This window comes from Oncorhynchus clarkii, chromosome 6 (assembly GCF_045791955.1).
Source record: "Oncorhynchus clarkii lewisi isolate Uvic-CL-2024 chromosome 6, UVic_Ocla_1.0, whole genome shotgun sequence".
NCBI lineage: Eukaryota > Metazoa > Chordata > Actinopteri > Salmoniformes > Salmonidae > Oncorhynchus > Oncorhynchus clarkii.
In genome coordinates, this window is record NC_092152.1 from 48,869,474 (window position 1) to 49,157,831 (window position 288,358).

Consider the following 288,358-nt stretch of genomic DNA (forward strand, 5'->3'; position numbering starts at 1 on the left):
ATATAGCCCTTGGTTCACTCCAGACTTGACTGCCCTTGACCAGCACAAAAACATCCTGTGGCGTACTACATTAGCGTCGATTAGCCCCCGCGATATGCAACTTTTCAGGGAAGTCAGGAACCAATATACACAGTCAGTTAGGAAAGCCAAGGCTAGCTTTTTCAAACAGAAATTTGCATCCTGTAGCTCCAAAATGTTCTGGGACACTGTAAAGTCCATGGAGAAAAAGAGCACCTCCTCCCTAGGAAATACTGTCACCACCGATAAATCTACGATAATCGAGAATTTCAAGAAGCATTTTTTCCAAGACTGGCCATGCTTTACACCTGGCTACCCCTACCCCGGCCGACAGCTCTGCAAACCTCGAAGCAACTTGCCCAAGGCCCCCCCCCTTCTCCTTCACCCAAATACAGACAGCAGATGTTCTGAAAGAGCTGCAAAATCTGGATCCCTACAAATCAGCTGGGCTAGACAATCTGGACCCTCTCTTTCTAAAATGATCTGCCAAAATTGTTGCAACACCTTTTACTAGCCTGTTCAACCTCTCTTTCGTATCGTCGGATCCCTAAAGATTTGAAAACTGCCGAGGTCATCCCCCTCTTCAACGGGGGTGACACTCTAGACCCAAACTGTTACAAACCTATATCCATCCTGTCGTGGAAATTTCCTCTATTTACCAAATCATGAGAGCAAACCACACACAAGTCAGAGTTAGTTATCACAAAGTCCATCTTTAATTATATGAGCTCTATCACAACCCTGTGACTCTCAGATCAATTCAGTGTCTATCAATGAATTCTCTGAGAGTCCCTTACACATTGCAACTGAGATCCTTTAATAGCAAAAGACACACATAGCCAGACAGCATAGGCATAATTTATTGTTCAGCTTTGTCTCCTAAACTATGCTCTCTTCTCAAACTCAGAACCATAAACAAATCCTCCATATCAACAGCCATATATCAAATCCATCCTATCTTGACAAGATCACAGAGACACACTGACTGGCACACAGACATTGTGGAGCCAAGAGATACACGCTTGACCTCTCCCCTCTCTCCGGCCCAAGCAACTTAGTCTTGACATAGAACAGATACTGCAACCCCGCCACAGTATTATACAAAAATAACATTCTGATGAGAAGTAACTTACAAACATATGATGAATATAAAACATCTTACCTATGTTACCAACTAATTCTGATTATTCCCCAACAATCCTGCCTTGCCTTTCTGAAGTCTTCAAAAACCAAGTTAACAAACAGATCACCGACCATTTTCGAATCCCACCGTACCTTCTCCACTATGCAATCTGGTTTCCGAACTGGTCATGGGTGCACCTCAGCCACACTCAAGTTCCTAAACGATATAGTACTGTGAAAATACAGTACTGTGCAGCCGTCTTCATTGACCTGGCCATGACTGCCTCGCCGGGTTCACCAACTAATTCTCAGACAGAGTTCAGTGTGTTTCAATCGGAGGACCTGTTGTTTGGACCTCTGGCAGTCTCTATAGGGGTGCTAAAGGGTTTAATTCTCAGGCCGAATCTTTTCTCTGTATATATCAATGATATCGATCTTGCTGCTGTAATTCTCTGATCCACCACTACGCAGACGACACCATTCTGTTTACTTCTGGCCCTTCTTTGGACACTGTGTTAACAAACCTCCAAACGAGCTTCAATGCCATATAACATATAACTAAATGCATGCTCTTCAACCGATTGCTGCCCGCACCCGCCCGCCCGACTAGCATCACTACTCTGGACGGTTCTGACTTAGAATATGTGGATAACTACAAATACCTAGGATTCTGGTTAGACTGTAAACTCTCCTTGCAGACTTACATTAAGCATCTCCAATCCAAAATTAAATCTAGAATCGGCTTCCTATTTCGCAACAAAGCCTCCTTTACTCATGCTGCCAAACATACCCTAGTAAACTGACTATCCTACCGATCCTTTACTTCAGCAATATCATTTACAAAATCGCCTCCAATACTCTACTCAGCAAATTAGATGTAGTCTATCACAGTGCCATCCCTTTTGTCACCAACCACTGCGACTTGTGTGCTCTCGTTGGCTGGTCCTCGCTACATATTGGTCGCCAAACCCACTTGCTCCAGGTCATCTATAGGTCTTTGCTAGGTAAAGCCCCACCTTATCTCAGCTCACTGGTCACCATAGCAACACCCACCCGTAGCACGTGCTCCAGCAAGTGTATTTCACTGGTCATCCCCAAAGCCAACTCCTCATTTGGCCGCCTTTCCTTCCAGTTCTCTGCTGCAAATGACTGGAACGAATTGCAAAAATCACTGACGCTGGAGACTTATATCTCCCTCACTAACTTTAAGCATCAGCTGTCAGAGCAGCTTACCGATCACTGCAGCTGTACACAGCCCATCTGTAAATGCCCACCCAACTACCTCATCCCATATTGTTTTTTTTTTTTTCTCTTTTGTACCCCAGTATTCTCTACTTGCACATCATCATCTGCACATCTATCACTCCAGTGTTTATGCTAAATTGTAATTATTTTGCCACTATGGCCCATTTATTGCCTTAACTCCTTACTTGATTTGCTCACACTGTATACAGATTTTTCTATTGTGTTATTGACTGTACGTTTATCCCATGTGTAACTCTGCTGTTTTTGTTGCTCTGCTTTGCTTTATCTTGGCCAGGTCGCAGTTGTAAATGAGAACTTGTTCTCAACTGGCCTACCTGGTTAAATATAGGTGAAATAAAATAAAAAATAAAACTGAATTGATCCATCTCTGGAGGGACCTGAAAAGAGCTGTGCAGTGACGCTCCCGATTCAACCTGACAGAGCTTGAAACGATCTGCAGAGAACAATGGGAGAAAGTCGACAAATACAGATGTGCCAACCTTGTAGCGTCATACCCAAGAAGACTCGAGGCTGTAATCACTCTCAAAGGTATTTTTAAAAAAGTACTCAGGAAAGGGTCTGAATACTTATGTAAATATCATTTCAGTTTTTTATATTTTTTTAATTTGCAAGAAATTTGAATAACCTGTTTTAGCTTAGTCAAATTGGGTTATTGTATGTAAATTCATGAGGGAATAAAAAACATTTGAATCAGTTTTAGGATAAAGTTTTAGGATAAAGCTGTAACTTGTAAAAAGTCAAGAGGTCTGAATACTTTTCGAATGCACTGTAAGTGAATTTGTCCCAATACTTTTGGTCCCCTAAAATAGGTGGACTATGAACAACAAGGAGGTTCTAAACGGTTCACCCGAAATAGATGAAAATACCCTCAAATTAAAGCCGACAGTCTGCACTTTAACCTCCTAGTGTATCATTTCAAATACAAAGTGCTGGCATACAGAGTCCTAATAATTTTGGAGCTCACTGTATGTTGATGTTGCTGGAGATGCTGAATATTAAGTAGAACAATTTTTTAATTTCCTTTTAAGTTTGACTGCATCATGAACTTTACCCAGTTCCAGCCCAGCTAATAATTATAGGGAGAGAGAACTTGTATTGTTACCTGCTTGTATTGTTACCCGTAATGTTGAGTGTCCAGTTTTCTGTTTTTGCTAACATTTTACCCATGTTAGCAAAAACCTTCTGAGAACCATTTTAGCATGTCTTTGCATTAGAGTTAGGAGAACATTCTCTTAATATCAAACAGCACATACCCAGAACATGGTCACCATGTTCTCAGAATATACAATATTAATGTTCTAGACATGTTTCATGGGACGTTGCAAGAACATCTTATGTGTCCAGTTTGAGGGTTAGGAGAATATTCCATTAACGTCCCACCAAACATACACAGAACATGGTTGACATGTTCTCAGAACATAAGATATTAATGTTCAAGGCACGTTTCATGAGAACGTTACAAAAACATTCACTGGGCCCTAACTATACTGGCCCAATAAGCACATAGCCTAGAGATAACCCTTATTGGGACAGTGGTTAGAGTGGTCATCATTCGTGCTCATCATCATTGGGTTTGAAGCCCACTAGGTCTTCCATTGCTCTCACATTCTTAGCAATATATGTTAAAGTCAGTATTTAGCAAAAGTTACAACATACCTATCTGATCTAATTTAAGCGGAACTTCACCCTCTGATTTGGACTCGTTTTTTGGCTTGTTCCTAAAGAAATGCTGGTGGCTATGACAGAAGCCACACATGAGTAGTAGTAGTAGTAGTAGTAGTAGTAGTAGTAGTAGTAGTAGTAGTAGTAGTTCTTATTCTCTGATATCATGGCAGTCCGCAAACAAACGTTAAAGGTGCATGCCGCCATCTACTGTGCTGGAGTGTGGTCAATCGCGGTTTACAACGTTAGTTCCACATTTCTAAATCCTACCTAACTCAGTACTTGTGAAAAAATAAAAAAAGGGCCCTACTAATTTCTAATAGACCCTCCCCCATCGCAAAAATCCTTTCCAAACCCCTCCAACCCTGTCTAACCTCAATGATCCCTCACTTCAAGCCTTTTCTCTCGTCAACATAGTTACAGCAATATATGCATTGGAAAAGTATTCAGACACCTTGACTTTTTCCACATTGTTACGTTACAGCCTTATTCTAAAATTGATAAAATTGTTTTCCCCACCTCAATCTACATACTATACCCCATAAGGACAAAGAAAATACATTGTTGCTAATTTATTCAATTAAAAAAACTGATATCACATTTACATAAGTGTTCAGATCCTTTACTCAGTACTTTGTTTGCACCTTTGGCAGCGATTACAGCATTGAGTATGAAACTACAAGCTTGGCACACCTGTATTTGGGAAGGTTCTCCCATTCTTCTCTGTAGATCCTCTCAAGCTCAGGTTGGATGGGGAGCGTTGCTGCACGTGCATTTTCAGGTCTCTCCATAGGTTTTCGATCAGGTTCAAGAATGGGCTCTGGCTGGGCCACTCAAGGACCTTCAGAGTCTTGTCCCGAAGCCAGTCCTGCGTTGTCTTGGCTGTGTGCTTAGGGTCGTTGTCCTGTTGGAAGGTCAACCTTTGCCCCCAGTGTGAGGTCCTGAGCGCTCTGGAACAGGTTTTCATCAAGGATCTCTGTAATTTGCTCTATTCATCTTTCCCCCGATCCTGACTAGTCTCCCAGTCCCTGCCTCTAAAAAAGATGCCGACAGCATGATGCTGCCACCACCGTGCTTCCCCGTAGGGATGGTTCCAGGTATCCTCCAGACGTGACGCTTTGCATTCAGGCCAAGAGTACAATAATGGTTTCATCAGACCTGAGAATCTTGTTTCTCATTGTCTGAGAGTCTTTAGGTGCCTTTTTGGCAAACTCCAAGTGGCCTGACATGTACCTTTTACTGAGGAGTGGCTTCCATCTGGCCAATCTACCATAAAGGCCTGATTGGTAGAGTGCTGCAGAGATGGTTGTCCTTCTGGAATGTTCTCCCATCTCCACAGAGGATCTTTAGAGCTTTGTCAGAGTGACCATTGAGTTCTTAGTCACCTCCCTGACCAAGGCCCTTCTCCCCCGATTGCTCAGTTTGGCCGGGCAGCCAGCTCTAGGAAGAGTCTTGGCGGGTCCAAACTTCCTCCATTTAAGAATGATGTAGGCCATTGTGTTCTTGGGGACCTTCAATTCTGCAGAAATGTTTTGGTACTCTTCCCCAGATCTGTGCCTTGACACAATCCTGTCTTGGAGCTCTACGGACAATTCCTTCGACCTCATGGCTTGGTTTTTGCTCTGACATGCACTGTCAACTGTGGGACCTTATACAGACAGGTGTGTGCCTTTCCAAATCATGTCCAGTCAGTTGAATTTACCACAGGTGGACTCAAACAAGTTGTTTAAACATCTCAAGCATGATCAATGGAAACAGGATGCACTTGAGCTCAATTTCGAGTCTCATAGCAAAGGGTCTGAATGCTTATGTAAATAAGGTATTTCTGATTTTATTTTAATACATTTGCAAAAATATCTAAACCTGTTTTCACTTTGTCATTATGGGGTATTGTGTATAGATTGCTGAGAAAAAATTATATTTAATCCATTTTAGAATAAGGCTCTAACATGAAAAGATGGAGCATGTGCTGTTACAGTGCCTTCAGAAAGTATTCAGACCCATTGACTTTGCAAACAGACGAAGATCGTCAAAGGTAAACTATTTATTTTAATGCAGTTTGTGATTATGTTACCCCTGTGCTGGTTATTTTTTTTAAACATTTTTATGGGCTCTATGCTCAGATAATTGCATAGTATTCTTTCGCAGTAAATCCTTTTTTAAATCTGACAACGCAGTTGGATCAGCAAGATTCTAGGCTTTCGATACATGTGAGACACTTGTATTTTCATGAATGTTTAATATGACTATTTATGTAGCGATCACCATATGTTGTGGAATTTCAGCCCGCTAGCGGGTTCCGTGCGCAGGGGTTAAAGTCCCAAGGTACTAGAAGCGTCGCCTCTGGGTGAGCATTTTCTTGTTTGCTTATGACAGAATGCAGCTCATTCAATGCGGTCTTAGTGCCAGCCTCAGTCTGTGGTGGTATGTAAACAGCTTAAACAAATACAGATGAAAACTCTGGGTAGATAGTGTGGTGTACAGCTTATCATGAGATACTCTACCTCAGACAAGCAATAGCTCAAGACTTCCTTAGATATCGTGCACCAGCTGTTATTTACAAATATTCATAGTCCGTTGTCCCTTGTCTTACCAGACGCTGCTGTTCTATCCTGCCAGTACAGCGTATAACCAGCCAGCTGTATGTTGATAGTGTCATCGTTCATCCCAGACTCCGTGAAGCATAAAATATTACAGGTTTGAATGTCCAGTTGGTAGTTTAATCTTCTGCATAGGTCATCTATTCTATTTTCCAAAGAGTGCACGTTTGCTAGCAGAATGAAAGGAAGTGGGGGTTTATTCGATCGCCTATGAATTCTCAGAAGGCAGTCTAAACTTTTCTCCGCCTTCTCTTCATGCAAATCACGGGGATCTGGGCCTGTTCCCGGGAGAGTAGTATATCATTCACGTCGGGCTCATCAGACTCGCTAAAGGATAATGTTACGGTTACGGACCAAAATGCAGCGTGGTTATTTGTATACATCTTTAATAAAGATGGAAACACGAACAAATAGAAAACAAGAAACCTAACGTGAAAAACTAAACAGCCGTATTTCTTTTTAAAAAAAATTTGGGGAAAAAATAATTTATTACATTCAATACCATTCATTCTTTACAACTCATAATTTTCATTCATACTTCAATAATGGTATTTTAATTTAACTAAACAAAAACCCCAAACAAAACCTCAGGGGAGCATCTTCCCTCCCCGTCATCCTACAAACTACCTTTCCCTATCTCCCCGTCCCTAATCTATCCCCTTACAAATCTAAATGACACCCAGCCCTGAACCCCCCTTCCATCTCTCCCGGGCAGCATGCTGCCCCCACTTCCTCTCCTCCCTCTTCATCCTCCCCCTCAAATCTCCTTCCACCCTCCTCACTATCCCTTCCACCCCCCAATCTCTCCCTGTCTTCACCATGTTCTGCCTGGCTTCCCACAGCCCCCGTTTAAAGAGACTCATGAGAAGCCAGAGCAGAAACCTGTCCCTATCCGTCCCTCTCGCTCTCCCTACACCTCTCTCTAACCTGGCCCACGTCAATACAAAATCCCCCCTTACCAAACCTAACAACACCCGTGCCCTAGCCCATACTACTCCGGCAAAGGCACAGTCCCAAAAGACATGGCGCACAGTCTCCTCCCTGCCACAAGAGGATCTTGGACAGGTGGGGGATTGCACCAAACTATACCGGTACATGATGGAACGTACCGGCAAGCACTTATGGAGGCTCAACCAATTCAGGTCCTTGAGCCTGTTGTCCAGACCCCGCGCCTGCACTCCCTCCCAGACCACTTCCGAGATGCCCACTACAGGCGCCGGACTCCCTGCCTTTCTGACCTCCTCGTACAGGTGCCTGTGATCTAAACCTACTCGGGCAACTTCAACCTCAGGGTGCGCACGCAGCCACTTGGCCGCATGACCAAAGTGCCACGGCAGCTGTTCCGCCCGAGGATCCGTGTTAGACCACACCATTACGCTTCTCGCCTGATACGAGAAGAACACCTGCAGGAGGTAACCGGACGGGTGTATCACTGGATGAGCAAGCTCCGTTAACAAGAAAGAAAAAAAATTTGCGTCCAGCTTGAGGGGGAAATGTGGTACCCCTCTACCTCCCTCCCCGATGGGACAGAGCATGCGTGCCCTGGCGACCCACTCGCACCTGCCACTCCACATGAACTGAAACACAAGCCTCACTAGAGGCCTCCTCAGACAAGCCGGCAATGGGTAGATGTACGCCAAATACAAAAGAGACGGCAACACATCCACCTTTAGGACCAGGACTTTGCCCATAAAAGACAAATACCTAGCCTTCCACATTGCTAGCTTCCTCTGTACCACTGCGATACGCATGTTCCAGTTTAGCGTCGCTGAGCCGGAGGTCTCAAAATGGACCCCGAGAATCCTCAGGGCCCCCTCACAGAGAGATAACCCCCCGGGCACATCCGTTCTACCATGCCATCTTCCGAAAAACTTGACGGAAGACTTTGCATGGTTCAGAACTGCTCCCGACGCTCGGGTGAAATCCCCAAAGATGGCAAGGGACCTTGTCAGGCACGAGTCCTTGCACAGCAGCAAGGAAGTGTCGTCGGCGTACTGCGTCATCTTAACACGCAGCCCACCACTTCCAGGGATCAACAAGCCTTCCACCCCTGTGTCTGCCCTAATGGCAGCCCCCAGAGGCTCCATGTACAGAACGAAGAGGAGAGCCGAGAGTGGGCACCCCTGCCTGACCCCAGACGAGAGGTCAAAAACATCACCCAAGTGACTATTTACACTAACTCGGCACACCGCTCCGACATATAATGTACGAATCCATCCTATGAACTTCTCCCCAAATCCTAATCGACCTAACACTCTGAATAAAAAGGATCTATTCACGCGATCAAAGGCCTGATCTAGCGCTGCTACCATTAAAGGCAGTCCTCTATCTTCAACCCAAGCGATGGAGTCCCTGATTAACTGTAGGTTCCATCTAATAGAGCGGCCCTCTACCCCGCACGTCTGATCCTCATGGACGACGTAGGGAAGGGCTGTGCGCAACCGGTCTGCTAAAACCTTTGCAAGTAGCTTGTAATCTACACACAGCATGGTCAATGGCCGCCAGTTGCCAAGGTCTGTTACTTCCCCCTTCTTATATAAAAGTGACAGCACACCAACAGCCATTGATCCCCCCGGGACCCCCGTCTCAAGGATGGCCTTCAAGACTTCGAGGACCACTGGTCCAAGTATACCCCAAAACTTGAGATAAAACTCAGCCGGCAGCCCATCCATCCCAGGCACCTTCCCTTTTCCCATCCTCCTAAGAGCGCTCTCAACCTCTTCTAGTGAAATCTGGGCCTCCATCACTTCTCTAATGTCCTCCGGCAACCGCCTGGACAAGTGTTCTAAAAACACATTTCCCTGCTCTACATCCTTTTTCCCTTTCCTTAAATAAACCTTGGAAATTATCAGTTGTCACCCTGACCATATCCTCTGGTTCTCTAACTATACTACCATTTTCTTCCCTAACGCCATGCATTACCTTCCTACTCTGTCTGGCCCTAACCGACTTAAAGAACATAGCAGAACAAGTCTCATTGTGTTCTAGAAAGCCACTATGCGCACGCTCCAGGAAAGCTTGAGCCTTCCGCTCCTGCAACTCCCTGAGCTGCGCCTTTAGGGTTGCGGATCTCTCCCAGTCAAACGACCCGCCGAGGTTGCCTGCCTCGTACTCGAGTTCAATTAACCTTTGGATACGATCCACCTCCCTCCTCTCCTCCCTTTTTTTCCTCTTGCAATACCCTATTATAAAAGCCCTAATCCTCACCTTAACTAATTCCCACCACTCTAACACCCCCTCGCACATGGACCGGAGGCCTTCAAGCCTCCAAAATAAACCAAAAAACCTGTCAACAAAAGCCTGCTCCTCCAGCACATCCCGATCTAACTTCCAGTACCCCCTACCAAAGAGGCAGACTGACGACCCCACCTGCAGGAGCACCCCGTCGTGATCCGAAAAGAAAACAGGCAACAGCCGCCCAGACAACTTACCCAAAGACCTGGGTACAAAAATATAGTCGACCCCCCTGGAGTTGCGCCATGTAGGACCGGCCATTTTCGGAGTAGTGTGCAGGCCACCATAACCAGACCATGGCAAGCCATTAGCCCGGTGATGGCGCCTGCACTGCTATCCCCCACTATTCCTAAATCTGTATTAAAATCCCCCCCTATCACTAATTTCCTATTTGTGACACACAGGGGCGCCAGACAGTCCACCATCTCCCTCCTGTCTGCCACCACCTGTGGCCCATACACCACCACTAATCTAAATTTACAATCCCTTATCGTGACATCCACCCCTATAACCCTCCCCTGCATCACCACAAAAGAACCCTCCACTTTTACCTCCCTGTGCCCACACAAAATCCCTACCCCCGATGAGTGCACCCCCCCAATACCCCAAACCGACTCCCCTTTGTCCCACTCCTTCTTAAACCTACTAACATCCCCTCCATCCCTCAGGTGAACCTCCTGTAAAAAACAAAAATCAAACCCCACACCCTCCAAATAACTAAAAACCGCCCTCCTCTTAACATAATCCCTTAAACCCCTTAAATTTAAACTAACAAAAGTAAAATTAGACCCCACCGTCTGGTGGGGTGACGCGGACTCCACTTCATCATTGTCTTAGTCCGCCTTATTGTCCGCCTCCGTGGATTCTCACCATGGCCACCCTACTCAATGACCCCACTGGACAGAGGGGCTGTTTGGGACAGAGGGGCAGCTCGGGACAGAGGTGGGGCAGCTGCTCGGGACAGAGGGACAGCTGCTCGGGACAGAGGTGGGGCAGCTGCTCGGGACAGAGGGACAGCTGCTCGGGACAGAGGGGCAGCTGCTCTGGACAGAGGGGCAGCTGCTCGGGACAGAGGGGCTCCGGCAGCGGCGCCGGACAGGCGGGAGGCTCCGGCAGCGGCGCCGGACAGGCGGGAGGCTCCGGCAGCGGCGCCGGACAGGCGGGAGACTCCGGCAGCAGCGCCGGACAGACAGGCACACCTGCAGGGAGGAGACAGAGAGACAGCCTGGTGCGTGGGGCTGCCACAGGAACCACCAGGCTGGGGAGACCTTCAGGAGGCTTGGGGTTAGGAGGAGGCACCTGAAGGACCGGGCTGTGGGGGAGCACTGGAGCTCTGGTGCGCAACCTTGGCACCACTTCCCCAGGCTGGATAACCACTCTAGCCCGGACCCTCCAGAGTGCAGGCACAGGTTGAACCGGGCTGTGGGTAAGCACGGGAGATCTAGTGCTTACTACACGCACCTCTCCCTTCGGCTCCATTCCCACATTCGCCAGGCACGAGCGGAGCGCAGGCAGAGGACGCACTGCACCCTCCCAGCGCCCCGGAGACACAGCACGCAGAGCCGGCGCAGGATACCCTGGACCAAAACTGCGTACCGGCGACCAGACCCGCTGAGCAGGCACCATACGCCCTGGCTCGATGCCCGCACTCACATGACACTCTCGGGGGGCTGTCCTATAGCGCACCGGGCTATGGACACGTACTGGCGACACCGTGCGCTTAACCGCATAACACGGTGCCTGCCCAGTATCGCGCTGCTTATAATAAGCACGAGGAGTGAGCGCAGGTCTGCTACCTGGCTTAGCTCCACCCCTCGTGTGCCCCCCCCAAAAATTTTGGGGGGGGCTGTCTCTCGTAACTGTCGCACTGCCGTGCTGCCTCCTCATATCGCCGCCGCTAAGCTTTCGCTGCCTCCAGCTCTGCTTTGGGGCGGCGATATTCCCCAGCCTGTGCCCAGGGTCCCTCTCCGTTCAGTATCTCCTCCCATGTCCAGGAGTCCTGTGATACCGGCCGCTGTTGTTGCTGCTGCTGCTGCTGCTGCTGTCGTCGCTGTTTTCTACCACGCCGCTTGGTCCTTGGTTGGTGGGTGATTCTGTCCGCGGTGTCCTCCTCTTCCTCTGAAGAGGAGAGGCGAAAAGGATCAGAGGACCAATATGCGGCGTGGTAAGTGTCCATGGCAAATCTTTAATCAAGAAAGACTGAACACTATACAAACGAGTAACAAAAACAATAAACCAAATTCGACCGTGAAGCTACAAAATGAGACCTGTGCTAAAACAAGCCATCAACATAGACAATCACCCACAAACAAACAGTGCAACCCAGGCTACCTAAGTATGATTCTCAATCAGAGACAACTAATGACACCTGCCTCTGATTGAGAACCATACTAGGCCGAAAACATAGAAATGCCCCAAAACATAGAAAAACAAACATAGACTGCCCACCCAACTCACGCCCTGACTATACTAAATAAATACAAAACAACGGAAATAAAGGTCAGAACGTGACAGTCTGTGCCAACGCCAGCTATTTGACACACCCCTGACCTATGGCACTACCACCAACACTTAAATTTACCATTGCGTTAGGTTTGTTAAAATAGAACCTTGGATGTTTTTGTTTTACTGTTGCTAATACTCGTTACTAAAGCCTATACTATTTAATAAACTGTAGTACCAATCCACAATGGAAGAGGATGAGAATATTCATGACCCCAGCCGAATTAGAGTTGATGACAATGCAAAGACTGTCAATAACATACGTAATTTGAAAGAAACACATGCAGTATTAAGCCATGGAATGCATTGATTGGCCAGTGAGGGGCCAAGCCCTCCTCACACCTACAACTTGTTTATTCATCAAAACCCAGCTCATTTTTCACCACTGCCAGGTATTGCACTCCTAATTCCGTTGGTGCATATACAAAAAATATTTCTGATACACCTCCAGACCTATTGCTTTACCATTGCGTTAGGTTTGTTAAAAATTGAGCCCCTAATGTCTTTCAAAATTATATTCAAAAAAGCGTGTAAATGAAATAGTAGCCTACAGCTACATTTCTACAGTTTAAAAGGAAACACATAGAAACAGGTGTTTCCACACACATCTGACTTAATTTAATAAAATATAGCCTACCCTTTGATTTGAAAGAAAATGACCTTAAATAACGTAATGATGTGTGCGTAACTGGTGGCAGGGAAGTCAGACGCAGGAGAGCAGAACTAGGTAGTAGCCGGAGAAGTTTAATAATAAAACCAACAGCCTCAGAATACAAACTAAATGGGTACAAAACCAGTCACGCACCAGTCAAACATGTGCACAAGCACTTACAACAAACAATACCGCACAAAGACATGGGAGGAACAGAGGGTTAAATACACAACAGGTAATGAGGGAATGAAAACCAGGTGTGTGAGAAAAGACAAAACAAATGGATCGGTGATGGCTAGAAGATCGGCGACGTTGGCCGCTGAACACCGCCCGAACAAGGAGAGGAACCGAAGTCGGGTCAAATGATGACAAAAGTGCATAGATCTTATTATTATTTTTTTTATCTATAAGGACCTTTTGCCAAAGCAATTGTTGTGAACTAACAAAGTAATGTTGACCTCATGGACATATAGCTGAGCATTACATAAATCTAATTGGGTGGCAGGTAGCTTAGTGGTTAAAGCTTTGGGCCAGTAACTGAAAGGTTGCTAGTTTGAATCCCTGAGCTGACAAGGTGAAAAATGTGTCGATCTGCCCTTGACCAAAGCACTTAACTCTAATTATTCCAGGATTGTTGTCAGTAATGGCTAATACCTAGCCTTGACCCCAGTCTCTCCGGGGTTGTCGTGACATGAACAATTACATTTCTATCTCACATTTGTCCATTCAGTGAAACAGGACAAATATAAGAACCTCCTACTTGATAGAAATCAAGTGTTAATATCATGAGATTATTTTGCTTCGGTGTTTACCTTTTTGTAATGTGGCAAGGTGCAGTGTTGAGGATAATCTGTTACAATTATTTTGCAAATGACAGAATGTATGAACGGATACATTGCGCAACAGTTGCCATTTCGACATTTGTGACGATCGGTATACATGTATTTGTGACGATATTTCAAGCACGCGCCATATGCCAATATTAGAGTGCGATGTCATGTTCAGACTACAGCTACAGCAAATCCCCCCGGTTACTGAAAGTGGATTGGACCAGCGGCGCGAGGGGGGGCGCGAGGGGGGAGCAACGAAAAACTAGCTTGCTATCAGTCACAGCAGCCTCAGCTTGTCCCCGTTGCCAGGCATAGCTGCTGGACACAAATATTGTTAGGTGAAACTACTGCTTCGAGAACTTTCGATTTTTTTTGTAGCTTTTTGGTAATACAATTTAATGAAAAGGGAATACATTTGTCTGCTTTAATAAACTGTGGAAGGAAACTGATCATCTGGAAGAGGACAATTTTCAGGTGCGAGAGCGCTTTTTATGTTTTGTGTCCATATCAAATGTGTCTATCATGTATAGCCAGTATAGTCTGTCATATTATTTTGCAGGAGACTGACATTACATTTAGCTCAGAATTCTCATTCTGACATTGGGTGCGGATTGTGGTACCCAGTTTCGGATTAATGGGATACTGCTGCTTGTCATACAGGTCGCCGAGGCGCACATCATGCAGACATGTTACAAGAGCCTACTGTAGGAGATGCAACAATTTATAGGTATAATTCACAAATTTTACATCACTCGTGTTACTATTTTTGACCTAATAAATAGACAATGGTAAATCGATGTAAAGTCGTGAATCGTCGATGTACTGTTGTGCATGGGGGTGGATGGATTATGCGAGACATTTTCTTTGCTTTTACATAACAACATAAGCGATGGAGAGATCGGTACAGGTCCCATTCAAAGGTTAGCCAGGCTCTTGAAATAATGTTATGAAGCAGCTAGAAAGCTTCTGCTTTTACCCGAGCTTGTATCCCGGGCCATGCCTCCTTGCTCTAAATCATTCAATTGCCTTTTTATAAAAGCATATAGCTGATTTGATATGTATGCATTATCTTATACACTACATGACCAAAAGTATGTTGACACCTGCCCATCGAACATCTCAGTCCAAAATCATGGGCTTATGGAGTTGGTCCCCCCTTTGCTGCTGTAAAAGCCCTCTACTGGGAAGGCTTTCCACTAGATGTTGTAACATTGCTTCAGGGACTTGCTTCCATTCAGCCACAAGAGAATTAGTGAGGTCAGGCACTGATGTTGGGCCATTTGGCCTGGCTCGCATTCAGCATTACAAATCATCCCAAAGGTGCTCGATGGGATCACGGCTCTGTGCAGGTTAGTCAAGTTTTTTAAACCATTATTTAACTAGGCAAGTCAGTTAAGAACAAATTCTTATTTACAATGACAGCCTACTCCTAACCCAGACGACACTAACCCAGACGACCAATTGTGCACCGCTCTATGGGACTCCCAATCACGGCAAGTTGTGATCCAGCCTGGAATTGAACCAGGGTCTGTAGTGACAACTCTAGCACTGAGATGCAGTATCTTAGCCCATTGTGCCACTCGGGAGCCCAAGTTCTTCCACACCGGTCTCGACAAACCATTGCTGTATGAACCTCACTTTGTGCACAGAGGCATGTCATATTGAAACAGGAAAGGGCATTTCCCAAACTGTTGGAAGCACAGAATCGTCTAGAAAGTTAATGTATGCTGTAGCGTTAAGATACAGTTGGCAATATGCATTCGGGCAGGTACTGTAGCATTCTTCTTGCATCCACCAAACCCAGATTATTCCATCTTCATCAGTCCATAGAATGCATTTCCATTGCTCCAGAGTCCAATGGCGGTGAGCTTCACACCACTCCAGCCGGCACTTAGCATTGTACATGGTGATCTTATGCTTATGTGCGGCTGCTCGGCCATGGAAACTAGTTTCATGAAGCTCCCGAAGAACAGGTATTGTGCTGACATTGCTTCCAGAGGCAGTTTGGAACTAGTGTTGCAGCTGAGGACAGGCGATTTGTATGCGCTTCAGCACTCTGCGGTCCCATTCTGTGAGCTTGTGTGGCCTACCATTTCACAGCTGAGCCGTTGTTGCTCCTAGACGTTTACACTTCACAATAACAGAACTTACAGTTGACCGGCGCAGCTCTAGCAGGGGAGAAATTTGATGAACTGTTGGAAAGGTGGCAACTTATGACGGTGCCATGTTGAAAGTCACTGAGCTCTTCAGTAAGGCCATTCTACTGCCAATGTCTGTCTATGGAGATTGCATGGCTGTGTCCTCGATTGTATACACTTGTCAGCAACTGGTGTGGCTGAAATAGCCGAATCCAATACATACTATACTATATATACAAAAGTATGTGGACACCCCTTCAAATGAGTGGATTCGGCTATTTCAGCCACACCCGTTGCATTGCACTTATTTCAGAGCAGTTTCAGTTCCATAACATGTTAGATGTGTTTTATTTCATGGCTCTGCTCCAAAATCGTCTCTCCATAGAGGCCTAGAGGTAGTTCTGAGTGATAAACCAACATTTAGTTTTTGCGTTATTAAACAACTAATTGACCGACATTGGTTCATTTTTCATTTGTGAGCCCAACGCGCCTTTTCTCTCGAGAGAAATCAAATAATTCACAAGAGCAATCAACTCAAGAACTATGTGGGATGCTGGGCTGAAGGGAGTTGTAGTTTTCATTAAGCAAATATTCAACCTTGCGCTTGTTTTTTCCGGCTCAGGCAGAGATGAATACACTTTTACGCCTGCGATGTTAGATACACATAAACCGTATGAGAGAGGAATGTGCACAACATAACGACTAGAGAGCGGGATAGAGACAGTTCATGAAAGTATGCCTCATCATCTTTGAAGAACTAGAATAAAGATTTCTCCAGACAGCTCTGCAGCTAGCCTAGCTAAATAGGATGACAGAACAGTATGGAGACTAATCTTTGCAGAGATGAGATGATGACTATAAAAACTGAGTACGCTGAACAAAAATATAAACCAGGGCAAGGTGACCGGAAACATGACCGAATACAAACAGTGTAGCTATTCCCTCCGCAAGGCAATCAAACAAGCTAAGCGCCAGTATAAAGACAAAGTAGTCGCAATTCAACGGCTCAGACACAAGAGGTATGTGGCAGGGTCTACAGTCAATGATGGATTAAAAAAGAAAACCAGCCCTGTCGCGGACCAGGCAGGATGTCTTGCTCCCAGATAGACTAATTAACGTTTTTGCTCGCTTTGAGGACAATACAGTGCCACTAACACGGCCCGCTACCAAAACCTGCGGGCTCTCATTCACTGCAGCCGACGTGAGTAAAACATTTAAATGTGTTAACCCTCGCAAGGCTGCAGGCCCAGACGGCATCCCCAGCCGCGTGCTCAGTGCGTGCGCAGACCAGCTGGCCGGTGTGTTTACGGACATATTCAATCAATCCTTATCCCAGTCTGCTGTTCCCACATGCTTCAAGAGGGCCACCATTGTTCCTGTTCCCAAGAAAGCTAAGGTAACTGAGCTAAACGAAGCACTCACTTCAGTCATCATGAAGTGCTTTGAGAGACTAGTCAAGGACCATATCACCTCCACCCTACCTGACACCCTAGACCCACTTCAATTTGCTTACCGCCCAAATAGGTCCACAGACGATGCAATCTCAACCACACTGCACACTGCCCTAACCCATCTGGACAAGAGGAATACCTATGTGAGAATGCTGTTCATCGACTACAGCTCGGCATTTAACACCATAGTGCCCTCCAAGCTCGTCATCAAGCTCGAGACCCTGGGTCTCGACCCCACCCTGTGCAACTGGGTACTGGACTTCCTGACGGACCGCCCCCAGGTGGTGAGGGTAGGTAACAAATCTCCACCCTTCTGATCCTCAACACTGGGGCCCCACAAGGGTGCGTTCTGAGCCCTTTCCTGTACTCCCTGTTCACCCACGACTGCGTGGCCATGCACGCCTCCAACTCAATCATCAAGTTTGCGGACGACACTACAGTGTTAGGCTTGATTACCAACAATGACGAGACGGCCTACAGGGAGGAGGTGAGGGCCCTCGGAGTGTGGTGTCAGGAAAATAACCTCACACTCAATGTCAACAAAACAAAGGAGAGGATTCTGGACTTCAGGAAACAGCAGAGGGAGCACACCCCTATCCACATTGACGGGACAGTAGTGGAGAGGGTAGTAAGTTTTAAGTTCCTCGGCATACACATCACAGACAAACTGAATTGGTCCACCCACACAGACAGTGTTGTAAAGAAGGCGCAGCAGAGCCTCTTCAACCTCAGGAGGCTGAAGAAATTCGGCTTGTCACCAAAAGCACTCAAACTTCTACAGATGCACAATCGAGAGCATCCTGTTGGGCTGTATCACCGCCTGGTACGGCAACTGCTCCGCCCACAACCGCAAGGCTCTCCCGAGGGTAGTGAGTTCTGCACATCGCATCACCGGGGGCAAACTACCTGCCCTCCAGGACACCTACACCACCCGATGTCACAGGAAGGCCATAAAGATCATCAAGGACAACAACCACCCGAGCCACTGCATGTTCACCCCGCTATCATCCAGAAGGCGAGGTCAGTACAGGTGCATCAAAGCATGGACCGAGAGACTGAAAAGCAGCTTTTATCTCAAGGCCATCAGACTGTTAAACAGCCACCACTAACATTGAGTGGCTGCTGCCAACACACTGACTGAACTCCAGCCACTTTAATAATGGAAATGTATGTAAAAATGTATCACTAGCCACTTTAAACAATGCCACTTAATATAATGTTTACATACCCTACATTACTCATCTCATATGTATATGTACAGTGGGGCAAAAAAGTATTTAGTCAGCCACCAATTGTGCAAGTTCTCCCACTTAAAAATATGAGAGAGGCCTGTAATTTTCATCATAGGTACACTTCAACTATGACAGACAAAATGAAGAAGAAAATCACATTGTAGGATTTTTTATGAATTTATTTGCAAATTATGGTGGAAAATAAGTAATTTGGTCACCTACAAACAAGCAAGATTTCTGGCTCTCACAGACCTGTAACTTCTTCTTTGAGGCTCCTCTGTCCTCGCACTCGTTATCTGTATTAATGACACCTGTTAGAACTTGTTATCAGTATAAAAGACGCCTCTTTATGGATTTTTTCTTCTCATTTTGTCTGTCATAGTTGAAGTGTACCTATGATGAAAATTACAGGCCTCTCTCATATTTAAGTGGGAGAACTTGCACAATTGGTGGCTGACTAAATACTTTTTTGCTCCACTGTATATCCTGTACTCATTTAAACTGCTGCATCAACTGCATCTTGCCATTATGTAATACATGTATCACTAGCCACTTTAAACAATGCCACTATGTTTATATACCCTACATCACTCATCTAATATGTATATACTGTACTCTACACCATCTACTGCATCTTGCCTATGCCGTTCTGTACCATCACTCATTCATATATCTTTATGTACATATTCTTTATCCCTTTACGCTTGTATGTATAAGGTAGTAGTTGTGGAATTGTTAGGTTAGATTACTCGTTGGTTATTACTGCATTGTCAGAACTAGAAGCACAAGCATTTCGTACACTCGCATTAACATCTGCTAACCATGTGTATGTGACAAATACAATTTGATTTAAACGCCATGCAATAAAATGCAAATGAATTACTTAAAAATCATACAATGTGATTTTCTACATTTTTGTTTTAGATTCCGTCTCTCACAGTTGAAGTGTACCTATGATAAAAAGTACAGACCTCTACATGCTTTGTAAGTAGGAAAACCTGCAAAATCGGCAGTGTATCAAATACTTGTTCTCCCCACTGTATCTGTAGCTAACTATTTCAGAACAGACACCTAGCTAGTTGGCTAGCTAACTTGCATTGACTGAATACTCAATTTCTAGACAGCTTTTTCTAGCCCAGCTAGCTAGCTATCCTCTCCCAGGTTTGGCACATCTTAAGTCCCTCACTGCAAACGATATTGAATACTGTTTTATGCATAGTTTCCACAATCTTTCTGTAAGTGACGTTATTATTGTTGGTATTACCATGCAGTTAGCTTAAGAACCTTGTTTGCTGTTAGTCAAAGTTATCCAAAGAGCTAGCTAACACAGTACGATCCGATGCCCATGTCAAAACTACTGTAATGTTTAACACAGCTCGAACTTGCTCACTGAATGAACACGAAAACATGTGCAAGTGGGTTTTTGACTGAACTATACAGATTTATTTTAGTCTAGCTAACTGCTTTGTTATTGTGGATATAATGCATTTAACAGTAGATCCGATGCCCATGTGAAAATCACTAATGTAGCATACAGCTGAATGAGCTCAAAAAAGTGTATTTTTGACCGGACTATATAGGCTTGTTAACATGATTGTGAGTATTTTATTATTGTTCCCTCTCAAATTTGTAGTATTAGCTTATAGTTTGTTCACTTCTTGATTAGTCTTTATCAAAAAAACATGAACAGTAGGCGCGCGGACGCATTCCCATGACGTTGTTTCAATATGGTTGCGGCCATATCTATCTAAGCTGGTACTAGGCACTCAACGTCTAATATTATGTTCTAAAAGTATTTCATAATGTCACATTCAACAAGGTTACCTAGCATCGACATGTAAAACAATGTTATAGGTTGATTTGAGTGTTTCAGTTCACGTTATGTGTATGATCTTATTCTTAGTATCTCAGACACATTTGCTTGACTAGTTATAGCCATAGAACCTGGTTGGTTAGCTACCTGCATTCATTCAGGGTAGTAACGTCATGAGTTGTGGTTATTGTCCATTGTTTAGCTAGCTAGCTACATATCTTAACAAAAGACTGCACTCTAATTTTGACAAAGTATTTTCATTTCAAGTTCTTTGGGGTCGGGGGCAGTATTTTCACATCCAGATGAAAAGAGTAAACTGCTTGCTACTCAGGCCCAAATGTTAGGATATGCATATTATTAGTAGATGTGTATAGAAAACACGGTTTCTAAAACTGTTTGAATGATGCCTGTGAGTATAACAGAACTCATATGGCAGGCAAACACCTGATCCAACCAGGAAGTGGGAAATCTGAGGTTTGTAGGTTTAAGTCTTAGCCTATCCAATATACAGTGTCTGTGGGGTCATTGCACTTCCTAAGGCTTCCACTAGATGTCAACAGTCTTTAGAATGTTGTTTCAGGCTTCTACTGTGACATGGGAGAGAATGAGAGCTGATTGAGTCATAGGTCTGCCAGAAGGCCATGTGCTCAGCCAGGTACACACCCGTGAGAGTTGGCTCCGTTCCCTTTAATTTCTAAAGACAAAGGAATTCTCTGGTTGAAACATTATTGAAGATTTATGATGAAAACATCCTAAAGATTGATTAAATACATCGTTTGGCATGTTTCTACGAACTGTAATATAACTTTTTTGACTTTGTCTGGACCTAGTGCCTGCGCATTTGGATTACTGTACTAAATGCGAACAAAAAGGAGGTATTTTGACATAAATGACAAACATTTATTGTGGAACTGGGATTCCTGGGAGTGCATTCTGATGAAGATCATCAAAGGTAAGTGAATATTTACAATGCTATTTCTGACTTTTGTTTACTCCATAACATGGCGGGTGTCTGTATTGCTTGTTTTGGTCTGAGCGCTGTACTCAGATTATTCCATGGTATGCTTTTGTCGTAAAGCTTTTTTGATATCTGACACAGCAGTTGCATTAAGAAGTATATCTTTAATTCCATGCATAAGTTGTATTTTCATCAACATTTATGAGTATTTCTGTAAATTGACATAGCTCTCTGCACTTTCACTGGATGTTTTGGAGGCAAAACAACTCGCCAATGTAAACTGAGATTTTTGGATATAAATATGAACTTTATCGAACAAAACATACATGTATTGTGTAACATGAAGTCCTTTGAGATCTGATGAAGATCAAAGGTTAGTGATTAATTCTCTCTTTCTGCTTTTTGTGATTCCTCTCTTTGGCTGGAAAAAGGACTGTTTTGTTGTGACTAGGTACTGACCTAACAATCGCATGGTATGCTTTTGTCGCAAAGCCTTTTTGAAATCGGACACCGTGGTGGGATTAACAACAAGTGTATCTTTAAAATGTTGTATAATACATGTATGGTTGAGGAATTGTAATTATGAGATTTCTGTAGTTTGAATTTGGCGCCCTGCACTGGATGAGAGGTTAAAGTTTACGTTAGCTTGCTGGCTTCCTAACGTTACGTCATGCGTTGGGATTCATTGTTTACCTAGCCATCTAGCTAAATTTCTTAAAGACTCTCGTCTTAGTGTGCCAGAGCGCAGAATAACTGATGCCTTTTTGAAAGCTCAACACCCGTTGAATATGTTCGGTGTCAGTAAACGTCAGCAATAAAGCGTAATTAAATTGTTGCCAGCAGCACAGTTAGTCACCAACGCTCTGGATAACATGAAAAAAGCCTAACCAGCTCTGCAAGGGTGAGTAAAATGGTCAGAGTGGGGTGTTCTCTCATTAAGCTTAGGTGCTTGACTGTAGTTGTGACTTCAGAGCTTTCGGAACAACCCTACTTATTTGCCCAGAGCGTTCACTGTGTGCTCTGAACGCGAAACCACAGAGAACAGCTCACTGAACATTACTCGCCCTCTCTCTGATGTCTAGAAGTAGCTGGCAAGATAGTACAGAACGGTTGGATCAACCCAAAAAGAGATGGGTGGGGTTAAGGCTTAAGATGATGTGAACAATGCTGAATGGGTGTAGACAAAGGGCTCTTCAATAGTAGTACCAAAACATTGAATGACGGTTTTCTCAAAAGTGAGTTTAATGTTGATCAACTATCAAAGCAGAATTGGCGCCGGAGAAGAAGGCAGACGTTTTACGTGTCTCCAACCAATTGTTTTTTGTTTGTTTATTTGCGTTGTTAGTAACATTTAAAAAAAACGTATTTTGTACATAATGTTGCCGCTACTGTCTCTTATGACCAAAAATAACTTCTGGACATCAGGACTGCAATAACTCACCACTGTCACGTTCACGGTCTTCAAACTCCCTGTCATAAATGAGCCAAGGTGCAGCGTGCATGTAATTCCACATCCTTAATTGAAGTGAAACCTTCACAAAAAACAGGTAAACAGAAACCAAAAGTGACGCAACCGTGGCGCACACAAACACTCACAGAAAATAAATAATTACCCACAAACACAGTTGGGAAAAAGGCTACCTAAGTATAATTCCCAATCAGAGACAACTATAGACAGCTGCCTCTGTTTGGGAACCAATCCCCCCAAAAACAAAGAAATAGAAAACAGAATGCCCACCCAAATCACACCGTGACAACCATTGACTGTCAGAATCCTTTTTTTCCTTTAATAAGTCTGACGAGCCCAACGCAAACTTTAAACTGCTTTCTCGGGAACATGTCCAGATCCCCAAGATTTGCGTGAAGAGGACACAGAGAAAAAGAGGCCAGAGGGTGGGCTGCCTTCTGAGAATTCGTAGGAGATCGAATAAACCCCCACTTCCTTCTATTCTGCTAACAAACGTGCAATCTTTGGAGAATAAAATCAATGACCTACGCGCAAGATTAAACTGGACATTCAAAACGGTAATATCTTATGGTTCACGGAGTCGTGGCTGAACGACGACACTGGTTATACTCAGTACCGGCAGGATAGAACAGGGGCATCTGGTAAGACAAGGGGCGGTGGACTATGTATTTTTGTAAATGACAGCTGGTGAACAATATCTAAGGAAGTCTCGAGCTATTGCTCGTCTGAGGTAGAGCATCTCATGATATCTACCTAGAGAGTTTTCATCTGTATTTTTCATAGCTGTTTACATACCACCACAGACTGAGGCTGGCACTAAGACCGCATTGAATGAGCTGTATTCCGCCATAAGCAAACAAGAATGTTCATCCAGAGGTGGCGCTCCTAGTAGCCGGGGACTTTAATGCAGGGAAACTTAAATCCGTTTTACCACAGACTGGAATATGTTCCGTGATTCCTCCGATGGCATTGAAGAGTACACCACATCAGTCATTGTCTTCATCAATAAGTGCATCGATGATGTCGCCCCCACAGTGACACTACGTGCATACCCCAACCAGAAGCCATGGATTACAGGCGACATCCCCACTGAGCTAAAGGCTAGAGCTGCCGCTTTCATGTAGTGGGACTCTAACCCGGAAGCTAATAAGAAATCCCGCTATGCCCTCGATGAACCATCACACAGGCAGAGCATCAATACAGGACTAAGATCGAGTCGTACTACACCGGCTCTGACACTCGTCGGATGTGGCAGGGCTTGCAAACCATTATAGACTACAAATGGAAGCACATCCAAGAGCTGCCTAGTGACACGAGCCTACCAGACGAGCTAAACTACTTCTATGCCCGCTTCGAGGCAAATAACACTGAAACATACATGAGAGCACCAGCTGTTCTGAAAGACTGTGATTACGCTCTCCGCAGCCGATGTGAGTAAAAGCTTAATACAGATCAACATTCACAGACAGATTACCAGGACGTGTACTGCGAGCATGCGCTGACCAACTGGCAAGTGTCTTCACTGACATTTTCAACCTCTCCCTGTCTGAGTCTGTAATACCAATCTGTTTTAAGCAGACCACCATAGTCCCTCTGCCCAAGAACACTAAGGTAACCTGCCTAAATGACTACCGACCCGATGCACTCACATCTGTAGCCATGAAGTGCTTTGAAAGGCTGGTCATGGCTCACATCAACACCATTATCCCAGAAACCCTAGACCAACTTCAATTTGCATACCACCCCAACAGATCCACAGATGATGCAATCTCTATTGCACTCCACACTGCCCTTTCCCACCTGGACAAAATGAACACCTATGTGAGAATGCTATTCATTGACTATAGCTCAGCGTTCAACACCATAGTGCCCTCAAAGCACATTACTAAGCTAAGGACCCTGTGACTAAACACCTCCCTCTGCAACTGGATCCTGGACTTCCTGACGGGCCACCCCCAAGTGGTAAGGGTAGGTAACAACACATCCGCCACACTGATCCTCAACACTGGGGCCCCACAAGGGTGCATGCTCAGCCCTCTCCTGTACTCCCTGTTCACCCATGACTGCGTGGTCATGCACGCCTCCAACTCAATCATCAAGTTTGCAGACAACACAACAGTAGTAGGCTTGATTACCAACAATTAGAGGTGGTAATCTCTGAGTGTGGTGCCAGGAAAATAACCTCTCACTCAACGTCAACAAAACAAAGGAGATGATCGTGGACTTCAGGGAACAGCAAAGGGATCACCCCCAGATGCACAATTGAGAGCATAATGTCGGGCTGTATCACTGCCTGGTATGGCAACTGCACCACCCATAACAGCACGGCTCTCCAGAGGGTTGTGCGGTCTGCACAACACATCACTGGGGGAAAACTACCTGCCCTCCAAGACACCTACAGCACCCGATGTCACAGGAAGGCCAAAAAGATCATCAAGGACAACTGTGTTTTAGTCTATGCTGCTCTGACATTGGTCATGCATATATTTTGTAAATTGAAAAATTGTGGCTAAACCATAGACATAAAAACAAGTAGATAGTGATAGCGCTGACGTCATCTGTGTATTCCTATAGAAAACTCGCAATTTGAAGTGTGCCATATTGCTGAATAGGGCTGAATGTTCCCAAAAACATCATTAAGGATCATGGTAAAATTTTTCAGTTTTTGATTTGTTAAAAAAGTTTGAAATATCCAATAAATGTCGTTCCACTTCATGATTGTGTCCCACTTGTTGTTGATTCTTCACAAAAAAATACAGTTTTATATCTTTATGTTTGAAGCCTGAAATGTGGCAAAAGGTCGCAAAGTTCAAGGGGGCCGAATACTTTCGCAAGGCACTGTATATCTATTATATATACACGTCACATGCGGCCCGTGATAAGACTATGAACAAAGTCTATTAAAACTGAATAGCTGACTCCATAAAGATGATTTAGCAATATGCATGCAGGACCAGGGGTTGGGACCAAAATCCTTTTCCAGTAGTTTAGTTCTCAACAGAACCATTTGTTTTGTTCTCTACCACTTTTCCGAACAACAAAATAAAGTTCTGAATCGGTTCAAATCCCCAAAAAATAACGTTTTATATCGTTCCTTTTTAAAGCTCTGAAATATACTTTTTTTTAAATTTAGCTCGACATTAAATTACTTCACCAATCAGTGCCAGTCACAGTGTAGGCCGCGAGATGCAACTGAAATTTTGAGGGTGAGGAGAGAGCAAGACAGGATGGATGAAGGATTTCATGAAGCGCTGGGCATCTTGTTATGACATGCGTTATCGCAATTAAGCCCACATAATTATACCTGCAGAGGAGCGGCTTCTATGGAGGATCTTTGAATGTCCTTGATCTTCTGAGTTGGTTTAACATTGTACCAGAGCAAATGTTAGCTAGCTAGCTAACAAGCTTGTGTGTGCAAAGCAGCACTAGAATGAAAAACACTTCTTACCTTTTTGTAGTTAATAAATTACTTCCGGCGCCGACAGAGATGGCCGCCTCGCTTCGCGTTCCTAGGAAACTATGCAGTTTTTTGTTTTTTTACGTGTTATTTCTTACATTAGTACCCCAGGTCATCTTAGGTTTCATCACATACAGTCGAGAAGAACTACTGAATATAAGATCAGCGTCAACTCACCATCAGTACGACCAAGAATACGCTTTTCGCGACGCGGATCCTGTGCTCTGCCTTACAAACAGGACAACGGAGTGGATCCCATGCAGCGACCCAAAAAAACGACTCCGAAAAAGAGGGAAACGAGGCGGTCTTCTGGTCAGACTCCGGAGACGGGCACATCGTGCACCATTCCCTAGCATTCTTCTTGCCAATGTCCAGTCTCTTGACAAAAAGGTTGATGAAATCCGAGCAAGGGTAGCATTCCAGAGGGACATCAGAGACTGTAACGTTCTTTGCTTCACGGAAACGTGGCTTACTGGAGAGACGCTATCCGAAGCGGTGCAGCCAACAGGTTTCTCCACGCATCGCGCAGACAGGAAAAAACATCTTTCTGGTAAAAAGAGGGGCGGGGGCGTATGCCTTATGACTAACGTGACATGGTGTGATGAAAGAAACATACAGGAACTCAAATCCTTCTGTTCACCTGATTTAGAATTCCTCACAATCAAATGTAGACCGCATTATCTACCAAGAGAATTCTCTTCGATTATAATCACAGCCGTATATATCCCCCCCCAAGCAGACACATCGTTGGCTCTGAATGAACTTTATTTGACTCTTTGCAAACTGGAAACCATTTATCCGGAGGCTGCATTCATTGTAGCTGGGGATTTTAACAAGGCTAATCTGAAAACAAGACTCCCCAAATTTTATCAGCATATCGATTGCGCAACCAGGGGTGGAAAGACCTTGGATCATTGTTACTCTAACTTCTGCGACGCATATAAGGCCCTGCCCCGCCCCCCTTTCGGAAAAGCTGACCACGACTCCATTTTGTTGATCCCTGCCTACAGACAGAAACTAAAACAAGAGGCTCCCACGCTGAGGTCTGTCCAACGCTGGTCCGACCAAGCTGACTCCACACTCCAAGACTGCTTCCATCACGTGGACTGGGACATGTTTCGTATTGCGTCAGACAACAACATTGACGAATACGCTGATTCGGTGTGCGAGTTCATTAGAACGTGCGTTGAAGATGTCGTTCCCATAGCAACGATTAAAACATTCCCTAACCAGAAACCGTGGATTGATGGCAGCATTCGTGTGAAACTGAAAGCGCGAACCACTGCTTTTAATCAGGGCAAGGTGTCTGGTAACATGACCGAATACAAACAGTGCAGCTATTCCCTCCGCAAGGCTATCAAACAAGCTAAGCGTCAGTACAGAGACAAAGTAGAATCTCAATTCAACGGCTCAGACACAAGAGGCATGTGGCAGGGTCTACAGTCAATCACGGACTACAGGAAGAAATCCAGCCCAGTCACGGACCAGGATGTCCTGCTCCCAGGCAGACTAAATAACTTTTTTGCCCGCTTTGAGGACAATACAGTGCCACTGACACGGCCTGCAACGAAAACTTGCGGTCTCTCCTTCACTGCAGCCGAGGTGAGTAAGACATTTAAACGTGTTAACCCTCGCAAGGCTGCAGGCCCAGACGGCATCCCCAGCCGCGCCCTCAGAGCATGCGCAGACCAGCTGGCCGGTGTGTTTACGGACATATTCAATCAATCCCTATACCAGTCTGCTGTTCCCACATGCTTCAAGAGGGCCACCATTGTTCCTGTTCCCAAGAAAGCTAAGGTAACTGAGCTAAACGACTACCGCCCCGTAGCACTCACTTCCGTCATCATGAAGTGCTTTGAGAGACTAGTCAAGGACCATATCACCTCCACCCTACCTGACACCCTAGACCCACTCCAATTTGCTTACCGCCCAAATAGGTCCACAGACGATGCAATCTCAACCACACTGCACACTGCCCTAACCCATCTGGACAAGAGGAATACCTATGTGAGAATGCTGTTCATTGACTACAGCTCGGCATTCAACACCATAGTACCCTCCAAGCTCGTCATCAAGCTCGAGACCCTGGGTCTCGACCCCGCCCTGTGCAACTGGGTACTGGACTTCCTGACGGGCCGCCCCCAGGTGGTGAGGGTAGGCAACAACATCTCCTCCCCGCTGATCCTCAACACTGGGGCCCCACAAGGGTGCGTTCTGAGCCCTCCTGAGCACTCCCTGTTCACCCACGACTGCGTGGCCACGCACGCCTCCAACTCAATCATCAAGTTTGCGGACGACACAACAGTGGTAGGCTTGATTACCAACAACGACGAGACGGCCTACAGGGAGGAGGTGAGGGCCCTCGGAGTGTGGTGTCAGGAAAATAACCTCACACTCAACGTCAACAAAACTAAGGAGATGATTGTGGACTTCAGGAAACAGCAGAGGGAACACCCCCCTATCCACATCGATGGAACAGTAGTGGAGAGGGTAGCAAGTTTTAAGTTCCTCGGCATACACATCACAGACAAACTGAATTGGTCCACTCACACAGACAGCATTGTGAAGAAGGCGCAGCAGCGCCTCTTCAACCTCAGGAGGCTGAAGAAATTCGGCTTGTCACCAAAAGCACTCACAAACTTCTACAGATGCACAATCGAGAGCATCCTGGCGGGCTGTATCACCGCCTGGTACGGCAACTGCTCCGCCCTCAACCGTAAGGCTCTCCAGAGGGTAGTGAGGTCTGCACAACGCATCACCGGGGGCAAACTACCTGCCCTCCAGGACACCTACACCACCCGATGTCACAGGAAGGCCATAAAGATCATCAAGGACATCAACCACCCGAGCCACTGCCTGTTCACCCCGCTATCATCCAGAAGGCGAGGTCAGTACAGGTGCATCAAAGCTGGGACCGAGAGACTGAAAAACAGCTTCTATCTCAAGGCTATCAGACTGTTAAACAGCCACCACTAACATTGAGTGGCTGCTGCCAACACACTGACACTGACTCAACTCCAGCCACTTTAATAATGGGAATTGATGGGAAATGATGTAAATATATCACTAGCCACTTTAAACAATGCTACCTTATATAATGTTACTTACCCTACATTATTCATCTCATAGGCATACGTATATACTGTACTCTATATCATCGACTGTATCCTTATGTAATACATGTATCACTAGCCACTTTAACTATGCCACTTTGTTTACATACTCATCTCATATGTATATACTGTACTCGATACAATCTACTGTATCTGCCTATGCTGCTCTGTACCATCACTCATTCATATATCCTTATGTACATATTCTTTATCCCCTCACACTGTGTACAAGACAGTAGTTTTGGAATTGTTAGTTAGATTACTTGTTGGTTATTACTGCATTGTCGGAACTAGAAGCACAAGCATTTCGCTACACTCGCATTAACATCTGCTAACCATGTGTATGTGACAAATAAAATTTGATTTGATTTGATTTGAAATCCAATGTGAAACGTGATAACTATAGTATCCTTAACCTAGCATTGAAAAAGTCAATCCATTCTTCTCTAATTAAACATCTCTCCCTAATTTCTGAATTACTCTTGTAACGTCGTCAGTAGACTACAGTTGCCTATGCTTCAGAGGGGAGGGGAAGGTAGCCTACACGCACACCCTCTGGCAAAGACTTCCAGTTGACAGGCAGACGCTGGAATACATATCTGAGTGACAGAGTGAGGGCTTTGCATAGGCGCTTTGTTGCGATTTTTGTGGGACTGGAAAAAATGCCTGGAACATAAAATAACATTATTAACCAGTTCCCATGCTTTTAAAATAAAGTTTATGTTCTGGAACAGTATAGATCATATTTGTTTTTGGTTCAGGTTTTGTTCCTCAAATAATTTTTTGATTTTCCAGTTCTGTGTCCTGAACTGGTTTTAACCCTTGAGCTGGACCATTGGTGAGTTACAGGAATAAACTACAGTATCAAGAAAGGTCTCAGTTGAATATACTGTATCAAAGGCAGATATTTAATATAATTGTAAAATAAATTATTACCTTATACAAGGCATGAATGAAGCTTAAGTTAGAAGGCAATATCAGCATTACAAGGCATTATTAATCTAGCCATGATCAGAGAGGGAGAGAAAGAGAGAAGTCATAGCCTAGCTATCGTGTATCTCACCAGAGCAGGTGATACGCTTTTATAACATCTGAGTTGTTTGGATTGAATATCTGAGTGGTTGACCAATAGGATACTGTAAAGTTAACCTCCAATCAGAACACCATCAGACCTACAGGATATCACCACAACAGCACCCAATGCTTCACAGAGGTGTGACAGAAGGGGGATGTGGATACCCTTACAAACAAAAGCAACATTTGCAGTTTCACATGTGAAAATAGCTGTTTTCACATGTTGAGATGCAATTTCACACGTGAAAACATATATATATATATATTTTTAGAGTTCACATGTTAACCCCACATTTTCACAACTGTTGAGAATAACATGTTTTCGACTCAAATTGCAGTTTCACGTGAAATTTTCTGTTTCACATGTTAACTTTCACGTGAGAATCAGATATGCATTTTAACATGTGAAAAACAATCACAAAGGGCCTAAGGCACTGCTTTGCAGTGCTAGCTGTGCCACCAGAGATTCTGGGGTGGCGCACAATTGGCCCAGCGTCATCCGGGTTAGGGAGGGTTTGGCTGGCCGGGATGTCCTTGTCCCATCGTGCTCTAGTGACTCCTGTGGCGGGCCGGGCGCAGTGCACGCTGACCAGGTCGCCAGGTGTACGGTGTTTCCTCAGACACATTGGTGCGGCTGGCTTCCGGGTTGGATGTGCATTGTGTCAAGAAGCAGTGTGGCTTGGTTGGGTTGTGTTTCAGAGGATGCATGGCTCTTGATCTAAGCCTCTCTTGAGTCTGTACGGAAGTTGCAGCGATGAGACAAGACTGTATCTACTACAAATTGGATACCATGAAATTGGGGTGTAAAAAAAGTTTCATATGTTGAAAAACTTACACATGATTGTTGTTTTTACACGTGAACTTGCAAGATTTTAAGATTTTCACGAGATTTTCACATATGAAACGGCAAATTTGATTTTTAGCTGTGTATCTAATTTGCAGTTTCACATGTAAACAAAGTAAATGTAAAAAAACACGGTATAGCCTAAAAACATGGTTAAAACTATAATTTTTTGTTATCAGTAATTGCATCTATAGTGTAGTCTATGGATTTGAGTGATTGCATTTGTCCACCCCATCCCTCAACTTTTTACAGAAGCTGTGGCAGGGAGAACACTGTTAATGTTTCAATTAACGATTGACGCTTTAAACACCTTTTAATAGAATAAAAGCGTCTGCTAAATAATTAAAAATGTAAATATGGTGTAATCTTCTAGTGAGTGAGTTACTTTTGTGCCATTAATATCAAGCAAAACTTCCGAAGTCAAGAATAAAATTGCAAACAAAATAATATTAAAAGCGAAACAAACCCCAAAGTATTGACAGCAAAACAAAATATTGTAAGGCAATAGTTTTTAAATGCGAAAAAAAAAATATGATAATGCAATTAAATAAAAATGCTACCCAGGCCTTTTCCCAGCAACATAGCACCCTGCATCCCACTGCTGGTTTGCCTCTGAAGCTAAGCAGGGTTGGTCCTGGTCTGTCCCTAGATGAGAGACCAGATGTAGTTGGAAGAGGTGAAGTAATAGTGTGAAAATGTCACATGGGAAATTTGTGAAAAATTAACATTTGAAACTTAACACGTCTGTGAACCACATCTGTAATTTAACATTATTTTTACAGTTGAAGTCGGAAGTTTACATACACCGTAGCCAAATATTTTTAAACTCAGTTTTAAACAAATTCCTGACATTTATCCTAGTAAAAATCCCATGTCTTAGATCAGTTAGGATCACCACTTTATTTTAAGAATGTGAAATGTCAGAATAATAGAAGAGTGATTTATTTCAGCTTTTATTTATTTCATCACTTTCCCAGTGGGTCAGAAGTTTACATACACTCAGTTAGTATTTAGTAGTATTTCCTTTAAATTGTTTAACTTGGGTCAAACGTTTCGGGTAGCCTTCCACACGCTTCCCATAATAAGTTGGGTGAATTTTGTTCCATTCCTCCTGACAGAGCTCGTGTAACTGAGTCAGGTTTGTAGGCCTCCTTGCTCGCACACGCTTTTTCAGTTCTGCCCACAAATGTGGATTGAGGTCAGGACTTTGGGATGTCCACTCTAATAACTTGCCTTTGTTATCCTTAAGCCATTTTGCCACAACTTTGGAAGTATGCTTGGGGTCATTGTCCATTTGGAAGACCCATTTGCGACCAAGCTTTAACTTTCTGACTGATGTCTTGAGATGTTGCTTCAATATATCCACAATTTTCCTCCCTCATGTAGCCATCTATTTTGTGAAGTGCACCAGTCCCTCCTGCAGCAAAGCATACCCACAACATGATGCTGCCACCCCCCTGCTTCACAGTTGGGATGGTATTCTTCAGCTTGCAAGCCTCCCCCTTTTTCCTCCAAACATAACGATGGTCATTATGGCCAAACAATTCTATTTTTGTTTCATCAGGCCAGAGGACATTTCTCCAAAAAGTATGATCTTTGTCCCCAAGTGCAGTTGAAAACCGTAGTCTGGCTTTTTTTTTATACGGTTTTGGAGCAGTGGCTTCTTCCTTGCTGAGCGGCCTTTCAGGTTATGTCGATATAGGACTCTTTTTACTGTGGATATAGATACTTTTGTTCCTGTTTCCTCCGGCATCTTCACAAGGTCCTTTGCTGTTGTTCTGGGATTGATTTGCAGTTTTCGCAGCAAAGTACATTCATCTCTAGGAGACAGAACACGTCTCCTTCCTGAGCGGTATGACTGCTGCGTGGTCCCATGGTGTTTATACTTGCGTACTATTGTTTGTACAGATGAACATGGTACCTTCAGTCGTTTGGAAATTGCTCCCAAGGATGATCCAGACTTGTGGAGGTAAAAAAAAAAAATTCTGAGGTCTTGGCTGATTTCTTTAGATTTTCCCATGATGTCAAGCAAAGAGGCACTGAGTTTGAAGATAGGCCTTGAAATACAGCCAGAGGTACACCTTCAGTTGACTCAAATTACGTCAATTAGCCTATCAGAAGCTTCTAAAGCCATTACATAATTTTCTGGCCTTTTCCAAGCTGTTTAAAGGCACAGTGAACTTAGTGTATGTAAATGTCTGATCCACTGGAATGGTGGACTCGCAAATATTGACTCTTTGCATCAACTTCATGTAATTGTCAATAAAAGCCTTTGACACTTATGAAATGCTTGTAATTATACTTCAGTATTCTATAGTAACATCTGACAAAAATATCTAAAGAAACTGAAGCTGCAAACTTTGTGAAAATTAATATTTGTGTCATTCTCAAAACTTTTGGCCAAGACTGTACTGTACTATACTATATCAATGCAATATATCATGGAGGACTACACTATTAATGGAGTGTATGGGTTGATTTATTGCACTCAGGTAGGCTAAGTTCATTTTTCACATAATTGCATTACATAATTTGAAATTCCACATGTGGAAACTTTGCTACTGCAACATGTCAACACCACCTTTTACATGTGAGTAGAATAACACTATTTAACCCCTATATATGAATTTGCATTTAATTCAACATGTGAAAGTTAGATTTCCACATGTGAAACTGTTAATTTGATTTTCAAATGTGAATGTTTTTCACATGAAAATTTTATCCCAAATGTGAAGGTGAGATTTTAAAATGTGGAGTTTTCTTATATTTAAAACTGCAAAGGGGATTTTCATATGTGAAGTGAACTTGCATGTGAAAGTGTACATTTTACAAGTGGCGTTTTCTAACATGGTAAACCGCAAATGTGACTTTTACGTGAAAAACAAATCACATGTGAGGTGAAAACATGTTATTCTCCTCACGTGAAAATATGGTTTCACATGTGAAGTTTAAGCTCAACATGTGAAAATAGCCATTTAAATGCAATTTTCACATGTGAATCAGCAAATGTCACGTGTTTTTTTCATTAGGGTGTCTGTGCATGTGTACTCTACATACAGTGCTTTCAGAAAGTATTCACACCCCTTGACTTTATCCGCATTTTATTGAGTTACAGCCTGAATTTAAACCTAAAGCACAACGCAAAATATACAAAATTATTTCCTCCATTTTGAATTCAGACTGTAACACAATAAAATGCGGAATAAGTCAAGTGGGTATGAATTCTTTCTGAAGTCTGTAGGTGTGTGTACATGCGTGCGATTGTCACATTTAAGTATGTTGTCTGTTCTCTGTTCTTATTGAGTTTGTCTATCGTTCTGCTGTTACTCAAGAGCTCTACGTCGTTGTGGTTTCATGGAAGCCAGACTAATGCCTTATCTATGAGTGCAGCTGGTTTGCATATGGAGCACATGTGTGCCATCAGAATGAAAGGAGGCCAGGCCAAGGTGATGTGAACACTTTTGCTGGCTGACGGAGCCAATCCGGAGAGCGTTGCCACGGCGACGAGAACATGCCAACTGGGTGTAGGCTGATCTTGCTTTGCTGAGATAAGTGTGTTTCTCTCAAGGAAGACTCTGAGGTTGTTCACAACGACACCAATAAACACAGATACAGAGCACTCTGTACCTTGTCAATACCAGTGGGTGTCACAACTCAGGATTTCCTTGGTACAGATACTTTCCGAGACAAGCCAGAATCATGGATACCAATTCTCTCATTTGTACCCCTGACTGGATAGAGCATAAAATGTGTTGCATCTACCAGTTCAATCATGGTTTGTCTGAATGATAATATTACCTCAAATATGCTTGCAACAGAAAGGTCTGGATACTGTATCTTGTTGGGTTGTTTATGACATGATTTTGATAACCCCGTTACCCTTGCAGTAATGCGTCAGACCAGATCAGTTGCCAGTGTAAGTGTAGATGGGCTGTGGGAGCTCTGTTTTTCCACTGTCAGACTTTGCACCCGTGTGTGTCATCAGTAGTTTATGTTTCCATCTCCGAGGCCCCAAAAAAGCCCAAAAGTCTAGGGCCGTGGACATACCCTGACATGGGGCCAGACTGAGGGGAGTGGGACTTTTCAGCCCATACAACTGATTCACTTGCCTTTTGCAAATTTCAATTATAACACAATTATAACAATCGAGTGGGACATAAATGTAGGTAATTCACTTGGATTATAAATGCTGACGCATTGTATGAGATTAAGTAAAAAAACACTAGAAAATATCTTACTGATGCAATTGACCTAGATATGAAAGAATACAGAACAAGCCTACACCACAAACAGAGACTTGCCTCTGATGTGTTGTGAGTGATGAGACTTTTCTCATAGTCAGAGACTATTAGCCCCTACAACAGCATGCAATTTTTTTCTTAGCAAGCTTTAGGCCTATATCAACTCGGTGGATTACACTGGCGAGGTCATAATCTTTCCTTTTCCGTTTTTGATTAGATTTCCCTCTTCCAGTGCAGATATTGCAGCAGTGTTCTTTTCTCTGCTGCTGCTGCTGCTACTCAGTCAAGTGCACCAAGCTTTTATGACTAGACTGGAGAAAGCCACCATTATTGTCCTTACGACCCAAATTAACTGCCTCACATCTAGTCAACATCAAACATGCTTCATGTGACAAAGAAACGAGGCCGGTTATTCTACTGGCAGGCATGCTCGTCATTCAGCCTCAAGTTGGAGATGTATCTGAAATCAGGACTTAGAAAACCATGTCAGGTTTGGATGATGATGTGTGATTTGTTGGTTTCCCATTCCCTCTTTATTGTTTATATGTAATGGAATCTCTCATTCTTTATTGGGCAAACATTCCTGTGGTCTTCACTTGAAGTATCCCCCCACTTTTCTCAGTTCTCACCCCTTTGTCGGATAGTTGCGTGCATTGAGTGATAGTAATTACCCTAACTGACAGGCACCACCCCCTAAAACAATCACAGAAAAGAGATGCCCCCATAAAAGTCAACCCATTGGCCCTTTGCACTTGAAACTGGCCCTGTTTAGTGTTTGTGCTGAATAGAGCAGTCAGCAGAAAAAAACTGAACACAAGCTATTGACAATTGACTTGGAGGGAAAACACCAGGCTCATACCCCCCACCTGGCTGTCAATAAATCTATGTAATGTGCAGCTCTGGAGAAAACACAATGGGCAGCTCAGTGCAGGCCCGATTTAATCCCTGAGCACTGTGTTTGGAGGCTTGTGTTGAAAAGAGAGACCTGGGTTGGAGGGCGTCACAAACTACCAGGCCCTTGCCAGGCCTTGTCAGGCCCTGACATTTGCCTCAAAAAGGGGGAAAGACATACGACTCAAGTGGGCCAGCTCCGCTGTATTCATCCATCCTGAGTCCCACAGAGAGAGGTGGTCCTTTCTCCCGCCCGGTCTTGCCTGTCCCTTTCTCACAGCTCTCTGCCATCACCATGTTGCCAACATCAAAGAGCTTTAGCAGAGAGGATGTGAAATGAATCAAATGCTGCTTTGAGGAAGTAGTTTATACCTCTTGGATTAGCTTTTGTTAGTTGAAGGGAATTGAATAGGGGTGAAACGGTTCACAAAACTGTTTGCTACGATACGGTACAGTGTTGTCACGGTTCGGTACGGTTTCGATACATCGACAAAATAAATGCCTGAGAAATATGTAATTTGCATTTAGATTTTCCATTTATTATAATAGTCAATATGGGTATCTTGAATTCCCAGGAGGATATGGAAACAAAGGGACAACAAAAAACAGCAGTGCCTGCCTTATAACATGAAATAAAATAGTCATTTAAAACAGAACTTCAACAAGAGTGCATAGTCCAGCAGCATATATCAAAATTAAGTCACATAGCAGTGTCTTAAACAAAATAGGACCAATTGAGACTGGTTACTTGAAAAAAAATATATATATCAGATTTTCAAGTTTTTCTTTAGATCATACTTATTTTCCACTATAATTTGCAAATAAATTCATAAAAAATCCTACCATGTGATTTTCTGGATTTTTTTTTCTCATTTTGCCTGTCATAGTTGAAGTGTACCTATGATGAAAATTACAGGCCTCTCATCTTTTTAAGTGGGAGAACTTGCACAATTGGTGGCTGACTAAATACTTTTTTGCCCCACTATATATCGGACACTATTTTGACAATTAGAATTATTACTTTATAAGGAATTGTTATCACTTATTAATAAAATAATAAATGTCACATTAACAAAGTAAATTCATTACTGTACCTGTTGTATATTTGTCACAATCTCTGCTGTGAGTTCATTGTAGACTCTCAGACGAGCAGCAGCATCCAGGTGCAGAAGGGTCTTGAACCGGGGGTCCAAAGCAGTGCTCTTGTGTAAGAAGTCTTAGACACCAGGGTCAGCATATCTAGGCTCCAGGTTAACTCTGATAGCAGTCTTGACATTCCTTACTGTGGGTTCATCTTCATCAGATGCCACCATTGATTTCAGGATCATTGTTTTCATAGGCAGGACCATGGATGCTGATGGAATAATCTGTGCATATCAGTGTTGTGACTGTTTTGAGAGGTTTGCACACTTTGATAACTTCCTCTGCTAGTCTTATGTCATTTTCAGACAAAGTCACAATATCTTTGACATTCTTCCTCACAGCTTGATCCGTCAGTGTAGAATACACCACAACTTTCTGCTCAAGGTATCTCTCGACCATGTCATTTCTTGAATTCCATGCCATGGCTTGAATTTGAATCTAGTAGGGACATCTTGGATTAGTTTGTGGTTTGGCAGCTCCAGCATCTGCTGTTTTGTCTTGTAAACATGTGCAGCAGTTGTTCTTTTATGAAAGAAGTATACCACCTTCCTGATCTTTGCTAGGAGGTGAGAGATTGGATTCACTGACATTGCATTTTTGAGATGCTAGATTAATAACGTGAGCAAAGCATCCTATATGTTGCCCCAATCCAGCTAATGCAACTGTATTTACAATAAGCTAACGTTCTATAGCTCTAGATGTCCAACTGTTGTTAGAGCAACAGACCGCGTTTCTGACAACTCGCTCTCAAGTTGTTCTTTTTTTTTTTTTTTTGTATGTCTGGGCAAAATGTTTACGGGAAGGAATAGTGAAGCGTGGCACGACCACTTTTTAAACATGTTTCTGAAACCCGCATTCTCTACCACAGAGAAGGGTCTTATATCTGTCGCTATGAATTTAGCTATCGCTGTGTTGATTTCTTTAGCCCTACCGGAGTCGGCTTCATATTGTTGCCTGAAGGCTGTGTGTGGGGAGAAGTGGTTGCCGTAATTGTTTTTCGCCTAGTCCCACCGATTGGCACTTTGGGGTGATGTTGGCGCAAATAAGTAGTCATGTTGCTCACATTGCCACTCGAATAGGCTATCGGCAATGAACAGAGCCTACATGTTGTAGAAGTTTTATCCACCACTCGTTGGCAATGCCTGTTATAGTTTACAGGGAAACCGAAATGTTCCCAGACGGCAGACCTGAATGGTACCTGAATGGTCTTCTAGTTCTGGCTCGCCAATGCTTGCCATATTGCTCCTTTGCATTTAGCTAACTGCTAATTCCTTCATAAGCTAATTGCTGCTACGAAGGTCTCAGCTCTGTTCTCGCTGGAGGGTTATAACTAATGAGCGGAGCTGCATACGAGACGAAACAATTTTTTTTTTCAAATACAACTTTATTACATGTGGATATTTTTCCCACGTTCATTTATACACATTTTTTTAAACTATATATATATATTGGTTAAGTAGATGCACTATTTTGCATAGCTGCTTTCTCATGCCCCCTTATGAAACGTAGGATCTTAATTTGATCACTCTTTTGTTGCTGAGAATTTTCCTGCACAGCAAGAAATGCAAACTTGTAGTGAATTCAAGGTTTTTAAAAGGCTGACTCACCCTCTCTGTGAGCTGGGTACTGTAGGTGTTTGCTGTGTAAAGGCCTCCCCAATTTGAGCAGGTAAAGCCTCTGCAGAACACATTGCGATCCAAATCAATGCCAAAACAATGCAAGCATGGCACGTGTCTCTAACTGTGTCCCAAATGGCACCCTAGTCCCTATATAGTGCACTTCTTTTGACCAGGTTCCTTAGGGCTCAGGTCAAACGTAGTGCACTATGTAGGAAGTAGGGTGCCATTTATCGCCATTTGGGATGAACATCAGTCACCTACACATGCATTGAGCAGCACACATGGGGAAACGTAACCTCGTACAAGCCTGCCTGTGCCCACACACTTCAGAGCCCATTCCTCCACACTCCCTCTCCTATTGATACAGTAACTATGCCCCAGGCAACAGAGTCTCCATTGCAAGCTGTTTGGCAACAGTATTGCCTTTTTCTCTTATCACGTTTGGTTAAAGGATGCATTATATCTTGGTCTGCCATCATGAGACATCATATGTGAGAATTGTCCACAGGAGCTATTCAGAAGTGATTGCTAGTATTTGTCAACAATATATCTCTTTTCAGGATTTGGTTTTCAACATAGCTCAAGATTGTCGCATTTTCATCGGTTTGAGATTGCTGTGAATAATGCACTGGTTTATAAGGAATAATATTATATTTGATGATCACTCCACTATTTAAATCCATTTTACCTCATTTATACCAGCATATCACATGTGCAACCAGAGGGTGAAAAAAACTAGACCAGCTTTACTCCACACAAAGAGACGCATACAAAGCTCTCCCTCACCCTCCATTTGTCAAATCTGACCATAATTCTATCCTCCTGATTCCTGCTTGCAAGCAAAAACTAAAGCACGAAGTAACAGTGTCTCGCTCAATATGGAAGTGGTCAGATGACGCAGATGCTATGCTACAGGACTGTTTTGCTAGCACAGACTGGAATATGTTCCAGGATTCATTGAAGAGTATACCACATCAGTCACTGGCTTCATCAGAAGTCATGGATTTCAGACAACATCCGCACTGAGCTAAAGGCTAGAGCTGCCGCTTTCAAGGAGCGGGACACTAATCCGGACACTTATAAGAAATCCCGCTATGCCCTCAGATGAACCATCTGGGCTTGCAAACTATTATGGACTACAAAGGGAAACCCAGTCATGAGCTGCCCAGTGACACGAGCCTACCAGACGAGCTAAATGCCTTTCATGCTCGCTTCGAGGCATGCAACACTGAAGCATGCATGTGAGCACTAGCTGTTCCGGACGACTGTGTGATCACTCTCTGTAGCCGATGTGAGCAAGACCTTTAAACAGGTCAACATTCAGAAGGCTGCGGGGCCAGACAGATTACCAGGAGGTGTACTCAGAGCATGCGCTTGCGCAGTGACTCCACTGACATTTTCAAACTCTCCCTGACCGAGTCTGTAATACCTTCATGTTTCAAGCAGACCACCTAGTCTCTGTGCCCAAGAGAGCAAAGGTAACCTGCCTAAATGACTCCCACCCCTTAGCACTAACACAAGTAACCATGAAGTGCTTTGAAAGGCTGGTCATGGCTCACATCAACATCATCAGCCCGGAAACCCTAGACGCACTCCAATTCGTTTACTGCCCCAACAGATGACGCAATCTCAATCACAACACTGCCCTTTCCCACCTGGACAAAAGGAACACCTATGTGAGAATGCTATTCATTGACTATACAGCTCAGTGTTCAACACCATAGTTCCCACAAAGCTCATCACTCAGTTATGGACTATGGGACTAAACACCTCCCTCTGCAACTGGAACCTGGACTTCCTGATGGGCCACCCCCAGGTGGTAAGGGTAGGCAACAACACATCTGCCATACTGATCCTCAACATGGGGCCCCTCAGGGGTGCATGCTTAGTCCCCTCCTGTACTCCCTGTTTACCGACGACTGTGTGGCCAAGCACAACTCCAACACCATCATTACGTTTGCTGAAGACAACAGTGGTAGACCTGATCACTGACAACGATGAGACAGCCTATAAGGAGGTCAGAGACCTGCCTGTGTGGTGCCAGGAAAACAACCTCTCCCTCAATGTAAGCAAGACAAAGGAGCTGCTCGTAGACTTCAGGAAAAGGATTGCTGATCAAGTAGTAGAGCGGGTCGAGAGTTTCAAGTTCCTTGGTGTCCACATCACCAACAAATGATCATGGTCCAAACACAACAAGGCAGTTGTGAAGAGGGCATGACAACACCTTTACCCCCTCAGGAGATTGTAGCATTTTTTTGATGATCTAGAGACCAATGCCAAATATTTACAGCTATATCATCAAGAGCATCCTGACCGGTTGCATCACCGCCTGGTATGGCATCTGCTCAGCATCTAACCTGTAATGCACAACAGAGGGTAGTACGTGCGCCCAGTACATCACTGGGGCCAAGCTTCCTGCCATCCAGGACCTATATACTAGATGGTGTCAGTGGAAGGCCCAAAACATTGTCAAAGACTCCAGTTACTCAAGTCAAAGACTCGAATCTCTGCAACCGCACAGGAAGTGGTACCGGAGAGCCATGTCTAGGTCCAAAAGGCTCCTTAACTGCTTCTACTCCCAAAGCCATAAGACTGCTTAAACCTCTTAGGGATCCCTTAAGCTCGAATCCCGTTGACAACATCCAGTGAAATTGCAGAGTGCCAAATTCAAACTACAATATTATAAATATTTAACTTTCATAAAATCACAAGTGTAATACATCAAAATAAAGCTTAACTTCTTGTTAATCCAGCCGCTGTGTCAGATTTCAAAAAGGCTTTAGGGCGAAAGCACATGGCGAAAGATTATCTGAGGACAGCGCCCCGCATATACAAACACATGAAAAACATATTTCAACCAGGCAGGTGCGACACGAAAGTCAGAAATAGCGATATAATAAATGCTTTACCTTTTGATCTTCTTCTATTGGCACTCCAAAAGGTCCCAGTCACATCACAAATGGTCCTTTTGTTCGATAATGTCCTTCTTTATATTCATAAAACTCAGTTTAGCTAGCGCGCTCCAGTCAATAATCCACCCAGTTTCCCTCCATCAAAATGCATACAAAATGAATCCCAAACATTACTAATAAACTTTTCCAAACAAGTCAAACAACTTTTATAATCAAACCTTAGGTACCCTAATACGTAAATAAATGATCAAATTTAAGACAGAGAATCGTTATTGTCTTTACCGGAGAAAAATACCAAAGAACGCGCTCTCATTTATGCGCTTGGAAGCACTACAGCCAAAATAGGAGCCACCTAGAAAAACTTCAATTTCTGGCTCATTTTTCCAAAAACCTGCCTGAAACTCTTTCTAAAGACTGTTGACATCTAGTGGAAGCCATAGGAACTGAAATCTGGGAGGACTTTGCCTTATAATAAAAGTGATAGGCTGATTTTTTTGGGGGGTGGGGGATGGTTTGTCCTCGGGTTTTTGCCTGCCATATCAGTTCTGTTATACTCACAGACATCTTTTTTTTTTTTTGCTTTCGGGCCTGAGTAACAGGCAGTTTACTTTGGGCACGCTTTTCATCCGGACGTCAAAATACTACCCCCTATGCCAAACAAGTTAACAATTAATCAAATGGCCACCCAGACATTGACACCCCCCATTTTGTTTTTACACTGCTGCTACTCACCGTTTATTATCTTTAGTCACTTTACCCCTACCTACAGGTAAAAATTACCTTGACTAACCTGTACCCCCGCACATTGACTCGGTACCAGTACCCCCTCTATATAGCCTCGTTATTGTTATAGACATTTTTATAAAGCCCTTAATCAGCTGATGTCACAAAGTGCTGCACAGAAACCCAGCCTAAAACCCCAAACAGCAAGCAATGTAGGTTTAGAAGCACGTGGCTAGTTAAAACTCCCTAGAAAGGCCGGAACCTAGGAAGAAACCTAGAGCGGAACCAGGATATGAGGTGTGGCCAGTCCTCTTCTGGCTGTGCCGGGTGGAGATTATAACAGAACATGGCCAAGATGTTGAAATGTTCATAGATGACCAGCAGGGCCAGATAATAATAATCACAGTGGTTGTAGAGGGTGCAACAGGTCAGCGCCTCCGAAGTAAATGTCAGTTGGCTTTTCATAGCCGATCATTCAGAGTATCTCTAACACTCCTGCTGTCTCTAGAGAGTTGAAAACAGCAGGTCTGGGACAAGGTAGCAGGTCCGGTGATCAGGTCAGGGTTCCATAGCCGCAGGCAGAACTGTGGGGCAGCCGCATGACCAGGTGGACTGGGGACAGCAAGGAGTCATCAGGCCAGAGAGAGAGTCATCAGGCCAGAGCGAGAGAGAGAGAGAGAGAGAGAGAGAGAGAGAGAGACTTAAATTCACACAGGACACTGGATATGACAGGAGAAATACTCCAGCCATAACAGACTAAACCTAGCCCCCCGACACAAACTATTGCAGCATAAATACTGGAGGCTGAGATGGGAGGGGTTCGGGAGACACTGTGGCCCCATCCGACGATTCCCCCGGACAGGGTCAAACAGGCAGGATATAAACCCACCCACTTTGCCAAAGCACAGCCCCCACACCACTAGAGGGATTTCTTCAACCACCAACTTAATATCCTGAGACAAGGCCGAGTATAGCCCACAAAGAATTCCCCCACGGCACAAACCCAAAGGGCAGGCGCCAACCTGGACAGGAAGATCACGTTAGTGAGTCAACCCACTCAAGTGGCGCACCCCTCCTAGGGATGGCATGGAAGAGCACCAGTAAGTAAGCCAGTGACTCAGCCCCTGTAATAGGGTTTGAAGCAGAGAATCCCAGTGGAGAGAGGGGAACTGGCCAGGCAGAGACAGCAAGGGCGGTCCGTTGCTCCAGGGCCTTTCCGTTCACCTTCACACTCCTGGGCCAGACTACACTCAATCATAGGATCTACTGAAGGGATGAGTCTTTAGTAAAGACTTAAAGGTTGAGACCGAGTCTGCGTCTCTCACATGGATAGGCAGAACATTCCATAAAAATTGAGCTCTATAGGAGAAAGCCCTGCCTCCGGCTGTTTGCTTAGAAATTCTAGGCACAATTAGGTGGCCTGTGTCTTGTGACTGTACCGTATGTGTAGGTATGTACGGCAGAGATCAAATCGGAAAGATAGGTAGGAGCAAGCCTATGTAGGTTAGCAGTTTGTAGGTTAGCAGTAAAACCTTGACATCACCCCTGGCCTTAACAGGAAGCCAGTGTAGAGAGGCTAGCATTGGAGTAATATGATCAAATTTTTGGGATTCTAGCAGCCGTGTTTAGCAGCCGTGTTTAGCACTAACTGAAGTTTATTTAGTGCTTTATCCGGGTAGCCGGAAAGTAGAGTATTGCAGTAGTATAACCTAAAAGTGACAAAACCATGAGTAAATTTTTCTGCATAATTTTTTAACAGAAAGTTTCTGATTTTTGCAATGTTACTTAGATGGAGAAAAGCTGTCCTTGAAAGAGTCTTGATATGTTCGTCAAAAGAGAGCTCAGGGTCCAGAGTTTTAAAAAAATTACATTTTTATTTAACCTTTATTTAAATAGGCAAGTCAGTTAAGAACAAATTCTTATTTTCAATGATGGCCTAGGAACAGTGGGTTAACTGCCTTCAGGGGCAGAATGACAGATTTTTACCTTGTCAGCTCCGGGATTCGATCTTGCAACCTTTCAGGTACTAGTCCAAAGCTCTAACCACTAGGCTACCTGCCGAGTAACGCCGAGGTCCTTCACAGTTTTATTTGAGACGACTGTACAACCATTAAAATTTATTGTCAGATTCAACAGAAGATATTTTTGTTTCTTGGGACCTAGAACTAGCATCTCTGTTTTGTCCGAGTTTAAAAGTAGAACATTTGCCACCATCCTCTTCTTTATGTCTGAAACACAGGCTTCCAGGGAGGGCAATTTTGGGGCTTCACCATGTTTAATCGAACAGTACAGCTGTGTGTCGTCCGCATAGCAGTGAAAGTTAACATTGTGTTTCCGAATGCCATCTCCAAGAGGTAAAAATATATAGTGAAAACAATAGTGGTCCTACAACAGAGCCTTGAGGAACTTAACAGTTGATTTGTGAGAGGACAAACCATCTTCAGAGACAAACTGATATCTGATATCTTTCCGACAGATAAGATCTAAACCAGGCCAGAACTTGTCCTTGTAGACCAAATTGGGTTTCCAATCTCTCCAAAAGAATGTGGTGATCGATGGTATCAAAAGCAGCACTAAGGTCTAGGAGCACGAAGACCGATGCAGAGCCTCAGTTTGACCACCATTTAAAGGTAATTTACCACCTTCACAAGTGCAGTCTCAGTGCAATGATGGGGTCTAAAACCAGACTGAAGCGTTTCGTATACAGTTTCGTATACATTGTTTGTCTTCAGAAAGGCAGTTATTGTGTTTTTATATATTTTTTTACTTTAGTTTATTGAGTAAATACTTTCTTTACTCTATTTCTTGAACTGCATTGTTGGTTAAGGGCTCGTAAGTAAGCATTTCACGGTAAGGTCTGCACCTGTTGTATTTGGCATATGTAACAAATACGTTTTTATGTTATTATAGTTTTTGTGGATTATGGCCATAATTCCTCCTGTCTCTCTGGAATGTTCTAATATTTTAAAACCAACAATGTAATTTAGCAGATGCGATGGCTGTCCTCTATTTGGGGAGGGTGGATGGCCACAAAGGAAAATTGGAGCACCAGACATTTGATCCCCATATTGATTGATCCTAAGCATTAGTTTGAAAGAGAATCCCAAAGACAAATGTTACAGAACACCACCTCCATGTCTCCTGTGAAATCCCATTGGTTATCTGGAACCAGCATCTCTACTGCATGCTCTTCAGTTGCTACTAGACACAGATGGTGGGTCCATTTTGTATTTTCCCCACTAATGGTTAAGGTTAGGATTGGTTTCCATTGTACCAATTGATATTCTCACCATGGCATGTGAAATGACTTGAAAGGATTTGTAATTTGCAATCATAACTGTGCATAATGTATGCTATATGTAGTGATTAGTACAGGTTTCTACAGTACTGTATATCAAAATAATAGCATATTTTGCTCAGTGCATATATACGACCTGATGTCTTTTGCTTGTCTCTTATCTCTAACTCTGAGTTATTTCAATGGGATCAGTATTTGATCAGATGATCAATGGTGAATTCCCATTGAGAGAACAGGCTATGTTGTGTATTTAGGGTCTTCTGGTGTTATTGAACCATCATGGACCAATGGGGAAAGACTCCACTGTCAGAACTAGTCGAGTAGGGTGAAGTTCCCCATAGATGCTGATATTGGGTCACTTTTGCATTTTCACCACTCATGTTTAAAGTTAGAATTGAGGGAGTGGACTCTGATCCTAGATGTGTACCTAGTTCCATCATATCTATGACGAGGGTGTATGTCTTTCTAAATTGCTTTTCTAAACCATACTACAAAATTGGACTATAAAAGGCTGTATATATTTAAATCGCTTAATATACTTTGCTGGTTTACTCTCAAAAGCTATAAATATCACAAAATAATAGGAATTGCCCAAATCTGAAAATATTTAGCAATTTGGTATATAATCACATTTCTATTTTGTCTTCTAGGTCAGAGCTTGGGATGAATAACCCCAAAGTGACAGAAATGATTCCTTTTCTTGTCTGAGGTAAGACGTCTGTTATTTAGAAAAGTGTATGCCATTTATAGATATGGTCCTACGAAACATAACTTTTAAGTTATTAACTCAGACTGGAAGTCTATGCTATGGGTATCTACTAGCATGCTAGCAGATACGCATAGATTTGTAGCCATTACGCTAACGCTAGTTAGCATTGGCTCGCAAAACTACCTCTAACTTCCTTGATACTGGACACAGAGACATACAAATTGTATCCACAAGTTCATCTGATAGATAAAGGGCCTCCTTGCCAAAATTCAGAAGTATCCATTTAAAGGGGAAATCTGCAGTTGTTACATTTTTACACTCCCCAGCAAGAAAACCCAAAAATGTTGCTCTAACAGAAGCGGGAACTAACAGTCACTGACCACAACCAAAACGAAACAGGTGGGGTGTTAGGATGGGTTCTGAAAGACACTCATGAGGGTGTCCACTGAAAGTTGACTAGCAACAACAACTAGAACCCACCATGAGAGCCCACTAAATTTTCCCAAGAAGAGGCAAACAAAATGAAACCCCACACCAAACTTAAAAACAGGACTCAAACCAAAATGATCGAGGAAAGCGATTTGTTTTTCTGGAAATCAAATAGTGAGAGCCAACTAAAGGTGTTAATCCTGGTTCTTCCTGTGAAGTTAAATCACACTGCAGCAGAATTCTATGGCAGGTTATTTAAGTGTCAGCCATTGTTGCCATTAATGCTAGTTAGTGCTAGTTTGACCACCAGTGGGCATCTTTGAGAAGCATTTGACAATCTTTAATATTGGCTGTACTAGAGAATTTAAAACCTTTTTTGTAAGAACGTAGTATATGGGATTGATTTGAAGAAATGTTGCTTAATTAATTTGATTATTATTATTATGGTGTTTCTATTCCAAGAAAAACGAAACCCTCATGGTTTCCATTAGGAAAATATGGCGCTGTACAACGTGACCGGTCGGGATTAGGCTACAGTACTAAGAGCAAAATAATCCTAACATTTCCACACCCTAATTGTAGTCTAACCAATATCCAAACGGAGATTAAGTGAAAATAAAAATGTCATTGATTTATCAAGACCAGTCCCCATGCTTGTCTCAGAGCAGCGTGAAACGGTGCTGAAATAGTTGACCACACGCAGGTAGGGTATTGTTTGTTGGGGGGAATTTTCACACCTACAATAGCCTGGCTGTTAAACTAGTCGTTGGATAATAGATTGGCTATCGGAACTCATTAACACATTACTTTGTGTGTTTCGATATTTTCTCTCACACACTTGTTGTCTTGACCTCTGAATGCTCAGCAATGAAAAGCCAACTGACATTTTCTCCTAAGGTGCTGACCTGTTGCACCTTCTATAACCACTGTTTATATTATTTGACCCTGCTGGTCATCACTTTTACATTGTATTCAATTTCCAGCGAGACTATTCAAGCCATCGTCTTGGTTGAAGATGATGGGCGAAGGGCAAATGCAGTCTGGAATCTGCTGGCATCACAGCACAACATCGACATCGCTCTAATCACAGTCAGAAGACAGTTGAAGAAACTTGAGTGGACTTATGGAAAGGCTCTGTAAGACATATAACATATATACAGTTGAAGTCGGAAGTTTACATACACTTCGGTTGGAGTCATTAACTCGTTTTTCAACCACTCCACAAATTTCTTGCTTGCTTCTCCTGTTCGATGGTTTCTTTGGTGGGCAAGGGATTTTTCTCTTGTGTCTCGGTCTTCTTCAATTTGGTCTTGTCGAAGTTTGCGACTTCAGCGAGATCTGGCTTGTCAGACATGTTTGCAGAGGATCTGAGTTGTACTGGCTACTGATGCGTCTCAATCCTGATTGCGCAGAGAACGAGTGAAAGATGTTCATATGTCTTGTTGACGCCAAGATGGCCTGCTATGCTACCATCGTGAGCCAACTCAGTATCTCTTGTCGAACCGTAACTGGAACAACAATTTGAGATACACTGGGCCACTCTTCTTGCTGAGATGTGGTGCAGGAATGCCATTTCCTCATTAGAACACCATCTCTGTCAAAGTAACCCACACTCTCTCTTCATCAAACTTTTCCTCTGGAAGTATGTCTGTCTAGCAATCAGCTGCTTCCTTGACATTGAAGTGTGAACTGTAGGAACCCTCTCTTCCTTCAGCGGTCCTACAAAGTCATTCACTTTTGGGGGTTTTTCAAAGGAGAAGTCAACTAAGGAGGTTTACCGAAATCAGAATCACCCATAAATGTCTCAGACAAATCAACCATGGTGTGATCGCTGACATCCTCCTCAACTATAGACTTGCTCCTGGTGCCTTTCTTAGACATAGGACGTGTAACGCCACATGCTGGGAACACTCTAGGGTACTTCTCTGATAACCCATCAGGTTGCTCTACTCTGGGTTCCTTACTAACGACAGGATTTGGCAAGACCTTCCCCCCAGTCAAATAGTTTTCTAAAATGAATGAGACCCCCTTCACCAGTAGGCTAGGCCTCACTCCAATGACAACGGATCCAGAAATAAGATCAGACTCGAGTTCCACATTATACAAAGGAACTTCCATGCAACCCATCTCCACGCCTTGTACTCGTCAGACAAAAGCAAAACACCCACCAAAATGAAGACCTGGTCTGCCCCAGTGTCTTGCAGTATCTTCACCGGCTGCTTAACATCATCGCCACTCTGCAGAGACACGAACCTATCTGAAACAAAGGATTCATACACATCTGATCCAAAATCTTGTTTAGGAGATACACCAGTCCCAACCATAGACTTAATGGACTAGAGTGCTCCCAGAAGAATACATTACTTTTTCGCTCTCTCATTTTATATGTTTCAACTTAGGACACAAAGAGACCATGTGTATTTTCTCACAGCAGTAATGACAAACAGACGGATATGAAAAAACAGCTTGTAAGCCTGAAGGATAGCAGCTTTATCAGTGTCATAATCTGAACTCTTATCAAGAGAGAGAGGGTTTGGATGGGGTAAGACAATTGAACTAAGATCATGAGGTATAAGTTACTCTTAAAGAACCAATGGGTATATACAGTGGGGCAAAAAAGTATTTAGTCAGCCACCAATTGTGCAAGTTCTCCCACTTAAAAAGATGAGAGAGGCCTGTAATTTTCATCATAGGTACACTTCAACTATGACAGAAAAAATGAGGGGAAAAAATCCAGAAAATCACATTGTAGGATTTTTAATGAATTTATTTGCAAATTATGGTGGAAAATAAGTATTTGGTCAATAACAAAAGTTTATCTCAATACTTTGTTATATACCCTTTGTTGGCAATGACAGAGGTCAAATGTTTTCTGTAAGTCTTCACAAGGTTTTCACACACTGTTGCTGGTATTTTGGCCCATTCCTCCATGCAGATCTCCTCTAGAGCAGTGATGTTTTGGGGCTGTTGCTGGGCAACACGGACTTTCAACTCCCTCCAAAGATTTATATGGGGTTGAGATCTGGAGACTGGCTAGGCCACTCCAGGACCTTGAAATGCTTCTTACGAAGCCACTCCTTCGTTGCCCGGGCGGTGTGTTTGGGATCATTGTCATGCTGAAAGACCCAGCCACGTTTCATCTTCAATGTCCTTGCTGATGGAAGGAGGTTTTCACTCAAAATCTCACGATACATGGCCCCATTCACTCTTTCCTTTACACGGATCAGTCGTCCTGGTCCCTTTGCAGAAAAACAGCCCCAAAGCATGATGTTTCCACCCCCATGCTTCACAGTAGGTATGGTGTTCTTTGGATGCAACTCAGCATTCCTTGTCCTCCAAACACGACGAGTTGAGTTTTAACCAAAAAGTTATATTTTTGGTTTCATCTGACCATATGACATTCTCCCAATCTTCTTCTGGATCATCCAAATGCTCTCTAGCAAACTTCAGACGGGCCTGGACATGTACTGGCTTAAGCAGGGGGACACGTCTGGCACTGCAGGATTTGAGTGTGAGTGTGGATTTGAGTGTGTTACTGATGGTAGGCTTTGTTACTTTGGTCCCAGCTCTCTGCAGGTCATTCACTAGGTCCCCCCGTGTGGTTCAGGGATTTTTGCTCACCGTTCTTGTGATCATTTTGAACCCACGGGATGAGATCTTGTGTGGAGCCCCAGATCGAGGGAGATAATCAGTGGTCTTGTGTGTCTTCCATTTCCTAATAATTGCTCCCACAGTTGATTTCTTCAAACCAAGCTGCTTACCTATTGCAGATTCAGTCTTTCCAGCCTGGTGCAGGTCTACAATTTTGTTTCTGGTGTCCTTTGACAGCTCTTTGGTCTTGGCCATAGTGGAGTTTGGAGTGTGACTGTTTGCGGTTGTGGAAAGGTGTCTTTTATACTGATAACAAGTTCAAACGGGTGCCATTAAAACAAGTAACGAGTGGAGGACAGAGGAGCCTCTTAAAGAAGAAGTTACAGGTCTGTGAGAGCCAGAAATCTTGCTTGTTTGTAGGTGACCAAATACTTATTTTCCACCATAATTTGCAAATAAATTAATTGAAAATCCTACAATGTGATTTTCTGGAGAAAAAAAAAATCACATTTTGTCTGTCATAGTTGAAGTGTACCTATGATGAAAATTACAGGCCTCTCTCATCTTTTTAAGTGGGAGAACTTGCACAATTGGTGGCTGACTAAATACTTTTTTGCCCCACTGTGTGTGTGTGTGTGTGTGTGTGTGTGTGTGTGTGTGTGTGTGTGTGTGTGTGTGTGTGTGTGTGTGTGCGCGCGCGCACACACACACACACACACACACACACACACACACACACACACACACACACACACACACACAAGGACAGCTGAAGTCGGAAGTTTACATACACCTTAGCCAAATATATTTAAACTCAGTTGTTCACAATTCCTGACAATTAATCAGAGTAAAAATAAGAGTAAAAATTCCCTGTCTTAGGTCAGTTAGGATCACCACTTTATTTTAAGAATGTGAAATGTCAGAATAATAGTAGAGTGATTTATTTAAGCTTTCATTTGTTTCATCATATTCCCAGTGGGTCAGATGTTTACATACACTCAATTAGTATTTGGTAGCATTACCTTTAAAATGTTTAACTTGGGTCAAACATTTCGGGTAGCCTTCCACAAGCTTTCCACAATAAGTTGGGTGAATTTTGGCCCATTCCTCCTGACAGAACTGGTGTAACTGAGTCAGGTTTGTAGGCCTCCTTGTCGCACACGGTTTTTCAGTTCTGCCCACAAATTTTCTATAGGATTGAGGTCAGGGCTTTGTGATGGCCACTCCAATACCTTGACTTTGTTGTCCTTAAGTTATTTTGACACAACTTTGGAAGTATGCTTGGGGTCATTGTCTATTTGGAAGACCCATTTGTGACCAAACTTTAACATCCTGACTGATGTCTTGAGATGTTGCTTCAATATATCCACATACTTTTCCTACCTCATGAAGCCATCTATTTTGTGAAGTGCACCAGTCCCTCCTGCAGCAAGCACACCCATAACATGATGCTGCCACCCCCGTGCTTCATGGTTGGGATGGTGTTCTTCGGCTTGCAAGCCACCCCCTTTTTACTCCAAACATAACGATGGTCATTATGGCCAATAAGTTATATTTTTGTTTCATCAGACCAGAGGATATTTCTCCAAAAAGTACGATCTTTGTCCCCATGTGCAGTGGGGAAGGTGTTCCTAAATTTCTGTGCACTCAGAGTATATATATATATATATATATATATATATATACGGTACCATTCAAAAGTTTGGCCACACCTACTAATTCTTCTTTATTTTATTTTTTTAAATTTTCTTTATTTTTCTTTATTTTCTACGTTGTAGAATAATAGTGACATCAAGACTATTAAATAACACATATGGAATCATGTAGTATCCCAAAAAGGCCAGCATCCCAGAGTCGCCTCTTCACTGTTGACGTTGAGACTGGTGTTTTGCAGGTTCTATTTAATGAAGCTGCCAGAGGACTTGTCTGTTTCTCAAACTAGACACTCTAATGTACTTGTCCTCTTGCTCAGTTGTGCACTGGGGCCTCCCACTCCTTTTTTTATTCTGGTTAGGGCCAGTTTGTGCTGTTCTGTGAAGGAGTAGTACACAGCATTGTACGAGAACTTCAGTTTCTTGGTAATTTCTGTTTATGCTCCAGATTCTCAACTAGTCTAAAGAAGGCCAATTGTATTGCTTCTTTAATCAGCACAACAGTGTTCAGCTGTGCTAAGATAATTGCAAAAGGGTTTTCTAATGATCAATTAACCTTTTTAAAATGATAAACTTGGATTAGCTAACACAACGTGCCACTGGAACACAGAAGTGATGGTAGCTGATAATGGGCCTCTGTACACCTATGTAGATATTCCATAAAAATGTGCAGTTTCCAGCTACAATAATCATTTGCAACGTTAACAATGTCTAAACTGTATTTCTGATTAATTTGATGTTATTTTATTGGACAAAAATGTGCTTTTCTTTCAAAAACAAGAACATTTCTAAGTGACTTTTGAATGGTAGTATATATAGACACATTATACAGCAATGTGATGGGCACTGCATTGTGCAATTTGGGACTAATAAAGAACTACTACTGGTACTATGAGCAACCAATGATCTCTCTGAATGCCTTGTTCAATGTCCAATGGCACTTCACTCTTAACACATTTCAAGGATGATTTGCTCGGTACTCGTTTGAGTGACACTTTTGTGAATTGATGTTTCAATTGTCCTTGCCACCTGAGTGGGCATTATTCAATTGCAACTTTTATGTGCCTCTATTTTATGATCATCTCTCTCATTGTTTAACACTGACTCTCTTTCTTTCAGTGAAACCTCATCAAGAGAACATTTTTTTGTCATCCTATAAAATGATGCCTAAGGTATGGTTTTTATTGATCGTGGTTGGTATTAGAGCGTTGCCTGACGAATCATACAGAATTGAATTATGCTTTTCTATATGTCTCTGAATACATTTATCGAGGAGAAGAAATGTTAGTGGATGTGGCATTTTTCCCTAGTAATATAGATGGGAAGCAAGGCAAATTAGAGTGCACATACATGTTTTAGAGGTAGTTCAATTTCCCAACTAGTAAAGTTTTCACAGACTATTTATCTGGAAACAGTATAAGTTAAGTGTGTCGATCTATGTTACACAGAATCCTACAGATGAAAAAAAAAATATATATATATATATAAAAATGGATAAACGTGACATGTCATATATTTTTTCATATCAAGTAATACAGTATGGTGCAATACCAGTCAAAAATTTGAACACACCTACTCATTCAAGGGTTTTTCTTTATTTTTTACTATTTTCTGCATTGTAGAATAATAGTGAAGACATCAAAACTATGAAATAAACAAATCAAAATACATGTTATATTTGAGATTCTTCCAATAGCCACCCTTTGCTTTGATGACAGCTTTGCACACGCTTGGCATTCTCTCAACTAGTTTCACTTGGAATGCTTTTCCAACAGTCTTGAAGGAGTTCCCACATATGCTGAGCACTTGTTGGCTGCTTTTCCTTCACTCTGCGGTCCAACTCATCCCAAGCCATCTCAATTGGGTTGAGGTTGGGTGATTGTGCAGGCCAGGTCATCTGATGCAGCACTCCATCACTCTCCTTGGTCAAATAGCCCTTACACAGCCAGGAGGTGTGTTCGATCATTATCCAGTTGAAAAACAAATTATAGTCCCACTAAGCGCAAACCAGATGGGATGGCATATCACTGCAGAATGCTGTGGTAGCCGTGTTGGTTAAGTGTGCCTTGAATTCTAAATAAATCAATGACAGTATCCCCAGCAAAGCACCCCCACATCAGCACCTCTTCCTATGTGCTTCATGGTGGGAACCACACTCAGAGATCATCTGTTCACCTGCTCTGCGTCTCACAAAGACACTGCGGTTGGACCCAAGAATCTAAAATTGGGACTAATCAGACCAAAGGACAGATTTCCACTGGTCTAATGTCCATTGCTTGTGTTTCTTGGCCCAAGCAAGTGTCTTCTTATTATTGGTGTCCTTTTGTAGTGTTTATTTTTTTCCAGCAGCAATTTGACCATGAAGGCCTGATTCACACAGTCTCCTTTGAACAGTTGATGTTGAGATGTGTCTGTTACTTGAACTCTGAAGCGTTTATTTGGGCTGCAATTTCTGAGGCTGGTAACTCTAATGAACTTATCCTCTGCAGCAGAGGTATTTATGGGTCTTCCTTTACTGTGGCGGTCTTCATGAGAGCCAGTTTCATCAAAGCGCTTGATGGTTTTTGCGACTGCACTTGAAGAAACTGTCAAAGTTCTTGAAATTTTCCGGATTGACTGACATTCATGTTTTAAAGTAATGATGGACTGTCATGTCTTTGCTTATTTGAGTTGTTCTTGCCATAATATGGACTTGGTCTTTTACCAAATAGCACTATCTTATGTATACCACCCCTATCTTGTCACAACACAACGGATTGGCTCAAATGCATTAAGGAAAGACATTCCACAAATTAACCTTTAACAAGGCACACATGTTAATTGGAATGCATTCCAGTTGACTACCTCATGAAGCTGGTTGAGAGAATGCCAAGAGCGTGCAAAGCTGTCATCAAGGCAAAGGGTTGTTACTGTGAAGCATCTCAAATCTAAAATCTATTTTGATTTGTTGTAAAAAAATGTTGGTTACTACATATGTGTTATTTCATAGTTTTGATGTCTTCACTATTTTTCGACAATGTAGAAAATAGTAAAAATTTGTTGTTGTTGCTGTGTGTCAAACCCTGTGACCTTTGACAATTTGTGTGTTTGGAAGCAGCAGCTGGCCCGCACCTCACCTGGGAGTGTGTGTTCCCTCCGTGGTATCAGCATCCCAGGATCCCTAGCCGTGGCCATCACAGTGAGTCTGCACCATAAGGCAGCCACTCCTCCACACACACACACACACACACACACGCGCACACACACACCCTTGTGGGTACGTAAAAAGTATTTCCATTCAAAATCCTATTTTCCTTAACCCCTAACCATAAACCTAACCCTTACCCTAACCCTAATTCTAACAATAATTTGAACCCTTAACCTAACCCTTAAGCTGAAAATAGCCTTTATCCTCGCGTGGAGAATTATTTTGTTTTACTATCCTGGTGGGGACTTTTGGGGATTTCAGGTCCCCACAAGGATAGAAGAACAAGACCACACACACACACCTCACATGACAATGCAATCCCATGTCATGTTCTCCCTCTTCTTATATTCCTCTTTCCAGGCCAAAATGGACAATCAGGTCATTGGCTATAAGGACTTGGCAGCCATCCCCAAAGACAAGGCGATACTGGACATCGAGAGGCCGGACTTAATGATCTACGAACCCCATTTCAATTACACGCCTCTAGAGCTATCGGAGGTGCCCCGAAGCAGAGAGGTCATAGGGCACAGCACACCACCCTCCATCATATTACAGCGCTAAGGGTTTCCTCTCTATCCTAATGGTTTACCATTTAAGGTTTAAGGCGCGGATATCCTTCTCTTGTTTGGAATGGCCCTATTGTATTCAGGATGTATTTATATGATTAACAGTTAAAGATCATATGAGTTTTTGTCTGTCCTACTACGACACAAGTGGTGTTCTATCAAGACAAACATAATATAATTGTCATTGATTACACTTTTTTAGCTAACCTGTTTGACTAGTTAAGTGATTCTAATATTTGTCCTATTAACTCTGTTTGTGATAGGATACAACTCCACTATATATAGACTATATACAATGTATGCATTAATATATACTTGCGTATGCATACCCGTCAAACAATATATATATATATATATATATATATATATATATATATATATATATATATATATATATATATATATATTCAAACACTTAGCTGCACCATTGAAATGCAGGGCAGGTACATTTAGCCTGTTTGACCTGCGTGTAGTGTTCTCCCCCATGCAAACACTTAGCTGAGCCTCAATTAGCACCTTATTATATAGTGCACTACTTTTGACCAGAGCCCAATACTATTTAGGGAAAAGGGTGCTATGTGGGACACAGACTTGTTACAGAGATCAATGGAACTCAGTAAGGGCTTTCTAGAAATTGTGATGTGATAAGATTTTGTTATTTCCCTTTGTCTGGCAAAACTGACTCTACCCGATTAGGCTTGTAACACTGTCTGTCAAACAATGTCTATGTCTCACTAAGCCCACAAAGAAGAATGCAGCCTAGGGAGAAAATTCAACTGATCAAACCGCCCTCTGTTTCTTTTCTCTCCTTCAGAGGTCCATGTCTCCGTGTTCATTCTCCCACCCGGCTTCTCCTGAGGTAAGATGGATGGATGGGGTCTGTGCTCTCGGATGAAGAATCATTTGAGCTGTTAATTGTCAGTCCACTGCCCAGTACCCCATAAAGAGCTCTATCTCCTCTCCTATCTCCTTCTCATACGGTCACACACACCTACTGTTTGTAATTATGGAATCGTTATTGAAAGGTTTTGTGCTCCACTGGTATGGTTAAAAACACACTCACACACATTTAAGTGATAATGCCCCCAGAGAAGGTATATGGAGGATATATTCGCACCGTGCCAATTTATCCTCTAAACACCGGCTTCGAGAACATTCTTGCTTTTATACAACGTGTTACCAACATATTCCAATAATGATTGACATATTTTCATTAAATACGTTATTTTAATTAATTTATTCATACTAATTCATTCTTCCACAAAATATAGTCCCAACACACATCTAAGGTTGCTACCCAAGCTGGCTGGTCGTTCTATCAGTTCGGTCGCCAGAGACGCGACCCAGTCATTAAGACTTTTTGTTCTATGTAGTTCATTCTAAATGTTCCTTTGCCATGATGGCTAGCAAAGTAATTACCCCTTGCTTGCTAGCTAGCCAACTGTGGCTAACAGTCACGTCAAACAGTGTAGCCAGAATAACAGCAAGGTAGCTGCGTTTGCGTTTGTTTAAGCTGTTTTCAAATTATTATCCATAACAATGAGCTAATGATGTGCGATTTTGCCAGGCCACTGCTCAGAAGAGAGAGCCAACTACACAGCAAACACAATTATTTCAAACTGAAGCTGGAATGACAGCAAATCAGCTGCATTTTGTGTTTTTCTATTGAATTTTTTTTATACTGTATATCCATAAAAATTATGCCGATTCATGTTTTCGACATGTTTTCGTGTGTGCAAATGTAGAAGAGTAGGGAGGGAGGTAGGCAATAAATAGGCCGTAGAGGCGTACATAATTACAATTTAGCATTAATACTGGAGTGATATTTGTACAGATGATGTGCAAGTAGAGATACTGGGGTGTAAAAGAGCAAGAGGGTAAGTAATAATATGGGGATGAGGTAGTCGGGTGTGCTATTTACAGATTGGCTGTGTACAGGTACAGTGATGGTTAAGCAGCTCTGACAGCTTATGCTTAGTTAGAGAGGGAGATAAAAGACTCCAGCTACAGAAATGTTTGCAATTCGGTCCAGTCATTGGCAGCAGAGAATTGGAAGGAAAAGCGGCCAAAGTAAGTGTTGACTTTGGGGATGACCAGTGCAATATACCTGCTGGAGCGCGTGCTACAGGTGGGTGTTGCTATGGTGACCAGTGAGCTGAGATAAGGCGGGGCTTTACCTAGCAAAACCTATAGATGACCTAGAGCCAGTGGGTTTGGCGACGGATATGTAGTGAGGGCCAGCCAACGAGAGTGTATAGGTCGCAGTGGTGGGTTGTAAATTTGACTTTGGTGATCAAACGGATGGCACTGTAATAGACTACATCTAGTTTGCTGAGTAGAGTGTTGGGGGCTATTTTGTAAATTACATCACTGAAGTCAAGGATCGGTAGGATAGTCAGTTTTACGAGGGTATGTTTGGCGGCATGAGTGAAGGAGGCTTTGTTGCGAAATAGCCGATTCTAGAATTCATTTTGGATTGGAGATGCTTAATGTGAGTCTGGAAGGAAAGTTTACAGTCTTAACCAGACACCTTGGTATTTGTAGTTGTCCACATATTCTAGGTCAGAACCATCCATAGTAGTGAGGCTAGTTGGGCAGGAGGGTGCAGGCAGCAATCGGTTGAAGAGCATGCACTTAGTTTTACTAGCATTTTCTAGCTGTTGAATCTGCCTATAAGAATGTGGTGATTGACAAAGTTGAAAGCCTTGGCCAAGTCGATGAAGACGGCTACACAGTACGGTCTTTTATCGATGGCGGTTATGATATCGTTTAGGACCTTGAGCGTGGCTGAGGTGCACCCAAGACCAGCTCGGAAACCAGATTGCATAGTGGAGAAGGTACGGTGGGATTCGAAATGGTCGGTGATCTGTTTATTAACTTGGCTTTCGGAGATTTTAGAAAGGCAGGGCAGGATGGATATAGGTCTGTAACAGTTTGGGTCTAAGGTGTCTCCCCCTTTTGAAGAGGGGGATGACCGCGGCAGCTTTCCAATCTTTGGGGATCTCAGACGATACGGAAGAGAGGTTGAATAGGCTAGTTATAGGGGTTGTAATTTTAGAAAGAGAGGGTCCAGATTGTCTAGCCCAGCTGATTAGTAGGGTTCCAGATTTTACAGCTCTTTCAGAACATCAGCTGTTTGGATTTGGGTGAAGGAGAAGCCGGGGGGGGGGGGTTGGCAAGTTGCTGCAGGGGGTGCTGAGGTGTTGGCCGGGGTAGGGGTAGCAAGGTGGAAAGCCATGGCCAGCTGGGGAAAAATACTTATTGAAATTCTCGATCATCATAGATTTATCGGTGGTGTCGTGTCTTTGGCATCATTAAACTGTAGACTTATTTTTATCAAATAAATTCTCTAATTATTATTACGTGATTGAACTAACTTAATCGTGTGACTGTAATTATCTAGGAAGTCACGGCACCAAGGAAAATGTTCAGATTACAAAGGTATAATTTTTAATGTCTGATCAACTAGTCTTCTAATTCATTAATTATTCTTTACCTCACGTCAGTCTCATTCTAAACGTTGTAAATTGTTGGTTATCTTCACGAACCCAGTCTTCACTATGAATCATCCATACACCAATTGTCTTAAATCATTGATTTACTAACTAAATAATCACAGAAATGCGTAAACAAACAAACAATAGATATAGTTACAAGGAAATGATAGCTAAACCGGCATGGCGGCTTGTTAGACAAAGGGACCTAGGATGTCTTGGGAAAGGTAAGACACTACAAGGTTGATAATTATAACAATTGAACTGCTAATCCTTTGCACATAAATGCTCACTCATTCGGGAATAATTGCAATCAATGTGTATATTTACGCTCAGTGTGTTGTCGTGATCTCGGTTTGTCCGCCTTCTCTCTCTGCCGTGGTTAGAATGGATAGTTCAGAGTAACATTCAGCAATAGTTGTTATAGATAGGTGTTTCGGCGGTTGTCGGCCTTCGTGTTCAACAGGTACATAATTCCTAGCTGTAGACTAGTAATTAGTATCAAAGATTTGTTCTTATTCTGTCGGTATCGATAGTCTCAGAGTTTAACCACGTGGTATGGTTAAGATTTCAGCAATCCACTCAAACCTTAGCCCTCTCGGTTATCGAGGTAAGATGGTTTGAAACCTTAGCCCTCTCGTGGTTATCAAGGTAAGCTGGTCTCTACTCAAACCCTAGCCCTTTCGTAATTGAGAGAAGCATGGTCTGAAGATGAATTCCAAAGGTGGGGGTTATATTCGGAAGAGCAGAAAAGGGGCTGTCCCATGACGCCAGATCAATATCTATGCTCATGGGGCGGACCAATGATTTAGTTAAACTCCAAAGGGAATTGGAGTTTCCTTCATTAAACAGTTTAAAATCACATTACATAATTTCACAAATAGTTTCATCTTTACTCATTAATTTTATACAACAATTAGATGCAAACCTCATAACTGAGACACTTGTATAAACAGGGTTATGGTAATGTCTCATGAGTTTCATGAAATTGTACAAAATTGACCATTTTGTAGCTGGCTACTTCACCGACCGTTTATACATTCTCCAGAACATGAATATTGTTCAGTTCTCAAGTTCTGTGATGTGGAAGAAATTCCTTTGTTCTCCTGTGAAACCTTTTCTCTCTCTCTATACTGTCTGGCCATGAGGAAGAGAGTCTCCTACAGGAATTTACAACCTGAGATAACAGCAGCCTGGGTGTAGGCGAGAGAGAGAGAGGGGGAAGGCACGCTATACCCAAAGAGGGCCACGTCATGACATTGGTGACAGTGTTTCCGCTCCTCAGTGCAGTGGGCAGCTGGAAGGAGGTGCTCTTATTCTCCATGTACTTTAGTGTCCCAAAACGTTTTGGAATTAATGCTACAGGAAGCAAATTTCTGTTTGAAAAAGCTAGCCTTAGCTTTCCTAACTGACTGTGTATATTGGTTCCTGACCTCCCTGAAGAGTTGCATATCGCGGGGGCTATTCAATGCTAATGCAGAACACCACAGGATGTTTTTGTGCTGGTCAATGGCAGTCAAGTCTGGGGTGAACCAAGGGCAAAATCTGTTCTTAGTTCTACATTTTTTGACCGGGGCATGCTTATTTAAGATGGAGAGGAAAGCACTTTTGAAGAGCAACCAGGCATCCTCTACTAACGGAATGAGGTCAATATCCTTCCAGGACACCCGGGCCAGGTCGGTTAGAAAGGCCTGCTTGCTGAAGTGTTTTAGGGAGCGTTTGACAGTGATGAGGGGGGGTCGTTTGACTGCAGACCCATTACGCATGCAGGCAATGACGCGGTGATCGCTGAGATCCTGGTTGAAGACAGCAGATGTGTATTTAGAGGGCAAGTTAGTAAGGATAATATCTAAGAGGTTGACCATGGTTATGGATTTTGGGTTGTACCTGGTAGGTTCCTTGATAATTTATGTGAGATTGAGGGCATCTAGTTTAGATTGTAGGACGGACGGGGTGTTAAGCATGTCCCAGTTTAAGTCACTTAATAGTACAAACTCTGAAGATAGATGGGGAGCAATCAATTCACTTATGGTGTCCAGGGCACAGCTGGGGGCTGAAGGGGTCTATAACAAGCAGCAACGGTGATAGACTTGTTTCTGGAAAGGTTATTTTAAAAGAAGCTCGAATTGTTTTGGCACAGACCTGGATAGTATGACAGAACTCTGCAGGCTATCTCTGCAGTAGATTTCAACTGCACCCCCTTTGACAGTTCTATCTTGTTGGAAAATGTTATAGTTAGGGATGGACATTTCAGGATTTTTGGTGGCCTTCCTGAGCCAGGATTCAGACATGGCTAGGACATCCGGGTTGGCAGAGTGTGCTAAAGCAGTGAATAAAACAAACTTCAGGGGGAGGCTTCTAATGTTAACGTGCATGAACCCAAGGCTTTTACGGTTACAGAAGTCAACAAATGAGAGCGCCTGGGGAATGGAAGTTATGCTGGGGGCTGCTGGGCCTGGGTTAACCTCTACATCACCAGAGGAACAGAGGAGGAGTAGGATAAGAGAATGGCTACAGGCTAAAAGAACTGGTTGTCTAGTGTGTTCGGAAAAGAGAGTGAAGGGGTCAGGTTTCTGGGCACGGAAGGATAGATTCAAGGCATAGTGTACAGGCAAGGGTATGGTAGGATGTGAGTACAGTGGAGGTAAGCCTAGGCATTGAGTGACGATGAGAGAGGTTTTGTCTCTTGAAGCACCATTTAAGCCAGGTGCGGTCACCACATGTGTGGGGGGTGGAACAACAGCTAAGGCGTATTGAGCAGGGCTGGAGGCTCTACAGTGAAATAAGACAAAAATGACTAACCAGAACAGCAATAGACAAGGAATATTGACTTTAGGGAGAAGCGTGTGTAGCTGAGTAATCACAGGTTCCAGTGTGTAGCTAGGCGAGCTGGAGGCACGGAGATTCAGACAGATTCAGACAGCTAGCAGCAGGCTAGCAGATGGTCCTCAGGGGGACGTCGTAATGGGGGAACCTGTTGAAACCCCCTCGGACTGTTACGTCGGCAGACCAGTCGTGATGGATTGGTGGGGCTCCGTGTCGGCAGCAAAGGGTCCAGGCCAATTGGCAAAAGAGGTAATTGAAGCCCAGGAATTCTTGATAGATCTATTTGGCTAGCCGGGAGATGGGCCTAGATTCGAGGCTAGCTCCAGGCTAACTGGTGCTTTCTTCGGGCCAGAGATGTTAGCCAAGAGTAGACACTTGGATAGCAGCTAGCTAACTGCGATGATCCAGAGTAAAGGTTCAGAGCTTGAGTTTGGAATCCGGAGATATGGTGGAGAAAAACAGTCCGAAATGCTCTGGGTTGATATCGTGCTGTGCTGGCTGGCAGAAGTTGACCGGGCTGAAGCTGGCAGATGTCCCAGTTAACGGTGATGGCTAACTAGCAGTGGTTAACTGACTACTAGCTAGTAGCTGGCTAGCTTGAAGGGGGTTACGGTTGGCTGTATAAAAAATAGCAGATCCGTACTGCATTGTGTGAGGCGGGTTGCAGGAGAGTATGTTCAGTCCGTAGATGGAAAAATTAGATAAAAAATATATACTAAATATATACGAAGAAGGAAACAATATATACAAGGGATGGGACAAGACAAACAAAACATCCCACTGCTACGCCATCTTGGATTCAAATAGGTATTTCAACAGGTTTTTTATTTGTGGAAAAGACACCGGCAGGAATGCAGTTTTAACCAATCAGCATCCAGGATTAGACCCATCCATTGTCTAAAAGCCCACGACTCCACACAAGCACGTTTGCAAAAAGCAGTTACAATGGGAACAATGAGCATCTGTTACACTCTTATTGTTTGCTGTGACCTCACTGGCTTCTTCACTCAGGGACAAAATCTAATGTACACAGAACCCTCCTTTTAATGCACCTTCCCAATATGTGTTTGGGTTACGGTTTGAATATCAATTAGGATCCGGACAGTAATGTTAATCTCGTGTCCCTAGACCATTCTATTCAAGGACCCCAAGGAGTGGCTGGAGAGCAGGGAGTCACCTGGAGGGTCATCAGCAGGTTCAAACCTCCAGCTCAAAACCAGCTCTGCATTAGACACCGCCACCAAGCTCCCCACACAGCACTTTCACAGGCCAGGTATTGTAATCCATCAGCACACTTATCCCCTTCTCTTCTCTCCTATCTTCTCTGCACCCTTCTCCTCTCAGGGTGCTTTGCTTCTCATCTGGGACTTAATTTTATCTTTTCATTGCAGATAATGGAATGAATATATACAAGAAGCCACCAATTTACAAACAAGGTATTTCATGCAACTTAATTGATGTCTGTGTGTTGACAGTTTAGTAATTTACTGTATACTGGCATAATACTTGACATTAAAAGGTAACTTTGGATGTTTTTCTGTGCACATTTACTGTATATCTCCTTGTGTTTGTGTGTGTGTGTCTCTAGATGTATTAGCATCCATCCCCCAGGGGAAACACATAGAGGATCTCATCATTGAATCATCTAAATTCCCTGCCGCCCAGCCACCTGATCCCAACAAACCCTCCAAGATTGAGACAGATTACTGGCCCTGCCCCCCCTCCCTGGCTGCAGTTGGTATGTCTCACACTATTAATCACAACTGTGAATAGTAATGAATAGGGTTGCAAAGCCACCGGTATTTAACAAAGTAACTGTAATCTTCTGTAATTTTGCTAATTGACAGGTAATCTATGGTAATTTAGGTAATTTATACTTGAATAACTTTTAAAAAATGTATTCATATATAGTATAATGTTTTTGAATATCTGTGTCCATATGGTCCATGAGTTTCTGGTGGATAGACCATTTGGTTCAAGAGAAAATAGCCTAATTTAATGAAAAAAGCATCTAATCAATAATGGGATGATTTTTTATTAACTCTGCAACTCTTTCATGCATTTACTTCTTATTTTAATTTTATTTTTTTTACAAATGCCACCAGTTTCGTGCCAAAACATTTACAACAAAACACATTGACGTAGTAAAATAAAAGTGTAAAAAAATGTATAAAAGACACTTCATGTTGAAACCTTCATATTAAACACCAATCGTATTCAATAAGTTGATGGTTTATATTTAGAATAATGTTTTACAGCTTTGTAATTCAGTTTTATATTTTTAAATAATTGTATTTTAAAATCTTATATAATTTACATGTGATAAGGCCAAAGATAATTACAGATGCCTGTGATAATCTCAAGTATCCAAAAAGGTTTTATAAGATATGCCATCTTATAAAATTCCCCCAAATCTAGAAAATTACCAACATTTTGTTAGTTTACTGGCAAATTTTGAAAGTTTCCAGTAATATACCCTCCTTTCGCAACCCTAATAGTGAACGATTCCAGCCAGCAAGCACTTATAAAACATTGGTGGCTATGAGGCAGCACACCGTTGAAGGTACAGTAAACTGATATCGGACCAGTGTCGCTAGCCGTCATGGTGGCATGCCTCTAGCAACACAACAGCACACCGACCATCTTTAACAGTTCCGACAGTTAATGCTGCTCTTAGCCTGAAGTGTCGGCTACCGCTGTAAAGCTGATGGCTAAAATTGGCAGTGGGCTGCTAACATTGCCGACGCCGGGCCGCTGATGAGCTACTAAGCTTCAATGATGAGGTATAGTTAGGGTTGGTAGTGGAGAGTAATAGAGCTTAGTAGTACCAGGTTTCCTCTAACACTTGCCTCCCCTCAACCACAGAGACAGAGTGGAGGAAGAAGGCTGAGTCCCGGAGGAGGGAGGAGGGAGAGAGGGATGAGGAGGACGATGAATATGACAATGGAGACCTGTCCGATGATATGTGGGGACTACGGCAACTGCAGAAGCAGGAGCTCAACAAAGTACGGAACAGGGTTTTTTTTTGTAACAAATTCTCCCAAATTTGGCTACTGAACAGACCTAAGTGTTTTCTTAAGTGTAACTCAATGATAATGGTTGCTTTGAAAACCTTTTGACATTCTATATGTCTACCCTGCAGATTCAGTCGAACTTGGGAAAGATAATCTTGAAAGAGGAGCTGGATAAAGCTGTGCCCATCCGCAGGAAAACTCGCTCACTGCCTGACCGGACAGCAATGCACATGGGTAAGAGAGGCAGATTCACTATGTATCCGTGAAAGTATGTTTATCAACCTTTTATGTTCAAGAGACCAGGAAACTAAGGTCCTTCTTCCTTGAAGGACTATTTATATTATCAACATCCCAGGTAACCGGTGCTAATCCCCAGTGCAGGGGTTGACTAACACTGTGTTAGATTGTGACCTTGTGAGTGTGGTGGAAACGAGAAAGAAACACAAAATCACATATATGCTCCATTTAAAATTCTTTGTAGAAATGGTAAAGATTCCACACTTCCTCCACCTACAACATCGCTTGTGTCCCCCATATGGCACCCTATTCCCTACACTGTGTACTGCATTTGACCATGGGCCCTGGTCAAAAGTAGTGCACTATATGGGGAATAGTGTGGCATTAGGGACGAAAATCATCCACCCCCGACTTTGTCCTGCATCTTCTCTTCTCCGTGACAGCCTTTTATATTCTGTAAGAAAACATTGACATGCCAGACAGACTAGCCTGTAAAAGCATATCGCTCTTCCGCCTCCACAGCTAGTTTCTGACAATGTTCTAGGCACGTTAAATGAGAACATTGCAAGAACAATCATGTGTCCAGTTTTCTGTGGATCCGGAGAGTATTCCATCAAAGGACAGCCAAACATACACATGTAGACATGTTCTCAGAACATAAGATATTCATGTTCTAGACACGTTTCATGGAATGTTGGCAAAAACATTTGTGTCCAGTTTTTTGTGGGTTGGGAGAATATTCCATCAACATCCCACCTAACACACAGAACATGGTTTCCATGTTCTCAGAGTATACAGTGCCTACAGAAAGTATTCACACCCCTTGACTTTTTCCACATTTTGTTGTGTTACAGCCTGAATTTAAAATGTATTTGTGTCACTGGCCAACACACACAATATCAAATCCCATAATGTCAGTGTTTGTAGACATTTTTACAAATTAATTAAAACAAATTATTATTATTTTTAATTTTATTTCATCTTTATTTAACCAGGTAGGCAAGTTGAGAACAAGTTCTCATTTACAATTGCGACCTGGCCAAGATAAAGCAAAGCAGTTCGACACATACAACAACACAGAGTTACACATGGAGTAAAACAAACATACAGTCAATAATACAGTATAAACAAGTCTATATACGATGTGAGCAAATGAGGTGAGATAAGGGAGGTGAAGGCAAAAAAAAGTCCATGGTGGCAAAGTAAATACAATATAGCAAGTCAAACACTGGAATGGTAGATTTGCAGTGGAAGAATGTGCAAAGTAGAAATACAAATAATGGGGTGCAAAGGAGCAAAATAAATAAATAAATACAGTAGGGAAAGAGGTAGTTGTTTGGGCTAAATTATAGATGGGCTATGTACAGGTGCAGTAATCTGTGAGCTGCTCTGACAGTTGGTGCTTAAAGCTAGTGAGGGTGATAAGTGTTTCCAGTTTCAGAGATTTTTGTAGTTCGTTCCAGTCATTGGCAGCAGAGAACTGGAAGGAGAGGCGGCCAAAGAAATAATTGGTTTTGGGGGTGACCAGAGAGATATACCTGCTGGAGCGCGTGCTACAGGTGGGTGATGCTATGGTGACCAGCGAGCTGAGACAAGGGGGGACTTTACCTAGCAGGGTCTTGTAGATGACATGGAGCCAGTGGGTTTGGCGACGAGTATGAAGCGAGTGCCAGTATATGGGGCTTTGGGTAGTATATGGGGCTTTGGTGACAAAACGGATTGCACTGTGATAGACTGCATCCAATTTGTTGAGTAGGGTATTGGAGGCTATTTTGTAAATGACATCGCCGAAGTCGAGGATTGGTAGGATGGTCAGTTTTACAAGGGTATGTTTGGCAGCATGAGTGAAGGATGCTTTGTTGCGAAATAGGAAGCCAATTCTAGATTTAACTTTGGATTGGAGATGTTTGATGTGAGTCTGTAAGGAGAGTTTACAGTCTAACCAGTATTTGTAGTTGTCCACATATTCTAAGTCAGAGCCGTCCAGAGTAGTGATGTTGGACAGGCGGGCAGGTGCAGGCAGCGATCGGTTGAAGAGCATGCATTTAGTTTTACTTGTATTTAAGAGCAATTGGAGGCCACGGAAGGAGAGTTGTATGGCATTGAAGCTTGCCTGGAGAGTTGTTAACACAGTGTCCAAAGAATGGCCAGAAGTATACAGAATGGTGTCGTCTGCGTAGAGGTGTATCAGAGACTCACCAGCAGCAAGAGCGACATCATTAATGTATACAGAGAAGAGAGTCGGTCCAAGAATTGAACCCTGTGGCACCCCCATAGAGACTGCCAGAGGTCCGGACAGCAGACCCTCCGATTTGACACACTGAACTCTATCAGAGAAGTAGTTGGTGAACCAGGCGAGGCAATCATTTGAGAAACCAAGGCTGTCGAGTCTGCCGATGAGGATGTGGTGATTGACAGAGTCGAAAGCCGTGGCCAGATCAATGAATACGGCTGCACAGTAATGTTTCTTATCGATGGCGGTTAAGATATCGTTTAGGACCTTGAGCGTGGCTGAGGTGCACCCATGACCAGCTCTGAAACCAGATTGCATAGCAGAGAAGGTATGGTGAGATTCGAAATGGTCGGTAATCTGTTTGTTGACTTGGCTTTCGAAGACCTTAGAAAGGCAAAGTAGGATAGATAGGTCTGTAGCAGTTTGGGTCAAGAGTGTCCCCCCCTTTGAAATGGGGGATGACCGCAGCTGCTTTCCAATCTTTGGGAATCTCAGACGACACATGTCAAATGAAAAGTTGACATGTCTCGAGTCAATATGTCTTCAACCCCTTTGTTATGGAAAGCCTAAATAAGTTCAGGAGTAAAAAACAAGTCACATAACACGTTGCATAGATTCACTGTGTACCATAATAGTGTTTACATGATTTTTGAATGACTACCTCATCTCTACCCCACACATACGATTGATTACCTGTATGGTCCCTCAGTCGAGCAGTGAATTTCAAACACAGATTTAACCACAAAGACCAGGGAGGTTTACCAATGCCTTGAAAAGAAGGGCGCCTATTGGTAGATGGGTAATTTAAAAAGCAGAAATATGAGCATGGTGAACTTATTATTACACTTTGGATGGTGTATCAATACACCCAGTCATTACATAGATGCAGGTGTCCTTCCTAACTCAGTTACCGGAGAGGAAGTAAACTGCTCAGGGATTTCACCATGAGTCCAATGGTGACTTTGAAACAGTTCGAGTTTAATGGCTGTGATAGGAGGAAACTGAGGATGGCTCACAAACATTGTAGTTACTCCACAATAATAACCTAAATGACAGAGAAAAGAAGGAAATCTGTAGTTTTTTTACCCCAAAAACATCCTGTTTGCAATAAAGCACTAAAGTAAAACTGCAAAAGAATGTTCCAAAGAAATGTAGTTTCTGTCCTGAATACAAAGCATTATGTTTGGGTCAAACACAACACATCACTGAGTACCACTCTTCATATTTTCAAGCATGGTGGTGGCTACTTCATGTTATGGGTATGCTTGTCATCGGCAAGGACTAAGGATATTCTTTTTTTTGGGGGGGGGGGTCAAAGGAATTAGAATAGAGCTAACCACAGACAAAATCCTAGAGGGAAAAACCTGGTTCAGTCTGTTTTCTAACAGACACTGGGAGACAATTTCCCCTTTCAGCAGGACAGTAACCTAAAACACAAGGCCAAATATACACTTGAGTTGCTTACCAAGACGACATATAATGTTCCTGAGTGGCCTAGTTACAGTTATGACTTAAATCGTCTTGAAAATCTATGGCAAGACTTGAAAATTATCAACAAGGAACTGTACATAGCTAGAAGAATTTAAAAAATAGTAATGTGCAAATATTGTAAGATCCAGACTTACCCCAAAAGACTAATCGCTGCCAACAGTGATTCTAATATGTATTGACTCAGGGGTGTGAACACTTGTAAAGCAGATATCTAATTTACACATTTTCAATACATTTGCAAAAACGTCTAAAAAACTACACAACATACACTTAGTATTACTTTCTTAGCTACAGTATACATATCTCCCTGGCATATTACATAATTTATGCAGCAGCATACAATACATTTTTGGACTCACCTTGTTGTGCTGTGCTCACTTGAACAGGAAGGTGGCACGGCGGTCCTTTGTGAGCAAATTTTGTCGTCAAAGTCTGGTATTCTCTGCATTTACGGTGCTTTCAAATCAACTGGGAACTTGGGGGGAAAAAACAAGGTTGAATCATGATGATGTCATTGATCCTCAGGTCGTAGCACTACAAAGAGGCCGGATTTACAATTCCGAGTTGGATGACCGTTCAAAACGTATTTTCCCAGTCGGAGCTCGTTTATTCCAAACTTCCCAGTCATCTTCAACTCACTGAAGTCAAGTTTTCCCAGTTCCGAGTTAACAGTTGTTTTGAGCGCGGCACAAATCATGCTTCATTGACAGCATGGCCAATATTTATAATTTTAAACTTGGAAAAGAGACCCTTAATCCCAGATTTGGGACCACACAGCCACTCCACTGAATAGCAGGCAAGTGATTGCTTTGTAATCCTAGCAGTTAGCCAATGTCACTGATTCCTTCCAAACCACTCATTGTTGAATTTGCGATTTCCAACTTCTTGTGTAATGTTTATGTCCAATGGCCGATGAGCACCGATACGTTTTATCTATAATTTCTATTCATTATTTCTCGCCATATGACAAGGATTAAAAAGCATTTGCCAGTAGATTGTCTACTTGATTCATGATGATGACTGCTAGCTAAGATTTTGAAAGTATGATGTTGACATGATCAGTCCAATCAAAGCTACTGTACATATAACGTGATTTGACATCATTTCATCTGTGGCTAATGACCTTGAGCTTTGGATGAGCACTTCTAATGTAACTCTATGGTAGCACCCAAGGGGCTAGAATTTTGTACCTCTACCCATAGACTTGGCGGTGACATAGTCTCGCAATGAGTGACAGAACACTGAACCAATCACGGCGTGACACTCTGTATTTTCTGCTGGCTTGCCCCACCACCACAGAAAGCACTGAGCTAGGCTACATTTTGGAGCTGCCTTAATCAAGAAATCAAAAAAAGAGACCATGTTTGTATGCAGCTTTATTAACTCAATGATACATTGTTTGCAAACTGATATGTGACACTTATTAATGTTAAAATAACATGCAAAACAGGCAAGCCCCGTCTTGTTTTGAAAACAAGAAGTCACCACTGTTCAGGTGTATCATTAAAACAGGTTAATTTGCCCCACCAACCTTAGACAACGATACAGAAAGTCCTTAAATTGTGGAAACAAGTCAATCAAATCAATAATTGACAGAGACATGGTGGTGTAGGAGGAAAATGCTGTAAACCAACAGGTTGAGTTCAAATCCCAGGTGAGAAAATGTTGAATAATAATTACTATATTAATGAACATGCACAATGTTGTCGAAGTGTGTCAAATATGTACATTTAAAACACTGTGTATGAGTATCCCTGAACTTGCCAACAGACAAAAACAGCTGTGATTGGATCAGTGGTTCACCAATTAGGGGCTTGGCAACAGTAACATGGGGGGTGCTTCTTTGGGACCTTCAAGCTGCGTCCTGACAACTGATACACAGAAATGTTCTTGCAACGTTCCCATGAAATGTGTCTCGAACATTAATATCTTATCAACCATATTCTGTGTATGTTTGGTGGGATGTTGATGGAATATTCTCCTAACCCTTAGAAAACTGGACACAGGAATGTTCTTGCAACGTTCTCATGGAACATGTCTAGAAAATGTATATCTAATATTGTGAGAACATGGCAACCAATGTCCTGTGCATGTTTGGTTGGACGTTTGGTGGGACACGTGAATGTTCTTGCCACGTCCCATAAAACACATCTAGAACATTAATGTTGTACAGTATATTCTGTGAACATTGTAAAAATGTTATAGATAAGTTCTGCTTGACATTAAGGGAATGTTCTCCTAACTTTAACATCAAAACATGCTAAAAAGGTTCTCAGAAGGTTTTTGCTAATATAGATACAATGTTCCCCTAACTAATGGAAAACTGGAGACTTAAACATTAGAGGGAACATTAAGTTGTTAGCTGGGTATATTTTGGCCGAAGCTTTTGATACAGTAGATCATTCCATCCTTTGGGCCGGCTAAGGAATATTGGTGTCTCTGAGGGGTCTTCGAGCCTGGTTTGCTAACTACCTCTCTCAAAGAGTATAAAGTATAAAGTCAGAAAATCTGCTGTCTCAGCCACTGCCTGTCACCAAGGGAGTACCCCAAGGCTCAATCCTAGGCCCCACGCTCTTTTCAATTTACATCAACAACATAGCTCAGCCAGTAGGAAGCTCTCTCATCCATTTATATGCAGATGATACAGTCTTATACTCAGCTGGCCCCTCCCCGGATTTTGTGTTAAATGCTCTACAACAAAGCTTTCTTAGTGTCCAACAAGCTTTCTCTAACCTTAACTTTGTTCTGAACACCTCCAAAACAAAGGTAATGTGGTTTGGTAAGAAGAATGCCCCTCTCCCCACAGGTGTGATTACTACCTCTGAGGGTTTAGAGCTTGAGGTCACCTCGTACAAGTACTTGGGAGTATGGCTAGACGGTACAGTCCTTCTCTCAGCACATATCAAAGCAGCAGGCTAAAGTTAAATCTAGACTTGGTTTCCTCTATCGTAATTGCTCCTCTTTCACCCCAGCTGCCAAACTAACCCTGACCATCCTACTCATGCTAGATTACGTAGACATAATTTATAGATCAGCAGGTAAGGGTGCTCTCGAGAGGCCAGATGTTCTTTACCATTCGGCCATCAGATTTGCCACCAATGCTCCTTATAGGACACATCACTGCACTCTATACTCTGTAAAACTGGTCATCTCTGTTTACCCGTCGCAAGACCCACTGGTTGATGCTTATTTATAAAACCCTTTTAGGCCTCATTCCCCCCTATCTGAGATATCTACTGCAGCCCTCATCCTTCTGCCAGTCACATTCTGTTAAAGGTCCCCAAATCACACACATCACTGGGTCGCTCGTCTTTTCAGTTGGCTGCAGGTAGCGACTGGAACGAGCTGCAACAAACACTCAAACTGGACAGTTTTATCACAATCTCTTCATTCAAAACTCAATCATGGACACGCTTACTGACAATTGTGACTGTTTTGCGTGATGTATTGTTGTCTCTACCTTCTTGCCCTTTGTGCAGTTGTCTGTACCCATTCATGTTTGTAACATGTTTTGTGCTGCTACCATGTTGTGTTGCTACTAAGTTGTGTTGCTACCATGCTGTGCTGTCATGTATTGCTGCCTTGCTATGTTGTTGTCTTATAGGTCTCTCGCTATGTAGTGTTCTCTCTCTTGTCGTGATGTGTGTTTTGTCCTATATTTATAATGTTCTTTTTGAAATGTTTTATTTATTTTTTAATCCCAGCCCCCGTCCCTGCAGGACGTCTTTTGCCTTTTGGTAGACCGTCATTGTAAATAAGAATTTGTTCTTAAATGACTTGCCTAGTTAAATAAAGGTTAAATAAAAAAATAGAAATATATTCCTCAGTGCTTGGAGTAAGGTGAAGTTGCCCCTAGATGCTGATCTTGGATCAGTTTTGCATTTATCCCTCAAGGTTAAGGTTAGGATGGTGGAGGGAAGCTGATTCTAGATCTGTACAAGTGGCCTCTCAAGTGGCCAAGTGAAGATATGGGTTGTATAAAATACAGTATTCAATATCATCGCTTCTTGATTATACAATGCAGTGCCTATGATATTGATAGACATACATGTGATCTACATTCCTAGGGTCATCCTCCAATGCCTCCAAAAACATACATTTCCAAGCAACCAGTAGGAGTGGTCAGACCAGGGTGAGTAAGAGGGTGCAAAGCATCTGGGCCAGTTTTCACAAAGCGTCTCAGAGTAGGAATAACTGATCTAGGGTCAGGTCCCCACTCTCCATACATTTTTTCATTATGATTTTAAATACAAAACTGATCCTAAATCAGCACTATTGTGAGACACTTTGTGAACACCTGCCAGGGCCCGGTTTCACAAAAGCATGTTAAGGCTATGTTCATCGTTTGAACCTCCGTAGGAGCATTGTCAGATCTCCAAGCTGTTTCTCAAAACCATCATTACTGAAGTTGTTTTTGAAAACACTTGTTATTTAATGGCTGCCTCAGACCACTTTTGGAACAGCTTAGTATGTCGTTAGATGCTTTTTTGCCCTCACTTTATACACAGAAGATCTCCGCTAAACACAATCTTTGTCTTTCTGTGACCTCCAATAACTTGAAAACCGTGAGAACGGTTATTGGATGGTGAAAACCGAGATGATGATGAAAAACGAGATGACTGTATTAAAAGATACATCCAATAGACCTATATTTTCAAATGATATTGAAATCAATTTCATGTTAATTCAATGTAGTTTTATTTTGCTAATTGTATGCTACTGTCTGTAATTTTTGCCTCAATATATTTCATGATGAAATTATGCCAAATCTTGATTTAGTGCATTATTATAGGGTAATCATTAGAATAAGCCACCTCAATGTCCGTAGCCATAGGAGATAATATCTCTCTAGGAGCTGATCCGTTGGCAGTGTTGTGGAATACTTCTAATGTTAAGGTAAGATTGGAAAGGGAGAACGCTGATCCAAGAGCACTGCTTCCTTTCTTTTGATCCTATCGGTATCGACACAGGCCTCAACGATGCACAAATATTCTCTCTGCGTGGTCTTATGGGAAACGCATGCTACATCTTTGGCCATTGTAGGAAAAATGCATTGTTAAAACACTCGTAAACCTATGTTCCATCGCTGTCGGGAAACCGGGCCCTGGACATTATATCGCTGCTGACTGAAGTTCATAGCGTTATTCTAAATTGACTAACACCAAAACCAGTGTTTCTCACAGCACTTCTAATGGTTTGTTCCATTCTGCGTGTAGCTCCAGTCTGCCGAGTTCACCCAATCTGACAGTGACAAAGGAGGACCAGGTAAGGCCTGGTGGTTCAATATGATTGGTTGACTTCCTATACTGTTAAAATATCAGAACCCAACCAGTCATACAGATGTCGGATCTTAGTATGACCCACCTAGTCACAGGAGGAAAATAATCCTGCAGAAGGAGAATTTGAATGAATATTTAGAGTTGCCGCCAGGGAGCAGCTGGAAGCGGTGTTTGTAGGCTAAACAATAACTTAGACTACAAGTCCACTGGGAGTCCGTTCAAGTAGTGTGGTGGAATTATTGTAATCAAAAGGAGACTTTTAGATTTCTTCAAAACAATCCAACTTTATTATTTAATTACTGCAGTAATGGAGCTGGTCGGTAATCACCCCTGGAGGTGATTACTGAGAACTCAACGAGCTGGTTTGAGCCACAGCATCCTCCTTCAGTCTACATGACACACAACAGATGTATGGAATGGGTCACAAGGTTAAGATTTGTATGAAAGATACTTATAATTCACAGCAGACAGTATATCCTGTAAAAACAGTTCTCATTGTGTAGAGACCTGTGTCTGGCCCCCAAACTCCATACTGGAGCCATCTCTCCCTGGTACCCTATAGAACAGAAACATTAACTCATGCTCTGGAATGCGGTATCCCCAAAGACATCTTAAATCTCCTGTCAGTGTTATCTCCCAGAGGCCCACTTTCAGTTCACACAGACACAATATAGTTATAAGAACCCTCTATTATGTTGCATAAAACAACCATTTGATGCAATAAAAGTATTGTATAATAATCTTGTAATTTCCACCATATTAGCCAATGTAGGCTAGGTGCAGGCAACAGTGCGTCTCGTGAATTCTTATGTGGATTATAATCAATTGATATATTTGTAGGGGTAGATGTATTTTTAGTAAAGGGAAATAGGCAGAATAGGCAGAATAAATTGTTGGTTGCCTCAGTGCCTGTGTGCAGTTGCAGCCGCTGACCCTGGCACACATATGCCAGAGTCAGCATGGGTTTGAATCTGGCCCACTGCCCTTTACATTTCTGAGGAACTAGTACTTTTCTAGTTACTCACTGCAGGCTTTACTTGTACTCAAGTAATTTAGGAAGGAAGTTACTTACTTTTTAACTCAATTACATTTTACCAAATCACTTCAGGTACATAGATTTATATTATTATATTGTCGCTGTCAGATGAAAACCTTGTAACTCCAAATTTGGTGATTTTCATATTTTTACATTAATTTGTGTGATTGGTTCCCCTTTACGTCTCTGTATGAACAATTCACGCCCCTTGACAAATGAAATGTATGTACTATAGCTTTTCATCAAAATTCTTAAGTTCATTGGCTCTCAAAGTTGTCCGTCAAATCCCGTATCTCCACCACAGCTCTTGAAGTGAAGCGCAGGTCTTCACTCTTAAAACCTCTTAGAACCACCCATCCCGGATCCGGGAGAATTGTCATCAACAACGCTGAATAGCATAGCGCCACAGTCAAATAATATTACTAGGAAATATTCATATTCATGAAATCACAAGTGCAATATAGGAAAACACAGCTTAGCCTTTTGTTAATCCACCTGTCGTCTCAGATTTTGAAATTATGCTTTACAGCGAAAGCAATACAAGCGTTTGTGTAAGTTTATCGATTGCTTGACAAAACAATAAGTACTCCCAGTTAGACAACAAATGTTCCTTTTGTTCCATAAAGAGATTTTTTTATATCCAAATACCTCCGTTAGTTTGGTGCGTTATGCCCAGGAATCCCCCGGAAAGAGCAGTCATGACAACGCAGACAAAAATTCCAAATTATATCCATAATGTCAACAGAAACATGTCAAAAGTTTTTTATAATCAATCCTCAGGGTGTTTTTCATATCAACTTGGACAGTTGGCTTTTCACTGGGACCGGTAGTAACAATGGCCGCCTCTCTCTTTTGCGCACAAATCACTCTGAGAGCCCCCACCTATCCACTAACGCAATGTGGTCGTTCACGCTCATTCTTTAAAATAAAAGCCTGAAACTATGTCTAAAGGCTGTTGACACCTCAGGGAAGCCATAGAAAAAGGATTCTGGTTGATATCCCTTTCAATGGGCAATAGGGATGCATAGGAACACAGGGGTTTCAAAATAAGAGTCACTTCCTGATTGTATTTTTCTCAGGCTTTCGCCTGCAATATCAGTTGTTATACTCACAGACAATGTTTTGACAGTTTTGGAAACTTTTGTGTTTTCTATCCTAAGCTGTCAATTATATGCATATTCTAGAATCTGGTCCTGAGAAATAGGCCGTTTACTTTGGGAACGTTATTTTTCCAAACATAAAAATAGTGCCCCCCTTTTTGATACTCCTGAGGATATTTTTGATCGTAGGTTCAGAGGTAAGTTGCACTTTAATTACCTTCTGCCTTTGTAATATTATATGTTTCTCAGATATAATTCTGCTGTTGAAATTGTGTTTTGAGGGCGAGTGCAAATCAAATGGCTAGGTACTGTAACTAACCAGCTAGCTAGTTCACTTTGGGTAACCCAGAATCTGACTAAGTTGAATCTCCTGTTTTTAGCTCCCCATATGATCTCTGCTTGTTGGCTCACTAGCCACCTTGTCATTGGCATAAAGAGTGAACATCTTAATCAGATGTGTGTGGCAATAGCTAACTAGCTATCACATTAGGTTGCCACTAGATAATCTGTCTAAGCTAGCTGCAGTGTCAACCATGCAGCTAGCTAACGTTAGCTAGATCATCCGGTCAGTCCAGCACAGCATCCTCCCACTACTTTGCTCTCTCTCTCTCTCTCTCTCTCGTGCGTGTCTAAATGTAATTCCGTTTTTGTGACAGGGTCTATAAGCACATCTGTCAGTGTATCATCTCAGTAAGCTTTTTGTGCCATATACTAGAAATACATGTGTTTTTTTTTATATACAGTTTGTAGTGGCACAACCGAGGGGGAAGGTATAAATGGGCCTGCCAATAAAAGAAAAGACCCTTCAAAGTGGAAAGGAGAGGTTGAGATGAGAAGGAGGATGGAAGGTAAATCCTACCTTGGCAGGAAAAAGATGATTGAGTTGACTATGGCAATTGATTATTTACAGTATTACTTACATGATTCTTACCTGAATACCTACTTTGATGTTTAATTCCATGCTAAAATGTGTCTGATTTGCGTACTAGTAACATGATTGATAGTGACATTGACAGTGTTGTAAAGTATTTAAGTAAAAATACTTTAAAGTACTACTTAAGCAGTTTTTTTGGGGTATCTGTACTTTACTATTTATATTTTTGATTACTTTTACTTTTACTCCACTACATTCCTAAAGAAAATAATTAACTTTTTACTCCATACATTTGCCCTGAGGCCCAAAAGTATTTGTTACATTTTGAATGCTTAGCAAGAGAGAAACATTTTCCAATTCACGCACTTATCAAGAGAACATCCCTGGTCAACCCTACTTCCTCTGATCTGGCAGACTCACTAAATACTAATGCTTTGTTTGTAAATGATGTGTGTGTTGGAGTGTGCCCCTGGCTACTCGTAAATTTTAAACAAGAAAACCGTGCTGTCTGGTTTTCTTAATATAAGGATTGTGAAATGATTTATACTTTTGATACTTAAGTGTATTTTAAACCAAACACTTTTAGACTTTTACTCAAGTTGTATTTTACTGGTGACTTTCACTTTTACTTGAGTCATTTTCTATCAGGGTATCTTTACCCTAGTATTTCGATATTGATTCTTGTTTGACTGTTGCAACACATACCTGATCCTCCTTTATTTCCTTCTGAGTGAAAAATGAAACCTCACACTGGGTCTAAATCTTTTTAGTTGTCAAACACCATCACATGTATTTGAAATTATATTGGGAAATACATTTTCAGTAATGCTATTGAAATTATAAAATGATGTCTCGTACCATTGACCTTTTTTATGAAATTGATCACATTGATAGATTTTAAGTCAACTTTAAATAAGACTGTAATTGAAACTGTACAGTCTACAGACTTTGACAGTCTTATTTGGAGACTACCTGTGCTGGAGGACGTTTGCAAGATGGTGCTGGCAGGATTAAATAATAAATGAATGTCAAATCAATTGCACAAAGTTGTTGTCCTTTTTGTTTGCTGTCACCGTTTACCTTAAGGTGTAAAAAATGCAAACTAAATTTGTAACTAGTACTTAAGTCGTTTTCTGACCGGATACTTTTTTTTATACTTAAGAGTAGTTTCTTTTACTTGAATAAATTACAATCTAAGTAGCACTACTTTTCCTTAAGTACAGAATTTCAGTACTCTACCCACCTCTGCAAATTATACATAGCCTAACTATAAAATGTTGGCAAGCATCCACACCAGAGGAAAGTTTATCGTTCTACAGTAGGCGTACATCTGTCAAACAACTGATTACCCAAATCAGCTCATCAACTCAGCCAGGGAAACAAACAGTAGCCTATTGTTTTTTTTACACATTTTATTATGTGACAATGAATAGACTAAAGGGTAACATAAAAAATGTACCCTATTGAAATATAATTAAATAACAAGGGCCTATTGCAACCATCGATGGAACTAGATTATCACCAGTTGATGTCCCGTTAAACCATCAATATGTGCTAAATTCACCCACATAGCTGATCTCAATTGCAACCATTATTGGTCACCTCATTACCTCTCCCTAAAAGATGTCAGTGTTTGTTTACCTTAGTCAGAGATCTGTAAAATTACGAGATGCTCATGTCTCCGCACTAACAATGGGAGTTGTTGTCCAAAAGGCAGGAAAGGAAGGCAGGCAATAAGTCTCTAGGTCTGCATGTTAAGCCCATATAAACACATTGGGCTTATTCAGGACAGATTGTGTGTGAGAGTGAGCACTCTCACTCCGCCTCTTCCTCTCTGCCTTAGTCCTGCTTGCAACCAGTCTTTCAAGATATGTTCACCCTCTGATTGGTATTGTCATCAGAACAACAGTCTGTTCAAAAAAGGACGAAGGGTGATTAATCTATTTGACAAGTATTTGACAAAGGACTTCCTCTACTGTGGCTATTTACCCAACACTTTCTATGAATGGAAATATTGGTGTAACCTAGTAAGCCTACTGTGATTATTTTATTTGTTTCCTATTTATGTTATCCAAAAGTGTCTGGTGTGTGTTTGGTCATTTCTTACCAAGATCAGGGGTAAAATATCCCTGACTGTCCATATTTGAAATGTGCAACTAAAAGGTGTATCAGGGGGTTTGAGTTATTTGTGCCAGAAGGACATGGGCCAGAATCAAACCCATGCTGACACGGTAGACCTATGTGCGCACTGAAGGCATCGCCACTAACCACTAGACCACCACAGGCCATGGTTGAACAAACCTTTGACAGCTCATTTGTAACCTTAGGATACAATTCACACTTGTATGTCATAGCCTACTTGAGACCACTATATTTAGTGTTATTAAGCTATATAATGTGTATGGCTGCATTTCAAATACATTTTTGTACGGTGCATTCAAACGTATTCAGACCCCTTCCCCTTTTCCAAATTTTGTTACGTTACTGCCTTATTCTAAAATGTATTAAATGTTTGTTTTTCCTCATCAATATACACACAATACCCCATAATGACAAAGCAAAAACAGGTTTTTATACATTTTTTGCAAATGTATCAAAAAATAAACTGATACCTTATTTACATACGTTTTCAGACCTTTTGCTATGAGACTCGAAAATGAGATCAGGTGCATCCTGATCATCCTTGAGATGTTTCTACAACTTGATTGGAGTCCACCTGTGGTAAAATCATTTGATTGGACATGATTTGCAAAAGCACACAGCTGTCTACATAAGGTCCCACAGTTGACAGTGCGTGTCAAAGCAAAAAAACAAGCTATTAGGTTGAAGGAATTGTCTGTAGAGCTCCAAGACAGGATTGTGTCAAAGCAAAGATCTGTGGCACTGAAGGTCCCCATAAACACAGTGGCCTCCATTTTTAAATGGAAGAAGTTTGGAACCACTAAGACTCTTCCTAGAGCTGGCCTCCCCACCAAACTGAGCAATTGGGAGAGAAGGGCCTTGGTCAGGGAGGTGACCAAGAACCAGATGTTCACTCTGACAGAGTTCCACAGTTCCTCTGGAGATGGGAGAACCAATTAGGCCTTTATGGTAGAGTGGCCAGACGGAAGCCACTCCTCAGTAAAAGGCATATGACAGGCACCTAAAGACTTTCAGACCATGAGAAACAAGATTCTCTGGTCTGATGAAACCAAGATTGAACTCTTTGGCCTGAATGCCAAGTGTCACGTCTGGAGGGAACCTGGTACCATCCCTACTGTGAAGCATGGTGGTGGCAGCATCATGCTGTGGGGATGTTATTCAGCGGCAGGGACTGGGAGACTAGTCAGGATCGAGGGAAAGATGAATGGGGCAAAGTACAGAATGATCCTTGATGCAGAGTGCTCAGGACCTCAGACAGGGGGCGAAGGTCGACCTTCCAACAGAACAATGACCCTAAGCACACAGCCAAGACAATGCAAGAGTGCTTTGGGACAAGTCTCTAAATGTCCTCGAGTGGCCCAGCCAGAGCCCAGACTTGAACCCGATCGGACATCTCTGGAGAGACCTGTGTGCAGCGACGCTCCCCATCCAACCTGACAGAGCTTGAGAGGATAGGCAGAGAAGAATGGGAGATGCTCCCCAAATATAGGTGTGCCAAGCTTGTAGTGTCATACCCAAGAAGACTCGAGGCTGTAATCGGTGCCACAGGTGCTTCACAAGCATTTCGCTACACTCGCAATAACATCTGCTAACCATGTGTATGTAACCACATTTTTTTTATTTGAGTAAAGGGTCTGAATACTTTTGTAATATTTCTGGGTTTTATTTGTAATAAATTTACTAACATTTCTAAAAATCTTTTGTGTGTAGTTTGATGAGGAAAAAACAATTTGATCAATTTTAGAATAAGGCTTTAACGTAACAAAATGTGGAAGAAGTGAAGGGGGTCTGAATACTTTCAGAATGCACTGTACATTTGAATGTTGCAGTAATAGGACCTAGGCCTAGCGTTTGAGCGAGTGAGAGAGAATATTATTTGATAGCAGGCCTGATCCCAATGACTCGACTACCCCCGCATGGAGATAAAGAGAACTGATCATTTGTATGCAATCATGAGGCTCATTAGAATGTCCTGATGCAGCAGGACAATTCTCCACAAGAAAGAGTGATCATCTTATTATCCGACATCTGTATGTAAGCATTTAAAGCATGAAACCGTGGACTGTATGTCAAGCACATTCTAACGCAGCATTTCTCTTTCTCCACAGGCCTCCAGGTAAGAATGTTTGTACCAATGTCATCTGAAAACATGATATTAATCTTGTGTCGAGAGCCATTTGTCTACATTTGGATCAAAACATTTTGCCATCTTGATTTACACTGATGTGAATACTGTGTATGGTTAGTTCATTGTGTGTAACATGTTAACAGTTGTGCTGTTTTGGCTGTTGTAATTTAGAATGGAGATTCTCAGAGAGGAAGAATGGACAGGGGAAACTCACTGCCAAGTGTGCTGGCTGAGAAGGTCAGGACGTCTGCTGTTTAACATCCATTTCTGATCAGACTTGAAATGCTAGAAATGTGTTTTCCCTAATGTTGATCTGTTTTTCCACTATTCTTATAATTGCATAAGTACAATAAGCAGTCTTTAATGTCGCTACAAACCTATCCATATCTTTACAATTCAGAAGGACATCTGTAGATACAGTGCCTTGCGAAAGTATTCGGCCCCCTTGAACTTTGCGACCTTTTGCCACATTTCAGGCTTCAAACATAAAGATATAAAACTGTATTTTTTTGTGAAGAATCAACAACAAGTGGGACACAATCATGAAGTGGAACAACATTTATTGGATATTTCAAACTTTTTTAACAAATCAAAAACTGAAAAATTGGGCGTGCAAAATTATTCAGCCCCTTTACTTTCAGTGCAGCAAACTCTCTCCAGAAGTTCAGTGAGGATCTCTGAATGATCCAATGTTGACCTAAATGACTAATGATGATAAATACAATCCACCTGTGTGTAATCAAGTCTCCGTATAAATGCACCTGCACTGTGATAGTCTCAGAGGTCCGTTAAAAGCGCAGAGAGCATCATGAAGAACAAGGAACACACCAGGCAGGTCCGAGATACTGTTGTGAAGAAGTTTAAAGCCGGATTTGGATACAAAAAGATTTCCCAAGCTTTAAACATCCCAAGGAGCACTGTGCAAGCGATAATATTGAAATGGAAGGAGTATCAGACCACTGCAAATCTACCAAGACCTGGCCGTCCCTCTAAACTTTCAGCTCATACAAGGAGAAGACTGATCAGAGATGCAGCCAAGAGGCCCATGATCACTCTGGATGAACTGCAGAGATCTACAGCTGAGGTGGGAGACTCTGTCCATAGGACAACAATCAGTCATATATTGCACAAATCTGGCCTTTATGGAAGAGTGGCAAGAAGAAAGCCATTTCTTAAAGATATCCATAAAAAGTGTCGTTTAAAGTTTGCCACAAGCCACCTGGGAGACACACCAAACATGTGGAAGAAGGTGCTCTGGTCAGATGAAACCAAAATTGAACTTTTTGGCAACAATGCAAAACGTTATGTTTGGTGTAAAAGCAACACAGCTGAACACACCATCCCCACTGTCAAACATGGTGGTGGCAGCATCATGGTTTGGGCCAGCTTTTCTTCAGCAGGGACAGGGAAGATGGTTAAAATTGATGGGAAGATGGATGGAGCCAAATACAGGACCATTCTGGAAGAAAACCTGATGGAGTCTGCAAAAGACCTGAGACTGGGACGGAGATTTGTCTTCCAACAAGACAATGATCCAAAACATAAAGCAAAATCTACAATGGAATGGTTCAAAAATAAACATATCCAGGTGTTAGAATGGCCAAGTCAAAGTCCAGACCTGAATCCAATCGAGAATCTGTGGAAAGAACTGAAAACTGCTGTTCACAAATGCTCTCCATCCAACCTCACTGAGCTCGAGCTGTTTTGCAAGGAGGAATGGGAAAAAATGTCCGTCTCTCGATGTGCAAAACTGATAGAGACATACCCCAAGCGACTTACAGCTGTAATCGCAGCAAAAGGTGGCGCTACAAAGTATTAACTTAAGGGGGCTGAATAATTTTTGCACGCCCAATTTTTCAGTTTTTGATTTGTTAAAAAAGTTTGAAATATCCAATAAATGTTGTTCCACTTCATGATTGTGTCCCACTTGTTGTTGATTCTTCACAAAAAAATAGTTTTATATCTTTATGTTTGAAGCCTGAAATGTGGCAAAAGGTCGCAAAGTTCAAGGGGGCCGAATACTTTCGCAAGGCACTGTACTGTACATTAATGTTTACATCCCAAATGGCACTCTATTCCCTATATAGTGCACTAGTGGACTATGTAGGGGAAAGGGTGCCATTTGGGACACATCCAATGGCAAGCTTTGTGCTGACAGTATAAGCCTCTATAGATGCAGAGTTATGGCTTTGACCTTCCTTCTGAGATGGCTGACCAATTTTTCCATAGATATATCCATATGAAATGCTCCTAGTGACCCACAGGAGAAGGAATAAACTCCCACCAGGAGTAGACAGGATGAGACTGGAGGTAGGATCAGTACTCCCTTGCTTTACATCTCTAGAATAACTTAATTGTGCAAACCGCTGGCCATGTCGTTTAACACATTAGTTACAGTTAGGGTATTGGGTGTAGGGTTGCCTCTAGTTGCTAATCTTGGGTCAGTTTTGCCTTTTCTTCACTAATGGTTAAGGTTTGGATTGGGGGAGGGGAAGATGATGCTAGATCTGTACCATGGTAAACTTAACCCCGGAGCCGGTTTTGTGATGTGGAGCATGTACAGGTAACTGCCAAAATAAAGAGAACACCAACATAGTGTCTTAATAAGTGGGCCACTACGAGCCAGAACAGCTTCGATGTATCTTGGCATAGATTCTACAAGTGATTGGAACGCTATTGGAGGGATGCAACACCTTTCTTCCAGGACAAATGCCATAATTTGGTGTTTTGTTGATGGTGGTGGAAAATACTGTCTCAAGGGCCACTCCAGAATCTTCCATAAGTGTTAAATTGGGTTGAGATCTGGTGACTGAGAAGGCCATGGCATATGGTTTACATTATTTTCATGCTCATCAAACCATTCAGTGCCCTGTGGATGGAGCCATTGTCACCCATAGCCATGGTAGACAAAATAATGTCCTGGCCAGCATTTTTTATACATGACCCTAAGTATGATGTGATGTTAATTGCTTAATTACCTCAGGAACCACACCTGTGTGGAAGCACCTGCTTTCAAAATACTTTATCATCATTTACTTGCATTTTCATTATTTTGGCAGTTACCTGTAGATTGTGAAGTCTGTCTGATATATGATCTGGCCATCTCCTTTGTAGAGGCATCTGTCCATGGAGGAATTCCAGAATCTATTTGGGATGCCCATTGAGGAATTTGATCGCCTCTCCCTCTGGAAGCGGAATGACTTGAAGAAGAGGGTTTCCCTTTTTTAGTGAGGAGATCTACCTACACATCAAAAGCCACCACACTTCCTTGGGAAATTAGATAAACATAAACTGTCCAATGCAACAACCCAGGAAGGGAGATTCAATTAATGTCTGTCATATCTTTGCCAAATTGGATGCTTTGAATCCCCATTCCTTATATCAACTCTATAACAACTCTATAAAGGGTCAGAGCCTTCATATACACTTGAATTGTAGTTGCAGCAGCAGAGAAGAAACCTAATAAGAGGACAGAGGCTTGGGCCAAGTAGAGATTTCATGAAGTCTTTGTATTTGGTCCGTACTGACAGGCCCACCAAAAGAGTTAGATTGGACTGCCCACATATATACCTACAGTAAGCTGTTTTACTGCTAATCAAAGTTATGGATGGCTAATTCTCAGTTACTAGAGCACTGCCACATGTGAAGCCATATCAATTTATTAATTAAACCACAAATACCAATAACATGTTTTCATTTATAGAATTGGAGCACTAGATGGATGCCTCAATTTCAATGCACCTTGAAAAATTCCCTATTTCAAAATACAAACATTGCACTAAGCTGAATAGTCCACTTATTTTTTTAAATAAATAACAATTTGAAGTGTAAATTAATCATTTGTAAATCAATAGTTAAAGTTTTTTAAGGTGTGCTGGTTTAGAGACTATTGTGTCCCAAATGGTACTTTGTTCTCATGTAGTACAAACTTTTTGACCAGGGCCCACAGGGCTCCCATAAGGCTCTGGTCAAAAGTAGTGGACTACATAGTGAATAGGGTGCCATTTGTGATGCACAATACAATCTGTCAGACTCAGTCACTCTACACATCAGGTGTAGATTTATAGAACATAAAACCTTATCTCCAAGATGTCTGCATCTTAACCCTATCCAGACATGCAAACATACAAATGATCAAAATCATCCACGACATATAGCCAATATAGGTTTCTTACTGAATGATTGTCTAAACAGTACATATTGCCCACTTGAAAAAAAGTGTGCTCTTATTATTTTACTACTGGTATGTTGGATGAAGTGCAGTTTTCCTGTTTTAAAAGGTGAGAACATTAAGGAGTATTCATAGGCTAAATTAGCTTCAAAATCTTGTTGGACGCTTACCTTTACAACACTGGCCACTGCCCTGTTTATATATATCAAGTTTGTACACCACTCCAGAAGGGTTTTAGACATGTTGCTTTTGTGACCAAATAATGTACAGCTATTTTTTATTAGAAAAAAAATCCTTTCATGTATCAATACAAGAATGTAGGGTAAATAAACACATTCATCATTAAAAAGAAGGAAGATAACCACCTCCCTTACAAATGCACTACATTGGAATGAGGACAGGAGGACAATGGACTAGGAGGGTCACCACTGGGGGGAGTTGAGAGCAAGAGACACAAAGGGCTGCTTCCTGTGTTCCGCTATGACCACATCAACCTCCATATTGGACTGAAGCAGTGGCCGGGTGGAGGTGTGGCCTCTTATACCCCCTAACTGACAATGTCATGGCACAAAAAAACAAAAACAAATCTTGGATGGATGTAGGCTAAAGGACTCAGAGGCCAGCCTTTTTGTCCACTTTCCCTGTGCCTTGAATGCTACAGTCGAGTTCTTCCCAAATGGCACCCTATTTGGTATATAGTGCACTACTTTTGACCAGGGCCAATAGGACTCTGGTCAAAAGTAGTGCACTATTTAGGTGTACTATAAGTAGTGCACTATATATTGTGCCATTTGGGACATAGTTACAGTGTGGAGCCTGTTAAGGTCCTGGTCAGGTCTCACTCCAGTCATTTTTCTTATCATCAGGTGAGGTGGTAGCAAAGACACTGTCACAAAATGTTTTGAGTTGGCACACATCTGATGTGCCTCTAGAGCCCCAACTAGGGATGTATGAAAGTCAACCATGGAGCATCAGTGTATTCTATCTAAGAACATTTTTGAGTGGTCATTGCACATATCCACTTTGTGACTGCTTTGCTTTTGGTTTTAGTTCTGCCTGTGTTTTTTGAAAGACAAGGGGCCCGGAAGGATTGCATTATGAACAAGCCCTTGAGCTGGAAACTGTTCACTCGATGGTGAGGGTAATAGACAATCTTCTAGATTCCATGCTCCAGTATATAATATTGATGACATTATCTTTACCAATGGGATACCTGACTGAGGATACACCCTATTCATAATGCTTTCAAATGCTCTCACTGTATCAAGCACTCTCATGGTAGTTAAGACATTGTCACAGCATCATCTAAGCTTATCTTCATGCTTTGTATGTGAAAGTGGGCTGGGGAAAACATTTAAGGAAATATTGAGTTAGAGTGATTGGTTTGTACCTCACTTCCTAGGTTTTTTGAATCTGTAAGTCATTAAAATACTGAGTTTTTTTTATGTAGTTTTAGATTAACCTGATTTGATATAATATAATGACGAAAGTGTATATGATTGATTAGTACCATTGCAAGATTGAGCTCAGATATTGTACATTATTTTGTGTATTCTGATGCAACTAGGGTGCAAAACATACACAGCAATGAATGCACACAAGCATATTTTCTCATTTAAACTAAGGTGAAAGAGGACTGAAATGATCAATGGTGAGTGGAAATAAAATGCATTTTTTGGTTTGAGGAAAATGTCTTTTCCATCTTTGTGTAGGCTATATATTGTTGGTCGTTGGCATCTCCAGTATGGGTAATTTGAAACATTTTTGCTATGTCTGGCCTTAACTTAAAAGGAGAGTTTACCCAAATTACAAAATTACATTAATTTCCTTACCCTGTAAGCAGTCTATGGACAATGTATGACAGCAATCCATGCTTTGGTTTTGTTTACCTGGCCACTGTTTCAAATACTAACTTTGTAGCATTCGTGGCACATATCCAATGGAAGTCAATGGGAAAAATATTCACGTATTCACACTTCATGTGCAAATCATCCTAAAGTATTAAATAAAATGATTTTTGTACCTCAATTAAGTTACTTAGCAATGATTTGGACATGAAGTGTGAAAATGCTTATGTTGTCCCCATTGACTTTTATTGGATTTGTGCCACAAATGCACAAAAGAAAACAGGTAAACAAAACCAAACCAAAGCAAGGATTGCTGTCATACCTTGTCCATAGAATGCTTACAGGACAAGGAAACCAATATGTAATTTTGTCATTTGGGTGAACTATCCATTTATCTTTACTTAACACACACATGCACACGCACACACGCGTCATGCCCATAGGGGGCACCTGCCCCCTCAGATTTGTAATTAGCCACTAGCCACCTATATATTTTATGAAGTCGGCTTTAGCTAGCCCAGATAGGTTCCCAATCTTCCAACCTCATAACTAGATACCAATAAGCCATTTCAGGCTATCAATAAAGTTAGAGTAGATTGCTTGTCTAACTTTTTGCTGGCAAACCTGCTGGCAAAAGTGGTAGACTTTAGAAAAGCAATCAATTACTAAATGTACTGAATAAGCATAACCTTCCTTTCAATCTTTTACCCAGATTTTAGCAGAGCTGTAGAGAAGCATATCTTGCCCCCCCCCCCCCCCCTGCCCCCCAGGAGGATACAGTCAGGAGGATACAGACAGCTCAAGAGGAATGCTTAGAAATGTAGAACAATACACATATAGGATACAGTCAGGAGGATACAGACAGCTCAAGAGGAATGCTTAGAAATGTAGAACAATACATATATTTTTGACATAGAATTAAGCATAATGATTATCGCTCTAGATTGCAGGGAAAGCTATTTCAGGTGTTTGAAAAATGCTAAATTCTCCAACTTCAGGATATCATCCCCTAGCCATCCTCACATACTTTATGCTCCCTCAGATTTTGGGGGTGTATGACCCACCCATCACACACACACACATACACACACGCCACCTCCACAGTGGTCCTCCGCCCCTAGTGGTCGCTTTATGTAGATTTTTTGCAAAAGTGAGAAGGGGAGTGACTTTTCTTATGGTTTTTGCTGGTCGACGAGTTGAGCTGGAGTTTCACTGTTGACTAGCCTAGTCTCATCACCTCAACCTATAGAACCTCAAGCTAAGACATTGTCGTCGGAGAGAACAGTGGCTCATATTGGACACAGCTATGATATCGGGGGGGAAAATAAACTTCCCAGGGACGCTTTGAGCATTTCCAGGGATGGACAAACAAAAAGGTAGGCTGAACATCAGTGGGATGCAAGGGGACTATCCATTTATCCAATAAATACAGACAGCAATACCTAACCATGGGCATTCATTGCACCGATTTGTTTTTGTTAAGTAGGCTACCAGGATACGAGGTTTAAACGTGCTAGTAAATTCTCTTCCAAGCTGTATTCATTTTGATCAACATCTAGCCTACCTGACATGACTTAGGGGCTATCACTTTGTTATTATATGCATAACCTTTAGGTCTTCAAGTAGGTTAACTGATTGGGATATAACGCAGGCTACTAGCCTATATATTACTATGATATTACATAAATGCATATACATTTTTTCCACGTTGTGGCATTTTCTTTGCGCGCAACAGTGCAGCCGCAATGCTACAAAATGTAGCGAAGAGAAATGTGATACTAGAGCCCTGCTCTTCCTGTTTAACATCAGTGCGCACCACCTGCATAATTAGGCCAACAGTTAATAATCAGTCCATGAATTTAGCTATTTGGAATTTAGTGACACTAGACTCATTGGCTAATGCAGGAAGTTTTATTGACGCCATGGAAGTCCAAAAAAAGAGCTAATGTGAGTGACCCTGAGTCCATCGTGTTTTTCAGTGAGATAATGTGACTCAGTGGTTTCTATCATGGAATAGCAGGAAGAAAAGCAATCGGAAATACCCTACTCTGTTTTCCCAACAACTACGAAATCTCCAGAGAGAAAAACCAGTAGGATTGTTTATTTTAAGGGTAAAGTCTGGCCCATTTAAATTCTCAAGGAGTTAAAGGAGTTCTCAGAAGCACTGAAGCAACTTGTTTTACCTTGAATTAACAGGCTTTTTATTTAGCTTTCAGTGCTCCAAAACTCACCCTGTTTGGAAACAAAATTACATCATGGATAATATTACATCCTGACCAGACACATGGCCTGCATCTCTTTCACTGCTCCACAAATGCTAATCAGAGCAGCTTTTTCTCTTCACCGCTTTCCTTCTACCCAATTGCTGTCATTATCTGGTCACCACTGGATGAAAAGGAAAACAAGCGCAGGCTCTCCACCCAAAACAGACAAGCTGCAAGACACACTCACCCACTCACATTCTGTCTTCTCTCTGTCCCTCTCTCTCTCGCACACACAAATTGCATTTGGGTGGCATTAAACACTTCAGCCTTTCTTCAGTCTTGACCAGAAATAGACTTTACCCATGAAATTCAACATTCACACAGCTTGAGTGAATTGTTCTTAAGGTAGGTGATTGTGTACAGCTTAAAGCCATCATGCCAAAGCTGACAGTCTGTCAGCCATTGCCCCATAGCCACAGATTGTATATATTGCTGATCTCAGTTTTGATCATGTGTACATATGTGTGGCAAACACACAGCAACTTCAAAGGCTGCAGTGCCAAGCCCATAGCAGCCCAGGAACAGGATGTTGTGTTGATGGTAGGATAGAGACCTCTTTAATTTAGGAGATCAACATTCCTCATTAAGACACATCTACTTTTCACCATCTTGCCGCTTCTAAAGAGCACGCATACACACACACACACCTCAACCCACTCCACCGACCCCAATACAGAGTCCCTCATTTAGAGACTAGGCACAACAGAGCAGGAACTCTTCTGTCACCATTGAATACTTTTCATAGCTTTACATCAACAACACATGAATGTCCTACCATAGCTTTAGCCCAGGCATAGTCATTGCGTGTAATCAAAAATAATGTGTTGTGTTTTCCTCAGTCAGCTGAATGTGCCGCTTAGTTCATAGAACCTTGGTTATGTGAGTAACCCCAGAGTAGCCTTATTAGTGGCTGGGACAAACAAAGCGGGAAAAGTGGATTATAGCGCTTCTGGCGCATCTCAAAATCGTTTCCTTCCTATGAATTTGGCTCTGGAATTTAAGGAGCTATTAGCAACTATAACCACATCCCTGAAAGCCAGGACTCTCAGGAACACGTACATGTCTTCTGTTTCCACCTACGACACAAGCTGTGCAGAATAACTGAGGGAAATTAACTGATCATAAATAAGATTGTTTGATGATCATCCCTGATGTTTTTCTGAACTTTCCAATAGCTTTCTAATGTATTTCAATCACTCCAAATCAAACTTCCTTCAGACAGAAATTTGCCATTACCTGATTTGACACACACAACTGTTTAAAAGTTTTAGAACACCTACTAATTAAAGTTTTTTTTGTTTTGTTAAATTTGCACTATTTTCTACATTGTAGAACAATGGTGAAGACGTCAAAACGATGAAATAACATATGGAATCATGTAGTAACCACAAAAGTGTTAAACAAATCAAAATCTATTTTATATTTGTGACGCCCTGACCTTGGAGATCCCTGTTTATTCTCTATATTTTGGTTAGGTCAGGGTGTGACTAGGGTGGGTACTCTAGTTTTTGTATATCTATGTTTTCTTTTTCATTGTTGGCCTAGTATGGTTCCCAATCAGAGGCAGCTGTCTATCGTTGTCTCTGATTGGGGATCATACTTAGGCAGCCCTTTTTCCCACCTTCAGTTGTGGGATCTAGTCTTTGTTTGGTTGCATGTATTTTTTCACGAAGAAGCTTTTCTTTCGTTGTATTGTTCATTGTTTTTTTGCTGGTTCACATTTTAATAAAATATGATGAACTCAAATCACGCTGCGCCTTGGTCTACCCTTAACGACGAACGTTACAATATTTGAGATTATTCAAATAGCCACCCTTTGCCTTGATGTCAGCTTTGTACACTCTTGGCATTCTCTCAAACAGCTTCACCTAGGTGTTCTAAAACTTTTGACCGGTAGTGTATCTTGTGCTATAACTTTCATTGAAATAATGTCAATAAGGTCAAATTCTAAAGATTCATCAAATGATATTGCACATTTGTTTTTGATACCCAATTGTCCTAAAATAGAGAATTGGATAATGAAATAGCTTGATGGTTCATGTTAATAGACTCTTAAATATCATGTATAAACCCATTTAATATAACGTCTGAGTCAATTTGACTTTGTGACCCCCCCCCAGACCCCGTTCTTTGAATGGTATGGCAGGTCGCCCAGTGATTTTGCTTTACAAAAGTGATTCCCTCAGAAATGTTTGTGACTACCACTGCTTTAGTCCCTTATTTTACATTGTGGAGTGGAGGTCTCAAGCATTTTTAAATGTGGAAAATGCTACCAGTTTAAAGCAGCATTAGTTTTGTAAATATATAGTTGAAAAGCTCCCACTTGAAAACATGACTTATGTATAATGAACTTCAAAGTCCACGGATTTAGCATATTCTGTCAATAGTCTCTCTGTGTGGTTTGAAATGAATGGTCACCTACTTTGAAGACCAGAAACAACAGGGCCAGTGATCTCAATGCAAATTAAAAAAGTTTTCCTCAAGCCTTGTACACCTCTGGGATGGTTTCAGTGAACAATCCTTCAGGGCCTGTATTTATAGTGGGAGTACTGATCTAGGAACAGTTTAGCCTTTTAGATCATAATATATACGATTACATGGGGGAACTGATCCTAGATCAGCACTCCTACTCAGATACTTTATGAATACTGGCCAATGTTTCCCCTTCCAAAAAACACCACATTTGAAAATAACGTGGTTTTCAGAAACGTGTGTAGTTTCATGTGTGTTTTTCCCTCTTCTGAAGATGTGTGATGTGTATGACGACATAGTGCACAGAAAAAAACCTTTTGCGGTTAAATTCCCATGTAGTGAATAAAACATACAAGTTAAATGGGTTTCCATTACCTTTTCAACTATACTGATGGTTTTCTCACAAAAATACATGTTCTGTTTCCATCAGGCCTGATATGAAATGTTTTATCCAAAGTATCTTACTTACATAAAAAGGTTGGAAACGTGGTTACTACAAAAAAAATTGCATCACTATTATTCTACAATGTAGAAAATAGTCAAAATAAAGAAAAACCCTTGAATGAGTAGGTGTTCTAAAATCTTTGACCGGTAGTGTATACAGAACAGAATGAGGTATAAACAAACAATATTTATTGAATATAATATTTTCTATAGAATCTTAAGATAAGTGAATATTAACATTAACATAAATAAGAAATTGTGTTAAATATAAATGTAGAAAATAATAAAATAAGACTGAGCTTTGGCTCGGCTGCCTTGTAATGATGCACCGATATGACATTTTTGGCCGATACCGATATCCAATATTTTCCTTGCAAAAGAAACCCGATACCGATAACCGATATTAAACAGTTTTGCAGCCTTTTAAAGCATTCTATTACAGTTAAATAGTTAACACACACATGGACTCAACAGTCTAAGGCACTGCATCTCAGTGCAAGAGGTGTCACTACAGTCCCTGGTTCGAATCCAGGCTGTATCACATCCGGCCGTGATTGGGAGTGCCATAGGGTGGCGCACAATTGGCCCAGCCTCGTCCTGTTTTGGCCGGGGTAGGCCGTCATTGTAAATAAGAATTTGTTCTTAGCTGACTTTCCAAGTTAAATAAAGGTTACACACACACCACACTGACCAAAAAGTTATTTTGTTGGCATTTACATATGTCCCCATTACCAGTCTAACATAATCAAAACCTATTTCTTTCACTTACTTACTGTGCTGTTTCGTTGTTCATTTGTTCAGTCGTTTCATTCTCAACCAGGATTTCTATAGAACGGCGTTTGGGTCTTTGTATGTCAAAAAAGGTACATGTGAAATAAAACTATTTGATGTGTCAAATAAGCTTGTTGACCAATCAGGACCTGAATATGACTGCACGTCACATAATAATTTAACCCGCTCATAATCTTTTTACAGATTGACGACACTATCACTCGTATTTCATATGTCACAGCGATTGATACTGGTAAAGTTGTCTTGCGCACCTACAGTGCTGGTCATAAAAAAAAGCTAGCTAGTTCATGGATGCAAACAATGCTCTTCCCTAAAAGCATAACAACTATATAGCTAGGTGTCATCATCTAAAATAACCTTAATTTATAAGACAGTTCTTATTTGATTGATGGTGGTTGGACCCATCTATGTGAAGCTAGCAACAATAAGGATTAGCCACAATAGTGGACTTTGCGGTTAGCCTTCAAAATAAAAGTATGTCATTGACACTGATGCAAATTAATACAAATATTAGATTTATGCCATAATTGAATAGATTATGCAAAACGAGGTTGGAATGTTGTTATATAAAATCAACAAAAGACAACAATTAGTTCATTTGACAAAAATCTGTTGAAATCAAATTGGATGTTTTGTACTTTAGAATTGCATTGGGGGCATACTTATTTCACTGTACAACCTTACCTTTGGATTGTGAATCAATGACATGGGGTATCAGTCTACTCAGTGACACCCAGAGAACATTAGCATTGTAGCTCTTATTGCGGGACTGTGTATTGAGCCATATTTATTGCCAACCTATGTGTATTGAACACTATTCATGAGGAAATACAATACTGCGTGGATGTTTTGGAGTCTGATACCTCTGAGGAGGATGTTAGTAAAAAATATATTGGGTATTGAGTTGACTGTTACCCCATTTCATTGATCCCAAATCCTTAGGTAAAGCTGTACAGTGCAATGTGAATGTCAATGTGATTTCACACAGTCACAGTCCTGCGGTAAGAGCTACAACGCTAATATTTGGGTAAACTCTTCACAGTTGTGTTCTGTGGGTGTCACCGAGTAGACTGATACCCCATTTGCTTCACGTTCCAACCTTATTTAACATGATCTAGTCTAAATATGGCATAATTCCACCATTTGTAACCTTCATCACTTTCAAATAGGTACTTTTATTTTGAAGGCAAACTGCAAATTCCACTATTGTGCATAATCCTTATTGTGGCTAGCTTCACAACACATAACCCGGTCAGGTCAAGCCTCACTCACCAGATGAAGCTAGCTGGCTGCTTATAACGTTAGCTTTGGGTTAGGGTTAAGTAGCTGGCTAGCTATTTATTTTCATGAACTGAAGTTCAATTTCAATAGGCGAATAACAAGTGGCTACCTAGCTAATACTTACTCTCAAGGATTCCTAAATCATTGCTAAGAATAGTGAAAATGACTGCAGTTTCTACTGGTAATTGTTTTAAGGCTGGTTGTATTGGTGCTAGCTAGGTACCAAGCTAAAGCTAGCTAGCTACCCCAGAAGTTGCGGTCGAACAAATGATGCTTTATTACCAACGCGGTATTGTAAACACATTGTTCGTGGCCGGTGTTTGCTTGTTTGCAGACTTTTTTGTACAGCTTTGACAGTGCCATTATAGTAGTGGTGGCGCTTGGAACACACAACATTCTATAATAGAACGGTGTGTCAAATAATATTAATATTTGATGTGTCAAATTAAAAGCTTATTTAACGCGTCAAATAGTGTTACTGTCAAATAGTGCTATTTGACGTGTATCTTTTTTGACACTCAAAGACCCAAACGGCGTTCCATAGTATGTCGTGAAGCTAATAGCAGTGACACTATCACAGTGTAACTCCGGTAGGGCACCATCTGAACAACAGCGCACTTGGTAACGTTAGTGTGTTCCGCCGGTGCTTGACCAGTCGTGAAAGCCAACATCACCCACGACAGAGAACGGTTGATTGTCAAGGGCAATGAATTCCATTATCTTGGCATTAATAGATTTCGCCTTTGAGTTGTCTCGCTGAAATGATTGATCGACTTGTTGACTGCTCGATCCACACAGCAGACTTTGTGGGCTTGGTTAGGAATGCTGTATTGCACATGTAGCGCAACATTTTACGTGGCATCATTATGTCATGTGCCTACGTTATATAGGTATGCGCGTCAGCTTTGACATCGGTTTTTCACATCGATGTAAAACTAGACATCGGGCCGATACCAATGTTGCCATTTTTATCTAATATCGTCCGATTCCGATTTGTTCACTGATATATTGTGCATCCCTAGTCCAGTCCTCACAATATTATATAATTAGCTTTGTCTATACAATACAAACATAAGCCTATAGGAAATGGCTGCAGATATATGTCTTAAAATAGTAAAATAAAACCTATACAGCTATGTGATTAGCTTTGGCTATATAATGTAAACATAAGCCTTTAGGCTATGTCTGCAGCTGTATGTCTCAATATGGTAAAATAAAACCTATACAGCTGTGTGATTAACTTTGGTTCCCTCTACAGCCTGGGCATTTTCAGCATCAGCATGGGTACCAGTCTATCTGGACTGTCTGGAAGAAATTGAGAAAGTATGTCACATTGTTAAGCAGTCATTTACACAAATGCACTTCTGCCATACAATCTTAAATGTTATTGCGTATAAACATTTTAAATGATTGAATTAAAATCATACCATCAAAATATTTATCTTCTCCACTTTCTTGAGGCAAAATCATCAATGTCGTCATCATAGGACATGCGTTTCCCCACGTCATGATTTATGCTCATGGTGGCCAGACCGCTCAAATGTTCCTGTGACATGAAAGACCACAGGTAGCTTTTGATGAGTTTTAATTTTGAAAAGCTCCTCTCTGCCGATGCTACTGTTACTGGTAGGGTGACTGCAATTCTTAGGGCTATCCAAAGGTTAGGATAGAGTTCCTCTAGGTTTTTCTCACAGAGAAAGGAAAGCAGCTCATTGGCAGTCATCTAATCTGATGGCAGATCAGGTAAATTCTGAATCTCGTGTGCCAGATCCATTCCACTGATGTCACAGTCATCTCTGAAGGTTAGTGTTTTCAACTTCCATGCAGTGCGCCTTTAAAGATTCACTGGACATATGAGAGGCAGTGCTGAAGTTCAACAGCACTCCATATTTGGTTTTCACCTGGTTGAGTGTTTCAAATCTCTCATCCATGGATGTCACAGCAGAGTCGACTACAATGTCGAAGTAGTTGACTTCAAGGTTTTTCAGTGCATCAGTCACTGGTTCATCAGGAGCCTCGTAGCTGAAATGCTTCTTGCTGTTTCCCAGTCTCTTCTCTTTCAGAACAGCCTCCACATTCATTTCTTCACAAATGCTTTTGGCTGTTGTCTGGGCCTCAGAGAATCCAGTTTCCCAGTATGTTGTGAGGGAGGCCTTTGCATTTGAGATCAAATTCACTGCGATATCCAACTGCATTGAGGTGGATTGGAGGTGCTTGTTTACCTTGTTTGTCATTGTCAGTAACTCACACCATATGACACAGCAAATCAAGAAGCGGTAGGACCCAAGTGCTTGTGCCTCCACTTTGGTCACAGGATCGTTGACCATCTGTCTGGCTTCCAGTAAAGCCTCCCAAACCTCAGAAGCCTGATACCTGATTGCATGAACACTTTGGAGCCTACTCTCCCATCTTGTGTCACTCCATGACTTCACATTTATGTTCCCGTGTTTTTCAAAACACTCCATCTTTGTATGCCAGCTGAAAAGAAGGTGAGGAGCTTTTGCACATGCCCAAAAAACCCAACTGCATCTTTTGAAGATTTGGCAGCATCTGTAATGACAAGGTTTAGAGTAGGTGCTCCACATGGGACGAACATAGCTCTGGGATTTTTTTTTTTTAGCAGTCTGGCTTGTATTCCTTGGTGCTTGCCCTTCGTGTTGGCCCCGTTATCATAAGCTTGCCCTCTGCAATCTTCATATGGAATCTTCAGCTCGTTCAGCTTATCTAAGATGACAGTGGACAGATTCAAGCCTGTTGTAACCTCAACATTCACAAAGCAGAGGAAGTCACGCTTCTCAGAATAAATGGACATTCGCTCCTGGCTAATGTCAGGTGTACAGTCCAAGATACTTGAGTCACTATTGCTTCCAGAATCTTGTCTATCACAATCTGTATCAGTGCATTCTATTTGCACTTCCCAAGGTAATGAGCATGTGTCTCTCCATCTTCAATTTTGCTGAGATGATTTTCCATAACGGGGTCAAATTTAGCCAGTAATTCAACCTCCTTTAGGAAGGTGCCATTATCTGGTTGGAAGAGTTTGTCTGATGAACCCATGAATGCTAGGTTTCTTTCAGCCAGAGACTGGGTGATACTTATTAAACGTGTAAGGACTAGAGATTGACCGATTAATCGGAATGGCCGATTAATTAGGGCCGATTTCAAGTTTTCATAACAATCGGAAATCTGTATTTTTGGACACTGATTTGGCCTATTATTATTAAAAAAAAATACACCTTTATTTAACTAGGCAAGTCGTTTAAGAACACGTTCTTATTTACAATGACGGCCTAGGAATGGTGGGTTAACTGCCTTGTTCAGGGGCAGAACGACAGATTTTTACCTTGTCAGCTCGGGGATTCAATCTTGCAACCTTACAGTTAACTAGTCCAATGCTCTAACCACCTGCCTATCATTGCACTCCACGAGGAGCCTGCCTGTTACGCGAATGCAGTAAGAAGCCAAGGTAAGTTGCTAGCTAGCATTAAACTTATCTTATAAAAATCAATCATAATCACTAGTTAACTACACGTTTGATGATATTACTAGTTTATCTAGCGTGTCCTGCGTTGGAAATAATCGATGCGGTGCGCATTTGCGGAAAAAGGACTGTCCAACGTGTACCTAACCATAAACATCAACGCCTTCCTTAAAATCAATACACAGAAGTATATATTTTTAAACCTGCATATTTAGCTAAAAGAAATCCAGGTTAGCAGGCAATATTAACCAGGTGAAATTGCACACAGAGTTGGGGTATATGCGATAATAATAAACGTTTTGTTTTCGAAATGATAGTTTCCGGATTCGACCATATTAATGACCAAAGGCTCGTATTTCTGTGTGTTATTATGTTATAATTAAGTCTATGATTTGATATTTGATAGAGCAGCCTGACTGTGCAGTGGTATGCAGCAGCAGGCTCATAAGCATTCATTCAAACAGCACTTTCGTGTGTTTTGCCAGCAGCTCTTTGCTGTGCTTCAAGCATTGAGCTGTTTATGACTTCAAGCCTATCAACTCCCGAGATTAGGCTGGTGTAACTGATATGAAATGGTTAGATAGTTAGCGGGGTGCGCGCTAATAGCGTTTCAAATGTCACTCACTCTGAGACTTGGAGTAGTTGTTCCCCTTTCTCTGCATGGGTAACGCTGCTTCGGGGGTGGCTGTTGTCGATGTGTTCCTCGTTCGAGCCCAGATAGGAGCGAGGAAAGGACGGAAGCTATACTGTTACACTGGCAATACTAAAGTGCATATAAGAACATCTAATAGTCAAAGGTATATGGAATACAAATGGTATAGAGAGAAATACTCCTATAAATACTATATTAACTACAACCTAAAACCTCTTACCTTGGAATATTGAAGTCTCATGTTAAAAGGAACCACCAGCTTTCATATGTTCTCATGTTCTGAGCAAGGAACCTAAACGTTAGCTTTTTTGCATGGCACATATTGCACTTTTATTTTCTTCTCCAACACTTTGTTTTTTGGTCCTCCTATAATCGGTATCGGTATCGGCGTTGAAAAATCATAATCGGTCGACCTCTAGTAAGGACATCTCTTTCTTTCAGCCTCCAAAATTGTCATTTGATTCTGGTAAAGAGTCTGTCTCCGACTTAGGTGCAGATCAAGTTTTCTCCACTTAATCATATTGTTGGTGTGTTCAGGACTACCCTCATGGTGTTTCAGAATGGCATTGATATTTGACCAGTCATTCACACATTCCTTTATGATTGTGCAGTCTTTTGTAGAAAATAACTTTCAACAAAAACAATACACAGTGTTGTTTTTGATTGAGTATGAAAGCCAGCTCCTGGTAATCTTTTCCCCATTTGACAGCTGTCTCTGTAATTAGGCCTGAATGGAAACCTCTTCTAGACTTGCCTTTAGGGTAAAACAAATCCAGTCCTGGTTTGAGTGGACCTCTACACACTAACTCAGTCCTCATAAAGTATTTTAAGACTGGGGGCCAATCTTCTGGGTAATTTGGTGGAGCAGCAGCTGTTCTATTAGGGTCTGACTTGCTTGTATCTAATGCTGGCTGTACACCTCTGGTTGTTTTAGTACTGGCTGAGGCTGCCTGTACTTCACCTGGGTCTGTGTTAGTACTTGCTGAAGTTGCCAGTGTTGGGTCTGTGTTAGTATTTGCTGAAGCCGGTTGTACTGGGTCTGTGTTCGTACTGGCTGAGGCTGGATGTGGATGTACTGAGTTTCTTCTTGTACTGGCTGATGATCCAGCATCTCGTCTACTGACAAATTTAAGAATAGCACCTGTAAATTATAGATAACAATACTATTATTAATTTTATCAGCTGCATTAGGCCCATTCAAACTGGCTCCCCCAGATTTCCTTTCAATACATTTTCAAATATAAAATACTATTTATGCTATGGCTTGGCTGAATACTTGATGGTTATTATTTACTGAGGGATGTGCATCCATATTGCCCAGTAAATCAATATATAAATCAGTAGTCAATGTCAATCCATTGCTTTCCATCTTGCATTAGTCCAGAGTTGTCCGGAGTAAAACTTGACTGAGAGATGAAACACAGCAAAAAAAAGAAACGTCCCTTTTTCAGGACCCTGTCTTTCAAAGATAATTGGTAAAAATCCAAATAACTTAACATATCGTCATTGTAAAGGGTTTAACCTCTCTTGGGTAGGGGGCAGTATTTTCACATCCGGATGAAAAGCATACCCAAAATAAACTGCCTGTTACTCAGGCCCAGAAGCTATGATATGCATATAATTGGTAGATTTGGATAGGAAACACTCTAGAGTTTCTAAAACTGTTACAACAATGTCTGTGAGTATAACAGAACTTATATGGCAGGCAAAACCCAGAGGACAAACCATAAAATACAAAATTCAGCCTACCACTGTTTCCAATGGGTTTCATGTTTATTATGAGGCGAAGTCCTCCCAGATTGCAGTTCCTAAAGCTTCCACTAGAGATCAACAGTCTTTAGAAAGAGTTTCAGGCTGGTTTTTGGGAAAATGAGCTAGAAGTTGTAGTTTTGTGGCTCCCAAGTGGCTCCCATTTTGGCTGTAGTGTTTCTATGCACGTGGATGAAAGCGCGTTCTTTGTTATTTATCTCCGTTAATGAACATACTATTCTCCGCCTTAAATTTGGTTTATTTACGTATTAGGGTACCTGAGGTTTGATTATCAACATTGTTTGACTTGTTTGGATAAGTTTACTGGTAACGTTTGGGATTCATTTTGTATGCATTTTGAAGGAGGGAATCTGGCGCTTCCAGCTAAACTGAGATTTTATGGATATAAAGAAGGACATTATCGAACAAAAGGACCATTCGTGATGTAACTGGGACCTTTTGGAGTGCCAACAGAAGAAGATCTTCAAAGGTAAGGCATTTATTATATAGCTATTTCTGACTTTCGTGTCGCACCTGCCTGGTTGAAATTCTTTTTTCATGCTTTTGTATGCGGGGCGCTGTCCTCAGATAATCGCATGGTGTGCTTTCGTCGTAAAGCCTTTTTGAAATCTGACACAGCGGCTGGATTAACAAGAAGTTAAGCTTTAGTTTGATGTATAATACTTGTATTTCCATGATAGTTAAATATTTATATTTCTGTCATTTGAATTTTGCGCTCTGCAATTTCACCGGATGTTGGCCAGGTGCTACCATCCCACCTGCCTATAAGAAGTTAAACACTGTTTCCCATGCTTGATCAATGAACCATAAACAATTAATGATCATGCACCTGTGGAACAGTTGTTAAGACACTAACAGCTTACAGACGGTAGGCAATTAAGGTCACAGTTATGAAAACTTAGGACACTAAAGAGGCCTTTCTACTGACTCTGAAAAACACCAAAAGAAAGATGCCCAGGGTCCCTGCTCATCTGTGTGAACGTGCCTTAGCCATGCTGCAAGGACGCATGATGACTGCAGATGTGGCCAGGGCAATAAATTGCAATGTCTGTATTGTGAGACTCCTAAAGCAGCGCTACAAGGAGACAAGACGGACAGCTGATCGTCCTCACAGTGGCAGACCACGTGTAACAACACCTGCACAGGATTGGTACATCCGAACATCACACCTGCGGGACAGGTACAGGATGACATCAACAACTGCTCGAGTTACACCAGGAATGCATAATCCCTCCATCAGTGCTCAGACTGTCCACAATAGGCTGAGAGAGGCTGGACTGAGGGCTTGTAGGCCTGTTGTAAGGCAGGTCCTCGCCAGACATCACCGGCAACAACGTCCCCTGTGGGCACAAACCCACCGTCACTGGACCAGATCGGACTGGCAAAAAGTGCTCTTCACTGACGAGTCGCGGTTTTGTCTCATCAAGGGTGATGGTCAGAGTTTTGTTTATCATCGAAGGAATAAGCTTTACACTGAGGCCTGTACTCTGGAGCGAGATCAATTTAGAGGTGGAGGGTCCGTCATGGTCTGGGACGGTGTGTCACAGCAGTCCATGAGGAGGAGATGCACTGCAGTACTTAATGCAGCTGGTGGCCACACCAGATACTTAATGTTATTTTTGATTTTGACCCCCCTTTGTTCAGGGACACATTATTAAATTTATGTTAGTCACATGTCTGTGGAACTTGTTCAGTTTATGTCTCAGTTGTTGACTCTTGTTATGTTCACACATGTTAAATTTGCTGAAATTAAACACAGTTGACAGTGAGAGGACGTTTATTTTTTTTGCTGAGTTTAGATAATCGTTGTCTTGTTTGAAAATGATGTGCGCCTATGAGGAGTGCCATCACGCCCATATATTGTCTGGACTGGTGTCACGTTCGTCGTATTAAGGAGACCAAAGCGCAGCGTGATTAGAATACATTCTTCTTTTAATGAACAAAGAACACTTAACAAACTATACAAAACAAACGTGACGCTGTAAACATCGAGTGCTGACACAGGCAACTATACATAGACAATAACCCACAAACTATCCAAGGCATGGAGCTACCTAAATATGGTCCCCAATCAGAGACGATGATAAACAGCTGCCTCTGAGAACCAATCTCTGCAACCATAGACATAAAAACACCTAGATTGGATAAACCCATAAACATACAAAAACCCTAGACAGGACAAAAACACATATATCACCCTTGTCACACCCTGACCTAACCAAAAATAATAAAGAAAACAAAGATAACTAAGGTCAGGGCGTGACAACTGGTCCCCACAGAGATTGCTGCTGAAGAGAGAGTTTCATTACGTGCACGCGCATATGAACGCATGTTTACACGCGTCGCAGTTATCTTTTCCGAGCTGCAGTTTTTAAACACCGTTGCCCATTGGCGTTTATCAAACATAATAAATAGTTGTATTTCACTCTCACTTTTGTCAGACACAAAGTCACAGAACACAGCCCTGGAAGTGGCTGGCAAGCAAGCAAGACACAGACAGACCAAGAGATGCACTGCCCAGCTGGGTTAGCAAGACAGACAGACTAGAGAGAGATGCACTGCAAGCTAGCAAATCAACTTAATGTTACTGTTATTTGCTGACATCAAACATGGAGAGGAGAGAACACAAGTTTACCTGATTGCTGTTCCTACAATTTACTCTAGTTTTTTTAATCTTTTCGTGACCAGAAGGATAGTTCCGTTTCATGCTCTCATCTAAGTTATGAACATTGACACTTGATTTGACACGAGGGGGATGCAGTGCCCTTGCATAATTTTCGGGGCCCTACGCAGCTTTGCGTAGTGATTGTATAGGGCCGCTCGGCTCTGCATATTGGATGGAAATCTAACTACATTTACAAAATGTTTTTGCTATCAAAACATTGGGGTTTCTGTTTTTTAGCTTTCAATATCATTATTTTTGTTTGCAATACCAAGAATTTTGTTCTCGACTTCAGAAGTTTTTCTTGATATTAATGGAACAAAAGTAACTCACTCCCAAGAGAATTGCACCATATTGTCACAGCTTCTGTTTTATTTGATTGTTGTTTCCATAGGTTACCTTTGGAGGGCACTCTTACCTTGTTTTCTAGTTTCCAGGTTACCCTGAGTATTACTTATTAGATTCACCTGTGTTTAATTAACTTCTCTGTTCACCTGGTTGCCATGTTATTTTGGTTCCTCAGTTGGCCTGTATCTGTGCTTAGGTCTCATGTTTTATTAGTGTGCTCTTGTGCGGTTGCCTTGTTTCTGTCAAGACTCTAAGTAAAATATCTGGATTTATCCTTACCTCTGCTTGCTGTGTTTCTCTGCACCTGGGTTCGTAAGTTCGTACAATCATTATTGTTACACCATAAAATAACACTATTACCATATAATAACACTATTACTCTATTAAAGGTGTTGGAAGCGGCAATCTTTCATTGAAACATTAAAAGTGTACTCCGTGCCACAGTTAGTTGCTATGTACTGACTATCCATGATATCAAAATGATAGTTTTAACCATATTTTTAGGCTGTTTGCACTTAATTCGTTTAAAGACGGAGTTAAACAAGCTAATATTTTGGGTTCTGATGGGGTACGACAGTTGAACTAAGCTCACATACAGTGCCTTCAGAAAGTCTTCACACACCTTGACTTTTCCCACATTTTGTTATGTTGCAGCCTGAATTTAAAATGGGATAAATGTAAAGCCAATGGTGACTTTAAAACAGTTCCAGAGTTGAATGGCTGTGATAGACGAAAACTGAGGATGGATCAACAACATTGTAGTTACTCCATAATACTAACCTAAATGACAGAGTGAAAAGAAGGAAGCCACTCAATGACTTTCAGGGACTTGTCATGAAGCCACTCCTGCGTTGTCTTGGGTGTGTGCTTAGTGTTTTTCTCCATCAATCTACACATAATACCCCATAATGACAAAGCAAAAAGGTTTTTCATTTTTTTTGCTAATTTTTAAAATATATATTTTTTTACAGAAATACCTTATTTACATAAGTATTCAAACCTTTTGCTATGAGACTCGAAATTGAGCTCAGGTGCATCCTGTTTCCATTGATTATCCTTGAGATGTTTCTACAACTTGATTGGAGTCAACCTTTTGGAAATTTAATTGATTGGACATGATTTGGAAAAGCACACACCAGAGCAAAAACCAAGCCGTGAGGTTGAAGGAATTATCCGTAGAGCTCCGAGAAAGGATTGTGTCGAGGCACAGAACTGGGGAAGGGTACTGATCTGGTGACCAGCATTGATGGTCAACAAAGAACGCAGTGGCCTCCATCATTCAGTGGCCTCCAATCAGGGGAGAAGGTCCTTGGTCAGGCAGGTGACCAAGAACCCGATGGTCACTCTGACAGAGCTCTAGAGTTCCTCTGTGGAAATGGGAGAACCTTCCAGAAGGACATCCATATCTGCAGCAGTCAGCAATCAGGCCTCAGTAAAAGGCACATGACAGCCCGCTTGGAGTTTGCCATAAGGCACCTAAAACACTCTCAGACCGTGAGAAAAGAGATTATTTGGTCTAATGAAACCAAGATGGAGTTCTTTGGCGTGAATGCCAACTGTCACGTCTGGAGGAAACCTGGCACTATCCCTACGGTGAAGCATGGTGGTGGCAGCATCATGTGGGGATATTTTTCAGCAGCAGGGACTGCGTGACTAGTCAGGATGGAGGGAGAGATGAACAGAGCAAAGTACGTAGAGATTCTTCATGAAAATCTGCTCCAGAGCGCTCAGGACCTCAGATAGGGAGTGAATGTTCACCTTTCAACAGGACAAAGACCCTAAACACACAGCCAAGGCTTCAGGACAAGTCTCTGAATGTCCTTAATTGGCCTAGCCAGAGCCCAGATTTGAACCCAATCAAACATCTCTGGAGACCTAAAAATAGCTGTGCAGCGACTAGCCCCATCCAACCTGACAAAGCTTGAGTGTCACGCCTGCTCCCGCTCTCCCTCCCTGGCGCTCAAAGGCGCCAGTCTCCCCAGCATTATGCACTCCTGCCACCATCATGACGCACACCTGCTCCCCTCGTCAGCAATTCCTTGCACTCACCTGGACTCAATCACTTGTGTTTATTTCCTCCCCTACATTTGTCTGTTCCCTAGCTCTGTTCCCCGCTTCAAGATCAATGTTTGTTTGTCATTTTGTTACCTGGTTCTGACGCTGTTCCTGTCCTGTTCGATGTCTGTTCCACATTAAATGTTCAAATCCCCGTACCTGCTTTTCTTCTTCAGCGTCAGTACTTACATTGAGAGGATCTGCAGAGAAGAATGTGAGAAAACTCCTCAGATACAGGTGTGCTAAGCTTGTAGCGTACCCAAGAAGACTCAAGGCTGTAATCGCTGCCAAAGGTGCTTCAACAAAGTACTGAGTAAAGGGTCTGAAAACTTATGTAAGTAGAATATTTTGTAAACATTTATAAAAAATGTTTTTGCTTTGTCATTATTGGGTATTGTGTGTAGATTGAGATTATTAAAAAAAAATCTATTTTAGAGTAAGGCTGCAACGTAACAAAACGTGGGAAAAGTGAAGGGGTCTGAATACTTTCCAAATGCACTGTATGCTTTCTTATGTGTGAACCTGAACATTAGAAATTAGATTTTCAATTGATTGAATTTTTACATGTGAGATTTTCACAAGTGAATGTTTTTCCCATGTGAAACCGCAAATCTCACATGTGAAACTGCAATTCACATGTCATTCTGTCAAAACATGTCATTCTCCTCACATGTGAAAAGGTAGTGTTAACATTTGAACTCAACATTTAATACGTGAAAATATGGTTTCATGTGTGACATTTAACCCTTTCACACGTACCATCACACGTGTATGATCATTCTACAGTGAACCCTGAAGCATACGATCACACCCATGTGATTAGAACGCTTATTTAGGGCGGCCAGTTTCGAATGGCGCAACAATCCGCATTTGAGCTGGCCACACTTTTTTCAGAAAATATTTACGCAAACACAGTCCTTGCAAAGTTATGTCCAGAATGTGAGCAGTTTATTTCTGGATGCAATGTTCAGATATTCACAGAAGTATCTATAGCATAACACAATCATCCAAACCGGAAAAATGTAGGCTACATTTGTCCTAGCGTTAACTGAGGAAAGACACAAGCGGTCATATTTATATAACTCTCGGCTGACAAACTACAATATGAATTAGCTAATAGCAGTTACTATTTATAATTAATCACATCACGGGTGAGCTCACCATTGATCAAAATAATTGAGTAAAACACTTTCTAGAAATCGAAAGTAATCCGACAATTAGTTTCAGTGCACGGCCATGCTTTTTTCCCTCACACAAACCAAAGATAATAAGAGAAAACAAGATGAGTTTGCTCTGTTAATAGAATGCATTTTGAAGGGGTGTGTCGTCTACCATCGTTCACATCCCACCATTCACTTCCTGAAGTTCTCAAAAAATGAGCGAACCCTTAGTCACCTCATTTTGTTATAGCATCTTTGGTCCGACAGACGATTACGTGAAACCAAGAATGCATTGTATGTCAACAAACATGGCTCCACACACATAGCTGGAATTAGCTTAGCTCATCATAATCAGTACAACCTTCAAAAAAGTGTTTTACACACATAATATGTGCCCATTACAATCTATGCAAGAATCGGAATGCATGATTTATCACCTGTACTTGAAAAATGTGAAAAAAACAGTAAATATATAAATTACCACACAAAACATTTTCTGATAGTGATTTATTGATACAAATGGCACGTGCAGGCAGTCAATCATGTAACCGCTCACTCCCACTCTGAGCCATTCAGTGTTGTTTTTTATGTATATAGCTAGTGAGCTAAGCTGTAGCATTAGCAATGTCTTTCAAAAGGAGACAACTCACAAATGCGGAAATTCTGGAGATTTTTTTAAATTCTGACAATGAGTCTGAAAGTCAGGAATCAGATTCTGACAGTGACAGTGAGGAGCTGCCCCCCAGCCATTGAGAACCCTGAATCTGAGGACCCCTTGTCCACTGACAAAGTCCCTGTTCCCTTTGAAGATGCTGGTGGTGATGGAGGCAGACCGACAGTGGATGAAGTACAGGAGTTCTGTGGTAGCTGGAAGGCTGCCAGCCATTTCACCCCTTTTGGCCCTGCTGTTTGCGTTGACGAGTCCCAATCTGGAGTGCAACACCCCTTGCCATTTCCATCTGAGGCAGAGTGCTTCAGGTTGTTTCTGGCAGAGGAGCTGGTGGGAGACATAGCAGAGACCAATCGCTATGCCCTGGAGCTACAGGAGAAGAGAGAGCCAGGAGTGGCTGGGACAACCACAATTAGTGAAATGTATACCTTCCTGGTGACAGTCCTTCTCATGGGGATAGTAAAGAAAAACTCCCTAAGAGAATACTGGAGCACAGATCCTATGTTTGCAACTCCCTTCTTTGCCACCCTCTTTTCCCAAGACTGCTTCCTAGTTCTGCTGTGAGAGCCACATCAATTTACAGAAATACTCATCATAAATGTTGATGAAAATACAAAGTGTTATACATGGAATTTGAGATACACTTCTCGTTAATGCAACCGCTGTGTCAGATTTCAAAAAAACGTTACGGAAAAAGCAAACCATGCAATAATCTGAGTACAGCGTTCAGACAAAGCAGCCAAAAAGATATCCGCCATATTTTGTTGTCAACATTAGTCAGAAATAGCATTATAAATATTCACTTACCTTTTATGACTTCATCAGAATGCACTCCCAGGAATCCCAGTTCCACAATAAATGTTTGCTTTTTTCAATAAAGTTCATAATTTATGTCCAAATAGCTTCTCCTTTTCGGTAAACAAATCCAAACGCGCGTGCAGGTCCAGCCGAACGTCGGAAGAAAAGTTCAAAAAGTGATATTACAGGTCGTAGAAACATGTCAAACTAAGTATAGAATCAATCTTTAGTATGTTATCATCATAAATCTTCGATAATGTTCCAACCGGAGAATTCCTGTCTGTAGAAAAGCAATGGAACGAGAGCAAACTCTCGTGACCACGCGTCCACGAGCCTGTGGCACTCTGCCAGACACCTGGCTCAATCCCCTCTCATTCAGCACCCCTTCATAGTAGAAACCTCAAACAACGTTCTAAAGAGTTGAAAAACTACAAACCTCAGATTTCCCACTTCCTGGTTGGATTTTTCTCAGGTTTTCGTCTGCCATATGAGTTTTGTTATACTCACAGGCATCATTCAAACAGTTTTAAAACCTTCAGAGTGTTTTCTATCCAATACTACTAATAACATGCATATATTAGCATCTGGGACAGAGTAGCAGGCAGTTTACTCTGGGCACCTTATTCATCCAAACTACTCAATACTGCCCCCCTGTCACCAAGAAGTTAACAAACTATTGTTTTGGCAAGTCCGTTAGGGCATCTACTTTGTGCATGACACAAGTAATTTTTCCAACAATTGTTTACAGACAGATTATTTCCCTTATAATTCACTGTATCACAATTCCAGTGGGTCAGAAGTTTACATACACTAAGTTGACTGTGCCTCTAAACAACTTGGAAAATGACCGAAAATGATGGCATGGCTTTAGAAGCTTTTGATAGGCTAATTTACATAATTTACATAATTTGAGTCAATTGGAGATGTGTACCTGTGGATGTATTTCAAGGCCTACCTTCAAACTCAGTGCCTCTTTGCTTGACATCATGGGAAAATCAAAAGAAATCAGCCAAGACCTCAGATAAAAAATTGTAGACCTCCACAATTCTGGTTCATCCTTGTGAGCAATTAATTTCCAAACGCCTGAAGGTACCACGTTCATCTGTACATACAATAGTATGCAAGTATAAACACCATGGGACCACGCAGCCATCATACCCCTCAGGAAGGAGATGCGTTCTGTCTCCTTGAGATGAACATACTTTGGTGCGGAAAGTGCAAATCAATCCCAGAACAACAGCAAAGGACCTTGTGAAGATGCTGGAGGAAACAGGTACAAAAGTATCTGTATCCACAGTAAGACGAGTCCTATATCGACATAACCTGAAAGGCCGCTCAGCAAAGAAGAAGCCACTGCTGCAAAACCGCCATAAATAAGCCAGACCACGGTTTGCAACTGCACATGGGGACAAAGATCATACTTTTTGGAGAAATGTCCTCTGGTCTGATGAAACAAAAATAGAACTGTTTGGCCATAATGACCATCCTTATGTTTGGAGGAAAAAGAAAATAGATGGCATCATGAGGGAGGAAATATTATGTGGATATATTGAAGCAACATCTCAAGACATCAGTCAGAAAGTTAAAGCTTGGTCGCAATTGGGTCTTCCAAATGGACAATGACTCCAAGCATACGTCCAAAGTTGTGGAAAAATGTCTTATTAAGGACAACAAAATCAAGGTATTGGAGTGGCCATCACAAAACCCTGACCTCAATTCTATAGAAAATGTGTGGGTAGAACTGAAAAGGTGTGTGCGAGCAAGGAGGCCTACAAACCTGACTCAGTTACACCAGTTCTGTCAGGAGGAATGGGCCTAAATTTACCCAACTTATTGTGGGATGCTGGTGGAAGGCTACCCGAAACATTTGACCCAAGTTAAACAATTTAAAGGCAACACTACCAAATATGAATTGAGTTTATGTGAACTTCTGACCCACTGGGAATGTGATGAAAGAAATAAAAGCTGAAATAAATCACTCTCTACTATTATCTGACATTTCACATTCTTCAAATAAAGTGGTAATCCTAACTGACCTAAGACGGGGAATTTTTACTCGGATTTAATGTCAGGAATTGTGAAAAACTGAGTTTAAATGTATTTGGCTAAGGTGTATGTAAACTGCCGACTTCAACTGTAGCTAGATAGCTTGTAGTCTAGCAATTAGCATGTGTCATGTGAGTTTAAAGTTTTGAGGAAGCAATTTTTCACCATAAAAATTCACCTATATAAGAAAGGAGTACATACCTTTATCCTTGCATATGCAGACAAATGTATGCCTACTATTCCTAATGTTATGCGTGGATTGGATAGTTATAATTTAGCTGTTTAATAAGCCCTTAGTGGCATTGGTTTATAGGCTATATCAGAGACATTTCCTTTGCAGGGGAAAAATGTGGCATTTGATAAATATTTCATGCAGTTCTACTACACTTTATATGACTGGAGAACATAGCAGAATCTTTTTCAATATGATGATAGCCTGGGCCTACTCTACTGACACTGACAACAGATCAATAAAAACAATCTTGTCTTTAATGCAACCTTGTAATCTAGGTCTATGAAAAAGGAGTCCTGGCTAAAAGGTTCCAGTTTTTGTCAATTTGTCAAATATTTTTTTGGGGGTGGGTTTAGCTAACCATAACTATTTTCCTAACCTTAACCTAATTCTCCTAACCTTCTGCCTAAATTCTCCTAATCTGCTACGAAATGTGAAATATGACGTTAATTTGACAAAAGCTGGGTCTCGTCTAGCCTTTTGAAGCGTACCAACACATGGGTGTGATCATTCATCAGTGGTCCCTGCAGCATATGCTCAAACCGGTGTGATTAGAAAGCTTATTTATAACGTCCCATTTCGATTGATGCAACAGTCAGCATTTGAGCTGGCAACACTGTTTTTTTCACAGAAAGATTTGGCTCAAACAGTCCTTACAACATTACAGTGCCTTGCGAAAGTATTCGGCCCCATTGAACTTTGCAACCTTTTGCCACATTTCAGGCTTCAAACATAAAGATATAAAACTGTATTTTTTTGTGAAGAATCAACAACAAGTGGGACACAATCATGAAGTGGAACGACATTTATTGGATATTTCAAACTTTTTTAACAAATCAAAAACTGAAAAATTGGGCGTGCAAAATTATTCAGCCCCTTTACTTTCAGTGCAGCAAACTCTCTCCAGAAGTTCAGTGAGGATCTCTGAATGATCCAATGTTGACCTAAATGACTAATGATGATAAATTCAATCCACCTGTGTGTATTCAAGTCTCCGTATAAATGCACCTGCACTGTGATAGTCTCAGAGGTCCGTTAAAAGCGCAGAGAGCATCATGAAGAACAAGGAACACACCAGGCAGGTCCGAGATACTGTTGTGAAGAAGTTTAAAGCTGGATTTGGATACAAAAAGATTTCCCAAGCTTTAAACATCCCAAGGAGCACTGTGCAAGCAATAATATTGAAATGGAAGGAGTATCAGACCACTGCAAATCTACCAAGACCTGGCCGTCCCTCTAAACTTTCAGCTCATACAAGGAGAAGACTGATCAGAGATGCAGCCAAGAGGCCCATGATCACTCTGGATGAACTGCAGAGATCTACAGCTGAGGTGGGAGACTCTGTCCATAGGACAACAATCAGTCGTATATTGCACAAATCTGGCCTTTATGGAAGAGTGGCAAGAAGAAAGCCATTTCTTAAAGATATCCATAAAAAGTGTTGTTTAAAGTTTGCCACAAGCCACCTGGGAGACACACCAAACATGTGGAAGAAGGTGCTCTGGTCAGATGAAACCAACAATGCAAAACGTTATGTTTGGCGTAAAAGCAACACAGCTGAACACACCATCCCCACTGTCAAACATGGTGGTGGCAGCATCATGGTTTGGGCCTGCTTTTCTTCAGCAGGGACAGGGAAGATGGTTAAAATTGATGGGAAGATGGATGGAGCCAAATACAGGACCATTCTGGAAGAAAACCTGATGGAGTCTGCAAAAGACCTGAGACTGGGACGGAGATGTGTCTTCCAACAAGACAATGATCCAAAACATAAAGCAAAATCTACAATGGAATGGTTCAAAAATAAACATATTCAGGTGTTAGAATGGCCAAGTCAAAGTCCAGACCTGAATCCAATCGAGAATCTGTGGAAAGAACTGAAAACTGCTGTTCACAAATGCTCTCCATCCAACCTCACTGAGCTCGAGCTGTTTTGCAAGGAGGAATGGGAAAAAATGTCAGTCTCTCGATGTGCAAAACTGATAGAGACATACCCCAAGCGACTTACAGCTGTAATCGCAGCAAAAGGTGGCGCTACAAAGTATTAACTTAAGGGGGCTGAATAATTTTGCACGCCCAATTTTTCAGTTTTGATTTGTTAAAAAAGTTTTAAATATCCAATAAATGTCGTTGCACTTCATGATTGTGTCCCACTTGTTGTTGATTCTTCACAAAAAAATACAGTTTTATATCTTTATGTTTGAAGCCTGAAATGTGGCAAAAGATCGCAAAGTTCAAGGGGGCCGAATACTTTCGCAAGGCACTGTATGTCCTGAATATGACCAGTTTATTTTGGGATGCAATGTTCAGACATTCACGGAAGTGCATCAGCGTAACACAATCATCCAAACCAGAAAATTTAGGCTACATAATTTTTTTTCTCACCATTATTTAACCAGGTAGGCCAGTTGAGAACAAGTTCTCATTTACAACTGCGACCTGGCCAAGATAAAGCAAAGCAGTGCGACAAAAACAACAACACAGGGTTACGCATGGGGTAAACAAGCATACAGTCAACACAATACAAAAATCTGTTTACAGTGTGTGCAAATGAAGTAAGGAGGTAAGACAATAAATAGGCCATAGTGGCGAAGTAATTACAAATTAGCAATTAACACTGGAGTGATATGTGCAGATGAGGATGTGCAAGTAGAAATACTGGTGTGCAAAAGAGAAGAAAAACAAATATGGGATGAGGTAGGTAGTTGGTTGGATGGGCTATTTACAGATAGGCTGTGTACAGCTGCAGCGATCGGTAAGCTGCTCTGACAGCTGATGCTTAAAGATAGTGAGGGAGATAAAGTCTCCAACTTCAGTGATTTTTGCAATTCGTTCCAGTCATTGGCAGCAGAGAACTGGAGCGCGTGCTGCGGGTGGGTGTTGCTATTTTGACCAGTGAGCTGAGATAAGGCGGAGCTTTACCTAGCAAAGATTTATAGATGACCTAGAGCCAGTGGGTTTGGCGATGGATTTGTAGCGAGGACCAGCCAACGAGAGCATACAGGTCGCAGTGGTATATGGGACTTTGGTGACAAAACGGATGGCACTGTGATAGACTGCATCCAATTAGCTGAGTAGAGTGTTGGAGGCTATTTTGTAAATTACGTCGCCTAGGTATTTATAGTTGTCAACATATTCTAAGTCAGAACCATCCTGTCACGTTCTTTCAAAATCGAACCCAGAAGCAGACCAGGACAAGGAGAGTAGGAAGAAGGTGAGTATTTATTTACAAGTGAATGTGAACGGGTAGATATATCCAGGTGGCGTAGCGTGCAGCGGTGGTGAGTTGATGGGAGTAAATAAGTGGATCCAATGGGGTAGCGGAATCCTCCGACGACCAGGCGGGAATGGGGTAAATGATCCGGGTGAGTAACTGAAGACAGAACAAACGGAGGTAAGTTCAAGGCAAGCAATGCGTAAAAAACAACAAAACAAATTCTATCCAACTTGAGGCTGATACTATGGCACAACATACTGTTCATGGCTAACGATCCGGCAGGGAATGGATGTCAGGTCAGAGCTTTTGAAGGGGAGAGGTGATGATCAGGACAGGTGTGCAGATTACTGATGGGATACAGGTGCGGGTGAACATCGATCTCCCAACAAGCTAATTCGCCCGGCAACCAGACAGGGTGCATTCCAGGACACCGGAAACACACTCCAGGACAGAAACACAGGCAAACACAGACTCAGGAAGCGGGATTCGTGACACATCCAGAGTAGTGATGCTAGTCCGGCTGGCAGGTGCGGGCAGCGATTGGTTGAAGAGCATGCATTTCGTTTTACTAGCATTTAAAGAAGTTGGAGGCCACGGAAGGAGTGCTGTATGAAGCTTGTTTGGAGGTTTGTTAACACAGTGTAATAATTTTAGGAAGAGAGGGTCCAGATTATCTAGCCCAGCTGATCTGTAGGGATCCACATATTGCGGCTCTATCAGAACATCAGCTGTCTGGATTTGGGTGAAGGGGAAGCAGGGGGGGGGGGGGGGTTGGGCCAGTTGCTGTGGGGGGTGAAGAGCTGTTGGCCGGGGTTAGGTTAGCCAGGTGGAAAGCATGGACAGACGTAGAGAAATGCTTATTGAAATTCTCAATTATTGTGGATTTAACAGTGGTGTCAGTGTTTCCTAGTGCAGTGGGCAGCTGGGAGGAGGTACTCTTATTCTCCATGGACTTTACAGTGTCCAAAACTTTTGGGAATTAGTGCTGCAGGATGCAAATTTCTGTTTAAAAAAACTAGCCTTTGCTTTCCTAACTGACTGTGTGTACTGGTTCCTGACTTCCCTGAAAAGTTGCATATCGCGTGGACTATTCGATGTTAGTGCAGTATGCCACAGGGTGTTTTTGTGCTGGTCAAGGGCAGTCAAGTCTGGAGTGAACCAAGGGCTATATCTGTTCTTAGTTCTACATTTTTTTAATGGGGCATGCTTATTTAAGATGGTGAGGAAAGCACTTTTGAAGAACAACCAGGCATTCTCTACTGACGGGATGAGGTCAATATCCTTCCAGGATACCCAGGCCAGGTCAGTTACAAAGGCCTGCTTGCAGAAGTGTTTTAGGGAGCATTTGACAGTGATGAGGGGTGGTCATTTGACTGCGGACCCATAACGGACGCATGCAATGAGGCAGTGATCACGGAGATCCTGGTTGAAAACAGCAGAGGTGTATTTAGAGGGCAAGTTGGTCAGGATGAGATCTATGAGGGTGCCCATGTTTATGGATTTGGGGTTGTACCTGGTAGGTTCCTTGATAATTTGTGTGAGATTGAGGGCATCTAGCTTAGATTGTAGGAAGGCCGGGGTGTTAAGCATATCCCAGTTTAGGTCACCTAACAGTATAAACTCTGACGATAGATGGGGGACAATCTATTTACATATGGTGTCCAGGGCACAACTGGGAGCTGAGGGGGGTCTATAACAAGCGGCAACAGTGAGGGACTTATTTCTGGAGAGATGGATGTTTACAAGTAGAAGCTCAAACTGTTTTTTATTTATCTGTTATTTTACCAAGTAAGTTGACTGAGAACACGTTCTCATTTGCAGCAACAACCTGGGGAATAGTTACAGGGGAGAGGAGTGGGATGAATGAATGAGCCAATTGTAAACTGGGGGTTATTAGGTTTGAGGGCCAGATTGGGAATTTAGCCAGGACACCAGGGTTAACACCCCTACTCTTACGATAAGTGTCATGGGATCTTTAATGACCTCAGAGAGCCAGGACACCCGTTTAACGTCCCATCCGAAAGACGGCACCCTACACAGGGCAGTGTCCCCAATCACTGCCCTGTGGCATTGGGATATTTTTTTAGACCAGATGAAAGAGTGCCTCCTACTGGCCCTCCAACACCCCTTCCAGCAGCATCTGGTCTCCCATCCAGGAACTGACCAGGACCAACCCTGCATATAGCTTCAGAAGCAAGCCAGCAGTGGTATGCAGGGTGGTATGCTGCTGTTTGGGCATAGACCTGGATAGTATGACAGAACTCTACAGGCTATCTCTACAGTAGATTGCAGTAGATACCCCCTTTAGCAGTTCTATTTTGATGGAAAATGTTGTAATTGGGGATGGAAATTCTAGAATTTCTGGTGGCCTTCCTAAGCCAGGATTCAGACATGGCTAGGACATCAGGGTTGGCGGAGTGTGCTAAAGCAGGGAATAAAGCAAACTTAGGGAGGAGGATTCTGATGTTAACATGCATGAACCCACGGCTTTTAAGGTTACATAAATCAACAGATGCGAGCGCCTGGGCCTGGGTTAACCTCTACATCACCAGAGGAACAGAGGAGGAGTAGGATGAAGGTACGGCTAAAGGCTATAAGAACTGGTCATCTAGTGTGTTGGGAACGGAGAATAAAAAGAGCAGATTTCTGGGCGTGGTAGGATAGATTCAGGGCATAATGTACAGTCATGGCCAAAGGTTTTGAGAATGACACAAATATTAATTTTCACTAAGTCTGCTGCCTCAGTTTGTGTGATGGACATTTGCATATACTCTAGAGAGAGTTTGCTGCACTGAAAGTAAAGGGGCTGAATCATTTTGAACGACCAATTTTTCAGTTTTTGATTTGTTAAAAAAGTTTGAAATATCCAATAAATGTCGTTCCACTTCATGATTGTGTCCCACTTGTTGTTGATTCTTCACAAAAAAATACAGTTTTATATCTTTATGTTTGAAGCCTGAAATGTGGCAAAAGGTCGCAAAGTTCAAGGGGGCCGAATACTTTCGCAAGGCACTGTACCATCCCACCGAACCTTCTCCGCTATGTAATCTGGTTTCCGAGCTGGTCATGGTTGCACCTCAGCCACGCTCAAGGTCCTAAACGATATCATAACCACCATCGATAAAAGACAATACTGTGCAGCCGTCTTCATCGACCTGGCCAATGCTTCGACTCTGTCAATCACTGTATTCTAATCGGCAGACTCAACAGCCTTGGTTTCTCAAATGACTGCCTCGCCTGGTTCACCAACTACTTCTCAGATAGAGTTCAGTGTGTCAAATCGGAGGGCCTGTTGTCCGGACCTCTGGCAGTCTCTATGGGGGTGCCACAGGGTTCAATTCTCGGGCCGACTCTTTTCTCTGTATATATCAATGATGTCGCTCTTTCTGTTGGTGATTCTCTGATCCACCTCTACGCAGACGACACCATTCTGTATGCTTCTGGCCCTTTGGACACTGTGTTAACAAACCTCCAGACGAGCTTCAATACCATACAACACTCCTCCCGTGTCCTCCAACTGCTCTTAAATGCAGGTAAAACTAAATGCATGCTCTTCAACCGATTGCTGCCGGCACCCGCCCGCCCTGTCTAGCATCACTACTCTGGACGATTCTGACTTAGAGTATGTGGACAACTACAAATACCTAGGTGTCTGGTCAGACTGTAAACTCTCCTTCCAGACTCACATTAAGCATCTCCAATCCAAAATTAAATATAGAATCGGCTTCCTATTTCACAACAAAGCCTCCTTCCTTCATGCTGCCAAACATACCCTTGTAAAACTGACTATCCTACCGATCCTTGACGTCGGCGATGTCATTTACAAAATAGCCTCCAACACTCTACTCAGCAAATTGGATGTAGTCTATCATAGTGCCATCCGTTTTGTCACCAAAGCCCCATATACTACCCACCACTGCAACCTGTATGCTCTCGTTAGCTGGCCCTCGCTTCATATTCGTCGCCAAACCCACTGGCTCCAGGTCATCTACAGTGGGGCAAAAAAGTATTTAGTCAGCCACCAATTGTGCAAGTTCTCCCACTTAAATAGATGAGAGAGGCCTGTAATTTTCATAATAGCTACACTTCAACTATGACAGACAAAATGAGGGAAAAAAATCCAGAAAATCACATTGTAGGATTTTTGATTTATTTATTTGCAAATGATGGTGGAAAATAAGTATTCGGTCAATAACAAAAGTTATATACCCTTTGTTGGCAATGACAGAGGTCAAACGTTTTCTGTAAGTCTTCACAAGGTTTTCACACACTGTTGCTGGTATTTTGGCCCATTCCTCCATGCAGATCTCCTCTAGAGCAGTGATGTTTTGGGGCTGTTGCTGGGCAACACGGACTTTCAACTCCCTCCAAAGATTTTCTATGGGGTTGAGATCTGGAGACTGGCTAGGCCACTCCAGGACCTTGAAATGCTTCTTACGAAGCCACTCCTTCGTTGCCCGGGCGGTGTGTTTGGGATCATTGTCATGCTGAAAGACCCAGCCACGTTTCATCTTCAATGTCCTTTCTAATGGAAGGAGGTTTTCACTCAAAATCTCACGATACATGGCCCCATTCATTCTTTCCTTTACACGGATCAGTCGTCCTGGTCCCTTTGCAGAAAAACAGCCCTAAAGCATGATGTTTCCACCCCCATGCTTCACAGTAGGTATGGTGTTCTTTGGATGCAACTCACCATTCTTTGTCCTCCAAACACGACGAGTTGAGTTTTTACCAAAAAGTTATATTTTGGTTTGATCTGCCCATATGACATTCTCCCAATCTTCTTCTGGATCATCCAAATGCTCTCTTGCAAACTTCAGACGGGCCTGGACATGTACTGGCTTAAGCAGGGGGACACGTCTGGCACTGCAGGATTTGAGTCCCTGGCGGCGTAGTGTGTTACTGATGGTAGGCTTTGTTACTTTGGTCCCAGCTCTCTGCAGGTCATTCACTAGGTCCCCCCGTGTGGTTCTGGGATTTTTACTCACCGTTCTTGTGATCATTTTGACCCCACGGGGTGAGATGTTGCGTGGAGCCCCAGATCGAGGGAGATAATCAGTGGTCTTGTATGTCTTCCATTTCCTAATAATTGCTCCCACAGTTGATTTCTTCAAACCAAGCTGCTTACCTATTGCAGATTCAGTCTTCCCAGCCTGGTGCAGGTCTACAATTTTGTTTCTGGTGTCCTTTGACAGCTCTTTGGTCTTGGCCATAGTGGAGTTTGGAGTTTGACTGTTTGAGGTTGTGGACAGGTGTCTTTTATACTGATAACAAGTTCAAACAGGTGCCATTAATACAGGTAACGAGTGGAGGACAGAGGAGCCTCTTAAAGAAGAAGTTACAGGTCTGTGAGAGCCAGAAATCTTGCTTGTTTGTAGGTGACCAAATACTTATTTTCCACCATAATTTGCAAATAAATGCATTAAACATCCTACAATGTGATTTTCTGGATTTTTTTCCCTCATTTTGTCTGTCATGGTTGAAGTGTACCTATGATGAAAATGACAGGCCTCTCTCATCTTTTTAAGTGGGAGAACTTGCACAATTGGTGGTCTGACTAAATACTTTTTTGCCCCACTGTATAAGTCTTTGCTAGGTAAAGACCCGCCTTTTCTCAGCTCACTGGTCACCATAGCAGCACGCAACCATAGCACGCGCTCCAGCAGGTATATTTCACTGGTCATCCCTAATGCCAACTCCTCATTTGGCCGCCTTTCCTTCCAGTTCTCTGCTGCCAATGACGGGAACTAATTGCAAAAATCACTGAAGCTGGAGTCTTATATCTCCCTCACTAACTTTAAGCATTAGCTGTCAGAGCAGCTTACCGATCATTGCACCTGTACACAGCCCATCTTTAAATAGCCCACCCAAGTACCTCATCCCCATATTGTTATTTATTTTTTTGCTCCTTTGCACCCCAGTATCTCTACTTCCACATTCATCTTCTGCACATCTATCACTTCAGTGTTTAATTGCTAAATTGTAATTTTTTCGCCACTATGGCCTATTTATTGCCTTACCTCCCTAATCTTACTACATTTGCACACACTGTATACAGATTTTTCTATTGTGTTATTGACTGTACATTTCTTTATCCCATGTATAACTCAGTGTTGATTTTGTCGCACTGCTTTGCTTTATCTTGGCCAGCCGCAGCTGTAAATGAGAACTGGCCAACCTAGTTAAATAAATGTGAAATAAACATTTAAATATTAAAACATTTCGCACCAGCTGGGAGAAGGACGGCCCCGTCTCAGTCTCTGCCAAAATCACTGCATGTTTGAAACATGTCAAATATGCCCCTGTCCACTTGCCGTCCCCTCAGTTCCAGTTTGGCTTTGAATGTAGCCACTTTATCTACCAACTTAATTAAAGACAGTTGTCATTCTCCCCTGAAGTGACAGATTGAGTTCATTGAGCTGGTTGAATATGTCGCACAGGTAAGGTATTTTCTATTGAATGAGGTTTTCTTTTTTTTGCAGTCTCGGGCTCTGCATTATCGACATTGTTGTTGGGCCTTTTATCTCCTCTACCCTTTCCGAAGAAGCTCTCCAGCGACGTTTGTTTGTTTTTAATCATGTCAGCTAATGTAGCTAGCTAGTACAAAGTTGACGGGCAACACCACTCACGCAGACCGTGATGAACTTTCCGTGCGCGCATTACTCGAGTTCAAAATCTGTAAACTGTTGTGGGCGTGACAGAGATATTAGAGTAGTGAGAAAAGGACCAACAGACTGCACCAAGTTCAATGTAATGACTGCACAAATAGCCTAAAATTGTATGTCATTTTATTTTATTTTACCAATTAAGAAAATTAAAAATGCATTATTTATCCTTTCTGTGTGGCCCGGTAGCGAATTAAGCGAACATCTGCTATACAGTATGTATGTTAGCTATCTAGCAATCATTACGTTAGGCTGCACACTACGTTTTTGTAGCAAGCTAGCTAATAATACATTGTTTTTGATAACTTTAAACATATATTTACTTACTTGAATAGCTTCTCCTACAGCCTCCATTTTCTTTGTCCTTAGACAAACAAAATAATGGTCAATCTTTCTGGTGGTAGCAAAACACAGCTTGCCATGTGGACGATTGGAAGACTTTCAACAGACTGAGTATGGTCTTCCAGCATGGCACTTGGTGCGGTTGCAAACCTTCTATTGCCCTCAGAACAGCCTCACTTTGTCGTGGCACGGACTCAACAAGGTGTCGAAAGTGTTCCACATGGATGCTGGCCAATGTTGGCTCCAATGTTTCCCGCAGTTGTGTCAAATTGGCTGGATGTCTTTTGGGGGGTGGACCATTCTTGATACACATGGGAAACTGTTGAGCGTGAAAAACGCAGCAGCGTTGCAGTTCTTGACACAAGCCGGTGCGCCTGGCACCTACTACCATACCCCGTTCAAAGGCACTTAAATCTTTTGTATTGCCCATTCACCCTCTGAATGGCACACATACACAATCCATGTCTCAATTGTCTCAAGGCTTAAAAATCCTTCTTTAACCTGTCTCCTCCCCTTCATCTACACTGATTTAAGTAGATGTAACAATTGATATCGATAAAGGATTATAGCTTTCACTTGGATTCACCTGGTCTATGTCATGGAAAGAGCAATGTTCTTAATGTTTTGTATACTCAGTGTATATCTCTGTGATCCCCTTAGTCTCCATGCAAAGACTCAAAGTAATCACCCTTCTATTCCTTTACATAGGGTAGGGTACTGCGGTAATAGAAAGTTTAGGCTATTAGGGAAGAACCGCAGGCGCGAAGAAGAAGAAGACGTCATTAGGGAGACTTGCCCCAATGGGCCCTGGTCAAAAGTAGTGCACTATATAGGCCCTCAGAGCCTGCTGCCTAAGATCAGGTCCAAAAGAGCCAGAGGCTGTCACACAGTACATCTTTAATCTTTGTTTGCCCTACCAGCTAAACATTGCCACCAGGTTAACAGACAGTATTTGTTTAGTGACTTGGTTTTAGCGCTTTCTTGTCGAATCTGTCTTGTCTGAAGGTCACTATGTGCAGTTCACACCAATGAGGTAACAATAGAAGCACTTTATCTCAGAGGGTTAGTATAATACCACATTGAAGGGTTGATTTCTCTGCTGGCAATTAAGATTTACAACATTAAGATTACTAGATTATTAATGTATGTTGTCTCAATAATAATTGTGACTGTGCACGTGACCTTGTATATGAAAGAACTATGTTTTTGAACAAAGAGCTGCTGGCGAAGGTGGGGGGCATCATGAAACAAAGCATCATTGTAAAGCATTGATTCCTACAGGAAAAACAAACACAGAGGAGTTAAAGAGAGAGTGGCATAGTTGGAGGACATTGTGAAAAATGATGATTGCCCTGCATGTATTTGGTCTCTATGTAATTCCCACTATGAGAGGAACTCTTTGACTTTGTTTTTTCACTGTGTGCCTGCCTGGAGTGATGCATGAATTATGAATCAAAACAACTGAGCTAGTGAGTGAGACGGCTTCATTCAAGACTAATAATCCTCAATGCCGCCCAGGCAAAAAGGCGTTATTTTCATGAAGCCATTTAAAAACTATTGAGGACATAACAAGGGACTTGTTTTATGTGGTCTATTTATGTGGCAGTTCAGAGTAGAAAGACCCGAACCCCTCACGTCATTTTCTTTTTTTGTTAACACGTAGAGAGATAATGGGACTACTGCAGCACAAAGGGCCTCTGATTGCAGCACCCACATACTGCAGGCTGCAGCTCTGTGGTGGCAGAACTGTTGGGCTAGAACAGAAGCTCTGCTCCATTCCCTTTGATTATTTTCTACATAAAAATACATTGTCATCATCACACATACAGTATCAGCACATAGTCACATAGCTCGTCTATATTCTTGAGTCTAGTTATTTTTGGCCACACGGTGCATATCGTAAGTATTCAACCCCATTGGATTTCTCCACATTTTATTGTGGAGATTAAAATTGATTTAATTGCCATTTTTTTTGTCAACGATCTACACAAAATACTGGAGGACACATTTAGTTTAGAAACTATAGCAGTTTTTGTACATAGTCCCCATTTTAGGTAACCAAAACTATTGGGACAAATTCACTTATAAACTCAGCAAAAAAAGAAACGTCCTCTCACTGTCAACTGCATTTATTTTCAGCAAACTTACATGTGTAAATATTTGTATGAACATAATGAGATTCAACAACTGAGACATAAACTGAACGAGTTTGACAGACGTGACTAATAGAAATGGAATAATGTGTCCCTGAACAAATGGGGGGTCAAAATCAAAAGTAACAGTCAGTATCTGGTGTGGCCACTAGCTGCATTAAGTACTGCAGTGCATCTCCTCCTTATGGACTGCACCAGATTTGCCAGTTGCTGTGAGATGTTACCCCACTCTTCCACCAAGGAACCTGCAAGTTCCCGGACATTTCTGGGGGGAATGGCCCTAGCCCTCAACCTCCGATCCAACAGGTCCCAGACGTGCTCAATGGGATTGAGATCCGGGCTCTTCGCTGGCCATGGCAGAACACTGACATTCCTTTCTTGCAGGAAATCACACACAGAATGAGCAGTATGGCTGGTGGCATTGTCATGCTGGAGGGTCGTGTCAGAATGAGCCTGCAGGAAGTGTACCACATAAGGGAGGAGGATGTCTTCCCTGTAACGCACAGCATTGAGATGGCCTGCAGTGACAACAAGCTCAGTCCGATGGTGCTGTGACACACCATGACGGACCCTCCACCTCCAAATCGATCCCGCTCCAGAGTACAGGCCTCGGTGTAACGCTCATTCCTTCAACGATAAACGCAAATCCAACCATCGCCCCTGGTGAGACAAAACCGTGACCCGTCAGCGAAGAGCACTTTTTGCCAGTCCGGTCTGGTTCAGCGATGGTGGGTTTGTGCCCTTAGGCGATGATGTCTGGTGAGGACCTGCCTTACAACAGGCCTACAAGCCGTCAGTCCAACCTCTCTCAGCTTATTGCGGACAGTCTTGAGCACTGATGGAGGGATTGTGCATTCCTGGTGTAACTCAGGCAGTTGTTGTTGCCATCCTGTACCTGTCCCGCAGGTGTGATGTTCGGATGTACCGATCCTGTGCAGGTGTTGTTACACGTGGTCTGCCACTGCGAGGACGATCAGCTGTCCGTCCTATCTCCCTGTAGCGCTGTCTTAGGCATCTCACAGTACGGACATTGCAATTTATTGCCCTGGCCATCTTCTTGCAGCATGGCTAAGGCACATTCACGCAGATGAGCAGGGACACTGGGCATATTTCTTTTGGTGTTTTTCAGAGTCAATAGAAAGGCCTATTTAGTGTCCTAACTTTTCATAACTGTGACCTTAATTGCCTACCATCTGTAAGCATGTTCATTAATTTATTGTTTATGGTTCATTGAACAAGCATGGGAAACAGTGTTTAAACCTTTTACAATGAAGATCTGTGAATTTATTTGGATTTTTACGAATTATCTTTGAAAGACAGGGTCCTGAAAAATGGACGTTTCTTTTTTTGCTGAGTTTATGTGTATTAAAATAGTCAAAGGTTTTATATTTCACACCATATTCCTAGCGCGCAATGATTACATCAAGTTTGTGATTGTGACTCTACAAACTTGTTGGATGCATTTTCTGTTTGTTTTGGTTGTTTCAGATTATTTTGTGCCCAAATAGAATTGAATGGTAAATCATTTGTGTCGTTTTGGAGTCACTTTTTTTGTAAATAAGAATATAATGTGTTTCTAAACACTTCAACATTAATCTGGATGCTACCTTGATTACAGATAAGTCGTGAATGTATCGTGAATATTTATGAGTGAGAAAGTTAGACAGATAAATATCTGTCATTTCTAAACGGTTCACCCGATGTGGATGAAAAGAGCTTCAAATTAAAGCAGACAAATGGCACATTAACCTTATAGTCATTGTATCAGTCCCCAAAAATATTCACTGTGCCAACAATCAAGGAGGGCACTGTATATCTTGATTAGATAAGTATTCTTCCCCCCTAAGTCAATACATATTAGAAACATCTTTGGCAGCGATTACAGCTGTGAATCTTTTTAGGTAAGTCTCTTAGGGGGGATTTCAACCCGAGGTAAGCATGCATAAATGGAATGTAGTTCCCTTTTTATGCACTTTTCTCTCTACCCGTATTCTTACTTTGAACTTAAGCATTTAAAATAGCATGCTATTCACCTGCTATTAGTTTGGGCTGGACATGAAAGAAATGAAGGTGTAGTGGAGGTGTCTACAGATCCACCGTATTCGGACCTTGACTTGATTCCCTCATAATTCCACCAATTTTACATGCGATGAAGCAATGAATAAGTTCGAGCAACCTGTCGAGGTTTCTGTGTTTTCTGGCTGCCAGGACCACGGACAGCAATGGGAAGTATTCCCCAGAGGCAAGACCAGGGACAGCTCAGGGGAAACTTCCAGACTGCAGCAGAACAGCCACATCTGTCTCCAGTTGTAATTCGAGACTAAACTGCAGACAGGTGAAACCACTCAGGGCCTCTACTTAACCGCGCCCTAGGTTTGCTTTCTTTGTCTTTCCTTTGACCCTCAGCAGGTGACAGAGACTATTGGCGAGACTGAGCATATGGTAGCGAAAGAGGTATAACCGAACTGAAGATTTCAACATGGAGTGAAAGCCAAAGACCAGAGTGGAGGACCTTCCACTGGTGACGACAATATTTACTTTGTTTGTTTGAGTTGTGTATATCAGGAACACTGCCAGTACCTGATAAAGAATAAACTGTTAACCCTTCACGTGGACTGGTGGTGTGTGTTTGAATGTGTAAATCCTGCCTTACCAAGATGATGCTGCTGAAACCACCACACAATTCACTGTAATTTAGAAATTGATAAGCTCTATTGATTGATAAGAACTAGGTAAATGAGAGTTGTTTGGATAAGGGGAATTTAAATATAAATGAATTGTTTTAGTCATATGACAGCAAAGTGAAGCATATTAACATATCACCTTTTCCACAGTGAAGTTTATAAAATGCTGACCTTATAACATTTGGAGACCCAAGCTATAGGCTTCTGTAGCCATGCACAAATTATAGTATAGAGCTAAACCTACTGTCGTGGCTTTACTTTCATTAATCTGAGTACTTATGTTATGTTTCCACTATGTTTGATTGTTACCCAATTTAATGGTATCATGTAACAATTAGCTCATCAGGATTTGGGGCACCACAGATTAAGTTATTTAAAGATTTACCATTTCCCAAATTAAACTCAGGTCTTTACTTATAACGTCCATAAAACTGTCAACATGTTAATCATAACCTTATCATTCTGAACAGTCAACATTTCTTGGATCTGTAAAAACCCCAGCCTTACTCATGATTCCGTACTACACATTGGTTTAACTATTTATTTACTAGTTAACTAAATAATAACACCGAACAAACACACACCTAATACATGAGGAAAAAGTCCCTAGCGGACTAACATGACTGCTTGTTTACCAAAAGAGAGAGGGGTAGAAAGAGACTTATTGTTGATACATTTGGAAACTACTCTCACAGTTATCATTTACTTTGCACACGAACCACTGCCCGGAGTAAGAAATCATGACTGTATTTACGTGTAAATGCTTTCGGTCGTCTATCTCTGTCGAAAACCAAGACTTCTTGGAAAAGGGTTTGGTTGGGTCTCACGTGTAAGGCTCTGATTGTCCATAAAGGTCACAAGGGCGGCCTTTTCGTGACCACAAGAGGTCACAAACAGGCCGCCATTAACATCGACAGGGCTGTAGTGGAGCGGGTCGAGAGTTTAGAGTTCCTTGGTGTCCACATCACCAACGAACTATCATGGTCCAAACATACCAAGACAATCGTGAAGAGGGCACGACAAAACCTTTTCCTCCTCAGGAGACAAGATTTGGCATGGGTCCCCAGATCCTCAAAAGGTTCTACAGCTGCACCATCGAGAGCATCCTGACCGGTTGCATCACCGACTGGTATGGCAACAGCTCGGCATCTGACCGTAAGGCGCTACAGAGGGTAGTGCGAACGGCCCAGTACTTCACTGGGGCCAAGCTTCCTGCCATTCAGGACCTACATAACAGGCGGTGTCAGAGGAAAGCCCAAAAAATTGTCAGAGACTCCAGTCACCCAAGTTATAGACTGTTTTCTCTGGTACCGGAGCGCCAAGTCTAGGACCAAAAGACTAGGACCAAAACAGCTTCTACCCCCAAAATATAAGACTCCTGAACAATTCATAAAATCGCCACCGGACAATTTACATTGACCCCTCCCTCGCTTTTGTTCACTGCTGCTACTTGCTGTTTGTTTGTTACCCATGCATAGTCACTTCGTCCCCACCTACATGTACAGATTACCTCAACTATGCTCGCACACTAACTCGGTACCGGTGCCCCCTGTACATAGCCTCATTATTCTTATTGTGTTACTTTTATTTTTACTTTTTATTTTATTTTAGTACTTGGTAAATATTTTCTTCTTGAATTGCACTGTTGGTTAAGGGCTTGTAAGTAAGCATTTCACGGTAAAGTCTACACTTGTATTCGGCATGTGACAAATAAAGTTTGATTTGATTTGAATATCCTTAGTTGTCCGGTCTCCATTGGTTTCCGCAGAACTTCTTAGCCGTACCAGTGATTGTCTGAGAGGGGAGTTCTCTCCTTTCTCCACCTATGTGGATAATCAGAGTTTGAACCACTTTACACGCACAGCTGCAGACTGGCGATGTCCTGGTCTGATAGGTGAGTTCATTTTCTCCACCTCGTGTTGAGGTTCAAAGTTCCAACCATTTCAGATGTGTAGCGACCGCTCCACGCTTTTCTGGTGTAATTTTAATTTCGTTACCAAGGCTTTTTATGCATTCTGGCCAAAGGGGATGGCTCCGTCTGTCTGACATGCTGTCCGACCTCACTCGGGGCATGGCTACTTACTTATTCACAGTTTATAGGAGATAGATGATCTTATACATCTTAAAATCGCATTTCATTTTTTATTATATGCACAACGTATTGGATGGAAACTTGACAGATAAAGTGGATATACTTTTCAAGTTACAGTATTTAGTCCATACAGTTTTTAATGACATAAAACGAAAACGAATATTACATTAGTTTTCCGTAGTTCCCCACTGACCATTCCCCACATTTTGCTAGAAATATTGTTCCGGTATTCACTTTTTGGATGTTAGAGTTTTCTGCGGGCAAATCTCTCAGGAGACAAAGGACATTCCTTTATCCAATACTGGAGGGTAAAGAGAGTCCTCTGCTGCTTAATTTACAACTTATTGTGAGCTGTCAACCCGGCAGTTCCCTCCTCCCCTGCTTTGCGGGTGGGAGAGGGTCTGGTTATTGTCAACCCTTGCCAAGCTAATCTGAACCATTTGATCCTTATACGACAGTCACTACCAAGTTGATTTATGATTTCTTGAACATTTGAATTATTTGCCCGGACTTTTCACTGTATTACTTTTAACAATACGTATCGTTAAATATTAACAACTATCAGTTATAGAACTGTCACTTTAGTGTTAGTTTCCTTAGATTTTGCATTATTCAATTACATTGTTAGTTCACCGTTCTTTTCTCTGTCACGTTCATGTAGTTGTTCCTGAGGATCGCTAGCAATAGTGGATCATATTAGTCTAACGTATTACACGTTGTGCAATACTTTGGGACATGTAGCCTATTTGAATCATTATGGAATGCAGGCAATACATAGCAGTTTAAACCTGGAGCCTGCACACGGTTAAAGACAACTTTACATTGTCATCACAGTTCCATGTTTAGTGAGGATTATTAGGGTAGATTTTGTACACTTTTCTCACCTTCCAATATTTAATGGGGATTGAACAATTGAAAATGGCAACTTTTTTTATTTTTTTAAAATGTACCCCCTTTTTCTCCCCAATATCGTAGTATCCAATTATTAGTAGTTACTATCTTGTCTCATCGCTTCAACTCCCGTACGGGCTCAGGAGAGACGAAGGTCGAAAGCCATGCGTCCTCCGAAACACAACCCAACCAAGCCGCACTGCTTCTTAACACAGCTCGCATCCAACCCGGAAGCCAGCCGCACCAATGTGTCAGAGGAAACACCGTGCACCTGGCGACCTTGGTTAGCGTGCACTGCGCCCGGCCCGCCACAGGAGTCGCTGGTGCGCGACAAGACAAGGATAAACCCTCCCGAACCCGGACGACGCTAGGCCAATTGTGCGTCGTCCCACGGACCTCCCAGTCGCGGCCGGCTGCGACAGAGCCTGGGCGCAAACCCAGAGTCTCTTGTGGCACAGCTAGCACTGCGTAGCAGTGCCCTAGACCACTGCGCCACCTGGGAGGCGAATATGGCAACTTTCAGGATGAATCAAACCACCGTATTTTTTATTCCCCATTGTATTTAGTTTGTTAAGGCTCTCCAAACCGTTTAAGAAAAATGATTATTCATCAATACATTCTTAACAATAAATAATATGCAAGATCAGAGTATTTTTTAAATCTACCAATTGGTGCTGGAAAGTTTACGGATATGCATGTATTTACATGGTTTTCTTTAATTGATCCCTAGTATTCTGAATCGTTCTCTCCCTATATTCTAGTGAGTCGGTCGAGAACATTCAAATGAAAAGAAACACCAAATTCAAAGGGATGGCTTTAGATAAATGTACTGAATAACCTATTGATTGAAAACTCCACAAGAAAATGTGTTGGCCAGCAAGTGGGATGATTTTCATCAGTTGAGTTATTCAGTGCAGGCAAGCGAACCATACCTGCAAAGCTCGTTACGCACCTGCTTAAGGTAAGTCTGAGAAGTGCGTAGGAAAGGCGTAGATAAGTGCGTAGGAAGGCGTAATCATATAACTTCACTATTGTCGTTGAGACTGGGGTTTTGCAGGTACTAATTAATGAAGCTGCCAGTTGAGGACTTGTGAGGCGTCTGTTTCTCAAACTGGACACTAACGTACTTGTCCTCTTGCTAAGTTGTGCACCGGGGCCTCCCACTCCTCTTTCTATTCTGGTTAGAGACCGTTTGCACTGTTCTGTGAAGGGAGTAGCACACAGCGTTGTATGAGATCTTCAGTTTCTTGGCAATTTCTTGCATGGAATAGCCTTCATTGCTCAGAACAAGAATAGACTGACGAGTTTCAGGAGAGGTCTTTGTTTCGGGCCATTTTGAGCCTGTTATCGAACCCACAAATTCTGATGCTCCAGATACTCAAGTAGTCTAAAGAAGGCCAGTTTTATTACTTCTTTAATCAGGACAACAGTTTTCAGCTGTGATAACATAATTGCAAAAGGGTTTTCTAATGATCAATTAGCCTTTTAAAATTATTAACTAGGATTAGCTAACAACGTGCCATTGGAACACAGGAGTGATGGTTGCTGATAATGGGCCTCTGTATGCCTATGTAGATATTCCATAAATAATCAGCCGTTTCCAGCTACAATAGTCATTTACAACATTAACAATGTCTCACTGTATTTCTGATCAATTTGATGTTATTTTAATGGACAAAAAAATGTGCTTTTCCTTCAACAACAAGGAAATGTCTAAGTGACCCCATACTTTTGAACGGTAGTGTGTGTATATAATCCCTAATGAAATATGTGTATGAATAGAAAACAAGGCACTCGAAAGCCACAACATGTCAAAGTCAACATACAATACACATTGGGCTCCCAACTGACGCAGTGGTTTAACACACTGCAGTACCTTTTGTCCTTCTTGAAGGTTCTCCCATCTCCACAGAGGAACTCTGGAGCTCTGTCAGAGTGACTATCGGGCACTTCTCCCCCGATTGCTCAGTTTGGCTCTTGGTAGAGTCTTCCATTTAAGAATGAAGGCCACTGTGTTCTTGGGGACCTTCAATGCTGCAGACATTTTTTGGTACCCTTCCCCAGATCTGTGCCTCGACATAATCCTGTCTCGGCTCAGCTTTTGCTCTGACATGCACTGTCAACTGTGGGATCTTATATAGACAGGTGTGTGCCTTTCCAAATAATGTCCAATCAATTGAATTTACCACAGGTGGACTCCAATCAAGTTGTAGAAACATCTCAAGGATGATCAATGGAAACGGTGCACCTGACCTCAATTTTGAGTCTCATAGCAAAGGGTCTGAATACTGAATACTGAGACGTGTTTTCACTTTGTCGTTATGGGGTATTGTGTGTAGATTTATGATTTTAGAATAAGGCTGTAACCGAACAAAATGTGGAAAAAGTCAAGGGGTCTGAATACTTTCCGAATGCAATGTATATATCCATAGAAATAAGACAGATGTTGCTTCTGTTGCCTGTTTGAGTGTTTGCTTAAAAGCCTAATGATTCCATGAGCACCATTCCTCATACAATGGCAAATATATTGGATAAGGCAATTTCACAGATTTGTCTGTTTTAAATATTTGCTATGCTGTAATAAAGGCGTTACAACTTGTTTTCTTGTTAGAACAGATACATTACTTGTAATTTGTTTAGTGTTGTTCACACTGCTCCAAACAGGCAGAAAAGTAATATTGGAATCTAATAGCACCTGTTTGTCACATAATATGCACACAGCTCTCACTCCTATACCCTACTTTTTCTTGATCTCCTTCTTATTGTTATTGTTATTGTTACAATTTTTATTATCGTCATCGTTATAAAAGTAAGTCATGTCCTTATCATTAGTAGGCTTTGTATAGTAGCCTTGTATCACCACCATCAAGCTGTAGGCCTAAGAGTGCATCCTATTGTTATTGTATCAATCAATCAATCATTAATTTGTTCATGCCATCACATACATTCATGCTTTGAAATGCAATCAAGCGTTTTAGGTTTAAAATGAAATAACAAAGGTAGCATTGAATAATTAGCCTAAACAATAAACAAACCGCAAACGTGTTCTTAGTCTGCCTTAATAAAGATTTTATATATTTTTCCATTAGAAAAGACTCTTTAGTACACTTATTTATTTAGTGTTGTTTACACTGTTCCAAATGGTCAGAAAAATATTATAATATTGCAATCTAACAACAATCTTCCCCTTTCTCTCCTGAGCAACCAATAAACATTCTAACATTACAAGTTACTTTTTCACGTCCTCCTCATCCATTTTGCTGTCGACATGACTGTGTTCGGAGTTTGTTATAAACAATTTATTGATGTGATTATGATAGGCTATAGGTCAGGCCCTATTGGTCACATGTGATGCTTACATGTTTCACATAAAAATAGCAAGGGTTGAGGGAATAGGGAATGTTCTTCCTATACAAATTAGTAATTTCGTTAACAGAACTTTTCAGTCAGAAACAAGTAAACTACTTGGCTAAAGTTATGTTGCAGCTTCAGCACGGACAGCGCCATTAACACTTGCTGTGCTGGGGTGCCTTTTCGCTGCAGTAGAGAGGAGTGCGAGACAGTTTGTGCCCGTCACACAGGCACTCACTGTCATTTTTGTTCGCAGAGTGTGACTATCAAGCTCTTTCTCGAGTCATTTGTGTGTCTTAAATATTGAATCAAACAGTTTGCTTAAAGGATCAGACAACCTCAGTGCATATGTAGTTGATTTTATTCAAACACAAAAGTTGTGTCTGTCTATATATGGAAAAATAAGTTTAACCAATCGATTGTCCCAAAGAACAGGACGACTCTCGGTCGACCAAGACAGCCCTACTACAGCCCCATTGATGTGGATGGGGGTGTGCTTGCCTCTCCATTTCCTGTAGTACATGATCATCTACTTTGTCTTGAGGGAGAGGTTATTGTCCTGGCACCACACTGCCAGGTCTCGGACGTCCTCCATATAGGCTGCCTCATCATCCTACCACCGTCATGTCGTCAGCAAAATTGATGATAGTGTTGGAGTCATGCGCGGCTAAGGAGTACAGGAGGGAGCTAAGCAAACACCCATGAGCGGACCCCATGTTGATGGTCAGCGTGGCAAAAGTGTTGTTGCCTACCCTCACCACCTGAGGGCGGCCCGTCTAGTAGTCCAGGATCCAGTTGCAGATGGAGATGTTCAGTCCCAGGATCCTGATCTTTGTGATGAGCTTGAAGTGGACCATGGTGTTTCCCAGCACATCTTGACCAGGGGGTAACGGTTGAGGGGGAGCTAGCGGGCTTGTTCAGGAGCTAGCGGAGCTTGACAAGGTGCTAGCGGTTGACGGGGAGCTAGCACGGCTTGACCTGGGTCTAGCGGATGAGGAGCTAGCATTGCCAGGGGTTATCAGAAGTTGGAGAAGGGGTAGCATGACCAGGGCCTAGCAGAGGTTGGAGATGGGCTAGAGTAGCATTGCCAGGAGCTAGCAGAGATTGTCAGATAGAGCTAGCATAGGTTGAGGAGCTAGCGTAGCATGGTTAGCGGCTAGCAGAGTTTGCGGATGAGTTAGTGTAGCATCTTGAGCAGGAGCTCGGGGGGGGGGGGGGGGGGGGGTAGTGAGGGCTAGCCAGATAGCTAGATTGACATGTTGACAGTCTAGGAGCAGAGGCTACTTCATCCTCCAAGAGGTTCTGTTGAATGAAGCTGCACACAAGCTCAGGTGACGAGAGGTCAAGTTCTGCTTGGCGGATTCACCTCTCAAGTTTTAGTTTCCTAGCAATCATTTTCCTTTCCCTTGTTGCTGTCTCCTATAGTATTTGAGCTGCTTTGGCGTAAGCATCAATCTGAAGGCATTGTGCATGCAATTTTCCTCCTCCATGTGTCTTTTAATTTCCTCAACTTTATCCCTATTTTGTTTCTCCTCCAGAATACTAGTTTGTTGGTCTTTCAGGGAGGCACGACTGCAAGTGGAGTAATGTCTACTGTCCTGTGACTGAGGCGTGCTCTGTGAAGTTTAAGTCCTTGTCACAATTGAATTTTTACTCTTTGTAGTGCGACTTCATTCAGTATGGGATGCTGTTAGACGCTGACTTCCTATCCCATAGAGCCAGGGGGTGCATATGCCTCTTAAGAGGCACCACCTGCTTTTGGAGTCCCCTATGTGCTAGGTGAGACAAGCTTCCAGGAGGAATGGGGTCATCTTGGCGTACTGGTGTACCTGTCCAGCCATGTCCATGGTACTTTGGAGGACATCATTGGGGTCCGAACTCCTGATCTCCATAGGTACTCTGTGATTGCTCGCTCTATCTGTCTCGAAGGGCCATTTAAAATAGATTTGCAGTTGAAATAGAGCCACACAATCCCTTTCAGGAGCTAGGAGTTTTAGAGGAACCATTGTTTTATTTTCAAAAAAAATTCCAGCCATGGTTCCTAAAAGGGACAAAAAGGCCAGTAAATTATATTTAAACCAATAAGCAATTAATATTCAAGCAATGAATTTTTAGACATTGTGATAAACATGCATAAATAATATTACAAAAGGGTTCTGACGAAATTCCTAAACAAACAAATGCAAGTTATATGTCAAAGAAAATGTGTATCACCACAACAAAATTGTCATAAGATAAATCAACTACATGAAAGGATAATTGCTTATAAATAGAAACCATTAACATCTTGAGACAACTTTAAGAAATATAAAGACGTATTAGAGCCTCTAAATACAGGCTACAAGGCATAACCAGGCCGACTTCAAACGCTGACATAATGCACCGGTGACTTTAGTACTTTTAACAGCTACCCGGTGAATGCAAACCATGTAGGACAAATCAGCGTACAAGTACAAATAAAAAAATCAACGCATGCGCTTTTAAATGAAGCTGAGGCCGCGCCCTTATGAATACTGAGACACTATATGAATACTGACCTTATTTCTCCACCACTAGTTGCTCCGTTTTCGATTGCCACTCCCCCACCGAGGGACACTCAAAAACAAGGGGGAGGGCTAAGTAGCAGGTATTGGGATTGCGCCATTAATGGCTTGGACCTTCTGAAGGCAAGGGCCCGGTTACATCTTAAGTGGGCCCTGGGGCAGTGGTTCCCAAACAGGGATCGCAACCCCATGTGGAGTCCCCTGATATGAAACTGGGGTCGAGAGAGAATTAGCAAAATCCTGAAAACAACTAAAAATATACATGACTCAGTTACACCAGCTGTGTCAGGAGGAATGGGCCAAAATTCCCCCAACTTATTGTGAGAAGCTTGTGGAAGGCTACCCGAAACTTTTGACCCAAGTTAAAACATTTAAAGGCAGTGCTACCAAATGCTAATTGAGTGTATGTAAACTTTTAACCCACTGGGAATGTGATGAAAGAAATTAAAGCTGAAATAAATCACTTTCTCTACTATTATTCTGACATTTCATATTCTTAAAATAAAGTGGTGATCCTAACTGACCTAAGACCGGGAATCTTTAATAGGATTAAACGTCAGGAATTGTGAAAAACTGAGTTTAAATGTATTTGGCTATGGTTTATGTAAACTTCCAACTTCAACTGTTTAAAGATAAATGTATACCGGTAGCTAGTTGGCAAACGTTAGCTAGTTAGCTTGCTTGTTAAATAGCTATTTTCGTAAATTAACTTTATTACCAAACAATATGGAGAATCATTTGTCTTTACATTAACTAACATATTCCTCTTAACTGTATTATTTTTTGTACATGATTCGTTATGAATTTATACTTACTTACATTTTTTTCCATCCTAATTTTTTTGTCAGCCATCTTCCTGAAGAAACTATAGAATCTTAGGTCGTAGAGCTTCATGGGTGTTTTGATAACCACTCGATAGGAAGTCTGCATCTTGATTTGCTTGGTTTGGAGGGCCAACTAGAGGGCTGAAATGGCACTACTCCTCGATCAAAGTTGAATTGGAACTCCACTCCGACTCGATGCGGCCCACAAACCAGAGGGGGAGGGCTAAGGGGGAGTATTGGGATTGAGCCATTGTTGACGTCTGGGGTGTAAAAACTAGGAACCAAATGGAAGCAAACAGACGAAATGGGGAGGGACTAACATGAACTTGTCCAACAATAAACAATCATTTTCATTGCAAAACGTTTTCCTGTGCACTAATGAATACACCCTTATTGTGTCCGCAGTGCTGAACCGTCTGATCACAGATCTGCACTCCTTCCTGGTGGTGCTGGACAGTGAGAACCTCAGCTACATCGCTCAGGCCCAAAAGAAGTCTATCTCAGAGCTGCTGTCCAAGCTGCAAGACACCCCTGGTAGGACACTGTTGTTGTTACTTATTTACAGTACCTAGTGAGCTTACACACACCCCTTGCACAGTCTTCACATTTTGGAGCCTTAAAATAAAGTTTAAAAGGAGATTCAATTAGATTTCTTTTCCTGTAGATCTACACAACCTACTCCACATTTTCAAGTGAAAAATATCTTCCAAATTAACTAAAAAAGACAGAAGATGTCTTTATTACATATGTCTTCACACCCCAGAGACTACTTGGTGACCTTTGGCAGCCATTACTACAGAACACCTGAAGGGACACAACAAAAAATAGCTCGTTATTTAGCGTTCCCTCGTGAAATGCTTTGCATTCCCTCGTAAAATGCTTTGCGTTCCTGCACAAAATGTTTTGCGTTCCCTCGCAAAAGGTTTGTTAGCTAGTAACCTCGTCCACAGGCTATTGCGCACAACGTATTTGGGCGGAAGTCTCTGGGAACGAGATTAGCTAGCTAGCTAGCAACCTTCAAAATAAAGAGGACATAAAGGAACAGCCTTTTCAATATAAGTGTCCTTTTGTCTTATAATTTCACATTTGGAAGGTGCATTGAAACAATTAGCTGGCATGATTATATAATTTCTAGCACAGCCAACTATCTAGCTAGCAAGCTGACTATATGAATGATGTACTGACTAATAGCTATGGCTATTCTCAAGAACAAGCAAACCCTTATCCGAGGAGCAAGTCCGATTGATCAAGCATTCTATTCAATGCATTTTGAAGGAGTGCTGATTTAATCAAAAGTGCATTAACAGTGGTTTGAAAGTACAATTACATTTAAAAATGAGGCAAATAATTAGTACGCTCTTTAAAAAAGGGTTCCAAAAGGGTTCTCCGACTGTCCCCATAGGAGAACCATTTTTGGTTCCAGGTAGAACCCTTTTGGGTTCCATGTAGACCCCTCTGTGGAAAGGGTTCTCCTATGGGGACAGCCAATGAACCATTTTAGGATCTAGATGGAGCTTTCTTTTCTAAGAGTGTAGGAAAACCTTTTGTCATCATTTTGTTGTTGCCAGATTGACTTTAGATGCTGTGTAATGTTAGCTAGCTAGCTAAGATTGACGGAAGACCACTGGATTTTAGCTACCTAATGTTAGCATTGCTAGCTATTTTTGACAAACTTTTCTAGCAAATGACAACATTGCCATCTGTCTTAGGTAAATTTGATGACATGATAACAATGGCAAAGTTGTGTCCTACTAAACATGTGCCTACATTTTAGAAATGTAATCTAGACTAAACCCCTGCTGTCCTTTTCCCTGGGTGCTGAAGACGTGGATGTCAATTAAGGCAGCCCTCCGTACCTCTCTGATTCAGAGGGGTTGGGTTAAATGTGGAAGACATTTCAGTTTAATGCATTCAGTTGTAAATCTGACTAGATATCTCCCTTTCCCTGAACAACAATATAAATACAACATGCAACAACTTCAAAGATTTTACAGTTGAGACATTCGTGCTATTGTGTTGTGTGACAAAACTACACATTTTATAGAGTTTTTTTATTGTCCCTAGCACAAGGTGCAACTGTGTAATGATCATGCTGTTTAATCAGATTCTTGATATGCCACACCTGTCAGGTGGAGCGATTGTCTTGGCAAAGGAGAAATGCTCACTAACAGGGATAGAAACAAATGTGAGCACAACATTTGAGAGAAATAAGCTTTTTGTGCATATGGACAATTTCTGGGATCTTTGATTTCATCTCATGTAACATGAGACTAACACTTTACATGTTGCATTTATATTTGTGTTTAGTGTAAGTAGACCAGATGCAGCTGCTATCACATTGGTGTCTATGGGAGAGCCACCCCTTTAAATCTGCAATGGTAAACGGCCTGAGTGAACTAAAGGAGAAGACTGATCAGAGATGCAGCCAAGAGGCCCATGATCACTCTGGATGAACTGCAGAGATCTACAGCTGAGGGGGGAGACTCTGTCCATAGGACAACAATCAGTCGTATATTGCACAAATCTGGCCTTTATGGAAGAGTGGCAAGAAGAAAGCCATTTCTTAAAGATATCCATAAAAAGTGTCGTTTAAAGTTTGCCACAAGCCACCTGGGAGACACACCAAACATGTGGAAGAAGGTGCTCTGGTCAGATGAAACCAAAATTGAACTTTTTGGCAACAATGCAAAACATTATGTTTGGCGTAAAAGCAACACAGCTGAACACACCATCCCCACTGTCAAACATGGTGGTGGCAGCATCATGGTTTGGGCCTGCTTTTCTTCAGCAGGGACATAGTGGCATAGTTTAAAGTGGCTAGTGATACATGTATTACATAAAGATGCAGTAGATGATATAGAGTACAGTATATACGTATACATATGAGATAAATAATGTGGGGTATGTAAACATTATATTAAGTAGCATTGTTTAAAGTGGCTAGTGATATATTTTACATCAATTCCCATCCATTCCCATTATTAAAGTGGCTGGAGTTGAGTCAGTGTGTTGGCAGCAGCCACTCAATGTTAGTGGTGGCTGTTTAACAGTCTGATGGCCTTGAGATAGAAGCTGTTTTTCAGTCTCTCGGTCCCAGCTTTGATGCACCTGTACTGACCTCGCCTTCTGGATGATAGCGGGGTGAACAGGCAGTGGCTCGGGTGGTTGTTGTCCTTGATGATCTTTATGGCCTTCCTGTGACATCGGGTGGTGTAGGTGTCCTGGAGGGCAGGTAGTTTGCCCCCAGTGATGCGTTGTGCTGACCTCACTACCCTCTAGAGAGCCTTACGGTTGTGGGCGGAGCAGTTGCCGTACCAGGCGGTGATACAGCCCGACAGGATGCTCTCGATTGTGCATCTGTAGAAGTTTGAGAGTGCTTTTGGTGACAGGCCGAATTTCTTCAGCCTCCTGAGGTTGAAGAGGCGCTGCTGCGCCTTCTTCATGATGCTGTCTGTGTGGGTGGACCAATTCAGTTTGTCTGTGATGTGTACGCCGAGGAACTTAAAACTTACTACCCTCTCCACTACTGTTCCATCGATGTGGATAGGGGGGTGTTCCATGGTTGAATCCAGGAGTAGCCAATCTCTCTGTGTTGCCCAACCGCAAATGTTAGTTAACCACCCTTTTAACAAAACAATACTAACTACTATTCTACTGTTGTTGCCACTCTTGCTACCTTTACCTACACTGATGCTAATTAGAATGCAATCATCATGCATCTGACCATTCAATAAACACACTGTTGTATCTGGAAGTGGCTGTAATGACAACATAGTTCAGATATCTGCTTAATTTAATAGGAGATTCCGCTGTCCTTGTAAAGTACTGCTGTGTCTCTGTTAACCTGCTGGCCACTGTGTCGGTGTGGAAGGAAATCTGGGCCATGGATGACAGAGCACGCTTCTTGTAGCGCGACCAGCAGGATTCCTGACGCTCCAAGTCTTTTCCAGCTCCCATGCAGAATCATGGGAAGTGTGTCTGGGACCTAGCCTCTCATCTCTGGCCAGGAGATGAATCTGCCTGAGTACAGTCATCTAAACTCCATGGACCATGCCTGCATCCCAAATGGCACCCTATTCCCTTTATGGTGCACTACTTTTGGCCCCCTGCACATAGGGACTATATAGGGCACATAGGGCTCTGGTCAAAAATAGTGCACTATAAAGCAAATAGGGTGCTGTTTGGGATGCAACATATGTCTGTTTTATCATTTTAAGAGACAGGCCCATGTTTGCCTGAAGAATAAAAATATGTGGATGATTTATCACATGGTGCTACACAAGGTTAATAAGGAGGAATCGATGCACCATACATTTGTTCAGTATGGCCCAAAAACTATGAACAAACTGTCAAATAGAGTCTTGAATAGCTGGAATTCTGGATACTGACATATTTTGGAAACATCTGACCAGAAGTAGGACTTAGATCTGATAACCCATCCATTGAGATATTTTGTGTGTCTGTATTCCTGTGTTCCAGTTGAGGATGCTGAGTATATGATCATGAGCTGTCCATCAGGGTCCCCAAGCAATGATCTCAGGGAAACCCAGCTGTCAGGCACAGGTACATGAATGCATTTCTCTCCTCAGTATGTGCATGTGATATCTGACATTTAACCTGTGACCTGGCTGTGACCTTTACCCCCAGTTGGTCTGTTCCAGTCAGGACCAGACCCGGACTCAGCCGAGGAGACCTTGTCCTCTGCCTCTACCGAATGGCTACGGAAAGGGGTAAGTGCACATTCCTCCACTAACTCCCTGTATTGAACTCCATAGACAAAATGATTCACCAATTTGTTTAGTGACTGGATTCAAAACAAAAACGTGCACTAATGAGCTTGGCCAGAGCTACACAGTTGCCAGGATATTTTGGGTATATGTGATACATTATAGTTGATGATGTGTATCTTTGGTTTTGTGATATTTTTTCCCATTGCATTTGAAATCAACTGGACATTTGGCCATTTAAGATAGGGCTGCTCAACTGTGTTGGCACAGATATGTGAAAAGGGGTGTCTTGTTGTTGGAGTCCTGAGATGTTGTAATTAGCTGCCTCAGGTACAATTTAGTGTGCTTTTATCACACAAGAATGTGAGACGAACATTCACAGGACTCATTTGGCCTGCTTTATAAAATATTTCAACTAAAAGGGAAACACATGCCTGTGTGACATTGTAAGAATAGGTTGCTTTCTAAATTCAGAGAACTGTTATTGTGTCACAAAAAAATATCTGCAGCACTAGTTAACCGTTTTGATTATGTGACGCGGCAGACATTTTTGAATGTTGGGAGTAAATTCAGGTGGGACGAAGATACTCTGGGTCCTGTGCTCCTCTTCAGATGACTGGGAGAGAAAGTTGCAGCAGGGAGGTAAAGATCCAGTGACAGCATTTCTTTACAGGGCCTTTGCTAGAGCAAGTGAACATAATGACAAGGGAAAGTGCTAGGCCATGCAGCATTAGTAGCTGAGGGGCATGAGGGGAACGAGGGGGAGGAAGGGGGTGGCAGTCTGTGATGTGGGCTGCTAATGAGAGAGTCCCTGGCCCTGCTGAGGTTTGGTGAGGTCCAGGCATGTCTCGTCGAGGGTTGAGGAGTACAAAAGGTCAGAGGGCACGCTACTGCCTCGAACGGGGGCTTTTTCAAGTTGGCAGGGGGAGCGACCCAAAATAGACAACAAAAAGGGTGTAGCCTACTCCAGAGATAATCAGCTCAGACACTGTAAACTGAGCCTCCCTTCTCCTCTGCTGTATGGAACTCTGTTCCTACAGCCTCCTCCGGCCTATTGACAGGTTCACAGAGAATCCCAGCATGGGGATTCATAATCAGGGTTTATGCTGAGGATCAAAGTGGGAATGAACGGTTGAGGGAACCAGGGGTAGTATCAGCGAAAGAGGAAATGCTCTGTTTATGCGAGAGGCCATCTCCTCTTCATCAATGATGCCATTGGTGGAGATGGAGCCAGAGTAGAGGAAGTGGATGTTCATGTCGCAATTACATTTGTCTACGAGATGGAGTGATAGAATACCCACACAGAAGAAGAGAGGAGGAAGTCCGACGGTCTGAGTCAGAACCCCCCGGAGACGATGAGCTCAGCGGTAGCCTTCCGTTCTGTGGACGCACGCACGCACGCACACACACACAACAAACACAGACACACTCATGCACACACACAGGCAGGAAGTCAGACCAGAACCCCAAGAGAAAGAGCACTTTTGAAGAACCCATAGGAGGCTGCTGTGTTTACCATCAAACTCTGCCCATAATTCTCTCGCAAATCCACTTAAGACTCTCTTTCACTTCCGTAGCAAAATATTAGCTAGCATTTATGAGGCCAGCAAACAAGTTCCTCAAACACTATAGGAACGTATTTGCAAAAAAATATATGTGGGATTGGAAGTGATGCAGACAATTACATTGATGGAAGCTACATTCTACCTGCAATATTAAAACTGATGTACCCCCTAAAAAAAAAGAATAGGAATATAATATAGGAACATATTTCCTCCAACGTTATAATGAAAAGGTGTGTCCCCGAGTGGCGCAGTGGTCTAAGGCACAGCATCGCAGTGCTAGCTATGCCACTAGAGATTCTGGGTTCGAGTCCAGGCTCTGTCGCAGCCGGCCGCGACCGGGAGACTCAATGGTTAGCGCACAATTGTCCCAGCATTGTCTGGGATAGGGGAGGGTTTGGCCGGCAAGGATACCCTTGTCCCATCGCGCACTAGCGACTCCTGTGGCAGGCCTGACACAGTGCACGCTGACACAGTCACCAGGTGTATGGTGTTTCCTCCGACACATTGGTGCGGCAGGCTTCCGTGTTAAGTGGGCATTGTCAAGAAGCAGTGCGGCTTGGTTGGGTTTTTTCGGAGGACGCACGGCTCTCGACCTTCGCCTCTCCCGAGTCCGTACGGGAGTTGCAGCGATGAGACAAGACTGTAACTACCAAATTGGATACAACGAAATTGCGGAGAAAAAGGGGTAAGAAAAAATACAATTTAAAAATAATTATTTAAAAAATAACTTTAAAAAAAATAAAGGGGATCGTGTGACCCTTGAACGAGATGGCCGCATAAACTAAGAGCTCCACACAAGTAGTTTCCAATTCTTAATCTTACCTCCACTTCAAGTTGAAACTCCTTTAGCTTTAGTCAAAATGTCATGACGGCTACAAAAGGCGACATTGCAGGTAACATTTTTTACCCGGACTCAAGCATTAGCGGCGGAAAAAGCCTCCAAGAAACAGCTAGCTTCGGAAAAAGCTAGCGCCATTAGCCAGGCGCAAGAGGACCCCCCCGAGGCCCAACAAATGCCAAACTCGCAGTCTGTCGAAGACATCCTTTCTGAGCTGAGATCCCAACGTACAGAACTCAACATCAAATTAGATGGCATTAACTCTCAGCTCAGTGCTATAGGGGGCAAGGTGACAACCATGGAAAATGCTTTGCCTGACATCAACAACAAGATAACCATCAACGCGGGGCACCTGGATGAGGCAGAGGGGCGAATCCTATCCATGGAAAACTCACTGACAGACGCCATGGAAACAATAGCGTATGCTAAAAATAAAATAGAGCATCTGGAAGATGCAGGACCTGGAAAACAGGGGGCGAAGGAATAATTGTGTTCTATTAAATATGGGTGAAAAATAAGAGGGAAACATGCCACTGACCCACTACCTGCAAGACAAACTTCCCGAGTGGCTCCACCTGTCCACCAACAGGCCCATTGAGCACTGAGGCCCCCACCAGCAGCCAGACAACCACCGCTCCGAATCACCATACGTTTCCTGAGATTCACCGACAAGGAACGAGTCCTACAGGTCGCGAAAATCAACACCATTACAGTGGGAAATGCCAAACTCATTTTACATCAGGATCTGTCAGCTGGAATACGCCAAAAGCGCAGAGAGTTTGACGAGGTGAAGAAATACTCCGTTGACCGAAGCATCTTTAGGGGATTCAAAAAAAGGAGGTAAGACAACATATAGCCACCATCCAAAGACCATCCAAAGATATTATAGCCTTCTAATTTATATTTATTTTATTTTACCTGAGAGGGATAGGCTCTATAGCCTAACCTAGGCCTACTAACGTTTCAGCCTACTTTTATTTCCCAATTTTTATTATTATTATTATTATTTGTAGTTATCATTTTCACATAGGCCTCCACCATTCATAGGCTGTCGATTACGACACATTTACAGACCTAACGAGAAGCTCAATGTGTAAATTTTATGCCTATGGCCTTATCCTGTTGATATTACGTTTTAATAAAAACAAACAACTTATCCTATAGATCCCTCTTAAGGATTTTCCCCAACATTTCTGTTTTATTTGGTCCAAACGATTAGCCCTATGTCCTTTGGAGGAGGTATATGTAGACTGGGCTATTGATTTCATTTTCTTCCTCTTTTTTTAATGTGGTCTGGGCGGGGGCTACGTTGTCACTCAATGCGGGGCGGAGAGGATGAGGCATTTCTTTGGTGGGGAAGGGGAGATGTTGTGCGTTGCTAACTGTTCCCGGTTTCTTTTGTTAATTCGGAACACAGAATTGAGACTGGGCGTGGGGGTAATAGATCCAACGGGATGTGTCGAGTTGTTTGGGAACTCGGCTGGGCTGTTCAGAGATTGTTCTTTTATGTACACCATTTATTTTAATTTGATGTGATAGCAGCTGTAACTATTATCCACCTTTACCCAGAGATGACTTGCACTAGAGTTCGATTACTGTTTGATGATGATGACTAGTACCTTAAATCTACTGACATGGATCTGCCATGGTCTAGGTCATGCAATAAAACAGAAAAATATACTATGTGCTCTAAAAAAGGTAAAAACAGACATTGCGCTATTACAAGAGACACACCTCTGTGATGCCGAACATGCCAAACTCCGCAGAGCTTGGGTGGGACAGGTGTATTTCTCATCTTTCAAGTCAAACAGTAGAGGTACAGCCATACTTATCCATAAGAATGTTCCATTCATAATTTACCAAAACATTTCTGATCCGGAGGGGACATTTATTTTGATAACTGGGTCACTGTATGGGCAACCAATGACTATCTTAAACATATATGCCCTTAACACAGATACTACTGCTTTCATGTCAAAAATGATATCCCTGCTCAATGAGCATTGTGTTTCCTTTGGAGTGCTGGCTGGAGATATTAATTGTACCCTCAACCCAACCCTGGACAAATAATCTCAAGTCCCCTCCACAAATCCTAGATCTGCAAAGATGTTGAACTCTCTTACTAAAGAGATGATAGATATCTGGAGAGAGACTAATAGCTCATCTATGGAATATATATACTACTCTAATGTCCATAACACCTACTCCCGTATAGATTACATTTTTATCCCAAAGATTTTCAAAAATTCAGCCACGTGTACAATCGAACCCATAGCACTTTCAGATCACGCCTTTGTCCACCTCCGCTTTGACCTCTGCAAAAATATTCTGAGGTCAAAGAGCTGGAAATTCAACACCTCCATGTTATCAAATGAAGCGTTCCATACATTGGTAACTACATGGATAGACAACTACACACAAGACAACAAAGACTCTCCTGTTTCTCCGGCCACAATGTGGGAAGCTGCCAAAGCCATACTAAGAGGTAATCTAATTGTGTATGCTTCCTCTAAGAAAAAAGCAATGGAAGCACACATGCTAGATCTTGAGAGGGAGCTGGAACTCTGTAAAAAAGTAAATAAACTATCCCCAGAGAGCACCTCCTAGAGTCAACTTAAAGCAGCCAAAGCCAAACTGAACTTGGACTATAGTCGGGAGATTTAAAAAAAAAATAATAATAATCTTTACTAAACTGAAATACCATGAGTTTAGCAATATGCCGTGTAAATTGCTTGCTTACCAATTTAAAAAAAGAGCAGTCAGAGCGTACAATCATGGCTATCCGAACAGCAGAGGACGAAGTCACATGACCCAAAAAATATAAATTTAACTTTTCATGATTTTTACTGCAAACTATATACTTCTGAGAGAAAACATACGGAGGCAGAACTCCATTCCTTCTTTGAGGGAATCTCGCTACCTAAACTATCAGAGAACGACCAAGAAGATCTCAACTCCCCCTTCACTCCTGAGGAGGTCCTGGAGGCAATTACCTCCATGCCACCTAGTAAGTCCCCAGGCCCAGATGGATTCCCCAGAGAGTTTTACAAAGCTTTTTGGCCCCAGCTTAGCCCTATTTTCATGCCAATGCTGGATGATTTTTGCAAAAGCGGAGCTCTCCCAGACTCTATGCACACAGCTCACATTACAGTGTTGCTCAAAAAAGACAAGGACCCTCTATCCTGCTCGTCCTTCCGGCCCATAAGCTTGTTGAATTTCGACTACAAAATAATTACCAAATTGCTCGCCAAAAGACTAAACACTCTTCTTCCCAAAATAATAAAAGCGGACCAAACTGGATTTATTAGAGACAGATACTCTCCTGATAACATTCGCCGTCTTTTTGATATTATTGATCAAGTAAACGCACAGAAGACCCCTGTCCTGCTGGCTTCCCTGGATGCTGAGAAGGTGTTTGACAGGATGGAGTGGAGCTTTCTGTTCTCAGTCTTAGAAAAGTTCAATATGGGCCCAAACTTTATTAAATGGATTAAGTCCCTATACTCTCATCCAAATGCCATGGTGACTATTAACGCCCTGACAGATTCCCTTTGGGACGGGGCACAAGACAAGGGTGCTCGCTGTCCCCCCTGCTCTACTTGTTGGGGGTGGAGCCTCTGGCAGAGTTGATAAGGAGCAATCCAAGTATTATGGGTGTTTCTGCAGATTTCTCTCTATGCGGATGATGTCTTGCTCTACATATCCAACCCTGAGAAATCCCTCCCATTTTAGACACAATTGCTCAGTATGCTAAGTTTTTCTTTTAAGAAATCCAGTTTGCCCTCTCAATCTTACACTCACTAGCTCTATAAAGACACACTGTCCATTCCAATGGAAGACACAGGGGTTTCAACACCAGATCTGAATAGCCTTTTCAAGGAAAATGATCTTCCACTCCTGGATCGAATCAAGAACGATCTCCAAACCTGGATCTCACTCCCTATTTGCTTAGTCGGAAGAATTAATGTCATCCATATGAACATCCTCCCTAGATTGAACTATTTATTTCAGATGCTCCCATGCTATCTCCCGATTTCCTTTTTCAAAACAACTAACCAAAGCATCAGCCAAATTTATATGGGGCAATAAAAAACCTAGGATCAAGTTCTCCACTCTTTCAAAACCTGAATCTAAGGGTGGTCTTGCCCTTCCCTCCCTTCAATTGTACTACTGGTCTGCCCAAATCCGCAACATGCTAACATGGATCACAAAAAGACTCAACGTGGATTCAGATAGAAGCCCAATCCCGTGGTTCATTGCTCCTAAGCTCAATTATATTCATCAAATCAAATCAAATCAAATTTTATTTGTCACATACACATTAATAACTTTAGTGAAGTGGGCAACATAGCCAAAACCTTTGTGATTTACAGCACGCTACTAGCGTGGAGGGACTGTAAGAAATACCTGGGCATTTCCTCCCAAATATGTTCTCACTCGCCTATAGTATGCAACCCAGACTTGCCAAAAGCCCTGAATGATGCCAACTTTAATCTTTGGCATACTCTAGGAATCAAGACCATTTCACACCTTTTTCATCAGAAAACCACTACACTGAAATCCTTTCAAGAGCTCTGCAGTGAATTCAATGTGCCAAGATTTTTTTTTAAATATCTTAAAATTAGACATTTAATTTCCTAATTTACTTCCAAGAGGAGGTTTAGAGCTCAGCTGAATGAAGTGGAAACACTTTGTGCTACAGCCCAATCATTTAAAGGCAAAATATCCTACATCTATAGACTCCTTTCTGTACATGTAGGTCGAGTTAAAGTGACTCTGCATAGATAATAAACAGAGAATAGCAGCAGTGTAAAAGAGGAGGGGGGGGGGTCAATGCAAATAGTCTGGGTAGCCATTTGATTAGATGTTCAGGTGTTCATGAGTCTTATGGCTTGAGAGTAGCACCTGTTGAGAAGCCTTTTGGACCTAGACTTGGCGCTCCGGTATTGCATGCCGTGCGGTAGGAGATAGAACAGTCTATGACTAGGGTGGCTGGAGTCTTTGACAATTTTTAGCGCCTTCCTCTGACACCGCCTGGTATAGAGATCCTGGATGGCAGGAAGCTTGGCCCCAGTGATGTACTGGCCCCTACGCACTATCCTCTGTAGTGCCTTTCGGTCAGAGGCCAAGCAATTGCCATACCAAGCAGTAATGCAACCAGTAATGCTCTGGATGGTGCCGCTGTATAACTTTTTGAGGATCTGAGGACCCATGCCAAATCTTTTCAGTCTCCTGAGGGGGAATAGGTTTTGTCGTGGCCACTTTGCGACTGTCTTGGTGTGCTTGGAGCATGATAGTTTGTTGGTGATGTGGACACCAAGGAACTTGAAACTCTCAGCCTGCTCCACTACAGCCCCATAGGTGAAAATGGGGCCTTGCTCTGTCCTCCTTTTTCTGTAGTCCACAATCATCTCCTTTGTCTTGATCACGTTGAGGGAGAGGTTGTTGTCCTGGCACCACACGGCCAGGTCTCTGACCTCCTCCAAGGCTGTCTCATCGTTGTCGGTGATCAGGCCTACCACTGTTGTGTCATCAGCAAACTTAACTTGTTATGGCTGCAATCCCGTTAACAGGATAATTGTCATCAACAACCGCTGAATTGCATAGCGCCACATTCAAATAATATTACTAAAAATATTTATATTCATGAAATCACAAGTGCAATATAGGAAAACACAGCTTAGCCTTTTGTTAATCCACCTGTCGTGTCAGATTTTGAAAATGTGCTTTACAGCGAAAGCAATCCAAGTGTTTGTGTAAGTTTACGAATCACCCGACAAAACATTATGTACACTTAGCATGAAGTAGCATGGCCACAAAAATCAGAAAAGCAATCAAATTAATTGTTTTCACTCACGAGACTCCCAGTTACACAATAAACGTTATTTTTGTTCCATAAAGATTATTTTTATATCCAAAATACATCCGTTTGTTTGCTGCATTATGTTCAGAAATCCACAGGAAAGAGCGGTCACGACAACGCAGACAAATTCCAAATAGTTTCCCGTAATGTCCACAGAAACATGTCAAACGTTTTTTATAATCAATCCTCAGGTTGTTTTTAAAATATATAATTGATTAAATATCAACCGCAACTGTCTTTATCAGTAGGAGAGGGAAAGGCAATGGCAGCCCAAACTCTGTTACGCATACAAAACGCTGCTGGCACCCGGCCATACAATGACGCAATGTTATCGTTCTCGCTCATTTTTTCAAAATTAAAGCCTGAAACTATGTCTGAAGACTGTTGGCACCTTGAGGAAGCGATAGGAAAAGGAATCTGGTTGATATCCCTTTAAATGGAGCAAAGGCAGGCTATGGAACATGGAGTTTTCAAAATACAAGCCACTTCCTGGTTTGATTTTACTCAGGGTTTCGCCTGCAATATCAGTTCTGTTATACTCACAGACAATATTTTGACAGTTTTGGAAACTTTAGAGTGTTTTCTATCCAATACTAATAATAATATGCATATATTAGCAACTGAGACTGAGGAGCTGGCAGTTTACTCTGGGTACCTTTTCATCCAAGCTACTCAATACTGCCCCTGCAGCCATAAGAAGTTAATGATGGTGTTGGAGTTGTGCCTGGCAGTCCAGTCATGAGTGAACAGGGAGTACAGGAGGGGACTGAGCACGCACCCCTGAGGGGCCCCCGTTTTGAGAATCTGCATGGCGGATGTGATGTTACCTACCCTTACCACCTGGGGGCGGCCCGTCAGGGAGTCCAGGATCCAGTTGCAGAGGGAGGTGTTTAGTCACAGGGTCCTTAGCTTAGTGATGAGCTTTGAGGGCACTATGATGTTGAACGCTGAGCTGTAGTCAATGAATAGCATTCTCTCATAGGTGTTCATTTTGTCTAGGTGTGAAAGGGAAGTGTGGAGAGCAAAAGAGATTGCTTCATCTGTGGATCTGTTGGGGCGGTATGCAAATTGGAGTGGGTCTAGGGTTTCTGGGATAATGGTGTTGATGTGGGCCGTGACCAGCCTTTCAAAGTACTTCATGGCTACAGATGTGAGTACTACAGGTTGGTAGTCATTTAGGCAGGTTACCTTTGTGTTCTTGGGCACATGGACTATGGTGGTCTGCTTGAAACATGTTGGTATTACAGACTCAGACAGGGAGAGGTTGAAAATGTCAGTGAAGACACTTGCCAGTTGGTTAGCGCATGCTTGGAGTACAAGTCCTGGTAATCTGTCCGGCCCTTCGGCCTTGTGAATGTTGACCTGTTTAAAGGTCTTACTCAAATTGGCTATGGAGAGCGTGATCACACAGTCATCCAAAACAGCTGATGCTGTCATGCATGTTTCAGCGTTACTTGCCTCGGAGCGAGCATAGAAGTAATTTAGCTTGTCTGATAGGCTTGTGTCACTGGGCAGCTCGCGGCTGTGCATCCCTTTGTAGTCTGTAATGGTTTGCAAGCCCTGCCACATCCGACGAGCGTCTGAGCCGGTGTAGTACGATTCGATCTTGATGGTTTGTTGGAGGGCATAGCGGGGTTTCTTATAAACTTCTGGGTTAGAGTCCCGCTCCTTGAAAGTGGTAGCTCTACCCTTTAGCTCAAGCTCTGTCAGGTTGGATGGGGAACGTCGCTGCACAGCTATTTTCAGGTCTCCCCAGAGATGTTAGATCGGGTTCAAGTCTGGGCTCTGGCTGGGACACTCAAGGACATTCAGAGACTTGTCCCAAAGCCACTCCTGCATTGTCTTGGCTGTGTGCTTAGGGTCGTTGCCCTGTTGGAAGGTGAAACTTTACCCCAGTCTGAGGTCCTGAGCACTCAAGGGGAGCAGGTTTTCATCAAGGATCTCTGTACTTTGCTCCGTTCATCTTCACCCCGATCCTGAAGAGTCTCCCAGTCCCTGCCGCTGAAAAGTCTCATGGTAAAGGGTCTGAATAATTATGTAAATAAGGTATTTCTGTTTCTCATTTTCAATAAATTTGCAAAAAAAATCTTAAAACCTGTTTTGGCTTTGTGTAAATTAATGAGGACTTGTTTTTATTTCAATCCATTTTAGAGCAAGGATGTGACATAACAAATTGTGGAAAAAGTCAAGGGGTCTGAATACTTTCCGAATGCACTGTAATTCCCATAAAGAATGTGTTCAATGTAGGCTATGAAACATTTAGCTTTACAATGCTTTTTGTTGTTGTTCTGATCTATTCATAGAGGCTATTGTCTCACTCATTATATATTTATCAATTGATAATAACATGTCAGGATTCTAGAATTGATTGACAATATTTACCTCAGACAAATGGCGAGATGTTCAGCTCACCATTGTCGTGTCTGCTCTTGCAAATTTTCTGTCTGTGCTTGCATTACGAGGTCCCATCCTGGACAGCAGGTCATCGAACTGGGCTTTATCAAGCCTGAAATAGCCCTGGAACAACACATAGTCGAACCGCAGCTCCTGCACCAGATGATGGTATTCTCCATACCGGCTACGGTAAATCAGTATGGGTTGAACCCACATGGAGCGCCGTTGTTGTAGGTTCCACAATTGATAGATTGCCGCAATAGCCAGGAGTTTCCTCAGTTTCCGATTCATGATGGAAATGGAGATATGTGAATGAAATCAATATTTATAGGCAAATATTTTCCCTCCAAAAATATAAATATTAGCAGGAACATTTCAGTGTCAAGGTGTCAATAATGTTGTATTTTAAAAATGTGGCTATCATATGCAAATCAAAAATGAAATACATTTTCTGATTTTAAACTTGAATTATATTAATAATTTTAAAAAGCTTCAATTAGCATTTACCTGTGAATACATGTATGAAATGCAGATGGATTAAACTATACTGAACAAAAATATAAATGCAACATGCAACCATTTCAAATATTTTTCTGAGTTACAGTTAAAACACGGAAATCAGTCAAGCCTCTCTATGGCCAGGGCGTGACAACGTGTTTCCTTTATTTTGGCAATTACTTGTATGTATTCTATTATCGAAGTAAGGCTGACCCCATTTAGTCGACTGGTCGATTGTTTGGTTGATAGGTTGTTGGCCCACCAAGATTCTTAGTCAAGCAGTGGCAAATATATATATTTTTAAATATGGCACAAGAGACACCTGTCTGATTCACGCCTGTCTGAGTGCACTAATCCATTGCGGTGTCCGCGGAGATGGCATACCAGTATCACCAGTAGTACATTTATCAATAATTACCATAATTTCTCATCTAAAATGTTTGTTTGGTTACGGTAATTTCTTAATGCATTTAATTGATTATTATTACAGTTGTCATGATTGTCCTGTAAGGATCAGAATGGGTCAGATCAGCTTGGCAATGGATGACAGTAACCAGACCTTCTCTCACCCACAGAAGAGGGGAGGAGGGAACTGGGCCGGGTTTGACAGCTCACAACCTGTCCTAAATTAAAGCAGAGAAGATCCAGAGAGGTCTTCTAACATAAGAAAGTGGGGAATGGTCAGAGATGATCTATAGAAAACTAATGTCATATTGGTTTTTATTTTGTGATGTCATTAAAAAGGTTATTTTAGGATATACTGTAATTTGAAAAGTACATGACCTTTATCTGTCAAGTTTCCGTCCTTAACGTTGTATATGAAATATGACAAATTATGAAAGTATTTCTGTTAATATAGGAATGTGATTTTAGGAGCCATAAGATCATTTGTCTTCTATAAACTGTGCACAGTAAGTTGCCACGCCTCGAGTGAGTTCAAAGAGCATGTCAGCCTGACGGAACCGCCCATTTCCAGAGAGTGCATAAAACAATTGGTATTGAAATTAACATTACACCAGAAAAGCGTAGAGTGGTCGCTACATGTTGGAAATGGTTGGAACTTGGAACCTCTACACGAGGTGAAGAAAATAAACTAAACTCCCAGACTAGACCAGAACATTGCCATGCTGCAGCTGCGAGTGTAAAGTCATCAGACTAATGAAAGTAAAGTCACGACACAGTCTTACCATTGTCATTGTAGGATTGGACATGTCTGTAGAGCGCACAGCCTATGATACACTTGTGAGGGAAAAGTTTTGGTTTATTTCATTCCATTTACGAGTTGTCAATTTATCCATTGTCTTTTGTTTGGCTGTCAATCTTGAGTAAGGACATGCTCCTGATTACGCATAGAACTAGGTCTAGGCTACCTGGCCTGCACGCAAATGTAGGCTTATAAATGAGCCCATTTGGGGATCTGATACTACTTCTGATTGTTTTAACTTAGCTTCTCAAAGTAATGTAAGTAATCAACAACCGCTGAAGTAAGTAAACAAAGTCTGTTTTTAGATTCATTGAGAATGACAATAGTTCCTCAACGTAGCCTATTTGAGAAAAAAAATCCAGCTCTCTCACTTTCAATAACCACTCAGCATGAAAGGTGAAAAAATGTCATGCTCTGATCCATTGGAAATGTCATATAAAAGGCCTACCTGATTTATTTTTTATCCTTGCATAAATAGCATACAGCTGTGTCTGTCTGTCCGGAACTCACTGGCACAAGCACTAAAGGCCCAGAATAGTTTATACAATGTTGCTAGTTTGCTAGCAGGCCAGACCCAAGTTAATAGTTGAAACAATATTTCAAGTTCCTTGCAGACAGGCTATGCATAGCCTATGTAATTTTATAAGATATTTATTTTTATCTGGATATTTTCTACCTGCTGGCTGCAATGTTTTTATTTTTTAGCTTTATGTAGGCTATTTTTACATATTGTCAATGGCAATAGAAGTTACTTTTAGATTTGTATAATTTTCATTTAGATATAATTTTTATTTAACCACATGATATTGATTTTGAGATATGAAGACTTTATTATAAATTAAATTAAACTGTTCCACGAAAATGTGCATATGAAAATCATAACTGGCACGCAGATTAGTAGAAATGGTACCATAACTTGGCACTCCAAATGGAAAAGGTTGCCGACTGCTGGTGTAGCCTATTACCGGCAACTTCAGGAGGTTAATGGCAGAATCTGTGAAGGCTAGCAGCAGCAGGCAGCGGGAGGAGGGTCGGGAACAGATATTTTTCTTCTGGTTAGGATATATTAATCTCTGGCTCCCTCTTTATTTATTTGTGTGTCTTGATTTTTAAGTGCAGTGCTTAAAGCATCAGGCAAAGTAACCTACATATAGTTGATTTTATTCAAACATATATGGAAAAATACACGTTTACAAATTTAGACCAATCAACAGCCCTATTGCGAAGACTTTGAAGCACAGATAGATCTCGTCTGTGTCTCAAATGGCACCCTATTCCCCACCCATGGGCCCCGGTCCAAAGTAGTGCACTATATAGGGAATAGGGTGCCATTTGGGACGTAGCCATGGATCAGGTCATGTCTCACTGCCCTACTACAGTCCTGTGAGTCATGAAGGCTCCCTGTCATTACCACTTGTTGTGTTCCTACCTCAGAGCCAGGAGCCGGCGGTACCCCCCCAACCTCCAGAAGGTTTAGATGAGGACTGCTACGAGGAGGCTGAGCCTTTTGTTCCAGACAATCCCTCCACAGGTTTGCTCAACAAGTCATTAGATACAGCAGTCTCTCTCTCTCTCTCTCTCTCTCTCTCTCTCTCTCTCTCTCTCTCTCTCTCTCTCTCTCGCTCACTCGCTCTCTCTCTCTCTGTCAAGAGCCATTGCTAGCAACTTGGGTTACTTTCACAATGGGATAGATGTAACCTTGTGCCATTTCTACAGTCAAAGAATTACATCAGAAAGTTCCATTCATGTGTTATACATGTATTTGTGCTATTTTTCATCCTCAAACCTTCGAACTTCCACAGTTGTGTACTGTGGATTTTAATCTACGTAAAAACCCAGCGTATCTCTTTTTACCACATTCTGAAATGTGGTGTCAAACAGGTGTGTCAAAAAAATAAATACTGAAATGCATCATCTGTGTGTACATGTGTGCTCGCGTGAGTGTCTGTGTTTTCTCCAGACAAAGGCGACTCAGACAGCAGTCACTACGAGTCATACGGTGAGGAAGATGAGGAGTTTGTGAAGGACCGGGCCCACTACATCCAGTGGAGTGCCTCCCAGACCTGTCTGCGGCCTACTTCTGAGTCACGCATCTGTGGCTACCTATGGAGGAAGAAATGGCTGGGCCAATGGACCAAACAACTCTTTCTCGTCCGCAACAATCTGCTGTTGGTAAGCACATTCCTAAGGACAAAACACTGTACGATCATCTGCTAGGTGTCGACAAACGTGTTTTGAACATGTTTCATCCATGTAGCTTACTATAGCCGTAAAAATGCATTAACCTTGAAATGTCTGGAAGGAAGGAAGGGTTTGTATGGCTCTGTTTTATGTAGTATTCACAGAATAAAAAACCATTGACCCCTAGTGGTCTGAATATTGACTGATCTCAGACCCTTCTTATGACCAATTATATTTTCTGTGAACAAGTCTTGTAAATTAATGTATTCTTTCTACAGCGTATGTTCCCCCTGTTGATGATGCTTGTTATGCATTATGGTTGAACCAAAAGATTAACTGTTACACAAACATTAAATGAAATTGGAAATATTTAAATATATAGGTGAAATTAAATGAAACGATGAATGTTGATGCATGTTGATGCTGATGTTATGCTAATACTAATGATAACAATGGCATAATATATTCAATATGCTGTGGACTGTTGTCTTTTAACAGTTTCGCTAAAATTCATTCTGATCAATCTAGCAATTACGACACATCCCTCACTATTGTCATTGGTTGCACTAATTGCAACATAACATAACTTGGTTCAAGCATTCATGACATTACCCTGAAAAAGGCACATTGATGCTGTAACGTTGGTGTTTTTTAGCCAATAATTTATGGCTTACAGTTTATTCACCATTAGTCAGCACCTCTACACTAAATCATTTTCTCTGGGTGTGCGCCAGCTCATGCTTTATATTTACAGAATAGCCCATAAATTGTTTGTCCTATTTGACTGTTTCAAGTTGCTTCTAGTGCTACAAGTGGAGGGGCAGGCAGCCTAGTGCTTAAGGGTGTTGGGTCAGTAACCAAAATGTTGCTGGGGGCGAATCCCAGAGCCGACTAGGTGAAAAACCTGTCGATGTTCCCTTGAGCAAGGCACTTAACCCTAATTGTGCCTGTAAGTCATTCTGGATAAGAGTGGCTGCTAAATTAGTAAAATGTTAGACAAAGTGATACTGGCAAGAGTGTTGTGTGGGTTTTCCTTTTCTTTGAAGATATCATCAAATTACTCCCACACACCTGCAACAAGCTCAGGTATCCTTTTCCTATTTTGAATCACAGTGCTACAAATGTGCTAAGGACCTCTACCCGCTGCTGGAGCTCGACCTGCGGGGCTGCCAGGTGGTTTACAAGTCCAAGCACAACAAGAAGATGCAGCACGAGCTCAAAGTTGTGACTGGTTCCGACACAGTGGTGATGGGCTTCCAGAGCTGCCAGCAGGCGGAGGAATGGAGGAAGGTTTGGAGGTGTTTGTCATTACAGCATAGTCCCACAGAGGACTGCGATAGACTAGCGTCCTGTCCAAGGGGTGTACATGTACATCAAACTGCCTGACACTATAGAAACAGGAGAGGGCTCCTGCCTTATGGGCCGTTCTGGCTCAGACATGGCAACTATAGTCCCACGGTTTGACACAGCAATTGACTGAAAGAGAGCAAAGGGAGGGGTAAGAGGAAATGCCTTTTTGGATGTGTAATACCCATGATTGTCCAAACAGGCATGCCTAGCCTATCTGAGATAAATGGTGGTTGTTAACAGGTTATTATCAGGATAGGAGAAATGGACAGTAGGATTGGGAGATATAGGGTATGTTTGTTATGGGGTATGGCTGTAGGTGTTATGGGGCAGTTTCCTGGACACAGATTAAGCATAGTCCTGTAAGAATAAGTCTAGTCCTGGGCTAAAAAGATTAATCTTTCTTTTTAGCCCAGGACTAGACTTAATCTGTGTTTGGGAAACTGCACCAAAAAATGTTGTGTGTAATGTGTTTTCAATTCTTACTGGTTGTCCGGCTGGTCCCCTAGATCATTGAGGAGGTGAAGGGCTCCTCCTACTATGAGCCAGAGTCCCAAAGGTTCTCCTTGTTACTCAAGTGTGACAGACTGGACTCTTGCAGGGTAAATCTTCTGCCACTATAAGAATTAAAGCTACTCCTGCCCCTAGTTAACATTAACATTAAATTAACTAAATTTGACTGAATAAGGTGGCTCAGGTTTTCTTTCAATGCTGCCCTTTCATGTGTTGTTTCCCTTGCAGTCAAGCACAGTCATTCAGACTTCAGACTCGGATGAAGAGAAAATGTTGGTGCTGCCCTCTGCTCCCAGCAGTGTGGAAATTAAGGATAAAGGTAAGCCAATTCCCCCGTTTGTCAACATTAACAAATGCTGCTCTGTTTCAAAGACTATCAATAGCTCCATCTTAAGTTGCTTCGTAGGGACTGAATGAGTCACTGAGGACTCCGTGAAGCAGTGAAGTGCGGTCAGTATTAAATGTGAAAATGAATGAAAAAATAACTATAATGAAAAATAAGTAAATATAAATTTGATCAATAATCATTGTATGTTTTTTCTGCATGATAATATCGAATTCTGAACTATACTGAACACAATTATAAGCGCATCATGTAAAGTGTTAGTCCCATGTTTCATGAACTGAAATAAAAGATCACAGAAATGTTCCATATGCACAAAAAGCTTTATTTCTCTCAAATTTTGTGCACAAATATTTCTCCTTTGCCAAGATAATACATCCACCTGACATGTGTAGCATATCAAGAAGATTATTAAACAGCACGATCATTACACAGTTGCACCTTGTGTTGGGGACAATAAAAGGCCACTCTAAAATGTGCAGTTTATCATACAACACAATGCCACAGATGTCTCAAGTTTTGAGGGAGCATGCAGTTGGCATGCTGACTGCAGGAATGTCCACCAGAACTGTTGCCAGAGAATTTAATGTTAACTTCTCCACCATAAGCCACCTCCAACGTTGTTTTAGAGAATTTTGCAGTACGTCCAACCGGCCTCACAACAGCACGCCAGCCCAGGACCTCCACATCCGGCTTCTTTACCTGCGGGATCGTCTGAAATCAGCCACCCGGACGGCTGATGAAACTGAGGAGTATTTCTGTCTGTAATAAAGCCCTTTTTATGGGAGAAAACAAATTCTGATTGGCTGGGCCTGGCTCCCCAGTGGGTGGGCCTGGCTCCCAAATGAGTGGGCATATGCCCTCCCAAGCCAACCCATGGCTATGCCCCTGCTCAGTCATGTGAAATCCATAGATTAGGCCATAATTTATTTCAATTGACTGTAACTTGAACAAATTGTTTAAATCGTTGCATGTTGTGTACAGTACTTCCCACATTTGCCATGCTTCGCCATGTGACTTTCTCCAGCCCTTCAAACTCAATTCAAGGCATTGACATGACTTGCGCATGTGTGTCTACTTTATACTGACAACCAACGGATGCTTAAAGGCAGGCAGAGAGCTTTGCTGCCTTTTCATGTGTCAATATGTCTCATTAATTTTCATTGCACTCAAATAATACATGCATATTGCATGCATGCGTATTGGTGTGAACAAGTAATGGGATAGGCAGGAGGATAGGCAGAGCTCGCTCCTGCCTATGGACCTCACAAGTCATCTGCTGCCTTTTGACGGTTACGTTAGTTTTGCTGATAGCTATGGTACTGTAAGCTGATCAGGATGGATAACATATTGCATCTGAAACCGTTTTCAAAGTTGTATTTTCTAGTGAAACAGGGTGTGATAAGAGATGGAAGTTCAACACCTGACCTACATCAAAGAAAGGGACAGAAGATACACGATCATTTCAATCTGAGTGGTATCAACGGATAAGCTGGCTCTGTGGCTTCGCTGCTAGCAGCCGACTCTACTGCTTCCCCTGCCTGCTGTTCTCCACCAGTAAAAGCGGTGGACAAAATCCGGTTACTGCGACTTGAACAACTTACCTATAGCATTCAACAATACATTTACCCGATTTCTGGAATTAAAAACCGGGGACATTTCCAGTTTGGCGGTCAATATATCATTAAAATATCTAATGTTATTAACTATGAAATAAAAAAGGGGGACAATTCCAGTTGCATGCATTTAGTCTAACAGGCACACTGTGATAGAGAAAACAACTATATTACAGAAACACTACAGACAAGACAGAACTGTCCAATCTGAACAGCCATTCAGTGGTCCTGTAGTCTGGGTAGAATAAGAGCAGAAGAGAACATGAGCAAAATTGGAAAAACAGAAACAATAGTATATGTGAAATACTTTACAAAATAATAAAGAAATAAGATGATGATGAGATTGGTAACTATAATACATTTATACCAACCTAATCTGTATATTTCTCAGAATAATGTATTTTCTTCAGGATTGCTCTGTCTTTGGCCAGCTTCTCCATGAACTCCTGGCAGGGGAGGTTAAAGTTTGTCTTCACATTAAGCATGGCCTTGATGGTAGGAACAGTGAACCTATTTCTTGCTGCTGTCCATATATCATTCATTTGGGAGAACACTTTCTGGACTGGTGCATTACTTCCAGGTAAGCACATGACAACAGACGCTAATCTAGCCAGGTTAGTGTGTGGGATTTCATTCTCTTTGAAGTGGGTAACCACCCTGCTCCATCTTTGACTAAGCGGTGTCTCAGATGTTTTCCATTCTTCAAGCGATCCCCCCTTTAGGAACTCTTGCAGGCCAGTAACCTCATCAAACAATGCATCCTCATTGATGGTCACATTGGAGCATTTTTTCTGCAGTGTGGCTGCTGCCTTCTGGATCTCTTCACACTGAGGTTGCCTTTTTAATGGAGACAATGTAAATCTTATAGATTATCTGTGTGCTTTCCCCATTCTTGCAAGTAATTTCACAGCCATAGTGAAGAAGGATTGGAATGTTTTCAGAAAGCTCTCTTTCCATTTTCCTCTAGCTCTTTCAGAAGTCCTCTGACCAAAACTGGAATGAAGTTGTCATCACGTCTTGCAGTAAATTTTGCCTCAAAGTTTCCCAGAATTGCAGCTGACTCCACCGCACAGCGGTCCTGGCCTTCAAGCTCTTGATCGTGTCACTGAATACGGTCAGGTTTCCATGGACAAAGGCCAGCCAAAGTTCAGTCAGTGGATCTTCGAACATTGTTCGCTGGACAACAGGGCTTTTGTCTTCAGAAAGAAAAAAGGATTTCAATGGCACGTACATTTTCAGTAATCTTTCTAGAGCAGGGAGCATGGACAGCCAGCAAACATTGCTGTGTCCTAAAATGTTATGGTACTCCTGGCCAACAAACTCACAAAAGCTCTTCAGTCTTTCTACTCTGACGGTGAAAATATGAAAATATCCAAATATCTTTGTGAGCAGGTACTCAACATCAAGGGGAATCATATCCAAAGTTGTTCTGGCCGTGTTATGAATGGTGTGGGCAGGACAACCTAAGCCAATCACCTCCCGCTGCAGAGCATTTTTAACTTTGGTATGGACATTGACCCACCCCAGCCTATTCAGTCCTCCAAAGTTGGTATTTGTGTTATCGGCAGAGAATGCCACGACTTTGTTTTCCAGGTAAAAAATTTGGATGACCACCAGGACCTCAGCTGCAATTTCCTCTGCTGTTTCATTTCAACAAAATCAAGCAGTTTTGTTTCACATTTTGTCCTAGCACATGTAGACTTTGGCTCATAAAGCTTCCGTGTCAGTTGTGCTCTGCTGTCCATATATCTGTAACTATGATTGTGTCGCATAGTGTGGTATGCAAAAACACCCTCCTGCACAGCTAAATCATATTCTTCTTGGAAAGGCTCTACCTTGAAGATTGTGGTGACAGAGGGCATACTAACACGGGCAATCAGAGAGGCTTTATGCTTTTTCGTCTGTTGATGTTCTACCACTGTCGTTCCTCCCCGCTGCCAATTGAAAAGGGGAATTACAAAGGGTGCAGTGAACCATTCTATCGTCTTGACCTGAGTGTATAAATGGAAATTCTCTCATCATGTTGCCTTTAAAATGTCATTTCCGTTTCTTGGAAAGAGCCATTGTACCTCCTCCGTCTGCTCTTCTTCGCTCTCCTTGAGTCACTCTCCTTACACTCTTAACTTTTTCTTCTCCTCCAATCTTTCTCCTCTTTTCTTCACTCGTCTTCCTTCTCTTTCTTTATTTCTTTCTCTTTACCTTTCCACCTCACTCTTCTACACTCTAATCGCTTCACTCTTTTTACTCCCTTAATTTTTCCTTTCCACTTTCCACTATCTTCTCCTTCCTCTCCAATCTTTAATAATAAATAGTACACTATTAGATAAAATACTTTGGTTAACAGATTCCCATTGGTTGCCTCATTTTTGTATTTTCTCTCAAAAACATTGTTTGGAATAATAATTTGGCAGGCTCTGTAATCATATCTTTACATTTCCTCCTCTATCTGACTTGCCTTGTTAAATAAAGGTTAAATTAAAATTAATATAAATAAAAATGAAAATATCTCCTTCACAGTTCTTCCTATCCAGTCTTCATCCTCTCCTTCCTTTCCACTCTCTAACAGAAAACATTATGCCGATGTTATCCATAAACATTTCAAAATAAATTTTCACACTATTAAAATTGTAATCTACAAATAAATATTCTCATATATCGCATTAATTTAATATAAGAATATTTTCAAAATAGCCCGTCCGCTGCATGTTTACATGTGAATGTTTTATAACCTAGCTACCATAACAGTAGCTAGCTAACCTAGTCTACATAGCTAACGTTAGCTAGCATAGCCTATTTAAAACCTTATAGTGCAGATCATCTATCTATATAATAAATGGTGACATTATATACATCACTACTGTAGCTAGTGTCTCAAACGATTGTAACTTACCTGGCTAGAAAATACATTTGTGGTGATGTTGTGGTTTCACTTGACACTTGCTAGCTTCTGGACGTGTTTTCCACAGCAGCTTTCTCTAAAACTAGCGCAAGCAAGTAGTTAGTAGAAGAAGAAGAGTGTGAATGAAGCTGCTATAGCGAGCAAAACAAGCACAACGCGATTGAGACGTCAACCGGTAGGCTCTGCTGCACGGTCTTTCTTGCCACGTAAAATATTATTTCACTTTGCGGTCTGTTTTTAACCTCTCTGAACCACAAATCCCGGATCCGGTATAATTGTCATCAGCAACGCTGAATAGCATAGCGCCACAGTCAAATAATATTAGTAGAAAATATTAATATTCATGAAATCACAAGTGCAATATTGAAAAACACAGCTTAGCCTTTTGTTAATCCACCTGTCGTCTCAGATTTTGAAATTATGCTTTACAGCAAAAGCAATACAAGCGTTTGTGTAAGTTTATCGATCGCTCAACAAAACAATAAGTACACTTAGCATCAGGTAACTTGGTCACGAAAATCAGAAAAGCAATCCAATTAATAGTTTACCTTTGATGATCTTCGGATGTTTTCACTCACAAGACTCCCAGTTAGACAACAAATGTTCCTTTTGTTCCATAAAGATATTTTTATATCCAAATACCTCCGTTAGTTTGGCGCGTTATGCCCAGGAATCCACCGGAAAGAGCGGTCACTACAACGCAGACAAAAATTCAAAATTATATCCATAATGTCCACAGAAAAATGTCAAACGGTTTTTATAATCAATCCTCAGGGTGTTTTTCAAATATCTATTCGATAATATATCAACCGGGACAGTTGGCTTTTCACTAGGACCGGGAGTAACAATGGCCTCCTTTCTCTTTTGCGCACAACTCACTCTGAGAGCCCCCACCTATCCACTAACGCAATGTGGTCGTTCACGCTCATTCTTCAAAATAAAAGCCTGAAACTATGTCTAAAGGCTGTTGACACCTTAGGGAAGCCATAGAAAAAGGAATCTGGTTGATATCCCTTTAAATGGGCAATGGGGATGCTTAAGAACATAGAGGTTTCAAAAACAGGGGCACTTCCTGATTGGATTTCCCTCAGGTTTTAGCCTGCAATATCAGTTCTGTTTAACTCACAGACCAAATTTTGACAGTTTTGGAAACTTTAGAGTGTTTTCTATCCTAATCTGTCAATTACAGTGGGGCAAAACAGTATGTAGTCAGCCACCAATTGTGCAAGTTCTCCCACTTAAAAAGATGAGAGAGGCCTGTAGTTTTCATCATAGGTACACTTCAACTATGACAGACAAAATGAGAGAAGACAATCCAGAAAATCGCATTGTAGGATTTTTTATGAATTTATTTGGTGGCCGAGGACAGGCCACCAAAAATGGGGACTGTCCCCATTATCAGTTTCTTGATATGTCACACCTGTCAGGTGGATGGATTATTTTGCAAAGGAGAAATGTTCACGAACAGGGATGTAAACACATTTGTGCACAAAATTTGAGAGAAATAATATTTTTGTGCATTTGGAACATTTCTGGGATCTTTTATTTCAGCTCATGAAACATGGGACCAACACTTTACATGTTTTTAGGGTTAAGGTTAGGGTTAGGGTTTTTTGTGCAGTGTATATTCGGTCAATAGAAAAACAAGTACCATTTCAGATTGATTTATTGAAACCGTAATATAAACTGGTTATATTATATCGTGGAACACAATCTTCAAAAAGGCAGTAACCTCAGTAGTGGCGCTTGCTTTAGCAGACAATACTTTTATTTCCCGAGCCCTTATCACAGTCAAGACACAACTATTTTATAGTAAAAAAAACTATGTAATGTAACAAAATAAAATAGAACAGAATATTTTTCCAAATTGTAAAAGTTGGCAGTGCGAAGTGATGCGCATCTCATGCCTGGAACAGTTATTCTCAAAGAGTGATCATTTGAAACGGGACTCAATTTGACGAGTTGAATAAAAAAAATGTCAGGGTGACAATCAAAAATCTTTCTTCTTTTTAATATACATGTGTTCGGTACAGTTTATTCTTCCTGTTATTTTCTAAATGGGCAATTCCACATTGAACACTGCATGGGGATGTATTACAGCTACCACATCTGTTTGGGGAGTAGGCTTAATGATTCTGAGTAGCAAAGTAGCCTAAGCGGAAAATAGACGAGACACAATTATTCCAAAACTGCAGCTCGTTGTTGGAACACATTTTGAATGTGATACAACTGTCATCATTTGGCAAGGAATGTAGCTTGTGTATCCCATCAGTTAGATATGTTTTTATAGACATGTATTTCTGTAGGCCTAATGGGAGCTTGTGTGCACACTCAGGACGCTTTTGTAGAGGGAGCAGTCAGAACCCAATTGAGTGAGACAGAGGGGAAAGGGAATTTAGGGAAAATAACTACGTGATGCTTGGCTTGGTTTCATTCTTATGTCTGGCAAATGCAGGCCTATGGGACACTAGAGTCAAAGCAAATTTACGTTGTCTTCAAGAAAAAATGTCAAATTTTTTCTATGCACAATTCACCAAAAATATTTATGATCTCTGGTTAAAGATCGAGTTTTGACGTCCGTCAAGATTCATGCCCATCCCTACCTCTGACATGTTTGAACATTTTTACAACTTGTCTCAGCAGCATACATATGTGATGCAAGGAGGGAAGAAATAGCTTATTTGGACAATATTACTTACCAAGCAGAGCTGTTTTATGAAGGCACAAATACTCTGTGCTTTTTAATTTTGAGTATGGGCATACAGACACAGCTTGGCTACATTGTAACTAGGAAGTTATCACGTTTGAGGTATGACCCAGATGCAGACAGAGTTTAAGACACAAGTTTATTCCTAACAGGAGCAGGCAAAGGACAGCTCAAGGCAGGCAGGAGTCAATAATCCAGAGAAGGTATAAAGTGTCCAGAACAACAGGCAGGGTCAGGGCAGGCAGAATGGTCAAAACTATAAAGTACTAGAAAACAGGAGCAGAAAAACAGGCAGGAGCAGGGAAACAAATGCTGGTAAATTTGACAAAAAAAACGAACTGGCAACAGACAAACCGAAAACACAGGTATAAATAAACGGGATAATGGGGAAGATGTGCGACACCTGGAGGGGGGTGGAGACAATCACAAAGACAGGTGAAACAGATCAGGGTGTGACAGAAGTGGGGCGGCAGGTAGCCTAGTGGTTAGAGCATTGGGCCAGTAACCGAAAGGTTGCTAGATCAAATCCCAAATCTGTTCTGCCCCTGATCAGTGGCCACTTTTTGTGGCAAGTCAGTTAAGAACAAATTCTTATTTAGTTCCTAGGCGGTCATTGTAAATAAAAATGTCTGGTCCAGCATCGGTGGGTTTGTGCCCATAGGTAACGTTGTTGACGTGATGTCTGATGAGGACCTTCCTTACAACAAGCTTACAAGCCCTCAGTCCAGCCTCTCTCAGCCTATTGCGGACAGTCTGAGCACTGATGAAGGGATTGTGCGTTTCTGGTGTAACTCGGGCAGTTGTTGTTGCCATCCTGAACCTGTCCCGCAGGTGTGATGTTCGGATGTACCGATGTCTACCTGTAGTGCTGTCTTAGGTGTCTCACAGTACGGACATTGCAATTTATTGCCCTGGCCACATCTGCAGTCCTCATACCTCCTTGCAGCATGCCTAAGGCACGTTCACGCAGAAGAGCAGGCATCTTTATTTTGGTGTTTTTCAGAGTCAGTAGAAAGGCCTCTTTAGTGTCCTAAGTTTTCATAACTGTGACCTTAATTGCCTACCGTCTGTAAGCTGTTACTGTCTTAACGACTGTTCCACAGGTGCATGTTCATTAATTGTTTATGGTTCATTGAACAAGCATGGGAAACAGTGTTTAAACCCTTTACAATGAAGATCTGTGAAGTTATTTGGATTGTTACGAATTATCTTTGAAAGACAGGGTCCTGGAAAAGGATTTTTGCTTAGTTTATAAAATGGACATATCTATTTTAATACAGACAAGCTCAAAACATTACCATTCATTGAAAATGTCAAATTACCCAATGGATCATGATACTTTTTTGGTAAAAAAAGTGAGGGTGCAAAAACATATGTTTGCACCCTTATTTTGAATGTGGTGATGCAGCGGCTCCGTTTGCTCAGCCGCCTATGGTAGCGCTGACAACTAGGAATTTTGTGTATGTAGCACTGACTAAAAGTAGGCCTACTCGCTGGCATTTGGGTCGCTATCTGTGGTGTTGAAAGTCACCTGTTCGTGCATGGCAGTTGCGTGGGGCACACGCTATTAGGGCCTGTGAATGTGTGTCTAATGCTTGCGCTGCCTGCTTGCTCTTGTTTGATGGTTGGTTGTGATTGTTTGTTATCTTTATGATCATATAAAAAACATGAGCTGGCGCACACCCAGGGAAAATAATATGATGTAGAGGTGCTGACTAACGTCGAATAAACTATAAGCTATAAAAAAGAATTCACCAATGTTTTGGCATCATTGTGCAGCATTTCTGCATTTACTGTGCACAGTGATTTCCCGAAACGTTGGTGATTTACCCAATAAATTACTGGGAGTTTATATATAGAGCATGTGACTATTTTTATAGCTTATCTTTGTGATCGTGTCATACCAATGTCGTGTCTTGGGCTATTCCGGATTAAGTGATATGACGTGCTATTCTATAAAATAATTTCTCCGTAATTAATATTACCTGATTGAGCGAATCATGTAAATGTAAATAACTAGAGAGTCTGGCACCACAAAATACAATTTATAGAGCTGTTATCTTCCGAATAAACTCTTAAAGACCTAGAAATATTTTACATCAATAGCAGTCAATATTAATCATCATCTTAATTCATTCTCATCTGAAAGTTGTAAATTCTTAGTTATCTGCACGAACCCTCGCTAACAAGTTGAATCAGCAATACAAAATTGGGTTTAATTATTTATTTACTAAATACCTAACTAATCACACAGAATTACACATACACATAATTAAATCATAACTTGATTACAAATTACGTTATAAAGGAAAACGTCCCTAGCAGGCGGAACAAATATGACAGCTTGTTACACAAAAGAAAAGGGGCTGGGTTTGAGTGAAAGAGCGGGAAGACTGAGGAACAAAGGGCAAAGCTGTGCTATCGTAAATACAGTATCTTATGCATTCTAAATTACCGCCCATTTGGAAAAGGAAAATGCAATAAATATTTACTCTGAGCTGCGCTTCGGTAGGTTGGTGGTAGATGGAAGGCCGTGTTGCCAAACCGAGTCCTTTGAAGAAAGTCTCTGGTGGTCAATTGGATACGTCGTAGTAACGTTGTTGTGTGATAGACGGAATACTCTGTCTGTTCCTTCCTAACCCACGTTTGCAGAGGTTGTTGCTAACTCAACGGCTAGGAGGTATCACTTCTGTAGTGAATAAGAGTTCAAAGTTCATACCATTCGCAACCAAGGCTCACGCTGATGTTGGCTTTGTTCTGTAGTCACTATCTGAACCATTCTGACATCGGACCGTCGTCCTCACGTCCTCGGAACAGGAGGTTATATTGTCGTCAAGGGCTTATATAGGAAGGGAGAGGAGGGCGTATTTGAAAAGTTTTATAGCCCATGTCCCTTCACAGGGGTGGTCCACTGATTGAGCAGAGCCCTATCTTATGAAAACCCAAATCTCACATTTTAGAAGCTAAAATCACATTTCATCCCATCACAAATAATTAAGAATTTCAAACATTGAAATTGAACAACAATTCCATGTGAATCCGATAACTCTGATGTGTAGACTTTCCACTGTAGAGTTTATGTCATATTATCATTGATGAGAATGTCTCAGATGACAACCCAAACTGACATCATATTCATTAAGTACCACCGCATATGTTCAATTGGTCGGATTACCAGAATATAGTTAATTTCCCCGCACCTTCTGAGGTTCCCAGAATCTCTATGTTAACCAAGGGTTTTGCAAATGTAACATCAGTAGGGTAGAGAGAGGAAAAAGGGGGGAAGAGGTATTTATGACTGTCATAAACCTACCCCCAGGCCTACGGCATGACACCGATAAATACCAAAAGTGCCTACCCGGTTTCAGACCTTACCGCACGCCACTGCTGTGATGAAGTGTGGTATTGTTAACCTTGTTTGGTCTAGCTTTAATACTGGCTCATTGTGAATGGGGGATTCCTGGGGAATTGGATTGTCACCTTTTGCACCATTAGAGTCTGGAGGTGTCCTCAACAGGTTAGCAAACTTCATGAACTGTGCCAGGCCAACATTATATTTAATTATATTATTATATATTTTGTTGCTGTTTTTGGGGGGTACAAATTTGGTGGTTTTAGATATAGGTGTCACGTGTGCTCCCTCTCCAGCCTCGAGGTCACCAGGCTGCTCGTTATGTCGCACACCTGTCACCATCATTACACGCACCTGCGCGTCATCACACACCTGGACTCTGATATATGTCACTCCCTTTGGTTTCTTCCCCAGGCGTCATTGTTTCTGTTCCAGTGTCATGTCTGTGTGTTGTCTTGTTTTGTATTACGGTATGTTTATTTATTAAAACACTCACTCCCTTAAAACACTCACTCTCAGCGCACACATTACAATAGGCTATGTCTGAAGTGACAATCTATTCCCTACATAGTGCACTACTTTTGAACAGAGCCCTATGGGCCCTGATCAACAGTAGTGTCACGGATCCCCCTGGTACTGCTGCTCATTCTGTGCACTAGTTCCGGAGGTCTATGTCACTGCCCTCTAGGTGTCACTGAACTGTTTGATTACGCACACCTGGTACCCATTCTCCCCTGATTAGTAATTGTATAAGTGTGCCTTTTGTTCACCCTTGTATTGTCAATTATTGTTCCCATTTCTGTTGGTCGTGTGAGTTGTATCAGCTTTTGTGCTGCATCATTTTTGTATTAAGGGTCTCGTGTCGTTCTATGAGGTTTAGCCTCACTCTTTTGTTTGGGTACATCCCAGTGGTCTGTATACGTGTTTGTTTTGGGTGTATTAAAACCCCTGTTATGTATTCCTGCGCCTGTCTCCAAATCCTTTATACCAGTGTGACAAGTAGGGGACTCTATAAGGAAGGTGGAGCCATTTCAGACACAGCCATAGGCCCTGCCCAGCTTGTTTGTAGCCTTGATTGTACAATTAGATAACTGGGGATAGAGAAGGTGGTGGAAGTCACACCACATACATGCATAGCTACCTCTCCATGGTGACTTATTTTCAATGTCCATTGATTTGGGTTTGAACTTCATGACCAGAGAACGCATAATGTCCAAAGAAATGTACAAACCGTATGATATTGTCATCTTTGTGTAAGAGTTTGACCTCAGACCAGGTTGAAATTTCCCACCAAACAGTTTATTTCTGTTGTCATGTGTTCTTTTTCCGCCCTCTGTCTGGTAGCCTGCGCTGGATCTGTTTGTGCTGTCTTGCTAACTCCTGACCATAGGCGTTAGTGCCAGACAGTCCTGAACATAGGCGTTAGTGCCAGACAGTTCTGACCATAGGCGTTAGTGCCAGACAGTCCTGACCATAATAGTTAGATGATAGCCTGGTCTGGCACGATCTCAAGACTCTCGTGACCTCTGACCCCATTCCTGTTTGGGCTGCAGGGTTCCTGAATGTGCTGATGAACTGCCAGTGGCAGAGCCTGTTGTGCCAGGTACAGGGCGGGGTGCTGAAAATGTTCCGAGACGAGGGCTGTGAAGAGTGCCCTCAGTACACGGTGCAGCTGAAAGGCTGCCAGGTTCGACCTGGCCCCGACACACCTCAGGCCTACCGCATCACTGTGGTCCAACACGGAGACCAGGTGGCAGTACTGGAGGTAAGGGCTCCGGGGGTGAAGTCCCCCCTAGGTACAGACAGATCAACATTACCCTTTCTCCCTGGTAAGGATATAGACAGACTAGACTGTATGCAGAAATAACGGGGTCAGGAATAGTTCATGGATCACTATGACTGTATTATATTTATTTTATAGTAATTTAGCAGATGCTCTTACACGGAACCCCAAACCGGATGCGCACGTGCGCCATCGTGTGCTATCGTGCATAAATTAATTTTGTCCCCCTACACAAAACGTGATCACGACATGCAGGTTAAAATATCAAAACAAACTCTGAACCAATGACATTTATTTGGGGACAGGTCGAAAAGCAATAAACATGTATGGCAATTTAGTTAGTTAGCGTGCACTTGCTAGCTAATTTGTCCAATTTAGCTAGCTTGCTGTTGCTAGGTAATTTGTCCTGGGATATATACATTGGTGTGTTATTTTACCTGAAATGCACAAGGTCCTCTACTCCGACAATTAATCCACACATAAAACGGCCATCCGAATCGTTTCTAGTCATCTCTCTTCCTTCCTTCATCTTTGAACTTATATGGTGATCAGCATCTAAACTTTCATAGAATTACCCCGACTACCGGGCAAAACAGTTCGTCTTTTAATCACCCACGTGGGTATAACCAATGAGAAGATGGCACGTGGGTACCTGCTTCTATAAACCAATGAGGAGATGGGAGAGGCAGGAATTTCAGCGCGACCTACGTCAGAAATAGAAAGGCGTTAGATTTTAGCCCTTGGTGTCGCAGATGCTCGTTAGCGCGCGCGAGCAGTGTGGGTGCAATAGTTGAATAACATGGATTTCTACATTTATTTTGCGACGCTCGCACACGTGACGTGTCCAGTCTGGTCAGCATGTTAGCCAGAGCGACTTACATGCTGACCACACCGTTCACGTTGCACGCATGCAAAATAAATTTAAACATACATGTTATTCAATTATTGCACCCAAACTGCTCGCGCGTGCCAATGAGCGTCTGCATTGCCAAGCGCTAAAATATAAGTAATTTCTATTTGTGACACTGAACGCAGTGCAAGTCCTGCCTCTCCCATCTCCTCATTGGATTATAGGAGAAGATACTCACTTGTCATCTTCTCATTGGTTATACCCACATGGGTGATTGAAAGATGAACTGAGTTTGGTCGGTCATCGTGGTAACTATGAAAGTTAGATGCCAATCGCCATATAAAGTCCAAAGAAGAAAAAGCCTGGAAGGAGGAGAGATGACTAGAAACGATTTGGTTGACCATTTTATGTGTGGATTAATTGTCATTGTAGAGGACCTCGTGCATTTCAGGTAAAATAACAACCTAATGTTTATATCCCAGGACAAATTAGCTAGCAACAACAAGCTAGCTAAATAGGATAAATTAGTTAGCAACTGCACGCTAGTTAGCTAAATTGCCATAAATGTTTAATGCTTTTCGACCAGTCCCCAAATTAATATAATTGGTTGTGTCTTGACGTTTAGCTTGGGGGGGACAAATTCAATTTCCGCACGGCAGATTTGGGTATGTTGAAACAGGAGAAATTAGGGTATGTTGAAACAGGAGAAATTAGGGTTGTGCCTTGCTCAAGGGCAAATCAACAGATGTTTCACCTAGTCAGCTCAGGGATTCAAACTAGCAACCTTTCGGTTATTTGCCCAACACTCTTAACCGCTAGGCTACCTGCCGATTAATTTACATCAGTATAGTTAATATAGATCATAGTGGAAAGATATTTCACACTTCAAAAACTTTAAAGAAAAGCTTGTTAATATGCGATGACTACCAAAGGTGATCAAGTTATTTCCCACAGGTTTATATTCAATATAAAACAAGACAAAACTCCAAAAAGGAGCTGTGCAGGATCAAAATTCACCAATCCATTCCTGGAACAGAGCATTGTGTGTTGTTGAAACTCCCCTTCTCCGTCTTCTTTCTCTCTATCCCTCTCTTTCTGTGTTCGTCCATGTCTCTGTCCAGGCCAGCTGTGCAGATGAGAAAGAGCAGTGGTTGCAACTCCTACAGGACGGGAGTGTAAGCCAGGATCAGGCTGACTCTCTATATGACTCAAAGTCTGCTGGAGCCCTCAGGTAATAAATGTTTATGATGATCACTAGATCCCTTGGTTTGGATCTGCAAAACAGAGTAGGAGCGCTGATCTAGGATCAGCTCTCCCTGTCCATTTAATCTTATTAATTTTGATCTAAAAAGCTAAACTGATCCTAAATCAACACTCCTATTCTGAGACACTTGATACATACGGACCTAGAACAATGTTTTACATTTTTTTCCCCCTACCATCAGTGGTTTGAAGGAGCAAAGGTTCCCAACCTCAAACATGTACATAGATGACCCCTTTCACCAGCACAGTGGAAGCGGTCGCTCACAACCCATCTACTCCAACACGGCCATACTGGAGCACATGGTACGGCCCATTCTCGGGGTGGGGGGGGGGGGGGGGTGATATGTTGTATAGGGACATTTTTTTGTTCTGACTTAACTCCTTTGCTACCGTTCTCTTCACCTGGGTTCTGTGAGATTGGGATTCAAACCAATGCAGGTTAATTAACTTTTAAAGGTGCTTTATGCTTGAATCTTGATTTTATGAAAGCGATCTCCACAAATGTCTGGGAAATTGCCTTTGAAGTCTATTGTAGTGCACAGTTCGTTATTCTTTGTTGGTTTGAATTCCAGCCTAATACATTGTGTGTCCAGGGTCGAGAGAGAATTTGTACCTTCAGACTTGAATAAGGACACGGTCAGGTGATGGTCATAGGCATACATTTCTGTTTGTAGTAAACTGTACAGTTGACAACAGTCAAAAGAAGCCAGTGTGACTTTGATGGACCTACTGTTAGCTGTTGATATTTCAACGGATTTCCTTTGTTTTGCTCTCATCAGTTCCAGAATTCCCATAACGTTGCCAGGGGAGACTCAGTGTCATCGAAGGATTCAGTCAACTACAGCAACACTGATATCTTTAACAATCACAGTAAGTCGGATTCAATGTTCACCCATTCAGGTGTTCCTCTGTAGGAGACACCACAGACATACCAAATCAAATCAAAGTTTATTTGTCACGTGCGCTGAATACAACAGGTAGACCTTCAAGTGAAATGCTTACTTACAGGCTCTAACCAATAGTGCAAAAAAAGGTATTAGGTGAACAATAGGTAAGTAAAGAAATAAAACAGCAGTAAAAAGACAGGCTATATACAGTAGCGAGGCTATAGAAGTAGCGAGGCTACACACAGACCCCGGTTAGTCAGGCTGATTGAGGTAGTATGTACATGTAGATATGGTTAAAGTGACAATGCATATATGATGAACAGAGAGTAGCAGTAGCGTAAAAGAGGGGTTGGCGGGTGGTGGGTGGGACACAATGCATTGCCCGGTTAGCCAATGTGCTGGAGCACTGGTTGGTCGGCCCAATTGAGGTAGTATGTACATGAATGTATAGTTAAAGTGACTATGCATATATGATAAACAGAGAGTAGCAGCAGAGTAAAAAGAAGGGTTGGGGGGAGGGGGGTTGGGGGGGACACAATGCAAATAGTCAGGGTTTACCTGTTTTTATGGCTTGGGGGTAAAAACTGTTGAGAAGCCTTTTTGTCCTAGACTTGGCACTCCGGTATGCCATGCGGTAGCAGAGAGAACAGTCTATGACTGGGTGGCTGGGGCCTTCGACAATTTTTAGGGCCTTCCTCTTACACCGCCTGGTGGAGAGGTCCTGGATGGCAGGCAGCTTAGCCCCAGTGATGCACTAGGCCGCAGGCACTACACTCTACAGTGCCCCGCGGTCAGAGGCCGAGCAATTGCTGTACCAGTCAGGATGCTCTCGATGTTGCATTTGGCCATTTGGACATATCCTGCAATTTATCAGGCACAAGACCAGGGATAGGCAACTTTGATGGGGCTGGGGGCCACAAAAAACTGAACTCATCATGAAGGGCTGCAGTGGCTGGCCACTAAACTAATTTAGCAATCTAAAAAATGTTTGCTGACATGGGCTAATTGACTGACTACCAGTGACTGACATAACAAGAGAAAAGCTGATGATACACAACCAAATTTTGAAATTGCACCTTGTGTATTCTACTATTCTAACTTGCAAGGGTAAGTTGAGACCTCGCCTGAGGGCCTTCAAAAGGGGAGCGGGCCGCCAGTTGCCCATCCCTGCACTAGACTATAGTCAAATCAAATAAACATTTATTGGTGACGCACACAGTTCAGCAGATGTTATAGCAGATGCAGTGACATTCTTAGCTTCTAACAATGTAGTAAAAGTACACAAATAATAAAATACAAATTAAAAAACACAACAAGAAATCAAGAAATGTCAGAACGAAACCAAACTAACAACACAAATAGCACTGTAACAGAAATCCAAATGCAATCTATACGTATATACGCCGAATTAATTTAGACAAGATATGCTAAGAATGATATGAACAGTAGTAGATATATTAGATTGAGCTGTTTCCAGTAATAAATAATATTTGGTGTGTATAAACAGTAACTAAAATGCAATGCAGAAATATTAGAATGAGCAATGTCGAGAATACAGTATTTGAGTAAAACATTTAAACGTGTTAACCCTCGCAGGGCTGCCGATCCCCTGCTGATTTTGTACGTTTGCCCACTGACAAAGAAATGATCAGTCTATAATTGTAATGGTAGGTTTATTTGAACAGTGAGAGACAGAATAACAACAAAAAAATCCCAAAAAGTTATAAATTGATTTGCATTTTAATGAGGGAAATAAGTATTTGACCCCTCTGCAAAACATGACTTAGTACTTGGTGGCAAAACCATTGTTGGCAATCACAGAGGTCAGACGTTTCTTGTAGTTGGCCACCAGGTTTGCACACATCTCAGGAGGGATTTTGTCCCACTCCTCTTTGCAGATCTTCTCCAAGTCATTAAGGTTTCGAGGCTGACGTTTGGCAACTCGAACCTTCAGTTCCCTCCACAGATTTTCTATGGGATTAAGGTCTGGAGACTGGCTAGGCCACTCCAGGACCTTAATGTGCTTCTTCTTGAGCCACTTGTTTGTTGCCTTGGCCGTGTGTTTTGGGTCATTGTCATGCTGAAATACTCATCCACGACCCATTTTCAATGCCCTGGTTGAGGGAAGGAGGTTCTCACCCAAGATTTGATGGTACATGGCCCCATCCATCGTCCCTTTGATGCGGTGAAGTTGTCCTGTCCCCTTAGCAGAAAAACACCCCCAAAGCATAATGTTTCCACCTCCATGTTTGACGGTGGGGATGGTGTTCTTGGGGTCATAGGCAGCATTCCACCTCCTCCAAACACGGCGAGTTGAGTTGATGCCAAAGAGCTCCATTTTGGTCTCATCTGACCACAACACTTTCACCCAGTTGTCCTCTGAATCATTCAGATGTTCATTGGCAAACTTCAAACGGGCATGTATATGCGCTTTCTTGAGCAGGGGGACCTTGCGGGCGCTGCAGGATTTCAGTCCTTCACGGCGTAGTGTGTTACCAATTGTTTTCTTGGTGACTATGGTCCCAGCTGCCTTGAGATCATTGACAAGATCCTCCCGTGTAGTTTTGGGCTGATTCCTCACCGTTCTCATGATCACTGCAACTCCCCTAGGTGAGATCTTGCATAGAGCCCCAGGCTGGGGAGATTGACAGTTCTTTTGTGTTTCTTCCATTTGCGAATAATTGCACCAACTGTTGTCACCTTCTCACCAAGCTGCTTGGCGGTGGTTTTGTAGCCCATTCCAGCCTTGTGTAGGTCTACAATCTTGTCCCTGACATTGTTGGAGAGCTCCTTGGTCTTGGCCATGGTGGAGAGTTTGGAATCTGATTGATTGATTGCTTCTGTGGACAGGTGTCTTTTTATACAGGTAACAAACTGAGATTAGGAGCACTCCCTTTAAGAGTGTGCTCCTAATCTCAGCTCGTTACCTGTATAAAAGACACCTGGGAGCCAGAAATCTTTCTGATTGAAAGGGGGTCAAATACTTATTTCCCTCATGAAAATGCAAATAAATGTATTACATTTTTGACATGCGTTTTTCTGGATTTTTTGTTGTTATTCTGTCTCTCACTGTTCAAATAAACCTACCATTAAAATTATAGACCATATCTTTGTCAGAGGTCATATCTTTGTCAAGATCATATCTTTGTCAGAGGGCAAACATACAAAATCAGCAGGGGATCAAATACCTTTTTCCCTCACTGTATCATGTCCACCCTACCTGACACCCTAGACCCCACTCCAATTTGTTTTCCAGCCCAATAGGTCCACAGAAGACGCAATCACACTGCACACTGCCCTAACCCATCTGGACAAGAGGAATACCTATGTAAGAATGCTGTTCATCGACTACAGCTCAGCATTTAACAAGATAGTACCCTCCAAACTCGTCATTAAGCTCGAGACCCTGGGTCTCGACCCCACCCTGTGCAACTGGGTCCTGGACTTTCTGACGGGACACCCCCAGGTGCTGAGGGTAGGAAACAACATCTCCACCCCGCTGATCCTCAACACTGGGGCCCCACAAGGGTGCATTCTCAGCCCTCTCCTGTACTCCCTGTTCACCCATGACTGTGTGGCCATGCACACTTCCAACTCAATCATCAAGTTTGCAGACGACACTACAGTAGTAGACTTGATTACCAACAACGACGAGACGGCCTACAGGGAGGATGTGAGGGCCCTCGGCATGTGTTGTCAGGAAAATAACCTCACACTCAACATCAACAAAACAAAGGAGATGATCGTGGACTTCAGGAAACAGCAGAGGGAGCACCCCCCCATCCACATCGATGAGACAGTAGTGGAGAAGGAGGAAAGTTTTAAGTTCCTCGGCATACACATCACAGACAAACTGAAATGGTCCATCCAACAGACAGCGTGGTGAAGAAGGCGCAACAGCGCCTCTCCAACATCAGGAGGCTGAAGAAATTTGGCTTGTCACCAAAAACACTCCAAAAACACTTTTACAGATGCACAATCGAGAACATCCTGTCGGGCTGTATTTGCCTGGAACGGCAACTACTCCGCCCACAACCGTAAAGCTCTCCAGAGGGTAGTGAGGTCTGCACAACACATCACCGGGGGCAAACTACGTGCCCTCCAAGACACCTACACCACCCGATGTCTCAAGAAGGCCAAAAATATCAAGGACAACAACCACCCGAGCCACTGCCTATTCACCCCGCTATCATCCAGAAGCCGAGGTCAGTACAGGTGCATCAAAGTGGGGACCGAGAGACTGAAAAACAGCTTCTATCTCAAGGCCATCAGACTGTTAAACAGCTATCAACAACATTGAGTGGCTGCTGGCAACATACTGACTCAAATCTCTAGCCACTTAATAATAAAAAATTGGATGTAATAAATGTAACACTAGTCACTTTAAACAATGCCACTTTATATAATGTTTACATACCCTACATTACTCATCTCATATGTATATACTGTTGTCACGCGGGACTAGGTGGGTGAAGGAATCAGACGCAGAGAGTTCCACTGGGGAAAAGTGCTCTTTACTTCGGCACACAAAATGATAAGCCCAACAATACAGGGTGCGGACATACAACGTGACAACCCAAAAAACACAGGGTGCCAAGTTCAGAAAATAAATCCACCTCTACCTTAAATGCACACACGTAACATAAAGACAATAGGACGGTGACGACGACCGCCGAGCACCGCCCGAACAGGCAGGGGAGCCAACTTCGGCGGAAGTCGTGACAGTACCCCCCCGACGCGCGGCTCCCGCAGTGCGCCGCCATCGGCCTCGAGGACGACCCGGAGGGCGAGGCTCCGGGCGATCCGGGTGGAGGTGGTGGAAGTCTCTCAGGAGAGAAGGATCCAAAATGTCCCCCACCGGAACCCAGCATCTCTCCTCCGGACCGTACCTCGCCCATTACTCTCGGGGTGAAAACCCGAGGTCAAGCTGACCGAGACCCCCAGTCTCTCCATAAACGCCCTCCAAACTCTGGATGTGAATTGGGGGCCCCGATCAGAAACTATGTCCTCAGGCACCCCATAGTGCCGGAAGACATGGGTAAACAAGGCCACCTCGGCAGTATGCAGGGCCGTAGGGAGACCGGGCAACGGGATGAGACGGCAGGACTTAGAAAACCGATCGACAACGACCAGGATCGTAGTACTTCCCTGGGACGGGGGAAGGTCGGTAAGAAAGTCCACCGATAAGTGTGTCCACGGCCGTTGTGGAACGGGGAGGGGCTGTAACTTCCCTCTAGGCAAGTGCCGAGGAGCCTTGCTCTGAGCGCACACCGAGCAGGAGGAGACATAAAATCTCACGTCCTTAGCCAACGTGGGCCACCAGTATCTCCCTCTAAGACTCCGCACTGTCCTCTCGATGCCAGGATGACCCGAGGAGGGGAGAGTATAAGCCCAACGGATTAGCTTATCCCGGACCCCCCTCGGCACGTACTGAGCCCCCGCTGGACAGTTAGGGGGGTCCGGCTCTAACCGTGAGGCCCTCTCTCTCTCCGCGTCCACCTCCCATACTACCGGTGCCACGAGACATGAAGGTGGAATGATGGGAGTTGGCTCAACGGACCGCTCCTCGGTATCATAGAGGCGGGACAGCGCGTCGGCTTTGGTGTTTTGGGAGCCTGGCCGGTACGAGATGGTGAACATAAACCAGGTGAAAAACATGGCCCATCTAGCTTGACGCGGATTTAGTCTCCTCGCTCCCCGGATATACTCGAGATTACAATGGTCAGTCCAGATGAGAAAAGGGTGTTTCGCCCCCTCAAGCCAATGTCTCCACACCTTCAGAGCCTTGACTACAGCTAACAACTCCCGGTCCCCCACGTCATAGTTCCGCTCCGCCGGACCGAGCTTCCTCGAAAAGAAGGCACAAGGGCGGAGCTTGGGAGGCACGCCCGAGCCCTGGGACAGCACGGCCCCGACCCCCGCCTCAGACGCGTCCACCTCCACTATGAACGCTAAAGAGGGGTCCGGATGCGCCAACATGGGCGCATTGGTGAACAGCTCCTTCAGACGACTGAAAGCTCTGCCCGCCTCTGCTGACCAACGCAAGCGCACCGGTCCTCCCTTCAGCAGTGAGGTAATGCGAGCAGCCACCTGACCAAAATCCCGGATAAACCTCAGGTAGTAATTGGCAAACCCTAAAAACCGCTGCACCTCTTTCACCGTGGTCGTAGTCGGCCAATTACGCACGGCTGTAACGCGGTCACCCTCCATCACCACCCCGGAGGTGGAAATACGATAATCCAGGAAGGAGACTGCCTGTTTGAAGAACACACATTTATTCGCCTTGCAATACAGGTCATGCTACAGCTGTCGCCCAAGTACCTTACGCACCAGAGACACATGCGCCGCGCGTCTGGCAGAATAAGATCAAGATGTCATCGATGTACGCTACCACTCCCTGCCCGAGCAGGTCTCGGAGAATCTCATCTACGAAGGATTGGAAGACGGCTGGAGCATTTTTCAACCCATATGGCATGACACGGTACTCATAATGGCCAGATGTAGAACTAAATGCGGTTTTCCACTCATCTCCTGTACGGATACGCACCAGATTATACGCACTCCTCAGGTCCAGTTTTGTGAAGAAGCGTGCCCCGTGAAATGATTCCACCGCAATAGCGATGAGAGGTAGTGGGTAACTAAACCCCACTGTGATGGAATTTAGACCTTGATAATCAATGCACGGACGCAGACCTCCCTCCTTCTTCTTCACAAAAAAGAAGCTTGAGGAGACGGGTGATGCGGAGGGCCGAATGTACCCCTGTCCCAGCGATTCAGCAACATATGTCTCCATAGCTACTGTCTCCTCCTGGGACAATGGATACACGTGACTCCTAGGAAGTGCAGCGTTCTCCAGGAGGTCTATCGCGCAGTCCCCTCGACGATGGGGTGGTAATTGGGTCAACATTTTTTTTACTGAAGGCGATAGCCAAATTGGCATATTCAGAGGGAATGCGCACGGTGGAAACCTGGTCTGGACTCTCCACCGTAGTCGCACCAACGGCAACTCCTATACACCTGCCTGAACACTCCTCTGACCACCCCTTAAGAGCCCCCCGTCGCCAGGAAATCACCGGGTTGTGCTGAGCTAGCCAAGGAATTCCCAACACCACTGGAAACGCAGGTGAATCGATAAGGAACAGACTAATCTGCTCCTTATGACTCCCCTGCGTTACCATGTCCAGCGGCACCGGAGCCTCCCTGACCACTCCTGACCCTAATGGTCGGCTATCTAAGGAGTGCACAGGGAAAGGTAGGTCTAACAACACAAGGGGAATCTCTAGCCTTAACGCGAGCCCCCGATCCATGAAATTCCCAGCTGCGCCTGAATCGACTAGCGCCTTATGCTGTAGAGAGGGAGAAAACCCAGGGAAAGAGGTTAACACATACATATGACCGACAGGAAGCTCTGGGTGAGTCTGGTGCTGACTCACCTGGGGTGATCGAGTAGTGCCCTGCCTGCCCTCTCGGCTCCCAGACGAGTTCCTCCAGCACCGGTCGGCCCTGTGTCCTGGCCGACCACAACTGGTGCAGGAGGACACTCCTCCTCCGGTCCCCCTCGAAGCCGCCCCTCCTAACTCCATAGGGATAGGAGCAGGAGGGCTGGGAGGTGGAAACGACAGGACCTGTTCCGAACGCCCGCGGGCAGCCAGCAGGTTGTCGAGACGGATGGCCATGTCGATGAGCTCATTCAGCGTGAGGGTGGTGTCCCGACATGCTAGCTCCCTGCGGACGTCCTCCCTGAGGCTGCATCGGAAATGGTCTATCAAGGCCCTGTCATTCTACCCTACTCCTGTGGCCAAGGTCCTGAACTCCAGGGCAAAGTCCTGCACGCTCCTTGTCTCCTGACGCAGGTGGAACAGCCGTTCACCCGCCGCACGACCCTCTGGTGGGTGGTCAAATACAGATCGGAATCGGCGGGTGAACTCGGGGTAATGATCCCTCGCCGAGTCTGGACCATTCCACACTGTGTTGGCCCACTCTAGGGCTCGTCCAGTCAGACAGGAGACGAGGGCGCTCACACTCTCCTCTCCGAAGGGAGTAGGACGAATGGTCGCCAGGTAAATTTCCAGTTGTAGGAGGAAACACTGACACCCCGCCGCCGTTCCATCATACTCCCGTGAGAGCGCCAGCCGAAGAGCCCCGGATCCGGATGCGGTAGCAGGAACAGGAGGTGCTGGAGAAGGGGGTGCTGGAGATGAGGTGGGAAGGCCACTCCTCTCCCATCGATCCATCCTCTCCATCATTTGATCCATTGCAAAACCAATCCTGTGGAGAACACTGGTATGATGGAGGACCCTTTCCTCCATCGATGGGAGAGGAGGTGCGGCTGCTCCTGCTGATTCCATATGCGGTGCGGGATTCTGTCACGCGGGACTAGGTGGGTGAAGGAATCAGACGCAGAGAGTTCCACTGGGGAAAAGCTCTTTACTTCGGCACACAAAATGATAAGCCCAACAATACAGGGTGCCAACATACAACGTGAAAACCCCAAAAACACAGGGTGCCAAGTTAAGAAAATAAATCCACCTCTACCTAAAATGCACACACGTAACATAAAGACAATCCCGCACAAAACAAGGGCGGGTCTACCTACTAAATATAGGGAAGCTCATTAAACCAAACAACAGAAACACAGGTGAAACTAATAAGACAAAACAAACAGACAAACGAAAAAGGGATCGGTGGCGGCTAGTAGGACGGTGACGACGACCGCCGAGCACCGCCTGAACAGGCAGGGGAGCCAACTTCGGCGGAAGTCGTGACAACTGTACTCTATACCATCTACTGCATCTTGCCTATGCCGTTCAGCCATGGCTCATCCATATATTTATATGTACATATTCTTATTCATTCCTTTACACTTGTGTGTATAAGGTAGTTGTTGTGAAATTTTTAGATTACTTGTTAGATATTACTGCATAGTCGGAACTAGAAGCACAAGCATTTTGCTACACTCGCATTTACATCTGCTAACCATGTGTTTGTGACCAATAAAATTTGATTTGATTTCAATACACAGTACAAAACCCCATGTCAAAATGGATAGAATTGCAGGAAATTAGCTTCCGAACTAGAGTGAATGGTATCTGAATAGAAAATGTGTATAGGTTTGAGGTTTGACTGAAATACAGTTTTTACATATAAAGTGGGTTAAACAGTATGCAAACATTATTCAAGTGAACAAGTGTTCAATGACTCTATGTACATAGGGCAGCAGTCTCTAACGTGCAAGGTAGAGTATTTGGTGGTAGCCGGCTACTAGCTAGTACCGAACACATATTGTATTCCACATTCCAAATGCAAAGAGACGAGGGTTTGCCTAGATTTCACATCAATATGTACTTTAAGACCAATTTCTGTCCAATCTCTTTGCCACTCCATCTGTTATTCAGAACGGGAGCCAAATAGAAAGTTAAAGATGTTTGTATGGAGGTTATTCCCCAAATCTGTGCAAAGAATATGATTAGGGAAGAATATGTAACTTTGGATATTATTATCATTCTCCTGCATTAAAGTTTTTGACTTTTAAGTGAAACAATTCCACTACATCTGGCTTGCATTATAAAAGTGTCTACATAATGATATGTTATAACAGATTCTCTGAACAGAATTTTCCATCATCCCATAGTTTTATGTTGCAGTTGCGTGCTGTTGCATCAATGTAAAACACTACACAGACACAAACGCATAGCACTTTATAATTATAGTGGTGGGAACACGGTTACTCTGGTCTACCCCCCCCCCCTGTTTTTGTTAAGTTTGAGCAGTTTAGTTAAAGAAGAAAAGTCTGGGACTAATTCATATAACACCCCCAGGCTATGGGTTATTGAAGTGCTGAGGCCTGAAGATATAGCCTGTTACCAGATCTGTTTGTGCTTTCAGGCCAAACATCACAAGGAGTTGACAAGGTAGCACAAACAGATCTAGGACAAGGCTGCTGAAGATATGGGACATGTGAACACTGCTGAAAAGAGTGTGCATACCAAGAGGGAATGTACTGCCACAGTTACTCCAGTTCTTACTCACTATTAAGAAGTGAGCTTGGATTCCTTCTTGGAGTTGTGGAGGGAAATGCTCCTATGTGCTCGGAGTTTGGAGAGTGCTGATGCTAAGCCGTCGTTTCTGGTGGTTTGGTCATGGCAGCAGGATCTCGCCTCATGGCAGAAGGTCCTTGTAAGGGCTTCTTAGAAACACATGATATCGTGTTTTCAGCTCAACAAAACTGCCATCATTCGAGTCTTTGAGACAAAGTTGAGTTCCATCTTAAAATTTGGTGCTATAACTAACTTCATTCATTGTTAGTAAATATATATATATATATTAATCTTTAACGTAGGTATTTAATGCAGATTTGTGACAGTGACTGCTCTGTAACAGGTAGGAAATCGTGTGAGGTGGAGCGGGGGGTTCAGAAACTGGACTTGACTGGGAAGAGAAGGGTACAGCTGAGAGCTGGATCAGAGGTGAACCTCATCACTGCAGGGAAGACCGCCAAATGTACCTCCTTCAGACAGTCTCTGGCCTTCTGTACAGAACGGGCACAGGTAACACAACTCTACGCTGCCACCCACAACCCTGTTATGCCATCCAGAGGTCTTATCCATGAAAATATCCAGGGCACATATTCATAAAGTGTCTCAGACTAGAAGTGCTGATGTAGGATCTGGTCCCACATTTTCACCTGTCCATGTTATCTTATTCATTTTGATCTAAAATTGATTTTTTAAAATCTGAGATCAGCACTCCTTCTCTGAGAAGCTTTGTGGCACAATGCTGCCACTTGCTGTTCAGAATGCTCAACACAACACTGGTGTGTTAAACTGAAAATACATAAGGCTTCATAATGTGACATGGTATCCAAACTCGTTAATAAATCAGGGGGAAAACTTCAAGGAAATGTTTAATCTTCTCTCCTGTTGTAGTTGGACACATTTTCTCCCTTTATTCCATTCTTGTCTAACATAATGTCTGTGTAAAATGCCTTTCCCCCTCGTTTGTACAGATGCCTGTGTGTTGAGAAGCAATTAGCATACAGTGCACATAAATAGGCTTTCCCCCTCTTTAGATACAATGACCAGAGGGGCAGTTCAAAGATGAGGTCTTTGCAATCATTAGCCTCAAATAAATCATTTTCCTACAGAGCTTGAAAGGGTGACCAAAGTTGTTTGACACATTGTAAACAAATCCAACTCAACAATACCAATCAGCATATCAGAACTTGTTAAGCTCCAGGAAGAAGAAAAATGAATCACCTGCTACTACTCTTCTTACCAGTACGTCATTGTATTGGAGTATGTGTTTTATATCCTCTTGGCTGGGTCACTTTGATATTGTGGTGAAGTTGACTACTGTGGTCCCCATGCTCCTGCCACCATGGGTCTTTTCTAAGGTCTGTGCTCATTTAATTGGCCTTGTCTCCACAGGGTGGGTTTTTTACCCCACTACTGCGAAGGACTGCCTCTGCTAAAAACTCACTGAAAAGAGCCCCTTCTGCCCTATTTATTGAGCATGGCAAGGTGTTTCAGAGAAAGAAGGTAAGTTTTGGCCTAAATGGTCAGATAATCTGATAAAAGGAATATATTATGAACATCACTCTGCCCCAATGAGATAATCATATCAAGACAATTAAATTAAGGAATATAAGTAAGTATAATTGTTCAATTAAATGTACCATGTGTTCTTTTTTTCTCATTATTTTTGTAGGAGTGGGAGACAATGCCTTCTACTTAGTACTATACGAGCTGTTTCGGTAACAATTATCTTGTATACATTTCCTATTTTCTACCAAACATTTTTGTCATTAGAAATGTCATCCATCTTGATGATAATACAATACACTATACTTGCTTCCCCAATGGCACCCCTTTCTCTATTTAGCCCATAAGGGTCTGGTGAAAAGTAGTGCACTATATAGGGAATAGGGTGCCATTTGCGACAGGCCCTTAGATAAACAGGCTTGTTTCTCCATTAAAACAGCTGCATTAATAAGAGATTCCTGTGAGGGTAATTCAATTGAAAACCGTGTGAAGCCTGACTCAGGAACTCAGGAATGTCTCTCAGTTTGATGTGTACCACTTTCATTGTTTTTCCTTCTTTCATTTCTTAAAGAACAGTTTGTATTGTCTAATTTGTCTATGTATGTATTGCAATTCATCAGACTTAACTTTGCACTGTTTTCATCACTAATTGAGTTACAATAAATACACAATGTTGAAGTCATGAAAAATACATTATATATGGATATGAATTGAAGTCATGTTCACCGTATACAGTTCTGTGGTATAATTTAAACATAGTTGCAGATATCTTTTTATAAAGTGTTTTTACCATGATATTTTTACTTAGTATCACTGAGATGTTTTACATTCCTGAAATATGTTGTGATACAGTGACATCTATTCTAATGTTCCCATGTTTTTATTAATAGAGACTTTGTGTATTAAATGTTAGGTTGGCCTACTATTTGCTGTAAACTGACAACTGTGGTAATAAAACAGTAATTAAAACATCTGTGTTTGCTCAATAAAGTGTTTCTGGGGGAAAATGTTTTGGATAAATGTACATTGTGGAAGTGTAGTTGCTTGTTTCTCCATGTTGAATGCAATCATAAAAAAACAGTTAACAGTTAGTTGACTATCAGATGACTTCATATAGTAAACTGGTCATGAGAAAAATAAAAGTGTGTATAAACCATCTGTAAACACTGTATATTATGATTCTGATTAACAATGTGTTAAGGCCAGGTAAAAGAAAGTGTGATTTGTCTGGAAATCATCTTCTGAGGCTGGCAATATGCCTTTGGGAGTACACATTCCCCCCTATTCAAGGCGAGCCAATGACTGACAAGAACAACAACATGGGTCAGGACTCCCTAAAAATATGCCATTTCGATACAAGTGACCCTAAACATTTAACAGTTCGTCTAACCTGATATGAGAAAGTCATAGCTGTATGGAAGTGGAGTGTTATTAGGGAATCTCAGTCATGTCAGCTATATCAAAGATTTTTTTTTAAATAACTAACCCATTGTCGTTTCCAATGGGAGCAAATTAATCATAGAGGGCAGAACAAGCACGGAGGTGAGCAGAGCCATTAGTGATTATGTATTTGCATATTTCCGTTAGGGAACGCCCACACTGAAATGCCCTCGCACTCCTTCTAAACAATGCATAAATGTTTAAACTTTGGCAAAGGGTAAAGTCTAAAAAACTGTTGTGTCCACAATGTTCGTAACATATTTTAGTTTTGGGAAGAGAACTGTACTGAGATCAAATATATTATTGGAGAGAAAATGAGCAGAATGTCGGCAGGAAACCATCTCCTCCCACTGCCCGCCACTGGGCTTCCTCTCATTACCATATTTGGTGGTGAGTGGAAACGCCAACCGGATGCCTCACATTTATACATCCGGTGAAACATCTGGCTAGTTCTATCTGTGGCAATATCGTATTTGAAGCTAGCAAACGGAAAAATGTTTACCATGTTTTGTAAAACTTTTTATTAATTCGACGAAAATAATGGATATGTTCAGTAAACTGACACATCTCTTTCAACAGGCGTTGGAGACCGTAAGTATTGGTTGACAAGCCCTTTTCGTACTCCACTTCCTGGATTTAACTAGCTGGGTAGATACTGTATGATGCAAGTTAATTGGCTAGCAGCAGCTAACTACTTTTCTTTGACTTTGTCCCATATAAAGTTAGCCAACGGCTAAAAAAGTTAGTTAGCGGCTAAAAGTTAACTATTTACAGACCTAACATTTAGTTAAATGAAGCGCCAAATAACAAGTTGCAGTCTAATCCAACGCGTTAGCTAGCTAGCCAAGTAGTCAATACTAGCTAACAAGATGGTGGCAAGCTATCTAGATTAATTTATTTGGTGTAATATGCTTTTTGAATAATGCCAATGTTATTATGAAGTTGTGTATACGTGTTAATCATTCGGCAAGTATCTAACGTTAGCTTGCTACCTTAAAACTACATATGCCATGGCGTCTGAAATGTTTGTTGATAAAGATTTCCAGCTATCCCATAGAGAGAGAGAGTTAGATTAGTCATCTTTGTATCTCTGATATTAGAAAGCAAGTAGGCAATTTTCTTCTTCACGATTGGCTGAACCCTCCTGATGACCCGGTTGGACATGACTCCAACATAATCACCAGGAGAGATCAGCCAAAGAAGTTGGAAGTCACAACCAGTTAACGACATTAAAATAGTGGAAGCCCTCATTGGCTTTTGCCATGCTATTATAGCTTTTTGGCAACTGGAGACCTCTAACATTCTCTATGGACTAGACTGACCTGACTCCATATTTGCTCAAGTGGAATTCCACAGACATATGATACCACATTCCATCAGTGGGCAACTTTCTTGGGGGATGGGTAGAGTGACAAGCTCATACAAGACAGGACGAAGCGCAACTGATCAATGGAATATGTTTTGTGCTGGATAGGACATAATTATTTAGGCACACATTCTTTGAGCTGAATCATCTCATGTTTCCAATCTTCTATTTTCTAGAGGGAGCCGCCAGTAAATTTATTGGACTCTTTCGTGGACCACTGGAAAGGGATAACCAATTATTACATTGAAACTACTGGTGAGATTGAGACACTGTTGAAATTAAGAAAATGTTGAATACCCCAGATGTGCCACCAAGCGAACTTGGCATGAGTTACATTGCGAACTAACTTGTCGGTAGTAGGTCTATTTCCTTTTAATACTGCTGTCATATTCGGCATGTGTTCATAATGGCCTATGTTGAGAGTGCATTCAACTGTGATGCTTTTCCAGGTCAAACGAGGCCTGTAAAGCAGACAGACATCCCATGGCGATTGAAGCAGATGCTGGATATCTTAGTTTTCGAAGAGGCCCAACAGGGGCAGGAGGAGATGGGCCCTTGTATGGAGTACCTCCTACAGCACAAACTGCTGGAGACCCTCTGCACCCTAGGCAAAGCACAGGTACCACACACACAGCAGGTGAAATGTTGTCATGTGTAGTACGTTTTGATAACCCTCTCTTCGACACTGATCTCTTCGTCCTGCCAGTACCCCCCAGGAATGAACCAGCAGGTCCTGGTGTTCTTCTCCAAGATCCTGGTACAAATCCAAAAGCCAATGCTTCACATCCTCAATGTGTATAGGCCAGTCCAGGTAAGGAGTCATTCGTTCTGGTTATTGTTTGTCACTATGTTGTTGTCTATGGCTGTTAGAAATTCAGGAACTATGCATTCGGGAACTATTCAGACACCTTTTTCCACATTTTGTTACATTAGTCTTATTCTAAAAAATATAAAAAATCCTTCAATCTACAAACAATACCCCATAATGACTAAGCGAAAACAGGTTTTTAGCCATTTTTGGTTATGTATAAAAAATAAATACCTTATTTATATACAGTACCGGTCAAAGTTGTATTTATGTTTACTGTTTTCTACATTGTAGAATAATAGTGAAGACATCATGTAGTAACCAAAATAAATGTTAAACAGATCAAAATATATTTTATTTGCAATTCTTCAAAGTAGCCAGCTTTGAACTCTCTTGGCATTCTCTCACTCAGCCAGTTTCATGAGGTAGTCACCTGGAATACAATTCAATTAACAGGTGTGCTTTGTTAAAAGTTCATTTGTGGAATTTCTTTCCTTCTTAAAGCGTTTGAGCCAATCAGTTGTTGTGACAAGGTAGGGGTGGTATATAGAAGACAGCCCTATTTGGTAAAATACCAAGACCATATTATGGCAAGAACAGCTCAAATAAGCAAAGAGAAATGACAGTCCATCATTATTTTAAGACATGAAGGTCAGTCAATCAGGAAAAATTCAAGAACTTTGAAAGTTTATTCAAGTGCAGTTGCAAAAAACATCAAGCACTATGATGAAACTGGCTCTCGTGAGGACCGCCACAGGAAAGGAAGACCCAGAGTTACCTCTGCTGCAGAGGATAAGTTCATTAGAGTTACCAGCCTCAGCAATTGCAGCCCAAATAAATGCTTCACAGAGTTCAAGTAACAGACACATCTCAACATTAACTGTTCAAAGGAGACTGCATGAATCAGGCCTTCATCAAATCAAATCAAATTTTATTTGTCACATACACATGGTTAGCAGATGTTAATGCGAGTGTAGCGAAATGCTTGTGCTTCTAGTTCCGACAATGCAGTAATAACAAGTAATCTAACTAACAATTCCAAAACTACTGTCTTGTACACACAAGTGTAAGGGGATAAAGAATATGTACATAAAGATATATGAATGAGTGATGGTACAGAGCAGCATAGGCAAGATACAGTAGATGGTATCGAGTACAGTATGTACAAATGAGATGAGTATGTAAACAAAGTGGCATAGTTAAAGTGGCTAGTGATACATGTATTACATAAAGATGCAGTAGATGATATAGAGTACAGTATATACGTATGCATATGAGATGAATAATGTAGGGTAAGTAACATTATATAAGGTAGCATTGTTTAAAGTGGCTAGTGATATATTTACATAATTTCCCATCAATTCCCATTATTAAAGTGGCTGGAGTTGAGTCAGTGTCAGTGTGTTGGCAGCAGCCACTCAGTGTTAGTGGTGGCTGTTTAACAGTCTGATGGCCTTGAGATAGAAGCTGTTTTTCAGTCTCTCGGTCCCAGCTTTGATGCACCTGTACTGACCTCGCCTTCTGGATGATAGCGGGGTGAACAGGCAGTGGCTCGGGTGGTTGATGTCCTTGATGATCTTTATGGCCTTCCTGTGACACCGGGTGGTGTAGGTGTCCTGGAGTGCAGGTAGTTTGCCCCCGGTGATGCGTTGTGCAGACCTCACTACCCTCTGGAGAGCCTTACGGTTGAGGGCGGTGCAGTTGCCATACCAGGCGGTGATACAGCCCGCCAGGATGCTCTCGATTGTGCATCTGTAGAAGTTTGTGAGTGCTTTTGGTGACAAGCCAAATTTCTTCAGCCTCCTGAGGTTGAAGAGGCGCTGCTGCGCCTTCTTCACGATGCTGTCTGTGTGAGTGGACCAATTCAGTTTGTCTGTGATGTGTATGCCGAGGAACTTAAAACTTGCTACCCTCTCCACTACTGTTCCATCGATGTGGATAGGGGGGTGTTCCCTCTGCTGTTTCCTGAAGTCCACAATCATCTCCTTAGTTTTGTTGACGTTGAGTGTGAGGTTATTTTCCTGACACCACACTCCGAGGGCCCTCACCTCCTCCCTGTAGGCCGTCTCGTCGTTGTTGGTAATCAAGCCTACCACTGTTGTGTCGTCCGCAAACTTGATGATTGAGTTGGAGGCGTGCGTGGCCACGCAGTCGTGGGTGAACAGGGAGTACAGGAGAGGGCTCAGAACGCACCCTTGTGGGGCCCCAGTGTTGAGGATCAGCGGGGAGGAGATGTTGTTGCCTACCCTCACCACCTGGGGGCGGCCCGTCAGGAAGTCCAGTACCCAGTTGCACAGGGCGGGGTCGAGACCCAGGGTCTCGAGCTTGATGACGAGCTTGGAGGGTACTATGGTGTTGAATGCCGAGCTGTAGTCGATGAACAGCATTCTCACATAGGTATTCCTCTTGTCCAGATGGGTTAGGGCAGTGTGCAGTGTGGTTGAGATTGCATCGTCTGTGGACCTATTTGGGCGGTAAGCAAATTGGAGTGGGTCTAGGGTGTCAGGTAGGGTGGAGGTGATATGGTCCTTGACTAGTCTCTCAAAGCACTTCATGATGACGGATGTGAGTGCTACGGGGCGGTAGTCGTTTAGCTCACTTACCTTAGCTTTCTTGGGAACAGGAACAATGGTGGCCCTCTTGAAGCATGTGGGAACAGCAGACTGGTATAGGGATTGATTGAATATGTCCGTAAACACACCGGCCAGCTGGTCTGCGCATGCTCTGAGGGCGCGGCTGGGGATGCCGTCTGGGCCTGCAGCCTTGCGAGGGTTAACACGTTTAAATGTCTTACTCACCTCGGCTGCAGTGAAGGAGAGACCGCATGTTTTCGTTGCAGGCCGTGTCAGTGGCACTGTATTGTCCTCAAAGCGGGCAAAAAAGTTATTTAGTCTGCCTGGGAGCAAGACATCCTGGTCCGTGACTGGGCTGGATTTCTTCCTGTAGTCCGTGATTGACTGTAGACCCTGCCACATGCCTCTTGTGTCTGAGCCGTTGAATTGAGATTCTACTTTGTCTCTGTACTGGCGCTTAGCTTGTTTGATAGCCTTGCGGAGGGAATAGCTGCACTGTTTGTATTCGGTCATGTTACCAGACACCTTGCCCTGATTAAAAGCAGTGGTTCGCGCTTTCAGTTTCACACGAATGCTGCCATCAATCCACGGTTTCTGGTTAGGGAATGTTTTAATCGTTGCTATGGGAACGACATCTTCAACGCACGTTCTAATGAACTCGCACACCGAATCAGCGTATTCGTCAATGTTGTTATCTGACGCAATACGAAACATCTCCCAGTCCACGTGATGGAAGCAGTCTTGGAGTGTGGAGTCAGCTTGGTCGGACCAGCGTTGGACAGACCTCAGCGTGGGAGCCTCTTGTTTTACTTTCTGTCTGTAGGCAGGGATCAACAAAATGGAGTCGTGGTCAGCTTTTCCGAAAGGGGGGCGGGGCAGGGCCTTATATGCGTCGCGGAAGTTAGAGTAACAATGATCCAAGGTCTTTCCACCCCTGGTTGCGCAATCGATATGCTGATAAAATTTGGGGAGTCTTGTTTTCAGATTAGCCTTGTTAAAATCCCCAGCTACAATGAATGCAGCCTCCGGATAAATCGTTTCCAGTTTGCAGAGAGTTAAATAAAGTTCGTTCAGAGCCATCGATGTGTCTGCTTGGGGGGGGATATATACGGCTGTGATTATAATCGAAGAGAATTCTCTTGGTAGATAATGCGGTCTACATTTGATTGTGAGGAATTCTAAATCAGGTGAACAGAAGGACTTGAGTTCCTGCATGTTTCTTTCATCACACCATGTCACGTTGGCCATGAGGCATACGCCCCCGCCCCTCTTCTTACCAGAAAGATGTTTGTTTCTGTCAGCGCGATGCGTGGAGAAACCCGTTGGCTGCACCGCTTCGGATAGAGTCTCTCCAGTGAGCCATGTTTCAGTGAAGCAAAGGACGTTACAGTCTCTGATGTCCCTCTGGAATGCTACCCTTGCTCGGATTTCATCAACCTTGTTGTCAAGAGACTGGACATTGGCAAGAAGAATGCTAGGGAGTGGTGCACGGTGTGCCCGTCTCCGGAGTCTGACCAGAAGACCGCCTCGTTTCCCTCTCTTTCTGAGTCGTTTTTTTGGGTCGCTGCATAGGATCCACTCCGTTGTCCTGTTTGTAAGGCAGAACACAGGGTCCGCGTCGCGAAAAACATATTCTTGGTCGTACTGATGGTGAGTTGACGCTGATCTTATATTCAGTAGTTCTTCTCGACTGTATGTAATGAAACCTAAGATGACCTGGTGTACTAATGTAAGAAATAACACGTAAAAAAACTAAAAACTGCATAGTTTCCTAGGAACGCGAAGCGAGGCGGCCATCTCTGTCGGCGCCGGAAGTTACATGGCTGAATTGCTGCAAAGAAACCACTACTAAAGGACTCCAATAAGAATGAGATACTTGCTTGGGCCAAGAAGCACAAGCAATGGACATTAGACCGGTGGAAATCTGTCCTTTGGTGTGATGAGTCCAAATTTGCGATTTTTGGTTTAACTGCCGTTTCTTTGTGAGACGCAGAGTAGGTGAACGGATGATCTCTGCATATGTGGTTCCCACCGTGAAGCATGGAGGAGGTGGTGTGATGGGGTACTTTGGTGGTGACACTGGCTGTGATTTATTTAGAATTCAAGGCACACATAACCAGCATGGCTACCACCGCATTCTGTGAAATACTATTATCTATCGTTGTCTCTTTACCAAGATAAAGTGACATTTTAAATGTGCTTTCCTTAACTGTAAAATTGTCCTCCCAAAATTCCTGACATTGCTCTCAACAGAAGCTGGTTCGTCTGTGTGGTCTTCCGGGATCGCAGACTGAGAAGGAGGAGGCTCAGTTTATGTTTGTTGTTTGCTCCAGGGTGAAACAAGATCCGTATGTTCTCAACTACATTTTAGAGGTACTTTAAAATTCAACCTTTTTGATTTGGTTGTGCATTTTCAAGCACTAAACATGTGTAGGCAAGGGGCATACTGAATAGTAGTACTAATGGTAGAAGTTCGAAAATTAAAAGTAGTGGTAGTAGTACTTTATCACGTCATTAGTTTGACAGTAGTTGACTAGATGTAGTTGATTTCATTGCATCATCTGAAGTAATGTCAATGTATGATTGATTGTATTTATTTATTTTTTACACTGTTTTACTTGTCATGTAGATTAAAAAGGATAATCACTCCAAGAGGTCTATTTCTACCTCTGAGGATACAGAAAAAGGGAGAAGTGGAGAAACTGTGTCTTCCAATTACCCCACAGCTTCCAACCCTGCCTCCACCTCTAGTCCTCAACAGCACTCACCCACTGACTCTCCCTCAACTATTTTCCCAGCCAATGCAGGCCTCATCCATGTCTTGGTCCACTTGAGCAGAAGCCAGGTGTGTTCAGCAAGGACTATTTTACAAACCAATACATAATTCATGAATTTGAGGCTTGTAAATGAACACGCTATCAATAATTTTCTTTGTCTCCTTGTTCAGAAAAGCAGAGTTGCACTGAAAGCATTTGAGAGCTTGCTGCTCCTTGTCAGCATACCAAAGGAAGATACTGCTGTGTGCCTGGCTGAAAGCACCCCACTGTGTCAGCTACTAGCTGAGAGGTTGTGTGAGCTCTTCAGCCAGCTCCCGGCTACGCTGGAGCCTGCAGACATCCACAGTTTCCCCCAGACCCACTGGAAGTGAGTTTAGTGGCCCAGAGCATGCATGAGCACTTACTGGCGAACAATGTACTGAAAGCACAAAATACTCATGATTCTACAAGCCTCTCGTTCAGTTCACCACAAGGGGCTTATTGGCTCTGTAATTTGTGAAACTTGTAAAAGTGTGCTTTAAACAATGTACGTTTGGCATACAAATTAGAGGTCGACCCATTATGATTTTTCCATGCCGATACCGATTATTGGAGGACAAAAAAAGCCGATACCAATTAATCGGCCAATATAAAAAAAGTTTTTATTTGTAATAATGACAATTACAACAATACTGAATATACACTTATTTTAACTTAATATATCAATAAAATCAATTTAGCCTCAAATAAATAATGAAACACGTTCAATTTGGTTTAAATAATGCAAAAACAAAGTGTTGGAGAAGAAAGTAAGTGCAATATGTGCCATGTAAGAAAGCTAACGTTTAAGTTCCTTGCTCAGAACATGAGAACATATGAAAGCTGGTGGTTCTTTTTAACATGAGTCTTCAATATTCCCAGGTAAGAAGTTTTAGGTTATAGTTATTATAGGGCTATTTCTCTCTATACAATTTGTATTTCATATAACTTTGACTATTGGCTGTTCTTATAGGCACTTTAGTATTGCCAGTGTAAAAGTATAACTTCTGTACCTCTCCTCGCTCCTACCTGGGCTCGAACCAGGAACACAGCGACAACCACCACCCTCAAAGCAGTGTTACCCATGCAGAGCAAGGGGAACAACTACTCCAAGTTTCGGAGCGAGTAGCGTTTGAAACGCTATTAGCGCGCACCCCGCTAACTAGCTAGCCATTTCACATCACAGCGTTACACCAGCCTAATCTCGGGAGTTGATAGGCTTGAAGTCATAAACGGCAGAGCTGCTGGCAAAACGCACGATAGTGCTGTTTGAATGAATGCTTATGAGCCTGCTGGTGCCTACCATTGCTCAGACTGCTCTATCAAATCATAGGCTTAATTATAACATAATAACAGACAGAAATGCGAGCCATAGGTCATTAATATGGTCGAATCCGGAAACTATCATCTCGAAAACAAGAAATACGGGACCGTTCTATATTTTATCTAACGGTTGGCATCCATCAGTCTAAATATTCCTGTTACGTTGCACAACCTTCAATGTTATGTCATAATTACGTAAAATTCTGGCAAATTAGTTCGCAATGAGCCAGGCGGCCCAAACTGTTGCATATACCCTGACTGCGTGCAATGAACGTAAGAGAAGTGACACAATTTCACCTGGTTAATATTGCCTGCTAACCTGGATTTCTTTTAGCTAAATATGCAGGTTTAAAAATATATACTTCTGTGTATTGATTTTAAGAAAGGCATTGTTTATGGTTAGGTACACGTTGGAGCAACGACAGTCCTTTTTCGCGAATGCGCACTGCATTATTATATGCAACGCAGGACACGCTAGATAAACAAACTAGTAATATCATCAACCATGTGTGTGATTAAGTTTAATGCTAGCTAGCAACTTACCTTGGCTTCTTACTGCATTTGCGTAACAGGCGGGCTCCTCGTGAGGCAGGTGGTTAGAGCGTTGGACTAGTTATGAAAACTTGAAATCGGCCCTAATTAATCGGCCATTCTGATTAATCGGTCGACATCTAATACAAATAAGATTATTTCTTGGTACATTTGAAACAAGGTCTAGTTGTGACCGCAACCGGACTAAATTTTGAATGACTCGGAATGCGTTGCTTGACTACCATATGGGTGATAAGTTCATTATCGTTCGAACTGCAGCACCCCAAATTTTGTTCTTGAGTTTGTTGAGCAGATGGGCTGTTTATGTTTTGGTTCTACAAAGCTGTGTCCATCATAATGTTCAATAATCAATTCATTACATGAAATCTTGCACCATGTGATTAATTATCAGTTCTAAATGTGGTAATTATTATTATTATTATTTTACTGTCTGTAGCATGATCTATTTTAACTGCACTCATATAGGACAGACAGTTGTTGGTCAAAATACGTCTCCAGAGACACCAGAGGTGCGCATATTAATCATGCTGTAGAATTCATTACAGCCAACAGGTCAAACAAACTGCTAAAATAAACAAGTCACTCAGAAAAATGAATCGTTCATTAAATTATCATTCAACTAAAATCAAACTTAATTTACATTACACATTTTACAAAAGTATATCGTGGATCTATTTATCTGAAACCCACATAATGAATGATTCAGTTGCTTTGCTTTCCTAAGTGTTGTCCACTTGATCTTGCCTTTTATTCCCATCTTCTGACAGATCACTTTGTCCTGTCTTGCAGTTGTCAAATGCAACAACTGTAGTTTAGAAATTTTTATGATCTAACTGCCCCACAATCCAAAATAATAAGGTTGATTATCATCTATCAAAGTAATGAGACCAATTATTTTACAACATTTGACTATGTAGCTGCTTTGTTTTAAAGCAGTAAAGTAAAACTTTTAAACTTCTTCCATTACCACAAAAATACTTAGAGCTAAAGCAATCCCCACAACCTTACTTGTAGAGTTATCATCTTGTTTTGATTTAGTAATGGACCTGATGTTTTGTGCAGTGTTGCATTCTCTCAGAGCGGTATGCAGGAAAGCCAGTCGTTTCCTGGTAGTGAGCACATGGAGAGCTTTTTCGCTTGGCTGGACTTCCTTGACCATCTGATGAGGGAGGCACCAAAGGTAACAACAAATAATAATAATTAAAAAGCAGAAATACTTGACTATTTAATTGAGTTTCCACCAAGAGAGGATGTCGAGTGCATTATATTTGCTGTTTTTGTAGAGCCTCGCTGTGAAATTAGCCAAAGAAATTCACCATTGCTGGCTTGTCGGTGTTCTACAGCATGAGCTGCTCCAAATGTAAGTGACCCCAACTTACATTTTCTCCAATGGGGTTTTGTACATATACAGTGCATTCGGAAAGTATTCAGACCCTTTCACGTTTTCCACATTTTGTTACATTACAGCAAAATTCTAAAATGGATTACATATTTTTTTTCTCATCAATCTACACATAATACCCCATAATGACAAATCAAAAAAAAAAAAGATTTTATTTCTCAAATGATTATTTAAAAAAAAACATCAAATTGACATAACTATTGAGACCCTTTACTCAGTACTTTGTTCAATCTTGGTTTCATCAGACCAGAGAATCTTGTTTTTCATGGTCTGACAGTCTTTAGGTGCCTTTTGGCAAACTCCAAGCGGGCTGTCATGTGCCTTTTACTGAAGTGTGGCTTCTGTCTGTCCACTCTACCATAAAGGCCTGATTGGTAGAGTGCTGCAGAGATGGTTGTCCTTCTGGAAATTTCTCACATCTCCAGAGGAAATCTGGAGCACTGTCATGAGTGACCATTGGGTTCTTGGTCACCTCCCTGACCAAGGCCCTTCTCCCCCGATTGCTCAGTTTGGCCGGGCGGCCAGCTCTAGGAACAGTCTTAGTGGTTTCAAACTTATTCCATTTAAGAATGGAGGCCACTGGTTTTGGACCTTCAATGTGGTAGAATTTATTTTGTACCCTTCCACAGATCTGTGCCTTGACACAATCCTGTCTCAGAGCTCTGCGGACAATTCCTTCGATTTCATGGCTTGGTTTTTGCTCTGACATGTACTGTCAACTGTGGGACCATATATAGATAGGTGTGTGCCTTTCCAAATCATGTCCAATCAATTGAATTTACCACAGGGGGACTCAATGAAGTTGAAGAAAAATCTCAGGGATGTTCAATGGAAACAGGATCCACCTGAGCTCCATTTCGAGTCTCATAGCAAAGGGTCTGAATACTTATGTAAATAAGGTATTTCTGTTTTTTTTATTGTATGACGATTGATGGGAAACAATGATTTAATACATTTTAGAATAAGGCTGTAACAAAATGTGGGAAAAGTCCATGGGTCTGAATACTTTCCGAATGCACTGTACCTGGGACATATGGACTATTATTAAACAGTGGTTTGTGTTTTAGGTCTGAGATGGGCGTGCTGGTGAACACTGCACTGCTGTGCTGCTCGGTGCGTCACATCCAATCCCCTGCCATGGTGGAAGAGCTGGTCTCGTTCCTCCTAGGCAGACAAACACAGAGCGAGCAGCGCTTCGACACAGAGAGTCATGTGCTGCGTTATCAACTTATAGAGCACTGTGACCACATCTCCGATGAGGTAAGCTGAAGATGCTGCTACTGTAGCCCTCAGTAAAGGCTGAACATAAAGACAAGACAACTGGAGTTCACATCTCTCATGTTGCTACTATGAATATAGTTAAGCCATTTGTATTCCCTTGTTCTTCTTTTGGCATACAACACTAAGAAAGTACCAGCGTTATTTCTGGTTACTGCTGGTGACATGTGCTGTACTTTCTCTCTGCCTCCTAGATCAGTATCACTACTCTGCTCCTGTTTGAAGCGCTTCTACAGAAGCCTCACAGGGACATTCTCTTCAACCTGGTCCTGAGGAACCTGGAGAACCGCTGCTACTTGACACGCACTCTGGGGGGAGGGGATGATTGCAGGCATTTCACTGACACTGATCCCGTGGAGGAGAACGAGTGAGTTAACTCATCCAGAGGTAGAGCTCCAATGGACAGATGACCTCTCTGTAGGGGCTAATAAAAATCAAGGTTGTTACGAGCCATTGTAACATTGTAATTGTGTGAATTGCATAGTTCATCATGACTATGACTAGTTCATGACAGACCAAATGGAGTATACAGTCATCAATACCACTCAGGAATGGCTTCTATACTATCCATATATTTTTGTGTTCCCCCTGTACCTGAACAGAGAACTAGAGGAGGACCCTTTCTTCACTGACATGTACGGCGAGGATGAATTCAACAGCTCAGAGCAGCTTCTGCATCGACCACAGCTCATCAGAAAACATCGCTGCAGTGGGCAAACTCAAGCATTGGACATTGTAAACAGGTGCCATTAAACACAAAATGAAATAGAACACGGATACATTTCTCTATGCAGTTAATTTTATTACTGGTGGTTAATTGAGTCTAGGCACAACATTCATCCCCTCATTCGGGTCATAAAGAACTGATCAGACATCTCTCATGAAGGAACTACTTTTTGTATTTTAGCAGCTATAACTCGCTTTACAGTTTTTAAACTTTACACTGTCGTTTTGTTTTGCAGTTTTCTGTGTTTGGTCCCTCAAGAAGCAAAAACCTCTCAACATGTCCAAGGTGCCCGATATGAAACTTATGTCCATGATGCTCATGAGCAGGTGAGCGGAGAACTTCAAGTAGTGAAAGTCATTACCACGAGTAGCATAATTGCATAAATTGAGGTCTCAGATCTAATGCAAAACATCAGATTTTGTTTTCTTTTTTTACATCTAGTTTAAAGAGTGCACTGCATTCTTGCTCGATTGGGATTGGCCGGAGTCCCTCAAACCAACCGAGTTGTCTGTATCCAGTTCTGACTTTTTCGAAGGTCACTTCCTCAAAGTCCTGTTTGACAGAATAGGCCGGATCCTTGAGCAGGTAGCCTTCAAGGGATTTATTTTTGTATTTTGTTCATTGGTCCACTGTTGATACTATCCCAAAATGTTTTGCATGTCTGCAATCAAGCTCTCAAGATGGCGCACTTTCAGTACAACTGTGTTTTGTATATGGTACAATTATTGCATAGTCATCATAATACATTAGTGACCACCATGAGTGCTGTGTTTAGTCACAAACATCCCCTCACTTGTGACGTGTGTGTCTCTCTCTCTCTTAGCCCTATGAGCTGAACCTCCAGGTGACATCTGTGTTGTCCAGGCTGGCCGTGTTCCCTCACCCCCACCTCCATGAGTACCTGCTGGACCCCTACATCATCCTGGCCCCTGGAGTCCGCTCCCTGTTCTCTGTGCTCATCAGGGTGGGTGACCACTACACTCACCTCCTTCCTTGTCTTTGAATTTTTACTGAGCTATAGTTTTCAAATACATTGCTAATTATGTTTCTCCTGGTTTGACAGGTGATAGGAGAACTGATGCAGAGGATCGAGGTGATCCCAAACTTCACAGAGAAGCTTGTGCATGTCCGAAGACAGCTGATGGGCCTGGATGGGGAGTCTGGGTAAGTGCCATAGAGAAACAAAGTGCATTTGTTAAGTATTCAGACACCTTAACTTTTTCCAAATTTTGTTACATTACAGCATTATTCTAAAATGAATTTAAATGTTTTTCCCCCTCATCTACACACTACCCATAATGACAAAGCAAAAACTGTTTTTTATACCTTTTTTGCTAATTTATAAAAACTGATTACATTTTACGTAAGTATTCAGACCCTTTACTCAGTACTTTGTTGAAGCAGCGATTACAGCCTCGAGTCTTCTTGGGTATGACGCTACAAGCTTGGCACACCTGTATTTGGGGAGTTTCTCCTATTTTTCAAAGTAGATCCTCAAGCTCTGTCAGGTTGGATGGGGAGTGTTGCTACACAGCTATTTTCAGGTCTGTCCAGAGATGTTCAATCGGGTTCAAGTCCGGACTTTGGCTGTGCCACCCAAGGACATTCAGAGACTTGTCTCGAAGCTACTCCTGCGTTGTCTTTTCTGTGCTTAGGGTCGTTGTCCTGTTTGAAGGTGAATGTTCGCCCCCTTCTGAGGTCCTGAGAACACTGGAGCAGGTTTTCATCAAGGATCTCTGTACTTTGCTCTGTTCATCTTTCCCTCTATCCTGACTAGTCTCCTAGTCCCTGCTGCTGAAATACATCCACACAGCATGATGCTGCCACCATCATACTTCACCGTAGGGATGGTATTGGCCAGGTGATAAGCAGTGCCTGGTTTCTTCCAAACGTGACAAATTGCATTCAGGCCAGAGAATCTTGTTTCTCATCGTCAGTCCTTTAAGTGTCTTTTGGCGAACTCTAAAGGCTGTCATGTGCCTTTTTACTGAGGCGTGGCTTCTGTCTGGCGCCTCTACCATAAAAGCCTGATTGGTGGAGTGCTGCAGAGATGCTTGTCCTTCTGGAATGTTCTCCCATCTCCAGAGGAACTCTGTCAGAGTTACCATCGAGTTCTTGGTCACCTCCATGACCAAGGCCCTTCTCCCAATTGCTCAGTTAGGCTGGGCTGGCCAGAGTCTTGGTGGTTCCAAACTTCTTCCATTTAAGAATGGAGGCCGCTGTGTTCTTGAGGACCTTCAATGCTGCAGACAATTTGTTTCTGGTACCCTTCCCCAGATCTGTACCTCAACATAATCCTGTCTCGGAGCACCTGAGCTCAATTGAGTCTCATAACAAAGGGTCTGAATACGTTTTATTTTTAGTACATTTACAACCAGTTTTCGCTTCGTCATTATGGGGTATTGTGTGCAGATTGAGGACCTTTTTTCAATTTAAAAAAAATAATCAATTTTAGAATAAGGCTAATGTAACAATGTGGAAAAGGGGTCTGAATACACACTGTATATATTAGTTGAAATTAATTATTTGGTAAGTGTGTGCGTCCTGAATGTGATGTAGTGGTTAACCTGATCACCATGCACGCTGAATGAAGTTATATTTTCAATGCAATATGTGCGTAAAACACTTGTGCAATATAAAAAAGGTGTAAATGCCATTCATGTGCGTTGACCGGCCACTACACCAATACATGTGTTCTTCCTAATAACAAAAACCACCCTCCTGAGAAGCAGACTGAGGAAATGACAATGATTTTGTGTGGATCTTGCCTCCCCAGAGTGGATCACATGCCCCTGCTTAAGGGAGTGATCATCCTGGAGGAGTTTTGTAAGGAGCTGGCAGCCATTGCCTTTGTCAAACTTCCTGCCAACAACACAAACTTGCAGAACACTGACACCTTGTGAATCCTTGAACGGAACACTCAGTCAGACGGACGACACCAGTCACAGCTGCTTACTTCTGTTGGTTGCACGAGTAAACAAAGCCATAGATGACCAGAGGTACAAGGGCATTAATTGTTTTTCAAAGATGGAGAATAGCAAATGTGTAAGATTCATCTCCATTTTTAAGTTTATTGTAAATGCTGAAATGTTTTGCTTTGAGTTTAGCTTATGTTACATAATGACTATCTTAAGCAAATTATCACACCTGGAAGTAATGTATGCAGTCGGTCAAATCAATGTAAAAGGTTGCGTTCCATCTTGTCTTTGTAACAGTTGCGTATATAAGATTGCTGTAGGCTATCCCTGGTTCCTGAGATATTAAAACATGTATTAGAATGAGGATTGAGCCGGTATTCATAGTGCTTATGTAGGATCATGTTCATTATGGACTAAACTGATCCTGGGTCAGCACTTTTAATGAAGCTTGATACATGTTCATCTGGGCTGTGAGACTGGTTGGAACAACCTAAAACTGTGCGTCATCCAGTTTAACTATTGATACTTTCTGTTTGCATGGCGATGAGTCTATCCTGGAGGCAGAACAGAGCGGTTTCCGCTAGATGGGCCAGGTACAAAGTCTAAATAAATGAATACCCAAAAAGCAAATGTTTTAATACAAGGTTAGGTTTAAAAGACTTGTACTTCGTGGCTGTGCCAGCTAGCAACCACTCTGGAGTTGCTTCCAGAACAAGATTCACGACAAAAAACACTAACCTGTGCTTGCCTTTTCTCACGTTTTATTTCTGTGTTGAGGTGATGTCTGGTGTCTTATGTGGACCAGGGTCACAACACATCGGTCTTAATACATTGTTTTAAACATCAGTCTCTGTACAATCCTTTGTAAAGTATGATCATGCCACTTAACAATTGAGATGAGCCTCAAAGTATTTAGCTTGAATTTTAAATAGACTCAGCGACATGAGCAGCAGTGCAACCAAATATAATGCTGAGAGTATCTGCATTGAAGTTTGCGTCCCTCTACTACAATGTGATAGCTGAAGAGATTATTTTTGCTTCGTACTCTGTCAGAAGCCACAATGTCATATTGCTGAGTCAACCTGTCATAACAGTCATTTGATTTTTCTGCATTGGTATTAGATTTCATGTGGCTTATCTAAAATGGATCATATGAAGCTAGATCATGATTGGTAGCTGAATGTAGTTTTTGAATAATAGCAGACTTGATTGAACGTTTGATCAAAAGGTTATAGACCCTATTCTGTATTGCAGTCCATTTTTCACAATCTTTTCCAGCAGTTTTCGGAATGGTGGTCCTGTGTGGCTGTTGCAACGCCAGGGTTGTGGGTTGATTCCATGGGGGACCAGTACGAAAAAGTCCAAATGTACTCACTTATGTCAGTCGCTCTGGATTAGTGTTTGCTAAATGACAAATGTACAAATTGATAAACGTTTTAATGTCTGCTCTCAAAGGTACATATGTCTTTTGGCCGCTCAGACAGGTACTTGCCCCACGTATTCCCAAAATCATCTTCAAGAAAAAAGTGTATTGTTTTTGGAATGTCATTTCACCACCTCCCTTAGTAGAGACTATGCACTGGAAGGAAGGACCCAGTAGTTATTCTCTGTTGAATCTTGTCTCTTAGCTGAGGATTCTCCACTTTGTACCACTGAAAGCGAGGGCTCTCGATCAGTGGTGGTTGACTGGTGTGTGGCCCCTCCCCAGTGTGTTCCAAAGACACCACTGTGTTGAAGCAGAGTCCATCTGTCTTCCCAGGGACCCTTCCATTGTGCTGTAGTCCCAGGATTCCCCTTGTGTTGACGTTGAGGTCGTAGTAGGAAGAGGGCATGGCCTCTTGTACCAATGTGTTGGCCGCCCATGTGACTGTGTGGGTTTTCACAGACACGGCCACAGGGAGGTGCAGGTCCTTAATGTTGCCCAAAAGGAGCCAAAGCACCCCATCAGAGCTGCTGAAAGTGAGAAGAAGTCGCTGCACAACAACATGGCAGCACATGTCTATAGGGTGAGCCACAGGATGCCAGGGCTTCTTTCTGTATTTCAGGGCGGTATCGATGAGTCTGAGGATGTCACGACCCCTCAAGGTGAGTGGGGAGTCTTGGTCCCACCACTGAGCCTGGAGAGACTCTGCATCAGCCTCTGCCATCGTCTTTAGGGAGCCTCCTAAGGGAGGAAAATATGCAGGAACAGCAGTGAAAAGTAACTAATCAATGCTGCCGACTCCTGAGGAACAAGAAGTTCAAAACTTGACAAATTTACTTGTTGGAAGTCACGTTGAAAGTCACTGAGCTCTTCAGTAAGGCCATTCTGCAAATGTTTGGCTAGGGAGATTGCATGGCTGTGTGCTTGGTTTTATACACCTGCAACAGATGTGGCTGAAAGGTGTGTGTGTATATACCCACCCACTTATTCTTGAAGAATATAAGCTGAGCACAACTAAGCCTGCTATTTGTATGAAAAGATGAAATACGTGGATAAACTGTTTTACCTGTAATCTCCGCCAAGAAAACGAATCGGATCCACTGCGGCCCCTGTTCTTGGACCAGAACCAGGGTAATGGGTTTGCAGTCGAATCCAGCCTCTTCCTTCACTTCCCTTCTCATGGCCTCCACAATGCTCTCTCCCTCTTCCATACGGCCAGCTGGAAGGTACCACTGTTTGTAGCAATTCTCCTTGGCCTCCTGCACCATGAGCACCTCATTCTGCAAATGCAGGTGACACAGGTGACACACAATTGGATGCACTTTGATGAAAAGTGTAATGAGATGTCTTTAAAAAAAAAATAAACAGTACCAGGAACTATTCATACCCCTTGCAGACCTTACTCCAGAATGACATTCCTGAGGGGGCATGTTAAATCCATGGGGAGCGCTAATAAAATTGTTCTGTTCAAATGTACAAACATTTATCTGTGCGGCATCGTGCATTTTGTCCCCCCCACACCAAACGCGATCATGACACGCAGGTTAAAATATCAAAACAAACTCAACCAATTATATTAATTTGGGGACAAGTCAAAAAGCATGTATGGCAATTTAGCTAGTTAGCTTGCACTTGCTAGCTAATTTGTCAAATTTAGCTAGCTTGCGGTTGCTAGCTAATTTGTCCTGGGATAAACATTGAGTTGTTATTTTACCTGAAATGCACAAAGTCCTCTACTCCGACAATTAATCCACACATAAAACGGTCAACCGAATCGTTTCTAGTCATCTCTCTTCCTTCCAGGCTTTTTCCTTCTCTGGACTTTATATTGTGATTGGCAACTTTTCATAAATTAGGTGCAATACCGCCACTGAAATCGTTCATCTCAGTCACCCACGTGGCTATAACCAAGGAGATGGCATTTGGGTACCTGCTTCTACAAACCAATGAGATGGGAGAGGCAGGACTTGCAGTGCAATCTGTGTCAGAAATAGAACCGATTTCTATTTTAGCCCTTGGCAACACAGACGCTTGCGAGCACAATAATTGAACAGATTTCTAAATATATTTTGCAACGCTTGCGCACGTGAGTAGTGTGGTCAGCCTGTTTGTAGCGTCCATTTGCTGTTGCTGGCTGGCAGTGGTTGCGATTTCCATTTGCAAGAATGTGCGAGCCACAAACTCTGCTTCCACTGGTTCAGTTTTGGTTAGATCCAACAATGGCTTGACCTTGTTCACACCCTAAAGTCTCAGGATCCATGGGACAGATCTTCCACCAGTTGACTATTTCCTTCAATAAATCGTGATGACATTTCCCCCAGCACGGCATCCAAAGTACTGAAAAAAAAGTTTACACTCCCTATCGTCTCCATAATCATGCTGACCCACTGTGCATTCAACTACATACTCTTCCAGAGTTTCTCATCAGTATCTGTTGTTTACTTGGAGCTGAGGTGCTCATGCCCTCCTGGCATGCCTCCCAAAGGTTTTCAAATTCATTGTCACACTGGAGTTTTTCAACGCACTTGGATAAGTTTGATACCGACGTGCAGATCAGTTGCTGTGTTCAGAAATGGAAACCCAGAATTGAAAGTCATGTTAGCAATAAACTCAAAGTTTGGCTCTATCGCTGCTTACAATAAGCCTTGGCCTCAAGTCTCACATCTGTGCCATATACGTGAGTAGACTCGATTTTACAGAGCTGTTTACTTGATTTCACGGTCACTTGATTTCAAAATTACGGACACTGTGCCGAGGTGGCCAGAGCATCTCTGATCAAGTAGTCTTAAGTTTTCCCCAGTGTGCTGTGCAGCAGCCGTGGGTTTCCCAAATAATTTGTACAGGGAGCTACACACATTGAAAAATGCATTCTGCCTCCTCAGTCGACCTAGCGTGCACCCCATTTCAAATGCAGTTGGTGATTTAAAGTTATCACGTGGCATTAAGTGATTCAATTGATCTTGCAATATTTTCTGCACAACCCCGTGTTTCACGGACATCACACTAACCCCGTCGTAGCATTGACTTAGAATATTTAATGCTGAGGCCAACATTTGTTAGCTCTGAGATAACAAGGTTAGTAAGTGATAAAGCATCACATTGTTTGCTTGTTGCCATTGGCAGCAACCGCTCTCGCACACTATTTGCGTCTACAGATCGAATAACAATAAATGTTAATCACATCCAGTTGGATCTTTGGTTCCATCTACTTTCAATGTATACCACAATTCACCAATTTCCTCTGACAATTTTGCGAGCTATGATTTCATTCTGAAGGTCATGATGTATTGTATTACGTGGAATTGTGCTAAATGATTTTGCAAGTTCCTTGCCTTTTCTCAAGTTACTGCTTCCTCCTCCTCAGTCAATTGCATCCAAACTCCTTCCCAAAGGACGCTCATTTACTGCAATAAACTCCCAAGGTCCACAATCCCTGAAATAATTTATTAGCTGCTCAGTATTCACAGGAGTGGATTTCTTTCCATTGCGCTTCATGTTTCTCAATCATGCATTTCACATGCTTTTTAAAGAGGTATGCTTCCCCGCCCTTTAGTGTTGTCATTGGCATGTTTCCAAGTTGAGTAGCCAGTTTGAGTGAAGCTCTATCCAAATTAGTATTGGAGCAGAGGATAACAGCATCTGCCCTGCGAGAATATTCAAGCCACTCTGTTCTTGAACCAGGAGCTTTCTACTGAAAATGCGGCACAGGTAAGTGTCGAGACAAACCTGTGCTGGCTCCTCACAGATGTTGTCAGGTGCTAGTGGCTGGGGTAACAGAGGTGCAGGTGTTTGTTGTGATGTTACCCTCATGCTGCTGGTGCTAGGCCATGGCTCGTTTCGATCTTGTTGGTCAGCAGGCGGCGAGGGGAATGGGTGGGTATTGCATTTGCTGCTCTCCTCAACCTCTGGTCAGGCTACTCGGCATCGGTTTCACCATGGTCCTCAGTTTTTGCTCTTGGCAGCACCCAGCCATTTTTGGATATCCTTGCTGATCAAAGCTTTGCCGACTAGCTTTATTCAGTGCGCCACAACCAAAGCTTAAAAGCTAGCTGCAGCTGTCTGCAAAAGTGGAAAACAGATGTACAGTTTACCCCGCCCTGGGATCCAATTAGCTACCTAAACAAGGTAATGAAGGCGGTACCTTATGATATTGCATGGCTAGGTGCCAAATCATATTTTGGGATAACTAAATGATTATTACTGGCAGGTTCTTCCATCTCATCCAAAGAACTCTGTAGTTCGGTCATTGGGTTCTTGGTCACCTCCCTGACCAAAGTCCTTCTTGCCCAGTTGCTTAGTGTGGTTGGATGTCCAGTCCTAGGCAAAGTAGTTTGACATTTCTTCCATTTCCCAATGATGGAGACCACTGAGTCCTTGGAAACGTTCAACACTCTAGAAATTGTTTTATACCTGTCATGAAGTTGCCCTCTGGGTACAGCAAGCCCCATCCTCCTCTCCCTGCCTCCCCCTTTCCTCCTTCAACTAGACTGCTGTGGTCAGAGAGAGGTCGTAAATTCCTGATGATCTCCTCATGGCAACACAGTATAGAGAGAGTGAAGTTTCATAGAGAACAAAGGAATTTCTTCCACCCCAGAACAACGTTTATGTTTTCCGGAGAAGGTATAAAAGATTGGTGAAGGGCCTCCCAGTGGTTAAGGGCGCTGTACTGCAGCGCCAGCTGTGCCACCAGAGACCCTGGGTTCGCACCTAGGCTCTGTCGTAACGGGGAGGTCCGTGGGTTGACGCACAATTGGCCTAGCGTCGTCCGGGTTAGGGAGGGCTTGGTCGGTAGGGATATCCTTGTCTCAACGCGCACCAGCGACTCCTGTGGTGGGCCGGGTGCAGTGCGCGCTAACCAAGGTTGCCAGGTGTTTCCTCCAACACATTGGTGCGGCTGGCTTCCGGGTTGGATGCGCGCTGTGATAAGAAGCAGTGCGGCTTGGTTGGGTTGTGTATCGGAGGACGCATGACTTTCAACCTTCGTCTCTCCCGAGCCCGTATGGGAGTTGTAGCGATGAGACAAGATGGTAGCTACCAAAAAAAACAAATTGGGGAGATAAAGGGGTATAATTTAAAGAAAAAATAAAGATCGGTGAAGAATCCGGCTACGAACTAGTCCGTTTGTTACAACTTGGGGAAGCTCATGGGAGACTGTGTGGCCACATTACCATAACTATGTTCATATAATAGCCTCATGAGGTTTACATCTAATTGTTGTATAAGATGAATGAGTATGATACTGTTTGTAAAATTGTGTAATGTGATTTTGGACTGTAATGAAGGAAACTCCAATTCCCTTTTGAGTTTAAATAAATCAGAGGACCGCCCATGAGCCCAGTTAGTGTCAAGCATCCTGGGACAGCCCTTTTCTGCAATTCTGAATACAACCAACTTTGAGAAATTCTAATCAGACCATGTTTTCCTCCATTACGAGGGGACAAAGGTTGCAGACCATTGCTGAATCTTTTAACCATACCACGTGGTTAAACTCTTAGACTATCAATACCAACAGAATAAGAACAAGTCTTTGATATTAATTACTAGTCTGCAGCTAGGAATTCGGTATCATTGAACGCGAAGAACGACAACCGCCGAAATATCCAATCTATAACGGAATTACTGAATGTCACTCTGAGCAATCCACTCTAACCACGACAGAGAGAGAGGACAGAAACTAACTTTTCAACAAAGATCAAGACGACACACTGAGCGTAAATATATATACATTGATTGCAATTGTTCCCGAATGAGTGAGTGAGCGTTCAGGTGTAAAGGATTAGCATTTCAATTGTTATTAACTCTGTGACTTCTTGGTCGACCCCCACTTCCCTTTTGTCTAACAAGCCGCAATGCCGGTTTAGCCCACTAGGGCACATTCTCCTATCATTTCTTGTAACCATATTTACTGTTTGTTTATGCATTTCTGTGAATTACTTAATAAATGATTTAAGACAATTGATATGGATGACTCAGTGAAGACTGGGTTCGTGCAGATAACCAACAATTTACGACGTTTGGAATGAGACTAACGTGAGGTAACGTAAATAATTCATCAGAAGACTATTGATCAGATATGAAAATATCTGAAAGGTTATATTGGGAAATTATAACCTTGTAATCTGAATATTTTCCTTGGTGCCCCGACTTCCTAGTTACTTAGTTACATGATTAATCATTTAGATCGCGTAATACTAATTATAGAGAATCTTTGATAAAAAACAAAGTCTAAAATTTAATGACAGTAAAGACACGACATTCCCTTCCCCAGATATGCCTCATCACAATTCTCTCTGAGATCTATGGACAATTCCTTGGACTTCATGGAATAGTTTCTGCTCTGATGTGCACTGTGGGACTTTATATAGACAGGTGTGTCTTTCTAAATCATGTCCAAACAATTGAATTGGCACAGGTGGACTCAAAGTTTGGTGTGACATCAAGGATGATCAAAGGAATATGGATGCACCTGAGCTCAATTTGGAGTGTCATAGCAAAGGGGCGTGAACACAAATCAAAACTTATTTCTGTATTTCATTCTGTGTTAATTTCTAAACATGTTTTCACTGTCATTCTGGGGTATTGTGTATATGTGTGTGTAGATGGGTAAGAAATCTATTTTGAATTCAAGCTGTGTTAAGTCAAGGGGTATCAATTCCATCAGTACATTTATTTTAGACAAAGGCCACAGAAGTCTAATGTCCTTAGGCCATGTGGACTTCTGCATGATAGAATAGTAACGTGTCAGGTTAGTAAGTGACCTAATTAACTAACTTAGCTCTTTAGCTTGGTGAATTAATCCCTTATCCTTACAGAGTTCATTGCTCACTACCTTTTCATTGAAGATGACAGCGCTGACGATGTAGGTTATCGTTTTCCTCAAGGCAACTGCTTGGACCTCTGCGGGTGCCGAATCGAACTCGTCGTTCACTTCTAGTCCTTCACCATTTAAAAGCTTTTCCACATCATTGTTCACATTCATAACTGCAGGTGACCCCACAGGACAAGCCTGGTCCCTGCAAAGAGATGCATAGAAAGTTGCACATCCCATCTATGCTCCCAACAATTTAATGGGTAAATCTCAATCACCGTTTCAAAATGTTGGTTTATTCATAACATTTTTGGAGCATTTATTTTCTGTTAATCAATACCTCCACAAACATTTTTGGGTGTCAGCTAATGCTTTTCACTGAATTATTGTAACATTAGGACATACACTGAGTATACCAAACATAAGGAACACCATAATATTGAGTTGTGCACCCCACCACCCCCTTTTGCTCTCAGAACAGCCTCAATTCACTGGGGCATTGACAAGGTGTCAAAAGCATTTCACAGGGATGCTGGCCCATGTTGACCCCAATGCTTCCCACAGTTGTCAAGGTGGCTGGATTTCCTTTGGGTGGTGGACCATTCATGATACACAAGGGAAACTTAACCCAGCAGCGTTAGTTCGACACACTCAAACCGTGCACCTACTACCCTACCCTGTTCAAAGGCACTTAAATATTTTTCCTTGCCCCATTCTCAATGACCCACATTCTCAATTGTCTCTTTTTTTAACCTGTCCTCCCGTTCATCTACACTGATTTGAAGCGGATTTCATGAGTGACATCAAAAAGGGGTCATAGCTTTCACCTGGTCAGTCTCATGGAAAGATCAGGTGTATACTCAGTAAGCTCAAGAAAAAAAGGTACATTTTTGTTTAGGTTGGTGACAGGTGTGTGTCAGTTGGCAGAAAGAGTCAGATGATACAAAATGTAAGCTAATGTTTAATGAATGAGGCATGGCCCTATCTATAAACCATGCCCAAGTCAAGAAAGCTTACCAGCAGCACTTGCTACACTGAGCCTACCGGCGGGTGCTTTTTCAAAGCTTATGTCAGATGCTCCGGTGAGTAATTGGCTCCAATGAGTAATTTGCTCAATATTAGGAGTTGAGAAATAAATTTGACATCAGCTAGCACGTTGTGGAACACACCTTCCACGTCGTTCATTATTTTCCATAGAATGCATAGCCCCTTGTTGATAAATTATAGCCATGGAATAAAAGTGATAAATACATTTGCTGCTAGAAATCTGTTCAACATCCACTGCAGTAGCTGGCAAATTAAATAGATAGCTACAGTAGTAGCCATGGTAACCAAACACTTGCTTTCATCAGTCCTAGTTTGCTATTATGAAAATCTAATTCAACAATACCGATGTTTTCAATTAGACTTTTGCTTTAAAAAGCAGCTCAAACGAAATGTTGTAAGAATGAACTATAGCCATTGAATTCTGCTGTGCCGATATAACATGCGTTATAGGGAAATAATGCACGCTCTAGAATGCCCTTCAAGCCAATAAGAAATGAGTATTCAACAATGCCATGGTATAACGTCCTAGAACACACGCTATATTTGTATACTTCAATGGCTAGAGTTAATTCTTAATGTTCTATGTTTGAGCGGCGTTTGAAAAAGTCTAATTGAAAACATTATTGGCATTGTCAAATTTGATTGTCAGTGGCAAGCTTGGACTGATCGATTGGTTAGCTCAACTAGCAAGTCTGTTTGGTTACCATGGGGACTACTTTAGCCATCTAGTAAACTTGCTATGTACTTCAGTGGATGTTGAACACATTTCTACTGTCAAATGTGTTAAATTATAGCCATGGTATTAAAGGGTATAATCAACTCGGGGCTCTATGTGTACTCTGGAAAATAATGCAATTCCATGGAAGGTCAGTTCCACTCTGCCAGCGGGTCTTAGAACGCACTTTTCATGTAGTTCATTATTTTCCATAGACTGCATATCCCCTCGTTGATTATCCCTTTCAAACAATTAAGCAATAAGGCATCCTTGGGGGTTTGATATATGGCCAATATATCACGGCTAAAGGGCTATTCTTACGAACAACGGATACAGCCTTCTGCTGTGGTATATTGGCCATATCACAAAACCCCAAGATGCTTTATTGCTAATATAAACTGGTTACCAACGTAATTACAGTAGTAAAAATAAATGTTTTGTCATAGCCTTGGTATACCACGGCTGTCGGCCAATCAGCATTCAAGGCTCGAACCACCCAGTTTATAATGAGACATTTCACTGGATGTATAAATGTGAAGCATCCGGTTGGCGTTTCCACTCACTACCAAATATGGTGGTAAGAGGAAGCCCAGTGACCGGCAGTGGGAAAGGAGAAGATGGATTTTGGCCGAAATTCTGCGAATTTTCTCATCGACGAAACATTTGATCTCAATACAGTTCCGTTTCCAAAGCTATAATCGGTTACTAACAGAGTGGACTAAGTTTAGTAGATTTTACCCTTTGACAAATATTTCCTTGTACAGATATTGGCAATGACATGTTAATTAATATTCAGTGGCTAAAATTTCGCATGCAAGTATCGCTTTTCCGGCGGCAAGTAGCCAGCCTGTCGCAGTGGGCCAGTATCCTAATTAAAGTTCACTGGTTCGAATACACGTGTGACAAGGTCAAAACTGTCGGCTTGAGCAAGTTACGTGACCCTAATTTCTCCAGGTGCGCCGTATTATTATGGATGCCCCTATAAAACACTACATTGTACCTATCTGGTATATTTAAAGACATATCGTAGGTGCGCTACTGTAGCTAGGACAGCCATTCAGCATTGTTTTGATGTCGCTGTTGAATGGGCGTGCAAATTAACGTCTCGACATTACCAAAGTAACAATTAGAAATTACATTTGGTGGTATTTATACCAATTACCTTCACTGAAGTGACATCAACTTTGACCGTCGGACTCGGCTGGCGTGTTTACTTGACAGGTGAGCTCAGCTAATCTTACTAACATCGGCCTCTTTACGTCCTTGACTAGTTGAGAGGCTTTGATGTGTTGCAAGAAACGCTAATATTGAGTCTGTGCCTCAGACTTCAAGGCGGCACCCTACACTGGTTGGATATCCCGGTTTCGATTTGAACGAATCATGACCTATTGTTTTTACAAAGGACCGCCCCAGCACTTTCAGCTCCAGCAAGCTCTTCCGGGATAACTCACACAGTAGCTAACAAGCACAGACGTTTGGAGTTCCTACATCGTTTGCCGTTAACATCATGCATAGTGCGCATAAATCATCACACACATTTCGAAACGTTATAACAACCCGTCTACGCGAAAACGAGTAACATATTAGACAACTGTAACCTGTGAAACGTTACAATCTTGTGGCTACCAAGTAGAAACTAATGTTAGTTAGCATAGCTAACGTTATTTAGCATTGTTCGGCCCATAGAAAGCCGAACAAAACTCGAAATCGGCTAGCTAATCAAATGTATTTAAGGCTGAACATTTCCTTACCCCACTGAAGTTAACCATTTTTCTTTCTTGGGAGTTCCTCTGTTTACATAGTATAGCAATATTGTGAGTCATCCATGCATTGTAGCTAGCTACTACTGTACCACCCATTTTTCTTCAGCACTAATTTAGGCAATGCATGTACATGAAATACCCTAAACATTAATAGTAGATCATAGTCTGGCCCAAAAAGATCCGACTACAGAAAGTATCACCAACAAAACCAAAAGGGATAAGAATAAGTCAACAAAAAATGTCAATGTAATGCAACATTTACTAATGTAAAGGTAAAGAAAACCAAGAGCATGTACAAAATTAACTTTATTTTACAGGATGATAATGCATGAAGCAAACATGGAATGACTGTAAAAGTGTACTCAGTCTAGATGTCGAGTGAATGTGTCATCACTCTGTAACCTGGTGCAGTGGAACAATTCTTGTTCAGCCTCATAGTGGCATGATGCTGGTTCTGATGTATGGATCGCTGAACTCCTGTAAATAGTGAAAGGTCTCTATTGGACAGTTTTCCAACCATAACATTGTAAAACACTCAGTGGGCTATGAGTTTTTCCAACTTGAAACCCGAGGGCAGATGAAAGACCTGTCGAACTACAGCAATCTTGTAATTGTTGAATGAATTTGAGACTAAACGAGCAGGGGGTTGCACAACAACTGCAATTGGACAATAGAACAAATAGGGCTGAGCTTGCTTTATGCAGGGTGCATCATCTAGTATGCACCTGTAATTAAAAATATAATTTCCATCAATAATGTGGAATGAAAAGTTCTAGGTAGCCAAGCCAGCGCATTTGTGGACCGAGTCTGCGTCTCTCACGTGGATAGGCAGACCATTCCATAAAAATTTAGCTCTATAGGAGAAAGCCTCTACTCTTCTGGGAAGGCTTTCCACTAGATGTGGGAACATTTCTGCGGGGACTTGCTTCCATTCAGCCACAAGAACATTAGTAGGGTCGGGCACTGATATTGGGCGATTAGGCCTGGCTCGCAGTTGGCATTCCAATTCATTCCAAAGGTGTTCGATGGGGTTGAGGTCAGGGCTCTGTGAAGGCCAGACACTGTTGCTGAAGTAGCCGAAATCCACTAATTTTAAGGGATGTCCACATAGTTCTATATATATAGTGTATGTCACTAGGTTATGCTGGCATTAAGACATTGTTTACCAATAATATAATTTGCTTGCATTTGTAAATTACAAAATTAATACCTCATTAAAAGACCTAGAGCTTTTTGTCAGACATAGTCTTCAAAGTGAAACACAATCTATGAGTCGCTATGGCCCCTAGTAAAGTAGACAGTGGACTATGATCTGTAGTAAGGGATGCTTTCTCAACGTGGCTACTCATGTAACTCTCTCTGTCACTCAAATAATGTTGCCTGATACCACTTTTTAACATCATGTGCCAATGTATATGGATAATCTTCTTTTACCAAAGAACGCAGTTCTCCAAATTTGCTGAAACTCCAGACAGGCAGGTTTTCATTTTGAGCCCTGAACCCTACAGAAAGATGTTATAATGCTGACTGCTATAGATTCTTAATTCCCATCCTCATTCAGAATAAATGTGAAATTGGTAACAATATAAAAGATATTGAAGCACGTTTGATTAGTATGCTAGTAGTTCTTACATAAGAAAACGATGTGTGGGGTTCACTTAGTTTTGTAAGGTTCTAATTTTAAGAGTAAATAACTCCACAGACGCTAGGAAAGCTTAACCAAGTTTAATTATTCCCAAAGGGTCGATACAGCTGCATTCAGACAAGCACTGATATTTAACCCTTTCTCCTAGGCTGAGTCTCCTCCTCCACAACTGTACAGCCAATGCATCTCTGTTGCTAGACACAACCTTGATATCTGTTCTTCCTCACTTCATCTGACCTGACCTCGACCCCAAAGGGCTTAACTCCTCCCCAACTCAAGGCTGTCATGCTTATTGATACCAGACTGTGTCTCTTCTCCTCCCAGAGGATCCCTGATGGCTAACCATAACATATCCTGACATAATGTAAACCTTATACATTACCCTCTCTCCCTCAGTGAAATTGTTAGGTTCTAAGATCTCCACCTGTCTCCCCTACACATTCCAAAGCCATCTGACTCCTACAGATAACCAGTAACTTCTGAGGTAAAAAAACAGTCTCGTTCACTGTTCGACACTATCCTTCTGAGTATAGTAATGTTCCAAGTTTAACCCAGAATTTAACAGTTTAATCCAGTAAAAGTACTTTCTGTAGTGCCTCTTTCAGACCTTATGCTGCCTGTCACCGAGTCATTTATGATGCAGTTGTATGACTTTATTTAGGCTACTCAATGTCTCATAGGCCTATCATGCAAACATTTCATGCTAACTAACACTTATTACTTATTACATTTGTACAAATACAAAAATGTATATCATTCATTGGTGTGTCATCACTATTATTTCCATTCCAACATTACATGTATGCATTGCAGTGCCATTCTATACATTCAAAGTACATACCATCAGTGGCGACCCGTCATTCAGGGCAGGTGGGGAAAACCCAGAGCGTAGGGGTTGGTAATCTTCTCTCGTCGCGCCGTGATTGGCTCAGTGTTCTGTCACTCATAGGGACACAGCTTCACTGCAAAATATATGGGGAGAGCTTGAAAATTCAAGCCCCTTGGGTGCTGCCATAGAGTTACATTAGAAGTGCCCATCCAAGAAGGCTCAAAGTCAATGGCCACAGATGAAATGATGTCAAATCACTTATCTACCGTTGCTTTGATTTGACTGAACATGTCAACATCATACTTTCAAAATCTTAGCTAGCAAGCTAGACAACCCATCATCATGAATCTATTGGAAAATCATTTTCAATCCTTGTCACATAAAGAGAAATTATAGATAAAAGTATCATTGCTCTTCAGCCATTGGACATAAACATTACACAACAAGTTGGAAATTGCAAATTTAACAATGAGTGGTTTGGAAGGAATCAGTAACTAACTGTGTTGCAAAGCTGTCACTAGCCTGCTATTCAGTGGAAAGGGTGTGTGGTCCAAGTCTGGGTTTAAGGGTCTCATTTCCAAGCTTTAAAAGGATAAACATTCACATGCAACACCATGGGCCAGAAAAGGTTGAATACATTGGACATGCTGTCCAGCATGACTTCTGCCGCTTTTAGAACAACTGGAAACTCAGAACTGGGAAATCTCTGACTTCAGTGAGTTCAAGACACCTGGGAGCTCCGACTGCAAAAATACGTTTTCAGTGATCGAATTCCAAGTCGGGAACTCAGGCCTCTTTCTAGAGCTCCGAATCGAAGATCATGGAATAGCCTCGAAGATCACACCCCCCCCCCCCCCCCGAGTTCCCAGTTGTCTTGAAAGCACCATAAATCCAGAGAATTCCAGACTTTGATGACAAAGTTTGATGACAGCAAGGACCGCCGCACCACCTTCCTGTTCAAGTGAGCAAAACAATGGTGAGTCCAAAAATGTCTTGTATGCTGCTACATAAATGATGGAATATGCCAGGGAGATAAGTACAGTATACTGTAGCTAATAAGATAATGCTAAGTATGTTGTGTAGTAAGCTGTTAGTAGTTGTGTACTAAGCTGTTAGCCTCACCCTTATAATTTCATAACTTAGCCTACTGTTCTGACTTGGTGGTGCACATGTAGCCTATAGCCTGTTTTAGAGATATGTCATCATTGAATATTATAAGAGCTTTCATTGTCTGCAACTATGCCCTCTCTATTTATCCTACGGTTCTGACGTGGTGTACAGGGATAATACTGTAAGAACGACCCATGTTCTGAATTCTGATGCTGTACATTTCTGTGCTGAACAAGTAGTTATATTGACTACGTCTGTCTTAGCTCACTCAATAATGTCTTAGTCCTAGCTAACTTTAGGTTGGCTTGTTTACCTCTCGTGGGGCGTAGCAAATTGATGAGGAATCGTAGGGGGGGCGTTGCACATGAAAATAGCGTGCATATGACAACCAATCAAAAGGTCACTCAAAATTAGAGCTAACCTCTTGTTTTACGAGCCCAAGTCTGCCACCGTGGACACGTCATAATACCCATAAACCCTAGAAATCAAACATGGAAATGGTTCCATAGATCTTTTTTACCAATAATTCTTTACATTGTGAATTTTATAAACACTTCAAACTAAGTATGTGTTTGTTGTAGGCTTACCTTGGCGTGACGTATTGATAACCATGCAAATTCTGTCTCGGACAAGGTGAGTTTTATCAATACAGTCAATTTACTCAAAATAAATCCAAATGCTTATTAGCAAAAGAGAAGACTTCAGCAAGACTACAAATTCCTGCAGGAAGCTCCTGCATGTCATTGCTAGCTGGCCTTCTAGGCAGAGTGGCAAAGAAAAAGCTATATCTCAGATCGGCTAATAAAAAGAAAGGATTACGATGGGCAAAAGAACACAGACACTGGACAGAGGAACTCTGCCTAGGAGGCCAGCATCCCGGAGTCACCTCTTCACTGTTGCCATTGAGACTGACTGGTGTTTGCGGGTACTATTTAATGAAGCTGCCAGTTGAGGACTCGTGAGGAGTCTGTTTCTCGAACTAGACACTCTAATATACTTGTCCTCTTGCTCAAGTTGTATACCGAGGCCTCCCAATCCTCTATATTCTGGTTAGAGACAGTTTGCTCTGTTCTGTGAAGGGAGTAGTACACAGCGTTGTACGAAACTTTCAGTTTCTTGGCAATTTCTCGCATGGAATAGCCTTCATTTCTCAGAACAAAAATAGACTGATGAGTTTCACAAGAAAGTTCTTTGTTTCTGGCCATTTTGAGCCTGTAATCGAACCCACAAATGCTGATGCTCCAGATACTCAACGAGTCTAAAGAAGGCCAGTTCCATTGCTTCTTTAATCAGGACAACCATTTTCAGCTGTGCTAACAATTGCAAAAGGGTTTTCTAATGATCAATTAGCCTTTTAAAATTATAAACTTGGATTAGCTAACACAGCGTGCCATTGGAACACAGGAGTGATGGTTGTTGATAATGGCATATGTACGCCTATGTAGATATTCCATTAAAAGAATCAGCCGTTTCCAGCTACAATAGTAATTTACAACATTAACCATGTCTACACTGTATTTCAAAAAAAGGTGCTCTTCTTTCAAAAACAAGGACATTTCTAAGTGACCCCGAACTTTTGAACGGTAGTGTATGTAAGTGCAAAAATAAATAAGATTTGTTAAAACACATAACAAAACCCACTAATCATAAATGTACAAATGAACCGATAAGCAATCACCCCCAAAAAATAAACCGAACATGTTTTGTTTAAATGTGTGTGTGGATGTGAGAGTTGGGCTATATGGAGGAGATTACTGAGTTGTTTGCTTCATCAGGCTGACCCCCAGTTTTCGCTTGAAGTTACTCAGAAATGATGTTTTGTCAATGTGAAGATAAGAATTCCAGATTATGGTACCTCTATATCTGATAGAGAATTGACTATGTGAGGTGCGACAGTGGAAAGGGTGGTTATCACATTGTCTTGTGTTATATAGATGGATTTCAGAATTAAACTGGAAGAATCCATTTCAGGGTTTAGGTAAACACTCTGGGAGGTATGAGTATTTGTAGATGAAAGTGCATCATTGGCGTACATTAAAGTTGTAAATAGACCAGATATAGAGTTTCTTAAACAAAGGTGCAGATGGAGCCAGGTAATTAGAGGAGGTGGCTAGTCTTGCAAATTTAATTTGTATGATGAGTAATTTGCATAGGTTGGAGGCATATTTACTGGCCCGGAGATGTGGGTAAATTAAGCTATAGTATAGAGTTAGGAAGCAAGCCTGATGAACCAACCCACTAATATTTCTGAATATACCAAACAGATTTCATCACTTTGCTGCAGACAAATGGAATATGATCTTTCCAGGTGAACTTTTCATCAATTAGAACACTGAGGAATCTAGTGGATTTGACTTGTTCCATTTCTTTCTCATGAATTGAGATTCTGGGTCATTTTCTAAACAATATTTCTTATTCTTAATAGTGAATAAAATAAAGTTGGATTTTTTTTAATTTAAGTGATCATTTGTTTATATGAACCATTCAGAAAATTTGACCATACTCGCTGTTTATTATCTATGCATATTCACTTTACCCCTACCTATAGTACATATTACCTCAACTAACCTGTATCCCCGCACATTGACTCTGTACTGTTATTATTGTTATTTTACTGTTACTTTTTTACTTTAGTTTATTTAGTAAATATTTTCTTAACTATTTTTCTTAACTGCATTGTTGGCTAAGGGCTTGTAAGTTAGCATTTCACGGTAAGATTGTTTTCGGCGCATGCGAAAAATTCAAATGGATTTGATTTTAAATGCATTTCAAGGTGTTCAAAGTCATGCATTGAAAGGCATAAGGCACTTAACATCCTTCCTTTTGACAGGTCTCTCTATAGGTGGCCAGGGGATTCTCTCTATCACATGCAAATGTCTCACTGGAGCTCATAAGTGTAGCCATGCAACATATTTCAGCAGTTCACAATATTGGACGGGGAATGCGGGGTGAGGAAGGCAACCGTGCCCAACCAGGAGCAGTCAGTGGAGGAGCTGTACCTGGCCGAAGACTACAAAGACTTGTCCCGAGAGCCCACAGAGGAGGATCTTCAGTGGCTACGGAACAGTCACCTGGCCAGGTTCACTGGAATGGCATATGTCCTTGAACTGGATCCAGAACAACCACTTTGAGCATCCTGGCTGGCATGGCACTGTCGGTGGAGCAGCAGGAGGCTATACGGCAGGCAACAGTTGGTGAGCACACCAACCCCAACTGGCACACCATGAGGAGAGGAAGGTTGATGGCCAGCAAATATGGAGCAGTGGTTAGGGCCAAGCGCGTTACTCCACTGCTAAACAGGTTTCTCAGATCACAGTTGTTGGATGCCAGACTCATATTGCTCCTCCTGTCAGTACCTGTTTTCATAGTTCATACACACACACTAGGCTCCCATAATAGGTTATATTACATACAAGTTTTGCTCAAAGCAGCCAACTGAAGTAATGTAGTTAACTTTAACTGTGATGTTTTTAAATGATGTCTTACCCCCAGAGTGAGAGAGCGAGTACACCACTTCCAGGAGATCTCCTTGCTGAAGGTGGAGTTGCTCATGCACTGCTTCTTGTGGTGTGAGCCTGATGTTCCGCATATGTCTCATGTCGCAAACATTGCGAAAAGGGGACATAAAGTAAAAATGTTGATGCATTTACAAATTCAATGTTTTACACAATATTGTATCATACTTGATGAGTTACTGACCTGTCAATCCATAGGCTCGATGTGCTGTAGTCTCCACAACTGGACGCTCGCTCGGATCACACTGGCACAGGATGTCCATGCACCGGCTGGTCTGAGGATGCACTCCGGTTGGGACTGGAAAACAAAGAGACATTTGGTCAGTGGTAGGTCTTTTCAATGCTGTATCACAATATTTATCTGGACAGAAAACACATTGTCCACGGTCGGTTTGGCATAGAAATCAGCCTTACAATACAGGTAATATGCCCGTGTATCATCCCCAAAAACGGCTTCAACCAGCCGTTGAATTCAGGGTTTGATTGCCACTCATTTCTGTATTTTTGAGTGTACAGTTTAGACTGAGACATGATGAGCTAGCCAACTAGATGTTTAGCTTATGTCACAGAGAGCCACACACACAGTGGACAAGGTGAATAAGTGACTGAGGGTGTGTGAGTCAAATGCAGTGATTTGTTTTTGTGCAGTGAATTATTTTAGACAAACATTTTACATTTCCATCCCGCCCTGAATGTAAGCCAGGGCGGGATCAGCCAGCAGCGGCTTCCCGCATGCGCAATTCATTTGCAGTCTGGACACGGAGGGTTGAACATCTCCTGCTCTGACTGCAGTTTTGGGACGGGGGTGGGGCCCATGGCCGCACCCGCTGCTCGTTGAGAAGAGTAAGAAAAATATGTGCTTTCACTTCAGTCTCCAATAACACCCGAAAAAGTGGCTAGATTTGTTGCTAGTTGATTTATTTGAAAATGTGTCGCTAGAGGGATCTGAATACTCGCTACATATTGCGACAAAGTCGCTAAGTTGGCAACACTGGTATGAAGTAGTTCTAAAATCCCAGATGGAAAAATGTATGGTGAAAAAAAACAATTTGGTTTTATGGGTATTATAACTTATACTGTGGTACTCAATTGAGAAAACAAAGAAATGGAACCTGTTAGTGTTTAAATGCTGGAGAGTTGAGACCAAATCACGGACGCTGGACAGAGTGGATTTCAGTTGTAACAAAAGACAGTTTTAATGAGTCAGAGATATCTTGTCCCGCAGTTTTACGTGCACGGACCTAGTTCACATAACTCGGCAAGGAGCCAGGTGAAAAAGAGAGCCTATACAACGGTTACATTCATTTTTATACATAGAATAAAGTAGGTGGAGTCTTGTCGTTTCGGTCTTCTTGACTGGTCGGAGGGTTGGAGGCGGGCCTTGCTCTAGCCAGAGCGGGCCCCATTGGTGCACAGCAAAAGTCCTTTGCTCTTGGGACCGGCCAGTAGAGGGAGATGAGATGTGTGTTTCTACAAGGAAGAGGGGGTCAGTCTTATGGCTGGGTGTATGTGTTCTTACGACGGAATGTCTTTGTTTATATGAGCTATGTGTATGAATATTTATATAACAAATCCCCCTCTTCACATCTATTAGACGTGAAAACTATAGTGCAATGGTGGTGGTTGCATTCGTGGTGCTTCTAACCTTGTCTGGTGTGTATGGTGGGTCTGTAGGTGTAGTGCTACGTTTGGGACGGGAGTGATTGGAGGGAGTGATATCAGGAAAAGAGTTAGGGACATGTGTAGGGGTTGGTGTACGTGATGTGGCAGGGTGAAATAGTTGTTCAATTAACCATGTGAAAGTCCTAGGGTTACTCCAAATATCAGTAGGAATATCACAAATAAGGGACCAGATATCCCCAGCCTCACCCAGAGAGGGAGAAATGTCCCTCTAACTGGGCGAGGTTCCCTTCTCAGGGGAGGCGGAGTTTGATGCCGCATCACCTGAGGAAGGAGTGTCTTCATTTGGAATCGAATTTAGGCCGCTCAAATCAGCTCTGACTTCAGTCAGTGTTCTAGAAGGAATTGGGGCTGGGGTGCAATGTGTAAGGTGGTGCCAAGGTGCGCCTGATTTACCTTTGACCTGGACTGAGTGTGAAGTAACCTCCTTCACTTCGTACGGTCCAGTCCACCTGGGTTCCAGCCACTTTCTCTTGTGGACTTTAACCCTCACCCAGTCACCAACCTTTACCTTCAGTAGTGGCGTGTCCCCCGGCAGCTCCCCCTCCTGGACCTTGTGAACCTGGGTAGAGAGTGCTGCAGAGAGAACCGTCAGTTCTTTCACATAATTAGACATTACAATTTGTTGTACATCAAGGGCGGGCATATGACCTCCCTCCCTTGGTGGACCATGCATGACTCTACCAGTCATTATCCCATGAGGCACATACTTTAACTATCTTAGCTTTTGCTTTTGGTTTGACGTTCCACCAGATTTTGGGATTGGGGCCTGTACACAGATCCAAATCTGTGGGTTATGCCAAATCTTTCTTCCACCTGTCTCAGGTGTTTGTTAAATGTGAGCCATTTGTCAAATTTGATTTGTCTTGGGATGCCATACCTGGGTATTAGTTTGGTTTGTAGCCACTCAAAGACTGACCTAGCATTCTCCCCTTTTGTTAGTATTGCCTCTACCCATTTGGAGAACCTATCTACTATGACTAGGAGATAGTTTGCCTTTAGATAAATTTTCGGGGCCCATGTCGGTGTAGTCTATACTAATATCCTGAAAACATGCATTAGGTATTAAGTATGAGCCCATTGGTGTTCGATATGGTTTCTTTGGGTTGTGTCTGTCACAACCATTGCATTCGTCACAAAATAAATCATCGTCATAAAATAAGTCAGTCATATTTTTTATGTGAGGGTGCCACCAGATGTGCGAGGCCTTTTTGGAGGGTCTTTAGTTTGCCTTCGTGTGTGGGGCCATGTGTTTCTCATAAAAGTTCTGGGTCCATCAGTGTGGCCTGCTTCATGGGCATGGGCTGAGTCTGTATAGATATTCAGTCTTTCCTTTTCCTCTGATGAGGACCTGCGTCAATCCGATGATTTCAGCTAATTTGGCCGATGCTGGTTGAGGGATGATGGCTGAATGAAGGGTGACATCACGAGGTGAGCTGTTTTTTCAATAGCTTTTGCTACTGCAGCAACGTATCTGGAGCATGTTGACTGTCCTACCTCAATGTGGTCAAGTTTGAAGAGTAGTACATCAAGACCCTTCTCTCCCCCTCTTGTTTCTGGAATAGGACGGATGAGGTGAATCCTTCCCTTTCAGAAACATCCAAATGGAACTTGTTCTTGTAGTCAGGTGCAGTCAGAGCTGCTGCCGCTGATATATCTGTTTTCAGGAGTGCTATGGCTGTTGATGCTTCAGCCGTCCAGGCCAGGGGTGCATGGAGGTTCCTTGATCGTAGGATGACCGGTGCTGCCACCCCCTCTGGGCCACACCCAATGGTACAACACCTGATAGGTGGGGTCAGGTGCATCATGTCTTCGTCCCAGTCTGCAGTGTAGAGACAGTCATCAGTTTCTGTTGCATTGAGTGTGCAATGGATCTCAGCTTGGGGAGTCTTATATGGGTGCAGAGTGTAGATTTGAGCTTTCAGTTGGTTGAACTTAAACTGGATGTGAGGGGTGGCAGGCCCTGTGGGTAGGCATTTTAGCCAGTACACTTCTTGGGCTTCAGACAGTGTGGTCATCGGCAGGAGTGGCATCCTCATCATTCTTACTGGGCGATCAGGTGTTGAAGTGGGAGGGTTGGTTGTAATCTTGCTGCTCCTGCTGCATGTGTCTAGGAGAGGGTCCTCTTCCTCTTCCTGGTGCCCCTCCACGTCCTCTTTCTCTTTCTCTCCATTGCTGTTGCTGCGGGGAGAGTGGTTTCGTGCAATATCTGGCATAGTGACCGGGAATTCCGCAGTTATACCACTGGTAGTTTCCCCCTCTGTATGGTCCAGTGTAGGGGCCTCGTTGAGCCCGTTGCCGTTGCAGGATATACCGCTGTGGGGGAGGGTAATGGGGTGGTGGGGCTGCCTGCTGTTGGATCATCTGAGAGACAGTCTGTGCCACGATCTGAGTGTTATCTGGCTGCTCCCCTTGGTCTTGAGTTTCTACTGCAATCATTTGTTTGGGCGTGATGGCTGCAGACATTTTACCTAAGTCGTCTGATAATGTGTATAATGCGTTATTTAGGTATATTCAATCCTTACTATGTGGTGTTTATTTCTATCGTTGTATGCTTAGCCCGTCCCTGGTCGAGACCAGGGATGTACTGCTGTACTGGCTATGGCTTATCTCTTCCACCCCCACCCTCGCATACAAAGGGGGTTATCAGTATGTGACGCCCGCCACGTGTGTGTTTCTCCGGTATTTTATTTGAATTTGTTCAGCGATTCGTTTAGGTATTTTCTAGAAATGATTCGGCGATTTCCTTTTGGAACAATATATCAGTGAATATATGCGGTTCTATAACAATTTTCAGAGTAATTCTAGCTCTGTAGGAAATATAGATAGAATTTCTAGACAACTAAGAGTTGTTCAGTGAATTATTTAAATACTTTCTGTAAACAATTCAGTAACTTCCTTTATGAACTTATATCAGTAAATTTGAGCGATTCTATAGCAATTGTCAGAATAATTCTATATCTTTAGGAAATATGGATAGAATAGAAAAACCCAAAAATCAGTGTGTAGCTTTTAGCGTCTGTCAAACAAAGTCTGTACTAAGCTCGGCGGCTTATTTAAATACTTTCTAGAAACAATTCAGTAAGTTCCTTTATGAACTTATATCAGTAAATTCCAGCGATTCTATAGCAATTGTCAGAATAATTTTAAACTTTAGGCAATATCAACAGGAATGAAAAAAGCGAAAATCAGTATTCCAGCCCGGCTGCTGTCAATCAAAGTTGCACGGCCATTCGATACTAAGGTGGCTTTGTCTATCAGCACGTGTGCCTAATAGCCCAGTTACGTATCCCAACCTACTCCGCGACAAACGTTTCTTTCAATTTAATTTCCCCCATCTCCAAATCATGGAATGTCAACTCTGGTTTATATTATGTTTATTGTTTGATGTGCAATAGCCACATCATTCCCGATCTCTGTCTTGTGGAAGGCCAAACTTACATATCCTATATCTATTAGACTACACCTCTAACATAACCAATTAAACAGTTTACAACTTATTCAATAGGATCTTTTACATGCAGATTCAGTCGATCTATTAATTAACTACACCTCTAAACACAACCAATTAAACAGTTTAGAACTTATTTGATAGGATCTTTTACATGCATACTACACTTCTAAAACACAACCAATTAAACAGTTTAGAACTTATTTAATAGGATCTTTTACATGCATACTACACTTCTAAAACACAACCAATTAAACAGTAAGCACTTATTTAATAGGATCTTTTACATGCATACTACACTTCTAAAACACAACCAATTAAACAGTAAGCACTTATTTAATAGGATCTTTTACATGCATACTACACTTCTAATAATAGGCCAATTGATAAAAAAATAAAAATACAAATAAAAAATAAAAACGAGCAAAACAAGATCTCCCCGATCAATGTCTTAGGTTCTTATGTAAAAATTTGGCACCGATTCATACTCACGCCCAGTACTTTCTGATCAAAATTTGGTTTAGGCTATAATACAATATGCAGATTTCGATATAACGGGCTCTGCTCACCTTATATAGAGCGCTCCGATCAGATTTCCTGAGGCAAGATGAATGGCTGGGGAAGTCACTCTTCCGTCTGATTTTTTAGCCGTGATCAGTCTCGTCCTCTCACACTAACTTATCATAGATCGAATTCAAGAATAACCATCCTCTGCTACCAAGTTCTGTTAGTGTTTAAATACTGGAGAGTTGAGACCAAATCACGGACGCTGGACAGAGTGGATTTCAGTTGTAACAAAAGACAGTTTTAATGAGTCAGAGATATCTTGTCCCGCAGTTTTACGTGCACGGACCTAGTTCACATAACTCGGCAAGGAGCCAGGTGAAAAAGAGAGCCTATACAACGGTTACATTCATTTTTATACATAGAATAAAGTAGGTGGAGTCTTGTCGTTTCGGTCTTCTTGACTGGTCGGAGGGTTGGAGGCGGGCCTTGCTCTAGCCAGAGCGGGCCCCATTGGTGCACAGCAAAAGTCCTTTGCTCTTGGGACCGGCCAGTAGAGGGAGATGAGATGTGTGTTTCTACAAGGAAGAGGGGGTCAGTCTTATGGCTGGGTGTATGTGTTCTTACGACGGAATGTCTTTGTTTATATGAGCTATGTGTATGAATATTTATATAACAAATCCCCCTCTTCACATCTATTAGACGTGAAAACTATAGTGCAATGGTGGTGGTTGCATTCGTGGTGCTTCTAACCTTGTCTGGTGTGTATGGTGGGTCTGTAGGTGTAGTGCTACGTTTGGGACGGGAGTGATTGGAGGGAGTGATATCAGGAAAAGAGTTAGGGACATGTGTAGGGGTTGGTGTACGTGATGTGGCAGGGTGAAATAGTTGTTCAATTAACCATGTGAAAGTCCTAGGGTTACTCCAAATATCAGTAGGAATATCACAAATAAGGGACCAGATATCCCCAGCCTCACCCAGAGAGGGAGAAATGTCCCTCTAACTGGGCGAGGTTCCCTTCTCAGGGGAGGCGGAGTTTGATGCCGCATCACCTGAGGAAGGAGTGTCTTCATTTGGAATCGAATTTAGGCCGCTCAAATCAGCTCTGACTTCAGTCAGTGTTCTAGAAGGAATTGGGGCTGGGGTGCAATGTGTAAGGTGGTGCCAAGGTGCGCCTGATTTACCTTTGACCTGGACTGAGTGTGAAGTAACCTCCTTCACTTCGTACGGTCCAGTCCACCTGGGTTCCAGCCACTTTCTCTTGTGGACTTTAACCCTCACCCAGTCACCAACCTTTACCTTCAGTAGTGGCGTGTCCCCCGGCAGCTCCCCCTCCTGGACCTTGTGAACCTGGGTAGAGAGTGCTGCAGAGAGAACCGTCAGTTCTTTCACATAATTAGACATTACAATTTGTTGTACATCAAGGGCGGGCATATGACCTCCCTCCCTTGGTGGACCATGCATGACTCTACCAGTCATTATCCCATGAGGCACATACTTTAACTATCTTAGCTTTTGCTTTTGGTTTGACGTTCCACCAGATTTTGGGATTGGGGCCTGTACACAGATCCAAATCTGTGGGTTATGCCAAATCTTTCTTCCACCTGTCTCAGGTGTTTGTTAAATGTGAGCCATTTGTCAAATTTGATTTGTCTTGGGATGCCATACCTGGGTATTAGTTTGGTTTGTAGCCACTCAAAGACTGACCTAGCATTCTCCCCTTTTGTTAGTATTGCCTCTACCCATTTGGAGAACCTATCTACTATGACTAGGAGATAGTTTGCCTTTAGATAAATTTTCGGGGCCCATGTCGGTGTAGTCTATACTAATATCCTGAAAACATGCATTAGGTATTAAGTATGAGCCCATTGGTGTTCGATATGGTTTCTTTGGGTTGTGTCTGTCACAACCATTGCATTCGTCACAAAATAAATCATCGTCATAAAATAAGTCAGTCATATTTTTTATGTGAGGGTGCCACCAGATGTGCGAGGCCTTTTTGGAGGGTCTTTAGTTTGCCTTCGTGTGTGGGGCCATGTGTTTCTCATAAAAGTTCTGGGTCCATCAGTGTGGCCTGCTTCATGGGCATGGGCTGAGTCTGTATAGATATTCAGTCTTTCCTTTTCCTCTGATGAGGACCTGCGTCAATCCGATGATTTCAGCTAATTTGGCCGATGCTGGTTGAGGGATGATGGCTGAATGAAGGGTGACATCACGAGGTGAGCTGTTTTTTCAATAGCTTTTGCTACTGCAGCAACGTATCTGGAGCATGTTGACTGTCCTACCTCAATGTGGTCAAGTTTGAAGAGTAGTACATCAAGACACTTCTCTCCCCCTCTTGTTTCTGGAATAGGACGGATGAGGTGAATCCTTCCCTTTCAGAAACATCCAAATGGAACTTGTTCTTGTAGTCAGGTGCAGTCAGAGCTGCTGCCGCTGATATATCTGTTTTCAGGAGTGCTATGGCTGTTGATGCTTCAGCCGTCCAGGCCAGGGGTGCATGGAGGTTCCTTGATCGTAGGATGACCGGTGCTGCCACCCCCTCTGGGCCACACCCAATGGTACAACACCTGATAGGTGGGGTCAGGTGCATCATGTCTTCGTCCCAGTCTGCAGTGTAGAGACAGTCATCAGTTTCTGTTGCATTGAGTGTGCAATGGATCTCAGCTTGGGGAGTCTTATATGGGTGCAGAGTGTAGATTTGAGCTTTCAGTTGGTTGAACTTAAACTGGATGTGAGGGGTGGCAGGCCCTGTGGGTAGGCATTTTAGCCAGTACACTTCTTGGGCTTCAGACAGTGTGGTCATCGGCAGGAGTGGCATCCTCATCATTCTTACTGGGCGATCAGGTGTTGAAGTGGGAGGGTTGGTTGTAATCTTGCTGCTCCTGCTGCATGTGTCTAGGAGAGGGTCCTCTTCCTCTTCCTGGTGCCCCTCCACGTCCTCTTTCTCTTTCTCTCCATTGCTGTTGCTGCGGGGAGAGTGGTTTCGTGCAATATCTGGCATAGTGACCGGGAATTCCGCAGTTATACCACTGGTAGTTTCCCCCTCTGTATGGTCCAGTGTAGGGGCCTCGTTGAGCCCGTTGCCGTTGCAGGATATACCGCTGTGGGGGAGGGTAATGGGGTGGTGGGGCTGCCTGCTGTTGGATCATCTGAGAGACAGTCTGTGCCACGATCTGAGTGTTATCTGGCTGCTCCCCTTGGTCTTGAGTTTCTACTGCAATCATTTGTTTGGGCGTGATGGCTGCAGACATTTTACCTAAGTCGTCTGATAATGTGTATAATGCGTTATTTAGGTATATTCAATCCTTACTATGTGGTGTTTATTTCTATCGTTGTATGCTTAGCCCGTCCCTGGTCGAGACCAGGGATGTACTGCTGTACTGGCTATGGCTTATCTCTTCCACCCCCACCCTCGCATACAAAGGGGGTTATCAGTATGTGACGCCCGCCACGTGTGTGTTTCTCCGGTATTTTATTTGAATTTGTTCAGCGATTCGTTTAGGTATTTTCTAGAAATGATTCGGCGATTTCCTTTTGGAACAATATATCAGTGAATATATGCGGTTCTATAACAATTTTCAGAGTAATTCTAGCTCTGTAGGAAATATAGATAGAATTTCTAGACAACTAAGAGTTGTTCAGTGAATTATTTAAATACTTTCTGTAAACAATTCAGTAACTTCCTTTATGAACTTATATCAGTAAATTTGAGCGATTCTATAGCAATTGTCAGAATAATTCTATATCTTTAGGAAATATGGATAGAATAGAAAAACCCAAAAATCAGTGTGTAGCTTTTAGCGTCTGTCAAACAAAGTCTGTACTAAGCTCGGCGGCTTATTTAAATACTTTCTAGAAACAATTCAGTAAGTTCCTTTATGAACTTATATCAGTAAATTCCAGCGATTCTATAGCAATTGTCAGAATAATTTTAAACTTTAGGCAATATCAACAGGAATGAAAAAAGCGAAAATCAGTATTCCAGCCCGGCTGCTGTCAATCAAAGTTGCACGGCCATTCGATACTAAGGTGGCTTTGTCTATCAGCACGTGTGCCTAATAGCCCAGTTACGTATCCCAACCTACTCCGCGACAAACGTTTCTTTCAATTTAATTTCCCCCATCTCCAAATCATGGAATGTCAACTCTGGTTTATATTATGTTTATTGTTTGATGTGCAATAGCCACATCATTCCCGATCTCTGTCTTGTGGAAGGCCAAACTTACATATCCTATATCTATTAGACTACACCTCTAACATAACCAATTAAACAGTTTACAACTTATTCAATAGGATCTTTTACATGCAGATTCAGTCGATCTATTAATTAACTACACCTCTAAACACAACCAATTAAACAGTTTAGAACTTATTTGATAGGATCTTTTACATGCATACTACACTTCTAAAACACAACCAATTAAACAGTTTAGAACTTATTTAATAGGATCTTTTACATGCATACTACACTTCTAAAACACAACCAATTAAACAGTAAGCACTTATTTAATAGGATCTTTTACATGCATACTACACTTCTAAAACACAACCAATTAAACAGTAAGCACTTATTTAATAGGATCTTTTACATGCATACTACACTTCTAATAATAGGCCAATTGATAAAAAAATAAAAATACAAATAAAAAATAAAAACGAGCAAAACAAGATCTCCCCGATCAATGTCTTAGGTTCTTATGTAAAAATTTGGCACCGATTCATACTCACGCCCAGTACTTTCTGATCAAAATTTGGTTTAGGCTATAATACAATATGCAGATTTCGATATAACGGGCTCTGCTCACCTTATATAGAGCGCTCCGATCAGATTTCCTGAGGCAAGATGAATGGCTGGGGAAGTCACTCTTCCGTCTGATTTTTTAGCCGTGATCAGTCTCGTCCTCTCACACTAACTTATCATAGATCGAATTCAAGAATAACCATCCTCTGCTACCAAGTTCTGTTAGTGTTTAAATACTGGAGAGTTGAGACCAAATCACGGACGCTGGACAGAGTGGATTTCAGTTGTAACAAAAGACAGTTTTAATGAGTCAGAGATATCTTGTCCCGCAGTTTTACGTGCACGGACCTAGTTCACATAACTCGGCAAGGAGCCAGGTGAAAAAGAGAGCCTATACAACGGTTACATTCATTTTTATACATAGAATAAAGTAGGTGGAGTCTTGTCGTTTCGGTCTTCTTGACTGGTCGGAGGGTTGGAGGCGGGCCTTGCTCTAGCCAGAGCGGGCCCCATTGGTGCACAGCAAAAGTCCTTTGCTCTTGGGACCGGCCAGTAGAGGGAGATGAGATGTGTGTTTCTACAAGGAAGAGGGGGTCAGTCTTATGGCTGGGTGTATGTGTTCTTACGACGGAATGTCTTTGTTTATATGAGCTATGTGTATGAATATTTATATAACAAACCTCTGGTTACTGAGAGATATTTCATTATAATTTCAGGTTTTATTGTCCAAGGCTAAAGGTTTATCTAAGTTGTGAATCGCCCATAAATTAGAAAAAATTTAGATGATTTTTAGGCCATATCGCCCAACCCTACTTTTCATCCTCTTGCTAGGTTATGTGGTTGTGTTTTATTGTCCACAGCAGTAGGGTTATCTAGGTTGGTTTATATCTCATTGTAAACAAGCTTTTTCAAACAGAAATTTGCATCCTGCAGCACTAATTCCCAGACAATCTGGACCCTCTCTTCCTAAAATTATCTGCCGCTATTGTTGCAACCCCTATTACTAGTCTGTCAACCTCTTTTTCGTATCGTCTGAGATTCCTGAAGATTGGAAAGCGGCTGCGGTCATCCCCCTCTTAAAAGGGGGTGACACTCTAGACCCAAACTGTTACAGACCTATATCCATCCTGCCCTGCCTTTCTAAAGTCTTCGAAAGCAAAGTGAACAAACAGATCACTGACCATTTCGAATCCCAGCGTAACTTCTCCGCTATGCAATCTGGTTTCTGAGCTGGTCATGGGTGTGCCTCAGCCACACTCAAGGTCCTAAATGATATCATAACCTCCATTGATAAAAGACAGTACTGTGCAGCAGTCTTCATTGACCTGGCCAAGGCTTTCGACTCTGTCAAACACCGTATTCTAATCGGCAGGCTCAACAGCTTTGGTTTCTCTAATGACTGCCTCACCTGGTTCACCAACTACTTCTCAGATAGAGTTCAGTGTGTCAAATCGGAGGGCCTCTTGTCCGGACCTCTGGCAGTCTCTATGGGGGTGCCACAGGGTTCAATTCTCGGGCCAACTCTCTTCTCCGTATATATCAATGATGTCGCTCTTGCTGCTGGTGATTCTTTGATCCACATCTACGCAGACGACACCATTCTGTATACATCTGGCCCTTCTTTGGACACTGTGTTAACAAATCTCCAAACGAGCTTCAACGTCATACAACACTCCTTCCATGGCCTCCAACTGCTCTTATATGCTAGTAAAACGAAATGCATGCTTTTCAACTGATTGCTGCCCGCACCCTCCCACCCGACTAGCATCACTACTCTGGACGGTTCTGACTTAGAAAATGTGGACAACTCTAAATACCTAGGTGTCTGGCTTGACTGGAAACTCTCCTTCCAGACTCACATTAAGCATCTCCAATCCAAAGTTAAAAATTGAATAGGCTTTCTATTTTGAAACACTCATGCTGCCAAACATACCCTTGTAAAACTGACTATCCTACTGATCCTTGACTTCGGCGATGTCAATTTACTCAGCAAATTGGATGCAGTCTAACACAGTGCCATCCATTTTGTCACCAAAGCCCCATATACTACCCTCCACTGAGACCTGTATGCACTCGTTGGCTGGTCCTCGCTACATATTCGTCGCCAAACCCACTGGCTCCAGGTCATCTATAAGTCCTTGCTAGGTAAAGCTCTGCCTTATCTCAGCTCACTGGTCACCATAGCAACACCCACCCATAACACATGCTCCAGTAGGTATATTTTGCTGGTTATCCCCAAAGCCAACACCTCTTTTGGCCGCATTTCCTTCCAGTTCTCTGCTGCCAATGACAGGAACGAATTGCAAAAATCACTGAAGTTGGAGAATTAGATCTCCCTCACTTACTTTCAGCGTCAGCTGTCAGAGCAGCTTACCGATCGCTGCAGCTGTACACAGCCCATCTATAAATAGCCCATCCAACCAGCTATCTTCCTCATCCTCATATTTGTTTTTGTTTTTCTGCTCTTTTGCTACCCAGTATTTCTACCTGCACATCCTCATCTTCATATATATCACTCCAGTGTAAATTGCTAAATTGTAATTACTTCGCCACTATTGGCCTATTTATTGCCTTACCTCCTTACTTCATTTGCATACACTGTATACAGATTTTTCTATTGTGTCATTGACTGTGCGCTTGTTTATCCCATGTGTAACCCTGTGTTGTTTTTGTTGCACTGCTTTGCTTTATCTTGGCCAGGTCGCAGTTGTAAATGAGAACTTGTTCTCAACTGGCCTACCTGGTTAAATAAAGACGAAAGAAAAAAAGAAAAAATCACTTGACTAAAGAATGGAAGATTCCTAAAAAATATTGTATCAGTAACAAGGTAAAGGAAGATTCATTTAAAATGTTACATAAAATGTATCCTGTGAAACCTGTTAGGAAAGAGTCAAGCTGAATTTTGATACTGTGTGATTTCTATATCTATAGTAGAATTTTGGGATTGATATACACAACTTTGTTATAAAGAAAACAGAACATATACAATTTAATTGTTTTGATGATTTATTTCAGAAATTCTGATATTGATAAGGATGTATATTTATTTCAACTGCTAATAATAATGGGTACATTTCATATTCACAAATGCAAATGGTCTGATTCACTTTGTAAATGAATTTAAACAATATGGGACTACTTTAACTAAAATGAAAAACAAGGCAATCAACCTGTAGTATTATTAATTAATATGATTTGTTTGTGTAGGATTACTGGCAATGTGACAAATGTTATGTATGCATTTTTGCATGTGACTATTCCTCTTTTGTTTTGTTAATGTTTGTTAATAAATAAAGACAAAAAAGGAGGCAGAGAAGGACGTCACTAGTTAACATTGCCACAAGTCATAATTATGGCTAAACCCCGCCCATTTCTACAAATGATCTCCTTAAAATCTGATTTTAAACCTCACCAAACAGTACATTTCTGTAGCCAATTATACTTTGTGGTTGTGTTGTCTAGTGGAAACCGGCAGGAGAATCACAAAATGTCTCTGACATCTGCTCTGCTCAGCCATTGGCTGAGTTCAAGGGACTAGCAATAAAGAACTGGTCCTTCTAAACACGTAGATATTTTTGTGGTAGGCATCCCTGTTCCTTGAGTGTCGCAGGTATTGCAGTTTTCTTCCAACTAAGCAACGCACCAGACAAACTGGGCTTATTGATCAGTTCTCTAATTGCCTAAATTCAGCACACCTGGTTTTTCAGGTTGGTTATATCAAAACTATCAAGTGCCAGCGACACTGTTACCTAAACCTTTAATAGTAGTTATATTTGTGCTTTTCGTAACGTTATATTATGCACATAATTTAGTGCATGCAACTGTCACAGACGAGCTATGTTATTTTGGTTGCTACGCGCCTAGGGATTTCCACTAGATAACACAGCCACAAAGTCAAAATTGTATATCGTAAAATTTCAAGAAAAAACATACTTTTTGGTCTTCATTTGAGATCAGCGTTATGGGTTATAAATGGGAGGGAAATATGACTTACTGGCAGCTAGTGACGACCGCACTACAAAGTCTGACGCATCAACACGCATGCGCTGTTTTATCCATTCTATTCGGGTTTACTGGATATGACATTAGGACTCATTTGATCTAAAACGAAACTCGATTAAAAAAGATTAGTAAATCTGCATTATTGTTCACTATTATAGTCACTGATCATGCGATCCTGCTAGATCTATCGTCTGAAAAGAGCCAAAGCCAGCAGCAGTAAAGCAGTTGCTTGTTGGTGAGCTAGCAATAGTTGTTACGATATGGCAAGGTAATTGTCTAAAGGATTTTTACAGAATGTGGAGAAGGCACTTCGTAATTGCTTGGAAGGCAACGCCTGGATAAGAAGATCCCTACTTCGATATTTTGTTGACAATTAGATAAACATGGGTATGCCATTATTGTCCCATCCGTGCTTTAAAGCAATTTGTGTCATCGCTTTACTCAATGGGCTTGGCGACTGCAGCGAGGGTGAGTGAACGTTACATTATAGCGAGCAACGGCTACAACATAGCCCGAGCGGCTTTCCTTCTCTGATATTCTAGGTTTCCAGTCACAAAGTCCAAATTGTATATCGTAAAAATGTATATATAAAATGTTGCTTTTGGGTCATAATTTTAAGAGGGGTAGTAGTCGTGGTTTATTACTTTGTTAATGTGGTAACGACCGCTACTATGTAGCAAGAGGGATTCTAGAATTTGGCTAACTATATGAGAAGGGTGCAACTGCAGCCCGCTATTAGGGGCGTTCCTGCATCTGTAGGAACCCCTCTTTATACTAATATTGGTAACTTGTTAAGCTATGACACCAGTACATGGACGGTCCACTACAGTAGATGACGCTAATGCACGATAATGTTGGATGCCAACCGCTGATACACCTCAGAAGAGGGGGGACAAGACGGTAACTACCTATATCTACTACATACTGTCTAGCGAAAGATATTGTGCTAGCTTAGCCAACTACTCCTAAGGGGGACACTGGTACACAGCAGGTTGGGGCGAGGGTGACATTGTCTGCTAGTACTGTTAGCTAGCTCATACCTATACCTGCGTAGCTAGCGGTAAGCGGGGGAGACACCGTGTGCTAGTTACCTAGTAAGTTAGCACACAGTGTCGCTCCTGCCCCTGTCTGCTGTACTAGCGAGAGGCAGGGGGCGACCGGAAGAGGGTGACCTTCGTCTCCGCCTTTCGGGCACTGTTTTCCAGTAGTCCTGTGAAAGCGGGAGCGAAGGACGCTGTCTATCGGTATCGCTCCCACTCGCTAGCAAAGAGGACTCCGTTACACGGTGGTGAATGTTATTTTTATTTCCCTTTCGATCCACATTCAAAAGTGTCACGAAGATGTGTGCACGAGGCGGAGAGTTTATGAAGGAACCAATGGGATGCGCGAGGGGGTGTTCCTGCAGATTCATAAATGCCCACATGCATGAGCACCCCGAATTGCGGGCTGCAGTTGCACACAATTGAACTACTACCCTGCACGTGCTTTGAATGTTTTCTCAATCCAGACAGATACACGGCCCAGTCTAGTAATGGAAGTAGTTGGCCCAGTCTAGTAATAGAAGTGCTAACTACGCTACCATGAGCTTTCTACTTCCTAGACGTCATTATTTGACCAGTGTGTTGGTTACAACATTACCGTGAGCAACACTAGTGGAATTGGTGTTTCACCTTTAAAAGAAAAGTCCCTAATTAGTGGAATCAAGTTATTTTAAACTACACTGCTGTTTTATATTAGTAACACCTTAATTAACCACCAAGGCCTTATGAGTATTGCCATGTGTCATTGGTACAATTATAGTAGCCCAAGGCTATCAAAAGCTTTGAAACCTCATAAACCCAATCATATCGCTCATGGGTATTCAACTGGGGGTCCGCAAAATGTTTTTATGAATATCGCTAGCAATAACAGAAAAAAAACTATTTTGAATTGCATACATACAGTAGAAAATAGGATAATATCTTTCTAATAATGTCAACTTTATTTATCAACTCTTAATATTGGGCAAATTATCCTCATTTGAGCCAATTACTCACTGGAGTATCTGACATAGGCTTTGACAAAGCACCTGTGAATAGGCTACCAGTGTGGCAAGTGCTGCTGGTAAGCTTTCTTGACTTGGAAATACATTTTTGGCAACACATGGGTAACCTTTGTTTAAACAGCTGCTCTCAGTGAAAATGTGTTTTGAGTTAGTCTATTAGTTAGAAAGATATGTTAGTTTACACTTCCAATTCCAATTATGGGGGAGGTCAAAATAAACTGTCTACCGGTGTTGTAGTACTAAACTGCATGTAGTTCAACTTGTAATATAACTACACTTTGCAGTAGCTTGGTGTTAGTTGAACTACATTCAAATCTTGCAATTGTTTTCAGTAGTTAATACATTTTATGTTGTAGTGGTGTAGCTAAATACTGGAACTGCATGCTATTTGTTTTGATAAAATAAGATCTGGGTGAGTAGACAATTTCCTTTTTATTTTTGGGTTTCAGACCTGCCTAATTGTTACTTGAAACCATGTTTGTATTTTAATAGGCTTAATTACACATTCTGTTAACACCTGACACCAGAGTGATCTGTTATTGCAATTCATAGTCTATGTAATTTATTTTAGATTTAGATATGATAATTTATCAGAAAGTAGTTTGGATGTAGTGAACTACTTTTTCAAAGAAACAAAGTAAACTATATATAGTGTAGCGTATCTTCTTCCAGTGTAAAGTAATTGGTAGCTTGGTTAACTATATATATTTCTCCAACTGTCTACCAAATCTATTATTTTTAAAATGTTAGTTACTTCTCCTTGCCATTGCCATTCACCTGTATAGACAAGACTGGAAACATTAATGTTTTTGCTGAAGTGTGATACAGTCCCTGAGTTGCCGGTTTGCCTGGGAGGGGGTCCCTGGAAAAGAAAAGGTTGAAGACCCCTGATATAGCTAACAAACTCCCACAAGTGAACATTTTCAACAGTTATCTTGGTCAGGTGTAATATTAGTCCACTTTCAATAGAGTCTGTAGGCTACTGTCAGCACTTAGGCCTATATTACCAAGCTTGCTATGTTGGACTGGACAGGGTTGTGTACACACTTTACACACTTACCACCTTTTTATAAGGACTTACATCTAGCCAGCATATCCAATCCACTTGCTTACAGCTGCACTAGGTTTGAACAAGCCTCCTGTTTAGATTAACACACAGTGGAGATGGCGCCAGATATGGGTCGGAAAACGTACCTCTATCCAGGGTTGAGAAATGGTATTGAAATGTCCCATTAACCCAACTGTTAAACAGAGAAGATTGAAAGACTTTAAAAAAAATGTACTTCCCTCTTTGTTAGGGCTGGGCGATTTATATTGAATTACTTAGATTAATTAGAATTTGTTTTTTCACGGTATTCCAAATGCCTGTGTTGCAAGAATTAACGCTGTTATAGTTTGATTTTTTTCCACTCATGATGTCTTATCTCCTTCACTCATTCTGTGCTGTGTGTACCTTCCCATTTACACGAGGTATCTGTATATAATGATGAGATGCATATGTCTCCGCCCTAACAATGGGAATTGTTGTCCCTAAGGCAGGCGACAAGCTTAGGTCTAAAATAAACCCATATAAATGCATTGGGATTGTTTTGGAAAGATTTTAGGGAGAGTGAAACCTCTCGCTTTGCCTCTTCCTCTCTGTTTACACGCACACACCAAGCCCCCGCCACTCACAACAACAATGATGAGAGGAATTCTTCCTCTCTGACAAGCTGTTTCAACTTGCTATTTGAGGTTTGGTCTAACATAATCGGTCATATGGACACTGAAGCACATTGAGACATTATTTTACTGTAAAATGGAAGTTAACCTTTCTAACGATACCTTTTTATGTCACACAACTCATTGTGTGCAGAGCATACTACTAAAACAAGAGTATCAATGAACCTTGATTCTGGAAAATGAATGCTCAACTTGTTGCGCACAGCATTGCGTTACTAAGTACTGTTAGGAGCATCAGGGTTGGGGAGTAACGGATTTCCAAAGAACGGTAACTACGTTACCAGCAAAAAATATTGTAATAAGATTACAAATACTTTTGAAAAACTAGAGGATTACTTTTAAATTCTGTTTTCTCAATGACATTCAAATCAGCATTGAAAAAAGGCGCAAGTTTAGGTTTGTTCCACCTGAGAAAGTCTTACCACAAGTCAGAGACCACTATGATGACGCACCAAATGGGTTTGATGGATTGCAGGAAAATAACAGTTATAGGCTTTTGTAGGCTACAGTCCAAGCTATGTCTTCCAAAGTTGCGACTGCTGTCGGCATCCAAAGATGATCCAACTTGAATAAACTCTGAGGTAAGGATGACTGCAATGGTGTAGTCTACGGCGATACTGATATCACTTCATATTGATATCTACATAGCGCATTGATGTGAATCACTCTGCTGCTCTCTCATTTAGCTATTTGCGCCTTATGGATTGTGGTTGTTGTGGATGGCTGTTCACAAATCTCAATGTGTATTTGAACCCAATAATGGGTTGAATTCAAGAAGTTTAAGCTGCCTATCATTCTTTGTTTTTGAAAACAGTGGACAGCCAGTGAAAAATGTGCTCTTGCAACAGCTGCACAGTGCAGATCCAAGCCTACGGAATGAAGGTGGGGCTTTTATTGCTCAATCCAATTCATACTTAAATCTATGCTGGTTCTATATACACACTCTGCTGGTCAAAAGTTTTAAATCCTTGTATGTGTTCTTTATTTTTACTATTTTCTACATTGTAGAATGATAGTGAAGACATAACTATGAAATAACAGAGTGTGCAAAGGGTGACTCCTTTGAAGAATTTAAAATATAAAATATATTTTGATTTGGTTAACTTTTTTTTTTTTTTTTTTTTGTTACTACATGAGTCCGTATGTGTTTGTCATAGTTTTGATGTCTTCACTATTATTCTACAATGTAGAAAATGGTAAAAATAAAGAAACAATTGAATGACTGGTACTCTAAATATATTGTGATTTGCCTGTAAGTTGGAAGAAATGTTGAGGATTTTCAAGCCATATCTCCCAACCCTACTTTTCGTCCTCATGCTAAGTAGCAGATGCCACAGTAGTCATTTTGTAATGGCCCTAGAACAGGGGTATTTAACCGGGGGCTAGGGGTTCACAAGAAAATGTGTTTTTTTTAAATGAATATTGCTAGCAACAACTGAATTAAAACATTTTGAATTCCATACCTACAGTAGAAAAGGGAATATCTTCTCTGCAATAATGTTGAGCAAATTACTCATTGGAGTCAATTACTCACTGGAGTGACTGACAAAGGCTTTGAAAAAGCACCTGCGAATAGGCTACCAGTGTGGCAAGTGCTGCTGGTACGCTTTCTTGACTTGGACATACATTTTTGCAAACACATGGCTAACCTTTGTTTAAACTGCTTCAGACCTGCTTAATTGTCACTTGGAACAGTTTGTGTTTTAATAGGCTTAATTACACATTATTTTAACATCTTATTCCAGTGTGATCTGTTATTGCAATTTATAGTCTTTGATATTTCAGTTTTAGATTTAAGAATTTATCACAAAACAGTTTAGATGTAGTGAACTACTTTTTCAAAAACTTTTAAAGTATATTTTCTTAATTGTAGCTTAACTTCTTCCAGTGTGAAGTAATTTGTAGCTTGTTAAACTGTATTTTTACAGTAGCTTCCCCAACACTGTCTACCAAATCTATTCATTTTAATATGTTGATTACTTCTCCTTGCTATCATCATTCACCTGATGATAAAATACGTGGATTTTTTTTGGGCTGATGTTTAAGACGCCTGCACTAAAACATTGGGTTGATCTACAAAGTATAGTCAGCCAATCAGGCTCCATGCGGACTACATCTGTGGAAATGTCAAAATAAAATTTATTTGATTGGCTGACTATCCTTTTGTTGTTCAACGCTATGTTCTAGTGCCATTCCAAAAATGGCTGCTGTGGATTCTGCTACTTAGCATGATGACAAAGTGCTCGTTTTTCCAGAACTGCCGTCGTTCAATCTTCTCTGGGGGATAATGGCTCAGAAAATATACCCGAATTGTCCCATGTCTAGTGCCAGCTCCGCAGTGTCTTAATCTAAACAGGAGGCCTGTCTGAACCTAGTGCAGCTGTAAGCAAGCGGATCGGATCTTCTGTCTAGCCTACATCCGTCTCAATATTATATTCCGTCTCAATATTATCCGTCTCAATATTATCCTAAATGTGCCAATTTCATTTGTTGCGGACTTAATGCCACTTTTGCTTCAAAGCCAGACACGACTATGCCCATTGAGACGTGTTCCAAATGGCCCTCTTCCCTATAGTGTGCTACTTTTGACCAGGGTCCAGAGGGCTCTGGTCAAAAGTATTGTACTTTTAAAGGGAGTGGGGTGCCATTTGGGATGCATCCTCAACAGGAAGTGGTGGTGGGTCATGGGAGTTTTCAGCTATTAGTTTTTCCTGCGACAGTGTTTCCTAAAAGTATCAATCAAATCAGATAATATCATTGGATGGACAGATGGCATGGGCACCGGAGTGAGCAGGGACTGGAGGTGTGTAGGGTCAGTGTTTGTGATGATATAGAGAGCTAATCGGCCTACCATACAGTTGTTAATTTCCTAGATGCAAGGCATTCATTTATAGCTTGACGACTCACACTTTATTCTTCCGCTGCTCTGTCGTTCGCTACATACTTTAGACTTACAGGCTGACTACATTGCTCGCGTCACTTTGCAAAATAAATGTAGAAATCTATATCATAAAATGTTTGACCCACACTGCTCATGCGCGCCAACCAGCGTCTGCATTGCCAAGGGCTAAAATAGAATCAGTTCTATTTCTTACGCAGATCGCTCTGCAAGTCCTGCCTCTCCCATCTCCTCACTGGTTATAGTCACGTGGGTGACTGAAAGACGAACAAGGTCAGTGGCGGTAATGCACCTAATTTATGGAAGTTGCCAATCGCAATATAAAGTCAAAAGTCAAGGCCTGGAAGGAAGAGAGATGACGAGAAACGATTCAGTTGGCCGTTTTATGTGTGGATTAATTGTCTGAGTAGAGGACCTTGTGCATTTCAAGTAAAATAACAACTCAATGTTTATATCCCAGGACAAATTAGCTAGCAAAAGCAAGCTAGCTAAAATGGACAAATTAGCTAGCATGTGCAAACTAACTAGCTAAATTGTCATAAATGTTTAATCCCTTTTCGACCTGTCCCCAAATTAATATAATTGGTTGAGTTTGTTTTGATATTTTAATCTGCGTGTCATGATCGCGTTTGGTGTGGGGGGACAAAATACATTTATGGACGATGGCGCACCGCGCAGCCAGTTTGGGTTCTGTGTTAGACTGCCATCATTGAAGTTGTATGTGGTGACGAGGGGTGATGTATAAAAAAAAAAAAGTAATCAGCGATTGGATTGTCTAACCAATCAGAGTATCAAAGCCAATGACAAATTTTCAAACCATCGCTTTACCCACGTGTTCTGGCCTAACCCATTGGTTTCTGAACCAACCAGATGGCCCCAAAGTGTTCACATTTGAAGGGTCGGAGGTACCTAGATCAATACTCATTGTGGAGAAGAAACTAACGTTCATGGGTGTGGTGTAGAGTTTGGCCGTAGCCAGGAAAATTAATTTAATGGTGAAGGTCCCCTTTCTGTGACAAACAAACCAAGCCTAATGGCATGTTGTGGTTATGTAAGTGTGTGTTTGTTGAGCAGGGACAAAGCCCTTACTGTATGTTACATCGACCTTGGTTGTTTAGTTTTTTTGTTGTCCAAGATGCAACCATAGTAGACCAGTCTGGGCAACTTGATCGTTTCAAAACCTGTAAGGATGTTGAGTAATTGATGTAGATTGTTCCAAAATCCAGCACAGATGTACACTCCAACAGGATGTGACAAGGTTGCCATTTTTACTCGTCAACACAGACCTCACCATCCCCTCCAACCCACTGAGGTATAAAGAACTGGAGATTGTTTTCAACGTAGTCTACTCTCGATTGCGTATGCCGATTCAGGGACCGGCTATATCCGGGTTGCATATAAACAACTTCACATGCACTAGCACTCAATGTGCACAGGGAGCAGCGTGAACAGTGATAACATTCCGTTGTCCAAAAACATGGCAGACATTAACTTTTTATTTTATTTAACTAGTCAAGCCAGTTAACTTTCTTATTTACATTGATGACCAAACCCTCCCCTAACCTGGACGACGCTGGGCCTATGGGACTCCCGATCACTGCTGGTTGTGACACAGCCTGGGGCTGATTATCAAATGTTAATATATTTGGCTGTGAGTGATGAGGAATAAATCTAGTCATCACCTTTGTGCACAAAATATACATAAGAACATTTCTATTAAGATAGGGAAGTCAGAAACTGTGGCCATCTATGGAAATGTTTTTTCTAGACTGAGCATCAGTTAAAGTGCAGTACCGACGCAAGACTGTAGGAGCAGTCAAAACCGTGATCCTAGACCGGAACCTTGGCCCGTTGCTTCGTGTGGGTTGAAGCAACGAGGTGACACTCCATGGAAAGTGTGACAGGCGGAGTTTCACTACACAGTTACATCTCCACACACCCATTGGCCTTTACTAGACAAAAGAACCAAAGAGACAGTGATGTTATTGTTGACCAGGCTCATCATATTCCTGTCTGCTGTTCACACACAACCTACTGTCTTTTATGTTGTCATATAACCTGGAGAGTTTGGAAAACAGCATCTATGCCTAACATTAACTAATAGGATATGTCAGATAATAGTCCCTATTTCATGTTTGTAGGCCCTATGCACATGTTTGTTATCCACCAGTATTTTTTGTAAACTGAGCAACATGTCCTAGGGGCTCAGCTGCTTATATGCGTCACTGTTTAATTACAAACATCTTTCCCTGTCAGTGAGTTTAGCCTTTCCTTGAACGGAGTGTTGGGACTCTACTGTACATCATGTAGCCCTATGGGATTGTGTGGCATTTTCCTTCCATTTAGCCTTTCAGGAAACACCAATGACCCCCACAAGCCAGGTGACAGAATAAACGAAAGAATGCCTATTTTATTGCTAATCTCTACAACAAAAATTATTTGGCCACTGTTTGAAGAGATTGTAATTGTTTGTTGTCCATCTCTCACAAAATGTATCTCCGTGTAGGATTGCTCTCATCCCGAACTAAGACGACGATCTACCAATATTTTCCCCAAACCAGACATGGTACATCTGCCTACTATATAATCTGTTGTTTTTCGACTCAAAGAATAATTAATCAATTTGCTAGATGTTAAGTTTGAGCAAATATTTATAGTACTATTTGTTCTACGACTCATTCTCTATAGGCCACCCCACAAGGCAGCTCAGGTGAGAAGAAGTAAAAGAGTCAGTTGTCCTTTTGTGTTTGGGAAGGACACTCACACAGGAGGGGCCAGGCTGTGAGCCAGCGCAGTGTTGGCAACCAGGCCCAAACGTATGCTTGACGTCGGGCAGCCGGAGAGACTGTGTGGGGTTAGCATCATCAGCACTTCTATTTCATATCTTCAGAGAGCAGTTTTCCTGACTGTGAGGGGGATGGAAGATGCCTGTATTTTTCCCTGCTCTTTGCCCTGACCTCAAGCCTCCAGTGAAACAGTGGTCTCTCCCTCTCACTCACAAAGCCTCAGTAGGTCACGTAGCAGTTGAATGAATATAAATGATTTGCTATAAACATGACCATATACAGTAGCGTAGACTGAAAAATATTTCTCACATTGGCAATGTATTTCTAAGGTATGACTGCTTTGATACCACACTGCTCCTTGACTACTGTTATGGTCCTCTGAAATGACTAATGTAACTGTCTGTTGATGATCTATTGCAATACTATGCACAATATAACAGTCATAATGGTGTTATTCCTCTTGTAGGGTCAGCATCGCATCAGACCTCGCAGTTCTCCTCATATGAAGTCACCATACCCAAGCGCTTTGGGAAGCAGAGGAGAGACATGGATAGTTCAGATTCTAACCAGGTAAACCACGGCAATACATACAGAGAGAAAGCATTGTTGCTGCTGTTCAGTCCTTGCTGTCAGCGTTTATCAGTGTGTGTGGTGCTGATAGTGAGTTAGTTTCCTCCTGACTTCCCTCCCTGTTTTGGGATCCCTGTCTCTCTCTCTCCCTCTCCTCTCCAGCTCTCTAACAACTCTGGCAGGAAATGTCAGCGTGGTAATATTTCTAGGTAGCCCACTGCCACTTCCTATTCACTCTGACCTCAAACTCTGAATAAGAAAGAACTCTACAGTATTTGTACTCTGAAAAGCCATCCTCCACATTTTGTTTGTAGATTGTCTGTGATGTCACATCTTCGAATTCTGGGAGTCGCTGGTTTTATGTTCTAGACTCTCAAGACAGTGGATGAACCAGAGTTTTTACTATGGTTGTGTATTAGCTGCTTTTCCTTCCTGGATAGCGTGTTGGAGCATGTTGCCTTCCAAACAGACAGCCCCCCTCCCCCCCTTTCGTAGAGACTTTGAGGAGTGGGTGAAATGTGAGAATTCCGTATGAAGGAGTGTGAACGTTTTGAGGGTGTGTTCAGACAAAAGAGCTCTCATTTCTTTGTGGACTAGGGGAAAAATCTCTGCCCTTGAGCAAGGCACTTAACCCTAGGTTCTCAATCCTAGTTCCTCCTGTAAGTCACTCTTAAAAATGACTAAAATGTAGTGTATGTGCACCCTTACATAAGTGACTGGAGTTTATTAATTTGCATGGCTTGGATGGTCTAGCCTCTAGTGGTCGGCATGAGTTCGAACCTGGCCTACTGCTTTGTGACACATTCTCTCTCTACCCTCTCTGTCATCTTGTCTATCTCTTCCCACTCCCTAAAATATGGTGAATTTGCTAACTCAAGGCATTGCAGTCATAAACCCTGGGTGGTTGAAGATGAGGGTGAATATCAGTTTTTGGCTGTGGTGTGTGGATGGATGGATGGATGGGTGTTGGCCTCAGTTATCCTGGGACTAGAAGGCACTGGGGGGGGGGGGGGGGGGGGGAGTGCTAGACAGTGCTAGGGGAATGTCAGTCAGCCTCAAAATGGCTGACGCAATGGAATTGACATGGAATTGACAGCATCTAGAACACCTGTCCAGAGCACCTCTAGCCTATGCCAAAACTTCTCCCTCCAGCCGTGCTGTGGATTTTTTACAGGAACCATCTGTGAGAAACAGATGCCTACACACTATGGGGGGGTAGGAGGAGTCTGAAAAAGCACCAACACCTGTGTTTAGCCTCCACCTCATGTCACACCTGCTATATGGCACAAACAAACAAGGGCTTTTCTCCTGTTTTCTAGAGTATTTTTAAAAATGTATATTTTTTTTATTTAACCTGGCGAGTCAGTTAAGATTTTTTTTTTACAATGACGGTCTTCCAAGTAAATACAAGGCCAGTGAATCAAGTTGACAGCTGCAGACCTGGCCCTGTCTTTATTGGTCCCCTACACCCAACCTAGGGCTGGGCAGTATACTGTATTTTACTATATACTGGTATTTATGCACAGACCGGTTTGGGTTTTTACTTCACCTTCTATAACGGTATTTTAATGTTTGGTTTGTTAAATGTGATACGCTGTGTGTAACGTCCATTGTTAGAGTTTACTCCACTACTTGTGTCCTCTCACACACACACACACACACACACACACAGAGATCTAGTCACTCAAGGAGTGCATTTGTTGTTGCTTGACCACGAGACACATGATTTCATTCTGCATGGTCAATGCAACAATGTCGATGACAATATAAATCCATAAGCGTTCTATAATTACAATATTAGATTGTGTTTCTTACTCCTGCAAACAACAAGTTTGTATTTTCTTAGCAAGTTAAGCTAAATCATGTTAGCCACTAATGCTAATCGCTAGTTAGCTAACTAGCTAATAAAAGTACTGTGTCAGAGCAAACGTAACTAGCTAATACAGCCTGATACCAGTACTGGTGGAGGCTTAAATCAGCATGTTTGTGCAACAGTATCTTCTAAATCAAAGAGGAATAGGCGAAGCATGAAAATGTTGGCTATGTAAATAAAGATTTAATTTGGCCAAATATTTATAGGGTCCCCTAGGAAACACTGAACATCACTTTGGAGCCTACCCTGTCACAATAACTCGTCCATGGTATTTTAATTTGTTGTCATGTCAAACAACACTAATCAAAGTGCCCACCATTATTTATATTTTAACTATAGAATTAAAATAAACATTCTATTTCCATGATTACATAAGTTCACCCAAGTGTTTTGATCTAAATCGCAATTGCAACATTTGGTTAAAACTAAGGCCTAGTATTTTTGCCCATATCGTGGCAGTGTGGAAATGGTTTCAAGTGAGTGCAGAAATTGATGGAAATGCAGGAAATGATTTTAGGTTGAAGTTGAATTGAACAGTATAAAACAATCCGAATGGAGAAAGACCCATTTGAAATAATTTAGAATATGTTGCCACTGTAGGGTCACGCACTACTCATAAAGCAAATTTAGAGCTTTTATTAATCAAAAACATAAAATACCATCATATTTGAAAAATACCATACTATATTTTGGCCTTATCTCCCTGCCCTACCCCAACCTCATCTACCTCTGTCAACAAGGAAATATATGTTTTTGTCACTAATTCACTCACTCACTCAGACAAGCACACACGCTTGCACTGACTGACTGGCATCAGCAAAACTAAACTATCTAATCTGCCTCCAGTTACAACTGGTCTTCCTCTCTGCAGCCTCCTAATGTCATGATTAAAAGGTCAGAGACTAGTGGCACAATTACACAGTTCAACCATCTGTCATGCCTCTGAGGCTGCTTCCCAAATGACACCCTATTCCCTATATAGTACACTACTTTTTACCGGAGCCCTATGGGTCCTGGTCTAAAGTAGTGCACTATGTAGGGAATGGGGATGGGGTGCCATTTGGGACGCAACCTCTGTAAACCCTGATGAAGGTCTATTGACCAAAACACTGTTTCAAAAAAACAAGAACTACTAAATTGTTGGTGGAGCATTCAAGATGACCAGTGTTTACTGTTTTCGGCCTTCAAATGCATCTCGAGGGTTTGCGCCTCGATGAAAGTGATTAATCTGTAACCAAGAGACGATTCTGATTCACTGGAATAACTGTGTCAAAATTAGTCTCTTCACAGGGTTTCACAACACACAGTGCCTCTGAGGCACTGTCAATGTCCTTTTAGGCTAGACAGCATTTAACCTATTAAGAAATTCTGACTCCAGACCGAGGGCACTGACTGACTGCCTTCTATTTTCTCTGCTTCAATGACAGCATCTTGAAGACATCTACAAATAGCTTTGGTCTTGCTTTTATTTGGTTTGCCTTGATTGGTGAGTCATATAGCCCATGTTTATACATCGACAGGCATCCAAGTACTACTTGCTTGCTTTCATTCCTCTGGGGTCTGTTGGTTACACACCTAAGTACTGGGTTCATTCACTAGGAACCAATTGAAAGCAAACTGCCTGAAACAGGGAGGTACTAGCCTGAACGTTTTCAATAAGAAATGCTTGTTTTTGTTGCAGCGTGTTTCTCATTGCAAAATGTTTTGCTACGGTGTGCACTAATGAATGCACCCAATGACTGAGTTATCCTGCCACTCCGCTTTGTTTGTCCATCCAAATCCAGCATTGAAATGACTCCAGTTGTCTTTGCTTTTACAGGTGTCCTATATCATCAGTGCCATGGGAAAAGAGCACGTTGTTGTCCTGGAGAAGAATGAGTACGTATTACCCTCCCATGTTCTCCTTTGTCTTCTCTTGTAGATAGGCTTAGGCGGTATCCAGATTGTCATACCTTCATACCGACCTTGCGCCATACTGGGATATTCGTTAATACCGGCACTGAATACAAGGGGCGCTATTTTCAAACCCCACTGATCCTCTAATCCAAAGCTTAGCAATGCTAACAAGTACACATCCAATGGAGAATGTTAACTAACTACTAACAAGCACTTTGCGTACATTTTATCCATCCTCTGACCCAAGTATTTGCAGGACAGATATCCCAGATCATTAAGTTATACAAGTAAATAAAACATGTTACACACTAAAATAAAACATCCTAGATCTGAATGAATGAAATATTCTTATTAAATAATTTTTTTCTTTACATAGTTGAATGTGCTGACAACAAAATCACACAAATTATCAATGGAAATCAAATTTATCAACCCATGGAGGTCTGGATTTGGAGTCACACTCAAAATTAAAGTGGAAAACCACACTACAGGCTGATCCAACTTTGATGTAATGGCCTTAAAACAAGTCCCAATGAGGCTCAGTAGTGTGTGTGTGTGGCCTTCACGTGCCTGTATGACCTCCCTACAACGCCTGGGCATGCTCCTGATGAGGTGGCGGATGGTCTCCTGAGGGATCTCCTCCCAGACCTGGACTAAAGCATCCGCCAACTCCTGGACAGTCCGTGGTGCAACGTGGCGTTGGTGGATGGAGCGAGGCATGATGTCCCAGATGTGCTCAATTGGATTCAGGTCTGGGGAACGGGCAGGCCAGTCCATAGCATCAATGCCTTCCTCTTGCAGGAACTGCTGACACACTCCAGCCACATGAGGTCTAGCATTGTCTTGCATTAGGAGAAACCCAGGGCCAACCGCACCAGCATATGGTCTCACAAGGGGTCTGAGGATCTCATCTTGGTACCTAATTGCAGTCAGGCTACCTCTGGCGAGCACATGGAGGGCTGTGCGGCCCCCCAAAGAAATGCCACCCCACACCATGACTGACCCACCGCCAAACCGGTCATGCTGGAGGATGTTGCAGGCAGCAGAACGTTCTCCATGCCGTCTCCAGACTGTCACGTCTGTCACATGTGCTCAGTGTGAACCTGCTTTCATCTGTGAAGAGCACATGGCGCCAGTGGCGAATTTGCCAATCTTGGTGTTCTCTGGCAAATGCCAAACGTCCTGCACGGTGTTGGGCTGTAAGCACAACCCCACCTGTGGACGTCGGGCCCTCATACCACCCTCATGGAGTCTGTTTCTGACCGTTTGAGCAGACACATGCACATTTGTGGCCTGCTGGAGGTCATTTTGCAGGGCTCTGGCAGTGCTCCTCCTGCTCCTCCTTGCACAAAGGCGGAGGTAGCGGTCCTGCTGCTGGGTTGTTTCCCTCGTACGGCCTCCTCCACATCTCCTGATGTACTGGCCTGTCTCCTGGTAGCGCCTCCATGCTCTGGACGCTACGCTGACAGACACAGCAAACCTTCTTGCCACAGTTCGCATTGATGTGCCATCCTGGATGAGCTGCACTACCTGAGCCACTTGTGTGGGTTGTAGACTCCGTTTCATGCTACCACTAGAGTGAAAGCACCGCCAGCATTCAAAAGTGACCAAAACATCAGCCAGGAAGCATAGGAACTGAGAAGTGGTCTGTAGTCACCACCTGCAGAACCACTCCTTTATTGTGGGTGTCTTGCTAATTGCCTATGATTTCCACCTGTTGTCTATTCCATTTGCACAACAGCATGTGAAATTTGTCAATCAGTGTTGCTTCCTAAGTGGACAGTTTGATTTCACAGAAGTGTGATTGACTTGGAGTTACATTGTTGTTTAAGTGTTCCCTTTATGTTTTTGAGCAGTATATTAGACAGCAAGGCTCTTGATCCAGGATGGGATTCTTTGCTGTTACCAAAATAAGCTTGATTTTGGAAGAAGCTAACCACTTAGCTAGATTGCCATCTGGCTACTAAATTAGCAAACCAAATGCACAACTGTAGAGCAGTTAGCACATTTTTGACAGTTAACTTAATAGGTATAAGATGTCTAGCTGGCAAACGTTTAGTTGTGAATTCCATATTCTAACTCGATCACCTGGTGAGTGCTGCACAACAGTGAGTGACTCACAAGGCTCCGATCTTGTCGTTGTGTGCTTGTTAACAAACACCACGTGACTGGGACTACCAATGATTTTTCGTTATGAAGTTATTGTGACAGGTGATATGAAGAACGCAATGAACTGTATCTCTAAACTTATACCTGCAGTCTAAATTGACTGCAGGTATTTACCTAAAGTATCTACAAATATTGCAATTTATTTAAAAAATACCTTCCCGTGGCGATTTCCAAATATCCCGGTATCTAATTTAAAGTGATTAAATGTAATGGTGTTCCTTAAATATCTTTAACAACAGTCATGCAGATGGTTATTGACAGGGTTTTAGTATAGCAGTATCACACACTGATTTCAAATCTACCTCTAGCCCCCAATCCCCTGCATGTAGGATTTGTTGGAAAATGAACAGAATTTGGCGGACGATATTCTGGTCAGAGGCACTCGGCCACTATTCTGTTGTGTTTCTCTCGTAGTTAGTATTAGCAATATGTTAAACTCAACCTAGCTTATTTAGAAGTCAAGGTGCAGTAATGACAATATCTGTGATTTATTTCTGCAGGAGTAACCAGGGGTTAGGGGTTGATTTTGGGATTCAGCAACTGTCCAATAGCACTCCTGTCCAATAGCACTCCTGTCAAGTGATGTGAGAGGTTGTTCCTGACCAGGGATGGGGCAGAGTGCAAGGGCCTACGCGTGGGCAACTCGGCCTGCAGCCCATTAGACCTTTTGAAAGGAATGGTTTATGAAGCAATTCAATATACACCGCAGCAATTCTGTTTCATCTATAAAAGTTGCAGAGCAGCCCCCAAATGAATTTGCGTTAGGCTGGTCTGTGGCTAGGTCCATTATGCCATGTTATCCTGCACACTGCGTGGCTAAGAGGCACAGTGCTCTACTACCAGTCTGTTAAAGCTACAGTGACGCTTTCCTCATAGTGATATCGGAATCCAAAGGTACACTTGTAGTTTGTCTTTTGGAGAGCTGCCCCCATGGCAAACTTGAGGGTTTTCTGAAATTGTGCACTTTGACAGAGAAATGCAGAGTTGACTATTTTCTAGTTGTTAACACTACCTGCTTAGGAGACTAAGTTTGTCAGCTCAATTGTTGTCAGCCAAGGACATGGCCAGAAGTTACAGATGCAGTTAAATGATAGAGTTCTGTTCTTATAGGCTCTGTTGTTCATAAAAAAATACCCTGCCAAAGAGCGTATGCTAATTGTCTGCTATTGTGAGGTGGGAGGGGTGACAATATTTGATGTGTGTCCTTAAAAACGAGGGCAAAAGTGACAATTTCATGCTACGCGAATGTGACTGTTTTAAGAGCCACAAAAAACAGGTCTTAACGGTAACGCAGTTGATAATGACATGGATTTTGAGTGAGGAAGTGCAGCCTATCCAACCATGATGCACAGTTCCCATGGAAAGAGAGCTGTGCCTTTTGGGCCAGTGAATTTCATATTGATAAACATTACGCTGCTCTTGATAGTATCACTGATCTTTAATAAGCTTACGTATCGGCCTCACGGCCTTCGTCAGAGCTGGATAAAGGCCGAAACTTAAGCTTATTAAAGATCAGAGATACTATCAAGCAGTGTGCGATTTCCTTTTTCCTTCATCTTGTTCAACCATGACCTGTAAAAAAAAGATTGCTCAGATGTGCGAGTGCCTTTTTGAATATTGATAAACGATTGCTTTCCCCCCATTTTCGTTTATATTGATTTAAAAACCAATCACAGCCTACCCTCCCCTTAATAATCAAGGCTGGTTTAGCAGCATCACATAGGTGCGTCTTTTTATCCTGGTCATCAGCCAAAAGTAGCCTATGAATAAAGGGTTTTTAAAGGGTCTACTGAGCGTGCTTTGAAATATTTTAGTTTTTTTTCCCCCTAATGTGTTTTCATTATTCACATGCATTACTGTACCTGCATTTTGCTTGTACCTGCGTTTTGCTTGTTTTTCTCTTGTTTTCAAGGAGTGCCCTTCGTCCCATTACCAAAGACACACTCCTGGCTGCTCTAAAGTACTCTATCCTCCTACATTGCCATATCAACGGCAGATATACAGTACCAGTCAAAAGTTGGGACACACTTACTCATTCAAGGATTTTTCTTTATTTCTACATTGTAGAATCATAGTGAAGACGTCCAAACTATGAAATGACACATATGGAATCATGTAGTAACAAAGTGTTAAAACAAATCAAAATATATTTTATATTTGAGATTCTTCAGTAGCCACCCTTTGTCTTGACAGCTTTGAGCACTCTTGGCATTCTCTCAACCAGCTTCACCTGGAATGCTTTTCCAACAGTCTTGAAGGAGTTCCCATATATGCTGAGCACTTGTTGGCTGCTTTTCATTTACTCTGCGGTCCAACTCATCCCAACCCATCTCAATTGGGTTGAGGTCTGGTGATGGTGGAGGCCAGGTCATCTGATGCAACACTCCACTCTCCTTGGTCAAATATCCCTTACACAGTCTAGAGATGTGTTTTGGGTCATTGTCCTGTTGAAAAACTAATTATAGTCCCACTAAACGCAAACCAGATGGGATGGCATATCGCTGCAGAATGCTGTGGTAGCCATGCTCGTTAAGTGTGCCTTGAATTCTAAATAAATCACTGACGGTGTCACCAGCAAAGCACTATCACACCACCACCTCCATGCTTCACGGTGGGAACCACACATGAACTCATGTATGATGTCGATGTGGTAGTCTTACCTTACTATTAATATTGCAACAACACATCATCAGTAGGGTAAAACTAACCTGGCCAAGTCATCCATTTACCTACAAAGGCACAGCGGTTGGAAACAAACATCTCAAATTAAGGACTCATCAGACCAAGGGACAGATTCTCCCCTGAACAGTTGATGTTGAGATGTCTACCTGAACTCTGAAGCATTCATTTGGGCTGCATTCTGAGGTGCGGTTAACTTTAAGGAACTTGTCCTCTGCAGCGGTCCTCATGAGAGCCAGTTTCATCATAGCGCTTGATTGTTTTTGGATCTGCACTTGAAGAAACTTAAGTTCTTGATTTTTTTCCCCCTAATTGACTGACCTTCATGTCTTAAAGTAATGATGCTGTCGTTTCTCTTTGCTTATTTGAGCTGTTCTTGCCATAATATGGACTTGGTATTTTACCAAATAGGGCTATGTTCTATATACCTCCCCCACCTTGTCACAACAACACAACTTGTTGGCTCAAACGCATTAAGAAGGAAATAAATTCCACAAATGAAACTTTTAACATGGCACACCTGTTAATTGAATTGCATTCCAGGTTACTCCCTCATGAAGCTGGTTGAGAGAATGCCAAGCGTGTGCAAAGCTGTCAAGGCAAAGGGTGGTTACTTTCAAGAATGATGGCTACTTTCTCACATGATTCCATATGTTATTTCATAGTTTTGATGTCTTCTATTATTCTACAAAGTAGACAATAGTAAAAATAAAGAAGAAAAACCTTGAATGGGTAGGTGTGTCAACTTTTGACTGGTACTCTATATAGTGCCCATTAAAATCGGTGTTGCAGAGAATGCAAACGGATTTCAACAATATATTAAAAAAAGGAATTGAACTTGGCAAGAAGTCAACTAAATGTATTGAACTTACAGTGCCTTGCGAAAGTATTCGGCCCCCTTGAACTTTGCGACCTTTTGCCACATTTCAGGCTTCAAACATAAAGATATAAAACTGTATTTTTTTGTGAAGAATCAACAACAAGTGGGACACAATCATGAAGTGGAACGACATTTATTGGATATTTCAAACTTTTTTAACAAATCAAAAACTGAAAAATTGGGCGTGCAAAATTATTCAGCCCCCTTAAGTTAATACTTTGTAGCGCCACCTTTTGCTGCGATTACAGCTGTAAGTCGCTTGGGGTATGTCTCTATCAGTTTTGCACATCGAGAGACTGAATTTTTTTCACATTCCTCCTTGCAAAACAGCTCGAGCTCAGTGAGGTTGGATGGAGAGCATTTGTGAACAGCAGTTTTCAGTTCTTTCCACAGATTCTCGATTGGATTCAGGTCTGGACTTTGACTTGGCCATTCTAACACCTGGATATGTTTATTTTTGAACCATTCCATTGTAGATTTTGCTTTATGTTTTGGATCATTGTTTTGTTGGAAGACAAATCTCCGTCCCAGTCTCAGGTCTTTTGCAGACTCCATCAGGTTTTCTTCCAGAATGGTCCTGTATTTGGCTCCATCCATCTTCCCATCAATTTTAACCATCTTCCCTGTCCCTGCTGAAGAAAAGCAGGCCCAAACCATGATGCTGCCACCACCATGTTTGACAGTGGGGATGGTGTGTTCAGCTGTGTTGCTTTTACGCCAAACATAACGTTTTGCCTTGTTGCCAAAAAGTTCAATTCTGGTTTCATCTGACCAGAGCACCTTCTTCCACATGTTTGGTGTGTCTCCCAGGTGGCTTGTGGCAAACTTTAACCGACACTTTTTATGGATATCTTTAAGAAATGGCTTTCTTCTTGCCACTCTTCCATAAAGGCCAGATTTGTGCGATATACGACTGATTGTTGTCCTATGGACAGAGTCTCCCACCTCAGCTGTAGATCTCTGCAGTTCATCCAGAGTGATCATGGGCCTCTTGGCTGCATCTCTGATCAGTCTTCTCCTTGTATGAGCTGAAAGTTTAGAGGGACGACCAGGTCTTGGTAGATTTGCAGTGGTCTGATACTCCTTCCATTTCAATATTATCGCTTGCACAGTGTTCCTTGGGATGTTTAAAGCTTGGGAAATATTTTTGTATCCAAATCCGGCTTTAAACTTCTTCACAACAGTATCTCGGACCTGCCTGGTGTGTTCCTTGTTCTTCATGATGCTCTCTGCGCTTTTAACGGACCTCTGAGACTATCACAGTGCAGGTGCATTTATACGGAGAATTGATTACACACAGGTGGATTGTATTTATCATCATTAGTCATTTAGGTCAACATTGGATCATTCAGAGATCCTCACTGAACTTCTGGAGAGAGTTTGCTGCACTGAAAGTAAAGGGGCTGAATAATTTTGCACGCCCAATTTTTCAGTTTTTGATTTGTTTAAAAAGTTTGAAATATCCAATAAATGTCGTTCCACTTCATGATTGTGTCCCACTTGTTGTTGATTCTTCACAAAAAAATAGTTTTATATCTTTATGTTTGAAGCCTGAAATGTGGCAAAAGGTCGCAAAGTTCAAGGGGGCCGAATACTTTCGCAAGGCACTGTATTAGGAAATTATTTTGCCCAAGGTAATCATAAGACATAAACAAAATACATTAGTGATTTTGTTTTTTCCTGCAAATTTCTGAGATGCCACAGGAATGCCCGTCTGCGTGCGTATGTCTACTCTTTGTGTAGCTGTTAGTGAAGATTCTAATGATAACCCTGGTAGAGATGGAAAGGCTTTCCCAAAAAAACTCATTTAAATGTTAACTAGTATCCTAAAGTATCCTATGCCTTCCTGGCAGAATTATGTAATGATTATTTGCATAAATCCAGTGGCCATTTGTTTCAAAAATGCTGCAGTCACATGAGCTCTACAGAAACATTGCGAACCAAACAACATTCTCTTGCTGGTGCGCACTTCTATTGAAAGGTAACTACACCCAAAAATGCTATTTCTTTTATTTTTCACAGACCTCAATAGTGGTCTCCTGATGTGGTTTAAGCACATCCAATTTGGTTGTTTTTCTAAGTATGATTTTGAGAGTGAGAGCAGAAATCGGGTAAAACGGCAAACGTAATCAGGCAAAAAAAATAAAACCAAGCTTTGCTCAGTTAACTTTTGTGTTACCCCAAGAAGTGCTCCAGGGGAAGGGGTTCCCCTTCACGGTCATTGGATCCCTCTTCCCACTTATTCCCCTCCAGCCCAGAGAGGACTTCATGAACATGCCGCTATCGTTTTTTTTTTAAATACTCGAAGCTTATTTAAAACTTCAACAATGCCTCATTGTTTTCTGTGCGCTATTATTAGTCTGCTTGTACTGTGGTATTCTAGTAGGAGAGTGTATAAACATGTAGTCAAAGTACACTGAACTAAAATATAAACAACAATTTCCAAGATTTTACTGAGTTACAGTTAATATAAAGAAATCAGTCAATTGAAATGAATTCATTATGCCCAAATTTAGCGAATTCACATGACTGACCAATAGATGCATATTTGCATTCCCACAGATTCCTTAAAAAAAGGAAGGGGTGTTGATCAGAAAACCAGTCAGTAGCTGGTGTGACCACCATTTGCCTCATGCAGTGCTACACATCTCCTTTTTCATAGATTTGATCAGGCTGTTGGTTGTGGAATGTTGTCCCACTCCTTTTCAATGGCTGTGCGACGTTGCTGGGTATTGTTGGGAACTGGAACACGCTGTCATACACTTTGATCCAGAGTAACCCAAACATGCTTAATGGGTGACGTCTGAGTATGCAGGCCATGGAATAACTGGGACATTTACAGCCTCCGGGAATTGTGTACAGATCCTTGCGAAATGGGGCTGTGCATGAGGTGATGGCGGCAGATGAATGGCATGACATTGGGCCTCAGTCACGCTATATCTGTGCATTCAAATTGCCATCGATAAAATGTAATTGTGTTTGTTGTCCGTAGTTTATGCCTGCCCATAACCCACCGCCACCATGCGGCACTCTATTCACAACGTTGACGTCAGCAAACTGCTCGTCCACACAACGCCATCTGCCTGGTTACAGTTGAAACCGGGATTCATCTGTGAAGAGCACACTTCTCCAGCGTGCCAGTGGCTATCGAATGTGAGCATTTGCCCACTGAAATCGGTTACGACGACAAACTGCAGTCAGGTCAAGACCCCTGGTGATGAGGACAAGCATGCAGATGAGTATCCATCCGTGAGACGGTTTCTAACAAACCCACAATTTCATCAGCTATCCGGATGGCTTGTCTCAGACCATCCCGCAGGTGAAAAAGCCGGAAGTGGAGGTCCTGGGCTGGTGTGGGTACATATGGTTTGCGGTTGAGGCCGGTTGGACGTACTGCCAAATTCTCTAAAATGACATTGTCTTATGGTAGATAAATTAACAAACTTATCTGACAACAGCTCTGGTGGACATTCCTGTAGTCAGCATACCAATTGCACGCTCCCTCAACTTGAGACGTCTGGGGCATTGTGTTATGACACAACTGCTCATTTTAGTGACACTTTATTCTGTCAAGCAAAAAGGCAGTAACTGCTAATACTGTAGCGTGGAACTGAGGAAAAATTGCTTTTATTTACCTTGGTTTTAAAGTAACGTTATGCAGTTACTGCAAACATGACCCCCATTTTCTCCAAAACAAAATACGAGGCAGGATACATCTCCACATGATTAAGCATGTATTTAATGTTGCAAAAATGACTAAATGTAACTTTGACTACAGTATATAGTGCATTCGGACCTCTTAACTTTTTCCAAATGTTGTTACGTTACGGCCTTATTCTAAAATTGAATAAATAAAACATCCTGAAAAGCATTTTTTTATTTTTTTATTTTTTTAGCAAATGTATTTAAAATAAAAAATCATACCTTTTATTTACATATTCAGACCCTTTGCTATGAGATTCAAATTGAGCTAAAGTGCATCCAGTTTCCATTGATCATCCTTGATGTTCAACTTGATTCAAGTACACCTGTGGTAAATCCAATTGATTGGACATGATTTGGAAAGGCACACACCTGTTTTATATATGGACCCACAATTGACAGTACATGTTAAAGCAAAAACTGAGACATGAGGTTGAAGGAATTGTCCACAAAGCTAGACAGGATTGTGTCAAAAAACCATTGAAGGTTTCCATAAACAGTGGTCTCCATCATTCTTTAAATGTAAGAAGTTTGAACCACCAAGACTCTTCTTAGAGCTGGCCACCTGGCCAAACTGAGTGATCGGGGAAGAAGGGCATTGGTCAGGGAGGTGACCAAGAACCCAATGGTCACTCTGACAGAGCTCAAAAGTTCCTATGTGGGGGTGGGAGAACCTTCCAGAAGGACAACCATCTCTGCAGCACTCCACCAATCCAGGCATTTATGGTAGTGTCCAAAAGGATGCCATTCTTCAGTAAAAGGCACATGACAGCCCACTTGAAGTTTGCCAAAAGGCACCTAAAGGACTCAGATCATGAGAAACAAGATTCTTTGGCCTGGATGCCAAGCGTCACGTCTGGAGGAAACTTGGCAACATCCCTACGGTGAAGCATGGTGGTGGTGGCAGCATTATGCCGTGGGCATGTTTTTCAGCAGCAGGGACTGGGGAGATTAGTGAGAATCGAGGGCAAGATGAACGGAGCAAAGTATAGAGAGATCCTTGATGAAAACCTGCTCCAGAGCGCTCAGGACCTCAGACTGGGGCAAAGGTTCACCTTCCAACAGGACAATGACTGTAGTCACACAGCCAAGACAATTATTCAGCCCCTTTACTTTCAGTGCAGCAAACTCTCTCCAGAAGTTCAGTGAGGATCTCTGAATGATCCAATGTTGACCTAAATGACTAATGATGATAAATACAATCCACCTGTGTGTAATCAAGTCTCCGTATAAATGCACCTGCACTGTGATAGTCTCAGAGGTCCGTTAAAAGCGCAGAGAGCATCATGAAGAACAAGGAACACACCAGGCAGGTCCGAGATACTGTTGTGAAGAAGTTTAAAGCCGGATTTGGATACAAAAAGATTTCCCAAGCTTTAAACATCCCAAGGAGCACTGTGCAAGCGATAATATTGAAATGGAAGGAGTATCAGACCGCTGCAAATCTACCAAGACCTGGCCTTCCCTCTAATCTTTCAGCTCATACAAGGAGAAGACTGATCAGAGATGCAGCCAAGAGGCCCATGATCACTCTGGATGAACTGCAGAGATCTACAGCTGAGGTGGGAGACTCTGTCCATAGGACAACAATCAGTCGTATATCGCACAAATCTGGCCTTTATGGAAGAGTGGCAAGAAGAAAGCCATTTCTTAAAGATATCCATAAAAAGTGTCGGTTAAAGTTTGCCACAAGCCACCTGGGAGACACACCAAACATGTGGAAGAAGGTGCTCTGGTCAGATGAAACCAAAATTGAACTTTTTGGCAACAATGCAAAACGTTATGTTTGGCGTAAAAGCAACACAGCTGAACACACCATCCCCACTGTCAAACATGGTGGTGGCAGCATCATGGTTTGGGCCTGCTTTTCTTCAGCAGGGACAGGGAAGATGGTTAAAATTGATGGGAAGATGGATGGAGCCAAATACAGGACCATTCTGGAAGAACCTGATGGAGTCTGCAAAAGACCTGAGACTGGGACGGAGATTTGTCTTCCAACAAGACAATGATCCAAAACATAAAGCAAAATCTACAATGGAATGGTTCAAAAATAAACATATCCAGGTGTTAGAATGGCCAAGTCAAAGTCCAGACCTGAATCCAATCGAGAATCTGTGGAAAGAACTGAAAACTGCTGTTCACAAATGCTCTCCATCCAACCTCACTGAGCTCGAGCTCAGTGAGGAATGGGAAAAAATGTCAGTCTCTCGATGTGCAGAACTGATAGACATACCCCAAGCGACTTACAGCTGTAATCGCAGCAAAAGGTGGCGCTACAAAGTATTAACTTAAGGGGGCTGAATAATTTTGCACACCCAATTTTTCAGTTTTTGATTTGTTAAAAAAGTTTGAAATATCCAATAAATTCCACTTCATAATTGTGTCCCACTTGTTGATTCTTCACAAAAAAATACAGTTTTATACCTTTATGTTTGAAGCCTGAAATGTGGCAAAAGGTCGCAAAGTTCAAGGGGGCCGAATACTTTCGCAAGGCACTGTATATATTTTTAAGCATGTGGAAAATATTTTTAACATAGGGAAAATGGCTTTTCAACTTTAATTCAAAACCTAAATTGAACTTAACTTCAAAGTCTGGAAAATACGTATTTTAGACATCTTTTCAATGTAATTTTGCCTACTGCACTATTCTAGTTTTACATGGCCGGAATTCTTTGGTCTTGCCCATGGCAGCAGAATGGCAAAGACCGGCCCTGGCTATAGGTCAGGCCCTATTGTGCCCTATCCGGGTGGGATGAGTTGTGCTGGGGGAGGTCAGGTAATGTAATTATGTGCACAAGCACAACATCTGACATCAGTCATTTTAGTGCTGTCCGAATAAGCCATGTCAGTAATTTTTACATGGCAGGAAAGAAACAATTCCAGACAGAATAACCTACTGTTTTTTGGAAAACGCCAATGTCCTCTGATAGTATTAAATCTGGTGCAAATCGAAATCTCTGTTTTGAGAGAAATGTCTTGAGTTTGACAGGTGTTGCTCGAGGTTTGTGCAAGAAAACAATAAATTATTTTGATAAATTGAATATAATTTTTTGTTTGAAGTGCTGCACATATGCTTTTTACATGTAGGCTATCAACTTTCACAGTGAATGCTTTTGTTTATGTTTTGTTCGTATGAATCGAATACTGCTAAATGCATCAGTAAAAAAATATTGAGTCTATTTAATACAACCCTTGCTGTTAATAGATCGCAAAGCAGCATACAACTGATCTAAATGTTCACTTTCGCATCCATTGCCTTAAAATGCATTGCAAGTGCAATTGCACTTGGGGGACGGCATTTAGGACGTACTGCGGATCGCTAAAATATCGTAATGATTATGATCACACTTCCTCAATTCAAATATTATGGTGACACTACAGGAAATATGGTTTAGAAACTTGGGAACCAAGACTGTTTAACTTGATCACCTGGACATGTTGAAATACAATCTTTCGTGCCTAGAATAAAAACCTCCAGGCTTCCTTCATAACTGTCAATGTATTTATTTTTAAAAACGAATCCCGTCCGGATCGTCCTCGGGAATACGGACATTCTGGAGTAATAATTACTAGTGATGCACGGACGCAGCGGTCTAAGGCCATGCATCCCAGGGCAAGAGGCGTCACTACAGTCCCTGAATCGAATCCAGGCTGTATCGCATCCAGCCATGATTGGGAGTCCCGTAGGACAATTGGCCTAGCTTCGTCTGGGTTTGGCCGGGGTAGGCCGTCATTGTAAATAAGAATTTGTTCATAAACTGACTTGCCTAGTTAAATAAAGGTTACACACGCCACACTGACCAAAAAGTTATTTTGTTGGCATTTACGTATGTCCCCATTACCAGTAAAACATAATCAAAACCTATTTCTTTTACTTACTTGCTGTGCTGTTTCGTTGTTAATTTGTTCAGTCGTTTCATTCTCAACCAGGATTTCTATGGAACACCGTTTGGGTCTTTGTGTGTTAAAAAAGATACACGTCAAATAACACTGTTTGACCAATCAGGACCTGAATATAACTGCAGGTCACATAATAATTTAACACGTTCATAAATTTTTACTTACTTATTACACATTGATTACACTCACTCATATTTCATATGTCACAATGATTCATTGATACGTATGCTATGATGCTGGTAAAGTTGTCTCGTGCACCTACAGTGCTGGTCATTAAAAAAAAGCTAGCTAGCTCATGGATGTAAACATTGTTCTTCCCCAAAAACATAGCAAAATGACATCTGTTTCAGTAGCTAGCTAACTAGTTGTTAGCTAGCTAACTATATAACTAGATGTCATCTAAAATAACCCTAATTTATACGACAGTTCTTATTTGATTAATGGTGGTCGGACCCATCTATGTGATCTTGCCACTATAAGGATTAGCCACAATAGTGGACTTTGCAGTTAGCCTTCAAAATAAAAATGTGAAATAATTGCCATAATTGAATAGATCATGCCAAACGAGGTTTGACTTTTTGTTATATGAAATCAACAAAATACAATTTGTTCATTTGACTTATCTTTTGAAATCATACTGGATGTATTATACTTTAGAATTTCATTGGGGGCATACTTATTTCACTGTACAGACTTAAAACCTCTTAGAGGCTGCGAATTCTTTCAGCTTTTTGTTAAAAATCGCGCAAAATTTCAGCGTCCTGCTACTCATACCAGGAATATAGTATATGTATATGATTAGTATGTGTGGATAGAAAACACTCTGAAGTTTATAAAACTGGTTAAATCATGTCTGTGACTATAACAGAACGTGTGTAGGAGGCAAAATCCCAAGGAAAACTGTTCACAAAAAACAAAAACAAAATATCCCTCCGCCAGTCTCTGTATTGTCTATGGCAAGGGAAAATAGATAGCGTCCAGTTTACAGTTCCTACAGCTTCCACACGATGTCGCCAGTACTGGCAATTAGGTTGAAGTTTATCCTTGGTTAAATGAGAAATAGGCACTTCCTGTCGTCGAGTACACCGGAGGAAGTTATGAAAGGGAAAATATGGACCATGATTTCAAGACTCGCTGCTATTGAATACAGATCGCCCCGTGTTCAATTTGATCGATTATTAACGTTTACTAATACCTAAAGTTGGATTACAAAAGTAGTTTGAAGTGTTTTGTCAAAGTTTATAGGCAACTTTTTTTATTAAAAAAAATGACGTTGCGTTTTGGAACGGTGCTTTTTCATGGATCAGACGGGCTTCATAAATGGACATTTTGGGTATACATGGATGGATTTAATCGAAAAAAAGACCCAATTGTGATGTTTATGGGACATATAGGAGTGCCAACAAAGGTAATGAATGTTTTATATTTTATTTCTGTGTTTTGTGTAGCGCCGGCTACGCTAATTATTTTGTTTACGTCCCCTTTGGGTATTTCGGGGGTTGCATGCTATCAGATAATAGCTTCTCATGCTTTCACCGAAAAGCATTTTAAAAATCTGACATGTTGGCTAGATTCACAACGAGTGTAGCTTTAATTGAGTACCCTGCATGTGTGTGTTTTAATGAAAGTTTGAGTTGTATCGAGTACTATTAGTTGTCACACTGAAATTTCCGCTGATGTTGATCCCTGTACAGGGACAGCAGCCCTAAAAGGATTGATCAACAATCCATAGCTATCAGGCTACTCACTGACATCCAGAGAACATTAGCGTTGTAGCTCTTATTGCGGGACTCTGAAACAAATGTGAATTGATCCACATTTATTGTCAACCTATGTGTATTGAACACTATTCCCAAGGAAAAACAATACTGCGTGGATGTTTTGGAATCTGATAACTGAGGATGTTGGGAAAAAATATATTGGGTATTGAGTAGACTGATCCCCCATTTCATTGATCCCCAATCCTTAGATGAAGCTGTACAGTGCAATATGAATGTCAATACACGCAATAGGCTGACTGGGAAGGTGATTTCACACAGTCCTGCGATAAGAGCTACAATGCTAATATTTGGGTAAACTCTTCACAGTTGTGTTCTGTGGGTGTCACCGAGTAGACGGATACCCCATTTCATTGCTTTACACTCCAACCTCGTTTAACATTATCTAGTCTAAATATGGCACAATTCCACCAATTGTAACCTTCATCACTTTCAAATAGGTACTTTTATTTTGAAGGCAAACTGCAAATTCCACTATTGTGCATAATCCTTATTGTGGCAAGTTTCACAACACCTAACACCTCTTTAGGCTAGGGGGCAGTATTTTGACGTTTGGATGAAAAACGTGCCCAAAGTAAACTGCCTATTTCTCAGGCCCAGAAGCTAGAATATGCATCAAAATATTGTGCGTGAGTATAACAGAACTGATATGGCAGGCAAAAACCTTTGGGAAATTCATCCAAGAAGTGCTGTTTTTCTGAAACTACTCTTTTCCATTGCAAGCCTATCCTCCATTTAAAGGGATATCAACCAGATTACTTTCCCTATGGCTTCCACAAGGTGTGAACAGTCTTTAGACAGTTTCAGGCTTTTATTCTGAAAAATGAGCGAGAATGATCACATCGCGTCAGTGGATAGCCAGATGTCCTCCAGATTTGTGCATGCGCGCGCACCGGGAGTGAGTCCTTTTCTTTCTCTCTTCTATTGAAAAGGCTACCGTCCGGTTGCAGTATTATTATTATTTTTTTTCCGGATGCCCCAAACAATCGGAAAGGGGATTCATCAGAGAATGACTTTACCCCAGTCCTCAGCAGTCCAATCCCTGTACCTTTTGTAGAATATCAGTCCGTCCCTGATGTTTTTCCTGGAGAGAAGTGGCTTCTTTGCTGCCCTTCTTGACACCAGGCCATCCTCAAAGTCTTCGCCTCACTGTTTGTGCAGATGCACTCAGACCTGCCTGCTGCCATTCCTGAGCAAGCTCTGTACTGGTGGTGCCCCGATCCCGCAGCTGAATCAACTTTAGGAGACGGTCCTGGCGCTTACTGGACTTTTTTGGGCGCCCTGAGGCCTTCTTCACAACAATTGAACCGCTCTCCTTGAAGTTCTTGACGAACCGATGAATGGTTGATTCAGGTGCAATCTTACTGGCAGCAATATGGATATTGCTGCCAGTATGATTGCACCTAAATGAACCATGATGTCAGCGAGTCCTTTTGTGGTAGGGCTGAAATGCAGTGGACATGTTTTGGGGGGATTCAGTTCATTTGCATGGCAAAGAGGGACTTTGCAATTAATTGCAATTCATCTGATCACTCTTTATAACATTCTGGAGTATATGCAAATTGCCATCATACAAACTGAGGCAGCAAAATTAATATTTGTGTTATTCTTAACTTTTGGCCACGACTGTACAGGTGTGCCAAGCTTGTAGTGTCATACTTGAGACTATAATCGTTGTCAAAGGTGCTTCAGCAAAGTACTGAGTAAAGGGCTGAATACTTGTGTAAATGTTATATTACATTTTTTTTATTTTTAATACATTTGCAGAAATGTCAACTTTTTTTTGCTTTGTATGGGGTGTTGTGTGTAGATTGAGGGGGGAAAACATTTTAATCCATTTTAGAATAAGGCTGTAACATAACAAAATATGGATAAAGTCGAGGGTTCAAGTAAATATTAACTGCTTTAACTACCACAACAACAAAATATATCAGGTGAAGTAAAATTGTGAGACTTGCTTTATCTAAAATTACCATTTAAAATTACCTGTTGACTATTTGCCCGGCCCTGATACTTATGTTCTGATGTGTAATTCCTGACAGAGGGTGTAACTTCAGCGTGTGTTTTGTTTTGAAGGCTACTGCTCCCTGAGGACTTCACTGTGTACACACATGCCAAGGATGGATCTCTAATAACCAACAGACCTCCAATGCAGGTAAGACCGTTTAAGATAACCTAGGGGTACTAAGGCTTGGCGATATCCGTATTTTCATATCAATGATATGCCCTTGTTAAATATTGTGGTATACATTAGGAACACCTGCTCTTTCCATGACATAGCTTTCATCTGGTCAGTCTGATCCCTTATTGATGTCACTTGTTAAATTGACTTCAATGAGTGTAGATGAAGGGGAGGAGACAAGTTAAAGAAGGATTTTTAAGCCTTATAACTGATCAATTATGTAGTACATCGTGAAATCATGCATAAATTACCCTACACCATCACAAAGCACGTGAAATATATTCACATGCGTGCTGCCTAGTTTCAGCGGAATATCATCTGCAGGCAGTAATAGTGTGACCTAAAGTTTGGAGTGTAACTGACAGCGTTTTAACTACTTAGACGTGTTTGTGCCTTATCCAAATCATGTCCAGTCTATTAGAATATTCCCCAACCAGAAACTGTGGATTGATGGCAGCATTTGCGCAAAGCTGAAAGCGCGAACCACTGCTTTTAACCTGTCTAGTGGAACCCCTCGCCTACAACCAATGAAATTGCAGGACGCCAAAAACAAATCAACTGAAATCTCATAAATCAAATTTCTCAAACACACAAGTATTAGGCACCATTTAAAGATAAAATTCTCATTAATCCAGATACAGCGTCTGATTTCAAAAATGCTTTACAGCGAAAGCTCCACAAATGATTATGTAGGTCAACACCAACTCACAGAAATACCCAGCCATTTTTTCAGCCAAAGAGAGGAGTCACAAAAAGCACAAATAGAGGTAAAATGAATCACTAACCTTTTGATCTTCATCAGATGACATTCATAGGACTTCATGTTACACAATACATGTATGTTTTGTTCGGGAAAGTTCATATTTATATCCAAAAATCTTATTTTACATTCGCATGTTACGTTCAGTAGTTCCAAAACATGTGATATTGCAGAGAGCCACATGAATTCACAGAAATATTAATAATAAATGTTGATGAAAATACAACTATTATACATGGAACTTTAGATACACTTCTCCTTAATGCAACCGCTGTGTCAGATTTCAAAAAACTTTACGGAAAAAGCATCATCTGAGAATGGAGCTCAGAGCCCAAACCTGCCAGAGAAATATCCACCATGTTGGGTAGTCAACATTATTCATAAAAAGCATTATAAATCTTCACTTACCTTTGATCTTCATCAGAATGCACTTCCATGAATCGCAGTTCCACAATTAACCTCTTGGAACTCCCCATACCGGATCCGGTATCAGGAATACAGACTCAAGCTCATTACCATAACGCAACGTTAACTATTCATGAAAATCGCAAATGAAATGAAATAAATATGCCATCTCGCAAGCTTAGCCTTTTGTAAACAAAACTGTCATCTCAGATTTTCAAAATATGCTTCTCAACCATAGGAAAACAATAATTTGTGTAACAGTAGCTAGCAAACAAAGGATTTAGCGTTAGCATTAGCGTTAGCATCCAGCACGCAACATTTCAACAAAAACATAAAAGCCTTCAAATAAAATCATTTACCTTTGAAGAACTTCTGATGTTTTCAATGAGGATACTCTCAGTTGGATAGCAGATGCTCAGTTTTTCCAAAAAGATTCTTTGTGTATTAGAAATAGCTCCGTTTTATACATCACATTTGGCTACCAAAAAAAAACCGAAAATTCAGTCCTCAAAACGCGAACTTTTTTCCAAATTAACTCCATAATATCGACTGAAAACATGGCAAACGTTGTTTAGAATCAATCATCAAGGTGTTTTTCACATATCTCTTCATTGATACATCGTTCTTGGACACATGCTTTCTCCCCTGAATCAAATGGTAAAGTGGAAGCAGCTGGCAATTGCGCACCGAATTCGACGCAGGACACCAGGCGGACACTTGGAAAATGTAGTCTCTTATGGTCAATCTTCCAATGATATGCCTACAAATACGTCACAATGCTGCTAAGACCTTGGGCGAACGACAGAAAGTGTAGGCTCATTCCTTGCGCAATCACAGCCATATAAGGAGACAATGGAAAACAGAGCTTCAGAAATTCTGCTAATTCCTGGGTGATGCATCATCTTGGTTTCGCCTGTAGAATGAGTTCTGGGGCACTTACAGACAAAATCTTTGCAGATTCTGAAACTTCAGAGTGTTTTCTTTCCAAAACGGAAATATATGCATAGTCGAGCATCTTTTCGTGACAAAATATCGCGCTTAAAACGGGAACGTTTTTTATCCAAAAATGAAATAGCGCCCCTAGAGATCCAAGAGGTTAATGCTTGTTTTGTTCGATAATGTCCATTTATGTCCAATAGCTTTTTTTGTTAGGGCGTTTGGTAAACAAATCCAAAACCGCGATCTGGTCCATTCGGACGAAACATTCAAAGTTATATTACAGGTCGAAGAAACTTGTCAAAATAAGTATAGAATCAATCTTTACTATGTTTTTATCATAAATCTTCAATAACGTTCCAACCGGAGAATTCCATTCCAGTCTGTAGAAAAGCAATGGAATGAGAGCTACCTCTCAAGTGAAAGCGCGTGACTGAGAATGAGGCTGCAGGCAGACCCCTTGGTCAAACAGCTCCCATCTGGCCCCCCTTCACATGAGCAGCCTGAAACAACGTTCTAAAGACGGTTGTCATCTAGTGGAAGCCTTAGGAAGTGCAAAATAACCCATATCCCACTGTGTATTCAATAGGGGTGAGTTCAAAACCTACAAACCTCAGATTTCCCACTTCCTTTTTTGATTTTTTTCCCAGGTTTTTGCCTGTCATATGATATTTTTTGTTATACTCACAGACATCATTCAAACAGTTTTAGAAACTTCAGAGTTTTTTCTATCCAATACTAATAATAATATGCATATATTAGCATCTGGGACTGAGTAGGAGGCAGTTCACTCTGGGCACGCTATTCATCCAAAAGTGAAAATGCAGCCCCCTATCCCAATGAAGTTAATCAGGGCAAGGTGACCGGAAACATGACCGAATACAAACAGTGTAGTTATTCCCTCCGCAAGGCAATCAAACAAGCTAAGCGTCAGTGTAGAGACAAAGTAGAGTCGCAATTCAACGGCTCAGACACGAGAGGTATGTGGCAGGGTCTACAGTCAATCACGGACTACAAAAGAAAAACCAGCCCGTTGCAGACCACGGTGTCTTGCTCCAAGACAGACTAAACAACTTCTTTGCTCGCTTTGAGAACAGTACAGTGCCACTGACACGGCCAGCTACCAAAACATGTGGGCTCTCCTTCATTGCAGCCAACGTGAGTAAAACATTTAAACATGTTAACCCTCGCAGGGCTGCAGGCCCAGACGGCATCCCCAGCCGCGTCCTCAAAGCATGCGCAGACCAGCTGGCTGTTGTGTTTACGGACATATTCAATCAATCCTTTAACCAGTCTCCTGTCCACACATGCTTCAAGAGGGCCACCATTGTTCCTGTTCCCAAGAAAGCTAAGGTAACTGAGCTAAATGACTACCGCCCCGTAGCACTCACTTCTGTCATCATGAAGTGCTGTGCGAGACTAGTCAAGGACCATATCACCTCCACCCTACCTGACACCCTAGACCCACTCCATTTTGCTTACCGCCCCAGTAGGTCCACAGATGACGCAATAGCAATCACACTGCCCTAACCCATCTGGACAAGAGAAATACCTATGTGAGAATGCTGTTCATCGACTACAGCTCAGCATTTAACACCATAGTACCCTCCAAACTCGTCATTAAGCTCGAGACCCTGGGTCTCAACCCCGCCCTGTGCAGCTGGATCCTGGACTTCCTGACGGGCCGCCCCCAGGTGGTGAGGGTAGGTAACATCTCCACCCCGCTGATCCTCAACACTGGGGCCCAACAAGGGTGCATTCTCAGCCCTCTCCTGCACTCCCTGTTCACCCACGACTGCGTGGGCATGCACGCCTCCAACTCAATCATTAAGTTTGCAGACGACACTTCAGTGGTAGGCTTGATTACCAACAACGACGAGAGAGGTGAGGGCCCTCAGAGTGTGGTGTCAGGAAAATAACCTCACACTCAATGTCAACAAAACAAAGGAGATGGTTGTGGACTTCAGGAAACGGCAGAGGGAGCAGCCCGCTATCCACATCGACGTGACAGTAGTGGAGAGGGTGGAAAGTTTTAAGTTCCTTGCCGTAAACATCACTGACAAACTGAAATAGTCTACCCACACAGACAGCGTGGTGAGGGTGCAGCAGCGCCTCTTCAACCTCAGGAGGCTGAAGAAATTTGGCTTGTCACCAAAAGCACTCACAAACTTCTACAGATGCACAATCGAGAGCATCCTGTCGGGCTGTATCACCGCCTGGTACGGCAACTGCTCCGCCCACAACCGTATGGCTCTCCCGAGGGTAGTGAGGTCTGCACAACGCATCACCGGGGGCAAACTACCTGCCCTCCAGGACACCTACAGCACCCGATGTCACAGGAAGGCCAAAAAGATTATCAAGGACAACAACCACCCGAGCCACTGTCTGTTCACCCCGCTATCATCCAGAAGGCGAGGTCAGTACAGGTGCATCAAAGCGGGGACTGAGAGACTGAAAAACAGCTTCTATCTCAAGGCCATCAGACTGTTAAACAACCATCACTAACATTGAGTGGCTGCTGCCAGCATACTGACTTATGTTGGCAGCAGCCATACTGACCAACATACCACTTTAATAATGGAACATTTATGTAATAAATGTATCACTAGCCACTTTAAATAATGGCACTTTATATAATGTTTACATACCCTACATTACTCATCTCATACGTATATTCTGTATTCCATACCATCTACTGCATCTTGCCTATGCCGTTCGGCCATCACTCATTCATATATATTTTATGTACTTTTTCTTATTCATTCCTTTACACTTGTGTGTGTGTGTATAAGGTAGTTGTTGTGAAATTGTTAGGTTAGATATTACTGCATGGTCGGAACTAGAAGCACAAGCATTTCGCTTGCATTAACGTCTGCTAACCATGTGTATGTGACAAATAAAATTTGATTTGAATTTACCACAGGTGGAATCCAAGTTGTAGAAACATCTGAAGGATGATCAATGGAAACAGGATGAACCTGAGCTCAACTTCGAGTCTCATAGCAAAGGGTTTGAATACTTATTTATATAAGGTATTTCTGTTTAATACATTTGAAAAAATTTTGAACAACCTGTTTTTGCTTTGTTATTATGGGGTATTGTGTGCAGATTGCTCAGGATTTTTTTTATTTAATCCGTTTTAGAGTAAGGCTGTACCGTAACAAAATGTGCTAAAAGTGACTGTCTGAATACTTTCCGAAGGCACTGTATATACTCCTTACTTGAAACATGAATATCTTAACAGCCTATCTGTTATTATAGACATGTTTGCACAGTGGCGAACCAATAGGCCTTCAGTGTGTGACAGGTTTTTGATTCTGAAAGGACAGAAACTGTAATACCAGTGCACTCATGTAGGGGTGCACTTTTTATAAAACGCGAAGGGCCAGTGTTGTAGACGCAGGTAAAATCCGTATACCCACATTTCGTTCAGTGGGCATTGCTTATACTCACTTCTTAATCCCTACGGATGTGTATCAAAGTAGTGTAGTGGAGGTATACAGTGTAAACGGGTTCTCTGGAGTGATGAATCACGCTTCACCATCTGGCAGTCTGAATCGGGGTTTGGCGGATGCCATGAGAACGCTACCTGCCCCAATGCATAGTGGCAACTGTATTGTTTGGTGTACATATATACAATCCATGTCTCAAGGCTTAAAAATATTTCTTTAACCTGTCCCCTCCCCTTCAGCCACACTGATTTTAAGTGGATTTGAAAAGTGACACCAATAAGGAATCATAGATTTTTACCTGGTCATTCTGTCATGGAAAACGCAGACGTTCCCAATGTTTTGTACACTCTGTGTGTGTGTGTGTGTGTGTGTACATGCACAGTCAGTCAGGTCCAAAATTATTGCCACAAATATATATAATACAGATACTGAGCTATATTGCATGCTCAAAACATTTGGGAAATTATATTCTTTAACTAATACATCTGTTTTGAATACCTTGAGCCTTTTTCTATAATGTTTTATGAGATTGGAGAACACATTGGGAGGGATTTTAAACCATTCCGCCAAACATAATCTTACCAGAACCTTGATATGCTTTGTCTGCGCTTATGTACTGAGATGGCCATTGCAAAATGTTGATTATGTGGTCAATTAATAATTTCTTTGTGGATTCTGATGTGTGCTTGGGGTTATTGTCTTGCTGGAAGATCCACTTGTGGCCAAGTTTCAGCCTCCTGGCAGAGGCAACCAGGTTTTTGGATAAAATGTCCTGATACTGGAAAAAGTTAATGAGGCCATTGTTGACCTTAAAAAGGGCCCCAGGACCAGTGGAAGCCAAATAGCCCCATAACATCAAATATCCACCACCATGTTTTGTAGTAGGTATGGGGTTTTTTCAACCCAAAACCCACCACTGGTATGTATGGCCAAAGAGCTCTGTTTTCATGAGCAATTGTATTAGTATAATAAAAATACATTTTAGCTCAGTATTTTAATCATTTATTTTATGCAGTCTTTTTTGTTCATCTTTATAATCGGCGCCAATAATTTTGGACCTGACTATCATTTATCATTTATCGTGATATCATGGATATATGATAATACCGGTATGCTCATCACCTAACCCAACAGGGCACTGACAATGTATCACCCATTTAACATCTCTAATGCACTTCTTTCTCATAGCTTTTTATAGACTGATTTGCGACTGCCTTGTATAGAAACGTGTGCTGTGGAAATGGCCTCTTCTACCCAACCTGTTTTGTGATTTAATGGATAACTATGTTTCTTTAAAACAGAAACTCATGTTAAAAGTATCATACTATCCGATAAAACCAGTCACTTCAGTACAACCATCCACAATGAATTCTTAGTCTTTTTGATTGGATGTCCTATTTGTATGAGACCGACTGGGTTGAACTTGGGTCTCCTGTGCACTACAAGACTGTTACAGTGCAGCAAGGAGCCAAGGTAAGTTGCTAGCTAGCATTAAACTTTTCATAAAAAACAATAAATCTTAACATAATCACTAGTTAACTAGACATGGTTGATGATATTACTGTTTTAACTAGCTTGTCCTGTGTTGCATATAATCAATGAGGTGTCTGTTAATTTATCATCGAATCACAGCGTACTTCGCCAAATGGGTGATGATTTAACAAAAGCACATTCGCGAAAAAAGCACATTCGTCCCACAAATGTACCTAACCATAAACATCAATGCCTTTCTTAAAATCAATACACAGAAGTATATATTTTTTAACCTGCATATTTAGTTAAAATAAATTAATGTTAGCAAGCAATATTAACTAGGGAAATTGTGTCACTTCTCTTGCGTTCAGTGTAAGCAGAGTCAGGATATATGCAGCAGTTTGGGCCACCTGGCTCGTTACGAACTGTGTGGAGACCATTTCTTCCTAACAAAATCCGTAATTAATTTGCCAGAATTTGAAATAATTATGACATAACATTGAAGGTTGTGCAATGTAACAGCAATATTTAGACTTAGGGTTGCCACCCGTTCGATGAAATACAGAACGGTTCCGTATTTCACTGAAAGAATAAACGTTTTGTTTTCGAAATTATAGTTTCCAGATTTGACCATATTAATGACCTAGGCTCCTATTTCTGTGTGTTTATTATATTATAATTTAGTCTGATTTTATATTTGATATAGCAGTCTGACTGAGCGGTGGTAGGCAGCAGCAGGCTTGTAAGCATTCATTCAAACAGCACTTTCCTGCGTTTGCCAGCAGCGCTTTGCAATGCTTGAAGCGCAGCGCTGTTTATGACTTCAAGCCTATCAACTCCCAAGATTAGGCTGGCAATACTATAGTGCCTATAAGAACATCCAATAGTCAAAGGTATGTGAAATAGAAATGGTATAGAGAGAAATAGTCCTATAATAACTTCAACCTAAAACCTTTAAACTGGGAATATTGAAGACTCATGTTAAAAGGAACCACCAGCTTTGATATTTTATGTTCTGAGCAAGGAACTTAAACGTTAGCTTTTTTACATGGCACATATTGCACTTTTACTTTCTTCTCCAACATTGTGTTTTTGCATTATTTAAACCAAATTGAACATGTTTCATTATTTATTTGAGACTAAATTGGTTTTATTTATGTATTAAGTTAGTGTTCATTCAGTATTGTTGCCATTATTACACATAAAAATCTTCCAATTTTAATCGGTATCGGCTTTTTTTGGCCCTCCAATAATCGGTATTGGCGTTGAAAAATCATAATCGGTCGACCTCTACTCAATACCCAAGATATTTTTTCCCAACGTCCTCAGAGTTATCGGACTCCAAAATATCCATGCAGTATTGTTTTTCCTCTGGAATAGTGTTCAATACACATAGGTTGACAATAAATTTGGCTCAATAAACAGTTGTTTCAGTCCCACAATAAGAGCTACGATGCTAATGTTCTCTGGGTGTCACTGAGTAGACTGAAACCCCATGTCATTGATCCACAATCCGTAGGTAAGGCTGTACAGTGAAATAAGTATGCCCCAATGAAATTCTAAAGTATAATACATCCAGTGTGATTTCAAGACTTTTGTCAAATTAACAAATTGCCTTTTGTTGATTTTATGTAACAACATTCCAACCTCATTTAGCATGATCTTTTCAATTATTGCTTAATTCTACTATTTGTATGCATTTGCATCACTGTCAATGACACTTTTTTGAAGGCTAACCGCAAAGTCCACTATTGTGGCTAATCCTTATTGTGGCTACCTTCAACTAGATGGGTCCGACCACCATTAATCAAATAAGAACTTTATAAATTAGGGTTATTTTAGATGACACCTAGCTATATAGTTAGCTAGCTAACTATATAGCTACTGAAACAGATGTCGTTTTGCTATGTTTTTGGAGAACATTCTTTGCATCTATGAGCTAACAAACTTTTTATGACCAGCACCAGCGATACACCTGGAATACAATTGATAGTGTAATCAATGTGTAATAACTACGTAAACAATGTATGAACGTGTTAAATTATGTGCAGTCATATTCAGGTCCTGATTGGTCAACAAGCTTATTGTTAATGTATCTTTTTTGACATGCAAAGACCCAAACGGTGTTCCATAGAAATCCTGATTGAGAATGAAACGACTGAACAAATTAACAACGTAACAGCACAGCAAGTAATTGAAAGAAATGGGGACATACGTAAATGCCAAAATAACTTTTTGGTCAATATGGTGTGTCTAACCTCTAACTAGGAAAGTCAGTTAAGAACAAATTCTTATTTACAGTGACGGCCTAACCCGGCCAAACCTGGACAACGCTGGGCCAATTGTTCGCCGCCCTATGGGACTCCCAATCACAGCCAGATGTGATAGTCTGGTTTCGGATCAGGGACTATAGTGACACCTCTTGCCCTTAGATGCTGTGCCTTAGACCGCTGCGTCCGTGTGTGTGTGACTATTTAACTGTACTAAAATGCTTTAAAAGCCGCTAAAATTTTAAATATCGGTTATAGCTATTGTTTTTTTTGGCAAGGAAAATATCGGTATTGGCCAAAAAATGTAATATTGGTGCGTCACTATTAATTTCCTGTTTGGATGGAGCCAGAATAGGCGGAAGCAACTCCCATTCTGATGGAGGAAGGGAGTTGTGTTGGGTTAAAGACACACATTCATCACGTCATCATTCAGTTGTCCTCCACACTATTTACTGCTGACTCTGTTTTATTTCCTGTATGACGCTGACATTTTAGTACTGGTATCAGCTATGTTTTGTGGAAATGTATGCATTTTGCAGAAGAAAGCGTATAGCGCGTTCTTACTTTAAGCACTGGTTTGCCCCTCTGCATATTCATAATGAGTCTAAACTTAGCTCACAAAAATCATGACTAAGAGCAGCAGTTCTGGGAAGATGATGTAACCGTCTGGCATACAGACAGACCTACTGTACAGGAATGCCTTTAAACGATTTAATTTTAAATAAAACATGTTTTAAATGTGTAGTCTATTTTATTGATCAATACACTGAAGAAGTGATGGAGAGGGGCATAGAATAGAACTAGACCATCCCCAGCACTTTCTCTCCTTTTTGGCTAGACAGATGGAATATGGGTGGTGTGTGAAGACGTCCATCTTCTGCATTTGTTTTACATTGAGAAGGTCACAGAGATGATAATCTTGCCATGTTAACAGTATATCACAAGACATTACAGAGATGGGGGCAGGACGTTTGTAGACTCTTTGGCATTTGTTTGACCCCTAGAGGGTGGGACTGTAGAAGGCTGTGCTGTCCGGTTGTCATGATCCCCCGTCTGACTCAGGATCCCCAGGGAGCCTATCAGAAAGGGGGATTTGTGGATCTGGATTAAAGGCTCATGGTCGTACTGGCATGTTGTGACATCGCTGTCTAATGACAAATGCTGAGTAACAGGAAACATACTTAAATATTTTGATTAAAATCAGTACTGTTGTGATCAAATCAGTCAAATGTTATTGTAATTGACAATCGGGAGTCTCACATGTTCCTTTGTTCACAGCAGGAGGCAAGAAATTGCCTATTTTTTTTTTTGTATTGCCAATCTCATTCAATTCTACATCAAGCCTATGTTGGAACTGGTCTGTTTGATGCCTCCATGAATGCCATTGCCTGCATTTCAAATGCAACCAAATTATGATTCCTGAGCCATAAGGGCAATCGGCAGATGAGCAATATAATCTAATTGTGCAGACTGTCGTGAAAATGTTAGCAAGAGCCTGAATGACAAAAATTGCCATATTCTGTCTGTTGTAGAAGGCTGTTCCTATTATCAACACCTGAAGAACCTTCTCACAGACACTGGGCAGGGCCATGGCGCAATGTGACATTCTCAGTTGCAACATACGACTAGAGTTTTTTTTTAGGCTATTTTTCAGTTGTCTATTCTGTTTAAACATCTCAAAGCGCAGAGATTTAGACAAATGGTGTACAGTGCTAAATACTGACCTTTTCACTTTGGCAGTTTAAAAATGACACTCCTGTGAACAAAATGTGAATGTGGCCTATACTTACTATATTCTGATATACTATTTTTATTATACAATACATTTTCCTCAGCCATGCTGGAGGACTTTTTGTTTTGGTATTACTGGGAAGAAGTCAATGGAGGATGTCTGGAAAAGAGGGGATTTTCCTGTAATGCTTTAACTTGGATCCCTTCCCTTGATATAGCTCACATATCTTCCCTGCTCTACGACTGACTTTTTTTTGTGCCACAAAAATGAGTCTGATTTCGAAGTTGTCGGCAAACCAGAGTCATGAATTTTAAGGGGGTATTTTCTCGTCACTGGGGCGAAATAGTAGGACAAGGTTGATCAGGATCAAGAAATAGATGTTTGTGTTGGATACTGTCAGTGTGCTATAGTATGATGTCTACCCAGAGTGGGTGAAAACACACTTTGGTGGTAACTTCACTTCCTTATGTTATACGTTTTACCAAGACAAATATGATTATTCATACATTTTTCAGTGGGGTCTTTCTCTAACATACTGTATCATTAACAGTATATCCAAAAAGTCAGATTTCGTAACCTAATTTCTTAACTATCTGATAATAAACACCAAGCTCTGACAGTGCAAGTTTCTTGTAACAACTTTTGAGGATTTTACATTTTGTGGTCAAAGTTGTTTTTGCGGGTCAAAAAATGTGCATGACACGAGCTGAATTAATTAAAAAGCTTGATATACGCTCAGTGCTCCGTTGAAATTTCAGATACTCTTGTTTTTGTGGGAAATCTAAGAATTACATGAACTTCTAATATGAAAAGCATATACTAAAATGCTACATGTAATGTCTCAATCGATATCCATCTTACCTTTTTATAGTTTGTCCTGCGGATTCAAGAAGGAAGATTAGTGTAACGGGAAAGTGAGCTTGTCAGGTAGCCTTTAATTCTTGCACAGAATCCAACACAGCTGACATGGTGCATTGTTCTTTTTTTCCTCTGAAATACGGATTATGCTCAATACATGAGGTTTGGACCATTAGTCTTAGAGGATTATCGACACAACGACCATATTTTACCCATTGGTCAAAATGTGTTTTTGATTGGGCACCCTAATTCTAGTATTTCAGCTCTCAATCTTTTTGATAGTCTAACATTTGTTAGTGAAAATGCGATACAAATGAGAACATTTTTAAAGGAAGTCAAAGAATTGAGAGCAGAATTTTCCCTCTGTGTGATTTGTTAACCTTCGTATTGTTTTGTTATTTTAACAAACCTTACACGGAGCGAGTCACAGGAAGTAAGAAATGTGACCATCCGGCTCAAATCGGTCTTATGTAACCAAATTTGAAATAGTTTTTTACTTTGGATAAAAGTAGAGAGAGCGCTAGGAAATTGTATATCATACACTACAGTTGAACAATGGGAAGATAATTTTGGTTTGAAAGTTGATAAACTTGTAAACTCACTTTTGAGAAAATGGCCTTTGAATGTTTTGGTACCACTACTGGAGAGCCTTTCTTTGTCTACACCCATTCAGCATCGTTCACACCCTCTTAAGTTTTAGCCCCACCCTTCTTTTTAAAGGTTTATCTGAGCGTTCTGTACTAACAGCACCCAAGCTAACCTGCTAGCTACTTCCAGATGCAAATGCTCGAACAGCTGACATTTAACATTACTCACCCTTACAGAGCTGGTTAGGCTGTTATGTTATCCAGAGCGTTGGTGACTGCAACTGTGCTGTCATATTGTCCGTTCGTAAATTCAAAGCGTTTCGCTCTCGGAGCGTTGAGCATGCACACCGGACACTCTGGCCGATGAGTAGAGTTGATCCGAATGTTCTGACCTCACAATGGCAGTCAAGCACTCAAGCTAACATTGGCTAGCTTGCTAGCTACTTCCAGACACAAATGAGAGAACCTCACTCTGAACATTTTACTCACCCTAGCAAAGCTGGTTAGGCTGTTTTCATGTTATCCAGAGCTTTGGTGACTGATGTTGGCAACAATTGAATTACGCTTTTTACTGACACAACCATATTTTAACGGGATGTTGAGCGTTTGTAAATTCATCAGCTATTCACTTAAATCAGTTCTACCAAATCTCTATCAACATGTTAAATGTGCAACCAGAGGGGGAGAAATTCTAGATCACCTGTACTCCACACACAGAGACGCATACAAAGCTCTCCCTCGCCCTCCATTTGGTAAATCCAACCACAACTCTATCCTCCTGATTCCTGCTTACAAGCAAAAATTAAAGCAGGAAGCACCAGTAACTCGGTCTATAGAAAAGTGATCAGATGAAGCCGATGCTAAACTACAGGACTGTTTTGCTATCACAGACTGGAACATGTTCCGGGATTCTTCCGATGGCATTGAGGAGTACACCACATCCGTCACTGGCTTTATCAATAAGTGCATCGAGGACATTGTCCCCACAGTGACTGTATGTAAATACCCCAACCAGAAGCCATTCGCACTGAGCTAAAGGGTAGAGCTGCCGCTTTCAAGGTGCGGGACTCTAACCCGGAAGCTTACAAGAAATCCCGCTATGCCCTGCAATGAACCATCAAACAGGCAAAGCGTCAATACAGGGCTAAGATTGAATCATACTACACCGGCTCCGATGCTTGTCGGATGTGACAGGGCTTGCAAACTATTACATACTACAAAGGGAAGAACAGCCGCGAGCTGCCCAGTGACACGAGCCTACCAGATGAGCTAAATCACTTCTATGCTTGCTTCGAGGCAAGCAACACTGAGGCATGCATGAGAGAATCAGCTGTTTCGGACGACTGTGTGATCACGCTCTCCATAGCTAACGTGAGTAAGACCTTAAAACAGATCAACATACACAAGGCTGCGGGGCCAGACGGCTTACCAGGACGTGTGCTCCGGGCATGTGCTGACTAACTGGCAAGTGTCTTCACTGACATTTTCAACATTTCCCTGATTGAGTCTGTAATACCAACATGTTTCAAGCAGACCACCATAGTCCCTGTGCCCAAGAACACAAAGGCAACCTGCCTAAATGACTACAGACCCGTAGCACTCACGTCCGAAGCCATGAATTGCTTTGCAAGGCTGGTAATGGCTCACATCAACACCATTAGCCTAGAAACCATGTAATGTTCCAATATCTATTGGAAACCCTTTCCAGAAGAGTGGAGGCTGTTATAGCAGCAAAGGGGGGACCAACTCTATGTTAATGCCCATGATTTTGTAATGTGTCTTGATACATTTGTTCATGTGTATATCCCTAAAGTGTCTGTGTAAGATCTAGGATCCGTTTTGCCTTTAAGATTATATGGACAGAATTATTGATGGGTCTACCATACCATCCGATTGCCCTATACTCTGAGAGGAAACTCTCTGAACCTTTGTTACTTTACTTTGTTTCAGTGAGCTCCCAGAGTTCTAATTCTCTACATGTTGGGCATCAAGGCTAAGACAATTAGCTAATGCTATTGTAAGAGAGCAGGGTGCTGCCAAGAATGCTTAAAGGGATAGGACACAGCATTTCCCTATAGATAGCCAGGGGGAGATTACAGACAAATGCCAAACATGTTTAATGGTGTTATTTAAATTGGACCTCAATTAACCCATACAACACTGTCAATTCACGTGAAACCATTTCAGTAGACTTTTTAAAATAATTTCTAACTTTGAAAGGACATTGCTCTGCAATATGTGCATGGGTTAGAAGTAGGCCTCATAATTTATTTGCAAACCTCGACATGAACTCGTCAAGCCTCATCTTGAATCGTCAACATTGAGTGACGCGCTTGCCTGGCGCTGCACCAAATAAAGATTAATCACCTCACCCAAAGATTTCACATTTTCTGTCACAAGAAATTAGGCTCTTAAATTGACTGTGGCTAACACGATGATATAACTTGCAATGCAATTTGAGTCAATTGTAACACTGATAATGGCCTTGCCAGGTTGACATTACCTCATGTAGGGGCCCGGGTGTCATCTTTGCCTTCTAGCATCTCCCCTATAGCCTCTCTTGATACATGTGGTTGTTTGACTCTTTAAGACATTACTGAGCCGCCATTCTCTTTTATCCCTTCCGCAGGATCACTGTCACTACCGGGGCTATGTGGAGGGCGTGGAGGGATCATCTGTGGCCATGAGTATCTGCTTTGGACTAAGGTAACCCTTACCAAAAAAAACAGGCTTCTGGCCAATCTTTTGCCAATTTGCCACAAATTTGGGGTAAGCTAATTTGCATGTAAAAATATGAGTTTTGTGGCAAACTGTTGCGGCAAATTTGTGCCAAACATTCTGTTTGCTGAAAATTTGCTGCAAACTCATTATGGATTAGATCCAATTAGATCAGGTTTTTGGTTACTTTGTGTATTAACAATTTATTTTATTTATTTTAATTTTAAATTTGTTTTTTTTTAAATGAACACTGGTGGCGCAGTGGTTAAGGGCGCTGTACTGCAGCACCAGCTGTGCCATCAGAGACTGGGTTTGCGCCCAGGCTCTGTCGTAACCGGCCGCAACCGGGAGGTCCGTGGGGCGACGCACAATTGTCCTAGCGTCATCCGGGTTATGGAGGGCTTGGCCGGTAGGGATGTCCTTGTCTCATCGCGCACCAGCGACTCCTGTGGCGGGCCGGGCGCAGTGCGCGCTAACCAAGGTTTCCAGGTGCACAGTGTTTCCTCCGACCCATTGGTGCGGCTGGCTTCCGGGTTGGATGCGCGCTGTGTTAAGAAGCAATGCAGCTTGGTTGGGTTGTGTATCGGAAGACGCATGACTTTCATACTTCGTCTCTCCCGAGCCCGTACGGGAGTTGTAGCGATGAGACAAGATAGTAGCTACTAAAAACAATTGGATACCACGAAATTGGGGAGAAGAAAGGGGTAAAAAAAAAAAAAGATTTATAATATGTACTTTCATGAGATAAACTTGCTATCTGTAATATCGAATAGCTTAGGAATCTTGACATTACGTACTTTCAAGGAAAATAGGCACGTTTCTCGACATATACACTGACTGGGATTGCGTGACGATTAGCTTTGCAATTGCGTGACGCAGCATGACAATGTGAACTCCATTGGTCAACAGTCTTCTGGGTGGGGCATTATACGTTCTTTCATTCATCTCCAATCTCCTTTCTATAATATCTCAGGCAACGGCATCAGGCATCACCCTGGACTAAAAAGGCCGACCAAATAGGAAAAATGTGCTTGACCCTACGTTAAATTACACATTTCTCGAGGTAGGAATTTTGCAAAAGTATGATCAATGGTTAATTAGAGAGAAGACATCCTCCTGAATTATGACATTGGCCAGTATTGAAATATGACATGTTTTCTCAGACGTTTCACGATCTAAAAGCTGTTCCTATTAACTTCTTGACGCTACCAATCCCTGTAGCGGGATAATTTCCGTCTGCAACCGCTGAATAGCATAGCGCAACAGTCAAATAATATTACTAGAAAATATTCATATTCATGAAATCACAAGTGCAATATTTTGAAACACAGCTTAGCCTTTTGTTAATCACCCTGTCATCTCAGATTTTGAAATTATGCTTTACGGCGTAAGCAATCCAAGCGTTTGTAAGTTTATCGATAGCCCGGCATAGCATTATGTACACTAAGTATCAGGAAGCTTGGTCACGAAAATCAGAAAAGCAATCAAATTAACCATTTACCTTTTGATCTTCGGATGTTTTCACTCACGAGACTCCCAGTTCCACAGCAAATGTTCCTTTTGTTCCATAAAGATTATTTTTAGACTCAAAATACCGACATTTGTTTGTCGCGTTACGTTCAGAAATCCACAGGAAAGAGAGGTCACGACAACGCAGACGGAAATTCCAAATAGTCTTCATAATGTCCACAGAAACATGTCAAACGTTTTTATAATCATTCCTCAGGTAGTTTTTAAAATATATATTCGATAATATATCAACCGAGTGTGTAGCTATTTCCAGGGAGGAACAATGGCCAGTTTACTCAATTGCGCACCAACTCACTCTGAGAGCCCCCACCTCTCCACTTACGCAATGTGATCCTTCACGCTCAGTTTCAGGCTTTTATTTTGAAAAATATGTCTAAAGACTGTTGACACCTTAGGGAAGCCACAGAAAAGGGAATCTGGTTGATATCCCTTTAAATGGAGGACAGGCACGCATAGGAACACAGACGTTTCAAAATAAGAGGCTCTTCCTGATTAATTTCCTCAGGCTTTCGCCTGCAATATCAGTTCTGTTATACCCACAGACCATATTTTTACAGTTTTGGAAACTTTAGAGTGTGTTCTATCCTAATCTGTCAATTATATGCATATTCTAGCATCTGGTCATGAGAAATAGGCCGTTTACTTTGGGAACGTTATTTTTCCAAACATAAAAATATTGCCCTCTAGCTTCAAGAGGTTTTAACTTCCAGTGTAGTGAGAGACGGATTTCTGCCTGCTTGATTGCCAATAACTCGGATACACATGAAATGACCCAGGGAATCAATAGAACATCACTCAGATGCACAAAAACAATATAACATTCAAAATGGATGAACCTTTCCTTTAAATGAACTTGCTTCTCATAGAGAACTAAACAGAGTAAATATAATTTCATCTTTATTTAATTAGGCAAATTAGTTAACAAATTCTTAATTACAATGACTGCCTACCCCGGCCAAACCCGGGCGATGCTGTGCCAGTTGTGCGCCGCCCTATGGGACTCCCAATCACGACCGGTTGTGATACCCTGGTTTGAATCCAGGTGTCTGTAGTGACGCCTCAAGCACTGAGATGCAGTGCCTTAGACCGAAGGGTCACTCGGGATCCATGTATTCAATGTCTTAACAGATACAAATAAATCTTTAAATCATCAGCATGCTAATGAAGAAAAGAGCAAAGACTGGATTCTTCCCAAATAAATTGTTTGCTTGATCTTTTTACGAGCAAACATTTACATTTAAATGTGAACATCGTAGAGTGGTGAGGAGTAGCTCTGTGGACCCTTTCACGGAAGTAATTTAGCCGTTTATTGTAGTCTTTGGCTCTCTGTAGAGTTTTATGTCAATTAACTCGTGACATTTGAAAGAGGTTCACCTAGGGTTCATGATAGGGGCTGTCCATATGTTTGATGTATTATAATAATTGATTATGCTTATGTTGTATTAATAGAAGGGGAGGGGTTATAAGACCCCACCCTCAGGGTCCTAGACTACAGATTGACAATATATATTTTCATTATAGAGGTTTAGTATTGTTCCACAGTTGTTTTATGGTCTCTTTGCCTCCTATAAAGAGACCCCTCTGAGAAATGTGTGACTGTGAAGACCGAACTCTGCAGGGGAGTGTAAGAGACAAGAGATTAGTCAGACATTCCACTATAAATCAACTTGGACATTTACTGCTAAGCTTTTAGATAGCTATATAAACAAGAGTTTTAGTGTTGAGTAGCCATGGTTTTGGTCTCATGAGTAAAATATAATGACATAGACAGTGACATCGCTAGGGCTGGACTTCGGGTTTAATAAAATAACTTGACCTTTTATTTTATTCAGAACTTACTCGGAAACATGCGTATGTTCCTGTTGTCAACTTCTGTCTGCAATTGCATTAATAAAGGTTTTTGAATAATTTACCAATGATTGAAAAGGAACAAGGAACGAACCCCAACCCATTCTTGAATGACTCATTATACTAATGATTTAATCAACAATGATTTAATTAACAAATACGATAGTCAGTTTTAAAAAAGATTAAGGGTACAAGACTGTACATATCTGGCTGTGTTGGCAAAATCACTACATGTCCCATTGAGCCAAGCGGGGGAGAGGCTGCCCGTTGCCACAGTTCCAAGACAAGTCAGAAACGCCCAGCTAACCCTACGCCGATGACACCAGTGTATCTCAACACTGAACTTGGATCTGCGTTAAGTAGCAACTGTTGTCTTATGACACAACAGATAGCTCGAACCATTCATGACTATTCAATAAAACAATAAATAATTTAAGTTTCTTTCCAGCAATTGTTTTACTTACACAATTGTATAACTAGCAAAGGAGTTTTGAAGTTGAGGGTGCAGTTTTAAGTTTGGCAATGAGGATTTAAACTTTCAGCTAGCCAGCTAATTTAGTCAGGGGAAAACCGGGGGAAACGAGATCTAGCTGGGCGCACATGCACACTAGGCTAATTCAAGACACCGATTGTAGTTTTTATGCCCTGAAAAGTTTGAGTAAACAATTCAGAGACTCAAACTAATATATTAGATGAAAAATATTTAAGGAGAGCGAATCGATATACAATCCGTAAATCAGTTGTAACTATCAATACTAAATGTTTACGTGAACCTGAATGCACAAAATTAATGATGAAGACGCTTCTGGAGACGGTAGACTTCTCCCCACCACTTTATGGGAACGTTGACCTTAGCTCATGTAAATTCTGTAGTTCCTTTAAACATTCTAAGTGATAACTGAGCAATGAGCTTTCAACCAATGAATGTTTATAAACAAACAATGTACCTAGCATAAACTGGGATTTAGGCCTACTAAATCTACCTTTAAATGTGTGGCCAACTGTTCCTAGAGAGTATACAAGATTTTTCTCCAGCCAAGCCTCAACACAATTGATTCAAACAAATCAACTAACTATGATCTTCAGTCTAGACTGGGGACCTCATCATTATGAGCCAGTTGTCTACTAGTTGTCTCTTCTTCCTGACAATGAGTTATGCGTAATATGGCAATTCATATTATTTTTCCAAAATGTATTGTTGACTTACATCTCAAAGCCAAGCATGCAAGACGCCATGACCTGGTGCGCACATTTCTGTCCTCAGTTTGATTGAAGGCCTCAATCTGAATTTTTGCCTTGTTACTGATTGCTTCGAGTAAGAGAGAAGGAACAACACATGATCAAGATGCGCTAGCTACTAGTGTAATTAAAGCAATAAAATATCTAATTGTTACAAAGAATGGATGTATGGGCTACATTTATGAGATACTTGCATTTACTTACCTTATCAAGCTTGGGGACGGTACAAATGTATCACTCAAAAAAGTGTTAAGAGTAAGTGCACCACAAACTTTTTTCCGGGGTGTTGATGCATCCTCTTCCCAATACAGCCTCTTCCAACACCACGGGTAGGGGGAGAGTATCCATCTGCAAAAGTGAAAGTTTGCTTTGATGTCAAGTCAGCTCATATTGTTGCTACCTTAGCTGTTGTGCTAGCTAACATGCTACTGAACAGTGACACTAGCATATTGGCATGCATATTATTGGTATTAGCTTAAAGACAGCAACTTAACACCTACAAATATTAGTGTTTTAAGCAAATCATTAGTTAGTTAGCTAGTTATCACATACATTTTGCAACATTTTGTATTCTTATTGTCCATAATTTTGTTGCGTTGTTGAGGAATCTGCAAAAACGCATTTTGTTGGACGATGTATACCATGCGTATCTTTACATACTACTAATAACATTTGAAACTCGAAATATGTTAACACCAGCTAGCCAGTTAGTGGTGGTGACAGATTGATATAGCAACAAAAAGTGTTGCACTCTATCCCATAAAACAGGACATTGCTAGCCACGTATCAATTAGCTAACACAATTTAAGAGTTGTTTGGAAGTTGAATAACTTGGACAACTTCGGTAGGTAGCTAGATAGCTAGCTTGACTGGTCGTTAACAGTTACTGGTTTTCAAACTCGTGATCACAAGAAATGGCTTCTGGTAATATGTTTCCTACTAGTGCCAATAAATATTGTTGCCACATGTGCCCCAGATTCACAACTAGTGGCATATATTTGCAAACTTCTGCTGACATTTTGTTGCACACTATTTATACTGAACAAAAAATATAAACTCAACATGTAAAGTGTTTCATGAGGAGAAATAAAAGATGTCAAATGTTCCATACACATATTGTACATTAACAAGTTAAACCATCCACCTGACTGGTGTGGCATGTGCTGGGGACAATGAAAGCCCACACTAAAATGTGTAGTTTTTGCTACAGATGCCTCAAGTTTTGAGAGAGCGCGCAATTGGCATGTTGCCTGCAGGAATGTACACCAGAGATGTTGCCATATAATTTAATGTTAATTTCTCTACCATAAGCCACCTCCAACATCATTTTAGAGAATTTGGCAGTATGTTCAACCAGCCTCACAACCGCAGACCATGTATAACCACCCCAGCCCATTATCTGAGACCAGCCACCAGGACAGCTGAGGAAACTGTGGGTTTGCATAACCTCAGAATTTCTGACATTGTCAGAAACCATTGCAGGGAAGCTCATCTGCATGCTCATCGTCCTCACCAGGGTCTTGACCTGACTACAGTTCGGCGTCGTAACCGACTTCAGTGGGCAAATGCTCACCTTCGATTGCCACTGGCATGCTGGAGAAGTGTGCTCTTCATGGATGATTCACAGTTTCAACTGTACACGGCAGATGGCAGACAGACATAGTGTCTGGTGTCATGTGGGCGAGCGGTTTGCAGATGTCAATGTTGTGAACAGGGTTCTCCGTGGTGGGGTTATGGTATGGGGCAGGCATAAGCCATGGACAACAATTGCAAACACAATTTGCATTCAATAGCAGCTTTAATGCACAGAGATAACGTGACAAGATCCTGAGGCTCATTGTTGTGCCATTCATCCACCGCCATCATCTCATGTTGCAGCATGATAATGCACAGCCCCATGTTGCAAGGATTTGTACGCAATTCCTAGATGCTGAAAATGTTTGTTCTTTCATGGCCTGCATACTCACCAGACATGTCACACACTGCGCATGTTTGGGATGCTCTGGCTTAACATGTACGAAAGTGTTCCAGTTCCCGCCAATATACAGCAACTTTGCACAGCCTTTGAAGCTGAGTGGGACAACATTACACAGGCCATAATCAACTAAATGCGACGATGTTGCACTGCATGAGGTCACACCACCTTTTTTTAAGGTATCTGTGACCAACAGATGCATATCTGTATTCCCAGTCATATGAAATCCATAGTGTTATGAATATGCATTTATTTCAATTGATTTCCTTATATGAACTGAAATTGTTGCATGTTTTGCTTATATTTTTCAATGTAGTTTGCAGCAAATTTGCAAGAACAAATACTTTTTTTTAGCGTTCGGTTATAAAGTGACAACACTCTGGACTTGAGAGGTTGGGGGGATTTAAGCTGTCAAGATTACCAGGACGGTGTTCAAAGCCTGTGGTTTAGTAGCAAAACAAGGTGCTATCAAATAGGCCTCCCCACCGGAGAGCGGGGTTCAAACCCCATAATGACGAAGCAAAAGCAGTTATAAAAAATATATCTTATTT

At 42.1% G+C, this 288,358-nt stretch overlaps 5 protein-coding genes across 18 annotated transcripts in view; 4 read left to right on the forward strand and 1 right to left on the reverse strand.

Annotated features, from left to right (window-relative positions):
- Positions 1-14,061: 14,061 nt before the first annotated feature.
- On the forward strand, positions 14,062-88,110 carry LOC139411251 (dematin-like). Of its 5 annotated transcripts, XM_071157294.1 has the most exons (18): positions 14,186-14,360; positions 45,440-45,593; positions 45,954-46,177; positions 46,912-46,970; positions 53,762-53,814; positions 55,740-55,820; positions 56,190-56,345; positions 57,210-57,254; positions 63,844-63,988; positions 64,107-64,151; positions 64,304-64,453; positions 65,581-65,720; positions 65,858-65,963; positions 73,758-73,822; positions 74,907-74,955; positions 82,230-82,486; positions 84,479-84,559; positions 85,364-88,110. In XM_071157294.1, the coding sequence occupies exons 5-16, from the start codon at positions 53,803-53,805 to the stop codon at positions 82,343-82,345; spliced, it is 1,110 nt and encodes a 369-aa protein (XP_071013395.1). In that variant the 5' UTR covers positions 14,186-14,360; positions 45,440-45,593; positions 45,954-46,177; positions 46,912-46,970; positions 53,762-53,802; the 3' UTR covers positions 82,346-82,486; positions 84,479-84,559; positions 85,364-88,110. The 5 variants fall into 5 exon arrangements, with proteins under 5 accessions (XP_071013393.1, XP_071013394.1, XP_071013397.1 ...); XM_071157293.1 differs by lacking the exons at positions 45,440-45,593; positions 45,954-46,177 and having other exon boundaries at positions 14,099-14,360; XM_071157296.1 differs by lacking the exons at positions 45,440-45,593; positions 45,954-46,177 and having other exon boundaries at positions 14,178-14,360; positions 56,190-56,327.
- A 1,331-nt stretch (positions 88,111-89,441) lies between these two features.
- On the forward strand, positions 89,442-185,497 carry LOC139411252 (actin filament-associated protein 1-like 2). 4 transcript variants are annotated; one of them, XM_071157298.1, is made up of 17 exons: positions 89,475-89,643; positions 106,665-106,822; positions 136,562-136,690; positions 140,636-140,719; positions 140,804-140,886; positions 154,680-154,776; positions 155,206-155,417; positions 156,540-156,716; positions 157,283-157,375; positions 157,515-157,605; positions 169,757-169,968; positions 171,958-172,067; positions 172,282-172,402; positions 172,879-172,969; positions 183,367-183,533; positions 184,413-184,523; positions 184,693-185,497. In XM_071157298.1, exons 4-17 carry the CDS (start codon positions 140,653-140,655, stop codon positions 184,717-184,719), a joined length of 1,659 nt encoding a protein of 552 aa, XP_071013399.1. In that variant the 5' UTR covers positions 89,475-89,643; positions 106,665-106,822; positions 136,562-136,690; positions 140,636-140,652; the 3' UTR covers positions 184,720-185,497. The 4 variants fall into 4 exon arrangements, 3 of the variants coding, with proteins under 3 accessions (XP_071013398.1, XP_071013399.1, XP_071013400.1); XM_071157297.1 differs by lacking the exon at positions 106,665-106,822 and having other exon boundaries at positions 89,442-89,643; XR_011634586.1 differs by lacking the exon at positions 106,665-106,822 and having other exon boundaries at positions 89,444-89,643; positions 172,879-173,076; positions 183,350-183,533.
- An 880-nt stretch (positions 185,498-186,377) lies between these two features.
- On the forward strand, positions 186,378-202,554 carry LOC139411254 (FHF complex subunit HOOK interacting protein 2B). 2 transcript variants are annotated; one of them, XM_071157301.1, is made up of 17 exons: positions 186,378-186,557; positions 187,509-187,587; positions 187,782-187,951; positions 188,039-188,143; positions 192,967-193,086; positions 193,343-193,558; positions 193,661-193,857; positions 196,446-196,563; positions 196,667-196,743; positions 197,853-198,045; positions 198,258-198,430; positions 198,666-198,806; positions 199,026-199,116; positions 199,232-199,375; positions 199,614-199,754; positions 199,854-199,954; positions 201,567-202,554. In XM_071157301.1, the coding sequence occupies exons 1-17, from the start codon at positions 186,507-186,509 to the stop codon at positions 201,691-201,693; spliced, it is 2,244 nt and encodes a 747-aa protein (XP_071013402.1). In that variant the 5' UTR covers positions 186,378-186,506; the 3' UTR covers positions 201,694-202,554. The 2 variants fall into 2 exon arrangements, with proteins under 2 accessions (XP_071013402.1, XP_071013401.1); XM_071157300.1 differs by having other exon boundaries at positions 186,393-186,557; positions 196,422-196,563.
- Positions 199,853-213,067, reverse strand: LOC139411255 (nudix (nucleoside diphosphate linked moiety X)-type motif 18). 2 transcript variants are annotated; one of them, XM_071157302.1, is made up of 4 exons: positions 212,864-213,067; positions 209,961-210,144; positions 204,198-204,411; positions 199,853-203,872 (listed from the first exon to the last, which is right to left on the reverse strand). In XM_071157302.1, exons 2-4 carry the CDS (start codon positions 210,108-210,110, stop codon positions 203,271-203,273), a joined length of 966 nt encoding a protein of 321 aa, XP_071013403.1. In that variant the 5' UTR covers positions 210,111-210,144; positions 212,864-213,067; the 3' UTR covers positions 199,853-203,270. The 2 variants fall into 2 exon arrangements, with proteins under 2 accessions (XP_071013403.1, XP_071013405.1); XM_071157304.1 differs by lacking the exon at positions 209,961-210,144 and having other exon boundaries at positions 202,687-203,872; positions 212,864-213,002.
- A 21,901-nt stretch (positions 213,068-234,968) lies between these two features.
- Positions 234,969-288,358, forward strand: part of LOC139411256 (ADAM metallopeptidase domain 9a) — an 86,942-nt gene continuing 33,552 nt past the window's right edge. For all 5 annotated transcript variants that reach the window (XR_011634587.1, XR_011634588.1, XR_011634589.1 and 2 more), the window contains exons 1-5: positions 234,969-235,412; positions 244,862-244,965; positions 248,658-248,716; positions 265,919-265,997; positions 281,127-281,203. Coding sequence is in view for 2 of the 5 variants with exons in the window: in XM_071157305.1 (XP_071013406.1) it covers positions 235,328-235,412; positions 244,862-244,965; positions 248,658-248,716; positions 265,919-265,997; positions 281,127-281,203 (404 nt within the window). In the remaining 3 variants the exon portion in view is untranslated. The remainder of the gene's footprint in view (positions 235,413-244,861; positions 244,966-248,657; positions 248,717-265,918; positions 265,998-281,126; positions 281,204-288,358) is intronic.

Bases quoted from the DNA above. Each gene is read 5' to 3' on its own strand.
- LOC139411251 (XM_071157292.1), top strand. The intron at 63,989-64,106 runs GTATTGTAATCC...TTTTCATTGCAG, and splicing joins ACAGCACTTTCACAGGCCAG to ATAATGGAATGAATATATAC. The intron at 65,721-65,857 runs GTACGGAACAGG...TCTACCCTGCAG, and splicing joins AGAAGCAGGAGCTCAACAAA to ATTCAGTCGAACTTGGGAAA.
- LOC139411255 (XM_071157302.1), bottom strand. From the start codon at position 210,110: ATGAATGTGAACAATGATGTGGAAAAGCTTTTAAATGGTGAAGGACTA. The intron at 204,412-209,960 runs GTAGTGAGCAAT...CTGCATTTGCAG, and splicing joins CTGTCATCTTCAATGAAAAG to AATGAGGTGCTCATGGTGCA. The intron at 203,873-204,197 runs GTAAAACAGTTT...TTCCTCCCTTAG, and splicing joins TTTCTTGGCGGAGATTACAG to GAGGCTCCCTAAAGACGATG.
- LOC139411254 (XM_071157300.1), top strand. From the start codon at position 186,507: ATGGATATGTTCAGTAAACTGACACATCTCTTTCAACAGGCGTTGGAG. The intron at 193,559-193,660 runs GTGTGTTCAGCA...CTCCTTGTTCAG, and splicing joins TCCACTTGAGCAGAAGCCAG to AAAAGCAGAGTTGCACTGAA. The intron at 199,117-199,231 runs GTGAGCGGAGAA...TTTTACATCTAG, and splicing joins TCCATGATGCTCATGAGCAG to TTTAAAGAGTGCACTGCATT.
- LOC139411252 (XM_071157297.1), top strand. The intron at 136,691-140,635 runs GTAGGACACTGT...CCTGTGTTCCAG, and splicing joins CAAGCTGCAAGACACCCCTG to TTGAGGATGCTGAGTATATG. The intron at 156,717-157,282 runs GTTTGGAGGTGT...CTGGTCCCCTAG, and splicing joins AGGCGGAGGAATGGAGGAAG to ATCATTGAGGAGGTGAAGGG.